This window comes from Quercus robur, chromosome 12 (genome assembly GCF_932294415.1).
Source record: "Quercus robur chromosome 12, dhQueRobu3.1, whole genome shotgun sequence".
Lineage (NCBI taxonomy): Eukaryota > Viridiplantae > Streptophyta > Magnoliopsida > Fagales > Fagaceae > Quercus > Quercus robur.
The window spans coordinates 7,961,647-8,227,611 of NC_065545.1; the positions used below are offsets into that span (position 1 = coordinate 7,961,647).

At 35.0% G+C, this 265,965-nt stretch overlaps 19 protein-coding genes across 32 annotated transcripts; 9 read left to right on the forward strand and 10 right to left on the reverse strand.

Annotated features, from left to right (window-relative positions):
- Window positions 1-6,233: 6,233 nt before the first annotated feature.
- On the reverse strand, window positions 6,234-108,808 carry LOC126710384 (uncharacterized). Of its 5 annotated transcripts, XM_050410811.1 has the most exons (8): window positions 14,241-14,464; window positions 13,279-13,327; window positions 11,355-12,792; window positions 9,274-9,329; window positions 8,913-9,146; window positions 8,532-8,823; window positions 7,351-7,547; window positions 6,234-6,669 (listed from the first exon to the last, which is right to left on the reverse strand). In XM_050410811.1, exons 3-8 carry the CDS (start codon window positions 12,573-12,575, stop codon window positions 6,516-6,518), a joined length of 2,154 nt encoding a protein of 717 aa, XP_050266768.1. In that variant the 5' UTR covers window positions 12,576-12,792; window positions 13,279-13,327; window positions 14,241-14,464; the 3' UTR covers window positions 6,234-6,515. The 5 variants fall into 5 exon arrangements, with proteins under 5 accessions (XP_050266768.1, XP_050266770.1, XP_050266766.1 ...); XM_050410813.1 differs by lacking the exons at window positions 13,279-13,327; window positions 14,241-14,464 and adding an exon at window positions 108,799-108,808; XM_050410809.1 differs by lacking the exon at window positions 13,279-13,327.
- LOC126710386 (pentatricopeptide repeat-containing protein At4g18520, chloroplastic) lies at window positions 17,555-19,959 on the reverse strand. Its single transcript, XM_050410814.1, has one exon. The coding sequence runs from the start codon at window positions 19,823-19,825 to the stop codon at window positions 17,942-17,944; it is 1,884 nt and encodes a 627-aa protein (XP_050266771.1). The 5' UTR covers window positions 19,826-19,959; the 3' UTR covers window positions 17,555-17,941.
- LOC126710388 (uncharacterized protein At4g37920) lies at window positions 38,511-41,887 on the forward strand. Its single transcript, XM_050410816.1, has 6 exons — window positions 38,511-38,771; window positions 38,889-39,271; window positions 39,450-39,618; window positions 40,196-40,440; window positions 41,024-41,211; window positions 41,344-41,887. The coding sequence occupies exons 1-6, from the start codon at window positions 38,636-38,638 to the stop codon at window positions 41,501-41,503; spliced, it is 1,281 nt and encodes a 426-aa protein (XP_050266773.1). The 5' UTR covers window positions 38,511-38,635; the 3' UTR covers window positions 41,504-41,887.
- On the forward strand, window positions 46,475-58,014 carry LOC126710387 (uncharacterized). Of its 4 annotated transcripts, none has more exons than XR_007649650.1 (14): window positions 46,475-46,762; window positions 46,987-47,072; window positions 47,251-47,338; window positions 48,390-48,489; window positions 48,585-48,658; window positions 48,817-48,888; window positions 50,998-51,075; window positions 52,483-52,607; window positions 52,857-52,929; window positions 53,561-53,622; window positions 53,703-54,083; window positions 54,289-54,387; window positions 54,622-54,745; window positions 55,103-55,205. XR_007649650.1 is itself a non-coding variant. In XM_050410815.1 (14 exons), exons 2-13 carry the CDS (start codon window positions 46,987-46,989, stop codon window positions 56,740-56,742), a joined length of 1,440 nt encoding a protein of 479 aa, XP_050266772.1. In that variant the 5' UTR covers window positions 46,479-46,762; the 3' UTR covers window positions 56,743-56,746; window positions 57,712-58,014. The 4 variants fall into 4 exon arrangements, 1 of the variants encoding a protein (XP_050266772.1); XR_007649651.1 differs by having other exon boundaries at window positions 54,625-54,745; XM_050410815.1 differs by lacking the exons at window positions 54,289-54,387; window positions 54,622-54,745 and adding exons at window positions 56,545-56,746; window positions 57,712-58,014 and having other exon boundaries at window positions 46,479-46,762.
- Window positions 58,923-61,953, reverse strand: LOC126710392 (uncharacterized). 3 transcript variants are annotated; one of them, XM_050410822.1, is made up of 3 exons: window positions 61,776-61,953; window positions 61,015-61,159; window positions 58,923-59,622 (listed from the first exon to the last, which is right to left on the reverse strand). In XM_050410822.1, the coding sequence occupies exons 2-3, from the start codon at window positions 61,141-61,143 to the stop codon at window positions 59,143-59,145; spliced, it is 609 nt and encodes a 202-aa protein (XP_050266779.1). In that variant the 5' UTR covers window positions 61,144-61,159; window positions 61,776-61,953; the 3' UTR covers window positions 58,923-59,142. The 3 variants fall into 3 exon arrangements, with proteins under 3 accessions (XP_050266779.1, XP_050266776.1, XP_050266777.1); XM_050410819.1 differs by having other exon boundaries at window positions 61,015-61,163; window positions 61,776-61,952; XM_050410820.1 differs by lacking the exon at window positions 61,776-61,953 and adding an exon at window positions 61,511-61,704 and having other exon boundaries at window positions 61,015-61,163.
- Window positions 65,697-70,615, reverse strand: LOC126710391 (bZIP transcription factor TRAB1-like). Its single transcript, XM_050410818.1, has 2 exons — window positions 69,302-70,615; window positions 65,697-65,880 (listed from the first exon to the last, which is right to left on the reverse strand). The coding sequence occupies exon 1, from the start codon at window positions 70,244-70,246 to the stop codon at window positions 69,416-69,418; it is 831 nt and encodes a 276-aa protein (XP_050266775.1). The 5' UTR covers window positions 70,247-70,615; the 3' UTR covers window positions 65,697-65,880; window positions 69,302-69,415.
- LOC126710389 (transcription factor TGA7) lies at window positions 100,732-107,683 on the forward strand. The gene is made up of 10 exons (XM_050410817.1): window positions 100,732-100,895; window positions 101,260-101,330; window positions 103,464-103,646; window positions 103,739-103,810; window positions 104,218-104,277; window positions 104,362-104,439; window positions 104,553-104,613; window positions 105,718-105,989; window positions 106,680-106,907; window positions 107,267-107,683. Exons 3-10 carry the CDS (start codon window positions 103,533-103,535, stop codon window positions 107,417-107,419), a joined length of 1,038 nt encoding a protein of 345 aa, XP_050266774.1. The 5' UTR covers window positions 100,732-100,895; window positions 101,260-101,330; window positions 103,464-103,532; the 3' UTR covers window positions 107,420-107,683.
- A 6,456-nt stretch (window positions 108,809-115,264) lies between the features above and the next one.
- LOC126707932 (uncharacterized) lies at window positions 115,265-119,360 on the forward strand. Its single transcript, XM_050407675.1, has 5 exons — window positions 115,265-115,720; window positions 116,392-116,466; window positions 116,694-116,833; window positions 118,207-118,344; window positions 118,946-119,360. Exons 1-5 carry the CDS (start codon window positions 115,468-115,470, stop codon window positions 119,153-119,155), a joined length of 816 nt encoding a protein of 271 aa, XP_050263632.1. The 5' UTR covers window positions 115,265-115,467; the 3' UTR covers window positions 119,156-119,360.
- Window positions 119,361-121,002: 1,642 nt separating this feature from the next.
- Window positions 121,003-126,378, reverse strand: LOC126707931 (phosphopantothenate--cysteine ligase 2-like). Of its 2 annotated transcripts, none has more exons than XM_050407674.1 (10): window positions 126,013-126,378; window positions 124,929-125,086; window positions 124,684-124,807; window positions 124,549-124,593; window positions 124,357-124,442; window positions 123,928-123,980; window positions 123,716-123,775; window positions 123,114-123,215; window positions 121,980-122,099; window positions 121,003-121,550 (listed from the first exon to the last, which is right to left on the reverse strand). In XM_050407674.1, exons 2-10 carry the CDS (start codon window positions 125,074-125,076, stop codon window positions 121,311-121,313), a joined length of 978 nt encoding a protein of 325 aa, XP_050263631.1. In that variant the 5' UTR covers window positions 125,077-125,086; window positions 126,013-126,378; the 3' UTR covers window positions 121,003-121,310. The 2 variants fall into 2 exon arrangements, with proteins under 2 accessions (XP_050263631.1, XP_050263630.1); XM_050407673.1 differs by lacking the exon at window positions 126,013-126,378 and adding an exon at window positions 125,611-125,748.
- Window positions 126,379-134,560: 8,182 nt separating this feature from the next.
- On the forward strand, window positions 134,561-138,206 carry LOC126710228 (RHOMBOID-like protein 8). The gene is made up of 6 exons (XM_050410607.1): window positions 134,561-135,082; window positions 136,001-136,164; window positions 136,280-136,443; window positions 136,539-136,810; window positions 136,919-137,045; window positions 137,804-138,206. The coding sequence occupies exons 1-6, from the start codon at window positions 134,700-134,702 to the stop codon at window positions 137,924-137,926; spliced, it is 1,233 nt and encodes a 410-aa protein (XP_050266564.1). The 5' UTR covers window positions 134,561-134,699; the 3' UTR covers window positions 137,927-138,206.
- A 15,930-nt stretch (window positions 138,207-154,136) lies between these two features.
- Window positions 154,137-156,081, forward strand: LOC126710068 (uncharacterized). Its single transcript, XM_050410450.1, has 2 exons — window positions 154,137-155,004; window positions 155,095-156,081. Exons 1-2 carry the CDS (start codon window positions 154,648-154,650, stop codon window positions 155,704-155,706), a joined length of 969 nt encoding a protein of 322 aa, XP_050266407.1. The 5' UTR covers window positions 154,137-154,647; the 3' UTR covers window positions 155,707-156,081.
- Window positions 156,082-157,450: 1,369 nt separating this feature from the next.
- On the reverse strand, window positions 157,451-164,068 carry LOC126710067 (serine hydroxymethyltransferase 7). The gene is given in 5 exon segments (XM_050410449.1): window positions 157,451-158,023; window positions 158,548-158,649; window positions 159,949-160,003; window positions 160,005-160,355; window positions 162,676-164,068. Coding segments are annotated over 5 exon segments (1,728 nt in total). The 5' UTR covers window positions 163,672-164,068; the 3' UTR covers window positions 157,451-157,799.
- A 9,309-nt stretch (window positions 164,069-173,377) lies between these two features.
- Window positions 173,378-176,422, forward strand: LOC126708093 (uncharacterized). The gene is made up of 3 exons (XM_050407913.1): window positions 173,378-174,366; window positions 174,457-174,644; window positions 176,076-176,422. Exons 1-3 carry the CDS (start codon window positions 173,378-173,380, stop codon window positions 176,420-176,422), a joined length of 1,524 nt encoding a protein of 507 aa, XP_050263870.1.
- A 30,107-nt stretch (window positions 176,423-206,529) lies between these two features.
- Window positions 206,530-209,849, forward strand: LOC126709699 (uncharacterized). 2 transcript variants are annotated; one of them, XM_050410026.1, is made up of 3 exons: window positions 206,530-206,794; window positions 206,954-207,110; window positions 209,445-209,849. In XM_050410026.1, exons 1-2 carry the CDS (start codon window positions 206,671-206,673, stop codon window positions 207,106-207,108), a joined length of 279 nt encoding a protein of 92 aa, XP_050265983.1. In that variant the 5' UTR covers window positions 206,530-206,670; the 3' UTR covers window positions 207,109-207,110; window positions 209,445-209,849. The 2 variants fall into 2 exon arrangements, with proteins under 2 accessions (XP_050265983.1, XP_050265984.1); XM_050410027.1 differs by lacking the exon at window positions 209,445-209,849 and adding an exon at window positions 208,351-208,741.
- A 794-nt stretch (window positions 209,850-210,643) lies between these two features.
- On the forward strand, window positions 210,644-212,923 carry LOC126708094 (pentatricopeptide repeat-containing protein At5g55740, chloroplastic-like). The gene has a single exon (XM_050407915.1). The coding sequence runs from the start codon at window positions 210,644-210,646 to the stop codon at window positions 212,921-212,923; it is 2,280 nt and encodes a 759-aa protein (XP_050263872.1).
- Window positions 212,924-213,569: 646 nt separating this feature from the next.
- Window positions 213,570-217,717, reverse strand: LOC126708814 (uncharacterized). Its single transcript, XM_050408774.1, has 3 exons — window positions 217,297-217,717; window positions 215,367-215,879; window positions 213,570-214,072 (listed from the first exon to the last, which is right to left on the reverse strand). The coding sequence occupies exons 1-3, from the start codon at window positions 217,534-217,536 to the stop codon at window positions 213,863-213,865; spliced, it is 963 nt and encodes a 320-aa protein (XP_050264731.1). The 5' UTR covers window positions 217,537-217,717; the 3' UTR covers window positions 213,570-213,862.
- A 6,088-nt stretch (window positions 217,718-223,805) lies between these two features.
- LOC126709166 (auxin response factor 17) lies at window positions 223,806-229,479 on the reverse strand. The gene is made up of 3 exons (XM_050409280.1): window positions 228,079-229,479; window positions 224,994-225,753; window positions 223,806-224,006 (listed from the first exon to the last, which is right to left on the reverse strand). Exons 1-2 carry the CDS (start codon window positions 229,162-229,164, stop codon window positions 225,037-225,039), a joined length of 1,803 nt encoding a protein of 600 aa, XP_050265237.1. The 5' UTR covers window positions 229,165-229,479; the 3' UTR covers window positions 223,806-224,006; window positions 224,994-225,036.
- Window positions 229,480-238,156: 8,677 nt separating this feature from the next.
- LOC126710474 (probable eukaryotic translation initiation factor 5-1) lies at window positions 238,157-241,837 on the reverse strand. 2 transcript variants are annotated; one of them, XM_050410946.1, is made up of 2 exons: window positions 241,675-241,837; window positions 238,157-240,155 (listed from the first exon to the last, which is right to left on the reverse strand). In XM_050410946.1, the coding sequence occupies exon 2, from the start codon at window positions 239,804-239,806 to the stop codon at window positions 238,475-238,477; it is 1,332 nt and encodes a 443-aa protein (XP_050266903.1). In that variant the 5' UTR covers window positions 239,807-240,155; window positions 241,675-241,837; the 3' UTR covers window positions 238,157-238,474. The 2 variants fall into 2 exon arrangements, with proteins under 2 accessions (XP_050266903.1, XP_050266904.1); XM_050410947.1 differs by having other exon boundaries at window positions 238,157-240,123; window positions 241,675-241,800.
- Window positions 241,838-254,191: 12,354 nt separating this feature from the next.
- On the reverse strand, window positions 254,192-258,283 carry LOC126709157 (uncharacterized). Of its 2 annotated transcripts, none has more exons than XM_050409269.1 (3): window positions 258,118-258,283; window positions 256,048-256,154; window positions 254,192-254,608 (listed from the first exon to the last, which is right to left on the reverse strand). In XM_050409269.1, exons 2-3 carry the CDS (start codon window positions 256,118-256,120, stop codon window positions 254,391-254,393), a joined length of 291 nt encoding a protein of 96 aa, XP_050265226.1. In that variant the 5' UTR covers window positions 256,121-256,154; window positions 258,118-258,283; the 3' UTR covers window positions 254,192-254,390. The 2 variants fall into 2 exon arrangements, with proteins under 2 accessions (XP_050265226.1, XP_050265227.1); XM_050409270.1 differs by having other exon boundaries at window positions 256,048-256,157; window positions 258,118-258,277.
- Between the last annotated feature and the right edge of the window lie 7,682 nt (window positions 258,284-265,965).

The window sequence follows — 265,965 nt, forward strand, 5'->3', positions numbered from 1 at the left end:
TCGATAAGAGAAAGCCAGGAGAAACTACTCTTATCCAAACCTCGGATGTTAGATCCACTGTTCAGGTACCTAAAACCCTGCAATGGTCTGAAATAACATTCCCAGCACAATGGACTTTAGAAAATGAAAATTATCCTTTACAGGTTCAGAACCCTGTTAGGAGTCCAGATCTAGATATCATCCAGCAACTAGCCGATGGAACGGTTAGACTAAGCTTTGATCAGTCTAGATTTAGATCACCCTTAGACTATGAGGAACCTAGATCTCCCATAGATCTACATCACAGGTCTAGATCCATAGATCTACGCCAACCCTTTAGGCAGCCAACTATCCTTCTTAGAGATAGACCTGCATCCCAATATAGTAGTTCATCTAGAACACGAGCTCCTACCTCTAGAAGAGACTTAGGTCCACAGTTTCAAGGTGTCAAAGACCACTCCCAGGTTAGTACCCCTTGTTACACAGCCAAACAAGACTCAGTTGTTGATCATGAGGAAGATGACAACAGCCAAGATAGTCTTAAGCCCCCTTCACCATCAGGATCTGATTTTAAGAATCCTATTCAGCCAGAAACTGAATACGACCATCAGCTCCTAGTGTTGACAAAGGAATTCATCCCTGATATGGATTACCTCGAAAAGGAATTTAATTCTGAACAGAACAGAGTTAAAAGAGAAGTTCTTCTTGCATAGAGAGGGCTTTGATAGTGTTGTTCCTGCAACAGTTATCTTGACAAGGTATGACTTCATCTGAACTACTAGAAGTGCTGGGCGAGATTCTAGGAGAGGATGAATCTTGGTAGATCTGGCAAATTTCTCGGTCAATAGAACTATTGGAGGACTCATGTTCTGGATGGTCAAGTTCTAACCCATCTGAAATATTATCAGATACTAAGGAATGGGTAGGGGATTTACCCGGACATTCTTTCTTGAAGTGTCCTTTCTTTCCACACCGAAAGCATTTTCCTTTTGCTTTAGGTTTGAGATTGGTAATGGTATTGGAGTTTCCTTTCTTATAGAAGCCTCTGCTTTCTAATTTTAGTCTTCTATATTCTCTGGAAACTATCCTTTCCCTGTGGAAATCTTTAAAGGCAGGGTTTCCTCTAAATTTGGATTTCCATTTCTTGGGAGGAAGTGGAGGTGTATCACCTAGCTGGTCTTCTAGTGGTTCTTTCTCTTTTTCACTTTCTGAGGAGGGTTCATTAGAACTGCTAGAAGATATGTGGGCTTCTAAGACATTTACTTCTGGTGAAGGAGAGATCGGTTTCTCTACTCCCTAGGTTGAATGTTTAACCTTTGTTGGAAGTTTGGTTTTGACATGGTTCTTTTTATGCCAATTGAAATGTTTCTCAAAGTATTCAAAGAAAGGATAATCTGCTTTTACCGTTCTCATGAATAACTTCCATTTCTCCAAAACTTCAATTTTCTGTTCCTTGGTATGGTTGGCTCGATAGGCTTCTCTTTTAACTCTGTTCTGTTCAGAATTAAATTCCTTTTCGAGGTAATCCATATCAGGGATGAATTCCTTTGTCAACACTAGGAGCTGATGGTCGTATTCAGTTTCTGGCTGAATAGGATTCTTAAAATCAGATCCTGATGGTGAAGGGGGCTTAAGACTATCTTGGCTGTTGTCATCTTCCTCATGATCAACAACTGAGTCTTGTTTGGCTGTGTAACAAGGGGTACTAACCTGGGAGTGGTCTTTGACACCTTGAAACTGTGGACCTAAGTCTCTTCTAGAGGTAGGAGCTCGTGTTCTAGATGAACTACTATATTGGGATGCAGGTCTATCTCTAAGAAGGATAGTTGGCTGCCTAAAGGGTTGGCGTAGATCTATGGATCTAGACCTGTGATGTAGATCTATGGGAGATCTAGGTTCCTCATAGTCTAAGGGTGATCTAAATCTAGACTGATCAAAGCTTAGTCTAACCGTTCCATCGGCTAGTTGCTGGATGATATCTAGATCTGGACTCCTAACAGGGTTCTGAACCTGTAAAGGATAATTTTCATTTTCTAAAGTCCATTGTGCTGGGAATGTTATTTCAGACCATTGCAGGGTTTTAGGTACCTGAACAGTGGATCTAACATCCGAGGTTTGGATAAGAGTAGTTTCTCCTGGCTTTCTCTTATCGAATGCCTGAATGGACATGTTGGTTCGCATGCACTTATAATACACCCTGTATATAAGAGCAAGCTGCTTGGTTCCATGTAACACAAGGTTTCCATGGGTCTTGATGTTGAGAGTGAGGACCTTCAGGATGTGAGGGTCGTCAAGTGCAACTGTGAGGTTTGGGTAACAGTCGAAGTGAACTGGACCATTACTCAGACTGGATTCTATGGTTCCTAGGAGACTGTCTCTGAATCTGATAAGACGGGTGTCTCGTAGTGCCATAAGGATCGAGTTATTCAAACCTTCTCTGATCAATGGTTTTACTCCAACTTGGATAAGTCCTATATGGAGGAATTTATGATCTTTTTCCCTGTGAGCTTTCACGGCTGCAGGGGACAACAAATAACAGGTTTCATATTCCTTGTTAATGCTGTAAACTTGTTCTATAGTCCTAACATGGTAGTCTGTTCTGAAAGATTTTCTTAACGACCAAGATGAAGACTTATAGACCTGGGTTGTGGGAACTTTGGGTATGTTCCAATCTCCTAACTTCTGATCTAGATCTGAAAGCTGGTATGACTCCGAGTTGATTGTTCCATCTTCTTGTGGAATATCAGGAGGATTTGTACTGCTAGATCTAATGGAAGTGGAAGAGTCACTCCTTCTAAACATCCTATTCATCATTCTGGATTATAAGCCTAAGAAATCAATTACAACCTAGACTACCTTTATCTTCCAATTTCTGGATCTAACCTTAGATCTGAAACAGGGAATGTATGTCTACCTTCCTATGATATGCTACCACTTATGGCTGTTTCCGGATGCCTTCTGTGTCTTTTGTTGCTACTTACCACCGCTGTACCTAGCTATTGGTGTATTTGAACTCTATCGCTCACGCCCTAACGCCTAACGCCCTCCTGGCTCACGGCTCCACGGGTAACACTTACTGTTTGACGCGAGTTCACACCAACCTTCGGGATTAGATTTACCGAGCAGCAAAACCGACACAGAACTGGACTTCTACCTAGACTTATCGGGTAACATGTCTTCATAGAACCTGGTTTAATACACATCTGTAGCAAATTGTTGGGAAAGAAACAAAGGCAGGAAGAAGAAGATAACTGGGAAGCAAAGGATTAGCTTAAACAAATAGTCACAAGATAATGAACAGTTTGAATGAACGGGAGGCTCAGCTTACCACCAAAAGAAAGAACAGATACTACAAACTGATATGAAGTAGTAAATGAAAAATGCAACATATGGGAGTGGAAGTGCTATCAGAAAATAGATGTAAAACAAAATAATGTGAATTAGAGATAACATACTTCAAAGTAATGAATAACCACAAAATAATGGATAACTATGGCGGTATCACCGGCCAACTTGATTGAAAATCAAAATAAATACAATGTAACTTACTTCTTTATGTTGCATATACTATATACTATATACTGTGCCAATCAAGTTATATAATTATGTTCAATCCAAATGATCAAAATTAATATTTTTGCAGTTTTATGTTTTTCTCTTTTTATATATATACACTATATTTATTGTGGAGGCAAAGACCCCAAATCATGTAATGGGACTTGGGCCCCACCCGGGACGATTAGCAATGTCCGAGAAGAGGAAATTGTTGCTAAAGGGATTTCCAACTAAGCTCTTGTAGGCAAAGGGCATTTGGAGGATTGTCCAAGGAGGAATGCCTCCTCAGACGTGATGAGTATGGTTCGAGCATGCACTCTGGCTACTAGAAGGACTTCCCCAATAGGCATTAGCAGTGGGGACGTGCCCCACAAACCCGCAGGAAAGAAGGAAACGCAACATATCCAAGGAGAGACTCCTGCTACCGCATTAAATGTATTGCAACTACTTTTCAGGCCGCATTAATGTGGAGAGGACCTGTGAACAGTGCTGTCTTGGCCACCATAACTCACAGAAGACTAAAAGGGGGAGTCCGATGGGACAAGTACTCAAGTAAGGATCCAGATGATCAACAAGTGTAAGACCACGATGGCTTCAAGAGGACTATATAAGATAGGGAGTCCCCATGAGGAAGGAGACGAAGAAAAAAGAAGAGAGAATATTGTAGCAGTACAAACGACCATGATCTTCAAACAGTGACCGACATATATTCATCTTATCTCCTCGGATTAAGGATCTATGGATGTTAATGTGTTTTACTTGTGTTCAACTGTTGTATAGCCCAATACTAACCGCTATCTAATTTGCTAAGACCTAGTTCTGCAGCCCACTCTCTACAAATTTATTGTTTCTGAGCTTCTGGGACCAAGACCACATACCTTTTGAGCTTAGGCCCTAAATTGTGACCCTACATTTATAATCTGAATTTTTTTTTGAATTAATAAAACTTTTCTATAATTTAGATTATTAAAGTTAACATCATGTATGGAGATTTGAATCCTGACTCTTGTCTCCTACACCCCACAAGTACTTATACTTAAAAAGAATCCTGACTCTTACCTCCTACACCTTACAAGCACTTATACTTGTAAAGTGATCATCGCATTAAGGGTATATAATAGTAAAAAGTTTGAAATTTTAAATAAACTATAATCAAACGAACTTTTACTTATAATATTATAATTTGTTTGTTATCTTGCTTGAAATCACAATGAACTGAAAAAATAAATAAATAAACTAACTTCTAAGTAGTAAATACTTAATTGATTGATATTTTATAATTTCTTACAAAATTATATTAATATTAAGAAAACTTCACCATGTTGCTACATTGAAATATAATAAAATGAAGAAAAATAATAATAACATAATAATATACATACACACACATACACACATTTATCCATACAGTTACGTTTTTCATTTAGATCTATAATAAATCCATACATAATTCTATTTATATTTTTTTCCTCTCTTTTTTTGCCGAATTTCAAAAAACCTTTATAAAACCTCAACCTAGATATATTTTTAGTTCCTTTTCGTGTGCTGAATTATAACAACTTTTCTAAAACCTTAAACTAAATGACATATATGTATGTATGTATTTCGTACACTATATATTTTATCCCATAAAATATTAAGTACTATACATATATAGGGCAAAACTTAGGTACAGTACCTTAGATTCCCTACTTATAATTTTGACATCTATCCAATTTAACAAACCAAGTAAACAGCGTTAAAACTAAAATATCTTCTTCTTCTTTTTTTCTTCCTTCTTCCTTCTTTCTTTTTCATGTACCTGCAAATGTCTTCTCTTCCAAGTCCAAAACCTTTCTTTTCCAAACCACCCATGACCCTTCTCTTCCAAACCCAAAACCCATATTTCCTTCTTCCTTCTTTAGCCTGTACCTGCAAACAGCTTCTCTTCCAAACCCGAAACCTTTCTCTTCCAAACCACCCATGACCCTTCTCTTCCAAACCCAAAAGCCAAAAAAGAAAAAAAGAAAAAAAAGTCTCATATCTCTCTCTCGGTGTGTGTATGTATGTGTATTTGTTTCCTTTCTTTTCTGATCTATGATTCTCTCTCTCTCTCTCTCAGTGTGTGTGGGTGTATGCATGTATGTGTATCTATTTCCTTTCTTCTTTTCTAATCTATGATTCTTTCTTTTCTGATTTATGATTCTTTCTGCTTTTCTGATCTATGATTTTGTGGAATCCGAACAGATCAAATCCGATTGGATTTGATCGTAGCTTCAAGTTCAGGTGCCGTTTTTTGGTTTGAAACCCAGTAGATCTGGCTTTTATTTTTTGATTTTTCCTGTTTGGTTACTAAGAAAATGAGGAAGAAGGGTCCCTTTTTTTGGTTTAAAACCTAGTAGAAAATGAGGCAACTGGAGATTTGAAGCCGTGGTTTCTCACAATACAGGAAAAAAAAGGAAGGAAAAAGAAAAAATTTTAAGCCATGGGTTAACGCCGTTGTTTGGAATGTCAAATTTGACAGATGTCAAAATTTTAAATAGGGAACCTAAGGTACTGTACCTAAGTTTTGCCCATATATATAACATGCACTCTAGAAGGAACTAATGGAGAGGAATGATGATCACCATATCACAATTCACAAAAATCGTATCGATGATTTAAAGGAACTCATCCATAGCTCTTTCAGTCTATAGCAAAATTGCAAAACAAATCCCATGGAAGGAAAGCTAGATGTTTTTGCATTTCATGGTAAAAAGTGAAATATAAATAAATTTGTCACAGATGGGGGGAAAAGGCATGGAACTTTCCTTGCGCTTTGACCCTGGCTCATCAGTAAGTGCCATCATATTGTTCCAAACATAAAGACATGCCTTTGATGGGAGATAAAGATTAATGGAACAATAGTAACATATTGTCCAACACTTCCCTGGGGCTAATTTTTATAAGACTATGGAAAATTATCTTAAGCTGTATATGGTATAAGAAAATATAAACGAACTCTAGCGGTTTAAGCCCCAGTCGTAAGGCTGATATATCACCTTCAACTGAGAGTTGGCAAGCAGATCCAGTAACCCTTCAGAGTCAGCCGGCTCCAAGTAGTTTGATGCGTGCTTCAGTACCTCTACTTCATTCTTGCCAAAATCTACACTAAACCTGAGCATCAATTCAGGTAATAATATTAGATACCAAAAGTAGCAATGTAATAAATCAAGTTATCACCTCTCTCAGGATGATATATAATGTCAGTCGTACATTTGCACCATTTTATATATGTCATTCAATGTGATTACAATGCTACACTAAGACATGGTGTGTGCAAGTGTGTATGCATATGCCGATGATACTTAATTTCAAACCTTGGTTTCCCCCCAAAAAATAGTACGCATTCAGATATCAATATTCATATTTGTCATATAGAATGATAGAATATGGCTTCACATAACTGATGTGAAATGTGCACCCATGTATGTTCTTCCACAACAAATCGATCCACGAAGATCTTCAGGAATGTCAAAACATAAGGATTTATGCCTCAAATTCTCATTTTGGAGTTTTAACTTCAAGATTCAATCAGCTTTCGTATTTCACTAAGCAACAAGAGTTTTTGCAACTCTGAAAGTTTAAAATCAAACTCTTGGTCCAGTGTGCCAAGCATGTCTATTTACAAGTTCCTTTTACCTCATGCATGTGTGTGTGAAAGAGAGAGAGAGAGAGGGAGATTCCAAGTTTGCCCTTAAATAACACAGTAAAGTGCTCTGTGAACCAACCCTCACCTCCCCTCACCCCCAAAAAGAAAAGAATTACATCCTGCATCTGTTGTTAGTGTAAACTTACCATTTAAGGATTTTACTAGCCGATGCAACCTTGACATTCAAATCAATAACAATTCCTCCATTTCTTAAAAAATCACGGGCTGCCTCCATCAACTCTTTGTCAATGTTCCCAGGAGAATAGCATCGTAAAGCAGGACCAGATCGGGTACCACAAACCAGCGCAAAGTGTATAAGTGGTTCTGGGTAAGGAAGAGCCACCTGGTACAAGAGAAAAAAAACAGGCATGAGGAAAATTGAACTGCCTATCAAGACACTCTTTAACTCTTTGTGCACAAAGTCCCCAAAACTTCTTTCCATGTCCACCTCTATAAACCTATCAAAAACCACCAGGAAATTTCCAAAATAATCAAATATAAATTGGAAACAAGATACTGTGTCTTGTTCCCTTCATATTCTGCCTATATAATACGTATGACACAACATCCCCCCCCCCCCCCAGGGCCCCTTTCTCTCCTTCCCCTAAACCCAAATTAAAAGAGAAAAGCAAACAGAACAGAGAAAGAGAATGACCATTTATTAAGCATCTACTACTCCAAATCTCATGTTATTAAAGGCTAAACACACTAGCACAAAATTTTGCTAGGTGCAAAGCAAAGTGCAGCTTATTTTCATAGATATGGAGAATGGTCATATTTGCATGAGAAAGAGTAATTACATCAGATTAAAAAAAAAAATGAGAAATCAAAGTTGAGAGAGAGAGAGAGATGTCTAACGCATGCCCCCTTGATCTTTCCAGCTCCAAAGGGATCTCCTTTGGATGTAGCTATATCAAGAAGATTGCCTTTTTGTTTCTCATTACCAATAGATTTCATGAAATATTACAACAATACAGTAACGGTAATATTTAAAAACAATGATTTTATTTAACAATGAATGATCTCAAATTAAAAAAAAAAAAAATAATGCGATAGTTCAATGGGGGAGGGGGCCCTGGTTCAATGGTCATTTGTTTGCTAGAATAAAAAAGAAAGTGCCTATAACAATACCTCAAATCCACTCCCCCCCCCCCCCCCCCCCCACACACCCCCCCCTAAAAAAAAGGAAAGAAACAAAGCAAAAACAAAAAAGAAGCTGGCTTACATACATAACTCATTAAAACAATTACAACAATGGTCATGTGGCAGTTGAACAAAAGGCAGAGCAACTTTGATATTTGAGAAAATTATACTTTGGCTTTCTTACCTTGGAACGTTTATCTTTTGCACCAAATGGCTTCATGAGATTGTATGGTGGCCGTTGGTTGGCCCTTAAAATGCCATTTTGAATGGCTGAAAGTGAATAGGTGGACCCACCAACAACATACTTAAAGTCTCCAAACAACTTCCTTCGTTCTAGTGGCCCAGCTGGATGACCCAACACCAGTATCGCATGGATGGCCATCATATTATAGAGATTTATAAAGAAAGCAAGCTTCTCTTCCCTTGGCATATCCTGGACTTCCACTCTTTGGAGCTCCTCAACTATTCTCAAATACCTAGAGAATTATACAGAAGACTTATCAATAAAAACTCAGATATGCCGACTACAATGAGTTTTTCTCAAAAGTTAAAGGCGTCAACAAACCTTGCATATTCTTCACTGCCATGAATACTTCTGTAATCCACGTGCTTTCCATCTTCTGATGTGTAGGCTTCAAGAATTGCATGGGACAAAAATCTCAGCCTTGAAGCAATTTCTATAATAGGCTTTGGCTTCACATCAATTATACCCCTTGGGATGTTGTGGCATTGAGATGACACAATAGGATCATTGTCCAAGAAGCGATACAAGTGGTTACCATCCTCAAACAGATTCTCTCTAGAGCAAAGTAAACATTGAGAACAAACAGAAAAGAATGGTCAATTATGGATTTTAAAAATAATAACAATAATTAAAAGAGTGACCCAGAGTCAGATAAAGATCAATGGAACTTCAAGAGACTCACTCAATAACATGTTCAAAAAAGAGTTTGCTTGCAAGTTTTCGTCCAAATTCAATAGCCTGTCCAGAAACACAAGAACAAGAGATAAAAGGTAAAATGTTAACAATGATATAAACAAGCTAGAACATGGATGAACTGAGAAAGCGCCTCTAGTTTCATTTTTAATTATAAGTTATTGGTCAGCTAATATATTCAAGAAGGCCCTTCAATGGGTGATAGATTAAATGGGTTAAAGAAAACCCTCCACAACCTTTTATCCAGGAAAAAAAAGAGAGGGATGAGGAGAAGATGTAATAGTAAATAAATATATTTTCTAGTCCTGTGAAACAATGCAGACATAAAGGCTCAGGATCCGCAATATACATAGTCCACATTAAATGCCATATGGATTTCTCATTTACCTAATGTATGGTAAATTTGGTTGATTAAAGGGTACTTTAGATTTTTATAAGTCCAGAAAGAGAGAACATTCTACAATGATGAAAGAGCACAACCAGAACTATTTTAGAATTTATTGTTTTAGATTTTCTTTATTTCATAGGAGATTGAATTATTTTAGACTTTTATTTTTAGTTCAAATAGGGATTAAAATTCATGTCTTTTAGATAGGGATTAGTTCTTGGATGAGTTTCAATTTTTTATAAGATTGTCTTTTGTTCCTGGAAGCTCTATAAAAAGGCTCCTGGTGGTTTTATTGTAGAGGAGAGATGTTTGATGAATAAAATTTCAGATTAGAGATTTTCCAAACTGTTGGGTGCTAATTCCCAACAGCTTAGGTCCTAATTCCTAAGTTTCTTTGGTGTTGATTCCAGGCAACCCCAAAGTGCTGATTCTTAGGGTTATCTTTAAATTTTTTTTTTTTTTTCTTTTATTTCCCTGTTGAAATTGTCCTGCATCATACAACTGCATGATAAGGCTGGAAATAGGCTACTATATAAGACCACTAAGAAATACAGTCACAATGCTACAAAAAAAAATACTATATTATTTTGCTGTATCCAAACTAATACCAATCCAACCATTTAATAAAATGTGACAAATTAACCAATCAACAAAACTAGTTCCAAATAATATCTTATTGTTGCATCGAAACATATAAATGTCGATTAATCTGACTAACATTGAACTTGGTAAAATGAAAGATCCACCAACTTTAACTAGTAAGCTTTGACCATAATTTGAGTTCTTGAGACGCTGAAACATTACATTAGCTAAAAAGATCAATAATTCTTTGGTGCAACTCCAGAATTATTTAAGATTAGCACAATGAAAGAATAGCACAATTGAAATATGAAGTAAGATAATTTCCCTAAAGAATGCCAAAGAGCCAAGTAACCAACATAGAAACATCTGGGGGCTGCTTATGCTTTGTTTATGTTATAATAACAGATACCAAAATAGTCACAGTATCCATACAGACATATCTGGGTAAAAATCCAACATGAAGAGCATCTGATGGCAATTGTTATCTGATGTGTAGTAAAATTTTGAAAATGGTAGCAGTGCAATAAAGTAAACACAGCTACAAGGTAGATCATCAATATGCACATCATTCATAAGTTCAATGGAAGTAACATCTAGCCGTTACCCACCCAAAACCAAGAGCATAACTTTTTGTGCTCAAATTCGTGACCATGGCCTTAAAAATGCATAAATTACAACAACTAACAACTTCCTGGTATATCAGAGTTCAACTTGAAATTAAGGTTTAATAATTATTTTATTTTTGAGTCATCAAAAGTTTACAAAGTTTCATAAGTAAAACATCAATGCTATGTGACTTTGTGTTTGCATGCATGCTTGTTCTTTTATACTCAATCTCAACAATATGAAGGGATCAGTCTTTGAGACTCAAAAAAATGCAAAGTGAGATCCATTCTTTTATATTAATAAAATAAATAAATTAGTGATCATTTTTTTTTTACAACAAATGCAGTAGAATGAGATTGACAGGGAAGTTAAAGTCTTACAATGGTCTAGGTATGCTTTATGAGTTAAAGACTCAGACTACTAAACTCAGACTGTGAGCCAATACCAGAAAGTAGACTGACTTTCTCCAAAACTCAAAATAAAATTTAACTAACCTCTTCCCTTTCCAAATACTGATCTTCTGATAAGAAATCGACAGCTTCTGAACCTAGGAAACAGTTGGTGATCCTTCGCATTTTATAAAACCGGTCCTTAACAACAATAGATTCTTTCATTTTTCGGACAATTAAAGCTAGTTCATCAATAGCCCCACTACTGGAGAGGTCATCTTCACCAGAAAGAGGCGGTAAAGGAGCTTCAAATGATGGTTCTTCATTGATCAGATAATCAATCTTTTCATTGAGCATTCCAGACTCATTTAAGGCTTTTAGCTCATTCAATCCACCAATAAGGATTTCATTGAAGAACACCTTTGGAACAGCAGAAGACCCAGAAATTTTTTCTAGCTCTAGCTTTCTACTGGGGTAGATATCAATGTTAATTTCAATATAACTAAGCTTTTTCCAGTACAGAAATAACCTAGCCTCTTTGCAATCTTGGCACCCTAACCTTGTGTAAAGTAAAATTCTTCCTTTCATGGCTATAGGTTGTGCAGATTCTTCAACAACTTCTTCCCTCAACTCAGCTTTGTTGTCTGCATCAGCATCACGTGACATCGTTATATAGCTTAATGGATTCCATGCAGATTTCTCAGTTGTTTTCTGAGAGACTTCTTTGGCATCACTGTTCTCGGTGGAATCTGGTGCATCCCTATTTTCATCCTCAAAAACATCCTGTCCATTTTCATCTTTTTTTCCAGAAAGGCGACGCAGAACGCTGGACACTGCAACTACACCCTTCTCCTTAACAAAATTTTTAAGTGCCACTGCTTTCTCAACTACACCCTGAGTCTCTGGATCAAGATCCAATGAACGGGTAGATGCGCTTCGGCTAGCTTCCATCCCAGGAACCTCTGTTCCATCAAAGACAGGCTCCTGTTCATTCTCCTCACCAAGAACCTCCTCCGTTGTTTGGTCCATAGCCTCTCGAGATTTAGACTCCAAAACCCTATTCTCATCCATCTTGTCAACTAAATTCCTACTCTCATTTATCTTGTCACTAGAGTCATTGTCCAATTTTTGTTCAGTTTTAGACTGCAAATCCCTGCTCCCATCCTTCTTTTCAACCAAATCATTCAGTCCAACATTATCATCTACCTTTTCTTCTTGAGCTTCAGACTGCAAATCCCTACTCACATCCATCCTATCACCCAATCCATCATGCCCATTATCATTTTTTAATTTAGGAGTATCCTCACTGATGTTTAAAGATTCCATCTCCTTTGATAGTTCCCCTTGATCTTCTTTTTGAACAACAAGTTCTCCCTCCAACTTTACAATGGTTAGAGAATTCGTCTATTCTTCCCAGTTGAGTGTTCCTTTTCCGTCAGGCCAGCAAGAAATAAAGTTTGGGATCCAACTCATCAAAATGTGCACTAAAATTTTTATTAATCTTGCACATGTAGATTGTGAGAATTCAAGGAGTTGATGCAGGCTGCACAGCAAGTTCAAAAAAGAGCTTTAAAATATCATTATTTAGCACTCATATCTGAATATTTAAAATAACAAATTACACCACTAAAAGATATAATTGCAAACTCTTAATGCATAAATTGATATTTGCATCCAACCTCATGCGATGTAGCATAATAATGAAAAGAAGGCCTCTAAATATCACACCAGACACTTGAAATGCAGTAACAGGGACGGGGGAGGAGAAGGACCAAAGACTAATCCGTTTTGGGTTCTAGATTGCCATAAGTTTTTTATTAATTAGTGCCTGCCCTCATGCAATAGTACCAATGCAAATACTTATCTAAGTCACATGATATAGGCTTATAGCAGCATCTAAAATGAAAAGATGGACGTAAAACTAAGAGACCCTGAATTTCTAAAACAGCTTGACAGCCATTAATAAAGGAGCCATCAGCCATCAAAATTCAAGCAAATTCAAGAACAAATCCTAGGATTCTTGAGATACCCGACAATTGTTTATGTTTTTATAACAGCAACATCAGTAGCGGGCACTCCTAGTCCAAACACAAAGAGGAGATGTTAAATATTATCAAATTACACAAGCACTTATCAAAAAGAAAATATCAAATTACACAAGCTAAAACCAGAAACTAGCAACACACCGTGCCAAAATTCGAATGATATACAGTCAAAATACAACATTTAAAAGCATATGTTCATCCATGATTGAAGTAAGAAACATTTGTACTCGTACCACACCTAGACTCATAATGCATTCATGATACTGTGATTTCTGCAAAAGACCCTCAAACAAGAACACTCTTCAAAAAATTAAACCCAAACATTTTGTTGCACACAGGGCCCACTTAAACAATTGTCAACAAATGACCAAATCAATACCTGATATAAACCTAGTCAATATAGTGGATATAAACCTAAGAATACTTCAATCCTATATTCAAATTTGAACAATGAGAATTTTTTTAGATTCAAACTTTGAACTAATGGGTCAAAAAATCAACTACCCCAAAAGTAAAAAAGCAAAACACAGACCAGGACAAATGCGTACAGCAACAAATATATATATAAACTAAAGCCACACGAATTCAAAGATTAGGTGGATATTTATGTTTTATAAAATAAAATTTAGGGAAAAAAAAAAAAAAAAACACTGTTTTCTTTAAATTTAAATCATCCATTTACAGCTCAAGAAACCCAGAAAACAAAACCTCCCGCCATCTTTAACGAATCAATCAATGATCTCATTATCATTTCCATCTTTCTCAGCAACCAAACAGAGGGCAAATATGAACCACTAATGCCCATTATCCACAAACACAAACAAAATCCAAAAAAAGGAAACAAATTTTCGATTTTCAGGAACTGGGGTGCAGCAATAATATCAAATGAAATAGAAAAAACAAAAACCCATTACAGAGTTTGTGGAAATGAGAATAGAAACCTTACAGATCTGAGAGTAGCTAATCGGTCGTAATGGAAAATGGAGGAGCAGTAAGAAATGGTGAAGAAGATCTAAGGAGTTACAAAAGAAATCTGGGTATGAATAAATATGTCGAAAGTTACCATTTTTGGGTTGACGTTGAGATTGAAATGAAACGTTGAAAGTGGGAGATTTTCAGAGGGAAGAGTAGTCAGAAGCGGGAAATCCGTGGGCATGAAAGAAAAATGAGAAAAAAACATGTGAGTATTTATGTTTATAACAAATTAAATATTATTACTTTAAAAAATAATAGATTGAGGATTCAAAATCTAACAAAATAAGAATTATAAGTTTGGAGTTTGATTTTTTTTTTTTTTTTTAAATCAAGGTTTAAATAGTTACTTATGAGTTATGAGTTTTAATTGCTACTTTGAAACTACATTTTTTTATTTTATTGTTTAAATGAATTATCCTTCTTTTTTTCTTGTTCCTTTTTTTTTTTTATTGGGTAAGTGGAAAAATAGAAAAGTGAAAAAAAATGTCATGGAGAATATTTTTCTCCAATCCAGTACATTATAGTTTATGAGATTATTCACATATATTATTTAAATAAATTTTAATGTGTCATGTTACTAATTATATTTGAATTATCTCTTTATTTACCACATAATGAGTTGGAACTTCGGATAAAATTTTCTTCCAAATCTATTTGTAGGTAAAGTTTTTCCTACTAGTTGTAACTTAATTTAGCATCCTAGCAGGTCATGCTTGTAAATGTGTGTGTGTGTTTTTTTTTTTTTTTTGATAACATGCTTGTAAATGTTTTTTTAAATGTTTTTCTTTGAGAGACTTTATTTTTTTGAGAAGTTGTTTTAAGCTGAGTTTGGATGGTGTTTTAGGCCTGGCATCCAGCGTTTGTGTTTCATTTCTGTGGGTTTCATGCACTATTTATGGGACCCACAAGTACGGATTTTAACAAATTTTTTTTTAAAACTAGGACTCACGACACTATTCACACATTTAAAAATTATTTTACTACAGTATTTTCAGTTTTCAATAATAAATGATATCCAAATAGACCCTTAGAGACTGGATGCTCCTCTACCATGTGTCTCTCTCACTTTATATAGGAGCATATTTGAATTCTAATATAATATTTTTACGGTTAATTTATCAAAAAGAAGAAAAATAGATAAAGGAGCTAGTCAAATCACTTATAACCCAGTGGGGTTGGCCAAGCGGTTCGGCGCTTGGTCTCAGAGTGCTTGTACTTGGCTCGACTAGGTGTGCTCCCTAGTTCGAGTCCTGCTACCTGCACTTTGAAAAGAATCCCTGGGCCAGTGCTTTACCCCTTCGTGGGCCGACCCGGCACGAACAGTGATTAGTCTCTGGTTGAAAGCTTTAAGGATACATTGTGGGAAACCAAAAAAAAAAAAAGTCAAATCACTTATGTGAAATTCTCTCTCTCTCATTTATTATTATTATTATTTTATAATTGAATAGTTAGAGAATAAAATATTTAAACTTTAAATGCATCCATTAAATATTGCAAAAGATACCAATTAATTAAATTACTCTTGATTATTTTTTCTTTTCATTTTGGAAGCTTAAAAATGATGGACCAGCACAAGGAAATAATCATCCCTCTCTTTTTACTTCCTTCCATTTCCTACTCTACATAATAAATACATTCTCCATGTTCACTCCACCATCCTCCCCCCACTTGGAAAATTGTGTTTTGTTTAAGGGTGAGGTTATACCTTCACTGGATAAAGATTATAGACAATGATTTTATTTTATTTTATTTTTTCTGTTTTCTTTTCTTTTTTGGGGCGAAAGCAATTAATTACTAAGGTATTAGGGAAAAAGTAAAAGACTTTACTATAATCCTTCTCAATAAATTATAGGGATATTAAAAATGTGTAATATAGACTACAAAATTTTGCAATCACTCTTTATTTTTTTTTTTAAGAATAAACACACGTAAGGGCGAGGGAATAAAATTTACGTTCTAACACAAAAGCCACTCAAATTGTATTGTTAATTATCTTAACTTGCAATGGCTCCCTCAAAAACAAAAATTTATTATTATTATAATAAAAAATAATGTTAACTTGCAATGTCTACCGGTCTATCCTAATGTCAATTGATAATAATAATTTAGTGGATAACTATCCACCCTAAACTATGAGAGTATTTAAATATTTGTATTGTGCTACATAAATTATTAATTTATAATTTGGGGGTCCTAGGCCATGGCAATTTCAATATGTGACGTTTGCTCCATGATGATTGTTTTTTATCATTAGCTTAAAATGCCAAATAATTTTTAATATAGGTAAGATTTGAACTCAAATCTTTTACTCAATGACAAGAGAATTTTAAAAAATTAATAATGTATACCCTTATGAAAGCACTTACAATATGCACCGTTATTTTGGACTTTAATTTGGATGGTAGATTGTAAATTATCTTTGAAATAGAGTGTTGATTGAAAATTTGCAAGATTGCTATTAAATTGTTTTCAAAAAATGCGTAGTCTTCCTCACATGCTTCGCATGGCTTCTCAAAATGAGTGATATCTTAGAAAGAAGGGGAGCGAATTTTTTATTTTTTATATGGTTTGAGTATCATAATATTTCATTAGAAATTCTAGCATGCCATAACTTTTTTTTAATGTTTTTTTAAAGTAACAAGTTGCAAGAAATGAATCTATAGTCGATAATAGATACATATGAAAATAATTGTTATTGTCTATCACTCAGAATTCAAAATTTAGCACTTCAATAAGTTGTGAAATAATTGTAAAATACTATTGGATTCACTATCGGTATGGAGGCAAACTTTTTTTTTTTTTTTTTGGCGAGGGGGGGGGGGGGTTGCTGGGGGGGAAGAGAATAAAACAGCAAAGTATGGGAGCAAAGTTATGTCGCCAAAGATAAAGGGGATCAAGAATCAGGTTGTAGAATTGGATTCAAGTGTAATGGTTTAGCATAAGGACAGTTCTGGCAACAACAGTACACTATGCAGTGTTGTTGATGATTGCAAGGCTTTAACACGGTTGAAAACGAGCATTGTTTCAGGAAAGCTAAGGTTTGGGCCAATTTCACTCTACTTTACTCTACTCCCCCTTCCTCTCCTTCAATCCAAATGAACCATAATTGTTGCGTAGATTATATGGCAAAGCACGATAAAGAAATCTTGTAACCTTTTGTAATGCTCCTATGGTTATGTTAAATCTATTTAATTTAATGCATACACCGTTGGTAGTGTTTATTTTCGTACATGTTCATCAGTGTCTAAACTCAAAACCAAGAATTTTCAGCGAAGGCATGTAAAGTTTGGAAGACCTTCCTAGATACTGCACCCCTTTAAAATTTACCCATCAAGGTAAGTGTACATTTACAAGACTAGTATACAGAACATGTCTACAACACATTGTTCCACAGGCGCCACAGGGGAGGTCACCTGGATTAATGAAGATAATTGGAACAGAAATACCGAACCATTTTTCTTTTTTCCTCTCCTACTTCATACCTATAACAGACATGGGCAGAGTTCAAACTGGAAGTCGGGCAAAAACACTCCTTTCCAAGACATTTTGCCTTACAATGATCCAATGTTTATGTTTCCCCTCTCATTGGCTAATGTCTGCTCTATGTTACTGGATATATACATGAAATGAACAGTACACAGTTCAAACTTCGAAATCTCTGTAGGCAAAAGATTAACTAGACAACAAGCTATACTTAGAAGAAGGCTCCATATAAAACTCAACGCCTCCACATGCAGTGAGAACTGTAGAAGAGATGTAATCATCCACCTCAATACCTTCTGCTTTCATCCGATACATGAGCTTCAAAGCCTCTTGGCAGAGCCCATTCTTTGCATAACCCACAATCATAGCCTTCCACGAAACCAAATTCCTTTCTGGCATGCTGTCAAAAACTTGGAACGCCTCTGATACATACCCACATTTCGAATACATATATATTAATGCACTACCCACAAATACATTAGACATGGCAGGGGTCTTGTTTGCATAGGAATGAATCAACTTCCCCTGAAGGATAGAATCCATATTGGCACACGCTTTCAAAGCTGACGAAAAAGTAAACGAGTTAGGATCTACACCTTCCTCCATCATTTCTTTCAAGAACTCAAGAGCTTCAGACTCCTGCCCAAGACGTGCACAACCGGAAATAATTGCAGTCCATGATACAACATCTCTAAGAGGCATCTGCTGGAGGACCTTGAAGGCATGAAGGTACTCTCCACATTTACAGTAGAACCATATTAGAGTGCTTCCCATGTATATACTGGGCTCCATAGAATTCTTGATTATTTGTGCATGAAGCTCCCTACCCAATAGTGAAGCCTCAATTAAGCCACAAGCCCTGAGGATGCTTACAATTGTCAAGTTGTTAGCATGTATACGTCGTCTCTTCATTACTTGAAACAGTCTAATGGCCTCCTCACCAAGCCCTTTCCGAGCATATCCAGCTATAAGTGATGTCCACGTAACCGTGTTTCTCTTCCTCATTCGATTAAAGACTTTTCTAGAATCTGTCATCTCCCCACATTTTGCATACATATCTACAAGGGAGGTCCCTACAAAAATATCATTCTTATATACTTTCTTCACTATGGCACCGTGTAACTGTCTCCCAAATTTTAATACCTTCTCCTCTCCACAAGCCTTCAGAACACCACATACAGTAAACTCATTAGGCAAAAACCCTTTACTTAACATTCGTGAGAACAGTGAAAATGCCTCCTGTCCACACCCTTGTTGTGAACAGGCAGTGACCATCGTTGTCCAACAAACCACATCCCACTCTGGCATCCGATCAAATACACAAAATGCACTTCGTAACTCCCCACATTGCGCATAGAAGTAAACAACAGCGCTATCTACAATCAAGTTCCTCCAACCACCTTTCACAATACAAGCATGAATCTGACTCCCAAGTTCAAAATCCGATCTCCTACGACACAAATTCAAAACACACACAAACATGTTACCATTCGCTGGAACCCTATTTTTAATAGAGTCCTGAAATAACCTTAAAGCCTCATCATCCAAACCAAATTCCAAGTACCCATCAATAATAGCAGTCCAAGTAACCACATTCTTCTTCGGCATTTTATCGAACACTTTACGAGCCTCAGCTAATTTCCCAAAACCCAAGTAAGTACTAATCAAATTATTTCCAACATACGTAGCCGAATCCCGCAAGCATTTCAAAACAATCGCGTGAATTCTTCTGACCTCTTTCAAACTACGACTGGACCGAAGCCAGACCGCGAGCAAGTCAGGATTTGGCCACTGATTATTATCGGAAAATCCGACATCTGGGTTTTGTTGGGAGCTGGAGATATCAATTGGGTCCTCGCTACAAAAGCAGCAATGGAAATTTGAGGTGGTCCTGTAATAATGGTCATGATTATCATTGTTGTTGTTGCTATTAATATTCCTTGACTTTGAGTTCTTGGTTTGTGTTGAGGATTTGGGTTTGGGTTTGGGTTTAGAATTGGATTGCTGAGTAGAGAGAAGTGGAGGTGGTTGTGAAAGGAAGAATCGTGGTAAGAGCAAAGTTGCTGAGAGCATTTGTCTAATTTTGGTTTCGATTTGCCGCGAAGAAATGAAATATAAAATTCAGTTTGACTTCGGCAGCTGGGCACAGTAGTAAATGTATAGTACCAAATAGCCGTTGTTGTTGGTCTTAATGGCTCGAGAAGCGATCACGAGAGAGCTAGCCATTTCCGGGAAATATTTTATTTATTTTAGGGCAAAATCTTGGACACCGTACCCTTTAAAATCTTTCTGTATTTTTTTAATTTGATATGAATTTTATTTTATGTTTTTAATACGTTTGTTAAATTTTGTATAAATTGAATATTATTTACTATTCGATTAATTAACTTATTTTTATGCATAATTTTATATTATAAAAACTTGAAATATAATTATTTGATTGATGACATAACTATTGATTTTTTATATTCTTGACATTTTACAAGCTCGATATAATAAAATCATATAATCCGATTGTTAGATTTTTCAAAATTCATAACTTATAAAAAGATATAAGAAGTGTTTAGAGATAAAATTTTCCCCTAAACTTTAAGTATATAGAGTTATTTTAGTTCCTAATGTTTAAAATGGTTGTTTTTAGTCCAAAAAACTTAAATGATCAATTTGAATCCTTAAACATCTTAAGTGGTCAATTTTAGTCCTTAACAACTAAGAACAGTTGCTATTAGTCTATATGGAGTTATGATGCGTCAGTTCTTAGTTTAACCATATCATCTAAAGAGCTAGAATTGATCATGGACTAAAGTTACTAAACATTAGGAACCAACATCATATGTATTATATTTAAGCCCTTTTTTTATTTAGAGAATTTTTCAGGTTTAATGTACCACATTATTTAAAATTTAAATGATATGGTACTTAGTACATCTTTAAATTTGTAATATTTAATATTTTGAATATTAAAATGGAACCATTTCAAATAAAGAGAATCCTAATATCCAAGGTAGATAAATCTACTCTCTTTTTTTCTCAAGTTTTTGCTAGTAAGTGTCCCAAAGGCACAAGTTAAGATGCATTCAATACTTCGTCAAATAAAATCAAACTATGCACACTTATCAACAAGAGCACAATGAATCTATGCCTCAAACTTAATGAATTATTAGGGTACATTATAGCTCATAATTAAATATTTATTATTATATTATAGAAAATATTTATTATTCTATAACACATACCTATAAAAAATGGTGGTTACATATAAGAGTAATAATGCGGGTATTATAGGCAAGGAGAAACGTGCCAACGAAAAATTAAAGGCCAATTATTATTGGAAAATAGTGGAGCTCATACCCATTAAGCTTAAGTTTTTTGGTTAAGTGGTGTCTCTATGATTTATCTTAACTAATCACAGACACACGCGATGTGTGAGAATATATAACTATTTTTTAACGTGATATAATGTATGATTTATTCTATAAAACGTACTGGAGACATTACTTCTAAAATTATTTTTCATCTCTCCATCTCTACAAATATATCATTTTATTATTTTGAGTTAAAAAAAAAAAAAAAAAAACTTAGGTGCATTTGATTGATATTATTCCATTACTTTAAAAAAAAATAAAAGATAGAAAGTATTCATTTTTCAAGTGATCTATATTATTCAAACTTTTGTATAGTGTGTTATATATATATATATATTTTTTTTTTTATTTTACAATTAAAATTTTTAAGTTCCAAAATTAATTATTTGAATTTTTCTTTCTCTTAAGAAAATTATCATGATAACCAAACCTCATCACAAATTTATAATTGATATTACTCAAATAATTTATAGAGACAATCAAATACATAATCATCTCACTTCTAAAATATCTAAAAATTAACTCAAACCAAAACTATAAGAGGGATAGAGCGTACATGTGATAAATAACTCAAAAAACACACCACCAAAGTGTATCATCCAAAAGTAGAAACACAAAAAAAGAAAAAAAAAATCATCAATCCAAAATAGAGTTACAAGAAAGAATATTTAATGTGAGAGAGAGAGAGAGAGAGAGAGGGGGGGAGGGCAATCACCTTTTTTGGAAGAGAATGTGAGACAAATGGCAAAATTATATAAAATGTATAGTTGTAAACACCAAATTATCCAAGTAATACTATATAATAGAATAACATTAAATCATTCTTTAATTTCATAGGATAACATGTAACAAACAAAAAATAAATAAAATTAAAAAGATAAAAAAATTAAAATATAACCAAATCATATCTACCTGAAGTAGAGTTAAACATAAAAATTCATCAATCTAAAGAATTAAACATCCACCAAAAGAAAGAATATATATATATATATATATATATATATATAGAGAGAGAGAGAGAGAGAGAGAGAGAGAGAGAGAGTATTCACCTTTTTGTGTGAGCAAAATATGGATTGAATGGAATAAAAAATAACAATTTTTTATAGTAAAAAAATTGGGAAGAAGAAGAGTCAAAATAAAAGGAAGATGAAGGGGTGGAGAAATTGCAAGGTTAAGGTATAGAGTAGTGGGGAGATAAAAAGGTAAAAGCAAGTAAATGTTAAAGAAGGTGTAATTGTAAAATGGCAAATTATAAGGAGAAAAATAATTGAAAAAGAGAGAAAAAATATTAAAAATAAGTTGATGATGTGGCTCAACAGGAGCGCAACAACATTAAACTTTACACTTCAGCTTTTAGATATGAATAATACTAGAGATACAAATTATTTATAACAAATTTTACAAACTACTGATGTAGTAAGTAATTATTAGTAAATGAAAAAAATGATATTAATGGTGGGTCTAGATAAAAACCAATAAGAGGTTGGTTGTATCAACATTTTGTAAAAACACTGTAAAATAGTTTGTGACTGTAGCATTATTCTTTAGATATATATATAGATATATAAATTACTCAAGGAGTCTCCCTAATTGACTATTTGAAACAATTAACTCTATGCATATTTTTGTTTATAATAAATCAAACATTTGATTAGGACACAATAAGAAAGAATGACATGATACGAACTTACGAAGCAGAAGCATTGCATGCGTGAAAGTGAAAGATATCAATATGGAGAATGACTTTGGGCTATTACTGGTCAAAAATGGAAGCAGCACCATGGCAAAACAACTAGAAAGGAGTGGTGCTGCAAGTGTGGGTATTTCTCATAGAACGTTACATAACAGGGCATTGATGGAAAAATGGCTAGCAAAATGCATAAACGAGTTCAGGGAAAATATTGGTTACATAAAAGAGTAATAATGTGGGTATTATAGGCAAGTAGAAACATGCCAATGAAAAATTAAAGGCCAGCTATTATGAGAAAATAGTTGAGCTCATATCCATTGGACTTAAGTCTTTTGGTTATGTGATGTCTCTATATGTTATATAATTACTCAAGGAGTCTCTCTAAGGTGTTTATCTCCCCTAGCAAGTGGTATCAAAGCCAATGATTTGAGGGCAAGTGTTTGTTAATGGGTCCTACTAGGTAGAACAAGGAAGACCCCATGTTCTTTCACCTATGGTTAAGTACGGGTTTTACTAGTGGTGAGTCAAGGTGATTGTGTGTTGGTGAATCTCATAGTTGTGCAAAGAAGACTCTCATTTCCACCTCAAGCATAGTTGAGCAAAGGGCATACTATTAGTGCTGATGATGCAGGACATTTGGGTTGTCAAGAAAAATGTTTTTGTTCAAGGAGGAAACTAACTGAAGTGCTACAAGTGACTTAGTAGGAGGCTTCCACGTGAAGGGGGAGATTTGTTAGAATATTCTCATGTGAGTAGTGTTAGTGTGGTTCATTATATAGTGAAGTCCCACATTAAATACTAATGAAAAGAAATAATAGTTAATATAACATACTTGAGCTCATACCCATTGGGTTTAAACCTTTTGGGTTAAGTAATGTTCTTATTTGTTAGATTAACACTTAAGGAGTCTCCCCAAAGTGTTTCTCTCCCCACAATAAACATAGCACAATTAAAAATACTACCCAAAAATGACATTCAATGATATTGATAGGTTTGGTGAGGTGGGTGCCTAATACCTGTTCACTTGATTACTTAGCCCTTGAAACTTAGTTTTAGGATGTGAATTAGGTTTTTCATGCAATTTTTTTTATTAGTGATTGGAATGTAACTAGGAAATAAAGTATTGTACTTTTCTTATTATAGATAGTAGTCAGGATCAAAGCCCTGTAATTATTCAACCAATTCATATTGTTTTCATTTATTAATGTTATGATTAGTGGCTTGAATAGTGCACGTGAGAGTGCACAGTCCTTGTCTTGGAAGGATTTGTAAACCAAGTCCTAGTTATATTAGGACTTGTATAACCGGCTTTACGATATGCTCTCCAATAATATACCCTAGCCGACTTATACTTTGTATATAATATGTTTGTCATGCGGCAATTGATTGATAAGTGATCAAAGGCAGCCGCATATTATTTAGAGTTCTAAGCCGTGCTTTGTTTTGAGAGAGAAATTTAGGTTTTCTCTAGTCACGTGCTTCTGGTGATTGAGAGCTCTTTTGGGTGTATTTGGGGTTTGGGTTTTGTGAGAGTGTTTTGGTACCATCTTTGTAATCTCTTTCTTTTGTTAGTGAAACTTTCTCCTTGACGCCGCCCGTGGATGTAGGCCAAAAGCCGAACCACGTAAATTTTTGTGTTCCCGTGTGATTGTTTCTTTTGTCGTTCTATTTCTATTTTGCATAAACCCACTGTTATTTGGATACACACACAACAAATAGATATTCATGCTTCTGCTATTCTCAAAAATTGGTATTAAAGCTTCCGCTTTTATAACAATTAATAATGAGAAAGTTATGCCACTAAGCTACTAGGCTCTTGTGAACTTCCTTCTTAAAAATAAGGCTTCTGAGAACTAGCCTCAACTAATGTTTTAATGTAGAAGAAATAAATGTATAAAGATATGTTTATTTATATATTAAGATGACTAATGTTAATCTTGTTATGTTGTGATCATTATTGTTATACAAATATAATTGCAATTGATTATTTACAAAATTAGTTTGATGGTTAAGAAACTCAAAATCAATTATAATATATATATAAATATAAATGCTTTATGCAGTTTTATTATGAAAATGATGAAAACTATGTAAATTTGTCCGTGTCTACAATACTTGGTGCCGCCATTGAACAAGAATGAGTGATGAATTTAGGAGGAAAAAAATGGCATTCTCTATCAAACATTTTTTTGTTATTGGGATTTTCTTCGATTTTAATACATCGAAATCCAATTCTAGCACGTAGTAACAATGGGGTAGCCTAGCCCTCCCCTCTTGTAGGCTACTTGAGATGGACAATGAAGAATAGGGAGGCAGTGAATATGTGGATGAATTTTTGGCTGTCTAATGGGAGGTAGAGGGAGCTTATAGAAGGACCCCTTACCCGTGGGGAAGATGAGTTATTTGTCAAGCAATGCTTTGATGAAAACAATGTTTGGAACCTAGCTAGTATCTCCTTTGAGATTCCAGAATGTATACTAAACTCTAGGGTTATTTCTCCCTCAAATCAGTTTACCTCCTTGCTAGGGGATTAAATCCTTTGAACCTGGGCAATATGTCATTCAAGTGGGTTTGGAAAACTGAAACTCCCCCTAAGGTTCAGTTTCTCTTATGGCTTTGTCTCCATGATAGCTTACCCACGATTGAAGTGCTAAGTTCAAGGGGTTTAATTCTTGATCCTATGTGCAAGATGTGCAATAGAGATTATGAAACTATTGAACACCTTCTTAAAGGCTGTGAAGTTACCCACAATTTCTGGTAGCAACTACAAACACCTTACTACACTAGAAATTCCTTTACACTCCCTCTCAAAGAATGGATTGAAGCCAATTGTAAAGATGAATTGAATGCCACTGTCAAAGGCATGCTGTGGAAGATCCTATTTCCTATGGCATTGTGGCAATTGTGGTTGCACAGAAACAACTTTGTGTTTAGGACAGGAACGGTGGACCACCAATTATGGAAAGAATGTTTGTAGTACAACACAGAATTCTACTCCATTGGACTTGAAGCAAAGATCAAGCAATCTAAAACAAGTGTTCCATTGGGATGGAAGAAACCACCAAGGGGTTGGATGAAGCTCAACTCAGATGGCTCGGTGTTGAGGAACCTAGGAGGGGCAGGTGGGGGTGGCTTAATACGGGATCATGATGGGAGTTAGGTAATAGGCTATGCCAAAGGGCTCGAGCACACAAACATTATCATGGTTGAATTGTGGGCCCTAAGGAATGGATTGGTCTTAGCCAAGGAGATGGGATTGAACAATTTAGTTATTGAACTTGATCCATTAAGTGTTGTAATCCTTATGAATAATGGCTCTGAAAATTTGTTGATCGAACCACTCTTAACTAATTGCAGGAACCTCTTAGAGGAGATCCCAAATAAGCACATGATCCACACTTACCGTGAAGCCAATCAATGTGTTGACGCATTGGCTAAGGAGGCGCAGTCCTTAGCTAATTTTGTTGTATTTTGTAACCCACCGCCTGTGGTGGAGCCTATTCTAGCTTGGGATAAAACTAATATATGTTGTAATAGACTTGTGAATTCTTAGTTTAATGTCATCTCATGGTTTACCAAAAAAAAAAAAAAACAATGGGGTAGCCATGTATGTCTACCTTCACTTATCCAGCTTGCATTTTAGAAGAATCTCCAGTTAATATTCGGATAATTCTCATAGGTTTGATGACTAAACGGATGAATGCAAATGTGAGTGTTTTTGTATTTTTTTTCATCAATATCAATTCTAATGTATTAGTACTATTGCAATGACAGTTAAAATCAATTGCAATTATATTATCACTTTTGCAATCTATTCCTTTATAAGACTTTTCCTGGTCAATAGGTTAGACATAAAGCGCAAAATTTTAATATCGTTTTCCTTGCTTGTAATAAGTATTACTCTTTGAAATTCAACAATTTGGTGGCTCTGATATGCAGAAATATTATAGCTACATTATCACCAATTCTATACAATACATACAAATTACTATTCACGACATTGTTAAATGCATTACGGTATTATGTTGATCTACTCATTTGAGCCTTAACATAGAGACGGTGTCGTGGATATTCAGTGTGGAAATCCATCCACAATTTTTAATGTATGATTGATAAATGTATAAACTAATTATTTTATAGTACCCCTACTATTTAAAAAAATTTAATGATATTGAGAAATAGGGAAAAAAAAATTAACATTGTATAATGTTTGAATGTATAATTGATAAATGTATAAACATATGTTTATTAATTTGTAAAGAACTAGGATAACCAGCCTCAAGCAGTATTTTAATTTGTGATACTTAAATGCATAAACATATCTTTGTTCATATATTAAGAGAACAAATTTAAATCTTGTCATGTTGAACTGAAATTTTCTGTTTTTTCTTCTTTTGTTGTCACGTTACTTCACGCGGTGTCAAAAGCGAGATTGAAAAGTTTAATTGGTTGCTTTTTTTCCATTTGATATGGAATCCAGCGCTCTGTTACAGCTATATCATTTATAGAGTTGTACAGCTATCTTATAAGGGTTGTATTAACGGACACCGTTAAGCACACCTTTTTCTGAAAAAAAAAATTATGTCTTCTTTCTCAATTTATGTTACTTTTTAAGTTTATACATACTATTTTAGGATATTTTTTACTTTTTCTGACAAATATTTTTTGTTTTTTCTGCCCTTAACCAGCACCAAGCGGTGCTAGTTAACATTCTCCATCTTATAATATCTCAGTTTAAACTCTGTTTACAATTCAAATTAAAGGCTGAAATATCTATCTACAGCTGCTATACAAATCTGATTTGAATTTGAATTTTATGCAGCTACGCAACACCATTATGCAGGAACATCACAGCTACACTACTGTAGCTTTACACACATCTTTACCAAACGAAGCCAAGTATAGTATACAATTAGTTAAAAGCGAGCTATAATATAAACTAAATAAATGAAATAACCAAAGAGACGCCACAGAAAGTTAACTTGGGACTTGGGAGTAAAAAAGTTACTCTGTTCTGTGAAAAAATCAGAACTGTTTCCCTTTTTTTTTTTTCTTTTTTTTCTTTTTTTGTCACGTTACTCATGCGGTGTCAAAAGCAAGATTGACAGCTTGAATTGGTTGCTTTTTTTCCATTTGATATGGAATCCAGCTCTGCTCATGGAGTTGCTTTTGGGTGCATATTTACTCTTTTGTGAAAATCCATTTTGTAGCTACTACCAAGTTTAGTGTAAACGACGAATAAGATTAGGTTAGTATTCACGTTTCTCAAAGAATTGAATACATGTGGTTAGCATGAACTAAAAAGCTTTAGCCCAGTCTTTAGTGAGATTACTTATTTTGGCTGTGATTAGCAAAGACATTTGAGAAGGTCAGCCTCTTGGAATTCTTCTAAGTTGCAAAGAAATACTAGCAATTGATGTCCTGAATGCAGGTTGGAAAACAAAGGTGCCCATTTTACACACATCTTTTATTTGAATTTCAATATGTAACTAGGTGTGTATAATAGTAATTATATAGCACGTATAATAACTTTAGTTTGTGAATTAATAATATTATGAAAGTCTTTTTGGACAAATGTTGAGTAAGGAGGACTATTCAATTTTATTTCTCTCATTGATTATTGAAACCAACGTTGCGGCACCAATACTGACCTTCTATTACCCAAACCAACGATACCCTAAGACTTAGAGTAAACACGTATTTCCACTTATGTGGTGCATTACTTTGGGTCCATTGATGAAGAACTTACTTTAGTTGAAAAGTTGAATTACAACTAGAGAGTTGCATATGAGACAATCATAGGAGTTATTGATTATAAGGAAATCATAATATTCTTTGTCGATGCGCTGAGGGGAACTGGAAAAGTATTTTTGTTTCATACAATATTGGCAACCTTAAGAAAAGCAGGTTATATTGCAATTGCTACAGCTACATCTGGCATTGCAACAACATTAATTCCTGCGTGGATGAATATCACATTCCATTTTTAAGATAATTTATCTTCCTAATCATGTTTTTAGTCATGACCAATTATATGTGGCTTTGTCAAAGGGAGTCTCCCAATCTACCACAAAAATATTGGTGCAAAAAGGAAGAATGCCTCAAGAGGAAGGTATTCACACAAGAAATATTGTATATAAAGATGTTTTGTTCCCTTCATCATAGGTACTAATTAACAATTTGTAAGAACTATCTTAGATATTGATTTATTTTAATACTTTAGAAATTTTAATGGTTATGGTGTCTTCCTTTTAATATTTCATTTTTTGATATTATTTATGTGTGAAATTAATTAGTAACAAGAAGGATGTACAACTCAAACGTGAGGATTGAGTCCACTATGCTGAATAAGGATGATCAATCAATATCGAACATGAAGACCATTGATAACAAGATATATTTCTTTTTAATGTTATCTTTAACCAACATCCCTATCTATTGTTTTTATCAAAATTAATATAAAAAGGTCATGCCGCGTATGGGCTAGGTTCAAAAATTGCTAATTTATTCACCTAGTTGGGGATTTACTGTTCAGCTTACAAAAAAGAGCTTTGGAAATTAGGGAAACGAGTTTTAGAGTCACAAAAGTTGGAAATGTGTGTTATGTTATTTTTTTTAAAGGATAATAACTAATTGATAATCTTAATATACAAACAATTTTTTTTTTCTTCATTTTCAAGTTCTAAGAACAAAGACAAACAACAAACTGATGTCAAGGACAATGAGGTTTCCATGGGGAGCATTATAGGGTAGATGGCGTAGATTAAGATTTCTAACTTAGCTTAAAAAAAAAAAGAAAAAAAGAAAAAAAGAAAAATGATTATATGATATTTTATGTGTTTTCCTCAAACAATGGAGAGCAAACTTTGGAATGCCTTTAGAAATACATGCATAAACATATGTTTATTGATATGTTAAGAAAACCAATATTAATCTTGTTATGTTGTGATCGTTATTGATTTAAAAATATAATTGTACTTGATTATTTTCAAAACTATTTTTTGATGGTTAAGAAACTCAAAATCAGTTTTAATTATTTTAGTTTACTTGCAATCAACTCCTTGGTAAACCTTTTCCTTGTCAACAGGTTAGGCAAAAGACACCTAATTATAATATCAATTTCGTATTGGTAAATGTGTCTTGCTTTTCGGAAACCAACAATCTTGTATTAATTGGTATACATAAATAAGCATAATACTTTTGTTCATTATGTTACATATGTTCGCTAAAATGTTCTAAACACAGGGTAAGTTGGATGCATTAATGTAGATTATTAAAGTTTTATGAGTGATTTGTTTGACACTCTTGTGTCAAGAAAGTGAGATTCTATTTTTAAAAAAATAATAAATTAGGAACGAACATAATATAATAAAAAACTGTAGGTGAACAATTTGGTGACCCAATCCTTGTCGCTCAAGTCTTGGTCCAAAAGGTCTCACACAATGAATTTTTGTAGAGTATGGGCTAAAGAACTTGTTTTCAGTTAGTTTCAACAGTTTGATGCATGAGTTAAGGGAATACACAAACAAGAACGAAAATGCCACTGTAGAAAAGTCTCCAGGAATGATAAGGCTAAAAACTTGATCAATAGATCAATGCAGTCAGTCTTCTCTCCTCCTTTTTCTTTTTCACCGTCCCCTCTCTTGGGGGACTTTTACATATTATATAGGCCCTTTCATATCATCTGGGCTTTACACTTGTTGATCATCCAAACCCCCACTTGAGCACATGTCCCATCAGACACCCCTCTAAATTCTGTGAGTTGCGGTAGCCAAGGTAGCACTGTTCAGGGATCTTTTCCTCATTAATGCGGCCAGGAGAGTAATTGTAATGCATTTAATGTGGTAGTGGCAGCCTTTGCTGAGATATTTCGGGTTTCCTTCCTTTTTACATATTGGGAAGATGAACTATAGTGGTTAGGATGTACATTTGCTCCGGAATTTGCAGTATCTGAGGAGAAATTACTCCTCAGACATGTTCTCTTTGCCCCAGTGGGCCTGAATAAGGATTGCTTGGGCCACGCCAACTCCTCGAACGGCCTGCGTCCTCAAACGGGCCTAGGGCCCAGCCAGCCTGTTATTTTGGGCCGGTCCCCACAAAAACATTATGCAAAAATCTCACAAATGAATAATAAAATTTTCACAAATAGTTATAAAATAAAAAAGATAAAAAACTCACAAATGAACAATAAATTCATTAAAAAATGCATCTAAACAAATTAGAAGGATAAATTTTTAGTAAAAAAATATAATTTAAAAATTTTAATATATATAGGCCCCAATTTAAATGTTGTCTGACCCTGAGAAATAAAGAAATATAATTGCCATGAAGTTGAACATTTATGAAAAACCTACGCTGGCTATTTTCTGCCAATATCAATGTTAATAAAAATAATAAACAAATAAGAAACATTAAACACAAATTTCAGATTTAATAACCAGACAATGTGAAACTTCCACACGGGCTTAGTATTGTACATTCACCCAAATATGGTCAAGCTCTTTTAATCTTATTAAAAAAAAAATTTCATAGTCTAACCACAAGACAAACATTTTATCAAACATGTAAAAGACTCACAGGTGATTTGCGAAATCAATTAAACCAAACAAAAATTTAGAAAAAATTATAATACTAAAGAGTCATAAATTTGTTAAATATTAAACTAAATTCCAAAATCAACCCCAAATTGAACACCCAAATTAGTGTGTGTGGAAACAGGTGACATAGATCATGGGGAAATTAAGTTAGACAGTTACCTCAAGCTCTCCCATTAAAAGAAGGGCATGTGAGTGGCATTAGGGGGATAGTAGTTGCTGTAATGGATACAATTCAAGTCATCACTAAAGAAAAATGTGGGGAGTAGAACGTGGATACCTCGAGCAATAACAAGAGGTTACCAAATCCTCACAAATATGGGACACATGGCATGGTAAACACACCAAAGAAAGACGTGGCATAATAATCGTCAATACTTCAAGTACAAACAGAAGTCTTAATCAACATAAGAGGACCACCACGAACCAAAGAACTTAATTAGATTCTTAAGAAGCAGTCTATAGCTTGGTACCAAGTAGTTCTTTAGCCATGTACAAAGATCTTCATTGTCTTATGCTTATAAATTTATGTCTCCTTGTATATGTACTTGTGGTTTCAATCATATATTTTAGTTTGATGTAATTTGTTATTGTTAATCTTGGTTCAATATGATTTATTGTTCAACTCGAAGTAATTTAGTGTTAGTACAATCCAATAGGCTTGAATCAAATTAACTTTGCTTAATTCAATTTCAATCAAGATGAATTGTTAAAGCATGCTTTAAATCAAGGTAGCTTATGTCACAATATTCTATTTCAAACACTCATTAAAAGTAGGCATTTAGTTTAACTTAATCATCTTAGGAGTTAGGTCACTTAGGATTTCACTCTCTCTCTCTTTTTTTTTTTTTTTTTTTTAGTTGTTAACTTGTGGATATTTCAAAAGTCCTATTAAGTTAGGCGTTTTCAATCCCCATACCCTAATCCACAAAGTCATATAATCATTTCAAGCTAACACCAGAAGCATAATAGTAACGTGTAAGCAACAAAATTTAATTTTTGGTTCAATCATTATCAAAAGCTCTGAAAAAATTGTTCCCTCGTTTGGGAAAAAAAAAAGCATTGTAAAACTGTTGTTTGAACACAATAATGTTAATACCACACACTTTCACACTCTTTGTCATAGTTGTGCTATGTGGAAGACTGTGATTAATTGTCTATTATTATCACATGAACCCATCATCCATTTAGCCTTTCTATAGTCATCTATGAATGATTCTATAGCCATAAAATTTTCCCAACTTATGCATTTTTTTCATCATCTTCTACAAATTCCATTTCTATTATCGTTCATAGATGACTATAGTACATAAAAAAACACACACACACACACAAACCTAGTTGCTAAAATTTATGGTCATGGATACTGAGATGAGGAGGAGAGGATTTACGGTGATTTGTGGTGAAACACTTCAGGCAAGGAGAGCAAAAGGAGGAGGAGACACCATCTCCACTGATCGCCGTCGAAGATGGTGGATTTGGGGTGGGTGGGCAAAGGACCCATCCAAGAAAGCATAATAGCAGATTGCCCAACCCTATTCAGAACTCAGAAGACCAACAAACATTTTTTTTTAAGAGTTTTTATATTCCTAAATTTTTTAATGACCCGCCATTCATGTCTAAATTTTGAAAAAAATTGAATCTGATTAATTTAATGGGGTTAACAAATGTTATGAAGGGACCGATTTATTGGGTTGACTTGGCAGGAATGATGATGTATTCTCATTTTAATGACATGACTTACTCTTATTGCCTTGGACTACAAGGAATGATGATGCATCACTTTTGCATTCCATTCCTTTATAAGGCTTTTCCTGGTCAATAGGTTAGACATTAAGGGCAAAATTCTAATATCGTTTTCCTTGCTAGTAATAAGTATTACTCTTTGAAATTCAACAATTTGGTGGCTCTGATATGCAAAAATATTATGGTCACATTACCATCAGTTTTATACAATACCTACACATTACTAGTCACGACCTTATTAAATTCATTACGGTTTTATGTTGATCTACTTGTTTGAGTCCTAGCATAGAGATGGTGTCATGGATATTTAATGTGGAAATCCATCCACAGTTTTTAATGTATGATTGATAAATGTATAAATTAATTGTTTTATGGTACCCCTGCTATTAAAAAAAAATTAATAATACTGAGAAACAAGAAAAAAAAAAAATAGCCTCAAGTAATATTTGAATGTATGATTGATAAATGTTTAAACATATGTTTATTAATTTGATAAGAACTAGGATAACTAGCCTCAAGTAATATTTTAACTTGTAAGATTTAAATGCATAAAGATATGTTTGTTCATATATTAAGAGAACAAATATTAATCTTGTTATGTTGTGAAATCCATTTTATAGCTTCTACCAAGTTTAGTGCAAAAGATGAAAGCTTAGTTTGGTATTCACATTTCTTAGAGAGTTGAATATGTGTGATTAGCACAAACTACAAAACTATAGCCTAGTCCTTAGTGAGATTACTTATTTTGGTTGTGATTAGCCAATTTTTGGGGAGTCGGTTGATGAAAAAGATTTACAGTTTAAAGGAAAAACACATTGATTCTTTCCATTTTTTTTATGATGTCTAGGGCACTGATATACGGTTGGATAAGTGATAAATTTGGTTGTCATTTAATGTTAAGGACTTTTATTTTTGGTCTTACGCTACAGAAAGAGAAATTTACACAAAAACTTTCTTGTAAGTTGGATACCTTATAATAGATTTGTTTTATTTTTATTTTTTAAGTAACAGAAAATTGGCGAATTATTTTGTGCTTCACTACAATACTACTATTTTGCAAAATGGTTAATTACATAAAATTCTATTAGAATCCCCCAAATGGTTCGCACATCAAGTAAAGTTCTTTTTTTAAAAAGAAAAAACAAATCATGTGATTCTTACTCAACAATTGAAATAAACAGTTTATGCTTATTTTAATTTGAAAATGAGGTGGGGGAGGGAGGATCATAGGTTCAAACTCCACGGGAAGCATTATAGGGTAGATGGGGTATATTAGGATTTCTAACTTAGTTAAAAAAAAATGAAAATGATTACATGATATTGTATGTGTTTTCCTTAATGGAGAGCCAATTTTGGAATGCCTTTAGAAATACATGCGAAAACATATGTTTATTGATATGTTTTACCATTATTAATCTTGTTATGTTGTGATTATTATTGATTTAAAAATATTATTGCACTTGATTATTTTAAAAACTATTGTTTGATGGTTAAGAAATTCAAAATCAATTCTAATATATTAGTGCTCTTGCATTGACACTTAAAAATCAATTATAATCATATTAGTGTACTTGCAATCAACTTCTTGGTAAGCCTTTTCCTAGTCAATAGGTCAGGCAGAAGACTCCTAATCCTAATATCGATTTCGTATTGGTAAATGTGTCTTGCTCTTTGGAATCTAGCAATCTTGTATTAATTGGCATACAAAAATAAACGTAATGCTTTTGTTTATTGAGAGGTGTTACGTCCACAATATTTTTACAACAAATCATAGGTGGTTGGTTGTTATTGGTTCAAATTTAAACCTAACACTAAGATTACTTTTTTGCTCAATAATAACAACCAGTAATAACCTGAGACTTAGGATTTGTTGTAAAAACGTTGTGGATATATCATTTCTCTTTGTTCATTATGTTACATATGTTCGCTAAAGTGTTCTAAACATGTGGTAAGTTCGAAGCATTAATGTAGGTTATTAGAGTTCTATTAGTGGTTCGTTTGACACTCTTGTATCAAGAAAGTGAGATTCTATTTTTTTAAATAATAAATTAGCAACAAACATAATATAATAAAAAAATTAGGCAAAAATCTCACAAATGAATAATAAAATTTTCACAAATAGTAATAAAAAAATGGATAAACAGCTCACAAATGAACAATAAATTCATAAAAAAAAAATGCATTTAACAAATTAGAAGGATAAATTTTAAGTTGTTTAATTAAAGTTTAATATATATATAGGCCCCATTTTATATGTCATCCAACCCGGAGAAATAAAAAGCCCATGCTGGCTATTTTCTACCAACATCAATATCAATAAAAGTAATAAAAAAAAAAACATTAAACACAAATTTCATATTTAAATACCAGACAATGTGAGACTTGGTTATAATAAGCCACATGGGGCTTAGTATTGTATAACCACTTAAATATGGTCAAACTCTTTTGATCTTATTACAAAAAAATAAAAATAAAAATAAATTCATAGTCAAACCACAAGAAAAATATTTCATCAAACATGTAAAAGACTCACAGGTGGTTTGCAAAATTAATTAAACCAAATAGAAATTTAGAGAAAATTATAATACTTAAAAGTCATAAATTTGTTGAATATTAAACTAAATTCCAAAACAACCCCAAATTGAACACTAAACTTAGTGAGTGTGGAAATAAGGTGACATAGATCATGGGAAATTTAAGTTAGATAGTTACCTCAAGCTATCTCATTAAAATAAGGGCATGTGAGTGGCTCAAGGGGGATAACAATTGCTATAATGGTTACAATTCAAGTCATCACTAAAGAAAAACGGGGGAGTAGAACGTGGATACCTTGAGCAATAACAAGAGGTTAACAAATCCTCACAAACATGGGACACGTGGCATAGTAAACACACCAAAGAAAGACGTGGCATAATAACCGTCAATATTTCAAGTACAAACATAGGTCTTAATCAACATAAAAGACCATCACAAATCTGACAAACAAACCAGAGAACTTATTAAGACCACAAACATAGGACTTTCAGAGATCACTAGTTGGATTCTTAAGAAGTAGTCTATAACTTGGGATTAAGTAGTTCTTTAGGCGTGTACAAGATCTTCACTATCTTATGCTTATAAATTTATATCTCCTTGTACATGCACTTGAGGTTTTGTATCATATATTTTAGTTTTATGCAATCTGTTATTGTTAATCTTGGGTCGATATGATTTATTGTTCAACTCGAAGTAATTTAGTGTTAGTACAATCCAATAGGTGTGAATCAAATAACTTTGCTTAATTCTTTTTTAATCAAGATGGATTGTTACAGTAGACCTTAAATCGAGGTAGCTTATGTCACAATATTCTATTTCAAGATATAACATGTTGACTCAATAAACTTTAGGTAGGCATTTAGTTTAACTTAATTGCTTATGTCACAATATTCTATTTCAAGATATAACTTGTTGACTCAATAAACTTTAAGTAGGCATTTGGTTTAACTTAATCATCTTAGGACACTGGCGGCTCTACTTGTATGTGAGGGTGGTCCTAGGACCCCTCTCACTTGTCAAAAAAAAAAAAAAATTATACATGCAAATTTTTTTTTTATATAAATAAAAAATTAAAATTAATATGTTATGTGACCACCCTGACTTGAAAAAAATGTATATATATATTTAAAAAAATATTATATACTAAATTAACCTCTTTTGACCTCCTAATAAAAATATTAAACACCTTTACTTGAGAATCATAAGAATTTGAGTTCAATAAATGTAAGAGTAATGTCATTCACAACATTTTCACAATAAATCTTATATGGTAAGTTGTTACTAATTCTAATTTGGATTCAATATTGACATGTTGTACCCACCAATAATAGGCTAACAACTTGTTGCATAAGATTTGTTATGAAATTGTTGTGGTCACTTTATTATTCTCATATCAGCATTTTCAATTTGTACTTTATCTTTTATTAGTCTTTTTTTTTTCTTATTCTCTTTGTTAGTACAAAAAAAATTGTAATATTTCATGTATTTGCGTGTTTTTTTTTTTTGTTACGTTGATATATTCAAATTGTCTTTTTATTAAATTTTGTATAATTTAAGCTTAGTGACCACCCTAAAAAATATTCCTAGTCGCCACTGTCTTAGGAGTTAGGTTACTTAGAATTTTTCATTCTCTTCAACGGTTAACTTGTGGATATTTCAAAAATCCTATTAAGTTAGGCATTTCTAATCCCCATACCCCAATACACGAAGTCATATAATCATTTCGAGCTAACACCAGAAGCATAATAATAACATGTAAGCACATAATTTATTTTTTACTTCAATCATTATCAAAAGCGCTTACACTATTCCCTTGTTTGCAAAAATAATCTGCATTATAAAACCATCTTTAGAACACAATAACATCAGTATCACATAGTTTATCACAATTGTTCTATGTGGTAGATTGTAATTAGCTGTCTGTTACCATCACACGGGATCATGATTTTTTTCCGTAGGACAGTTGTGGTAAAATTTATGTGAAAGTTTATGGAACTAAAATTGCCTAGCAACATCACCACCCCACCCTTTGTGACTAACACTGTGTTTGGTTTGGGTGAATTTAAAGAGGATGGAAAACCCGAGAGAAAATTTTCTCTCCCGGGCCTACAAAATTCATCCTCTCAAATCGGGAGGAAAATGCTGGAGAGAAAAGTGCTCTCACAGCACTTTTACAAAAATACCCCGTTTTGGAATCAAGAAAAAAAAAAAAAAAAAAAAAAAAACAGAGAGAGCGTTGGAGAAAATGCTAGAGAGAATAAGAGCTGGAGCTACGCCTAGAACTTTCTTGAATGAGGAAGACAAAGAAAATAAAAGAAGGGGGATAGAGATAAGGACAAAGTGTGTGGGAAAAAAAAAAGTATGGATGAAATGATGGCTGAGAAATGAGAAATAATATAATAAATAAAAAATCCTAATTGAGAAATGTTACTGTAATATTTTTACAATAAATTTTAAGTAACAGATTGTTATTAGTTAATATTGGTGAGTAAAAAAATAATTTCAGTGATGGGTTTAAATTAGAACTAATAATAACTTTCTACATAAATTTTGTTGTAAAAGTATTGCAAAAAATATTGTGAACTTAACACTTCTCATTAAAAAATATAATTATTGGTAAATTTTATATTATTTAATGAGTATAAATAAATCTGTTACTTACCTATTATGTAACAAGGATATAATAGTTAATTTATATAAACTACATTTTCTATTCTCCCACTTTTCTTTTCAACTAAATAAAAGAGTTTTTCACCCTCCCACTTTTCCATCTCTCCAACTAAATACATACAAGAGAAAACTAAATATTTTCTATCCTCTCATTTTCTCACTCCTCCATCCGAACAGATCCTTAACTATTCCTACAATTGAACCGTCTAGTTGATTATTTGAAACCCTAAACCCCACCCAAAAACCCCAGATAATTTTCACAGCAAAATTTTGAATAATATCAATGGAATTCTGTTCTGCGACTCTCCAAGCCCAACCCTCTTGCTCTTTCCCAGTACGAACTTCTATCATCACCTCCAAAACCCCATCTCTCTCTTCCACCGTCACATATTCTCCAATTTCTTCTTCCAGATTCAACAGTAAGAAACTCTACCTCAGAACTTTCTTACCAATTTTTTTTTTTTTTTTCGACGAAACCAGAGGGTAGAGTGTTTGTGTAATTAACGTTGCAATTTGCTTTTTTATGCTTTGCCCAGGTTGTCGTTTTTCGATTAATCCGCTAAGGCGGCGTCATCGGTGGCTAAGTCCCACTCTTGCTGCTGCTGTTAGTGAAGAAGAGTTATCAGTTTCTGATTCGTCGTCGATTAACGACGAGTCTAGAAGAAATGGTGAGGAGGAGGATGGTGGTGTTGAGGGCTTGGATGACAACAAAATGGTCCGAGTATGCGATAAGCTTATCGATGTTTTCTTGGTTGACAAGCCCACCCCAACTGACTGGAGAAGGTTGTTAGCTTTCAGTAAGGAATGGGACAATATTCGGCCTCATTTCTATAAACGGTGTCAGGATCGAGCTGATAGCGAGGATGCTGATCCTGGTATGAAGCACAAGCTACTCAGGCTTGCAAGGAAGCTCAAAGAGGTATATCATTGATTTTAATTAACATATATTGTGTGTTAGTAAATATAATATATGTGGTCGACTATGATTAGTCTGTTGAGAATTCATAGCTGGCCGCGTTGTTGATGATACTATGATTAGTGGGTTTGAGTTTTATGTGTTATGTGGGAATTTTATTGGAAACTTTTTTTTTGTATAGGTTGATGAGGATGTGCAAAGGCACAATGAACTTCTTGAAGTGATTAGAGGTTCACCATCGGAGATTAGTGAAGTTGTTGCTAGGCGTCGTAAAGATTTCACAAAAGAATTTTTTGTGCATCTTCACACAGTAGCTGAATCCTATTATGACAACCCAACCGAGCAAAATGGTGAGGATAAATGAATTCTATTTGTATGACATACCAGTTGATGTCTCTTTTTTCTGTTTATGTAATTGCTATATCCTCTATGTAACAAAATGGAACATTGTTTGGTTTACAGATGAAGAAATGTAGGGATAACTAGTAGAATTTCTTTGTCCTCTTCTTTGGTTCTGATCAGATGTTATTTATGGCAGTCTTATCTGGAACACCCATTTGGCTTAATATGCATAATAGATTATATTACCCAATGCATATTTCAATGCTTAGTAAGTTCGGGACTGTTACTTGTATGATGATTAGCCCATGCAATTGCCTTATGTAGCCACCTACTCAACCATGTCATAATGTCCTATACTCTGATTAATGAAACTGTCACATCCCTTATTTTTTCTTATACTATTGCTAATTCAAGTCGCATAATGTACATATTTATTTTCTCTGTAATTTAGCATAAATAAACTTGAGTTATGTGACTGGACTGTGGGCTAGTCTAGCAGGCCAGACCCAGAACTTTCGATCTTAGATATATGTTTACCACATTGTGGACGGCACTGATGGTGTTTATTTATTTCTGTATGACTAGCTCTTGCAAAGCTTGGTAACACCTGCTTGGCTGCTGTACAAGCCTGTGACTCTGCAACTGAAAGCATTGAAGCACTACATGCTGCAGAGTTGAAATTCCAAGATATTATCAACTCTCCTACTATAGATGCTGCTTGCAGGAAGATAGACAATTTGGCTGAGAAAAATGAACTTGATTCAACATTGGTGATGATGATCACAAAAGCTTGGTCTGCCGCCAAGGAGTCAAACATGACTAAAGATGAGGTGAAGTGATGCTGGTTTCAGAAAATGGTTATCGCTGTTTATGTTCTTGCTCTAATCTGGTACATATAGTGATGCCTTTATGATGCTTGGAACATAAAAAGATCCCAATCTTGTCAAACTGTTTAATTATAGCTTTTTTCAGCCTTCTATTAGAATATGGCAAAATTGAAAAAAGCTGATAGACCAAAGGGATTTTTATCTTTGTTCTTGCGTTCAAGACAAGTGACAGAGGACAAGATATCACATTGTATAGGGAAGAGATTATTGTTCTCTGCTTATGGGAGAAAGTGAGAAGAAAAGATCAATTTTGTTCTTGTCCTTGTCCAAATGTCTGTTGAAATCCAGCACACACATATATTTCACAAAAGAAGAAAAGAAAGATGGTATCAAATTAAGCAAATATAGCCTTTGGAAAGAATAATTTTATACAAATACCAAAAAGACTTTTTAACTCTACATTTTAATTTCCTGAAAAAAAGCTCTACATTTTACTTGCTACTTGAAACAACAGACAAGCTTTTGTTTGTGTGGTGTCAAAATGCTGCTTAGTATGAATGAATTATTATTTTTTCCTTCATTGCAGGTAAAAGATATACTGTATCATTTGTATGTGACTGCCAGAGGTAATCTTCAGAGACTTATGCCTAAAGAGATTCGGATAGTTAAGTATCTTCTCTCTATTGAGGACCCTGATGAGCGGCTGTGTGCCCTAAATGATGCCTTTACCCCAGGAGAAGAACTTGAAGGAAAGGATGTGGACTGCTTGTACACGTATGCATTTGAAACTTAATTGCTTTAATTAGTTTTCGTTCGAACTTTAGAGATTGTTCAGCTAGATTATAGTTCACTGACTTTCCATGGTTGCCTCATGCCCCTTTTTGCTCTTTTTAAACTTTTTCTCAGAACACCAGAGAAGCTGCACGACTGGATAAAGACTGTGGTGGATGCTTATCATTTAAGCAGGGAAGGAACTCTCATCAGGGAAGCTAGGGACCTAATGAATCCAAGGATAATTGAAAAAATGGAGGTCATTATGAAGATAGTTAAAGATAAATTCATGTGACTAAGAGCCTGAATTATTCTTCTCAGAAGCTTTTTCCTTATGTTCCATACTCTAACTAATTTGAAGCATGAAATCCAAACCTCAATTTCGGGTTACTTTTAGCTTTGCTAGCATATCCTAGACATTATACGTTGGGGCTTAACAGTTAGAGATCAATAGCATGTGAATCTGAAAGTGTGATGTTTATTGCATAGAAATTTAGGAAAAATCACAGAGTGGCTACTATGAAGCTTCAGATACCGGACAGGAATTCATGATCATTTGTTAGGTTGATTGTGCTGTAGTTTTCCTTTGTGTAATTCTGTGTTCTAATGTATAGTGGGACACTCCAGTGTAGACCAAATTTTGTAAATTATTTTTGTTACGGGTTGTGATGTTCATTGATGACGAGTCTTTTACTTAGAAACCTCTCTCTAAATGGAGGAAGTTTCCTATTTTGTAAATTTGCAGCTACTTAGAAATCTCTCTCCAAATGGAGGAAGTTTAACTTAGAAAACTTACAACTATCATTGTACATTGTTAACTCCTAGAATTTGACCAATGGAATATAGCCACAGTTCTGGAGAACCGATATTTCACTTTCAAGCTTTGTATGTAAGTCGCTTTCCCAGAATTTGAATACATATATTGAAGTGATAATTGTGATTAATGAAACATTATTTTTATATGGAGTTATTACTAACACAGTTTTTATTATATACCATTCACAATATACCACCTCAATATTTGTACAAAATTTTCGTATTTCCAGATTTATTGGAAAGATATACCTACATCCTCGTTCACATGGGCACGATAATCTTATCTTTACATGTTCTATAACTTTTGTTATTGAAATAAATCTAGATCTAACTTCACTGGTTTGCACAAAAGCATCTGCTGTGTAATCATGCCATTATTTTTATATTGAAATAATTTATACTAAAACAACTCATTTATTTTGATTTCTTTCTATGATAAGTAAATTTAAAGTGACCCATCAAATATGATCCAAGTTCATTTCAAAGGAGTCCTCTGAGGGTATTTTCAGGATGATTGTGCGGATTGGCTATTGCACGGTGCAATCCGCCCAAACAAAACTTTAACTTTTTCAAAAGCTTTAACTTTTATAAACTCTTTTAACTTTTTCAACTTTTTTTAATCCAATAGCTCATATCAAAAGCAAACTTTTTAAAATTCCCTTGTCCTTATATGCTTAAATTGGTCAAATCGTTCATACTTGAGAACAATAATTTTTTATCTGATGTCGGCTTTTAGATGATTTCTATTTAGCATCAAGATATTGGTATTTTTTTTTTTTTTTTTTTTTTTGGTGTAGATAGGATTCAATATATATTATTTATTCGATGGCAAAAATCTTTATCATTTCAATAAATCGAATCATAAACAATATTTTGTAATCAAGACAAAGTGAAACTATATAGACTTTTTAGTTGGTTATTGAAATGAAAACCGATCCTTGTTATCTTTATTATTCCTGTTCTTTTTCTTCTATTTATTATTTAATTTGACATAACTTATTTTTTAAGATTCTTATATCAAATTAATGGAGGATATGGTTATGAGTTATATTTTGCTTGTTGTTGTTGGGTGCATGAGAAGTATTTAAAAAATAAAGAAAAAAAAATCGACAATGATATTGAAACGTATCCAAAGTAACTTTGTTTGAAACCGTCCTTAATATATTAATGTTAAATCTAAATACTAAAATTAATAGTCTAAATAAACAGTAGAATCCTTCTTTAAAAATAAAATAAACAGTAGAATGAATACTAATTATAAGAGAATAGTCTAATAGTTCGGAAAGCTACATGAGATCATGTGTTAAAGCAGGCTTAACAGGAGTCTCCTAAAAAACTCTTCCCTATAATTATCTGTGTGTATGGGATAGAGACTACACGTACAAGATCTCAAGCTCAAAGAGCTCTCGATACTTTCATCATTTAAAAATAAATAAATTTAATTAGTAATCTATATTTTACAATTTACCTCCTTCAAGTATCTAAAATAATAGGGTAAATTACGTACTTGGTCCATATCCTATACACCATATTTCAATTTGATCCTTAACCTTTCAATTGTGTCAATTTGGCTCCTAACCTTTCAATATTGTATCAATTTAGTTTTTACTGTTATCTTTTGGATGAAAATTAATGATATGTCTATTGGCCAAAATAAAAAAATTAGCTTTTGTTAATGTGACAATAAACTAAAATTTTATTTTGGTCAATTGCCATGTCAACAATTTTCATCTAATATATAATGACATGGACTAAATTGACATGATACTAAAACGTTAAGGACCAAATTGATACAATTGCAAAGTTAGGGACCAAATTAAAATATGGTGTAAAATATAGGGACCAAATATGCCCAAAATAATATTAACTCTTAACATTTTGCAAAAATTACTCTCTTTCTTACATACAATAAACACATTAGATATAATGAAATTCTTATTTTGTCCTTGAGTTACCTTATTTATGTGAACTAAAATACTTTGATTAAAGGAAATCTATATATCTATATATATAATAATAGATAAAACTAAGAGAAACTCAAATTATAATTTCAAATTATAGTTCCAATTTTATGCCATGTGTCCTAAATTATTTATTCTTAAAGAGTTTTATTTCATAATTTTATAATCAAATATGGGATCACATCATAAATATTCATCAAAATGAGTTATTAAGTACAAAAACCAAAGAATTTATAATAAATGAATCGTAAAAAAAAAAAAAAAAAAGTGCTTCACAATAATAAATAAATAAATAAGTATGGACAATTTATATTTTATACCTAATAATATCTGTGGTTGCACGATTTTCCTGGCCCAACTTCTGTTGATCAGGCCTTGGCCCAAAGCACAACCCACAATAAATACTTGTAGAGAATGGGTTAAAGAGCTTGGCCTCAGTGAAACTAACAAATCTGATGCATGTAGTGTACTGTTTGCAGAGAGAAATAAGAACGTAAAGAAGGGTTCTTCAAGTCTGATTTTATTTCTTTTGTTCCTCTTACAATTCTGCCGTCCCTTCTTTGAGGGACTTCATTACATTATATATTTCTCTCATTTTCATCCCAGCCTTACACCTGTTAGTCATCCAAGCATCCACTCGAGCACCTGTCCCATCAGACGCCCTCATCAGACCTTTTGTGAGTTGCAGAGGCCAAGGCGGTACTGTTCAGGGGTCTTTTCCTCATTAATGCGGCCAAGAGGGTGGTTGGGGCGCAATTAATGTGGTGGTAGCCTTCCGTGAGATATTTTGAATTTAATTCGTTTTTTATGTTGGGGAAGGTGAGCTGAAATGGCTGAGCAGAGTTTCTCGTCTGGGCTTCGTGATGTCCGAGGAGGAGTTACTCCTCGGACAGGTTTCCTTGACGCTATCGGTGTTGAACAGCGCTCCATATGAGGCTTTTCGTTGGACAGGACGCTCCTCGGACGGGCCTGAGCTTGGAATAGCCCATCATTTTTGGGCCGGGCCCCACAATATCCTTACAAATTTTTTAAAGAGTTAACAAAATATAAAAATAACTATCAATAGTATTTAAATTATATAAATATATATATATATATATATATATTTTTTTTTTTTTTGAGAAGCCAACCTAAAAGTTCAGGAAGGAACTTTATTAGACAAACAAAATTTAAGGAACATCAGAAGCAACTAGAGGGGCAATGCCTCTAGATATGTCTTCTAACTAGACCTTAAAATCTTCCCCCTCTTTTGCTTTATTTGCCAAAGCATTAGCAACCTTATTACAAGAACGATTAACAAAACAAAAATCACATCAATTCAATTGAGAAGACGAATGGTAAATATTATCAATGATATGACTGAAAGAAGAATGTTCAATCGTTCCAGGCTTGATAGCATTGATAAACCCAACAGCATCACCTTCGAAAACCACCTCGTGAAGACTCAATTCCAAAGCAAAAATAACTGCCCTGCGGCATGCAAGGATTTTGACCTCAGCTACTATTTGTGGGAGGGAAATATGCATTGACAGAGCACCAATGACAGCACCTCACCAGTCTCGTATCACCACACCAAGACTTGCAAAATTTGTGCTCTGGAAAACTGCACCATCAAAGTTAGCTTTATACTAATTTGGCTCAGGAGGGCACCATTGAACTAAAGTCAGCAGCTGGGTGGAAATTGGATTCGAATCCTAGGCATTGAGGAAGTCCTGTAAGAGACCACCAGGTTTTTGTACAATCTGATTCAGGGGAATGGATTGGAGGCCCAATCGGATGCAATTACGCCTGTTCCGTAGAAGCCAAGAGATGATTATAAAAACTTCTGCTCTAAGATCATCAGATACCTGTAAAAAATGAGCAAACATATTAGAAAAATCCCCTGGGGGGATTGCAACTGAGCTACGGGCCCAACTTAGTTGGCTCCACACATTCTCCAGTGCCTCGCATCCCCACACAGCATGGAGAATATCTTTGGGTTGGGCATTACAGATCGTGCATCTGTCAGTATCAACTATAAGGCAACGAAACAAGTTGACCATGGTGGGTAAAGCCTCATTGCAAGCACGCCACGCAAAATGCTTCATCTTGGAAGGGATCTATAGCATCCATAAGCCTCTCCAAAATGACTTCTAGGGGTTAGGATTTGAGCTATAAGTGTTGTTGGCTGAAGCATCACAAGCCCACAACTTATATATAGGAATTATATCATGCATCTTATTGTATATTTTTAAGTGTATTCATGTATATGCATAGGGTTACAAGCTAGTATTTCTTAATTTGTTATTGGCTTATTAATTAATGAAAAAAAAAAAGACTCAATTTTAGCGTTATCCAATTTAAAAAAAAAGTTTAATGGGATAGTTAAATGGCAAACAAAATAAAGAATATTGTAATTTTCTCTAATTATTGTAATTCTAATTTAGCACGACTTTCAAAAATTTGGCTTCAAATAAAAACAAAACTTTCAAATAATGCTTTCCACCAAAGCTAGCTGCCATACAAAATGTCAGCAGTTAGCTTCGTTCCCATAAAAACAAAACAAAACAGAACAAAAGTTAGCTTCGTTCCGCGGGACCCTTATTAAGCCTATGCCCAATATATATGAACATTCCTCAACATCTTAAATTCCTCAAAATCCTTCCGTCTTGAAAATTTCAAAATTTATTGCGCGCACATATTAATCAAAAAAAAAAAAAAACCCTAAGCCTAGATTTTCAAGTTTTCCGACGAGATTGATTTTCCGGCGACTCTCCGATCGTTGTTGTCGATTTCCGGTGAGCGTTTTTCTTCTTTCTCGAATTAGATTCGAATATCATATGCTGGTGTGCTTTAATTTGCTCGATTCTGGATGAAAATTTCAGATGTGTATATATAGAATTTATACCTGGTTTTTGGTTTTGCTGAGATGGCGATGGATAACTGAATTTTAAAAAGAAATTAATTATTTTCTCAGCTACCAAACACTGTGCATTAAGAATTTTTGTTTTGTTGGTACCAGATGACGACCAGAAAAACCAGTAGCTGCTGCGCTATTTGTGAGAATTCAAATCAAGCTTCTATTTGCGCCGTTTGTGTCAATTTCAGGTCTGATCTCTAAAATTACGAATTATTATTGTGGAATTTTATGTTTTATTTAAATATTTGTAATCTGATCTTTATGTAGGAAACTTTATATGGTTTTTTCTTTATTTCAGATATGTAATATGAGATTTGTGTACGAATATAATATGAGAAAATTTGTATGTTGGGCTATTCTTTGTAGGTTAAATGAGTACCACAATTTGTTAAAGTTGCAGAAGAGTCGCCGGGATTATTTGTATGCAAGATTGAGTGAAGTGGTTGTGGCAAAGGTTTGATTTTTATGTCTTGTGAATGCTCTTTCCGTTCCCTTGTTTTGTTTTATTTTTGCTTGAATGTCAATTGTTTATATTTTACACCTCACCCTTAAGCAAATAAGCTAACAAAACATAAGCCTCTCCAAATGCATACTTTAAAAGGATTTGGTGATTGGGGAGCATGGAAAATTTTTATTTATGCGAGAGCTGTACCGCCCGAGAAATGCATATGGGTGACAGTGACACTATCAAGGCAACAAACCTAGGACCTTAAAAACTATAACAATCTCTATGGACCATCTTTATTACAGAAGTATCCATCCTGAGATTACAAGAATTAATTTTTGGTGTGGTAATGGCTGAAGACTGTAATTCTGCAACCGTGTATGAAAAGACATCTAATCTTGGATTGGATTCATATTTAAAACAAATTCAGTTATAGATCCTTATGACATATGTTGTCTCCACAAGATGCTGCATTATGGGTCCTGGAGAATAAACCTGAAAAGGCCAAAATTCTAAGTTACACACAACAGCAGTGAAACCTATTTCTACATGCTTGTGTTGTAAAAGCTTCAAAATAATGAAGCTGAGGAGCTATGAATGGAAAGATGGTTAACAGTGCTATGTAAAGTTGCATCATTCGGACAGGGTAATTGGTTATACAAGGTGGAATAATGGAATAACCATAATTGTGACCAGAGTAATGCTAATAAAAAAAAAAAAATTGCTTGTTCAAATCATAGAATAGCGTATCTCAAATACATATTGGGAAAGCGAATAGATTGGTTTCTATGTTGTTGAATTATTTCCAATTATTGTAAAAATTTGATGGATGATCCAATTTCACTTATAATGTACATATGTGGCTGCCGTTTCTATTGTTCTGTTCTGTCACCCATTATTTTCTTGATTCATTCTCTGTTATGTTTCTTCTGTATTTGCATAATTTGACCATCTACTGTTTGTATTATATACCATTGTCAGTATTATGTAAAAGTGATCAAACTTGGCGTTTGAATCATCTCAGGCCATTTCTTAATTTATTGTATGTAATATTTACTAGGGAAAGGCAGACGATCAAACAAATTGGAGAGTGCTTCACAATGACAAGCGCTCAAAGTTGAAGGAGAAGCTCCGTAGTAATAAACGACAACTTGAGCAAGGTTGGTTGCCCCTTAATGATTTTCAAATGCAATTTAGGTTGAAAATTGTACGCATTTCTGTTTAGAAACCTCTTGGCTAATACTTACATTTACAGGGAAGGTTAGGATTGAGAGGATGTCTGATGATTTAAAAGATAAATATGGTGTGCTCGAATCAGCCCTTTCTATGGTATTACAGATTTTTTATTTATTTATTTATTTATAAATTAATTAATTTTTTTAGTTATCATGCTTTAAGTTTTGGTTTTAGTCACTTTTACTAGTTATATTGTGATTTTCTGAAAGTATAAATGAATATGTATCATGCATTGGTTTTAATCTCTGCAGTTGGAAAAGTATCGTGTGGAACAACTGGGAAAGTACTATCCTAACCTAATTTCCACTCAGACCTTAGGGCATGTGAGTGGTATTTTACTTATTCTATTATTCCTTTTGATTTTTGATACTTGTTTTGTGCCTAAATTCCGTATATTTGTCTCAACAGAGTGACAAATGAATATACTTATAATGGGCTGAGTTTAAGTTACACTACTCAAAATCTCTACATTAAGTTAATTTTTTTTCAATGCCATTTTTAGATCACATGTTCTTCCTTTAAAAAAAAAAAATTTCTGTTTAATTTCATATTCAAATGTTGTTTACTATTCAATGCATAAATTGCATTTATTATATTCTAAAATAGCAAATGCTCCTCTAACTTCAAATAAAAAAAGTACATTTAAAATGATAAAAAAAAATGATTTTGAACAATTTAGAGATGAGATGGTTTTTAATCTCTAATTACGAGGAAAACATATAATCTAATGGTGGACTTAAAGAAACACATAGCCAATCTTTGCTATGCCCTGCTAATGTAGCCAATATATTGGAGAAGCTTCAATAGGATTTCTTGTGGGAAGGATTGGGAGAGGAGTAGATTCATCTTGTAGAATGGAGCATTGTTAGTATGTCTTTACATTCAGGAAGGTTGTGGGTTTGGAATTTGGCCACATTTAATTAAGTGAACGTTTGGATCCCACGTCCAGCGTCCACGTTTTGCGTTTTTTTTTTTTTTTTTTTTTTTTTTTGACCAGCGCCTCTTGCTCTGTTCATGGGACATGAACAATGCATTAAGGCAAATGAACAGTGTTTTGTGTGCGTGAACACTAACCGGAAATTATTATTTTTTATTGTTTTTAGTTTTCAGCAAAATACGTAGTATCCAAACGCACCCTAAGTGTTATTGGGGAAGTGCTTTTGGCGTTTTAGTTAGGAGCATGATTCTTTATGAGGGAGCTGGGGGTTTTTGTTGTTTGAGGCTAGTGGTGGTAAAATATGTTGAGTTAGCGGGGGGTTGGACTTCACAGCCGCGATGATTCTCTTGGTTGTGGTCTTTGGAAGGCAATTGGAGCAAGATGGGATAATTTCTCTAGATTTGTGGGCTTTGGTTTAGGTGTTGGTAGAAAAATTAGATTTTGGGAGGATGTGTGGCTCTCCTACAGGAGATTAGCATCTTTATATCTTGTGTTGTTTCAGTTAGCTCTTAATAAAGAGGCAATAGTGTCAGATTGCTTGGAGTGTAGAAATGGAGTAATCCATTGAAATCCTACATTTGTGCAATCTGCTCATGATTGGGAGTTAGAAATGTTTGCTTGTTTCTTCCAATCTCTCCATTCAATCTGGTCCAAACAGAGTATACATTGTTTTGGAGTTTGAGGAAGAATGGATGTTTTTGTGGCAATCCCTTCTATGGCCGTTGGGAGGTACTAGCGGCTTGGAGTTTTGTTGGAAGGCTATATGGCAGGTAAAAATCCTTACTTAGTGAAAGAGGTATGATGTTGGTAAATCAGTGTGACAAGTGTACACATAGTGAGGAAACTGTTGATTACTTGCCACTTCATTTTCCAGTGGCAATGGAGTTGTGGAACTTTATAATTGTAGTTTTTGGAGTTAGCTAGGTGATGCCTAGGACGATTAAAGGAATGATGTGAGGATGGCGACAAAGACCTATTTCTTTCAGAAATAGAGTATTGAATGCAGTTCCTAGGTGTTTAATGTGTCATATTTGAAGGGAGAGGAATAGGAAGATCTTTGAAGATCAAGGAGTTTCTACCTTGGGGTAAAATCACATTTTGTAGGGACATTATTCAATTTTTTTTGGATCCAAGTAGACCTTCTTTGCTTTTTGATTTTATCGAGGATTTGGCTATGTAATTTTGTAAAGAATCTTAGGGTATATACCTTAGATTCTTCCCTTGTAAAGCTGTTTTATTTCAAATGAGACATTTTTCCTTATATAAAAATAAATAAAAATTGAAGAGAAAAGAAAAGATATTGGGTGGTGTAACATTAATAAAAATTTATAACACGTGTAACTTGAACTAATCATATTTATAAGTTGGTTTATTTTGTATTTATATATTACAATGCTTGAGGGTAAAAATATAGGTGTTGTGTATTTTTGTTCCTCTCTTCTATATGAATATATATTTTTCATCTAAACACTGATGTTGATTTGTTAAATGACAGATGGCAATCACTGCTGAACGTCTTCATAAGCAGTCCGTGGTCATAAAACAAATATGCAAATTGTTCCCCCTACGTCAGGTAAGCTCTTAAAAAATATCTTGATTTCTGCAAGTTAGTAAGTGTTGTAAATTTTGGTTTACTAATTTACTGAACATATTTTGTTGATAACTTATGATCAGCATGTTGTTTGCATATCTGTTTATTACTTATCCAAAAAAAAAAGTATGTTATTTGCATGACTTTTAATTGCATTTTAAATATATGTACAATGTGGGATGCCTTATTTTTTTTAAAAAGAGTCCTTTTTAGTTCAAATACTCAACTACAGTCTTTCTGGCAAGAACTATATATTTCAAAATCAATTAGCATTTGTAATATCTTAACAGAAATGTTTAGGCTGGTGACTCAAAAATTTATTTTGCAATTCCAAGCTTCCAATCTCATGAAAAAGAAAAAGAAAACATTTTTAAGCTTCTAATCTATTATGAATCAAATTGAGTATTGGAGCTTATATTGCGTATGGTTAAAGATGCATGATTATCATATAATCACAAATTAGCTAGAATGAAGGCTGCATGAAACTGATTGAACATGGTTTTCAAATAACATGTTTTTCAAATGAACAACTTCAAGGAGCCTTAGATTTCAACTACTTGTTGGCAGTAGTCATTATTATATAGTAGGAAACATGATATTGTTGAAATAAAGATAAAAACTAGTGTTAGGTCACAAGAGGCATACAGTCAAAAGGTGTACATTTTCAGAAGCCTTGGCTTGTGGGTCATGTGCCTTGTAAATATATCACTTCTAATTTTTAATCCTCAAGTCATTTTGTAACTGGCTTGCCCCTGAAGCCTGCAAAAAAAGAAAAGAAAAGAAAAAAGAAATAAAGATATTCTGAGTTTGCACTTATTGTTAATGTGTGTGTCCTTTGCACAGCCTTCAGCTTTCTTACTTGTTATTTAAAAACATCAGTTAGAAGTACTGATTTTTAAGCAATTTACATTGGAATTAGAAGGTTAATGTAGATACAAATGTAAAATCCTTGGGAAGTTGATTATAATTTTTTGATCCAATCGTTCCCGGCAATGGAAAATTAATTTTTCTCATTGTAATATGGGATTTTGATATTTTGCCACTATAGTACATTTCCAGTGTACTTGGGTTGGCTATTTATTTTAATAAAAGTTGTTATGTTACCTTTTAAAAAAATTAAAAATTTATGACCCAATTGAACAAATTAGGAGAAAAATATCCCACTGAAAACAAGAAAAGGATAAGAGAAAATAAAAGAAAGTAATACTTGTTTGTTTTCTTGGTCCATTTTTGGTCCAAAATGATATAATTTCCCAAAAGTAGCTTTTCAATGAAACATGAGATGATGTTTTGGTTTATAATTATTTTCATCAAATATGTGGTAAAATATGAGCTCCACATTGCCTTTGGTGTTTTCTCAACTCTAGGCATATTCTTTTTATGTTTTAGGTGATTGTAGATGGTGAAAGAAAAGATGGGTCTACAGTTCAATACGATCAAATTTGCAATGCACGCTTACCAAGAGGACTTGATCCTCACTCTGTTCCATCAGAAGAGCTTGCTGCATCTTTGGGGTAAATTTTTCTCTTGAGGCTATATTTGCATGCATATTTAGAAGCAGATTTTTGCAGTGGTATTGAATATCTTATGATCACCATATGATGCTGCTATTCTTTTATGTACTCATATTTTGGGGTTAATTTATATGTATCCTGCTAATACAGTTATTCGTATTGTTAAAGAAGTCTGTTCAGTTGGATTTTGCTTAGCTAAATTGTTATTGTCTTTTACACTAATTGGTAATTACCATGGTTGTTAAACAGATACATGGTGCAACTTCTAAATCTTGTTGCTCAGAACTTGGCATCTCCTGTGCTTCATAACTCTGGTTTTGCAGTAAGCACTGTTACCCTTCATATGATAGTTTTAAATTGTTTTACATGCAAACTGTGATTTTGGGTTCTTTTATTCCCTATGTTTTTTGTGGAGATGGAGCTTTACTTTTGAACATAGATGACATGGCTATCTTGAAGTTGAACTCAGTTGAAGTGTTTTGTAAAATATTTATGTGGTTTTCTAAATTTAGGATTAACATTCTTTCATTATTGTTTCTGTGAGGTTTGGTTGATTTATATAGCTTACATTTTAGGGATAGTTTGCAATTTGCTGAAAATATCGGGTTTAAAGCAATACATTTTTTTAGTTGAAATTGGAAACTCCTTATATATGCCTCTGTCAACTAGCTTCCATGCTCCCTATTCTAGCCTATAATTATTGTTAATGGAAATATTTTTAGATTCCTTATATATGTTTTTTCTTAGATCCAAGATAAAAACAATTCTGGCTTTGTACTCTTGAAGTTCCAGCATTTTCCTAACGGTCACCAATGTACCCTCTATAATGTGCTTTTTCTTTAGATGGGACATATGAAGCTTCAAAAAGCCAATGAATATGATTTTTCATGTTGTATATTTGGATTCTTTTACATATATTATTTGTTGCTATGTGTATTATAAATTTATTTCAGGGTTCTTGCTCTAGAATATGGCAACGAGCTTCTTATTGGGATGCACGTCCATCATCTCGAAGGTACTTGTCAGTCAAAATTATTGACTTGTCTTACTTGGGTTTATCAGCATGTTGAACTGAATATACTTTCTGATGTGCAGCAATGAATACCCCCTTTTTATACCACGCCAAAATTATTGCTCCACTAGTGGGGAAAATTCATGGTCTGATAGAAGCTCATGTAATTTTGGCGTTGCTTCAATGGAATCTGAGAGGAAGCCACGCCTGGAATCTTCTGGAAGTAGTAGCTTTAATTTTTCTTCTGCTTCTCTACATTCTGTTGAAACACACAAGGACTTGCAGAAAGGGATTTCACTTCTCAAGAAAAGTGTGGCATGCATAACTGCATACTATTTTAACTCGCTATGTTTGGATGTCCCTTCCGAGGCATCTACTTTTGAAGCATTTGCAAAGTTATTGGCCAAACTATCTTCGTCCAAGGAAGTTCGATCTGTTTTCTCTGTGAGAATGGCTTGTTCAAGGTATGTTGTCCCATGTTTCCCCATATTACATGATTTCTGTTTTGGGCATCATCATTTCTGTTTTATCATGTATAAATGAAGAAGAATTGTCTTGATATATTTTTGGACAATGCGTTCTCAAGGAGTATAACAAAATAAATAATTGTGAAATTTGTTAGTAATACATCCTAATTGTAGCATCTGACTAAGGCAGTACTTATTTCAGAGTTGGGCTTACAAATGAGCCCTCTGGCTTGCTACAATGAGTAGAGGATTATGCATTGGAATGGTTCAGGTGTTATATTATTTGTCTTTCCAACGAAAGGTCTCTCCTTTATGCAATTTATTAGTTAACCTATCTGTTATGTTAAGGCAAACTTTCAGAAAATGCTTTTATGATTATGAGTGAATTCACAATTATTTCAAACAAAATTCCTCGATGGAAAACATTAGGGTTCCCTGCAACCAAGAAATGAAAATGAGGGATTGATGGACAGAGATAGGTGTATGCCTAATGTACTTGTATTTTGAAAATGTTAATATTGGAAAATTTTTGAAGTAGGAGGGATCAAGTCCTAGAATCTGGATCATGAAGAAAGTGTAATAACATTTCCTTAGATCATGGAGCATTTGAGATGGTGGATCAATGCAGTCTGTTGTGTAGATCTTTGATACGATGTTTGGTGAGTTTGGTCTAGGTTTAAATGGAAATTTCCTTTATATATATATTTAGCAGAAATTATTTGAGTGCATGTTTCTTTTTGTCACTTCTATATGAATCAATATTTCTTTCAACAATTGAAATTTTCCAAAAGAACAGGCCTATAAAATCCTCTGTGCTGGGGTCAAAGAATGATTTTGTACAAAAATTTGTTACGAAGGTTGGTTATGCCAAAAACTTTAACAATTGCCTATTGGAGAACTGTATTTACTAACATGTCATCAATGACCCAAAGTCATTAGCAATATTGTACTTGTAATACCAAGTATAGATAAAACTTTTTTCTATATTGTGCATGACATTTGCTCTTAATCTTCAGGTCGAGTAAACAAGTTGAACAAATGAACAAATCTGTATGGAATGTGGATTCTGCCATGTCGTCAATCACTCTACTGGAAAGTGCACATGCATTGCCTACAATGGTATAAGTCAGGGAGTCAAACGTTGTTTTAGTAGAATTTTTGAATGATCAACTGAAGACTTTTTTGCTTCATTACATTTGGCATTTGTTTGTGCTTTCTTGGCTGTGGCTTACCAAAAGACCTACTTTTTTGTTGTTGAAACTATTCATAACCATCATATTATAATTTTATTTTATTTTAGAGGTGGGGCCTTGGCGCAATGACAAGTGCCTTCCACCGAAAACAACAAGTCAATAGTTTGGGAATTAGCCTCTCCAAAAAATTGGGGGTAAGGCTACCTACCATGACCTCTCCCAAACCCTACAAAGGTGGGAGCTTTTTACATTGGGTACAGCCTTTTTTTATTCCTTGTCCCTCCCCCCTCCCAAAACCAGGAAAAAAAAAAAAAAAAACCTCCCGCTCTGCCTGTCCACACATCCAAGTGGGGTTGGATCACTAGGGAATGGAAAACTCAGGAAGCTATGATTGTGAAATATCATTTCTCACCTGTTTCTTTTTTTCTTTTTCTTTTCCTTAATTATTATTATTATTATTATTATTTTGCTGTAATTTTCTCCGCTGTTGCTATGTGTGGAAAGATGGAGTTGTCAAGAGCATCGTAGCTCAACCGACACCTTCTAGTGTCTCTAACGGAGACATCCAGGGTTCAAAACCCCCCTCCCTCATTGTAATTATCGAATCATCAAAAAGAATATGAGGAAAGATTGAGTGAATAACAATTACATGATATGGTGCTTGAGACAGGGACCTTAAAACAAAATCTATTGTGAGTGGGTTGGATCATCTGGAATGGGAAACTGAGGTAGCAATGGCTGTGAAACATCATTTCTCACTCGTTTTTGTCTTTGTTTTTTTTTTTTTTTTTTTTGGGGGTGGGGTGGGGGTAAGTTTCTCCGCTGTTGCTATGTGCGGAAAGATGGAGTGAATAACAATTAAATGATTTGGTGCTCTAGACGGGAACCTTAAAACAAAATCAATTTTGGCTCTTCGACACACATGTTGGTTCCTTAAGCATATAGTGTACATATGGGACATAACATGGCTAGGAAGGGACATTTAGCATAGCTCTTATGTTACTTTGTCAAGAGGGATCTGGTGGGGAGAGAAATTGTATTTCCATTTATGCCTGTTTTTCTAAAGAAGCCAATGAGCTTTAGCTCAAATGGCACTCCACCCTGTAAGAGTTGGGATGAGGGCTAGGTCATGGGGTCAAAACCCACATGCATGTATAATTGCTGACAAATCATTAAAGAACTAAACATTATGGCTACTGTGGGATATTGTATTTTTCTGTAGGTATATTGTATTTGATGTTCATCTATTTTCTTTTGCCTTCCAGAAAAACATTTGTGAGAACCTTCGAAATTCTGCTCCCAGTTTTCTTTATGCCACTGAATTGTCTGATAATGGAAAGAATGAATGCATCATTGAAGGATGGGATATTGTGGAGCATCCCACTTTTCCTCCTCCCCCATCACAATCGGAGGATGTTGAGCATTGGACTCGAGCCATGTTCATTGATGCCACAAAGAAATGATCTTGTGAGTCTTATACTTTTTCCATTCAGTAGTTGTTCATCTTGACAGTTGTTTAGCACTTGTGATTTCACCTTTGTCTAAAATCTTTCTTAACATGAGTTAGGATCCACTCCATTTACCTTAAAACTGACGAAAGCTAATCCTATGTTAAGATTTAAATTAGACAAATCTAAGATGTAAATGTTGCCACGTTATTTAAAATCTCATACCAGCAAATACATTGTTTAAAGGGATGGTAACTGATTTTAAATAATGTGGTGCTTTGCGCACCTTAAAATTTTTCAAAATTAAATCTTTGATGTGAATTGGCAGCAGTCCATTTCAAAAGAAAATGGAAAAGGATCCTTATCTGTCGGATATCTACGCAAAAGTGAACCTTAATCGCTTTAAATGTATACTGAAGAACTTTGTTAGAATAAGTTTTTGAATCTATTTTGCTCTTAAGTTTTACATGCTGTGGTTGTTTTACACATGCATAGACATATCTTTCTATGTTTGAAGTTGGCCATCTATGTAAACATCAATACATCATGCCCATGTTTATGTCCAGAAATTGAGGTTTAATGCCAAAAAAAATACAAAAATCTGTTCCTAACTATTGCTTCTCTAAGATGTGATTCTTCTCAATTACTTATACGGATGGAACATGTTTTGGAGATTGGAAAGAGTGAATTTCCTCGTATGTTTATGTATAATCTGCATCAGGAAGTCAATGGTGTATGGTAACATGCAGTATAAGCTTAAAAAGATTTTGTTTCTTTTGGTTTGAATTGTTATGTCTGTAGTGTCTATGAATTTCTTTTTTCCAATCATGACTCCTGATAATTTAGATGCCTTATCAGAGTATAACATTTGAATGGAGATATGGCTGTGTACTTGATTCACATGTTTCAAATTTGTTATTAAGGTATCAAGGCCTTTTCTGTTCTTACTAATTGATTTCTTTTTGTTCCTGTTTTATTTGATAGGCTCATGGAAGAAGGCACTTAACAAGAGATAAAGATTGCATGGAGGATTAACATGTTTGGCCTTTACCTCTTACTTGTATATAGAGATGATATCAAAAGGTGTGCAATTGTGCATAACTGTATGTACATATCTGTAAAGATGGTAGTTTTAGGATTTTTTTTCCCCCAATCATAGCTTTTCTTTTTAGATACAAGCAATATTTAGATTCATCATTCGTCCAAGAAAGAAGATACACATCTGTTGCCAACAATACTTTGCATTGATTTTAAGGAGAAATATATAGCTTTAATTTTATATGTTCATCAAGTTCTCTTTAATTAGAGATATTCTGAAGATGAATCTATTTATATTATGTACTTCCTTCTATGAATTGATTCATTAATTTTTCATCCCTCAAAAGTGGAAAGAATAGGGTCCTAACGTATTGAGAGCTTCTCTTGGGAGAAAGGAATCCTCCCAATTTGACTGAGTGAGACAGATTTTATGCAAGGGAAGCCAAGTGTGCAGTGCAATGTTACATACAGGTTTAGGAGCTTCTCTTTCTTCAGCCCTCTAACTGATACAAAGTTACGGGATTTCTCAATGAAATAATGGTACATAAACTTGTGCCACAACCTTGAAGTTAGTTTTTAGGTTCAACCATAGCTACAAATGCTGAGAGTTGCTGCATCTGGCTTCTCTCACCATACAGTGAACTATTTCTAAATGAATAACGCACCTTGCATACCCGATTTAGGCCTAGACAAATTTGTCAACGGGGATATTGGAGAGCTTCATTTTCTGAAGGATTGGTGAGATTGACGGATTCAAATATCTAGAATCTGGATGAGTTTAGCTGTGTAGTTGTCTTATAATAGGCAGCCAAATATTATTTTCAGACTTCTGAAACCCTCACAGTAACTTCTCGTCCTCTTTGATATAGTTGTTCATATTGGATTTCAAATCAAGACAGCTGATTGAAAATTTTTCCTTTGCAGACACATTTAGAACATCTCTCAATAGCTTGTTACAATAAGCTTATGTTAAATGGGATTGTACTGGGTCTAGTGCTGTTTGTGAGAAAACATCTCCACAAGTTGTGAGAAAAGCTCTCAACAAAATTTGATATAAATCACAGGAGTAATTCACTAATTAAGAGTTTGGTAAAAAGAAAATTATTTGGTTGTGCCCTCAAAATTAAAACAACTTTTTTAATAGTTAGACGTCAATATTGTGGCATAAAATGGAAATATGATTAATCTAGTTGACATCAAACATGAGAATTAACTTAAAAAAAAGATATGAGATCAAACAAGGCCACAATATCCTCAATTCAAATTAGTCTTTTAAAAACTAACCTAATAACTACCCCCATTTCCCCATTGAAGATTCGCCCTTACTTTGGAGAGCTATGTGGCATAGTTGTGCAACTACATAAAACCTTGAACTTCTTACTTCTTCCTCTTCTTTGGGGGTGGAAGGGCCTCTTCTTCATCCTCTTCAGCATCCTCTGGCTCCTCTTCCTCCACAGTTTCTTCCTCATCCTCGCCCCCAGCTTCATCATCATCATTGTCTTCATCTTCTTCATTATCGTCATTGTTGTCGTCGTCATCATCATCGTCATCATCATCATCATTATGTTCATTGTCATTCCCCTCGTCCTCCCCTTCTGCATTCTCTTCCCCAGCTCCACCAGCCTGTCCTTCAGACCCCTTCTTAGAATTGCTCCCATTGTTGTTGGGACTTTTTCCATAACCCCCTCCCTCTTCAGAAGACAGCTCCTCTTCACCTTCTCCGAAGCCACCATCCCCATCATCATTGTCATTGCCTTCACCACCATCTTCCTCACCATCAACTACTTCCGGTTGACACTTACTGTCATAGTTGCCCTCACTTTTGGGTCTAGTACTAAGTAACACCCCAAAAGGATCCTGAAATGGTTATAATTAAAAAAGTAATGAAGTCAATGAATACTGGAAATGAACTTGCAGAGTTGTAGTAGGAACAAAGCTACAAAGCAATCAAACCCATGAACCAACACGGTTCTATTGATCACCATCTCCAACCCCTTTTTGGAGAGGCAATCTGTGGATCACCAAGTCCATAATAATTGAAGTAAAATGGCAATGAAAATTCACGAAGGCCAAGGTACGTTGGTGATTTTACATTGAAATTCAAGGGTGATAAACTTCGCTTAAATGGGTGTCGATTTATTAGATTGTTATAATGCTTTATGTTACTAGGTATGGCATGGATCCACATGGTCATCAGAATCCAGGAAATTATCATATGCATCTAGCGCAACCAATGCACAAAATACTGCCTTCAGTATGAGGGTCACTATGTGCTGTGAGAGTCACACAGTATGTATGGTCATTTTTCTTCCAAATGACCAACCTATGCCTATTTCCACATAATTTTATGAACATGTCGCTAGCGAAAGTGTAATTAAAATAGTGCCATACTATGGTGAAGTTTAGAAAGGTATATTTATTTACATTTTACAATGCCAGAGATGTCATTTTTCATCAAACCGGCACCTAATTTTCGATTAGAGGGTGGGCCTAAATGCTACGGGCAATTAAAAGCCCAAACAAGAATTGTATTTGTACCCTAAGGTACTGAGAGGCCTGACAGTCCATAACAAAATTTGTCATTTTTAAAAAAAAGATTTTTATGGAAAAGAAGACTTTATTAAAAAGAGAAACAAAATTGGAGCATATCAAAATCAATAACTTCACCGTCAAAAAAAAAAAAAAAAAAAAAAATCAATAACTTCTCTAAGACACTAACGAACAAAATTGCAACGAATATTCGAATATTTACCTACCTCAAATAAATAAATCTTACTAAATTAATTGCCAGTCACAGACGAGCCCAAAAAAGGAATAGATTTTTTGAGCTTTGACTTTAAAATTACTTTATTTTTGAATTTCGATATTCGTTAGAAAAGAGGACCACAGTAAGAAATAACCGGAACCCAGTGACTCTATAGTTTATACAACAAAAATCTAGGGTTTCCCTTTCAGTTCCGGACATATTTTCTATTTTGAAAGATCAGAAACTGCACCAAAGCCCTATCAAAAAAAAAAAGAACCTGTACCAAAGGGCCTACCTTAGCCAAAAAGCCCGTACCATAAAGGTGAATTTTTAGAATAATAATAAAAACAAACAACAAGAAACTCATCTTGGAAAATCAAATTTACCACAAAAAAGAAAGTAGATTTATCTTTCTTTCTATTTTATAAATTTATAAGAAATCACAGGTTTAACTTTGATTTACATGAAAAACAAAAACAAAAACAAAGGAGAAGTGAACTGACTTGAGAGATTAGATGAGTCGTAAGCAAAGCTGAGGTAAGCAGAGTAGCTACAGTTCCCAAAGCGCACGTTAGCAACGAACCCTCCTCGTTAACAACCTTAACGTCAACGAAACCCTTTTTACTCTCCATTTGTGTGTGCTGTGCACTGTCTGAACAACAACATAAAAACCGTCAGATCTGTTTTCAAGGTCAGGACCCACCGTCCGATCTCCGCATAAACTTACAATTATCCAAACAGAACAGAACCCAAAAAAAAGAAAAAAAAGACAACAAAAGTACAGAACTTTCTCACAGAAAATTGAGGAAACAGCACAAAGAAGGTGCAAAGATATTAATTTTAGTCAATACCCAGATCTGAGAATTGAACAAAATTAACAAATAAACAAACTTTTTTCATAAATGAGCAGAAAATAAAAAAATGAAGGAGAATAAGACAAAAGATTATATACAAGAAGAAGAAGAAGAAGAAGAAAGAAAGAGGTGTTGGGAAAGTTACCTGAAAAGGAAAAGGGCTATTATGGTTTAGATGTGGAAGGAAACTGAGAATTAAAAGTGGGGAATTGAAAGGTACAGAAAAACAAGCATGGAAATTTGAAGGTGTTGTTGTGTTGTCCTTGTTGTTGTTGCAAATTATATGAAAAAAAAAAAAAAAAACAACAACTAAAAAGAAAAAGAAAGAAAGTTCAAAAGGTTAAAACAAAAGGAATCGAATTCAAATTATGTGTGGTGGAGGTGGAGCAAAAGCTAACTAGCTAGCGTACCTGAGTTTTTGAGAGAGAAAGAGATAGTGCCCGTAAAGTTTTGGTCAGTGTTTGGATGTCCAATGCGCAGCTTGGGCAGTCACAGTACCATGCTAATTCGGCTGCCCAAGATATATTAGTAATACTACTATAGAAGAGAGAGAGAGAGAGAGAGAGAGAGGTGTTGGAATAGTCTTGGTCTGTGTGTGTATATAGTATGTATGTATGGTCTGTTAATGCACTCTACAGTCTACACATACAAATTAGGTGCAGTGTGTTCAGTGCATCCGTTGCATTGAACTAGGCTGCCGACACACGTGTGCACTAAGAACACAAGTCGTGTTTCAAAAAAAATACTCACAGACCAATTCAGTAATGACAATAAAAGTTGGATATGGTTTTTGATTAGTTACTTTTAGTTTTTTTTTTGGAATGGTTACTTTGAGTTAAGCATGCATGGAAATGACATTGGAATCGATTGCGGAGAATAGAGACTTTTACCAATTTAATAATTAATTAACTACTTCAATTTTTTAAGCATTATTTGACTATTCAAACCCAAACCAATAACTTGGTTATATCTTACTCCTGTTCTAGTTGATCACAGCTGTTTCTACTCTCAACAATATTTTTAATTTTAGTTGGGTGTTGTTAATAGATATGGTTAGAACATTTATTAATAGATTATTTGAGAAAAGTTTTAATACTATTTTATGATAAATATAAAAGTAGTGAAAAAAAATCATTTGTCTTTTTCTTTTCCCAAAAGAAGTTTTTAAAAATATTTTACGTCAAAGTTAACCAATTCGTTCTCCCAATGTTGTAAGTTAAGTAATGTTAAGGTTATTATAAATTTCACATAAAAGAATCAAATAGTAATTTATTATGTTATATAAGTGATATCAAGCATATTTTGTTACATCAATTTGTAAGTATTTTGTAGAAAAATATATTGTAATAGTGAACTAGTAATTTTAACATTTTTCTTAAAAGTTTAATTCGATTTTTTTACAAATAAAATAATATAAAAATTTATTTCCATTAAATAATTAAATTAAATTATTTGATTTATTCACTAATGCAAATCACATAATTAATTAATAACTTAGTTTTATCTAATCCGATCACCTATGGTCATCAAGTTGTCTTCAAACTTCTCCCTTAAGTTTGAGGATGGATGTTAAAGATTTCAAGTCAAATTCTACCAAGGCCAAAGTTAGTTGTCCATCGTACTTTGTGTGCAATCAAAGAAATACTAATTGTACCCATCAAAAAAAAGAAAAAGAAATATTAATTGTAGTGCACATTTTTTAATCTGATTAGTTTAAAGTTTGGCCCACTATAAATGCTCTACAATAGGTTTATTGTAATACAAAAAATTTCGCAGCAAAAATGTAGCCATCAAGAGTTTTCATCCGTAAACATAATCAATCAGGTTGAACCACATATTTCTCTCTCTTAATTCCACTTTGTCTCTTTAAATCCTTTTATTTTCTTCTTTCTATTTTCACGTGACAAAAGCTTTCATTGCTGAAAACATATTCACATGGGAAACCGTTTTCTAATTTTTTTGGGGCTATTGGGAGGCCTTAAATGGGAGAATAGAACTCAAATTCAGAACTTACATAAAAAAAATTAAGTAGGAAAACAGCTAATTTAACTATTTGAGTAAAAAAAAAAAATCATTTAAAAAAAGTCAACAATTGGTCAACTGTCATTAAAGGTTAATCTATTAAATAAAGTAAGCATAGAGATAGAAGTTACCACCCCTCTCCCCTTGTGTGTGTATTAAAATACTTAGTATTCTAAAAAAGAAAAAAAGAAAAAAAAAAAAAAAAGATAGAAGTTACCATTGGGAAATTTTTGTGTGGTGTGAAGTTACATTCTAGAAAACACTTTTTGTTTTTAAATTTCAAAATCCTTTTCTTTTTCTACAAAACATGTTTTCCGTTGAACACTAAAAACATTTCCTTTTGATTTGCATATTTTGCTGTATTAAACACCAGAAAATAATAAAAATAAATTACATATATATAAAAAGATTTCCATCTAACCAAGCGTAATTATGTGTGTATCAATGTTGAATGACAGAACTTCACTATGTTTGATAGTTTAATGATTTGGTTTTTATTGAATTTCTTGGCACTGAGACCATGTTTTAAAAAGAGTATTGGAAATTAAGAATGTTGACCCAAATGCTCCTTTGATTATTTCTCTCCACCAAAAAAAAAAAAAAAATGCTTTGATTATTTGGGTGGTTGTCACAGTGAACATATAAACTTTGATACCTTTACGGTTTCATGTTTAGTTGTTTTGAAATCATTTGAAATAGACAATTATGAAAACCATTTCAAGCTTTCAACATGCTATAATAGTGATTTAGGTGCATTTTCTATTAATTTTAGTGTCAACTGTCAATGTCAGGACCTTTTGCAATTGATGTTTTTCATTTATTTCTTTGGTTTGATTGTTTCTTCCCCAAGCAATAGCATTAATTAAGAAAAACAAGAAAGAAAGAAAAAAAAAGGTTAGGAATATATCCTGTGCTGCCTAGGCATATATACATAAAATATAAGTAGTGTCAAAATTCGACAGCATTTGTTCTAAAGGCACCATGACTAAATGTTATGATTCGTTCTTTGGCTCCACCACTAATGCGTCACATATAATGACATAATCTACACCTTTGCTTGTTGTGATCAACAATCATCTACAAGCTTCGTACATATTCTTCAGAAATATTTTACTCCTGGTTTTCTTGTAAAAAAGAGAGAGAGAGAGAGAGAGAGAGAGAGAGAGAGAGAGAGAGAGAGAGAGTTGTAAGTTTAAAAACAATCTGTACCACTTGACAGTAAAATTAATTCTGACAGAAAAGCATAACTTGACCCAGGTTATTCTCCAGCAGGATCAAATTTATAATACATTATTAAAGTTTAAAGAATATTATATATAAAAAAGAGTCAAAAGAACATCAATAGTGACATGATTAGAATTTTTTTAGAGTTATTAAGGTTAATAACACCGTGTACGTAGTTCTTAACCTCCAATACAATTTCATGATGTGCAAAACTTGAGATTAGTTTCATCATATTGTGCCAAAAAAAGAGAGTAAATGAATCTTTTATTTTTTTGGCTAACTAACTTTAAGATAAGAAGAGTAGATGAGGCCTTTAATAGGATAAGCCTCAAAGATTAATGGAGCATACATCTAACACCATGGTGCAATTTAATTGAAGCTGCAATCACAGCTGCACCAGTACTTCTCTTGGAGTTAAATGTAGTGAGTCCTTATTTAAGAGTAGGTTTGAATCAGCCAATCAACACTTGGGGTAGGTTTCAATTGTCCAGTGTTGCAGTCTAGATGTGGGGGTGAGGGAGGCTTCTATCCACCGCACAGGAGAACTTGATAAGACACCGTGTTGATATATGATTATTTTAAGACACATGTTGTATTTGTATCGCTTTCAACACATGTTGTATTTTTAGATGCGACTGACTTTAATTAATTTGTTAAAAATACATAGCAACTCTGCAAATTTTAGAATTAAGACTAGATATTATTCTTCAAATTCTTATTTTCTTGCTCTTCTTAATATGGTGATGCATGCTTACAGCTACTCAATATAGTGACACGTTGATGATTAATTAATTAGGGAATCTTAACCAGGCCAATTAATTACCTGATCTGAGCAATGGCTGTGGGAGTCAAGTCAGCTGACAGACATAATATATTAGAGTCTCTAGCTTATCTGCAGGACTGATTAAGTTTTGTAGAATAATAGATTTGAGTTTGAATGTTGAACTGATTAAATTTCCCAAGAATGCCAGAGGATCATTCTTGGTGCCCAAAAGTTTCAAAAATGTTTTTTTTTTTTTTTTTTTTTTTTCATTGGTAACATGAAAATTATTGATGTGTGGTTTTCTTCAAAACTCAAAAGCCTATACACCAACTAATAAGTTCCTCCTTATGAAACATCAAACCAGTCTCAACAATGCAAATGAAAATTTATAGGCTGGATAATGAATGAATAGAATGTGCATATAGAAAGAATTAAACCGAGCTAGTCCGTCGCAATTGGTATTTGGGCATGGGAGTTGAAATTGAAGATAAGAGTATATCCACTTCCTGCAACAAAAACATTAATAAGATAGAAGACCAACAATAATTAGCAAACTCTTTTTGTTGAAATCATGGTTCCTAACAAATTTCTAAGATAAATATTTCTATTAGAATGAGAAGTATTGACCTACTAATATAAGAACTCATGGCAAATGTTTCTTTTTGCCAACTTATTTTATTATTCAACTTATTTTTGCTACTATTCATGAGTCTCATTGCATTTTTTGATATTATTTATGGGTCTTATTGTACTATTTCAGCTAACTTTTACCTTTATTATTTACAGTACTTTCAGAAAAATTTTTTCAATTTCAACAAAATAAATGGATCTCAAACAGATACTAAATATGAGTTATTATGTACTTGCACAAGGAGCATCATCTATGGCCAAGAAAGAAAAGTTGTCAACCAAGAATAATGACCCTGACCAAATACAGAAAAAAGAAAAAGAAAAAGGTAATTAAAAGACATGACTCTTGGACATTAGTTTTAGTTCATTGCTTCAAATTCCAAGGAGATTTTAAGGAACAATATATTATGGACTAGAATTCACCATTGAATGGCATTCAAAGAGATGATTGAGCTGCAATGAAATTTTATTAGTGTCATAAAAAAAAAATTATAATTACTACAAATTTTACTATATAAATCTTATTAATAATGAGTGTAATCTGTAGAATTTAATTAACTAATAAATAAATATTTAAACGCTTTTTATTAAAATTTGCAGTATCCTCCATTAAAAAAAAAAAATAAAAAAAAAACTTTTGGGGCAGATGGGCAACCAAGTCCCGCATGCCTATCTCCTATACCCTCTCTACCAAAAAATACTTTTTCAATTGATTGTGTCGGCTAACGTGTCCTATAATGGAGACAAACTTGAATATGGTTTTTCCTATCTTGCCTTTGGTGACTGAGGTACCTACTCCGGTAAATAATGCAGACATAATCACATAATGCCAACAGCATTTAGTGGAGTCTCAAGGGTACCCTAGTCACTAGGGTACCCTCCCCTGGTGAACCCAGCTAATTTCACAGCAACATTGAAGAATACTACCCCTAGGACAGTCTTAGGACATAACCATAGCAGAGCCAAACTATTCCACTAGGATACTCACACTGCAAAAAACAATGGCTTCCCTACAGTTCAGAAACTGAGTACTGGTTTTAGAAAGATCCTCTCCACTGAAACCTAATAACTTCTTGCATTCATGTTGGTTGGATATTTTGGGCCCTGTCCTTGGCCTGCTCTTTACTACCCTAGGCTGGGTACTTCCATTTTTGGGCTATCTTTAGTCTCGTAGTAAGTGTTATAATTTATAGAAAACCACAAGAACAATACAGACTAATCTTTGCAAAAGAAAGTTACATCCTTTCATCTTTGAATGTTACCTGCCAATCAATTAGCAAAAGAATTGATGCTCTTCAGATTTTTTTTTTTTTTTTTTGTAAAATCTCAGCAAAGGGGGGCTACCCAACATTTTAAAGCAAAAGGGATCCAAACCCGTAGATTTATGTCAGAATGTGATTAAGCAAACTCTATCCTATCTTTAGTAGAAATCTCATGATGTAAGGTACAACATTTGTCCCTGCTTTCTAGAACATTAACACACATGCACATGTCCACACAAAAAGACTAGGGCACACATGTATGAATATACATATATATGTATCAAGTTGGGATGACAACAAGGTGGAGCAAGACCGGATCATGGGTGCTCCGCCCTCCCTAACATGGTTATTGCCCTGCCTTGCAAGACCGACTTTGTGTGAACGTGCTCTGCCCCACATCTATTATAATAATATAAAATTATTCTTAAATTTGAAATTAAATTAATCACACCAAATCAAATTATTTTTTATTAATGAACTATATAACATAAACCAAAGTTTTTAACAACTATAAAAAAAAGTCTAAACCCAAGAAGCTTGCCCTCAAACCTCTCGAACCTAATACTGAATGAACAATTTCATTGCTTTTTTTTTTTTTTTTTTTAACTTTCTCCCCCTGGTTTTATTTCCCCAAAAATTGTATTAAAGCTCAGGTTCACTATCTAAGCTTTTGAATTTGTTTATTAGAGTCAAGGTTCACTACCTAGGCATTTGGATTTGTTCTTCAAAACCCAGGTGCACTACCTAGACGTTTGAATTTGTTCTTCAAAGCCCAAGTTTGCTACATAGGCGTTTAAATTTGTTCTCTTTCAAGATTTTGTTGATTGGTTCGTGGATCTTAGTATTGGGAGAGAAGTATGCCACAGATAGACTTGGAGAAGATCAATAGACAAATTTTTGGCACCATCTTTAGGAGATTTGGCATCTATTAGCACAATTGGAGGTAGCTTGGGGTGATATGCACTTGTTTTTTTGTTGGACATGACACATTTGTTACTTGAGAGGAGATTTATTGAAAATCTGTATTTGGTGGCTTGTCATGCTAAGGTAGACAGGAATTTTTTTTTTTTTTTTGATAAATAAGGTAGAGAGGAATTTGATTAAATTGGTGCTTTGGAAATTTTGCCAAGGTGGAGAATTGTTGTAGAGTTTGGTTTAATTTGTGATTTTTGCCTTTTGGATGATGATCCTAATTTGATCTGGTTTGGAAAATTTTTTGGTGGAATTTGAGTCAAGGTGGAGATTTATTAGATATTGTTTCAAATTCCTATTTCGACTTGTGTAGATTTTGTTTTGTATGGAAGAAAAGTCTATTTCTTTTTAAATAAGTAATAAGACTCATTGTCTACGAAATGTATACATTGGCCACCAAGAAAACTATTCTATATCCATCAAATAATATGTATTCAAGTCTAATAAATAGGCAATAGCACAAAGGGTTTGGGGGCTTTAGCCCATAGGTCCTTTTATATGGAGAGAGGTTTGCATTAGTTTGAGAGAGCTTTAGTGTTTGAGTGTCTTTGAGTGCCTAAACACTTTGTAATCTCTCTTTATTATAATGAATTCATTCATTGCTATTCGTGAGCGTAGGCTATTGCTAAAACCACGTGAATCTTATGTTTTTTTGTAATTGTGTCTATTTTTTTTCAAGAATTCTTCGTTCCTATTATTTGTTTTTGAGATTTTTCTGAAGTTCATATAATATCTCACAATCAATCTTGGTATTTGAGCTTCTATTATAGCAGCGAATTAGTATTAAAGCTTCTGTTCTTACAGCATCAATTCATCATGTCTCAGGTGAACTATAGTTTTTAAAAATGTAAATACAACCTTGGAAACTCGTATTTGACAAATATCTACCGAGAAACAAAGTTTAAACAAGATAGAAGAGAATGCATGTGCCTATGAATTCAGTTAAACACTCTTGGTAAACATTGGTATAGTTGAAACTACTGCAATTCATGCAATGATTAATGTGTGCATTGCCAGTTTTAGTAGAAATATGAAAATGAATTTAATTGGAATGAATATTTACCTTCCGCTTTTTGATCAAGCTATTTGTTTCCCTTAGGTTAACCACAGCAGTCTCCAACTCAATGGTATAAGCCTTGGATCACCAAAACAAAAAGCATACTCATAACCATAGATTCTAATTGATGCTAAAATCAAGCAAATCATAAATCCTCTCCATTAAGACAATCAGAAAATGCATATAATCTCCAATATTAACCTGCTTCCTTGCCCTTGACCTAGCAGCCGACTCACGGTTCTTGATCATCCTCTTCTGTCTCCTCTCAATAGCCTTTTCCATCATCTCATTTGAACATCTTCGCTTCCTTTCAGCAGCTACCTGAGAATCTGAAGATGCTGATGATATTGCTGGCATTGGCATCGACAAAGCCAATTGGTTCTCAGAGTAACCAACATCCACAACTGGGTTCTCATACACTGATTCAGAAACATTAAAACTTGAATCCAGAACTGTCATCTGTTGCTGCTGCTGCTGATGATGATGATGTTGTTGCTGCACAGCTGCCATTTGAAATTGCAACCAGTCTGCTTGCTGAGACACCATAACCATTGGATCGATTGCCATTATTGGCTGAGGAATAATAACACCAGCACGAATTAGAAACTCCTCCAGAGTTGTTTCTCCAAGAGTTGATTTTTCCTTTTCCATCTCATTCACATGCTGTTTGTGAACAATTTCCTTCCATAACTCATCGACCGTCTTCTTCCTCAAAGTTCCATTCAAATTTAAATTCTTAAGAAACAAAAATGCGGACGATGAGGAAGAAGTGTTTTGCACTAGCTGGCCTTCTTCCACTGACATCACATTCCTTAGTAACTCATCCAAATTCATAGTATTCAAAGGTTTACATATGTTATTTCCCAGATGGCTCTGAACCTCATCAAAAGTGAGATTATACAGAGACCCCTGACCTCTATTTGGAGACACCACCATTGTTCTATCACCCATGTAGGAGATTCCAATGGAAACACTACTCCCAAGATCAAATTTTCACAATGCAAGTTATCAGGGTAGCTAAATTTAGAGCTAACCCAATACAGTGAAATTTTATTCAAAGTAGAAAACTTTGTTACAAAAGTAAATATCTAAGGTATTAAGAAAATAAACCTTATTGAATGATGGGTATCAAGGAAAAAGGTTGGAGGAAAAGAAGTCACATTGTAGAGAGTGAAACGCTGAGAGCAAATAGGTGAAGACTGAAGACTGAATTGTTAAGGAATTTTCTCAAAAGCTAGGAACCCACAAAAAACGATCTGGCAGGTGCTGAATGGTTGAAAACAATCCTATCTCTGAGAGAGAGAGAGAGAGAGAGAGAGAGTTGTACATCTCAACAGCCACTCCTGATTGTCATGCTATTTTGTTGGGATATAGAGCTGATTTTCATGACCAACAACCAAACAATATGAAACGGCCCTACTCATCTGTAAATGTGCATGTGTGTGTCTGTCATTGTAGCAGTTTCTCGCTTCCTCTTGATTTGGTTTTGGATTTCATGATCTTACAGTCACTTTCAGTTCCACATGATATGAGAGAGAAAAATAGGACAGAAGAACTGACCGTTGAGACAGTTCTTTCTGGTATTTCCTGGCGGGTGTGGATCCTAGGGTCGGAGCTATAGCATGGCTTGGGGGCCATGGCCCCCCCCCCCCCAATTTTAAAAAATTATTTTATATTATGTATAAATATTAAAACTTTAAATATTTAGTTATAAAAAATCAAAAATAGAACTTGGCCTCCAAATGTTTGAGTTGGTACAATAGTGCTCTTAAAAACCAATAGAGTTTGTCAATTGGTCAAGTAATCATAGAAATAAGATAATTTTTGTTTCCTCTAATTCATTTTTTGTATATGTTTAATATCAAACTAGACAACTTTTATATACTCATTTGAAAGTTGTTAATTTTATATATAATATATTTATAAATTATAACTTACTCTTGTATTAAAATATTAATATTTATATTTGTACATCTACGTTTACGTATATACACAATAGTTTATTTTGACTCAAAACTAATATATTAATACTAAAATTTGGCCTTTCAAACAAAAAATCTGAGCTCTGCCTTGGACTGGATCCAAATTCTTATAAAGTATTCATGGTCTAGTTCTGCTCAGGGCTGAGGTTGGGCTTGTTATTGGGCTGCAGGCCCCGCATAATAGCAAGCCGATGTCTTTTGGAGCCCACTACAGTCTAGATTGGGTTTGCAAGGCTGATACAACGCTCAAATTCGAGTGTTTGTTGGGTTATCTTAATCAAAATAATATTCGAGTAATTAATTATTATTATTCCATTACTTAGGAGTAAGCTCATCCCTCTGGCTCTCATTAAATTATTAGGCACACTAACTAAAAAATTAGGAAAATGCTAAAGTTATCACCAATTTTGCCATAAAAGTTCATAAACTGACATGATAATGAATGTGATTGGTGCTACATCACTAATAAAATAAATAAATAAATAAATTTATCAATTATTTTTTATATTTTTAGTTTTAAAAATTTGATAATTTGTAAAGTTTATGTAGTAAAATTTGTAGTATCCATAATATCACTATTAAATTTATGATAAGGCCCTCCATTTATGAGAAGGTTACTTCTAATCTATTGCAAAAGGAGGAAACAAGAGTGCTACACAAGTAATGCGGGGTGCTACTCAAGTAATAGCCTTGGGCCTCTTTGGGCCCACAACTATGCAATATATGTTCTAACATATTGTCTCAAACTCAACGGGGGTGGCTGAGAGAGCAACTAAAGTTTGGTGAGAAGAGCACAAAAATTGGCTGGAGGATGTGGCTTGGTAAAGGCATTAATGAATGGCTCGATGGAAGGAACATGAAAAAGATGGAGTGTTCCTTGCTCTGAAAAAACAATGGCTAAAAATATTTGGTCAGTGCTGGTTAGCAATAGTGGTCAACAATCAACATCAGTAAATAATGGTAAGCGACGGTGGCATCTAACTTATCATTGAGATGGAAGTAGGGCTTACGTGGCATTTTAGGACTAGGGCTAAAGTGGCTCGCTTTGGATTTAGCACGTGGCAAACAATTAGGGTTGACATGGTGGCTTGATGTGTTAGGTACACGAGACGACGAGATGTGTGTCCAATGCTTTGGGTGATGATGTTGGCGTATCTAGACTCTTTGTTGAAGATTCAACCAACTATTGCAAATCTTGAGAGATTTGGGTTGTGTTTGGGATTTGAGAAAAAGTTAGCTTATTTTATTTTTAACTTATTTTTGCTCTTAAAGCAAGTTCCATTGCACTATTAAGTGGGTTCTATTGCTCCAAAAGTTTTTTTTTTTTTTTTTTTCTACATACTTTCAGTAAAAAAGTTTTTAGTTTTAGTAAAATAAGTAGTTTCCAAATAGATATTAGTACATTACAAACATAGAGACTTTGAAGGTTGTAATCTTGGACAAACGATTGTGTAAAGTGTTGAAATGGTGGCTGATGTTGAGTGAACCGAATAATTGTTGATAGTATTGAGTCAAACAGTGGTCGTCAATGATTATTGAGCAATGGTTGATAACGGGCTTCTTGAACCTAAGTAAAAGGCCATAAAAAATAAATAATAATAATAAAGCCTATGATACCATGTTAAAAGAGGGAGTGAAGGAATGGAAATAATTATGTAATTTATTCAGCAAAAAAAAATAAAAAAATTCTGTAATTCTGCATGTTTTAATTGTACAAGCATAACCCTATATTTATAGGTGTGAGTGATCTACAAGAAACAAGAGTGCTAGGTAGTAGGTACACATGTAATGGGGAGTGCTGCACCAGTAATGGGTTCAGGCCTCTTTGGGCCTACATCTATTCAATGTATGTTCTAACAGTAATAATAACATGAAATTGGAAATGCAATCATCATTAGTTTGAAGATAAGGGATTGGCAAGATTAACTTTGCATTGATGAATCTCAGTTGTTCATATCATGTCATATAAAAGTAAGTTACACATTGGATGATAAGTTCATACATGCGAACTTTACAAAAGTAATAATTACTTTTAATTTTAAGATGGTAACTCAAACAAAGATACTTTCTGATTGACTCCTAATGAAACTTATTTTTTTATATTATATTTACAACATTTTTACAATAATTTCTCACGAACCGACTTGATTTGCACAAAGTTGAAAATAAAGGGATTAAGATTATGGAGAATATGCTATCTCTGTTTTTCTAAGGCTAATGCAATCACTACTCAAAATCTTTTTGATGGGCTCTCAACTACCAATTAAATAAATACAAACGCACGTATAAAGTAAAAAGTGGAAAGCGACGCACTCCAGAGGAAAAAAAAAAAAAAACACAAAAATACAAAAGCAGAAAGGGCAATTCGATTGGTTCGTGGCACACTGGCACTCCTCATCTATGGGAAATGTAGTGCGTTTTTGAGAGTGACATTTTCTTTTGGTGATACACTGATGAATAATGATACCCTTAGCTTCAACAAGACCCATCTCCTGCATTTTCATTGGTGACAGACAAGCACTGAGATTGGAATTTTCAGTTTTCGCAGAGAGAGAGAGAAACACCATCTTGGTTACTTAGCTCTAGTCTTCAAACCAATAGTTTCAGATATCACCATCAAATAGTACTTAGAATCCTTCTTTTTTTTCTTTCCCCACTACTTTTTCTTGTGTGTGTGTATGTATGGTTTTCTTGGAACATTGAGAATCCTTCTTTGCTAGTTGTATTAACTCCCTTACACATGGTTTGTTTTGACCCAACTTGGAATCAAAATGAGTTTGCCACTTTTCTAAGCACTTTTAGACTTGAGGGTTGAGACTACACCACAAATAGGAAAGTATCTCCAACGGCTCATGAATCTTGTTCTCTCGGACCACCATAATGAGCACATAATTGAGTAAATGGTACTCAACTATAATAGGGTTCTCTTAATGGGTATTTGTGTGCACTCATTAAGATTGAATTTTTTAATGCAATTGATTGACTTTTTAATTTTTATAAAGAGTTGAGTATTTCTTATTTTAAAGGGCATATTTTTACTATTAATGTTTGCTACTTCGTAAAATAGATAAGACTCATTTGAAGCTTCCTTAACAAATTCATGAGAGCACTTGTTAATAAAACCCAAATAAAAATTAGAATGAGAGAAACCAAACATGATCGGTTAATACTTTTTTGTAATGAATAAGAATATATTATAAAGGAACTAGAGAGAACCACAACTCATTTTTAACCTTTTGAACAAGAGCACACGAAAGAAGAGAGGAGATAAAGATAGGCTCATCACAATTACAAAGGCGGCCCAATATGCTAAGTTGTAAGGAAAAAAATTGACATTCCTAAAGACAAAAATGATGTCAGCCAAAGAGGGAATCTAAAGGCTCTATTAATCCCAAATAAAAACATGATCAGTCAATAGTCAATACTTTCTGTATGCATGTGCAATGTGCATTCATCATCTCAACCATCAATTATGAAATGCATCTTTAGATCCCTAGATTGTTGTCTGTCTCTGTCTGGCCACTTACCTAGTACAGTGTGTAAAAAACTAAACAGAGAAAACAAATATAGAACTCGCTTTTTGTTTTTGTTTTTGTTTTTTTTTTTTCTTTCTGTTAGTACTTAGTACTTAAGCGCCAAGGACTTATGGATTAAATGAACTGTGCTGTGACTGCTGTCTCTTCTTATAAGACATAACAGAGGTCAAGGTTATGAGTCACATAAAGAACATTGATTGTATGATTTACCAAAAATAGTGGCGTGCCCACAAAGTAAGAATTTCATAGATTGGAACCCTTATTCATGAAGGAAAGTACGTCAAGTATCCCACTGTTCTTTTGCCATTTGCCAAGCAAATGAGCAATGGCAAGCACAAAAGTTAAACCTTTAGTTTGGAAAGTGAATATCAAGATAACGAAGCAAAAGTAGGAATTTCATGTAATGTTGGCATATCAAGGGGCTACGTAATAAGTGTAGGAGAATCTCTATTCATTTTTATGGTGCAGAAGGAAAGAAAAGATCCTAAGGTTTTGACTAGTAACACATGGCAACCTGAATTGTAAATATTCCCTTTTTGCTGTACTTATATTCATAAAATTTTAAAGATGACTAATTGAAAAAGTTTTCTTAACAAGGGACTATAGTGTAATTTAGAATCAACTTGTCATACCTTTTTCTTTTTCTTTAGTAGACTTTGCGTTTACTTTATGTCAATTTTATTGGCAATACATAAAAACATACTTCTTTCAAACTGAAAATAAGAAAGAAAAGGAAAAGTGAACTGGTTTGTCCAAATTTTAATGCTTATTTCCAATTGCGTGTTAAAGGAGATTCATTTGTTCATTTTTTAAGTTATCTTATGTTTGATATTTGTTTAGGAAGCAAGGAAACACCACTTTTAGATATAAGTGGTGGAACTAAAGATGCCATTAGCTCAGAGCAAAAGGTGAAAGAACACTAATATTTTCCACCTACAAGCATTAAAGCAAAAGAACTCTCTTTGGTGGCATAATTTAGGATGATGGATGGGTGTCCTTACACCTAAACATAAACGGAAAATACTAAAGATACCTCAAATAATACAAATTGATCTGACAATGACTATGATTAATGGAAAGTAACGTGATGTTGTTCCTAGTTTGATAAGAAACATATTGTTGTTTACTCACTTCTAATTTACAACGCAAGAAATAGAATAATGAAAGCATTGCAATAAATTTGCAAAGTTCCTGTTGTGCCATGTCATCAACATCCTTTATTATTTTTTATTTTTTGAAAATTTCACTCTGTTCAATTTTTCATCTTCTTCAACTACATGTTGCTTTCTTAGTTCAACCTTTCATCTTCTTTAATTGTTGTCTTCTTAAATTTTATATTTTATTCCCTTAATTAATTCTTAAATTTTACCATTTTACTTTGTTAAACCTAGGAGTGGCAATTCGTGTTTGCGGGTCGTATTCTTGTCGTGTCAAGCCATGAATATTCAGCTATATGGGTTGACCCGAACCCGACTTGTTTAGTAAACGTGTCAAGAATCCTCAACTCTAGCACGACCTGTTTATTAAACAGGTCGATCCGATACGACACATTTAACTCATTTAATTAACAAGTCATGTAAAGGTCAATACAAATGACTTGTTTAATAAACTATTTGACTAATAGGTCTAAATAACTTGTTATCAATTCCCATATATCTAAAATTAAAATACAATTACAGCCATAAATATAGTAATAAACATATAATTACAACCATAAATTAAGCAATAATAAAAATAAAAATAATAACAAAAACTAATACCTTTATAAGCTAAACAGGTCAAACGGGTTCGCATGTTTAACATGAACACGACCTGTTTATTAAATGAGTTTGCCATGTCAACCCGAACCTGTTTAGTCTCAACCCATGACCTGTTTATAAACGGGTTAGTGGTGTCGGGTTCACGGGTCATGTCAGATTTGCCACCCCTAGTTAAACGTTTCATCTACATCAATCCTTCCTCTTCTATTTAATTTTCCATATAAATTTTTTATTATTTCATCTCCACCTCTTCCCCCTATTCTTTCCAAGTTTTGTTCACAACAAAATAAAGGTCATACTCTCTCTTTCTTTGATTTTTTTTTTCTTTTTTGGTAATTTTTTTTATTGTTTCTACCACTTTTTTTTTTCCACTTATGGTTCTTTTTGTTATTGTTGATATAATTATTGCATCACATTTGTTTCTTTTTTGGCAAATTTGTTTTGGCTTTTATGCATTTAGGTGTTTCAATTCCTAACTATATGTTCTTTCTTTTTATCTCATCGGTTTGATTTGAGTTGGGTTAATAATTAGTTGTTTTGAAGTTATAATTTGATTTTTTTTAGTGATATTTAGATGTTAAAGTATGAGACTTTGCTAAGTTTTATTTATTTTAAAATCTTTTTGGGTGGACAAATTTGTAGTTTTTGTGGAGAAAGTACCCTTAATAGCTGTACTGAAAGTTCTCTATAGTGGTACTTTTTTAGAAAAAAAACAATGGCTAGTCAAATGAAATTAATCGGATAAGTGATATATTTTAGCTTTTGCATATGCATTATTATGCATATAGAAGCTTAATTATGAGATTTTGCTAATGTTCATTTATTTGATAATCTTTTGGATGGAAGAATTTGTAGTTTTTGCAAAGTAATCAATCTCAATAGGTTATCAACAACAAATTATTTTCCTAATTGATCCAATTAATCATCACTGAACAACAATTGTTGATATGACATTTTGTGTTTTGTTTGCTAAGCATCTTAATATGGGTATGTTGCAATGTATTCAAGAAGAGAGATCATAATTGTACTTTTGTATTCTTCAAAAGAGATAGAACTATAATATTTGATGATAATGTAGGCTTGGGATTAAAGACAACATTAAAATAGAGGGCTACAAGTTGAAGATTTTTGAATAGTGGGAGGACTCTCCTTTTCTCTTTCCTTTTCAACTATCATGATTGGAAAAACTTAATGCCCACTGTATTCTATCACTAGCAAATGGGCTCATAGTAGGAATAGATGAAAATTTTAATAAAGAAAAGAAAGTAAATATATATATTATTTATTTATTTATATAGAGAACACAAAATTTCCCTAGTTGAAAAAGAAAGCAACATGACTTCATCTATTTTAGTTATAAAAAAATAAAAAATAAATAAAAAAATCTTGCCCTTTGGTTGGTTTTGTAAAGGTTTATATGAAAAAAGAGCATTTCTAAAATTAATAGTTTAATACATTTAATATGAAATTTTCTTATGAGAAAATGGTTTGTTATAGAGACTAATTCTAACATATATATGATCTTTAAAATATTTTTAAAAATAAATTATATATCATATATCATATATATCTCATTACATAATTGTAAGAACCAAGTACAAGAACTCTGGGCCTTAGATCCCTTGGGCTCACAATTTATTTGTAGTGGGTTTAAGGATTTCCTACAATGGGTCGTTCTCGGCAGAGAGACTCAAAGCAACACTCAGTTGAAAAGCTCTCTCCTTGACTATTTTCTCTCCATTTTTCTGAACCCCTTCTTCTCCCAACTTTCCTCTATTTATAGCCAATGTTAGTGGGGAGACCATGATTATGTTCATCGTTAGTGCTATTGAAGGTCCAGTATTATCTGGTTAAAGTGGCTGTTTTAGGTGAGAGGGCGGTGCAGCATTTATGATCTTGGAACTTGGCTCCATTTTTACCGATTGTGTTCGGCGACTCACGTTCCCGTGCATATCATGACCTTCCCGGGTATTGACTCAAGCGCTCTACCGGGAAATGTTAACCGGTCAACCCCGGGAGCTTAATAACCAAAACTTGTTTTTGGTCCTAAGGCAGTTTTAAGAAGGGCATAAGGTAACGGGAACTATCTGCCGGGCCTGCGCCCAAGGCTGGTATGGGCTTGGGCCCGGGGCCTAGATGGGTCTGGGCCCAAGGCCTGTATGGGCTTTGGGAGCTCGGTGCCGTACAATAGCCCCCCCTTGATTCATACTCGGTTGCCGAGGAGAATCAAGGAGCTGCCTGGGCTTCTTGACCTCGGGAATCTTTTAGTCTGGGACTTCTGGCTGTCATTTCTCATTAATAGCCATCTCAAAAGACGCGCCGTTCCGCGGCGCCAGGCGCAGACGTCATTATTGCCTGACGGTTCGTGAACCGAAGCGGTGCGCAAATCGGTTACGCCTGGCATTTGCTGGGTCGTTCGTTCGCTGTGCCCATTTATTGTTTGATCAGCGTTTCTTCTTCCCCCATTTCTTCTGGCTCTATAAATAGTTCTTCTCCAAACGTCACTCCACTTTTCCTTTGCCTCTGATTTTTAGCGCCTACTCTCTGCCGACCACATTTCTGTGTGCTTGCTTGCTCAGCGTTCTTTTCCTCCTTAGAACCCAACGTAAGTCTCTTTTTCCCTTCCTGTTCCTTCAGCTTTGTTTCTTTGATTTTATTCTTGTAGTCTTAGGCTTTGTAGATGGGTTATTCTTACCTTCTAGATACCCCGGCTGCTTTGGCCAACTTTAGGAGTAAGTTTAGTATCCCCCGTGACGTGGTCGTGGCCTACTGCCACGAGAGTGATATGGAACTCCACCGAGGGCATGGCACGGCCTTCTTTCCTTTGATGTCCATCTTAGAAGGTGGGGTTAGGTTCCCGGTAGATCCCCTCCTGATAAGCATACTTACCTACTATGGGCTGTGCCCCGACCAGCTTCCCCCCAATTTTTACCGGGTAGTTAGTTGTGTCGGCCAGTTGAACCATACCTTTAACTTACAACTAGATCACCATGATATTAACCAAATGTACAGCCTTTGTGGGAGCAAATCCACAAATTACTACTTAAAGACAAGGGATGCTCGGGTACGGCTGATATCGTGCCTACCTGATTCGAACAGGAACTCCGCCGGGGAGTTTGTCAGGGTACGCGGCAATTGGTTTGCCGGGGATATCCCTTGCCCCCTCACAAGGCGTGAAGTGGGTTCGTACCTTCCCCTTCTTATAGTTGTTTGAGTAAAAGAAAATCTTTTATTGTTAATAGCTAACGTGTTATTTGTTCTTCTGCAGACGGCAAAGTGTTTACTCAGGACCTCAGAGCCGTCCACGTCAACGACTTAAACTTCGTCCTTCGTTCCGAGATCTACGTGCACTGGGACGGGCAACTCCGGGCCTCACACCTGATCCTCGGCGTGGAACCGGTTTACTCCACTTGGCAATCATTCAAGCAGGCGTTGATAGTTGACAGCCCCCTGCTCTCGTACATAGACGTTCGGTACGTGAACTTCTTGCCGCCGAAGCTTACAACCGGGGAAGCGAGAGAATTTGGTAGGCGGTTCACTGCCGCGGACGAACGAGTTCCCCTTCGAGACGATTCCGCGGAGCAAGTGTCCCGGCGCCTTAGAGAGAGAGCCCACGAAGCTATACAACCAGGGGACCAAGCCCAAGAGCAGACCCATCACGAGGATCCACCCGCCGAGCATCAACAGCAAGTGACAGACGCAGCTAACCTGCTAGCTGAAGCGATCCAGCCCGGTGCAAGCATGGTGGCAAGGCGAATAATGACCCTAGACAGGTTCGTGCCTGGTGCCCGGCCGACCAACCAGCCCCCGCCTACCCAGGGTCGGGGTCCCGTTTCTCAACCTCCTCCAACCTCTCAGTCTGGACGTGCCCGGAAAAAACAGAAAGTGGCCGAGCCACATTCCACGGCCCCGGGGGACGCCGCTGTCCGGACTCCTCCCCGACCAACAGGGGGGATTGTCATCCGCGAGCCGCAGACCGAAGCCGGCATGGGGGGCGCATCCTCCTCCCAAGTGGCTCCGGCGTGGGAGCCAAAGTTCCTTCTGGATGGCAAACCATTGCCATCAACGGCCTCTGTTCGGATATGGGATAAGGGCGAGGGCGGCCGCATTGCCCAAACCTTGGCCGGAGCTCTCCAACTTCCCGAGGACGTGCATGCCTTTGAGGACGGGTCCGAGGAGTCCGTGGGGCGCCGGTTAGAGTGGCACGCCATTGCGGTAATTCTTTTGTCTATTTGCTCCATGTAAATTTCCTTTTGCCACTTTGCTAACCTTCACGCTTGCTAGGCCGCTTAACTAGCTCACATTGTGGCTGCCCGGGCACGGGAGCTTGACGAGGAAAATGAGCGCGAGAAGGCGGCGCGGGAGGCGGCAGTAAAAACGGCTAAGGAAAAGGCCAAGATTGCTGAGTCCGCCGAGAATAAGGCTGCTGCCGCGGAGAAGTTCCGAGCATCTGCCGAACAGAGGTGTACTGACCTCCTGGCTAGGCAAAATGAGACGGAACTTAAACTGGCCCAAGTCCTCAGTCTCAACACTTCACATGCCGAGGAGATAGCTGATCTCAGGGCGGGCTTGGCGGCCGTGGAGCAGAAGTGGTACGACGTGGGCTTCGCCGACGCCGAGAACTCTGCAGAGCCGGTGGTGGCTCGGGCTCGGCATATGGGTTTCGAGGCCGGGTGGTTTGCTGCTCTTCAAGCAATGGGAGTTCCTGAAGACTCGCCGCTGAGAGACCCCGGCCAGATTCCATTTCCGAGTCCTGTACCTGCCGTCCAGAACGTCCCGGCTGCTCCAGATGAGGAGGAGACGGCCAGTATGAGGGAGTTGGTTGAGCAAATAGACTCCCATGCTGAGCCCGAGGAACTGGAGGCTACGAGCACACCGACCGTGCAGGAACTTCTTGACGAGGCCCAGCCTTTCTCCCTGATCATCCAACAGGAAGTGCCACCACCGACTCAACCCCCTAGTTGATTTTACTTTAGCTTATTTTTATTTCGTTTTTATTTGCCTATGTCACCGGGATGTGGTGATTGAACCGTTGTTTCAATTTATTGGTTTTATTTGCCCATGTCACCGGGCTGTGGTGACTGAACAATTTGCTTTTACTTTTTTAATTGGAAGTCCGTTTTCTTTTCCTGTTTGAATTTTGTTGAATGAAATTATATCCGTTTGGGCCCTGTTTGAATCACACCAATGCTATGGCCGCTTAATAGAATGTACCCCCGAGAACCTGTTGTGCGGAGCTGTGAGTAGTTTTGAGAGCGCTATTTGGACTTAGTTTTTGTAAAAAGGGTCAGGTTTTTATCAGGTTTTGGTTTAACCGAGAATTGAGTTCCCGTCCTTCGATCATTTGTTTGCAAAGTTTCCGTTTGTCCGGATGTTTGATTTTAACCGAGAATCAATTTTTTTGCCCTCATAGATTTAATTGCAGGGTTCACACATGCTCGGTGATTTTGTCCGAGCCGAAAGTCAGGTTTCTGCCCTTAGGGTTTTTGTTTGTAAGGTTTTCACCTGCTCGGCGATATTGATCGAGCCGAGGGTCAGGTTTCTGTCCTTAGGCTTTATTCGTAAGGTTTTCACCTGCTCGGCGATATTGATCGAGCCGAGGGTCAGGTTTCTGTCCTTAGGATTTTGTTTGTAAGGTTTTGACCTGCTCGGCGATATTGATCTAGCCGAGGGTCAGGTTTCTGTCCTTAGGATTTTGTTTGTAAGGTTTTCACCTGCTCGGCGATATTGATCGAGCCGAGGGTCAGGTTTCTGTCCTTAGGATTTATTCGTAAGGTTTTCACCTGCTCGGCGATATTGATCGAGCCGAGGGTCAGGTTTCTGTCCTTAGGATTTTGTTTGTAAGGTTTTCACCTGCTCGACGATATTGATCTAGCCGAGGGTCAGGTTTCTGTCCTTAGGATTTTGTTTGTAAGGTTTTCACCTGCTCGGCGATATTGATCGAGCCGAGGGTCAGGTTTCTGTCCTTAGGATTTTGTTTGTAAGGTTTTCACCTGCTCGGCGATATTGATCGAGCCGAGGGTCAGGTTTCTGTCCTTAGGCTTTATTCGTAAGGTTTTCACCTGCTCGGCGATATTGATCGAGCCGAGGGTCAGGTTTCTGTCCTTAGGCTTTGCAAGGTTTGCACCTGCTCGGCGATTCTCTTGGTGTGCGGCTACAGGGTAACAAAAAAAAACAGCAAAGACAAAAAAGTTCATCATACTCTTAATCTTCATAGAATACAAGTTTCGGCTTACATCGATGGTTACGCGTAGAACTTCTTCAGGTTGTTGGCGTTCCATGGTCGGGGGAGCGGCCTCTCGTCCAGGTCCTCCAAGTAGTAAGCCCCTGCCCCTGCGACGGCTGTGACTCTGTATGGTCCCTCCCAACTCTGAGCAAGCTTCCCCGCAGCCACGTCCCGCATGTTCCCTACTACCCTTCTTAACACCAATTCCCCGGCACTGAATTCCCTGGTCCTTACGTTTCGGTTGTACCTTTGCGCTAGCTTCTGCTGATACTCGGCAAGACGTACGGTCGCAGCCTCCCTGCATTCTTCTAGCCAATCCAACTGCTCCATCATAAGGTCGGCGTTCTGTACAGGGTCAAACCCAACAACCCGCGCACTGCATAAGTTTACCTCGGTCGGTATCACCGCTTCTGCTCCGTATGCCAGAGAAAATGGGGTTTCCCCCGTGGATCTCCTGGGGGTCGTGCGGTAGGCCCACAAGACACTGGGTAGTTCTTCTGCCCACCTTCCTTTAGCTCCATCCAACCTTCTCTTGAGCCCGTTCAAAATAGTCTTGTTTACTGCTTCGGCTTGGCCGTTACTCTGGGGGTATGCCGGGGTTGAATACTTGTTCTTGATGCCGAGCTCGCCGCAAAAGGTCCGAAAAGCGTTGCTGTCGAATTGTAGCCCGTTGTCTGTCACTAGTGAATTCGGCACCCCAAACCTTGTAACTATGTTTTTCCACACAAACTTTTTCACGTCGGTATCCCGGATATTGGCCAAGGCTTCAGCTTCAGCCCACTTTGTGAAGTAATCCACGGCCACCAATACAAAACGGCGGTTCCCCGTTGCTCGGGGGAATGGACCGAGGATGTCAAGCCCCCATTGTGCAAATGGCCACGGGCTGCTGACAGGATTTAGATGTCCGGCAGGCTGATGGATCATCGGGGCGTGCCTTTGACATTGTTCGCAACTCCGAACGTACTCGGCGGCGTCCTTCTGCATCTGTGGCCACCAAAACCCCTGCGTCATTGCTCTGTGTGCTAGTGATCGCCCCCCGGCATGCCCGCCGCATACTCCTCCATGCAGCTCGGTTAGAAGCTCCTTAACTTTTTCAGGATGCAGGCACAAGAGGTAAGGGCTCGCGAAGGACCTCCTGTACAATTTTCGGTCCGAAGACAACCAGTACCTGGGAGCCATTCGTCGAATCTTATTGGCCTCGGCCTCATCCTCTGGAACTTTATCTTCAGAAAGAAAGTCTATGATCGGGTTCATCCAGCATGGTCCGGCCACCGCCACCTGCGCAACTTTTACTCCGGCCCGGTCGAGGGCAGTCTGTACAGAGATGCTTGGTTCCCTTACAAGTTCAATCGTGATAAGCCTCGGGGTGTCCTCGGTAGCCGATGAGGCTAACGTAGCAAGAGAGTCAGCATGCTTGTTCTGCGACCGGGACACCTGGGATATCTTTACCTTTTCAAACTGACCGATAATCTGCTTTGACGTACTCAGATAAGCTTTCATTCGAGGATCCCGAGCCTCGAAGTCCCCGGTGATCTGATAAACGACCAGCCGAGAGTCTGAGTAGATTTCTACGTCCCTGGCGCCCAGATGCAATACTGCCCTTAGTCCGGCCAACAGGGCCTCATATTCGGCTTCATTGTTCGAGGCTTTGAACCCCAATCTGAAGGAATGTTCTAGTCGCATACCATCAGGGGTAATTATGACAATACCAGCCCCGGCCCCCATAGCGTTTGATGCGCCGTCCACAAATAACCTCCACGGGCGAATCTCCGCACTACAGATTACCTGGCCTTCATTCTTAGGTGTGAATTCCGCGATGAAATCAGCGAGAATCTGCCCTTTCACCGAACTTCTAGGTCGGTATCTTATGTCAAACGATCCCAACCGAGTCCCCCATTTAGCAATCCGTCCTGTGAAGTCGGATCTCTTCAACAGTGATTGTAATGGATACTCGGTGAGGACGAACACTGTGTGTGCCTGGAAGTAGTGTGGTAACTTCCTCGTGGCGTGTACCAAGGCCAGAACCAACTTTTCTAGCGGCAGGTACCTTGTCTCGGTATCGACCAAGGTCTTGCTTACGTAATACACTGGTATTTGCACTCCCCGGTCCCTTAGTAATACAGCACTTACGGCATGATTGGTCACTGCTAGGTACATAAACAGATCCTCCTCGGGTTCCGGGGCCGTCAACCTCGGCGCCTTTGCCAAATACTCCTTTAGTTCTCGAAAAGCTTCATCGCAGCTCTCGTCCCACTGAAACCCCTTCCACTTCTTCAGAAGCTGATAGAATGGCCGGCAGCGATCGGCAAACTTGGAGATGAACCGATTCAAGGCGGCCAGCATTCCGGTGAGCACCTGCACCTCCTTAGGGTTGCTCGGTGGTTTTAGGCGATTGATTGCCTCTATTTGGTCGGGGTTAGCCTCTATTCCCCGAGTGGAGATCAGATAACCCAGGAACTTGCCAGCCCCCACTCCGAAAGTGCACTTTTCGGCATTGAGGCGCAGCCTGTGTCGCCGTAGTATCTCGAATACTCCCCGAAGGTCTTCAGTATGCAGCGACTCTTTTCTGCTCTTTACTACCATGTCGTCGATATAAACCTCAACCGTGCAACCAATTTTCTCCCGGAACATCCTTGTCATCATACGCTGGTAGGTAGCCCCGGCATTCTTCAGTCCAAACGGCATGACTTCGTAGTGGTAGTTTGCGTTCGGGGATATAAATGCTGTCTTCTCTTGGTCCTCGGGTGCTAAGGCAATCTGGTGGTAGCCTTGGAAGGCGTCTAGGAAACTCATTCTCGGGTGCCCGTACGTGGCATCCACCAACTGATCAATCTTGGGCATCGGGAACGGATCCTTGGGACACGCTCTGTTTAAATCGGTGAAGTCCACGCAAACTCTCCATTTACCGCTCTTCTTCTTTACTACGACAGTGTTTGCTAGCCATCTCGGGAAGAATATTTCTTTTATGGCCCCGGCTTCCTTCAGCCGCTGGACCTCCAGGTTTACTGTATCGACGTGCTCCTTTGACGCTCTTCTCGGCTTCTGCTTTTTCGGAGGAAATGATGGGTCCACGTTGAGTTTGTGAACAATGAACTCGGGGTCTACGCCGGGCACTTCATACGGGTTCCACGCGAAGACATCTATGTTCTGCAATAGGAACAGCAACATCTCTGCCCCCTCCCGGTCATTCATGCTTGTACCTATCTGGAAGTATTTGTCACTATCTGGGAGAATTCTTACCTTCAGTACCTCCTCGGCAACGTCCGCCCCCTTTTCCTGGGGTATCTGTAATTGCTATGCAGTCTCTTTCTCGGCGTGCTCAGCTTGGCCAAGCTGTTCCTTTTCCCACTGGACCGCGGCTATGAGGCATTGCTTCGCCACCTGCTGATTCCCCCTTACCTCTACAACTCCATACTCAGTAGGAAACTTTACTTTCACGTGAAGGGTGGACGGAACAGCCCCCATGGTGTGAATCCACGGCCTCCCCAGGATTGCGGTGTAAGGTGCGAACGATCGGACTACTATGAACGTAACTGCAACTTCCTTGCCCTCCATGTCCACTGGGAGTGAGATTTGCCCCTCGGGAATCACAATTCTCCCGTCAAACGAGACCAATGGCGTGTTATACTTCGCCAAATCCTGGGTTCTTAACCCGAGCCCTTCGAAGAGGTCCGGGTACATGACGTCAGCCCCACTACCCTGATCAATCATCACCCTCTTCACCAGGAATCCGCCTATCCGGGCCGTCACCACCAAAGCGTCGTCATGTGGTTGGATGGTTCCTTCGAAATCATCTTCTCCGAACGAGATGTCTAGTCGTCCAGCCCTCTTTTGCTTCTTGGATGATTCTCCCTCCGCGCAAGCCACTGTCATCACCATCCTAGCCGTCGCTGCCCCTCTCGGTGCGGCATGAATGACGTTGATTACTCCCCGGGGTGGTGGAAGGGGATTCCTTCTCTGTGGGGCGCTTTGCTCGGTCTCCCGGTCAGTGGAATCTGCTACAAACTCTTTCAGGTGCCCTGCCTTCACTAACTGCCCGAGATGATCTTTCAATACCCTACACTGCTCGGTGGTGTGCCCCTTGTCTCTGTGATAAGTGCAGTATAGGCTTTGGTTCCTTCGAGATGGGTCGCCCCCCATTTTGTTCGGCCATCTGAAGAATGGCTCGTTCCTTATCCGTTCCAGTATCTTGTGCACGGGCTCTTTAAACAACACATTAACCCCTTCGAACTGCACCTCTGGTTCCTGCATTCTGAAGTCCCTTTTCGGCTTTGGCGGCAAGATGCTTTGCCGAGATCTCCCCGAAAAAGGGGCTTTCCCCCTGCTTTGCAGCCGGTCATCCTCCAAGCGTTTGTACTCCTCTATGCGTCTCATCAGTTGCCTCATGTTCTCCGGGGGTCTTCTTGTCAACGACTCCCGTAGTTCAGAATCCTCGGGGAGCCCCATCCTGAAGGTGCTAGCCGCAATCTTCTCGTTTCCCCCACCAATCTCATTGTAGAGTTCCCAGTATCGGCTGGCATAACTCCGAAGGGTTTCCCCGACCCTCATTTTCATGGAAAGCAACGCGTCGACCGGTTGTTGCACTCGGCTGCATGTTACGAACCTGCTGCCGAACTCCTGAATCAGCTCAGCGAAGCTGTGTATAGAACCTTTCCGCAACCCATTGAACCACCTCAGTGCGGTAGAGCCGAGACTAGAGGGGAATACTTTACACATCAATGCGTCGTTGTGCGCATGCAACGACATCATGTGGATGTAATGACTGACATGCTCCACGGGGTCTGTCCTCCCCTCATAGGAATTGAATGGTGGGCGCGCGAATCTGCTCGGCATGGGTGCCCGCTCAATCTCATCCGAGAATGGAGACCGGGCCGCCATCCGCAAGGCCCTGCTCATGGCATCCATTGCGGCGTTGCGGTGCTGCTGCTCCTCTGGCGACTCTGACCCTCGGTTATCATACCCATGTGACCGGGAACGGTCCCGTCTACGACGAATATCCCGGGAGTGACGACGTGACTCTTGAGAATGGGATCGGTCTCGGTGTTGTTGCGTAACAGGTCGGCTGGAACCTTCCTCGCCACGGTTCCTTCTGGGTTGGGGGTTGTGGTCCCTTTCGTGGCGCCGACCCCTTGCCTCCAGCTCCAAGTCCATTACCAATCTGCGCAACCGCTCCAGCTCCCGGTCTCTATCATCAGGTTGCCGATGTGCTGAGACGTTTGAAATCGTCTGGTGCGTTTGGTCCGATCCTTCTCCCAATCCGGACCCTTCCTCTCCTCTTGAATGCTCCCTATCCTCCAGCCGCTTCTGCCTTCTCTCCCTCCACGTCGATCCCCGGGAAGATCCTGCGGAATTGCTCGGAACGTGCCCTCTTGAACGCTCCTCAGACATCTTCTTTGCTTGAGTCTCACTCGAACCACAGCTTCGTAGGATGGCCCCACGGTGGGCGCCAATTGTAAGAACCAAGTACAAGAACTCTGGGCCTTAGATCCCTTGGGCTCACAATTTATTTGTAGTGGGTTTAAGGATTTCCTACAATGGGTCGTTCTCGGCAGAGAGACTCAAAGCAACACTCAGTTGAAAAGCTCTCTCCTTGACTATTTTCTCTCCATTTTTCTGAACCCCTTCTTCTCCCAACTTTCCTCTATTTATAGCCAATGTTAGTGGGGAGACCATGATTATGTTCATCGTTAGTGCTATTGAAGGTCCAGTATTATCTGGTTAAAGTGGCTGTTTTAGGTGAGAGGGCGGTGCAGCATTTATGATCTTGGAACTTGGCTCCATTTTTACCGATTGTGTTCGGCGACTCACGTTCCCGTGCATATCATGACCTTCCCGGGTATTGACTCAAGCGCTCTACCGGGAAATGTTAACCGGTCAACCCCGGGAGCTTAATAACCAAAACTTGTTTTTGGCCCTAAGGCAGTTTTAAGAAGGGCATAAGGTAACGGGAACTATCTGCCGGGCCTGCGCCCAAGGCTGGTATGGGCTTGGGCCCGGGGCCTAGATGGGTCTGGGCCCAAGGCCTGTATGGGCTTTGGGAGCTCGGTGCCGTACAATAATAATATCACATTCTTACGCACACTGGTGGCTCTACTTGTATGTGAGGGTGGTCCTAAAGAATATTTATATAAATAATTATTTTAAATTTATATTGTAGGGATAAAGGCCCAAGATCATATATTGGGCCTTGGGTTTTGTCTGAGGACATTGGTAGGTCCGAGGAGGAACAAACATCTATTAGGAGTTTCCAGTTAAAATCTCATAAGTAGGAGATGAGTGGAGAGTGATCTGAGGAGAAACTCCTCCTCGGATATGATGAATGCAGCTCAAGTATGTATTCCGGCAATTAAAGTAACCCTCTAAGAAGCTTCTATGATAGGAACGTGCCTTACGAACATACTAGAAAGAAGGAAACCCAAAAATATCTAAGGAAAAGCTGCTATCACCGCATTAAATGCACTGCAGCTACTTTTCTGGCCGCATTTATGTGGAGAAGACCTCTGAACAGTGCTGCCTTGGCCACCACAACTCACAGAAAGCCAGAGAGGGTGTCTGATGAGACGGGTACCTGATGAGACGGGTACTTAAGTAGGGGCTCAGATGATCAACAAGTGTAAGACCAAAATGACCCAGAGGGAGCTATATAATGTGAGATACCCTCCATGAGAACGAATCGGAAAAATAGAGAGAGAGAGCACTGTAGCAATCTAAATTGTCTTTGAATCCATCTGTGATTAACTTATACAAGGGTGACCTCCTCGGACTAAAAGTCTATTGAGATCAGAATCTCTTACTTGTGTTTGATTGTCATTCAATTCAGTACTAGCCGTTGTTCAATTCATTAGGGCCTAGTTCTTTGACCCACTCTTTACAAATTTATTGTCTTAGGCTCATTGGGCCAATATCCCATACGTTTTCGGCTTGGACTGTAAATCGAGACTCTACATATATGTTTAGTGACCAACCCTGACTTGAAAAAAAAATTATATATATACTTTAAAAAAAATATTATATACTAAATTAATCTATTTTAATCATCCTAATAAAATTTTTTAACGCCTTTACTTGAGAATTATAAGAATTCGAGTTCAATAAATATAAGAGTAATGCTACATCTACAATATTTTCACAATAATTTTATAATGAATCTTATGTGGTAAGCTGTTACTAATTTTAATTCGGGTTCAATATTGACATGTTTTACCCACCAATAATAGGCTAACAACTTGTTGCATAAAATTTATTATGAAATTGTTGTGGTCACTTTATTATTCTCGTATCATATTTCCAATTTGCACTTTATCTTTTATTAGTCTTTTTTTTTTCTTATTCTCTATGTTAGTACAAAAAAAATTGTAATATTTCACGTATTTGCATGTTTTTTTTGGTGACGTTGATATATTCAAGTTGTCTCTTTATTAAATTTTGTATAATTTAAATTTCTTAGTGATCACTCTAAAAAAAATTTCTAGAGCCGTCACTGCTTACGCATCATACATGCTTGCTACTAGTTATTCTTAATAGTGAAAGAACAATTATATATAGCACGAACAAATTTAGCACAACGTGAATCAAATATAAATTTAAACTTAGCAAAAAAAAATTATTGAAAAAAAAATTGGTAAAATGCCAAAAACCTCTTACAGTTATAAGTTTATACCAATTCAAGGACAAGTAATTAGGAATTTTGGATGATTTCCCAACTGGTTGGGAATGAGCTTGTTTTTTAATTACACATTTGTTATAAAAGTTATAAATGTTAATTACACATTTGCATCACCAATTCATTTCTAAAAGTTATAAATGTATGCGTAACCTTGACATACATGTATGCGTAACCTTGACATACATTTATAACTTTTAGAAATGACGTGACTAGGCCATGCATAAAATCTTCTAACATTCTTCAGTACAGAGGTGATGCCTTCTTTAGGTGACAAAGGATCATTAATAAGTAACTCATATCCAAAAGATATTCAATTCTAACAAAATCTTTAATGGATAAGTTGGAGTTTACAATTCTATGTTTCATACAATTTTTTTAATAAAAAAATTATTGAAAATGGCAGATTATTGGTCAGCACTAAAATATTATTAGTATTGTCAATTACATGGCAATGACCCAATAAGATTACTAATCCATTTGGTTAGAATGATGGAAAAGTGAGAGGACATAAAATGGGGAGGAGATGGAACGGTAGAGTGATAAGATAAATTTTAGTTTTCCTTAATAGTGTTTGATCGGGGTTGGAAAAGTTGAAAAACGAAAAACTCTTTTATTTAATTGAAGAGAAAAGTAAGAGGAAGAAAAATATAATTTATATAAATTGATTCATATACTTTTATTAAAAAAAAGTACACCCAATAAAAAAGAAGCAAAAAAAAAAAAAAAAAAGCAATCATACTAAGTTTATTAAAACAAAAATCATGCCCAGTTAGAAAAAAAAAAAAAAAAAAAAAAAAAAAAAAAAAAAAAAAAAAAAACCAATCCTGCACCGTTAAAAAGAGAAAAGGCAAATTAACAAACAAAAAATAAAAAACAATCGTGCCCAGTTTTTTAAAAAACCAAAAAAAAGTACACGCAGTGCATTTGCGCCCACTAAGGGAAAAAGAAAAGAAAAGGGAAACAACCAAACCAAAAAAAAAAGTAGCACAATAGAACATCATGGAACATTTTTGCATCACTTTTTCTCCTATTTTTTTTTCCTAATTTAAAGAAATTACGTTTTGGTGAACTCAGAGAGAAAAACACTCATACCCTACCAATTTTCCTTCCTCAAATCACTAAAACCAAACACCAAAAAAAAATCATTTTCCCTCCCCACCTTCAATCCACCTAAAATCCCTCCAACTAAATGATTAATAAGGTAATGGCTGACATACATGCAATCTCGTTGTGTGTGCCTTTCTGTGGTCTAAACTATTTTAATTTACACTTTCCTTCCATCATGGACCACTCTTGAGCGAGATTTTGGAAAATAGTAAATTGACTTTTTTGCACCAACCAATTAGCCTAACTTTTAACTATATAAAAAGAAAAGAAAAGAAACAAAATTGTTGCACGATTGTGAGGTTGCATTGCTAAGAACAAAATCTTTGAGCCTAAACTTTATTGAGTCAAAAAAAAAAAAAAAAAAAAATTATGATTCTTAGTTTTTACATTGTAACCATTTTTTTTCAAAACTAAAGAAGTTCTAAACCATAGTTTTAAAAACCGGGTCGAGGACAAAATTGAGTTTGCCTCCGGTCCCTACCCAACTATTTGGTAGAAACTCTTCGATGAGTACTTTAAAGTGTTGGAATTCTAAGTTGATGCAGACGAATTTGGGAGGAAGTTCTATAGAAGGATTCTAAAGTTTTGGGGTCATTGTTGTGGAAGGCAAATGTTGATTATAAATTGAGATTACAAGTCGAGTCTAGTCTACAAAAGTTTTATACGGTTTTATGAGTATAAATTGAATATAATTGTTTCTTCTATTATGAAATTTTCTATGGTGTTGATTACCCTCAAAGTGGTTTTATTTTTAATTTTTTATAGAGTTATTTATGAGTGTTCCACTTAGCAACCAAAATCCTGATGTACTTATTCAGCAAAAAAAAAAAAAAAAAAATCCTAATGTTCTTTTTCTACTTTATTTATATTGCTTTGGATTGTGATGATTTTTACTGTAATTGTTTTGACTATTAAATTTATAACTTTGGGTATACGAAACAATTAATCCATAAATTAGTACGTTGGGGTCAATCTAAGGTTTGTTTTTGTTTTTTCAGATATGATCAAGAATTAGGTATTAATTCATCCATAGACTCACTCCAATAATCCAGTAGACCTTTTTACAAGATACCAATTAAAGTATAAATAGTTTATGCAAAAGCAATGTTAATAATTTCATTAGAAATTGTTTAATAATTATTTATTTATAATAAAGACATTTTAAAATATTAGAGAAAATTACCCTTTTTAATTATAAACATTGGGATCAGTTGCAATGTCCCTCCTAGAATGTAAAATAGAAAAATCAACCACCTGATTGGTTAATGATAAACAATGGTACGTCCTACATCACTACTATTAATCTCACCAAATTAATTTTTTACCAAAACACCTTTCTTTTTCTTTTTTTAAAGGATAGAATAGAATTTCAACTTATAACGTTCACTCCATAATAATTGTTCTTTATCAAAACACTTTTATATCTCATGCTTAAAGATTACGACGTAAATCCTTTGAATATTGCCAAGATATCTGAACTTTTACCTTAATTTCTTCAAGCCAAAATCCTCAAAAAATTCCCTAGATACCAAACCATATCCTTATGCCACCCTAATCCTTGTCCAAAATCAAGCCAACATGCCCATGTCTATGTTGTGGTCGACGGTGAAGTCAAGGCATTGATATTCTCCAAGCCAGCTTCATCCAACCTGTTTTTTTTTGGAGCCTCAGAACTTGGGATAAGTATAGTTGGTGTTTTCCTCTGCTGGTGTTTCCAAGCAAGGTGTAGGACATCTTATTTCTTGAGACCAATGCAACTCAACGTTTAGGAGAACATTCCTAGAATTATGTGATTAAATAATTAAAATTTTCATTTTTCATCAGTTTAAACTTTTGGAAAAATCGGTAATTTAATATGGTATTAGAACAGAAAGTTAACCTAAGCTTTTAAGAAATTAAACTTTTGGGAGAATCATTAATTTAACAAACACTTGAGCTGCATACTTAAGCAATTCCTCAATAAAAGGTGTTGTAATTAGGTTAAATTTGAATTATCATGAAAAGTCATGTTTTTAATTAGAATATATAACCAGAGCTCGAACACCTTTAGTGGAACAAGTACCAAGCATGCGTGAATGGGAAATGGCCAAGCATCATTTGGTAAATGGTTGCTGCTTAGCGGTATAATTCCTTTGTTATTATTTTTTAATCTTTGGCTTTTCCCCTCTTCTTATAATCTTATTACCTTGGATGCCAAGTTGACGCAACATTTTTTTGTCTGTCCTGGCTTTTCCCCTATACTATTAGGACAAAGGGGGGAATATGCTGCCAATACCATGTTATTCCCAAATTCCATGTTGTACGTGCTATAGTAAGATAAAATGCTGACCAAATCCCTATTTTGTATGGTATATATGCTTAAATAAGAAAAAATTGTATGTTTGTGACTCGCATGAATAAAAAAAAAAAAAAAAAACTACATAATTTTTGCCACAACTCTCTACGTGGCTAATTATGATTGGTGAATAAAAAGTAGTGGGTTCATGTAAAAGTAACTGGTAGCCACTCACAGCCTTCACGTCACAGTCTGTCATATAGGAGACTTATAACAACAGTTGTGAGCTTGTTTACGGTGGTAGAAGAACTTCACATGATTTTCAGATTACGATTTTCTTCTTGTTGCATATTCAAATCCAATGTGGATTCCTTTTCTGACTTCAAGTTTTGGACCAAGTTAGAATCTTTTTTAATCTCTTTTTTAGTGATAAGAGAGATCTGTGGACTTTTTCTTCATCTTCTTTTAAAAAGCATGGAGGACGTCCTTTTTTCCTGTCACTTTCCCCTCCAGATTAGGAATCGGATAGTTCTGAAGTTTGGTGCGATCAACTAGCAATTTTTTTATATGAAAAGGAGGTACCTAGAGGTGCTTTCCTAATGTTTATGTACTTATGTTGAGCAACCCAATTATCTAGAGGCCCATTCCCTTCTTTGGATAGCGAATCTCAAAAGAGTTCTAAGCACAATTGACAAAACAAAAACTTGTCTTTAAAAAATTTGTGTCAATAAGGGGGGCCTTTAGCCATTACTCATTCGGGCCAGAAAATTTGTGCTCTTTCTTTGTATATTGTGTTTGGCCAAAGATTCTTTGTGTTCGTTGGCCTAATATTATATGCTATCGCTCTCCTAATCTCCCCTAGGGTTCTAGTAATGCAATAAATTATATGAATATATGTATGTAAAAATTAACAAATTAGAATGAGAGAGAGAGGGAGAAGATAACGATAAGGACCCTCATGGCTTTGTCATAGCGAACTCTAAATATTATGATTGAAGGGTAAAAGTTGGTTTAGAGATTATCCACACTTTTTAATTGAAATTCAACCCCACGTAAATGTAATTGGGGTTCTTGAGTACTTTCGTAGAAGTTTTTAGCTTAAATTGGTTAGGTATAATCAAGGTCTTTTTTTTTTGGTTTGCGACAAGTGTCATCGCAAGGCTCTTAACTGGTTCTTTAAAGAGACTTCAGTAAAATGAAAAGGAAACAAAATAGTTTCAAAGTTTCTGTTACCTAAGCTAAGAGCATATTCCGAATCTCAAAACAAGTGGAACTTACAGAAAACATCATATATGATCACCCGTCTAGATTAACTTATTCCTTAACTCATTGATCCCAATACTAAATCATACACTAGTAAGGACCACATGCCTAGAATATCTAACTAACCCTTTTAACTTATTGATCCAAAAGTACTTACACATTTTATAGCTCTCTAAAACCTCTCTTTGCATACAAAAAAATTAACTAGAAAAATCAAAATTTCCAACTTGTTTGGGTTATTCAAAAGCTAGTTGGCTCTTGGACACAAGAAGACACAGTCTAGGAAGCAAATAGTTTGACTCGTGGGCAAATAACCAAAAAATATATATATTTTTTAATATAAAGAAATGATATCTCAATCTTCGGTAAGACTATTTCATTTCAAATGAAAATTCCAATTTAAGAAACTACTAAATTTAAAAACATTTTCCAATAATTTTTTGAATTGAATTCTATACAAGTTTTGGTGCCAATTGGAGCCAAATTATCCAACAAAATCGTTAGAACAACCTAGGGTATACAAGATCTTTAGTATTCACAAAAATCAAACGCTTCAAAATTTTAGGAACAATAGGGGTAAAATAAAAGTGGACCTCATGAAGATTTATGATTCATTCCATTGGGATTATATTTTGCGATGTCCATGTGTGCAAGTTCTCAAAAAAGTGATATTTTCTTTGCTTGTGTACTAGGATGTTTTTAAATAAGGCCATATTCTTGAGATGCTACAGTGCAAGTGAACATCCTTGTTAAGATAATGGCAAGGATCTCTTCTTGGACCTCAAAACTATTGTCCTTTGCCTGTAGGCTTCAATTGATTCAACCTGTGTTGTTTAGTGTTGAAGTGCATTGGACTAGTGTTTTTATCCTTTCCAAGAAGGTAATTAAGGGTGTGTTTATATAAACTGTTGGGAGACTATTTTTTGAATTTAAAATGAACGTTTGTAAAAAAGTGATGAGAAGTTGTGATTATAAAACAGAGTTTTGGGTTTTAAAACGCTCTTTTAAACTTCCAAAATACCAAACTAAACAAACCCTGAAGCTATTGAATAGAAAATTGAGCAATTTCCTATGGAAGAGATCAGAAAAAGTTGAAGAGTGGAATAAGGCGTTATTAAGGCTGCCATTATGAAGTTTATTTATAATTTATATTCATTCAAGCAGGGTCTCTATGGATATCTTGATTAAGTCACATCTACTAAAAAAAGACAAAAGTTTTTAGTCGGAAGATTTGAACATTAAACGTTTCTATTGAAAATATCAAAAAAATCAGTTGAGTTATAAGGGTTTTGACAACTCAAAAGACATTATAAATCATATATGGAGTTTTTTTTTTTTTTTTTAGAATATTAAGTATTTTAACACACACACACAAGGGAAGAGGGGAGAAGGTTTTAAAGAAACTAACAATAGTGTATATCCAAAATGGCCTAACTTTTGGATACACAGCACATACTTTAAACCTCTATAACTCACACTTATTTTCCAATGTGGGATTAACCCGCTGTTTTTTCTTTTGAGAATATTAAGTATTTTAACACACACACACAAGGGGAGAGGGGAGAAGGTAATTGAATAAAATTATTTAATGTTAATCAAATTGAGGTTAATTTGATATATTAAATACATAATTTAATGAATAATACTAACTAAAACTAAGAGTAATTTCATATAGAGAATTGAATATCATAGTTGAAACATAAATTTAACAAAAAGAAAAAAAAATTATTTTTTAAAAAGAAAAATAATTTATCTTGGATATATGACGATATATAGTTAATTACATTTATAATCTAATGTATAATCTATGATATTAATTGATGTGTGGCTTTGTAGTAGATTAGCTTACAAATATGAAAGTTTCAAACTATTAAGGAGATTAATCATCATTGATGATCTAACACATTTGTAAATTTTTTAAAGCCTTGTTAGAAAAAAAAAAAAAAAAAAGGAAAATGCTAAAGGTACTACAAAATGTTCACAATATAATATGACAATAACAGTAGTTGATGAGCTTTAATAATGTAATTGATGAATATTTAAAATACTTTTTGTGATTAGTAACATGTCAATTTATAAATTGTAGGGGCCAATTATCTAGAAGGTACTATTAAAACTGTATGAATTGGGTCTATGGCCCAATGGCCCAATCCAAGGATATTAACCAATCCGAGGATGGTCAAATAAGGTTATAATGGGAATGGTATAAAAAGAAGAAATAAAGATTGTATGTGATAGTCCAACATACGTCCAAGGAGAAAAGTCATTTCGGAAACAGAGATCTGAGGTCAGTAAGAATGTCTTATTATCTTGGACATTCTTTAAGGTTGCATCACAACTAAGAGTCGAACATTAGATAAGAGATGAGCAAAGGGAGGCAACAAATATCTTTAAAAGCTGCTACCTCCACATTAAATGCCTTCCAACTAACTATTTGGCCGCATTAATGTGGAGGTGATACCTGAACAGTGGTCAAGCAGCCTTACAGCTTCTAGTTGATGGTTCTGGGAGGTGTTGGATGGGACAAGAAGAAGTTCCTAGAATCTAACCCTACACGTATATGGTAGAGATGATACCAAGATTATAGTATATAGCATGGGAAGGTGGCCTAGAAAAAAGAGAAGATGGAAAAAACCAAGAAATCTTTGTAATAATACTTTGAACTCTTGTAACTTTGTTCATCAACAAGATATTATAACATAGCTCCTTAGGCCGTGCCGATGACATATTTTCTTATCTTATTTGTGTTTAATGCTCTTAAATCAGCAACTATTATTGTCTTTCTTTTGGAATAGAACTAGTTCTTTCACCCACGCTCTACAAATTCATTGTTTGGGTTTGTTGGGCTAAAATCCAATCCTATATTGGGTCCAATCCAAACTCAGTCCTTACATAAATTTATAATAAAATTTGTGATATTCCTAATATCAATAATAATTAAAAGTGTACAACTATTTGAAAAAATTCATATTTTTAAAAATTTTGGACCTTTTACAATGAGATTGGGGTCTTTTTATAAAAGGTAAATACTTTTTTTTTTTTTTTTTTTTTTTTTTTTTTTTTTGTAGTGGGGGCATTAGGCCTAGGCTTTGGGTCGGCCCTGTTGATCTTATCTTAGCCAACTAGCCAATAATTGCGTTAAAGTATACGGGATAAAGTCTAAAATATAATTCATAAAAATACGATAACTACAACTGTGATAATGATTCTCAAAAAAAAAAAAAAAAAACTGTGATAATAATCACAATATCACATTCATGGTTCTTTACTTTGCACGCATGCAATCTTACAAAATACAACGGCAAAATACCGGCACGAGAAAAAAGTAAAAGCTCACCTCTTGGTTTTTTTTATTCTATTTTTTTTGGATTTCTTGTTGTGAGAAGAATTTTATTTTTGTGAAGAATCTTCCACATCGTACACTCCATAATGGTTTTTTTAGTATTCTTTCAAAACCTTTTTTATAAAAAATAAATATTTTTTTAGATTAGAGTATATTGTATTAGCACACAATAAAATTGATATAAATAGTAAATGTGAATATGTCTCCTACAATGTACTAATTGTTAGGATCTTGAATTGGCATATATCCATAATCTATTGATAATGTAATTTAAAATCTGTTATGTACCCTTTGTCAATTGTAAGGATTGAAAATTGATTGAAGATGTGCTTTCTGTAAAAGTTCACTTAAGTGAACCTCAATTCTCCCTCGAACGAACCTTGATTCTCTCGCTCGAACAAATCTTGATTCTCTTGCTCAAGTGGAACTTGCTTGAGCAAGTTTCATATCTAGTTGAGTGAGACAATTAGTCTCAACATTCTAAAAAACACACATTCCTAAGCAAGATGTGTTTAGTACCCTACTTATAACAGGGTACGTTTAATTTCTTCACCATGTATATTGAGCATTTTAAGACAAAAATATCATAGATCAAAAAGGCGAAAACTAGTGCCGTTTCCAAAAGTATTCTTAGCTCCAATAGATCATTTGTAAGGTATTATAGGTGTAAACCCCAATCACACCACAAAAAGAGTATTCTAACTCCGAAAATGGTTTAAATACTTAAAAATTGACATCCAATTACTTACGAAGTTTTCATTTCCTTTGTTATGTAATTAAGGATAAGGTGAGGCGTAAATGAAGACCAGTCTAAAGCCTATATCCACTCTAAAGGAATACTCTAATGTAGATCTCAACAACCTTCTATCTGCCAAGCTTTTAAAATCCTACTTATAGTAAAAAGTGAATCAGAAAACATTTAAATTTTATTAATAGTTAAGCTAGTACCAACATTTTAATTGATTTAGTAAGCTATAACTAGATCAACCTAACATATGATTGTATGAATTAGTAAAATTATATAAAGGAAAATGTTAAAAAATGCCATAAGAACATTAGTTTATGAACTATTTTTATATATATTTTATGAGAAAATAATAAAGCATTTAATTTTATTGAGGGCTTTTTATATTTTTCCTAAAAGTGATATTAAAACTTTTCTAATATGATTTATTAACAATTATTTTAAAGATATCCATTAATATAACTCTTATATAAATTATAAAAATTATATTGCAGTATCATATACATGTCAAAGTGTATTATAAAAATTATATTGCAGTATCATATACATGTCAAAGTGTATGTGAAAGCGATATTACGTACCTACCTTCTTGGTATTTATTTATTAATTTTATCTTTCTTTTAAAAAAACCCTTTCCACATAATCGACAAAGCACGCGTTTGATGGACTTTTTGCCAGGTGCTGACTCAACTGTTACGTGTATATCATGTTCAAGAAAATCAGATACAACAACATAAATAAAAAATGTAAAATTAATCAATAGGGGGGAACGATAACCTCACTGACTTCGCAAGTAAGCCACAAACCAAGACTCTCTACGTGGCACATCGAACCCACCCGACCAATCACAATTACCCCCTATTAATGACGTCAGCCTATACGCCATGGGCTTGACAGCATTAGGACTATGCGCACTTTAAGGGGGAAGGGGGTGCGTAGGTTAAGCTACCAAATTGGTGCGCAATTTTAATTTTTTAAAGCATTTTTCTTAATTTGTTAACTAGTTCATTTATTTCTTCTCAAAAAAAAAAAAAAACTACTTTATTATATATATATATATATATATTTTTTTTTTCTTTTTTTAAAATTTAGTATAAACTTATCAAGTTCAAGTTACGTGAAAATAAAAATAATACCACATAGATTATCGGCTTTGATTGATAAAGTTATCGTTATGTGTACAACACATTTAATTAAGGATAATACCACATATACTACTGGTTTTGATCGATAAAGTTATCAATATCATTACTTGCACAACACGTTTGATGAAGCACCAATTCAACTCCTACCAAGTATCATGAGAAGTAATACGATCATTCTTAGCGACAAACCACACCACTACTTTTATTTATTTTGGTTTTGGTAGGGAGGCTTTCACTTTTAATTAGTAGTACTTCTTTAGTGGGAACACAGCCACGTTAACGTTTGACTGTAGCGTTCAAATAATGGACCAAATATTTTTACTAGTTTATTGATTAAATATTATAATGTTTTGTTCTTATTCATCTTTATTATTTTATTGGGTTCCGTTTCTTTAATCTTTAGTCGTTATGTTACTTTCGGATTCTTGTTTGCTTTCGTCGTGGAATAGACATTATTAATTCGCTGAAGCTGAGCTTAAGACAGGTTTAAATACCAAATTATAGGCCTCACTCAGCTTAATTTGGAACTTTGCAGTTAATCATCAAGTTTAGGTACTACTCAAACTTTTGCTCTCTCTCTCTCTCTCTCTGCGTTCCAATTTGTGAGTTTCCAACTGAACTGAGCCTTAGCTGGTTTGTTCTTTGTTAAGTTAGTTGAAAGTGCTTATGGTTTTGCAGCATTAAGCTGCTTCTGATTTGTAGTTTTGTACTGGTGGAGCAGTTTTGTAGTACTATCTTCAGTTTGGTTCAATGAAACTCCATATTCATGCCAAAAGAGAAAGAAGGAAATTACTATTGTGGGGTTGTTTTAATGTTGTTTACAAAGTTGGGACTTTGTTATATATACCCTTTTTGTGGGAATTTTTTGTTTGTACTTGTAGAATTCTGGCTAATTAAGTACTTTGTTTTTGGCTAGTTTTTAATGAATCATGTGATTTTGGCGCCATTTTGCTGCAAAGGATTCATTCATAGCCGCTTGTTGTGAAGGTAAACGCACTATGATTACTTGTTCTTGTCAATGTTACCTGAGAGTTTTTTTTTTTTTTTTGGGAAGTGGTATGGATTTTGAACACGTGACCACAGGTGCCATTTGAGCTAGAGCTCAGTCACAATGGCAGTAGATGTTGAAATCATCTATCTCAATACACGTGTGCGTGCGTGCACGGGGCACGTGCGCAGACTGGATTCCCTTTGCTCAATCTTATTGAAAAATTAGAAGCTGCAAATCTTTCTCATGTATTGTTGCCCTATGCTTATAACCTTACTTTTACCAGAATTGAGTTGATTTCATTTGAATACAAACCACCCGAATTATGATAGTTTAATCCACAGGTTAATAAGTACAATTAGTTTCACAAAGAAATTGGGGAACGAGTCCAATTTTCTAATTATTCTGCTTCCAGTTAAGTATGATATTTTAATCCACTGGTTAATAAGTTAATGGCTGAGCTTCTTTTATTGATGAAATGACTTTTCACCTATTCTGATTTATGAAAGATCAGAACATGTTATTACAATTACTGGCCATTCTGTAGGACAATTTTGTGTTAGATTGTTGAGACATGTGGTGGAGAATATAGTCAAACATTTATCAATCTTAAAAGTATAGCTAAATATCTTTAGTAGTTGAATTACTCAATTTGACTTTGATTTGTCAGAAACGTTGATTTATTAGTTCCCCATGTTCAAGATTCTTGTTAAGGAAAGACGTAGAGGCTTAAACTTTGATGGAATTTTCATAGGTTAGCTGTGGAGAAAAGAACCATTCATATAGTAGCTAGCCTTGATTGTGGCCAACAATTTACTGTTTTGACTTTTGATACATGATGTGGTTTCTAGAAACAGATACATAACACAACAGAGGATTTAGATCTCTAGTTGTGAGCCCAGCAAGCCTTTTGCATTCAGTCATTTTCGACAAATATGGAGGGCACCTAAGAGAGAAGGACTAACACATAGTGAATGCCACAAAGGGAGCACCACTGCTGCCTTTGGAACGTTATTAGTGGACTCATGCCTCTCTTCCTCTTACAGAATATGTATGATTGGGTTTAATCCACACAAGGGCTGTTTAACCTGATTTCTCTAAGAACTTTTTACCTATCTTAATGAGGAAATCACTGAAGTTGCTATATATTTGGGGTTTGTTGAATACAATTAATAGTCTTAAAATTCGGATTTACTTTGGTTGAGATCTAAAAATTGGTTGAGGTGAGAAAAATGCAACAAGCATGACAAAGATATGCTTTTATGTGCGCTTGGAATACGTTTTGGTTGTTTTTATGAGAGGATGATAATAGGGAGATTTCACCATCATCCTGATGGATGCAGAAATGCATGAAGAACAGCAAGTGTAATGTTAGTTTTTACTATATAGGGCTCATTGTGGGTGGATCATCTTCGTTACATTTTGCTGTTAAGTGTTATTTTCTCCAAATGATTGTAATAAGTTTAGGCTTTGGGCATTGATCCTCAATCCTTTAATTCACTTCCTGAGATTCAGAAACCTACAGTCTATAAGCAATCAAATAACTGTTTCAGCGGAAGCTTTATGCTGTCCATTTCTGCTTTCCATCTGTGTCATAAGTTTGCCCATCTCAACATCAAATTTTCAGGTTTAAGTCTTTTTGTTGCCTATCATTTTCTTGTGCAAACAACTAAACATGTAAGTTTAGGTAGAAATCTCATGGTGTTTCAGTAGGTAAAAATGAAAATGCCAGCTGACAACCGCTCAATTAGCTTTGTGTGTGAGAGCATATATCCACCATTGTAGGTATATGCCCCCACACTTTGTATGCTTTGTGTGTCAATTAGCTGATTTTGGCCAGAGATACTGCTTATCCTGAACGTGACCAAATTGTTAAAGAAACCATTATTTGTGATCTGGCTAATAGTGGTAGATGGTTTTCAAAAACTTTTGTACCACTCATTTCATTGATCAGAAACAATGTGCATGGAAAAGAGCTAACCATTTATGAAATTTGGAGTTTTGTTGCTCTGTTATTGTCCACTTTACAATTGATCATTCTATTAATCTCTTAACATTCCCAACATTTCTAATTTTAATTCAGGATGACAAGTTTAATTTGATTTCGTTCTTTAATTATTGTAATGCTGCAGGAGAGTTAATAAGCTTATTAGTCAATTTATAGAAGCTTTCCATCAACTTATATCGTCACCTCAAGAAGGATGGGCATATACGAGCCATTCCAACAGGTTAGCATGTGGGGAGATACCTTTAAAGGTGATAGTATCCCGAATGCTTCCACAATTTTACAGGTGGATGCTAGGCTGGAAAACAAGGTGAATATACATGAAATTGGATCTCTTTGTTTTTCAATATTAGAGTTATTTTATATATTGTACTCTAATGATTTTCTCAAATGATCTGCTAGACTGAATTTATATCTCATGATTCGATGGGACCTTCTGGAAATGAGCAAGAAGCAAACAAGCCTGGTGATAAGGTGAAAAAATTGCACCATATGGTCTATCTCTACCCCCATCCACAATTCTGTACTCTTAGGAAATATATCCATGTCATCTTCTTGTTATTTATTTTATATTTCATCATACAGAGTGCATCATATTATTATCAAGTTGGGAGAGCATATGATTGTGCATATATTACATGAAAGAAAATATGTGCTGTTTCAAGTGCTAAACACCGTTTGCTACTTTTATGGATTGTTCATCAAGGATTTTTTTTTTCCATACTTGATTTGAATTCAATTATGTGGTGTTTACTTTGACTAGGACCCATGTGGGCAACCCAATATCACCTGGTCATACTGAGCACATAAGCATCTGATCTAAGTAGGCCATCAGTTGCTAAATCAGTGTTGGTAATGTAAATGCACATATCTATGTACAGGTACAGAGACGTCTAGCACAAAATCGTGAAGCTGCTCGAAAAAGTCGCTTGCGGAAGAAGGTAAAAGATTTGCATTCCTGTAATAACTTCATTGTTGGAATTTATCAAGCTCATTAAGTTTCAGTTTTCATTTTATTTTCGTAGGCCTATGTCCAACAGTTGGAAACAAGCCGTTTGAAGCTGGCTCAACTGGAGCAGGAGCTTGAGAAAGCTAGGAAGCAGGTAAGTGGAAGCTCACCATATTCAGTATTCCCCTGATCATCAAATGTGTTTACTCATTGATCATGCATTCAAATTTTGTATCCATCTGATAACTACTGAATGCCTGATTGTAGGGTGTCTACATATGTCCACCAGATACCAGTCATGTAGGATTCTCTGGAAATGTAAACTCAGGTTTGTGATTCTAACTGCTGGTAATTGTTGTTCTATATCATGTATTTGCTCTACCTATGTGTTCTTCTACTCTTTACTCTTAGAGTTCAGTCAATGTTTTTATTTCTTATACAATTTCTAAAACCTAAATTGTGGACTATGTATCCTTCTGAGTATGAGATAGTAGACAATGTACAAGGGGAGTTCAGCTTGACAGATTCATGCACTGAATGTAGAAATCTCTTAGCAGTAAATGTATCTCTGAAATTTAATGAAGGTTCATATGATAAATGCGGAAAAGTGAGTCATCCTAGTTTTCTTAGCTGTTGTTTTGCCCAGTTACTAGAGAAGAACTGTATTCTGAAACAAAGAAAATGACTCTTGCAAGATTTTTCCCTGCCCCTAAAAGTTCTTTTTATGATCTGTTCCATCCTTTCAGGCCTAGATTTCTCTTCCTTGGATGAGACTCCAGGTTTTATTATTCCCATGCTTTAAGTTTTTTTTCCCCTAATACCTAATGCAACGGGGTTGCATCTTTTTGTCAGACTTCTGAGGTAGGAATGTTGTATTGACATATAAAAGAAACAGACTAACATGGTGTTGATTACCCTAGAGACGAGCCCATTTCTATCTTCTAATCACTGTGTCTTCAATAGTTTCATAAAGCAGCTTTTTTTTATGTTATGTACCTGTTATATAAGACTAGTTCCTCATAAACTCAGGATAATCTGAGGGGAGGTGTGGGGTTGTTGGAAGGTCTTAGCTTCTAATCTTACCAAGCTAGAGAGAGAGCAATGAAAATATCTTCTTTAGTGCTTTTTTGATTATTTCTGAGAGCTCTGTGTGTGTGTGTGTGGAGTAGGGAAGCATTGTCTCACTCTCTTGTATGGTTTGCCTCTCAAAGAATGATGCGCAGAACCAAACATCTTGATATAATTCTGAAGTACATATGATCAGCAATAATTATATTTGTATCTCTATATGTGTATGTATATAGCATACATACAAAAATAAGCATGACATTTGAAAATTTCCTTTTTTTGAAAACAATTGCCTGTCCTCTTTACTACTTTTGTCATTAAAGTTGTTTTGTTCTTGAAATAGTCCCAACTGTGGATCTTGCAGGCATAGCAGCATTTGAAATGGAATATGCACACTGGGTCGAAGAACAAAATAGACAGATTTGTGAGCTTAGAAATGCACTGCAAGCTCATATAACTGACGTAGAACTTAACATACTTGTTGAGAATGGCTACAGTCATTATTATAATCTTTTTCGCATGAAGGCAGATGCTGCAAAGGCTGATGTCTTTTATTTAATATCTGGAGTGTGGAGAACATCAGCAGAGCGTTTCTTCCATTGGATGGGTGGATTCCGCCCGTCAGAGCTTCTAAATGTAATAAGTAGTCTCTTCATTTACTTTTTAGTTTTTGGGATTGACTCTCTATTTACAACATCACTATCTGGGAGTTATCACTATGGAATGCCTTATCTTCAACCCTGCAGTAGGACTGCATATCTGAACAAACTATTTTTAATCAGGCATATTAATTTTTTTATTAAAAAAAATTAAAGTTAATCATGCAGCATTCTGCCACTGTTTTGGAAAAATGGTTGCAAACAGAAGTCCCCATAATTCTTCAACCTCAAGGAATTTACAAAATTTTACCTCTTTGAAGTTGTTGCATGATAATTAGCAGAGCAAGGTGGTACAGAAATGCATAGCATTTGGGACATTATGGATGTTGGCAGTGCCTTCAAATAATTTTTAGAACATCAATATAGCAGGAAATGTCACTTTGATAAGTTGCTCTATGAGTTGTGCAATATTTTTTATTTTTTTTAGTCGTTGTGAAATTAACTATTTGCTCTTCAAGAATATACATCTAGGTCAGTCAGAAAGTTAATATTATGCTAAATTGCTTATCTACTTCAAGCTGTTTCCTATTTAGACCAATGTTTTTGGTTCATTTAACAATAGTCTCATGCATTGAGTCTCAGATTAATTAGTTATATCATCATGATTTGATTGTGCTGTACTGCAACCTTATTCATAAAATATGAGGTGCTCTTTTTATTTTGGTAGGTCCTCTTGCCACAGCTTGAACCATTGACCGATACCCAAATTCAGAGTGTTCGTAACCTCAGACGGTCATCGCAGCAAGCAGAAGATGCTCTCTCACAGGGAATGGATAAACTGCAGCAGAGTCTGGCTCAGAACATAGGAGCTGAATCTGTAAATTCAAGTAATTATGGGTCTCAGATGATTGCTGCAATGGAGAAGTTGGAGGCCCTTGAGGGATTTGTAAACCAGGTAATTTATATTAGATGGTTGCTGTTGAAGTGCATATAGGGCAGTTAACTCACAAATGTCAAGTAAGATTCTATGAGTTCAAAGTTGGCTCCTTGAAGATGTAAGACACCAATGTGTCTTCAAATGAAGAGAGCAGCCAGACCTATGGGCTGTAAAAACAAAACCAGTTTATAGTTTATATAAACATTCACCTATTAATATTAAAATCTAGCCCAAGAATCTAACCATGGTGAAACAAATATCCATTATCTAGGACCAAAGTTTCTGTGTCTTAAAGAGTTTTTATAATTTTTACCATGTCTATATTATGCATTGCCCTTTCAAATTAATCACTGAACTGTCACCCTTGTACAAAGCAGGCGGATCACCTTAGGCAACAAACTCTGCAGCAAATGTATCGTATCCTAACAATCCGGCAATCAGCTCGAGGCTTGCTTGGCTTGGGGGAGTACTTCCATCGTCTCCGTGCTCTCAGTTCGCTTTGGTCTGCTCGTCCTCGTGAACCTGCATAGCCTAGAAAGCACCTTTAGAATCACTATATATATATACAGATTGTAGTACTAGTCACCGCCCTTGTTCAGGACGCAGCTGCGAAGGATATGAATCCTGTGCCTTCTGCTTCACAGCAGTTTTATCTAGTTTGATAAGGTGTAAATATAAATCTCAAGGTTGTGTATCAAGAAGAAACTTGGGAAATTTTTAAGTTTCCCTATAAATTACCGTGCATGTTGTAAGACTGTATTGTGTATATTGTGATAAAAGGTAAATTTGAAGTATTTATTGTCTAAACATGTTGCTTTATGTTAAATAATACTATTAGCAACGCGATGTGTTATATCATGTTGTATATGTTAGAGTGGATGCGAAAGGAGAAGCATAGAATAGGAACATTAAGAACACGAGAGTTACGTGGTTCAGCCTTTATGAAAGAATCCCTTAAAGGCTACATCTTTATTGTGTAAGAGTGTAGTACAAAACCTGTGTTACAATGAACCCTAACATGAGTATATATAATAAACTAAACCCTAGACTAATAGGCTTCTAGTACAAGTAGGAGACTTAGCTTGCATACAAAGTAGAATTAGGCTTGGGCCTATGGCATTGGGCTAATATGTCTAATATATTTCTAACACCCTCCCTCAAACTCAAGGCGGAAACTCGATGACGGCTTGAGGTTAGATAAGCATGAGAAAATTTCTTGGGAATGCCTTTAAAGAAACCACAATAAAGAATATGCCAATTAACCAATTTCAGAGCTTCAAATGAAGAAACGGAATCCAAAATTGGAATTTACGCGAAAAACTGAACAAGATAGGCCCTTTAAAAAATTTTGACTTTTGGTCAAACGTCAACGCAAAAAGTCAAAGTCAACGGATACTGGTCAGGGTCAATTCCGGGTTTTCGGGTCAGGTCACGAATCGGGCAGCAGAGCCACTGATGTCATCCTATGACTGTCGCTAACGTGGACTAGGGCTGATGTGGACGTGCTTGCGTGGCTGATGACGTGGAGTGATGACGTCATTATATGACGTCAGGATGACATCAATAGCAGTTTGTTTGCGCGTGCGGCGCGTGAGAGTCGGTAATTGGCGCGTGGGGAGAGTTTAGGAAAACATTCGGCGCGTGGAGGTGCATGTAACATCCGTTGAGCTCCAGATTTCTCATGTTTGCAGAACGGTGGGCTACAAGGCCATTAGGCGACGTGTGTAACTATAGGAGGATTTGAACATGTGAAATCCGCGGCGGCGTGTGGAGAAGTTGGTAGAAACTTCTTCAGTGTGTGGGGGTGCGTGTAGCGTTCAGTGGAGACCGGACTTCTAGGTTTTTCTCACGGGAGGCTGTGGGGCACGTCTGTGTGGTTGGTTTCATCAGGCGATGCTTGGATTTGCACAGATCTGAGATTGATGTCACGGGTTTGCTTGAGTTTGTGGATGACACAGCACTGAGCCACGGTGTCTACGAGATGTCGTGGGGTCTAAATCCAGCAGACAAGCATATGTGACTTCTGATGACTAAACCCTAGATTAATAGACTTCTAGTACAAGCAAGAGGCTTAGCTTGCACCCAAAGTAGAATTAGTGTATTAGACTTGGACCTATTACATTAGGCTAATATATCTAATATATTTCTCACACTTTATTTGGCTGAGCTTAATTTCATTTTCTTAAATAGAATGTACAAAAAAAAAAAAAAGAGTGTTTGTTAAAAAAAAAAGTTTTATATAAACTACTGGTTAAATTAAACGTATATTTTAAGCTTAAGATTGACCCCACTGATTGGCAAATGGAATGCAGAAAAGAAATAATTGCTAGAAATGCTTCAGAATTAGAAACAGAGAATATTTTTTTTTTGAGACAAAGGTAAGCGAAATATTATTAAGAAAACCCAAAACTAAAAAATACACCACAAGTTCAAGGCAAATCCGAATGGAAAACATCTTCCACATCTTCAAGCAGAGATTCTACCCATACATCAGTATCTGCAGATAAAACTGCTTTTTTAGCTAAACAATGAGCTAACCTATTCCCCTCACGCCGAACATGCTGAAACAAACAGCTCCTCAACGTTCCTCCAATTTGCTTAGGTTCATCAATAATGTGGCCAAACAAAGTACGACAGCGACCAAAGCCTTTCAAAGCAGCAATAACCCAACTACAATCACCTTCAATAATCACTTGAAACACACACAACTTTGCAGCAAACCTCACTGCCCTACGAGCTGCCAAAGCTTCAGCCATTTCAACAGATTGAACCGAGCCAATATTCTACCACAAAGCTCTAATAATCTGCCCATCATAGTCACAAACAACTACACCAACACCTGCTGACCCGGTTTTTGCAAAGAAAGTTGCATCGAAGTTCACTTTGTAATGATCCTGAGGGGGAGGAGACCAACGCACCAGGGACCGACGCACTGGCACACTCTGTACTTGAGGATTAACTTCCCAAAACTCATCAACTAAGCCTCGAGCTCGCTCACCCAGTTCATGCAACGGCCACACTGATTGGCACTTTCTCAACCTGTTACGGAACTACCACAGACACCACGCGACAGTAGCAAAAAGCGCAACACGATAACATGAACCATGATTAAACAAAACCTCCAACAGCTCCAAAAACGTCCTGCACTTTGCCTGAACCAAAAACAAAAAACCCGAATCTGTCATCCAAACCGAACGAACTTGATCACAAAGCCATAACGCATGCATCACCGATTCCGAATGATCACCACAACCATCACAAACATTACCAACAGGGATATGCCGAGCCACCAAGTTCTGTTTTGTGGGCAAAGAATCCTTTGCAGCACGCCACAAGAAATGTCTAATTTTATGAGGAACATGGACCTTCCAAATTTTCTTCCACACCGAACCATCACCAGAAGGAGCAGAAGAACTTGGCAGCGACTGGTTCTCAATATCAACAAGCATTCTATATGCACTCCTTACACTATAATCCCCATCAGCAGTCAAAGGCCAAATCAAAATATCCTCCTATCCATCCGCACAAACCTGGATTTTGCACACCATATCCGCTTCCCATGGTAAAAAACAGCTTGCCAGACGCCCCGGGTCCCAAGTCCGTGTACCAGGTAGGAACAGATCACACACCCTACTAACATCATTATTGGTGTTGGGTGAAATAATTTTACTATGGTTGAGATCAGGCAGCCACCTATGATGCCAAACATCTATCATTTGTCCACTACCTACCCTCCATATCGCACCTTTCTCAATGACACTACGTGCAGTCAAAATACTCTGCCATGCATAAGAACACTTAGGGTGAATTGGGGCATCAAAAATATTACCATTTGGAAAATACTTAGCACTAAAGACTTTAAAGAGAAGTGTATCTTGGTGATGAAAAAAACCCCAAACCTGTTTAGCCAATAACACCTGATTGAACTTCTGAAAGTCCCAAAACCCCATGCCACCAATTGATTTAGAAGAACATAAAGAGCTCCATTTAACCCAATGAATTTTTCTCGCATCCCCACTACCCCACCAAAATTTCCGTATCATGGCTTCAATATCTTTGCAAAGACCCACCGGAAGCTTGAAGACGCTCATGGAATAAACCGGGATAGATTGGACCACTGCCTTAATCATAACTTCCCTCCCTGCTTAAGACAACAACTTTTCCTTCCACCCCTGCATTCGGCCCCAAATCCTTTCTTTGATCTGAGTAAAACATGCATTCCTATCCCAACCTACAAAGGAGGGCAACCCCAAATATTTCTCATAATTTTTGATGACCGGAACACCAAGGGCCACTTTTAGAGCTTCCTAAGTAGCTTCATCTGTATTCCTGCTGAAAAAGAGAGTAGTCTTCTCCTTATTGATCATCTGACCAGAAACAGTCTCATAAATGGCAAGCAATTCTTGAATTTTATTACGCTCCTCAAGAGTAGATTTACAAAAAATTAAACAATCGTCTGCAAAAAACAGGTGTGTTAGTTTAGGCCCATTTCTACAAAGAGAGAAACCATTAATCACTCCTTCATTTGCAGCATTTCGTAAGAGAGCATTCAACCCTTCAGCACAAAAAAGGAACAAATAAGGGGAAAGAGGATCCCCTTGTCGTAAACCACGAGAGGGAACAATCACATCTTTGGTTCACCATTCACAAGAATAGAATATGACACCGTAGTAATACACTCCATAATCAAAGCCACCCATATATCCGAAAATCCCATCTTGAGGAGAATTTTTTCAAGAAAAACCCATTCCACCCTATCATAAGCCTTGCTCATATCTAATTTCATAGCCATAAAACCTTTCTTGCCTGAACAACTATTCTTCATATGATGCAAAGACTCAAAAGCAATTAAAATATTATCAGTAATCAAACGATCAGCAATAATAGCACTCTGGGTCTCAGAAATAATAGAATTAAGCAGAGGCTTGAGACGGTTTGCTATCGCCTTACTAATAATCTTATAAATCACATTACAAAGGCTTATAGGATGGAAATCAGAAACCCTTTCGGGGTTTTGGATTTTAGGGATCAGAGTAATAAAGGTATGGTTTATAGACCTAAGGATAGACCTTGAATTTAAACAAGATAAAACAGCCTGAGAAACATCCATACCAATATCAATCCAGTAAGTTTGAAAAAATAAAGGCGGCATACCATCCGGACCAGGGGCTTTAAGTGGAGCCATCCCCTTAATTGCTTCTCCCACCTCCTCACTTGTGAAAGGTCTATCAAGTTCTGCTCTCATATCATCAGTTACTACAGCATTCACCCCATCCAACACACGATCTAAATCCTGTGGAGTTGAGGAAGTAAAGAGATTAGTATAAAAATCATTAAGGAAAGCCGAAAATACCTCTTCATCCTCTTTCCAAACCCCATTCCCATCATGCAACCCCTTAATAAAATTCTTCCTCTTCCTTTGAGTAGCAGTCCCATGAAAAAACTTAGTATTCTGATCCCCATTCTTCAACCACTGAACCCTAGACCGTTGTTGCCACATTTTCTTCTCTTTGTCATGTGATACATTCAACTCCTGTTTCAATCGAATCACCTCCTCATGATCCCCAGATTTGGCCGAAACCTCTTCAGCATGCCACAATTTCTCCTTCACTTGCTTTATCTGATTTTTAACATTGCCAAAGTGATCCTAACTCCAAGATTTTAACCGTTTCTTACACCTTTTTAATTTTGTTGCAGTCACAAACATAGGTGTACCATTAGGGGCACAATCCCAAGCTCTTGTTATCACCTTTTTACATTCAGGATCTGAAATCCACATAGATTCAAACCGGAAAGGCTTCCTACGCCATTTTTGTTGCTCACCATTATCATCCAAATAAAGAAGAATCGGCCTATGGTCTGAGGTAAAGCAATTTAGGTGTCTCACCCTACCTGTGGGAAAACAAGTTAACCATTCATAATTTGCAACACCCCTATCCAACCTTTCCCAAATCCATTCTCCCCTTCGCCTCCCATGCCAAGTAAACTCCGGTCCCGAAAAGCCTAGGTCAACAAACCCACAATGGTCCAATACTTCTCTAAAGTTTTGCATCAAAGAATGAGCCCGTGGAGCCCCACCTCTCTTATCTCCCACCTCCAAAAGTTCATTAAAATCACCCAAACAGCACCAAGGAAGCTTCAGCTTTGAGCTAAGCATTCTTAGCATATCTAACCTTCACTTCTATGATTTGTATCAGGCTCCCCATAGAAACCAATCAATCTCCAAGCATTCTCTGAACCACCATGCACAATAGAATCAATATGGTAGTTCGAAAAACTATCCACCCACACATCCACCTCCTTCTTCCACAAAAGAGCTAAACCACCACCCTTATCGTTACTAGGAACAGTAAAACATCCATAAAAAAGAATCCTATCTCGAACCCATTTCATATGCTCCTTAGATGACCATGTTTCAAATAAAAACACAATCATGGGATCTTGTGCTTGCATAATGTCGACAAGCTCTTGAACTGCACGTCGGTTCCCAAGCCCCCTACAGTTCTAAGCTAAGGCTTTCATGGCTGTCGGCGGGGCTGAACCTCAGCCTCCACCGTTAAATTCTTAAACTCAACCACCTGTTTCTTCCTACCAACATTCACAAGTCTCAGTTCCTCACTTGAATCCTCTCTTGGTCGCTTTAAAGGTGTCGATCCCAACCCATCTGAAGGCAAACCACCCATTCTGCCTGATTTGGAATGACCATTTGTCCCCACCAGTTCAGTAGGCTCCTTCCTAATCCCGCCTTGACCAGCCCGGTTATCCCACTCATCCAATCCAGTCACCTTTGAGGTCTCAAAACACCCTAGTGCAACATCAATTTCATCCAATTTAGCTTGAAAATCCTGGCTTACAAACCCCTCTACCTGTGCAGAAAGCATGCCAACTGAAGTGGTTTTTTCAAGGTTCACAGCATCCTCTAATCTAGCATGTACTACCTTTGGTTGCTACTCATCAAGTTCGGACAGCTCACTATGGTTCTGCTCAGCAATTTGAGCTTCAGACCCTCCTTCCTCCCTCCTTGCCTGACTCGTTGCATCCCTGTTATCCTCCCTCACCTCCGCTTCATAACCAACAACCCTTACAACCGTTTTCTTTGCCAAATTTGGAGTAACCGCTCGCATCCACGACTCGAATTGCTGGTCACTCTCCCTCAGCGTACCCTTCCTATTCAACCAAATAGAGCATCCTTTATCATGGTGAGTAAGTCGACCACACCAATAACAAAGGTTAGGCAAGCATTCGTATTTGAAGCTCGCCCAATTTTCCTCACCATTGCGCAATCCTATTTTTCTGCCTCTGCTCAAAGGTTTTGTCAAATCAACCTTCACCCTAACCCGCATAAAATTGCCACCTTCATAGTCCTCATTGTCTGCCCTACTGTTCATAACTTCCCCTACCACTGAGACAATATCTTGGACCACTCGCATATTCAAACTCCCCACAGGAAGATCATGAACCTATATCCAAAAGTGTGCACTATCAAACTCCAGGCCCTTCATCTCCGTCTGGCTTTGTATTCTTTTCAGGGCGACCAAATATTTGTCAAAAGTCCATGGTTCACCCGCTACAACTCTATCTATATCAGACTCCTCCGAGAACAAGAATAAAACTCGATGATTGCCCATGTCGCGTACTTCGAATCCCTTCTTAGTGTGCCAAAGTAATTTAAACGTTCGTGCGACGGCTTCCATGTTCAACGCTCTCCCTGTAAAAAACCTTACTGCCAAAAGAAACTTCCCATCAAGTCCTCCATCGTCTACATGATATGTATTTCCTTCAGACTCAGTCAATGAAAAAGACTCCCACAAAATCGAGAGATTGTCCATGCCTTAATCACTAGAAAAAACCTCACGTTCTGCCCTTCAAGAAACCAGAAAATAAACTACAGCCTCACTACAGGGAGTAGGCACGTATTCTACAAACTTAAGGTTGGCGCAGCCAAAGCCTTAGGTCAAAGAAAGATATCTATCCGACGATCCATGTGAGCACCCATTTGCTTAAAATTCGAGTTCACTAAACTCAATGTTAGCAAAATTGAATTCAAAAGAAACTATATATATAACTAAATAACTTTGGAGGAAGACTTTTCAATAATATTTTTTTGCAAAAAACGGAATATTTGGGAAAAGAGGCCACGTTATTAGGAATAGCAAATTCTGATTCCAAAAAATAATAATAATAAAACATAGGAAATCTTATTCATTATTATGGGATGAGGAAATGAGCAAAAAGGTAATTTACCTAAATCTCAACTGTCATTGTACAGAAAGCCTAACCGTCCATAAATCCCAATTTCGGAAAATAAAAATAAAAATAAAGAAAGAAAAATATTCCAAAAGATTTGGACTATATAGGATAAATCATTTTGAAAATTAAAAAAAAAAATCAGATTCAGTGAGATTCTCAAATGTAGGTCCCATTATCAGAACCTCTTTCAACTTCCTTCACGTCTTCAACCTCAGCTCAGCTACGCAAATCACGCCATTTTTTTTATATTTTATTTTTAAATTGTTGAAATAAAATTGAAGCCTTAGGGTTTGGGGGTTCGAAACTGAGCGATTTGTGCGGAGAGAAGATGAGCAATCTGAGAACAATATGTAGGCCGTACACGGTGTTCTCCTCCATCATTTCTTGCAGACAGAGACAGCGAGCACGACCTAGGGTTTCCCTTCCAAACCCTAATTACGGGCCTCAATTCTCCTCTGCCTGGTTCGATTCCTTGGGCTTGAATTCCAATGGTGCTGAGCCCTGGTTTCGTGTCAACCAGAGGAGGACCCTGGTTCACGCTTGCAATTGGTCCGATCAGAAATCTCCCTACGAAACTCTCGGTATCTATTTCTCTTTTTCTTTTTACTGTTCCTCATAGCTTTCAAATCAGTTCTAGAAATCATACACACAATTACAATTACAAGCAATTTTTTTTTTTTTTTTTTTTTAATTTAGTGATTATGTGCTTTGTAAGCTTTTACAATAATATATGTGTGGATTTGAATAATTTGTGATAAATTACCGATTGTCTTGAAAGCTTGAAAAAAATGATTAATTTAATAATTTAATCTAACATCACCTTTACTTGTGGGACGAAACTGCTGTGGGGTCCAAAATAAATGAGAAAATTTTTTAAAGTGGGAGGTAAGGTGGAGCCAGGGCTTGAATCTACTCTGATACCGTGAAAAATTGTTGATGGTTCCAAAAGTTTAAACATTTCAGATAATCGGTAATTTATCATTTAATGTAACAATTTGTAACATCCTTATATATGTGAATAATTGGACAAAAGGATGAATTAGATTATTGAAGAAAAAAAAAAATTAAAGCTTTATACATTTAAAAGATATGGTTTTTATATATGTTTGTTTTTAACTTATACATAAGCATGTTATTCAAGTTTATGTGCTGTTAGGTAACTTGTAGACTTTTGGAAGGTTTGTTCTATTTGAATGTTGATGGGTGCTTAACAAATTGTGTCTCAAATTTGTTTCCTTTGGTTTTGATACAGAGTTAGAGAGAGATGCTGATGAGGAGCAAATAAAGTTGGCTTACAGACGCTTGGCCAAATTTTATCATCCAGATGGTTTGTCCTTTACTATGACTTTCACTTTTCGGGTTAAGTTTTCGTATGGATTGTTTCTATAGATTTTTTTTTTGGGCTGGAAGGGGGGTTGTTAATTTCATGGTGGATGTCAGCGCAAAATGTTCTTTGCAACTTGTTTCTTATTTTCTGTTCTGTACGGTGTATGCTTAGAAGTTGGCCCTTATTCTTGGACTTGGTATTGATCCAGTCATCTTTCTTGTTTCAAGTTTATGACGGTAGAGGGACTCTTGAGGAAGGAGAAACAACTGAAGCTAGATTTATTAAGATTCAAGCTGCTTATGAGTTGCTCGGAGATGATGAGAAGCGGAGGAAATATGATATGGATAACCGGGTCAACCCAATGAAAGTAAGTTATAATAATTTATACTTTAAACAAAATTATAATAATTTTTATATTTTAATCACTGTGTCACTTCATAGTTTGCTTTAGATGTCCACATGTTAATATTTTTTAGTATTATTATGGAGCATAGAAAAGATGTCTAATTTTTATCTTATATATGTTAATCATTGGACAGCTTGGCATTCAAGAATTTTAGTGTTATATTGAAATTATTGGTAATTATACTTGGTGATAATTTTTATTATGAATCATATGTTGTTACTTTCATTTATCCTTTGTGAAGTTCCCGATTGCATTATAAACTATTGTAGCACAATACTAGCTGCATTTGGAATCTAACAACTTTGCACATGCTCACAAGAATTGTATCATTGTTAGTAAAAAGCAGTACCGGAGAATTTCTTCACCACAACATAACCATGAGAATGAGCAAAGCCAATTATTTATGAATTTTAAAATTTTCTAGTTTCATGGTAAGCTACATGAAGCATGCATTTGTGAGATATTTTGCGAGCTTTGTGTTATGAGTCACCTATTATGGTATTGTTAAATAATTTCAAAACTAAAATTCTCATACCACTATTTAGTCTATTTATACAAGAAAATGTGAAAATAATCACTATAATTATCAGCTTAGTAGTTCTAAGTTAGCATGATTTGGCAGTTTTATGACATACAAAATACATAGATAATCATTAGCAAATTTTATTTGCTACTCCAGTGTGAAACTTTTGGGTGGGGAGATTATAGGACTGCTCAAACATATGAAAGGAAGAATATAACAATCATTAAGCAATACAAAGAACGCTCTAAATTCTCTCTTCATATTCTGCTTTTATGTGCAATACTTGCAAAGTATTTTAGCATAATCAATTAGTCCAATTTACTAAGCCTTTATTTTGATTTCCAACAATTCTGTTGAGTATAGTTACTTTTAAGTCTTTGCTTTGCATTCTGTGCTTTAAGTTTTATGAAAGGTATAAACATATTCAATATCATACCTGTAAATATACATAATTTGTTTTAGTGCTTCACATAGGTTGTCCTATAGGGTAAATATGTAAGGCTCTAAACTCTTGGTTGAGATATTGACCAAGATGCTTTGGAGTATATTTTCACCTAAAAGTTGATGCTAAAATAATCAATTTCAGTTTTATTTAAACTGTTCACGTTCAATTCTTCAACTTAGTGCACCATTCAGCTTCCAAAATACATAAACTTCCAGCCTCCAAATGCACTATCTCTTTTATATATGCATAAAATTGATGATTCAGTTCATTGGTTATTGATTAGATGATGCGTTTTTTGCAAATTTATAATTGAATCCTCATGTTAGCTGCTTTAGTAATGGTGTTTTATGTTCACTAATATATCAGGCATCTCAAGCATGGATGGAGTGGCTTATGAAAAAGAGAAAAGCTTTTGATCAGCGGGGTGATATGGCCATTGCAGCTTGGGCTGAGCAGCAGCAGCGTGAAATGAGTCTTCGTGCTCGCCGTCTTGCTCGTTCAAAGGTATTGATTTAAATTATATCTCCAACTAGTTGAAAAAATTGCTCTCAAGCTACCTATGTCTTGACTCAAACGACACTTCCCCCTCTGACAAGATTGGGGTGGAGGATGAGGTTGTGGTTTAAAAATAGGTTTGTGTGTAACTTACCAGTAAAAGAATGCTCTCAAGCTCCATCTTTCTCTTATAACAGCCTATTGACCTAGCTCTTTGTTCTCTTTTTTATATTTTTCAAATAAAATTATACTGATTCTGCACCATATAAATACCTTTTATTTAAAACAAGATAAGTTGAAAATTGATTCTCAAAACTGGATGGAAAGTAGAATTGAGACAATTATTCTGCAAATCATAATTGTTTTGTGCAGCATTAAAGATATAATTCTTCCCTTCTAATTATTTGATGGATACCGAAAGGCCCTGCCTCTTGCAGTTAGAAAAGTATAGCTATAGGCATCATACCACACCATATTTTCTGGTGATTCACATTTAAAATAATAGCTTCCGCAAAGTTTCTTCTTTGATCTCACTTTTCACTAATAGAATCCTTTAATTATTCTCCACATTTTTGCTGCAATTCTTTCTTAAAATCTATTGCAATTCCAGGTTGACCCTGAAGAAGAGAAAAGAATTCTGGCCAGAGAAAAAAAGGCATACCAGGAGTATTTCTCCAGCACCCTTAAACGGCATACACTTGTCCTAAAGAAAAGGGATTTGATGCGAAAGAAAGCAGAAGAAGAGAAGAAAAAGGTAATCAGTCAACTTTTAGCTGCAGAGGGTCTTGAACTTGAGACAGATGATGATGAGGCGCTGTAGACAATTTACTTCACTCACTGTCATCCCAAATCTTATTATAGAATACATTCTAGAGTATCTCTTGGTGATACATAAATTTATTGTATAAAAAGTGGAAAATGTATAGTATTCCTTCAAGAGTTTAGAGAAATGAATGGGAAATTACCATTTACAAATAAAAAAGTGCTTTCCGGGTGTGCCACACTCACGCCCGGTGTGATGTTTAGTCAGTTGTTCACCTGTTTGGAATGGAGCCTTTGTTTTTAGTTGGTACCTGGTACTTATTTTGCTGGAATGGTGAAAGGTGATCATGCTATAAGAAACTTATATAAGCGTGATAAAGTTGTATGCGGACCTGTAGCCTGATAGGCTCTTGACTTGGAAGTTGTACCTGTACCCTCACTAGGCATAGGTAGATTCACCAGGGATATTAGGTCCACATATCCATTGTTTCGTGGAACTACTCTATAGCCTTATGGGCTGAAACATTGCGATTTAATGCGCTTGAAACTAAGGAGCCATTAGTTCACGACCTAAACAGTTGCAATATCTTTAAATTTGAGGTTGAGTTAAACCGGTTAATTTGGGTGTTGGTGCGCAGTCAAATTACAATTTGAACAATGGCGAGTTGTATTATAGAATCAGCTTTATTTCTTGCTTTCCATATAATTCACATGTAAGAGCATCCATATTGGTAGAGTTATTTTTTAAACTATTTTGCACAAAAAAAAAGTTATTTTATCTATTTTACCTATTCATTTTACTAAACATCCAGCATCAGTGGATCTATTTTAGTTTTCAACACAATAAAATAATATAAACATCACAATAAAATAATAAGAATAAAAGAACAATAGCAGCTTGAACACATAAACAATATATAGCAGTGTGAACACTATATAAAAAAGGAAAAAAAAAATGAGTAAAAAAAGTGTGAACGCATGAACAATAGCAGTGTGAACACAGAAGAAGAGAAATAAGAATAAAAGAAAGAATAAAAATGAGTAAAATACAACCGTTACATAAGATAAAATCATTTAGAAATGTTGTAATAGGATCGCAGCTTTGTTAACTGACTCCAGGTGGTCAGGGCTTGACAACTAGGAAAGAGCTATCTAAATAAATAAAATGGCAACTATGCAGCTCATCTAGCAGGATCTAAAACTCAAGGCTGTCAAGCTGAATGAAGAGGCAACATTATTGCCAATAATTACTTTCTGCTGCTCCAAAATTTGAAATGCACCTAGCTGGGCTTAGGATCTCTGAAAGTGTGGCTTCAATATTTTCTGACTAATGTGATCAGCCCTAAAACTTGACGTCCAGTTTTTTTGGGATGTCATGGGTTGTCATATGCTAATGCAAACACAATTGTGTTGGTTCCATTTCACACTGAAAAATAAAAAAGATATAATACATAGATGACAATTTCACACCAAACAAACCATCCATGAATTCTTTGGATTCAATGATTCAGGAGACCCACCTCTAGCCTGTAGGGTTAGGTACAGAAAGGAGGTCAAGCAATGTTATTTGATAGATCACAGCATACAGCATACAGCATTGACTTTTCCAATTTCACATATATCGGCCTGATATCACATAGATATAAGTGCATGACATTATGGTTTTAGTGTAGCTGCTTATGATGTTCAATGAAACTGCAGTTATTCATAATAAAGTAATTAAATTGTACGTTGACCATCAACTTACAACCCTTGTTTTTGTGGGCTTGGGATTAACTGTTAACAAAACATATAACACAAAATACAGACGCATGCGAAGTCAAACTGCATCAATGGACAATGATATTTTATATTTCATAACTTCAAATTTCTTTGAGACATAATAGGAAAGAGGAAACACTATCATCAATAGAAGGAGCAACTTTATTCACTTTTTGCCACAGTATATAGGGATTACAATGTTGGAACAACTTTATTCACTTTTTGTCACAGTATAGAGAGATTACAATGTTTGCCATAATCTCCCCCCTTTGAAGTTATTCTGTAAGCACTGATTGAAATCAAAATTTGCTTTTTATATCTTTTTATTTTTTGCCCAAAGGCAGTCAGCCTACCAGATAATCCAAATGATTATCATAAGGACCTGCTACCATAAAGCAATTTTTGGTAAATGTCTACTATATCAACTTTTGATGATGTTTTAGGCTTAGATATCATATATCTGGCTTCTCAACATAAGCTGAATGTCTCTCCACAATAACTCTAATCAGGGGATTCTCCACAACATCACCAACTTGAGTCTTGTCACGGCGAACTGATATCTTTTCATTGCTTGTAACAACTACAACCTCGTCTTTGCGAGTTAAAAGCTCATTTGCCACAACCATATGCATCTTGTACTTTTTAAGAGCCATATCAGCCTTCTCCAAAAGTATTTTTATATCTGTCTCTAGCTGTTTAGTCAAGCAGAGGAAAACTTTCAGTACCATCTCATTATAAAATAATAAAAAGTCCAGGAACTTATAGCAAAATGCTTTCTATGCAAAGTTCAAGAGGAAGGGAGAGTAACAGGCCCTCCACTTTCTTCAAGACATAGGGGATTATGAAAGACCATACATCCTCTGCCTACCCTTTTCTATTTCTCAAATTCACATTACCAAAGAAGTATATGAAGCTAAAAAAATTGTGAATGCATCTCTGTTCAGTGGAAGTCCTAAACAAACCTATTTAAGTCCCCCACAGATGACCTTGCCTCACTGATTCTCTCTCTCATGACATCATTGCAGATGTTGCTATATATCGTTATAAAATAATTTATGGGTATGTCAAACCTTTTATATTCACCCAAGTAAAATTAACTAGTGGTGGCAAAAATATTCAACCTTGAAAGATATGCAGAAAGCCATTGGAGCCCAATCTTTCCTCAGGACCGAGAGCATCTTTGGCACTTGAACAAGTCGCATGTCCAGAGGACCAGATGCTGATTGTATTTTGTGTTCTGCCTGCAAACAAAGCCATATCTTTTATAAAGAAAAGTACAAGACTTTCCAATTTCATGAAAAGTATTTCTCAGCACTTGTTTGTGAGTCAATAGAAGAGTGGACTAAAGTTATGAGAGCAGTCACAAGTTTCTAGTAGAGGAATCCTATGCTAAGGAAATGGCGCAAAATCTAATATGCCAAGTTAAATAAATTTGAGCTAACTTCCTTGGCTACAGTTGGAACTTCAAAAGGCAAATCTGTGCTCTTCTTAGGTTTTTGTTGTTACTGATATAAAATATGATACTAATTTTAGATGAATTTGAATTATATAGTCAGCCTAAAATCCAACATGCAGCTAACCAGCGAAAGACTGAACTTACTCCAAGTCAGACCAATATCTGATAAATTTTGTTAAATACCATTTTTTTAATACATTTATAACAAAGAATTGATTTTCAGTCTGTTTATACATGATGATATTGGGAGAATTCTGTAAACAATCATGTGCTCTACAATGGTCAAAATAAAATGACAAAGAAGATCAAAATTATTTTACCCCTGCAATATATGATTGCCAATTAAGTGATGCGTGAGACAAGATGAATAAGAAATACAATAACTAACCTTTTTATTTTCTTTTTTTCCTTTTTTCCCCCTTTCAAAAACACCTCAAACATACAATTATAAATAATCATCTGTCAGATTTTCTTGAATATCAGAAAAAATGGCACCAAGCTTATTGTGGGTTTACAAATTAAGTAAAAATTCTTTCAGTGTTCACAAAATCCATTTTCCAGAGTACCAAATGCAGCAGTACAGAGGGAGTAAAAACTAAAAAGTGCAATCTTTAAAAGCTCTAAATATATTAAATCATTGCTAGGCTAATTCAAGGACCATAAAGGCCAGGCATAAGCTCACCTATAAAAAAGAATTAAAAACCTTCCAAGGGATAATTTTTTTTTTTTTCCTGAGTACCAAATGCATCCAAAAGGATGGAATAAAAGAAAGACAATATTCAACATATTAAACCATTACCATGCTCTTCCAAGGAACATAAAAGTCAGAAACTGCAGCTGCAAGATAAAACATTGCATGTGCCCCAAGACTCCCCAATGAAGTTGCAACCATCTGCAACATCTGCTCATAATCAAAGAGTAGGTAGTCAGCTATTATGTTCAAAGCCACCACACACTTTTGTAACATCAAATAAAGCAGCAACAAGTTTCTAGGTTGGAAAATTAGCCTGAAACAAGAAATAAAACAAATATTTTATAATACCTAGGCACTTTAACAAAATGGTTTTACCAAAGAGAAATAGTAAATTTATACAAGGGAAAGGGTAACCATATACATGCAACAATTTGCACCATAAGGGATTCAATATAATCATCAAATGCAATTCAGTGCCAAAAAATAATAATAAAAAATGGGAAAAAACTGTTGACTGTTCAAGGGGCATTGTACATGAAGTAAAGCCATCCAACAGAAAACAAATCATACAATCTTAAGAGTTAAGATTCCTAAATGTTATATATAAACTTTTTTTTTTTTTTCACCTAAGCAATATACTGTCTTCAAGAAAAATATGCAATTATATAATTAAAAGTAAACTACAAAGAAAAACAAATAATGATCACCTGAAGATACTCAAATATGGTTGTAAAGGGAAGTTTTAACAAGAAGCCTTCTGCTACTGCCTGCAATAACAAAAAGCCAAAGTGGCCCACTGTTATGCTGAGTTAATCTTCATCCATCGCATTATAAACAAAGAGAGCAAAGAGTCAAAATTCAAGGGGAAAAGGGGAAGAAAAACATGCAAAACATATATACACATATCAATAGTCCATACAGCATGATGCTCAGAAATAGCCTTCTTCACTGCTTCAGAATGTGACTCGCGCACTGAATTATGAAACAAAATTCAGTCATTTTAATAAGAACCATCAGTGCATTATATAATATTTGATCATAAGAATTTTAAATTAAAGTTCTAAAAAAATACAGGACAAAGTAACAGTAAAAAATTCCCCTCCCACAATTAAAAGACAAAAACCCCCCAAATCCCACTCCAGTTATGTCATTCTATGATTAGGTCCTACATATCAGTTCACAAAATCTGAGAAAAAAAAAAATAAATAAATTAACTTCTAAAGAGAAACATAAATAACAGATAACAAGATATAATGCGACTAAGGTGATTGTGGAGAAAAATTGACATCTTGGCATTTTTTATATTGAATAATTGGGTCATGGCTTTCAAGTAACAGAAGCTACAAACCTTGTATACTAGACTCATCAGTGTATTCAAAACATTCAAGTAAGGGATCCTCAGGAAGAGATCTACAGTATGGCTGGTAGGATCCCCTGCATAAATTCCATACATTACCCACCATATGACAAGAAGAATTCCCACTTGTAAACTTCTTGGAGTTAACGGATGGCATAAAACGCACTAAAGACTAGAATTCACCTCCTATATAAAAAGATAACTGCATATCCGGCCTTTATAAAATACCTGCAAGACAATCAGCATACCAATATAGTTAACATATCATGTCGCTTTGCAAATTAAAAAATTCGTTCAATAAGGAGTAAAGTGCCATACTCCGTGGATGTTGCCCCTCTATGGCCCGAGCTGAAGTTATCAATGTAGCGCACACAACGTTGCTCCAAAGGAACAGTTGTACCACCGGATGTCACACACGCAACTCTCCTAGCTTCTCCATTTCCTAAAAACATGTTTCAAATCAAAACGAACACACTATTTAATATATAATAAATGGAGACCAATTCAACTCAAGAAACTTAAAAAAAATGTATCCGTGTGATTAAACTAGAGGGTGAACTTGCCTAGTGATAACGAATTCCTCTCGATGAATTTCTTCAATTTTTCACCGATATCATCACTGTTTTTTAGAGGAGGAGCTGATTCAAAAAATGATTTGATTTCTGCATCCAGTGTTTCTTGTGGAACTCCCAGTCCATTTGTTATATCCATCACAAAAATCCTACAGTTATTTTCTTGTCAAAAACCCCAAACTTGAATTCACACACACAGAAATCATGTCATAGCCCACAAGTTCGGGACTTGATAGCTGATAGAGGATATTAAGTACAACAGCAACAACAACAAAAGAAAAAAAGAAAGAAGATAGTGAATGAAATATGAAACATCAGCGTGATATAAAAGCTACCTCATACTCTTAACTAAAAGAATAAGTATATGAATACTAAATTTAAACCCAACCCAAAAAAAAAAGGGTAAAGATCATTACTAGAATATGAAAGGAATTGAAAACAGATCCAATTAGGCAATAAATTTTTTGATTTTTAATAATACCCATTAAAATTTAGATAAATGTTAACCTCAGAGAAAGCATAACAAACAAATCCCACGCAGAAACTAGTTAAAAATGATGGGATTTGTAACCCTATCAATGAACATGAACCCGCTGAGGTACCAGAACCAATACAAAAACGAAGCAAAGAAAAAAGGAAGAATTTTGATTGAGTTTACAGTACAAACACTTACCTTAAAAATGTGAGAAATGAGTGAAAGGGTCAAAGTTTTCAATTGTGTGTGTGAGATAAGAAGACTCGAAAGCGTTTATATAGATATTCCGGGAGACTGTTTCGAGAGCTCAAATGTTTCTGCAGTGAGATTCATTAATCAAAGGACTAGTACTTTTTTTTTTTTTTTTTTTTGAGATTACACCTATTTTGCCCAAGAAACATCAACCAAAAACACATTATCCACGTGTGGTTTAAAAAATAACACTTTATTCACTGGGTCTAAAAAATGACACTTTACCCGACCTTAATCTGAATTTGAATAAATCAAAACAAATCTGAGATTCCAATTTTGTTACAAAAATTTTCATTTTTCTCTATAATTTAATGCAAAGAGAAATATCCGAAGTATAGAATTTCTTACCTGATAAATTAGAAGGCAAGGGACTCTGAGAGAGAGAGAGGAGAGTGAATATTAATTGGGTTGAAATTGAAGGAGGAGACTTGTAAAGTTGGATTTGTAATTTTATATAATGAAATTTCGTTGATACGATAACATAGGACTCTGTTAAGCGTACGGGGTTGTGTTGTGTGGATATGGTCCGATGTGGTAACTGAGAAGGAAGCGTTGGAGTGAAATATGGAACCTTGATTTTAGGTGGGAACTTATTTTACTTGTGGGTTAAGTTCTGATGAACGGCTTTAGTATTTTTCAACCCAGAAAATGAAAGGAATAAATAATAAAGAGAGAGGGTGAAGGTTGTAGGGCAGGTTTGTTTCTCTAAGATTATGTGTTTTGATTTAGTTTCTATTGTGTTTATAAGTTAAGATTTTATGTTTTGATTCAGTTTCTATTGTGTTTTTAAGTTAAATGTCGTTAGACTAACAGCAAGACCATACATGGGCAACGTGTTATTAACTGATCAAATTATAAGTGAATAAAGTGTCATTTTTTAAATCACAATGATTAAAGTATTTTTCGAACAAATCATACTCGAGCAAAGTGTAATTTTTCTTTTTTGTTGGTTTTTTGTTTTTTGAATGTATTGTGATTTGCAATTTCAACGTCCGTTTTTGATAATTGTACTCTTAAATTAAGATATCACTCAATTTTTGATATAAATGAAAATTGAATCTCAAATCTCTTATTCAAATATTAAAATTTTTACCTAATCTCTTAATTTGTAATTGTTATACTGTCTTTTCTTTTTCTTTTTTTCTAAAGTAATTTTAATTGTTGGTCAAATGTATAAAGAGTGAGACTTTAATAGCCGCCGCCAATGTTAACGATGACAATATAGCTTTATCACAAACTCAAAGACCACAATTAAGGTAAGGGTGAGGCACCATCCCAACTAACATGTCCCGCTCAATTCCTAAAAAGACTAAAGTTTGGTTTTGGGGTGAGTGATCCATTTTGGCGGTAGCAGATAGGGAATATTCATATGAATTAAATTTGATTTCAATCATGGAAACATCTTGATAGTTAAGAGACAAGTGGGGAATTTTATTTGATATATATATATATATATATAGTTATTGAGCATCCACATTGGTGGAGCTATTTTTTTTAGTTATTTAGTATTATAAAAAGTTACTTTATCTATTTTATCTATTCACTTTATAAAATATTCAGCATTAATGGATCTATTTTAGCTTTCAATACAATAAAATAATATAAATATCACAATAAAATCATATAAGAATAAAAGAATAATAGCAATGTGAACGCACAAACAATATATAGCAATGTAAACGTTATATAAAAAAAGAAAAAAAGAGAGTAAAAGAAGTGTGAACGCCATGAAGTTCCTCCACCAAATTGTAGTATGAAATCATCTCCAAAGATTTCGGTTAGTGCAGGCATATGTCAAACGAAGAGAAATAAGAATAAAAGAAAGAATAAAAAAGAGTAAAATAATCAAAAGTAGTGTGAACACACAAATAAATTTTTTTTTTTTTTTTTAACCTTGTAGCGCAAAAAATATAGTTTTGGCTCCATCATTGTAGGGCACATTTTGATATTTGATGGTGCTAAAAATAGCAATATAGTTATTTAGCACCACCAATGTAGATGCTCTTCTATATAAGTAATCGTAACTTGTAAGTCAGCTTGTGTTTCCCAATTCAATAGCTTAAACCTTCTTCTTCTTCTTTTCTACTAACCAAAAAAAAAAAAAAATTCTTTTTTGTAATTGAACATTTTTTACACCCAAAAAAAAAAAAACTTAAATCACATTTGGTCCTTAATTTTTAGAGTTTGCTTTCATTTGTTCCTAATAAAATCAATTGAGTCAAAATTTAATTGATAAATTTTTTTAAAATAATGTTTCAAGAAAAATGCTTATACAACCCCTGAACTTTCAATCACTGGCCAAAACATCCCCTAAATATATTGGTCAATTTTGTCCATAAACTATACACATCTCCCAAATCAATACCTCTGTTAATTTGGCAATAAAAAACTAACTGAATAAAAGCATGTGAGATGCACATGTTTTTTAAAAACTAACTAAACCACACACGATAGAAAGAAGAGAGAGGAGAGACCGGCAGAAAAGAGAGAGAAAGAGGCGGTAGAACTAGAGCCACTGTAGAGTGTCTTTCCGTTGTCTCGACAGCGCCTTGGTGGTTCTGCTGTGCCATTCACCAACCACCACCTGGTAATTTTTTTCCCCTTTCTTACATATTGCTATTTAAATCCACAAAGAACTTTTTTTCTTATCTCCATGTGCGAATTTCTATAATAGAAATTCTTGATTTAGTTTAATTTTTGGGCTGGGTTTATGTGAAATTCTTGGTTTTTTTTTTTTTTTTTTTATCTCCATGTGTCGTTCACCAATTGTTGCTTTTGAGTATACTATAGAGCTGTTTGATTAAATGCCTGAAAGAGATATGAGTAGCTCTAATGGTTTAAACTTACTAATGAAGCCTGAAACTGGCTGCACGCATCAGTGGCTGTGCAAAATATGCACCCAATGTCAATGTTGTAATTGTAAAATATGGGACTCAAATAAATTCTTTATAGTAATCTTTTGGCAACTTTTGTCTGCCATCCAGTATTGCTGCGAAGGGAATGACACTTGTTCGACTTTTGAAGCTGTTGCAGAATTATACTTAAATCCATAAAGCCCACCTAGTTTACAATTAATTAACCATAATGCTACCTCACTCTTTTTCAGCTGGTGCAGAATTTATAATTAAAATCCATTGCTTAATCTTCTGGGCAATATGGCAACTTTATTTGCAACTAATCACTAACTTCCCATAGTTGATAAAGCTACATCATCAACAATCATTCTCATAGTTTCTTATAATTAGGGTGTGTTTACTTGTCCAAAACAGGTCTGGACAAAAACATTGGCTTCAAATTTTCGTTTACTACAAAGACTTATCTTGATTAAAAAAGTCAAAAAGGTTGGAAAAAATTCAGGAATATGATATTCCTCTCAGTTTCATAATTCACTTGGCCCCACGTTTTGCAATCTCCAACAAGTGTGATAAGTGCAAAGATAGATGTTATCATATTGAACTGGAAGCTGTAGATTCGTATGGTTCTAATCCAATTTGATAGACTGCTAAGCCACCACATTCAAGAAGAGAGGAATTGTCCTTTTATTGAATTCAAGTATTTTTTTTTTCCACTATTCTCTGTATTGTGTGTGTGTGTTTTTTTTCTCTCTAACTCTTCTATTAATGTTCTTGTTAATTTTTTGTTATAGCCATGGATGAATGTCCATTGTCACTCCTTGGAATTTTAAACCAAACAAAAAATTAAACCAAACCAAGAATTAATACCAAGAATTTCACAGAGACCCAACCAAAAAATTAAACCAAACCAAGAATTTCTACTATATAAATTTGCACATGGAGATAATAATTAAAAAAAAATGTTCTTTGTGGATTTAAATAGCAATATGTAAGAAAAGGAGAAAAAACATACCACGTAGTTGCTAGTGAACGGCATGGCGGAACCACCAAGGTGCCACCAGTACAAGGGCGGCAAGACAACAGAAAGACGCTCTGCAATGGCTCTGGTTCTACCTCCTCTCTCTCTCTCTCTTTCTTCTTTGCCGGTCAGACCTCTGGTCTCTCCTTTCTCTTCTTTCTATCGTGTGTGGTTTAATTAGTTTTTAAGGAACACCTGCATCTCACATGCTTTTATTCTATTAGTTTTTTGACACCAAACTAACAAAGGTATTGGTTTGGCAGATATGTATTGTTTATGAAGTAAATTGGCCAGTGACTGAAAATTTAGGGGGTGCATGGGCATTTTTCCCTAATGTTTCAATGTTCTCTTTGTTGTTATATGCTCATAGAAAAATTAATTGTTTAACAAATTAATTATAGGGCACATTGTCTTCTAAAAAACGAAATTATGGGTCACACTGGGATATGAATCATACAATTCCAATATCTTAGATCATAATGATCGACAACCCTTTTGAATCAATTGAGAAATAGACACCACATTTCTTTTTCTTTTTTTGAGAAACAAACACACACACATAAGAAAGATGAAAAAAATGTTCAAATATAAAAGTATACCACAAACTCTACTCAAAAGTTATAGTAATTTTTAAGGGGAACAAACACCATCCATTTAAACCTTCTGCATAGAACTTTTTATTTTTTACAAATCCATCATTATCATATCAAGTCAAGTAATTAAACAACATGAAGAATCCAAAGCTCCTGTTTGGCCACCAAGAAACCCCCAAAAAAAAAAAAAAAAACATTGAATCAGTTATAGGTCAAATCAGTTAGTTAAATTTCTAATTCAAAATAGTGAAAAATGAATATATGAAAGAAGATGTTTGATTTTCACCTTTATAGAAATTTTATCTAAATCCAAACAAAAAATAAACCAGAGAACCGAATTAGGGGCCAAAAACTTTTATCACAATTCCACACCAAGTAACTAATTTAATTCCCCGCTCAATTAATTAAACAAAATCTAAGATTTCAAAATTATATTTTATTTTTTTTCTATCATTTTTCTCATTTTAGGGCAAGGAATGGTTGGAACATGAGAAAAATGAATACAAAAAATCTGAAATTGCGGCATACCGACATCATATTCATTTCATGAGATGACTTTGCCGCATCCTATTATACCCATATGACAAAGCAAGTTGTGATGATGGAGATATAACATATTCGTAGGAGCAAAGTAGTTATCAAAGTCAACACTATAATTCAATTACATTTAAAAACCCAAAAAGTGTTAATTTTTTTAGGCTGGAGTTAGACCCATCCAACTTCTATTTAGTTCATGATTTGGACAGCTTATCTTTGTTGATCAAAGACATTAAATAAGGTACATTTTTGGGTTTATTAGTTCTAACCAAGGAAGTCACAATCGATCACCATCCACTAACCACTTCTTAAAAAGAGACTTGGGAGTTGAATCCTATGACTTCCTTCCCTTTTTGTGGACCAAAAAACTCTTTTTTTTTTTTTTTTTTTGAAGAGTGGACCAAAAAACTTTTACCTTTGAGGATTTGATCTTATTATCACTGATTTTTGGATGGCCCATTTTAGGTCCAATGGACTATACAGCTGGATGCAACCTCTTATGATAACGACTGTTTATTGGCCCACTAGAGGCCTAATGGACTACATAATGAGGGTAGTCTCATCTACCTTCCCTCCTTAATATGATTAGCTACAACTATAGGTTATCCTCCCAAAAAAAAAAAAAAAAAAAAAAAAAAAAAAAAAAAAAAAAAACCTATAACAATAACTATAGGTTTTTTCTTCAAAGGAAGAGCTATAAGTTAACTCACCTAAGGAGTGAAAAATGAACTTTTCTCTCACTGGCTTTCAGTAGTCTTGGAAAGTAAAAAAAAACTAATTTGCATTTTATTATGTAAGATTCAAACCTTCTCGGTATGTTAATTGATCGTAGTAGGGGCTTTCTTTCATTCTTTATATTTCCTTTTTCTTTTCCCTTTCTTTTTTCCTTACCTTGTTTTTGTACCAATTATGGATGGGGCTATGGAGGAGCTTTGGAAAAAGTTTCATCATTCTAAAGAGGAAAAAGGAGTTCTGGTTGTTAATTCTCATGAAGTAGCTCTCTCTAAATAACAAGCTCAGTTTAGCCTTCTTTTTAAAATTACAAATCAACAAAGATTTTAATAAGTAGGCGTTCAAAACTACCATTCAACAACTTTGGCGAGGCTCATATGGTGTAACTATCAAAGAAGTGGGGAACAATCTATTTTTGGCTATCTTTGCTAATGAGGAGGACATGGTTGAAGTTCTAGACAGAAGTCCATGGTCTTTTGATAAAAAACTTTTTTGTTACAGCATTTCAATGGTGATCTCAGCCCAAGTAAGGTTATTTTCCAACGTTCTCCCTTTTGGATTAGGGTTTTCAATGTTCATATTAAAAGTATGAATAGAACTATTGGTATTCGTATTGCCAATGAGATTGGTACTCCTCCTTTGGTTGATGCTCCAAAGAGTAGTCTTGCTTGGGGCCCTTTCCTTTGTATTGGAGTAGACATTGATATCACAAAACCTTTGATGAGGGGAAAAATAGTTCATATTGAAAATATGGAAGAATGATGGGTCTCTTTTAAGTATGAGAGACTACCTACCTTCTGCTATCGTTGTTGTATTCTTGGTCATCAAGATCATGAATTTATAAATAAAAAAATTAAAAAAAAAAAGGTTGTCTTTCTGCGGATGAGGATGAGTTCCAATTTGGGCCATGGCTTCATGCTATAGCTCCAAAAGTTGGTTAGAAGAAAAGTAATTTCAAACAATCCAAATCAAATGACAAAGATGAAGAGGAAATCTAGGTCTTTGAGGGGGAAGATGGTATAGCTGAGCCCTCCTTAATCCAGCAACAACTGATTGGTAATCTGTTGACAGGAAAATCTACTGTGAAAACAATTGGACAATAGCTGGTTGACTCAATTAGAATCTCGGATGGGTGGGAAACTTCAAAATCTTTGGATCATAATCATATTTCTAATTTTGAACGGGGTAGTATCCTACCTAAATCCACAATATCCAGAAATCTTATCCCCTCATCAAATCTAAATTCCAAATCACCAGATAACCCACAACTAATCATTTCGTATACTTCCAAAGATCCTGTCCTAATTCCTTCGAATAAGTCTAATCCTATTTCTAGGGAGAGTATTTTAAACACAACTACAACAGCAACTGACAAGGAAGGGTGAGAAGGATAATGTTAAATATTAGCATTGAGATGAATATTAGCAACGTGATGTGTTATATCATGTTGTGTATGCTAGAGTGGATGCGGAAGGGGAAGCATATAATAGGAACATTAAGAACACGAGGGTTACGTGGTTCAGCCTTGACGGCTTACATCCACGGAGGAATCCCTTAAGGGCTACATCTTTATTGTGTATAAGAGTGTAGTACAATAACCTGTGTTACAATGAGTCATAACATGAGTATATATAGACGACTAAACCTTAGACTACTAGTACAAGCAGGACTGGGCTTGGGCCTATTACATTGGGCTAATATGTCTAATATATATCTCTAACAGATAAAAAAATGGTTATTGAAGGAAATTTGAAAACTATCCCAGCTATGGATAACAAAAATTTAAATGGGGGGTACTCAAACATTGATGTTGAGATGGAGATAATCAGATAACCACAAATTTTCCTGAGGATTTATCGGGCCACAACAAATCATCCCTTCGATCATGGAAACGTATACTACGTGATCCTAACAACCAATCATCCATTGATGTCTTGAATCATTCTTCTCATCTAGCCAAGCATCCATCCATAGTCTCCACTCCTTTGGATTCTCCTACTCACAAAAAAACAAGTTATTGGTAGGGATAGTATGAGTCTCTCGCAATCCTTCATTGGTACTTCTCCAACATGAAATTGTGTTTGTCTATTTCACTGTCAAAGAAGACTACATTAGTGGGTTTTGGATTTCTTCTACACAACAACATAGGTGAAGTCTTAGATGCATCATGTGTTCGGGCAGAGAAGAATTTGAATACTTTGATTAGAGATAGTTTGATTTCTTTTTTCTTTTCTCTTTTGTTAGCATACCTTTATGATGTAATCATGTTGCATTAGCTTTGACTAATGTTGCAAAAGAGAAAGAGGAGATCATTGTTTAGTTGGAAGAATGTCCCTCTTTTTTCTTCCCCATTGTAAAATTTGAATCTATCAAAATAAAGTCTACTATCGTTTCTACACACACAAAAAAAGAAAAAAAAAAAAAAAAAACTCACCTAAGAATACTCAATAAAAAAATTTCACCTAAGATTCATATTAATTGAGGAAAATAATAAGACATACATTAATTATTTAAAAAAATTTCTCATAAGAACTTGTATCTATTTCTAGCATGCCATACATCTTCAAGAAAGAATGAAGTTAATATGAAAAATACCTCGCCTAGTAAAGCTTGATACAATATTGTTGGTGGAGGCTTCATTAACATCTCGTCCATACTCGAACTAGCATCAGAGAGTTACAAGGTATGAATAATTGAACACTACTTTCATCCTCCATTTTGCACAGAAGGCAAAGCTAATCATCAACTCTACACACTACCAATAAACTTCTTTTTTCACGTGTGTTGGTGGGTTTCATCCTATACAGGAATACTGCTTTCATCCTCCATTTTGCACCAAAGGCAAAACCAATCATCAACTCTATGCAATCTAATGATATTCTTTCTCTTTATAAATATTATTAAAATTTGAAAGTTAAATACATTATAAGTAAGTAAAAGTCTTATAATTCAATTGATTAACACTTTATAGTATTTTTAACAAAAATATTAAGAGTTCAAATAACTTCTTTGGTCCCTCCAACCAAAAAAAAAACTCATCATAAGTGTGAGATTGTTTTACTTTTTTTTTTTTTTTTTTATTATTATTATTATTGCAATTGTATTACTATTTTATGAGAGTACAAAAATATCGTATGCTAAGCTTAAAAAAAAAAATTCCCGCCAAGCCCAACCGTTTCGAGAAACAGAAAGAACCAACCGCCCTCTCTTTTTCCCTCTAAATAAACACAGTTGTACCTTCCAACCCAAGAAACCATTTTTCCTGCAACTTGAAAGAGTGAAAAGACGCCCACTATTCCAATGGCGGAACAAGACACCAACTCCAACTGCAAGTTCCAGACCCATATCGAAATCAAGGCCCCTCCTCCTCCTCCTCCTCCTCCTCCTCCACCACCACCACCACCACCACCACCATTCACATCCGATCGTGCTGACACTACTACCTTTCAACTCCAAGACCGAATCAAGTTCAGCTTCTTCGGTTCCCGCTCTCAGCGCCGCCGCAGCGGCGACACATGGGTCATCTCCGTCTTCGTGATCCTCCACGTCGTTGCCTTCTTCGCCACTATGTTCGTCAATGACTGCTGGAACAATTCCCACCAAGACTGCGCCTTCAAGCTGCTTGGGAGGCTCTCTTTTCAGCCTCTCTCTGAGAATCCCTTGCTTGGTCCTTCTGCTTCCACGTGAGTTTTTTCAATTCTACTAACAAAATCTTCTTCTTTTATCGGTTTCTTTATCTGGGTTTCAGTTTCTTTGATGATTCCTTCTCTAATTGGTGAATTTCATTTTGGGGTTTGAGTTTCTTTGACCTGAAAAGTTTGCATTGGAACTGTCTTTTTGTTGTTGATTGCTGAAGAAATTAGTAATGGTTTTAGCAGCTTTTAATCTTTTATGCTGGGTTTCTAGTAAATTCTGAGAAATTTTATTTTTGGGTTTTTTTTTTTTTTTTTTGGAAAATTACATTTTAATGCCTATAGTTTAGGGTGTAACAACTTAAACCCTAAAATTAATAAAATTAAGCCTCACCCATTTAAGAGAAATTAATCCATAAAATTAAGTCTCTAAAATTATGTTCTCACCTGTCTTTCTTACATAGTAATATTGTTGACAAGGAAGTTTGAGAAATGTCTTCTTTTCTTTTTCTTTTTTTCTTTTTTTGTGTTTTGGATCTCTCTGTATGTTTAATGGACTTAAGCTTGCTTAATAAAAGTTAGGACCTTTGGAGTATGGATAGTGATGGTGATTTCAGCCCTAGAGAACTAAAAATGTGTGTGTGTGGTTCAGTGGTTCTTTAGTTCCAAAGCCAATTTAACATCCTCTAATTTTGGAGACTGAACCAAAGTTTTGTAGCGCAGCTTAATAGTACTTTGTGTTGTCTTTAGTTCATGTTTTAACATATAAATCTTCTGTTTGTTATACTCTTAGCCTTTTGTGTTTTGACTTGTCTTTTTCACTGAATAATTGCATTTACATGTTAGAAAATGATTCTAATATGTTGCTTTATATTTTTCACTGATCAGACAGATCTCAGCCCAATGCTATTAGTTGGCTCTGTCTGGTGCTTTCCAACAATCTCAAATTGATGCTTTTCAATATTGCAGGCTAGGTAAAATGGGAGCTCTTCAACATTCATTCTTAACAGAATATCACCAAACTTGGCGTCTTTTCACATTTCCATGTTTGCATGCTGGAGCTATCCACCTTGTCATCAACCTCTGCAGTGTTGTCCTTATAGGGGTTTTCTTAGAGAAAGAATTTGGACAGTGTAACTATTTTCTTCTCTTTAGTCTGATTCACTTAATCAAATAAGTATACAGCTAAATCTTGAAAAGTGTTGTAAAGAATTTTACCTTCTTGCTGTTTTTATTTCTGTTGGGCAGTAAGGATTGGGTTAGTATATATACTCTCGGCTTTTGTTGGTACCTTGGTGGCTGCACTTTTTGTCAGAAACATTCCAGCAGTTGGTGCATCCGGAGCTCTATATGGATTGCTTGGAGCTATGCTCTCTGTGCTTCTTCGGAACTGGAAGATTTACTCCAATAAGGTCCTTCACCTTCTTCTTTTCTCAACCCCCAGTTATCACTCTATACCATTAGTCTGATTAAGTGGTCTAATAATTGCTTTTTTCTTTGATTGCAGTTTTCAGCTGTAGCATCAATTTTCTTTGTCACCATGATCAATTTCGTCCTTGGTCTGCTACCTTATGTAGACAATTTTTCAAATATTGGAGGTTTTATATCAGGTTTCCTGCTTGGATTTGTGCTTTTGTTCAGCCCTCAGCTCAGGCTAGTGGCTCAAAACAAAGTAGACCTCTTTGAGTATGGTGTTAAAGATTCTATCAAGTTGAAGTTGAAGCAGAAGCTAGACAGGCCAGTCCTGAGGAGTATTTCTCTTCTTCTTTTTGGTCTTATGTAAGTTCTTTTTCTTCCTTTCTTTGCATGGCAAGCTTCCTTCTCTTACTAGTTGCTAGAAATTTTTGGCGGGTGATATGTTATAAGAGGAGCTTCTTCTTTATGCAGACTTGCTGGATGTATTGTAGTAGTTCTTCAAGGTGTTAACATCAGCCCATATTGCAAATGGTGTCAATATGTTGATTGTGTTCCTTTCAAATGGTGGAGCTGCACAGACAAAGCAACTTCTTGTGAGGTATAGATTTATTTACTATTAGCAATTCTTTCGATGAATTAATGACAATTAATTCACGCTCCAGTATGACATTGAACTTGTGAGTTGTGACTTCACCCTTCACCCCTTGTTTATGGAGGGAGGAAATGCCACTTTGTCCAAAGACTAATGGCTTTTTTTGGCAATTTGATTGTTTATAATGTCAAAACCTGAAAGTAGCAATCTAAATGGGAAAAAAAAATCAGGAGAGATAGGATAACAACTTTGGATTTGTTTGGTAGTACTGGTATGTATGTTTCTGACTGCACAAAGGAAGTGAAACCATTGCCTCATACTGAATGTAGATTATTTATTAAGATTACTGCCGTATACCGTAACTGATTTTTTCTCAGTATGGCTAGTTAAATTATTTTTAATGAAGATAGATGGCTTCTCCCAATACAATTCTGCATCAATTAAGTTTATATTCATCTGTATTTTTGTACTTTCCTGATGGCCTTTCTTGCTTGCTTTGATTTCAACTCTGTCTGCAGCTTACGTAGTTTGGTACCTTCTTAAGTTTTCTCCGTAAGGGGCAAAAAAATATTTGTTTTAAGAATGTCTACCTCAAAAGACTTCTTTGAACATAAAATTTATTCTTCCTTCTAAGTCTCTACAAATGGACTATAGCATGTTATGATATAATTGATACTTTGATAGACCAAAAAAAAAATATATATTGATACTTCGATAGACTCTGGTTTATATTCTATGCTAATGCTGGTAAATTTTAAATGCAGACCATGGTAAGCAATGAACAGTTGACATTAACCTGCCTGAGTGATGGAAACTTCAGGGTTTTCCCTTTCACTAACATTTCGCAAGCAAGGATGGAGGACTTGTGCAGTCTGATATGCTCATAAAAACTTATGAGGCCTGTTGATTTTGTTACAAAATGGTAGAACTATACAAAATTTAATGTGCATATCATGCTAATGCTAGTCGCAAGTTAAATGTACCATGGTGAGCAATGCAGATTTGATATTGACCTGTTTGTGCAGTCTGATGTACTCATGAATACTTGTGAGTTTTGACAATTTTGTTCTGACCAGGTAGAAGTGTACATGTTTTAATATCAATATTTTTTTGATTACTAGTTAGAATATTTGTAGCACTGTCAGTTGCTCGTGTTTCAATTATTGAAATAGTATAATTGAACAGTTAGCACATCCAATGAAATGACTTCAGTATTGAACATGAATTAAGCGAATGGGCTTAATTGATGAACCAAATTGAATATCCTCCTTCTCTTTGGTTGAAGGTTGCCAGTCAAGTTAAAGTACTGATTTTTCCCAACACTATAGAGCCCATAGCTTTTGGGGGACAAAGCTTTATGTGCGCAGACTGAAAACATGCCTCAATGCAGCATTGAATGATCTAATAGTCTGATCAAACCCTTGTGTTGGAAGCATTTTCTGATATAAATGCCTCACGTTTAGAGATTCTCTTTATACGGGATGCGCATTTCATCTAGTAATCACATGTTATTGATTTATCTCAAATCATCAATTTGGAGTTTTTTTTTTTTTTTTTTACTCTAACCTGTCACGCACTGCCTCTGCCATCCTTTCACCTTTGAGAATGATTATCAATAAAGTAGCCTACAGTGTGATATTCTTGACTTCTTCACAACTGCATGCACCCAAGGTAAAACTTTAAGATCATACAGGTCATATCAAGACCCAATATATGATCCTCAGCTCCTCAAATTTTTATGAATCTGGGATTATATTAAATGGCCATAGTCATTACTCATTATCATGGCATCCAGGGGTTAGATGTGCTGACCTTGTCAAGTCTGGGACCATATTGCATAGACAGTCATTGAAGCCTTTTGTCTTCCATCTCAAAATTTGGTATAAAGTTTACATCTAGAAATTTAAGTCAGGAACCTGTGGGAATTATCAATAAAAAAGTATAGTGTTTTTTTTTTTTTTTTCTTCCTCAGAATTTCTAAAAAAACTCGATCGGCTTTCTGTACTACTACTAGAGCTTGATCGTCTACCATGTGGTCCATGTCACTATTGATATTGAGGTGGGGATTATGAATAGTTATTGGTTTGTAGGCAACCTAATGTCTTGGAGTTCAAAATGTTGTGTTTTGGTTGTTTTTCTCTCCCCTTTTCACGGAAGTAACCAATCAGTCCTTGATATTTGTGGGGACGAAGTACTAAGCTGTGTTCAAATGTACTGATATTATACCGTCTTGTGATTTTCTATATCAATTGTGAAATCCCAAAATCTAGAAGACATAACTTCGATTCAACGAACCTGCCCTTTGAGTCTTGTAGGTAGGCCCATAATTCTAAATTATCATACAAATGTGATAAAACTTTTCACAACAGAAAAAAATAAGGAAATAAGTTAAAAAGGAAATCATTCTACGGGATTTTTGTTCAGTATGTCTGGGGGGACACATATCAAACTTTTTATTCAATGGCCTATGATAGAATTAATTTCCAATCAACTCACTATTGGTGAAATGCATGGCCAAAGCAAATGAATGGACCTAATTGAAGGAGCAATTGGACTCAGGATCTGATTAATGTTGAGAAATTAAATGTAGATGGAGACATGAAAGTTCAAAATAGATCCCAGAATCCATATGCCTTTAATATGGTCTCACTAAACTACATAGCAAGCCGCCAAAGAAGTTTACATATGAAGATATAGTCATAAAATACTAACACACTATCTTCTAAGTTTATTATATAGCTATTCAATGAAAAAAAAAAGCTCCATCACCCTAGTGGTGTTACTGTTGTTTATGCCCTTTATTCTGTTTTTATCATTAATCCTAGTGCTAATAATACCAAACTATTGGCAATTTCTTTCTTCTCTTTCAAGTACTAGACTAATTACATGGTACAAAATTGTAGCACATTTATCAAACAGGGCATCAAAAAGAGGAGCAAAATCGAATTCAAAGTCATGAGCTAAGCTAACATTTCTGTAGCAGCCTTGTTAAACTTGAAAGTTGAAACCAAAGTACCACTTACCAACCCATTAAAAGATTTAGCATGAGGATTTTGGTTCTCAAATGGGATTTTAGTCAAAGTCTCCCCCATCTCTTTTCCTTTCAAATTTTTTTTTTTTTATATATATAATTTATTTATAAATCAAATCCAACTTTTTTGCTATCCTTTCATTATTGTAGTACTCTCTCATTGTGGACCAACAACACCTTATCAAACTATATATATATATATTGTGGACTGTGGGTTCAAGTAGTGGCCACACGTGCAAATGTGTCACCATCTTGGGATTTAATGTTGGTTCTCATTTGTAAAGCCCACTTTTTTTAACCAAACATTTATCTGCAAAAGCTTCCATGGCCTAAATGGATAGCCGTATGAAATTATGAAATGAATGAGGTGGGCTTTAACTCACACCCCATAATGCTGGCCCACAATATAGTTTAGGCCCCATCACTCCATACTCACTGGCCCACTATACGGTTTAGGCCCCATTTCAGAACAGACACAAGCAAATATCCAAAATTGATTAAAGCCGAAATATGGTTCAGTAATTTCTTGCTTTATTTTTCATTATAAATAGCCATACTATACATGATGAATAAAGAAAATAAAAAATTTATTAATTTAATTGAAGATAAATAAAATTTATTGTAGATTGAATAGTTTTGATAGCTACGGTACAAAGAAAGGTGGAGAAAGACAGTTGTAGAGAGAAATCAGCATGCTTAAAGGGGGAAAGAATTAGGAGGAGAAAGTGACAGAGCTACTTCATTGGTATAATCAAAGAATGTGATTTCCAAAAAAAATGTGACAATTTCATATGAAGTACTATTTCTGGGTTGTTAAAATAATACTATAATACTATTTAAGGAAAATTATGCTAATCTTCGTTATGGTTTAAAAATAAATTTTAATTTAATTAAAAAAAAGAAGAAGAAGAAGACAATGGCCCCTTAAGTTTTGCAAAAATAACATCCTTCTCTTGAGTTTTGTGATAAACATAATTACATACTAATTACAATAAATCACAATTTTATCCTTTTTTTTAGACAATGCCCCTTAAATTAGTATATTTTGTAGATTAATATGCTTTTAGTTAAGCGATAATGTTCTTAATTTGTCCTTAATTTATTAAGAAAATCTATATTTTTCTCTTTAATTATTCAATTTACCCTATTTATACAAGAATTAGGAACACTTAATCGGATAATTCAATGGAAAAAAAGGGTTTCTTTATCCCAATTAGTAATTTTTTGCAAAACAAATTGAGAATTATTGACGTTTACTCACATTTCAAGACTTTGCTGTAATTTTCACTACTATTGAACTTTATAAAAATAAACTTCACCCTTTTTTTCATTGCTAAGAAAACAAAAATTCATCTACACACCCAATACATTGAATTGCAACACCTTTTCAAACTTTCCTCTTTTTTTTTTTTTTTTTTCTTTTTTGATTGGGTAGAAAAATGAAATAGAGTATAGTCTAATCATTAATTCCTATCACATCAGAGAGAGGCAGCTATGATAAATGGAGTGCTTATAGTACACTGTAAGGCTGTAAGCTTCACACTCCATAGACCCAATCCATAAGCCAGCAATTATTCTTTTCTTTTAAATTTTAGATCTCACATTCTCACTCTCTCTCTGTCCTATGGTGTTACAGATATGATTGAATGCGGCACTTGACCTATATATTGGCCGCCCTTACAGGACCAACCAGCCGCAGTGGTTTAAATGAGTAGTACTTAACTTTAACATGCATTATGTGGACCTATTGTCCTACCCCAAACCCCCAAAAAACAAAAAACAAAATTAAGAAGAAAAAATTATTGTGTTTGATAAATCTCTGTACCCCAGTCTTACTACTAGTCAGTAAGTAAGTGATCCATTAAGTTATTGCACTGTGGGTGATTACAATTACAATCTAGACATTACCATTTACTAAGCCTAGACAAGAACCCCAAAAAGCAAAAAATACCCAACAGAACAGGTCTGCAAGAGAACTGTGCCTTTTGTAGGTTTTTTTTTTTCTTTCTTCTTTTTGGGCTGCTTTTGTTTCTACTTTTTGGGCAGGGCTGCAGTTTCAGCTCAAACTCGGCAGAGAAATTAATTGGACCATGGTGCCTTTAAGCTGTTTAGAGCAAAGATCTCGGACCATTGTACCTAAGCTAAAGACATAAATAAAACTAGCCCACAAATCGTTAAACAAATGCATTATTTTGTGGCAGCTTTAGCAGTTAGCACACTTAAGTACCATCTCTGTTTGTGATCAAAACAGCTGGCTCGTGGGCCATGCCTAGGCTGAGTTTGAAGGAGATATGGAGTACCCAAAACATTTATGAGCACCTCTTTTAAAGAACAGATTGCAACCAAATAAATTATATGGTTTGCTAAAGCTTAATTCATGTTGGGAAAAATGACAGGATGATTTAAGTACAAGGAATGATAATAATAATTATTATTATAAGTGTTAAAAAACTTTGGCAAATTTTTGCTAGAAATCTAGTTTATAACCTCTACATAGGCAACTGCAATATATATGTGTGCGTAACTTTTCTAAGTAATGAATTGTGCACATCCATAGTATCACATAGAAACATAATATTTTACCAAAAAAAAAAAAAATAGAAACATAATAGATTCAAATCAAATGTTTTAAATATTTTAAGTTTAAATGCATGAATTTGCATATAAATATAATTGACACAAAAATAAATTATACCTAGAATGACACTTGACATGAAATTGGAGTGCATTGAAAATCTAAAGACACTGGATATCAAATTATAGTTCATTAGAGTGAAACTTGGCATAAAATTGGAGTGCAATCAGAATTTAAATTTTATTATTAATTGAGTTTTCACTTTAATATACTATTATGCAAGATGTTTGTATAAATACAATGTTTGGATTGACAAATAGCTTGGTACTCTAGGGCAATAAAAAAAGTAACCTAATAAGAAATATTTTTTTAATATAATTTTTTAGCTGGTCATTTTATTTTATTGGATCATTAGACTACATAAAAGGCACATGTTAAAGAATAATAAATATTTAGTTATGAGGTATAATGCATAATTTTCACACACAAAAAATACTTATCAATGATTTATTGGTTTGTGTGGGGAAACGAGAATCGAAAGCCATTAATAAAAAAAATAAGGGTATTTCCGAGGAGGGTCACTTCACAAAGAGAACTTATTTAACTAATAAGAAGTTCGAGATGTTGCCATTGGTGAAGATGCCGAGGGCTCCTACTTAACCTCAGAAGGCCGAGAATCAGGAATGAAAGGTTAGATTAGGTTAGAGTATAATTTTTATATTGTATAAAAAAAAAATCTTTTTATATTTGGATAAAAAATAATAATAATAATTTTTATACATTTTTCAAAAAAGAAAGTCAAATTATTTATATATATATATATATATATATATATATATAAAAGGGTAAAGTTTTTGTCTAGTGCATCTAACAAACACCAAATCCTATTAAAAAAACAAAAAACAAAAGAATACACCATTTGTACATGTAAGCCAAAAATTTCATTAACAAGTATATATATATATATATATTTTTTTTTTTTTTTTTTGAGAAACATATATTTTTTTTCTTTAAAAAATGTATTACAGTTTATAATTGAAATTTTTTATTAATTATTAATGTGTCCTCAACAATGCCTAATAATCACAAGTTATTTGTAGCCGTTGAAATAACTTTGAGTTGCGCCCCCCCCCCCCCCCACACACACACACACTCCTGGTCAAGATCAGCAAACATGTCACCTGTCGAATTTATATCTCCGCTAAGCATCTCCAGGTTTTCTCCACAAAACATCTTGCACCATTGAGAGAGCAACCTGTAGTAATGTGACACGTGGCTTGTTCCCACTAATGCACTTGGTGAGGTATGCCTTACATACTTTAGCTTACGATTGCAAAGTAATATTAGAGATATACCCATTTCTACGTCTATCCCACTTGCGTGTCGACTCTTAATTAAATTTCGGCATCTTTATATGTATATAAAGTGAACCTATGTAAAAGTATTAAAATCCAATTAAGAGTTGACACATAAACAAGATGCGGATTTGGGTGTTGAATTTCGACATCTTTCAGTACATAAAGTGAACTCATGTAAAAATACTAAAGTCCAATTAAAAGTTGACACATATAGATAGCTGCACTTACTCTTTCTAGAAAGACTTAAAAAATAAAAAGATCAAAATCATAATCATGAAAAGAGGCTCCTAGGGGGGTTCCGTATAGAAATACGCATCTAAATAAATAAAGGCTACAACTACAAGCACTAGCACTATGTGACTTTGTTATATTACTATAAATGTTTAGGTTTGGTTTCGTCTTGGTTTGCAAAAATATATAGTCTAAAACTTTTAGAAGGCTCCCTCTTTTAGGGGACGAGAAAGGGACTAAAAGGCAGCTATAGTGGGAAGGAATCCAGAAGTGGGAGTTGCCTAGTTGAACCAAAAAGCAAAACCCAACCTTGTGAGTTTGTGGCCTCTCACTGTCAATGTTTTTAGTCAAAGAGTGGTGTAATGGGGTTGGGTTTATTTATAGGGTATATAGAACCCTATGGGACTTCAAATTTATATGATCATTGCTCATTTCGTCTTTTTTATTATAAAGTATATGCTCTCTTTTTTTCTTCATCAAAAAAACAAAAATGGTTGACTCTCTGTATCTCTCTTTCTTTGTGTGGCTGGGGCACTTGTACTTGGCTGGGTTGACATACACAGTAATGAAACATTGAAACCTTACCAGAAAAGAGAGCCAAGTGTTCATTAATGGGTTGGGAGAAATTATTGTAGAACGATATTTGCTCAATTTATTTAATTTTCCCAGAAAAAAGAAAAGAAAAGAAAAGAAAAAGTAACTATCTCATTATAGCCCATAAATGTATTAGTATTCATTACTCTACACAAATATAAAAATAAAGGTATTAGATATATATAACTTTATATTACTACTTCAAATTAAATTTTATTGTTATTAAGCAATGTATTATATTAAAACATTTTTATTGTTTGGATTTATATATAATCTATTTCTTCTCTAAAAGCAATAATCTATTCGTTGCATAAAGAATTTGAGAAGGTGCCACTCCATTGTAGTTTATGCTTAATAAGTTTTACATGTGCATGCTTTTTTTTTTAGACACTAGCTTGTATTCCTCAGCATATGTGCATAGGCATTAATAACATAATTAGATACACCTTAGTGTTATACATTTTGTTTACAATTGATCCCAAGTTAGGTAAAAGGATTTCTCCAAAAAAAAAAAAAAAAAGTTAGGTAAAAGGATGAGGGTTGTGGTAGGTTGACGATCAGCATAAAATTTAGTCACTCTATCATAAATGGATTATTGAAGGGAGAGAAAAAAGATTCGTTTAAAGATAAAATGACCCAAGAAGACAAGTGGGATTTAGACGAAGATGTTGATAAAATGTGAAATGAAATGGCTACTTGTATTAAAAGAGTAGTTAAAGACGTCCTTAGAGAATCTTAAGGACGTGGGCAAACGAGTAAGGAAACTTGGTTGTGAAATATGGAAGTTCAAACATCAATTAAATTAGAGAGAGCTGTAGAAGTCTACCTAAATGTAGAGATAGTGCTACTTATAAAAATTATAAAGTGGCAGAGAGGGAGGCAAAAAAAGTTGTCCAAGAGGCTAAATGTAAGGCCTATGATAACTTATAATAAGTTGGGGACGAATGAGGGAGAAAAACATATTTATAAACTAGCTGAGACAAATAAAATGAAAACAAGAGAATTGAATGGTGTTTGGTGCATTAAAGATAAAGTTCTGGGAGTGTTAGTAAAAGAAGATCAAGGAGTGTTTGTAAAAGAAGAGCTAATTCAAGAGAGATGAAAAAGTTATTTTAATAAACTTTTTAACGGAAACAATATGAAATATTGGAGCAATTTAAGTAACCAAATGAAGGATAGAAACTATAGATTTGTTTGAAGAATTAGAACGATCGAGGTAAATAATGCATTAAGGAGGATGAAAATGGAAAAAGTTGTGGGACCAAATGAAATAAATTTATTTAATGTCTGCATTTTCCAAATAAGTGACAAAAAATTGAGTTATTATGAAATATATTAAAAGGAATTTTTTTATTATAAAATAGTAAATTTTTTTTATGAAGTTTATATTTGAATTGATCATAAGTTTTGGTAAGAAAGTTGGATTAAATTCAAATGAATGGGAATTAATTTTAAATGGGCAAGAACTAGTTTCAAAAGAGTTTAAAGTGGTTTTAAATTGAATGGCACTTGGCACAACAAGCAAAATATAATTAATTAGAATCAAAATGATCTTGACACAAAATTAGAGAAAAATTAAAATATAATTTAGATATTTTAAAGAGCTTCCACTTTATTATATTTTATAGAATATAGACTAACAAGATTCATGCATGCATTTTGTATGTGATTAACAAAAGAAAATAATGTACCAAACAATATAAATATAGAGAAAGGAACATGGAAATTAAAGGGTGATTGGTATGAATTTCTTTTTGGTACCAAGCCAAAACCAGTCCAAGAGAAACTCAGTTTGTCCTGTTTTGAGGTTGACTTGAACCAATTCCGAAACCATGCCCTTGGTCTTGACTGTATGTCTGTATGTATATACTATCTTCTTCTAAGATGGTTATTGCTGTTTTGTTTTTTAGGCTGAATTCTAAGATCAATGTCAACACTTTCTTCGTTCACATTCCACATGATTGAAACATTTATCAATATAGAAGTATCTTTTTAGTCTTTAATTTTATAATAGAAGTTTCTTTAGTCAATTATAAATAATAACGAATTTGATACCCAAATAATTCCACACGAATATTCACCAGAAATGGACTTTATACATTTTATTACGCGCGAAATCGGCTAAAATCAATTATAATAAGGATCCCATAAATTATAAATTAAATTAAACAAAAAAGAAGGATTCCATTAATCATATATGATCATCTTCAAGAAACTTTTATGTATAATAATCAAAGTCATAGCAATAGAGTGACCCTCCACAAACTTTATACCAGCAAACCGTATCATCATAAAATGAACATAATAATGATGAAGAAAATATTGAACAAAAAGATAAGAGAAAAAATATATATAAAAGTGGGATTTTTGAATATTAGTGTATATATACATAAACACACTAGTATATGTTTGGAATTTGTCCTGCTGATATTGTGCCCACAGAATAGAACTGAGGGCCCATTAGAATTTTACATGATCACAATCCACTCTCTAATGCATGGTTGGCTGCACGATATTTATTTTGTTTTCACTTTCAATATAATTAATATGTGTCACGAATCTAAGACTACTTGAAATTTTCATAGAAAAAGGTTATTTAGGTGTGGCCCATAAGAAAAAGAGAACTCTGCTTTAGAAGGTTGAGAATATGATTATCATCCAGTTGTTTAGTTTTATCCTTGCCACATGTCCCAAAATACATCGGTAAGTAACACTTTTACTCTACTTTTTTTTTTTTCTACTTCTCTCTTTCTCCAAAGAGGGGAGTGATTTATTAAGTGTCCATGTCAATGATAATTGATAAGTGGAGCACCTTCTTCTTAGACCATTTCAACCATTTGCATTTGCATTTTAATTTTTTTTTCCCCCTCTTTAGGTTCATGTGAATGATTTCAATAATTTTTTTTTTCCCAAATAAGAGGAATCAATTAGGGATGACAAAATACTCCATCTTTCTTGTCCCAAATGGATGAGATGGAAACGGATTTGACCTCCTCTATCTTGTCTCAAATGTTTATATATATTGTTAAATAATATAGTTATCGAAGAAAAAAAAAACTTATTTACATAATTAATATACTATATAACTTAGCATAGAAATAATTACAATAAAATGAGAGAGACTCATTGAACTCTAACACCCAATACACAAGATCATTCAAGTAATGATCTAATGAAAAAAAAAAAAAAAAAAAAAAAAAAAGGTCTTTAATTGAATATGAAAAACTTCCAACATGTATAAAAATGATTAAACTATATATAATTTAATAATTTTATACATATCATATTTTTAATTTATTTTTATTACGCATATTTTACTATCATCCTTAAACCCTCTCTCTTTCTCTCTCTCCACACTTACCATCACAGCTCCCCTTTCTCTGTCATCTCTCTCATTAACACTGGAACCAATTCATTAAAGATGACAAAATACATACACCGCCCTATTCCCGCCTACGCCCAATGCAAGTTTTTTAGTCCCCAAAAAGAGACAGAGGCATTACCATCCGAAGCACTCCATCTTCTTACCATCGCTAGAATCATTCCTACCAATTTAAGCCTTACAAATAAGTGATAGGTGCCATTAAGTTAGGAGGCCATTGCCCAATAACCTGTTGGCCTAAGTGTCTAATAATTATCTAGGTCGTAATGTTTTAAAGTTATGATCCAACTTTTCATCATAATTATAAGATTAAGAACATTAAATTCTATTAAAAGTGAGGAAACGGATCAAAAGTTTTGTAGTTCAACTAGTAATTTCTCATGTTTTTTCTGGAAACGTTAAGGGTTCAAATCCTCCTTCCTCAACCATTGAATTATAAAAAGAATAATAATAATAATAAAACAATGTTCAAAAAAATTCTTTACTATGGTTTTATCATGTTGATTGATTATTAAAATAAATAAAAATTCTTTATTTATTTTAATGTAATTAACTAAAAGAAAAGAAAACTTTTTTTTTTTTAAAGAATTTCAACCTATAGCGTCCACTCCTGATGATATGATAGCTCTTTATTATCAGACTAAGACATTAATCTGTTTTTGAATTTTAACGTCAAGTCTCTTATTCAATCATCAGAAATTTTACCAATTAAGCTAACTAAAACTCACAAGAGAAAGGAAAACTAGATGAAATAAAATAACCGTTCATTTGTTTATTTTGAATTTTATTGTTTGCATGTTTGTGCATCCATGAATATGAAAATTATTGTGTACTCCCTCCTCTCACATGAATGGTGAGTCCCACTAATTAAATTTATGGTGGGACCCACCATTCATGTGAGAGGGAGGACTATGTATTTATGGTACTTCAGGAGTACCCAATAATTTTACCATGCATACATATTTAGTAAATCAGTTCTACCATTCATGTGAGTTTGTCATCAATGACTTGTTGGTTACAGCAACAAGCTACCATCCAGTAAATCAGTTCTAGTTAACCTATTTTTTCTCTTCTTTCCAACATCATTGATATCTAATGCTTTTGAATGTCAAGTGATGTGGCACAATGTTATTCCGAATTCAACATTTTATAATCCTTTAAGTCTCAAATTGTAAAACATCCAATTTTTTAACGCATTTTTGTGAGTGAAGACCATCTAATTCATTGTCCTTTTAGTTAAAAAAGTACAGATTTCTAAAGTACCTCCAGTAATTCAAACGCTAGAGAAATAAAGATATTAAATTTTTAAATAAAATAAAAGGTAAAATATAAATTTTATTTATTGACTTTTGATTTTTGAAAGAGTATTATATTTTAGGACAGAAGGAGTATAATTTTTAATAAATGATAACGTACTTTTTTATAGATTTATTTTAGTAGCCCAAAACATTGTACTTGACATTTCATTAATTTTCACATGGATATAACATCTAACAAGTCGTTTTTGTCTGAGTTCAAGTTGTAGTTCAGTGTTGATGATATTTTTAGCCTAAAATATTATTTTGTCTCTAGAGTTTGCAAGAAATTTTTTTTTCCCTCTAAACTTTAAAAAGTTGATTTTCAATCTCTAAACTATTCAATTTGTTTACTATTTATCTTCAAATTTAAAAAAAAAAAAAATATATATATATATATATATATCTTTTTTCATCCCTAACCTTTTGAAAAAAAAAAAAAAATTCATCCCTATTTATGCCCCTAAATTATTGAAAAAAAAAAATCTCTTTAAAAAGTTTAGAGATGAAAAACAAATTTCATACAAACTTTAGGGACAAAAATAATACTTCAGCCTATTAAAAAAGCTATATTTATGTTCATCATAGATACCACACGAGTGTCTATTTTCATCTTGTCTCCTTTTAGGGACAAAAAATATTTCACTCAAAACAGGTTGGGTTAGGATAGGACATAGACATTCTACCATACCTAATGAGATAACGACAACACACTAATGAGAGTGAAAGAGATGAGAGAAAAGAGGACAAGATTGTGGTGGGAAAAATAAGAGTGAGAAACAAGTGTTTTGAGGGTAACAATCATAATAATAGTTGGTTGATGTCACATAGTTGTACTATTTCAATTGAACAAAAATTAGATTAATTTAATGAATTTGTATAATTTACTATCCCGAATAAAAGAAAAATAAAAATAAAGTAAAGTTGTGTTGATCATTTGGGGAAAAAAAAAATCTTTGATTCCAAATTCCAATCTCAACCCACTTATAATTTGAAATTTATACTTAAATTGAAGAGAAAGGTGTAGTCACATTCACCCCATTTCCATGCCCTAACATTGGTTTGAGATAGTGCCCCAATTTTCTTGCATTTAGAGGATTGTAAATCCTTGATGACTTATCTTTAAAAGAAGTATAGGCTTTTAGGGATCCCCTTATCTTCTTCGACTAACATCAATAGGTTAGGAAAGAATGAAAAGAAGTGTCAGTGGTCCCCTAGAAAATAGAAACCCCAAATTAATTTTGGTATTAATTTTGATATAAGCAACTTGTCAAGAAGACTAGGCATATTGATATTGAATTTGAACCCACCCCTCCCAAACCCAAACTGATTGGATATCTCAGTTCTTCCCCTTCTTTTCTTTTCCTTTCATTTCAATTTCAATATAAACCGACTCCTTTATATCATTTTCTTTTCTTCTTTTCTTTTTTTCTTTTTTTTCTTTTTTTTTTGAGGCTATGGACCATCCAGATGTGTACATCTAAGACCATTAAGAGAGAAAATGAAACATTCTCCTATAGACTTTTTATAGAGGTAAATATCATGATGGGACGAAAGTGATGTTGCCGGACAAATCTAGCCGTCCATCTGTTTTACTTTTATACCATCATTGGACCCACATTAACTTAGCCGGCATTTTGTGTAGCCATTGTTTATTCATTCTATAACCTTCTGGAATAGATGTTTTTTTACTCTATTCCATGAATTTAAACAAGTTTCAAACTAATGCTCTCCCTTTTTTAACTAATGTTAGAGATATGTCAAATTTTATGTGGGGCAAGGATTGGGTTCAGTGCTCATGTGCACCAGGCTCGTTAAAATGTGGACATGTAATAAAAAATTAATATTTTTTAGCATTTTTTAGGTCTTATGCATAAGAGCACTAGACCCAAACCCGTTCCTTTTAAGCATATTACCCCAATTATATTGATTGTCATGTCAATATAGTAGTTCTAGCATTTGTTTGTATGAGTTGGCCGGATCGATCTAGCAATATTCCTTTTCATAACATTTGTAATAACCAACAATAAGTCCATCCTTTTACCATATATAAGCAAACAAGCACTCAACCACCCATCAATACCAGGTCCTAAAATTCGCAGTCACCAAATTTAGCCGGCCAACTCTATATTCCTTAGCTTGGGAAATATTGGAAATACTTGATTATTTGAGAAGGTTTCAAACTTTGATGCCCAAGTGCTGAGTTGTACAGTTGTCTTTTGTCCATCAATTCAAAGTTTGATTCAACTGTAATGCAATGCTCACCAAGCATGGTGAAATGAAATGTGAGAGGCATTTAGAGGGTTGGTGTTTGATAGCTATATAATTTAATTGCATCTAGTATGTGACTCATTAGATACCATTGGGCAAAAAGAATAGTTTTTCAAAATGTTGAAATCACTAAAATTGGTCATCAATTATTTAGTAATGACATGTCATTGTTATGTATTATCTTATCCAATCATCTTAGGATATTTATCCTAGTTTGATTCCAAGCTATCACATGAAATAAATTTGATTTATTCCCGTATCCGAATCAAAAAACTTGGAATAAGATTGGGATATAGACTTGCTTAAAAATCCAAATCATTAACCAATAAAATTGAATCATAATTCAAGCCATTAACAATCCCAGACTTCCAGTCTAAGGAAGCTTTTTTTTTTTCATAGATAAATAGTGAGTTAAATTTAGTTTTCAACAAGATTTAATTCCACCTGACTTAATGGAAATTTAATGAGTAGAGAATATTTTGTAGCCCAGCATTTGAAAAGACTTCTTCAAAAGAATGCAGCTTTTGGCCAAGAGCACCACAAAAACCACATGAGTAGTTCATATAACCAAGAAAAATAAGCAAAGGGAGAGGGTTGCTACTTGCTACTTTGCTAGTCCTTCACTCCTTATTTGGAGATGGAGATGGAGATGGAGATGGCACTAGGACAATTACAAAGGGACCCAAGCAGTTAAGGAATGGACTAAAGTGTTAGAAGATCTAATAACATGAGAAAAGGAAATACAAAATTACAAAACTTTCACATCATGGAGGAATTACTTCTAAAAAAAGCAATGAATTTTCCTAATAAGATTAGGCACATAAAAACTTTTAATTAAAATTTCCACAATTGTTGATTTAATTTTTTGTGATTGGTGTCGTATTATAAAAGTCGTATCAATAATAAGTCCATGTGAAAGCAATGTTTCTCTAATCATAACTTATCAAAGTGTTGCAATGAGTCATGTAAAAGTGATGTTATTTCAATCACAACTTGTCACTTTAACAATTTAAGGAAAAAAAAAATCTTATAAAAACATTTTGATAGTAATCCAATAACTTACTATTATTATCACTTTAACAAATTGGAATTGTGTAAAAGTTATAAACAATTTAACATGTTCAACCTTACTCGGATTTTAAGCCTCCACATATACAATAAGAATAATACACAAAGGGCAGCCTTATAACTATAAGGTGGGTTGATTTCAAAAATCAAAGGGGTGCCCATAAGAATGGCCTTAAATAATGCCAATTAGCTTCGTTTTCACTTTCCAATGAAATCTTAAAAGACCAACATACTCTCAAGATGTCCCATTCTCCGAAAACCCACGAGCACCCGACTAAAGTTTAAAACAAAAAATTTTAGAAAATTGTTGCTTAAGCCATAACCCCAATTATAAATTAAGATTTGCTGGTCCCCACTCCCACCTCCCTAAGCTTGAAATAAAAAATTAAAATATATACTCGTATCAATAACTACATAAATTATTAAATTATAAGGAATTAATAAAGAGGGACAAAAAAAAAAAAAAAAAACTAATGTACTATAATTCATTCTAAGAGAATAAAGGAAGCAACCATCACTAGCTTTCAACTCTTTGCATTGCCGCCCATAGATAACTAAATACAATCAATCATTACACACCCATTTTGACAAAATAAACAAAAATTGGGACCCACTAGATCAGCCGTTGGAGGATCTTGATGAAATGCCAAAGGACAGCCAGGATGAAATTATATACTTAGGTTCAAGTATCATTCAATGTACATAGAGTTAATGAACAAACATGGTACCGCATTTACTCCTAGGAAGAGAAAAAAAAAGTGTGGTAAAAAATTTTATAAAAAAAAAAAAAAGGCATAATATATTTGGCCTAAAAAGACTGATTTTGGGGTTAGTACAGAAGGGTTACAAAAACAGAGATGTACAAGGAACCTCATCATTCCAATTCCTGCCCCTTTTGAAAAAATCAACAAAAACAAGAATTATCTAGGAAAAACAAAACCCACAAATTTCAATAGGATAGAGGGGAAGTAAAGGAGCCAAAGTCAGTTGCTCGAGGAAGAAAAAGAGGGAAGAAGAAGCCAAAGAGCACTCAAATCAAAAGGAGGGAGGACACGTATCTATATGGGAAGGCATTAGAAACTTAGGACTTAGGAAGTAGTAGCAGAAGCAAAATCCCAGTCAATCCAGTCAAACTTTTTACAACCCAATAAGAATAACCTCAATCTAACATCATACAACAATGCCAACTATATTTATTAATAACATACCACTTGCTCTCCTTCCCCACCTCTCTCTCTCTCTCTCAATATATATATATATATATATATATAGAGAGAGGTATAATTAATTAATATATTTCATAGTAATATAGGTACACTTTAAAGTTGAGGAGAAAAGTTAAGAAACGCAGGAAAGGGAGGAATTGGAATGGAAGGGAGTTCATGACAATTTCATGTCTCATAGTGTTGGCTAACTCTCTTGCTTTCTCTTTTCCTTTTAATAGATATATTCTTCTTTTTATTTTCCGGGTCTTTATTATTTTTCACTTTCTTTTTCTTTCTGCCCATTAAACAATGAAAATGGCATATTACCAATCATCCTTTCCCCTCTATAGGAAACACCCATCATTGCTCCCAACAATCCTTTTCAACCTTAGAAACCTGAGCTTCTAAGATATTCCCTCTCTTCCAATTCTTCCTTCTTCTTCTTCTTCTTCTCCTCCTTTCTCCTCCTTATTATGCTACCTCTCACAATTTATATATCTCCCTCTTTATAACCTTCTCTTCCTTTTTTTAAAACCATCCACTTTTTGTTTCTTTTCCCTCTTAGACCTTAGCTCCACCACACAACAAAAAAAAACACATGGATCCTTCTTCTACAAACTCTGTGAATGGCTTCTACTCATTTCTCACCCGTGGGATTGATGATCTTGAACGCTTTTACTTGTCCAATAACTTCATGTCAATTCAATTCCTTCAAAGGGTACTCTCACTGCTTCGATCCTTTCACTCCCAATTGACTCTCCTTGTCCAAAAGCTCCATTTGCCAGTGGGTGAGAAGTGGCTTGATGAGTACATGGATGAAAGTTCAAAGCTTTGGGAAGTTTGTCATGTGCTAAAGTCTGGGATATCAGGCATGGAAAACTATTACTCTGCTGGGTTCAATATAACTTCTTCACTTGACGCGCATCGCCATCTCACTCCACAGCTTTCTCGCCAGGTTCAACTTCATCACCAACCTTCAATTTTCATATAAAGATTCAATTTTTATTTGGCTTTGATTGGATTTTTTTTTTTTTTTTTGAAACAGGTGGTTAGAGCAATATCTGGGTGTCGAAGAGAAGCACTAGGATTGGAGGAAGAGAATAGAGGCTTAATGGAAACAAGAATCCAACCGCTTTCTTTGCGTTTTGATGAGAAGGTCTCCATAGAGTCAAAGCTAAATGGGTTCAATGGCTTCAGGGGTGTCCTTTATGCAATGAGGAATGTTAGCTCTTTGTTGCTGATGATATTGCTATATGGATTGGTGTACTGTTGGCCAGAGTCAAGTTTTTTAAGGGGTGGATATGAAGGTTGCTTGTTTTTTGGATCCGGGTTTATGATATCAACAGCAAGTTTACAACAAAGGGTGGCTGCAGAGATCAACCAGATGAATGGGAGGCCAGGGATTTTGCTGTATGAGTTTAGGAGATCAAAGTTGGCTATGGAGGAGCTGAGAGGAGAATTGGAGAGAACAGGGTCACAAGGAGGAGTGGTGGAGTGGGAAAGTGAGGTTGGGATTAGAGAAAGAGTGGACAACTTGAGAGGGTGTTTTGGGGTGTTGAGATCTGGTGCTGACAATATTGTTGGCCAGCTTGATGATTTCTTTGATGAAATTGTTGAAGGGAGGAAGAAGCTTTTGGACTTTTGCAGTCATAGGTAGAGAAAGAGACGAGAGTGAAAGAGAGATAGTGATAGAAATGGTCGGATGAAAAAAAAAAAAAAAAAAAAAAAAATTGAATATTACAAGTAGAGGAATCAGTTGTTGGGGTTGTTGTACCTTTAAGCCTTCTGTCCCTCTTTGTTTCTTATTATTGTTATTATTTTTTTTTTCTTTTTGTTCCTTTTTTTTTTTTTTTTTTTTTTTTTTTTCCTCTTGTGGGTTTACTTTTCTTTACTTCTTATGGTCGCTATAGTTGAAGCGTCGGAGGATAGCTTTTGTTTTCAGCAACCCCAAGAGGAAGGTTCTTGAATTGAATGTAAGTCTAGGTTTCAAAAAGACTTTAAATGAGAGTTCAAGATGAAAATTAAACAGAAAGTGTCTTTGTTTTGCTTTTATTTTTTTAACCACTTACACGAAACACCAACCCCAAGCTCCTATTAAAAAATTTTGGGTGGAGAAAAGATTTGGAAGCTTCTTAATATCCTCATAAGGGAAGACAAAATAATGATATTCCCATTAATTATTATATTTTAAATGGTTATTTTATGTTTTCTCTTTTCTTAGGAAGTGATTTTTTTTTTCTCCTCTTGCTCTGTTTTGTTCATAGAGAGTGGCTCTTTTTTTAGTTGTTATAGTAAATGATTAATCATTCAAGTTGTGAAAGAATGATAAAAAGAGTGGCTTAGGACTGTAGGGGCGACTGTGAGATTCCTTGGCTGCTTTAATTTCAAAAGCAGCAGCTTCTTTTGCTCTTAAGGAAGCTTTTGTCTGATTCGGTTCACTTTGAAAGCAATGGAGTCGATGAAAGCTCCTTGCCACAACATCCCTCTCTTCCTGACATGTCTCTTCCAAACTCTCTCTCACTCACTTTCTTTTCTCTATCTTGCTAACAAAAATTTTATTCTGCTGCCAATTTCATCCCCTTTTTTGGGTTGGAGGATATAAAATATTGAACAGAAAATTAAGGGGTCACTTTCTCACATCTAACCGTATCTCATGCTTTTTGTCCCTTGCCGGAAATCCATGCCTTGCCTCCCTCAATGGGTTCCATATGAGTATTCCAAAACACAAAAGAATAAAATATTGGCCCAAGTAAAAACATAAAGACAAAAAACAATGAGTAATACCATCTTTATTCTCAAAAAAGAAGAAGAGTAAAATTAATATAAAGAGCCAACATGCCGAATGCCAGAAATTCTGGTAGCAGAGCTCTGTTGCAACAAACCAAATGGGTAACGTGTTGTGCACGGCCATTACCCATAAAACCGCACATCATGTTTTACATCAACCACCAAAGCAAAGACCATGCTTTTGATTCATTAAAAAATAAAAATTGGCAAAGAAGAAGAAGAAAGAGTAAGTCATACCACTGCCCCGAGAAGAATTGGCGAGTTTTCAGCATTTCCTTCTGCTTAAGGCCCGAGATTGAATTAACCAAACTTAATAACCAAAAGATACAAGCTATAGCCGTAGTCATTAGCGGATGAATGGCAAAACCAAGATGTTTCTAAACCAGAACCATTATCAAATGCCAATGGCAAAACCAAGATGTTTTCAAACCAGAACCATTATCAAATGCCAATTAGCTGTGGGGTTCACACACTGTAAGAAGAAGGATGTGCTTATATCCAATACTCTTTTTCCAACAAAACATAATTGTACAGTTCGAATCGTAGACATAATTGGTTCAAAAAAAGATAGAAGTTTCAAATGCAACATTCGCATATTTTTCACATATAACTCATTTGAAAAAGCAACTTTCGATATCTATCCCAGTTCCTTAATTACAAATGTATTCAGATAAACAATTACAGACCAAAACTTTGAGACGCCTTCACAAATATATCAGGAAATAAAAAAGATGACCTTTTGGTAAAAATTTTACAAAATCACAAAAATAGATAGTCAGACAGGCACTTGGGTAAGTGATGCTTGTAAAATTTTTGGGCAACAAAATCTTAATGTTGAACTATTTTAGGGCGCGTAATTTACAGGAGAGGGCCTGGGAGAAAAATGGATGGGTGGTTACCATGTGGGCCACAGAAGCAACATCATGATATTAGAGATGTGAGCTGGCTGCCTCTTTCACATGTTCAAATATCAAATCCTGGCATTGCAAACTGGGAAGCAAATGTCTCGACCTGATTTCGGAGCTCAACAATATTTTTATTGTTCTGCAGACCCTTGAAAAAATCTTTCTGTAATTTTCCAGGTTCCCTCTGCACCATACTAGTAATCTGGGCTGCCCTAAAAAGAAACTCAGCAATCGTCTCAAAATCAGCCTCTAAACAACCTCTTGTTGTCATAGCAGGAGTACCTAAATAAGAACAAAGAAAAATTATGAGTTAAATGTAATAATCAGTCCACACTAGGATGGTGACATTCAGATATGTATTAATTACCACTGTTACTAATGAAATAATTTATGCAACAATATTTTGCAACAATATAACAGTAATGACCTTCAGATACATGTCCTTTTCACCACTTAAGAATTCAGAAAATTGAGAAATAAAGCACAAAATACAGAAAGCTTCGTAAAATTATTTCCTTGGGGCACCCAAGGGAAAGAAGCATGCTAATAAGAACATTCTTCCTTTGCAGCATTTTAAAAAGATCATTCTAAAATTTGGATACCAAGATACTGTTTGTTATCTACAGGGATTTTCCAGATAACCCTCCACGCTGTTCTTATAGGGGAAGGTGGTGGCATTTTAGTTGTTAACTCTTCAGCAAAAGAAGGGGATACGATCATTCAAGATAAATTAAAAGGTGTGACCAAAATGTACATGACACTTTTTCAAAGCCTACTTGTAAATGCAGTATGACAAAACTACTCACCAATTCTTACTCCTCCAGGAGAAATAGCACCATTGTCACCAAATATAGCACTTTTATTGAGAGTGATGTGACACATCTCACAGACCTTCTCATAGTTCTTGCCTACAAAACACAGAGCAGGTACAAAAGATCAGAACTTGAGGTGCGTATTTGCGCAGGTAGTTTTTACATTTGTAACCTAAAAGCTAAAAAGCTAATAATTAAATTTGTACCACAAAAGCGTAAAAGCAAAACAATATGTCCCTAAAAGAACTTGAAGGTAATTTGAGTGATATTCATATTCCAACAGTACAGTGGTTTCCCCTTTTTTGACATATCAAGTTAAAAGTAACCCTTTTCATGATTCTTTGATAACACAATAATTTCAAATATCTTGGTAACAATTCAAAAAACCCTACGATTTCCACACGAGTTATTAATCTTCAGATTCCAAGCTAGTATGTTTATGCATAGCTAAACACCAGAGCCTTTGCAAAATGAAGCTGGTTTACATATTTCTGGATAATAGGTTATGAGAATCTTCTGACTGTCAACAAAAAATAGGCATAAGATTGTCGAATTTCATAGCCAATTTCATATATAAAACCTGTCACTATACAAACCAATTACCACAGAACTTAAGAAGCTCCTATAAAACCACGGTACATTTTACTGTTGATGTACCATTACAATCAGATGAAATGCAATTAACTCTAATATATATGTTTTGGCCTTTGAGTTTATAATTTTCATCCCCTCCAATGGCTTAATGAACTAAAATGATATTTTTCAATGAAAAAGAGCAGCAAGATGCATTTCTTTAAAAACTCATAAATAGTTTCACATAAAAGGTATAAGTACTTCAAAAGTAGCTGCAATGGCTTAATGAACTAAAATGATACTTTTCAATGAAAAAGAGCAACAAGATGCATTTGTTTTAAAACTCATAAATAGTTTCACATGAAAAGGTACAAGTAATTCAAAAGTAACTGCAACGAATTCGATCTGAACTACAACACATATAACAGCCAATGCCTGTATGCCTTGTTAGACAATATTGCCAGTCCATTTTGGTAATCCATAAACAATGAAAAAAAGACAAACTTACAAAAAAAGAATTGAAAGTTGGGAATATAACTGGAAACCATAAACTTCACGATGATGGAACTGTGGTAGTGGTTACAACCATGCATGTGCCAAAACTTTGCTTTAAAACAGCTTAGCCCTTATGTTAGCCTGAGAATGTTCTAAGTTATGCTCACTAAATTCAGATGGGCGCCACAGAATGTAGTACCAGAATCAAAGCAAGTTAAAGTCATGAAGTAAGATGGAACAAAGCAAACTTTATCCTTCAAAATATTTTCTTCTTTTTTTTTTTCTTTTTTTTTTCTTTTGGTGAAAGAGCAGGAAAAATTAGAATACCTGTTAAGCCTAGGGCAGTTAGATCCCAAAGCAACAAATGATTATCGGTACCCCCCAGTCACCAGCTTGCATTTTCTTCTCGACAAAGCAGACGCTAATGCCTGAGCATTTTTCTTCACCTGTTGCATATAGGCTTTATACTCTGGAGTAGCTACTTGTTTTAAAGCTATGGCAAGAGCAGCAATGTGATTATTGTGAGGACCCCCTTGTAACGATGGAAATACTGCGAAGTTTATCCTTTCCTCAAAATCATAATGAGTACTACCATCTCCATGACTAAGGAGCAAGCCCTGTTTCCTTGATTTCGTACCCCTCCTGTAAAAGATTATACCTCCCCTAGGACCCCGGAGACTTTTGTGAGTCGTTGAGGTAACAATATCACAATATTTAAATGGGCTTGTGCATTCCTGTAATTGATGACAAACAAAAATGACCGTAAGAAACTTGGAATTCTTTTTTCTTTTCCTTTTTTTGATAGGTAAATAAATTTTAAAGCAAGAAACTTGGAATTCCTTATGATAATAATATGATTATAAGGAAATATATAAACAGCATGATAGATTTCCAAAGGAACTTATACATCTATTGGCAAGTTACACATGGGTCTTGAACCTAAAACCTTGCATTCTACCCTAGTTCTCATAGGAAGAAGTGCCATAACAGCATATTGGCTTCCAAAGAAAATAACGCCAACTTACCAAAGTTATTGACAAGATGTGCGTGTGTAAGAAGAGAGAGAGAGAGAGATATTGACATCAGAGAAGGTTCTGAGCTTCAACTATATTTTGTTTTGGGGTCCAATTTGATACAAAGAGAATTTAATGAATAATTCTTGATAATGAACACAACACAATAGTATATGAAAGTAAATGAGACACTAAAGAAAGATCCAGCCTCATCAATTTTTTTTTTTTTTTTGTTAGGTTGTTAAGTTACATGCGGGTCTTGGACCCACAACCTCACCCTCTGCCAAGCACTTTTAAGGAGGGAGGTGCCATTAGAACTAGAGCCCAGCCACATCAACTATACTCCAATACTTCTCCACAAATATCAATATCAATGACACCAGTCTGGCTTCCAAATTGACTACTATAAAATCCATTCTATCTCAAGTTCTTGCAGCAACAAGGTGGTAATAATAAACACTCAAGGAACTCATCTCATGCAGTTCCACTGGCAAAGTAAATTATTTTTGTGGGAGAATGAACTGCATTAAGAAATTTCTAGCTTGAGATGAAATTGGACAAGAACCCTCTCAACTTTGGCAACATAACCTATTTTATTTATACCATCTGAACTTTTGTGACAACTTATGGATTAAAGAAATCTCCTCTCAATCTCAAACCTTTCAAAATACCTCAAGATCTAAATCTCCTTTTTTTTTTTTTTATAAGTACGTAAATCTCAAAAATTAAAAATCAGTTTTTAACAATGAAAAAAAATAAAATAGAAAATAAAAAAACTGTCCTGTCTTTACTTATTATTATAATTATTTTTAAAAAGACCTGTATTCATACCATTCCTATGTCAATAGAGTAAGCATGCAAGAAAGTGCAGGGCGTCAAACAACAACAACAACCAAAAAAATAAAAGCAGATATAGAGTTGTTCTGTTCTGCACTTTAAGTGCAAAGTGGTGTAAATGATAATTGCTCTGTTTTCATATCAATTAAAATCATCTCTTATTCATTCCCCCCCCCCCCCCCCCCCTCCCTTCCCCCAAAAAAAAGCCATGAGGGTGCACACATACATGCATATAGGAAATATTTTTATTGAAATATAGGAATATTTTTGTATTTGTAAAACCAATATGCTAAATTTTTAAGCCTAGACACTTGCCAATACAGGCAGGTTTAGTAAAATATCATGCATATAATGCAACGGTTGTTCTAGTACAAGAAGTCATGGGGTCAAAACATGAAAACCCAATGGATCAATTGCTTGTAAACTAACCTACAATACTGTAAGCTGAGTTCAAATCGGGTCATAAATGAGCTTTAAGAGCTCTAATGCTCTTTTGGGGGGAAAAATTTTGGGGTTGTCTGGCAACCCACTAAAAAAGTGTTTCCAGAGGTCCTTAGAGCTGATAAAAGGAAAATAGCTTTAAGGCTAGAGCAGAGACACTTCCCAACCAGAAAAAGCAAAGTTCCCACTGATGGTAAACTTAGTGTAAGTGAGCTCTAAGATCACATCTTTGGAATATAATCTGGGCTGTAATAGCTAAGTGAACTCTTTACATAACATAAAGTGAGTCAACTAGCTGAAATTTGGAATTTTTCAGAGAAAGTTCTACAATTCACTGTTCATACTTTATAAATCCATAACTTTGAAGTACAATTTATTACTATAATTTGCCTCTATATCACAAAAGCTCTACAGTTACAGCTCTACTTCCTACCATATTGACAAACGGGCAAATCATCATTTAAATATAAGTTATATTAACAAACGGTCGTGAGGACTCTAAACTGCACAACTCCTATGACTACCACAACACAAGGTGGTGACAAATATGAATTATATGATCACAAACTACAAGAACCCCATCTCCTGTACAGAAAAAAGAGAACTAAAACCCCAGCTCATAATGACCACAACAATTGTATTCAAATAAATGAAAACACTTTCAAATGCAACAAAATAAAAAAATAAAAAAAAATAAAAAAAAATTAGGTAACCAAAAAGGTTCAATCAAATTCCAAATTTCTAAAAGTGAAGCATTTTAAACCTTGGCTGCCACTAGTCCGCTAATATGAGCCATGTCACACATCAACACAGCTCCGCATTTATCCGCAATCTGCCTACACCTCGCGTAATCCCACTCCCTCGGGTACGAACTCCCACCACAAATAAGTATCTTGGGGCGAAAATCAAGCGCTTTCTCCTCAAGCTTGTCGTAATCAATAAAACCCGTATGTGGGTTCACTTTATAAGGCAAATTCTCAAAGAATATAGAAGCAGCCGAGACTTTCTTCCCACTTGGAGTGTAATACCCATGACTCAAATGCCCGCCTGACGGAGAATCCAATCCCATAATCCGATCCTTTGGGAGCAAAAGACCCGTGTAAACCGCGAAATTCGCAGAGGTACACGAGTATGGCTGAACATTCACACCCCAATTCTCCGAATCAAGATCAAACGCCGCTAATGCGCGCTCGTGACAGAGCAATTCAATTTGATCAATATGTTGATTCCCAGTGTAGTACCTTGCACCAGGCATTCCCTCCGAGTACTTGTTTGTCAAGTGACTGCCCAAAGCTTCCATCACAGCCCTGCACACGTAATTCTCCGATGCGATCAATTCAATCCCTTTATACTGTCTCTGCTTTTCCTTCTCCATAATCGAGTTGATTTCCGGGTCCGCCACGCCGAGTGGCTGGTTCCCCCAACCCCAAACCACCCGCCTCGCCTCGAGCCCGGGCTCCACCGCGACTCGCTTCGTAGCGTTCTGACAGAGCAGCGAGTCTCTAGACCTCTTCAAACACATTGGGTGCCCCAAAATGCTGAATTTCTCATCCTCACTCTGGTCTTCACCTTCCCCATCCTCATTCTCAATCTCGATTACCTCCTCCTTTTGCTGTAGCAACTGTAGCGGAACAGACGGCACCGAATTCGACGAATCGCAAAAGCTCGAATCGATTTTCAGCGAAATCGAATCGTCAGAAACCGAAGTGTGCGAGCTGAAGCCGAGAGAAAGAGCAGGTTGAGCGTGTGGTAAATCCATAACAACAACAACTTTTACAAAAACGAATTCAATTTATTCAGGGATACGAGTAACAGCAACAGAAACAACGACAACACCGTCTGAAAAAGCTACAAGTACAGTAACGAAACGACGGAGATCGGTTCGAATTTGCTGAAACAGAGGACGCTTCCATGGAAGTTTCAAAGAGAAAAAAAACCCAAAACCTAACCCTAAAAAAGGAATGGAAATTGATATTTGCGTCTTATAGAGAGAGAAAGAGAAAGGTGAGAAAGGTGACCGGTACAACTGGGAAGTGTAGAATGAACCTGGCCGTGATAATGGGATGGGTGTTTGGAAATTTAGGAATAGGAGCAAGTTGGGGGGTGAAGGTGACCGGGGATAAGCGGTGAAGTGTGTAAACGTGGAGAGGAGGGAACATCTTTTTCTTTGGTGAGGGGAAAAGAAAAGGAAAGGAGGGGGATTCGATATAATAGGAAGGAAATCTACGTGGACGGAAAGATGTCTAGGTTCGAAGTGGAAAATTTTGAGGTAAGGAATAGTAGGTAGAGGAGTTCAATTGCTCTACTTGTTAGTTTTGTTGGTCTAATAAGTCTCTGATGAGTGGGGACCATATTCATACGTTGTTGTTTTTAATGTTTATTCTAAGTTCGTTTTGGTATCAACTTGACGAAAGTAAAAATTTTTATGATATAGTATCAAAAAGTATAATAAGAATTATAAATAGTAACAAAAATAAATTAAATATAATAAAAATAAGTTATATGATAAAAAAAATTGGTTTTTTTAAGCTAATGCCAAACATAACCTTTTTCTATTTATCTCATGGTTTCAACAACTATTCAAGAGCCCAAAAAAAACAAAACGCTATGAAAATTAATTATAATTTATTTACTAATATATAATTGAGATTAAATTCAATAAAAACAAAGTATAAATCCTTTAGTTTACACCAGTCAATAAGAACATGCCACATCAAACTTTTACTTAAACTCATTGTAAAATCAATACATCTTAATACATCTAATAACATCTCAATAAAATAAAAAAAACCATATTTCACATTTTTCCTAAAATCTCACTCCCTCCTCAGCTCTTGTGTCTCCAGCCACAATCCTTAGGCCAATTGTGGCCAACTATCTTGAGTCTTGCAAACCTAAGCCTCCAAAATGCCCTAGGAGTCCCTTCAATCTTTTCGAGGTAAATTTCTAGAAATACTATTTAGCACAGCACTCCTCTAGTTTTCCAATTTTACTTATTATACGTGTGTGTAATGCATTTTCTTTTAATCATATTTGAATGCATAATATCATTATGGTTTAAATTTGGCAGATCGAGCACTTGATAACCGAGTTGGAAAAATATTGGCCAAACTTAATAGGAGATAATATAAGTTTTTGGAAAAATCAATGGGACACCCATGTTACCTATTCAGAGGATAGTTTCGATGAGTTTGGATATTTCTCTCTGGCATTAAAATTCAAGAAAAATGTTGATATTTTCAGCTATCTAGATGACGCGGGAATCAAGCCATTGCCTAAGGTATTATACAGAAGTAGTAAGATCAGTGAAATAGGGTTTTTTTTTTTGGTCGAGATGTTATTAGGTGTATTAGGATGTGTTAATTTTATAATGAGTTTAAGTGAAAATCTTGTGTGGCATGTCCTTATTGGCTGTTTTGGTTTACACCCCGTCCTTATTGAATTTAATCTCTATATAATTACTAGTACAAAATATTTAAAGCAAGATTTGCCTAATTAGAGAGAGAGAGAGGGGGTAGTGTGAATAGTTTACCTATTTTCCGTTTGAGGATTTTTTTTCTTTTTCATTTTTAAGCAATACGTAGGCACAACAACTTTCGCAACATATTTCTTGTTTGTTGAATTGGTAGATTATAAATTTTTACACACGTTGAGTTGGTAGTTTATTATTGATTATTGTTATATAGCTCACTACTAGTACTAACAATATTTTATAATTTTCTTTTAACAACTTGCCACATCTCCTCTCTTTAAAAGCTACCAAGATTTTTTAGTGGAATTTATTGTATGCCTTTGTGTTAAAACTATTTTCCTTTCCCTTATGTGTGTATTTGTTTCTCAAAAAAAAGAATTTAGTAGTTGTTCCACATTGTTTAAGAAAGTGTGTTGTGTGTAATATAATTTGTCTCACCCTCCCTTCAAAGTTATCATGATTTTTTGGTAAAATTTGTGGTATGTGTTAGAACTCTTTTGTGCATAATTTGTTGTCAATGTTTGTGTAGTTTTTTTTTTTAAGCAGAAACGATAGTAGACTTTATTGATGTAAATCATTTTGTACAATGGGAAAGAGAAAATATGAGCATTCTTCTAACTAAACAATGACCTCCTCTTTATCTCTTTTGTAGCATGATTACATCGTAAATGAATACTAGAAAAAGAAATAAAACTAAAACTATCTTTAATAATAGAAATATCTTCTATAATCCAAGCCACCTCTAGTGAGCATATTCGGTCAAAATTCAGCAAGTCCACCAATTCTGCAAAATTACACTCCCCCTGCTCTTGAGAAAAACTAGTACTTTGACAGAAACGTAATGTTTGTGTAGTTGTAGACTTTTTTTTCTTTTGTTTTTGGTTGAAGACTTGAAGTTGCGTGTTAGTAGGGCTTTCTTGCGGGGCTTAAGAAAATACCGGGCAAAGGGAATTATATTATTTAATTAAGAGTGATAAATGGGCAAGATGCAATGCATCTAGATTTCAAAGGACTTTTCAAGTACTATTTTATTTTATTCAGGAAAAAAAAATTATATTTTATTTTGTTCTTGTAACTTGTAAGTTCTCATGGAAAATGAGTATAACGTAAAAAAAGCATATACCTATATAAAATATATACCTCAACATTAAATAACTTTCTCGAATCCTAATTCAAATGGTAAAAGAGGAGTGGTTATGATCGAAATCTCAACAAATATATATAAAAAAGAGAAGTGTGCTCAATACTCCAAAATGGCGGGTACATTTTTTAGGTGTGCGTCATGTCCAAGTTCCAAATGGAATGCTTTTTGTTTTGGTCTTAGTCAAGTCGCGACCTTAATAATTCTCTGCAAAGTGTCATTACGTAGCATGTACAGATGTTGAAAAATAAATATTCTTCTAGCCAGTCCAACTAGTTAGCAGTAGCACCTCATGCTGATCTCATAAAAATATTTAAAGTTCAAATATCTCCACCATCACTTGTTGAATTAATAATAACAGTAATGCATCTTTCGTGTTCAAATATGGACTTGAAATACATTTTGAGTCATTCAACCACCTTACAACACTTAAGAGCCATTTAATTCGTTGTGATGTTTTTTTATATGACGTATATTATGATGATGTGATATTAAAATTTTTTATTTATTTTATTTTTTCTAACATTATCATAATCTAAAATTACAAAATATATCACATCATCTTAATCTCATCGCTTTCTTAAACAATATAATGTATTATTGTATTGAGATTACATTAATATAATATTACAATAATATAATATTATAGTGTAATGTAACATCACAGCGAACCAAGCGCTCCCTTAGGCTCATGCTACTCATTCCTGACTTCTTTAAGCCAACCAATAAGTTTGAGATGCTAATGGAGTCAAACAAACTGAAGGAGATTTCATTTGGAAAGGCTTAGCTATTGTCTTTGGAAAAAAATTTGAGACCCAAGTGTACAGTGGTGGCTCCAGAAATATTGTTTAGGATGGTCATTAAAAATTTTAATAAAAATAAAACTTAAATATATTGATATGGGGCCAGAGAATTTGTGATCCCAGCCTACTTTCCATTAGGGCCCAAGGCCCGTGACGAGGAGAGGTGTTGCCGAGGACATGCACCGAAAGTCCAAATGGTTTAGAGATATAGCCTAGGACGATCCTGTCCTCGGCATCCCAAAATCTAGAAGAAAGGAACGGCACGCCATCAAAGGCAGCCCCCAGAGTGCCCCCAAAAGAAAGGGCGAGTACAGTGTAGAAGCGGTTCAAGGATAAGCTGTCATCTCCGCATTAAACGCGCCAACAAACGTCATGGCCACATTAATGGGGAAAGGACCTCTAAACAGTGTGGCGACAAAGACAAAGGAAATGCTGTCATTACTATAATTAAGTACTCTGCGCTTGACAGAGTCATGCTCTTCAGCTTTTACAACCACCCCCAACTACTTTGGGTATGGGCTGATAAGACCAGTATCAGCCCTCTAAAACTGAGCCTACACGTGGACGTTTGAGAGAGGAAAAAAGCCAATATAAAAGAAGGAGGAAGCATGCCAAAAAAAGGCAGATGGTCTCCAGGGCCATTGAACCCTAGCATAAAAAGAATAATAAGAACATTAAGCTCCTCGGACGAGGTCCAATGATCAGAGCCACTCAGGCCGTGCCAGAGAGAAAGTCTTCCTGGACAAACTCAGTTCACCTCTGTGCAATCATCATGAACACCATGACTAACTATTGTCCGATAACTAAGGCCTAACCTTTTAGCCCACTCTCTACAAATTTATTATTTAAGCCTTTAACGTTCGAACCCAATACACCAATTTGGGGTCGTTACAAATTGAGTCCTTACAATTGGCGCCGTCTGTGGGGAGGCTTGCGCGTTGGCGCAGGCGGTGGTTAGTCATGATGGGATCAAGCCCCTGTCAACCAGGGTCCCTCAAAAGAAATAGTTTTGGCGGTGGTGCAAGCTATGCGAAAGCCTCTCCATCATTTCCAGCAGCACGCGATTGCTGCCCTAACTCAGTTCCCACTCAGGGCTACACTTCAAAGTGCCAGTGGCACGAGCAGTTCTAGGGGCTTCTAACATAAAGTTTATGCCACACACATATGCCAAGGGGCTAATCCTCGCTGTACAAGAAAATATACTTCAAGAAAATATAAGTTTTTGACAGAACCAAGGTCTTGCATGGTCCTCGAACTCAAACCTATGGGAAAACCAACTACTTCAAGAAAATATAAGTTTTGGACAGAACCATGGTCTTGCATGGTCCTCGAACTCAAACCTATGGAGAAATCAACTACTTTAAGAAAATATAAGTTTTGGACAGAATTAAGGTCTTGCATGGTCCTCGGACTCAAACCTATGGGGAAACCAACTACTTTAAGAAAATATAAGTTTTGGACAGAACCAAGGTCTTACATGGTCCTCAGACTCAAACCTATGGGGAAACCAACTACTTTAAGAAAATATAAGTTTTGGACAGAACCAAGGTCTTGCATAATCCTCGGACTCAAACCTACGGGAAACTGACTACATCAAGAAAGGCTTAAGTCCTAGACAGAATGGAGATCCCGCACGGTCCTCAGACCTCCAGCTCTAAGGAAACTAGCACAACCAAGTGTTTAGACCCGGTGCAGTCATACCTCAGTCCTCGAACCGGATGCCCAAAACAAGTTAAGGCTATGAATATCATCTGAAACGCGGTAAAGCACCCTAGTGCCCGGCGACCCCCTTGGACAGTTCATTTTAGGTTACACGTCATCGGGTGATCACCCCATATGCAATACAGAACATTCAACTATTATCCCGGTTAGTCTCATAAGGTTAGCCTACTTGAAGTCAGCATTGTTGTGCCCGACAGTTTTGATAAAGTTCAAAGTGATAACTCTTTGCTAACAAGGGCATCGGCCCTAAGTATTGTTCGAAAGAAAAGGACACCAGCACATCCATTCACAAAATAATTATTGCAAAAAAGAAAGAACACGCAAAATGGGATAAAGTCATCTTTTATTAGACAAAGAAGTAGTACAACATACAGAAAGGGGGCTTAAACAAGCCTATACTAGAAGCTAACTATAGAAACAAAAAAAACAAAAAAACAAAAAAAAACAAAAAATGGAGGGGGATACACGGAAATGATGGATCCTTTAACCTTCAATTTTGCTCTAGCAGTGACTAAGCAAGTCTGGATGGCACCAGTGATGGAAGAGAAGAAGAAGCAGAGGCACCTAGATGGCACCATTGATGGAAGAGAAGAAGAAGCGGAGGCACCTAAGTGGCACCAGTGATGGAAGAGAGGAAAAAGCGGGGATGCCAAATCCCCGTACCAGCTCTAACAGCAATCGAGCAAGTATCATATTAACAATAATCGAGCAAGAACAGCTGGTACCGGCGATGGGAAACCTCAGTGTTGTCGTACCAAAAATCTGATACGACCTCCACCTGCTTCGGATTTTGGCTGAAGGAAGAAGAGGCTCCTTTCTTGCCTTATCGAGGAGAGGAAATGTCTTGAGTCTTTCCCTCCCTTGCCCTGACTGAGCCATCTTGGATCTCGAAGATACCCAAGGCTTCTGAAGAGGGTGTGGTCCTTTCACCCTCATCCTGGCCTTGACCATGTCACTCCCTAAGGCTCAGTCACACTGGTAGTGGGGACTTTGGGCACAATTGGAGGGTTAGGAATTTGAAAAGCTTAAAGGGTCTGCAACTAAAGGAAATGACCTCCCACCGTGCTTCTTATATGGGGGGTAAACTTGGTGGCATTTAATCTATACAAATCTCCAAGAAAAACTACAGACGAGATAAGTCCCGCTCAATTCACAAAGCAGTCTTCAGTCGTTGGATTTTAAAACTTTATGTATTTGAGACTATTTTTTTATGTCAATTGTAAGGACTCAATTTATAATGACCCCAAATTGGTGTATTGGGTTTGAACGTTAAAGGCCCAAATAATAAATTTGTAAAGAGTAGGCTAAAAGGCTAGGCCTTGGTCATTGGACAATAGTTAGTTATGGTGTTCATGATGATTGCATAGAGGTGAACTGAGTTTGTCCCAGAAGACTTTCTCTCTGGCACGACCTGAGTGGCTCCGGTCATTGGACCTCGTCCGAAGAGTTTAATGTTCTTATTATTCCTTATACCTTAAGTTACAATGGTCCAAGAGTCGATACATAATGCTCTTGTTTTCTTTTTCTTCTCCTTTTCTTTTTCTTCTCCTTTTTGGCGGATGAATTCTTACATTATATAGCCCCTCTCAGCTGATCCTGACCTTCCATCTATTGATCAGGCAGGTAACTACTCGAGTGCTTGTCCCATCAGCCGCCTTCCCCCACTTTCTGTTAGTTGCAATAACCGAAGCCTCACTGTTCAGGGGTCTTTTCCCATCAATGTGGCCAGGACATTTGTTGGCGCATTCAATGCGGAGGTGACATATTTTCCTCGAACCGCTCCTACACTGTACTCCCGTGCGAGTCCTATTGTACTCGTCTTTTCTTCTGGGAGCGCTTTGGGGGCTGCCTTTTATGGCATGTCGTTCTTCCCTTCTAGGTCTTGGGATGCCGAGGACAGGATCATTCTTGGCTGCATCTCTAGGCCATTTGGACTTTCGCTGCATGTCCTCGGCGCGGGCCTTGGGCCCTAATGTATAGTGGGTCGGGGTCACAAATTCTCTGACCCCACAATAGCCCCTCAAAATCCTGCTGTCCGGCTCCTTGGACGAAGATGAGGGTTTTGATGACATCAAGTCTCTGTCATGGCTTGTCAATCCTTATCATCTATCAGTACCAGAGCCTCTTCGTTTGCCCGAGACACGTTCCTGGCGCCTTGGCACGTGAAGCGCGTCTTCATTAAATGCGGGCGGCTCTGTGCTCCCCACGTTCAACGGTGCAATAGTAATCCAACGGTGGAGATTTCCCTACCTTTATGGGCAGGAAAATCCGCACAGTTACATTTGATGGGAGGTATAAATAATTTTTAGAACCGATTTGTCTCTTCACTTTCACACTTAAGTGTTCTAGCGCATATATCTTAGGTTTAGTCAAACTTCCATCCAAACTCAAGTCTCTCTTCAGCATAAAAAGTCCGTCCGAGAAACTTTTCCTCATTTCTGTAAGTTTTCTGCTCTCGCTAACTCGTGCTTTCTCTCTTCTGAGTTTATTTTCTCTTGTTCCTCTCCTTCTCCTGTCATCCCTTGAGTCTATTTAGCAGTTTCTAGAGATGGTTAAATTAAGAGAGTTGGTTGAGACCGAAGAGGCGATGGAAAAGTTCATCGCCAACTATAGGATACCTCCCAATGTGGGTTTGAGATACTACAATGAGGGGGAGTGGCATCTTAAGAGAAGAACGGGCGAGGTGATGATTCCCCTTCTCGCCTTTATAGAAGGGGGTGTGATAATCCCCATAGGGCCGGTAATGAGGAGTTACCTTAGGTATTTCCGATTAGCTCCCACCCAGTGCGCTGCTAATGTGTTTAGGATCCTGGGCATAGTTGTCAGTATCGTACGATACGCGATACGTATCGTATCGTTTGAAAAAAGTGCTGTATCGTTGATACGTGTCGTAGGTGCATATGAATCGAACGATACAGTTGTATGTATCGTACGTATCGTGCGTATCGTACGTATCGTGCGTATCGGACGATACATAAACAATTGGCTTAAATAGACTTTTTTAACTAAAATTTCAGCCCAAATTTAGCCCAAAACGTTTTTTCATTTTTTTAAAAGCAAGTTGGGCTATTTTGGTAGTTTGGCCCAATACAAAAGCCTTCTTAATTTTTTTTTTTATTTTTAGCCCTAAAAAAATTGAACCACAATTAAATCTATTTACCCACACATAGCCGCACCAGTCAGTAGTCACCCACACGTTTTTTTCCTTTGTATCTCAATTCTCAAGCTCTCAACTTTCCAAAAACCCCTTTGGCTTCCTCTCTATTTGATTTCATCTTTTTACCTTTTAGATCATCAAGTTCCAGGAGATCTCTCATCAAGGGACCACAAGCTCCAAAGGACCACAATCTTGCCTTTTCTTCTATTCCTTTTCCTAACCCAAAAGTTCCACACTCTCACATGCTACTAGAGCAAGACAACAACAACAACAAGTGCTGCCTCACGTTGGGTCCACTGTGTGTGTAAGGTTAGTTTTTCTTTTTTCTTAATAAAATTTTGTGATTAATTCTTTATACTGAAAAATTATTGTAATTATTTGTTGTTATTAACATATGATATTAGTTAATTTAGTTTAATATAATCGAGTGGCTTATAAAAAATTAGTTTAGTATAACTGAATATGTATCAATGTATGTATATGAGTGTTTATATATAAATATTATATATATATATATATATATTTATATTTATATTTATATATGTATTTTGTAATGTTAATATTAATATTGTGAATTTGTGATAGTGTAACTGTGACTGTGATACTTAATTTGTGTACATAAAAATTGTTGATTAACTATAAATTCATGTGTTCATATTTGCTTTTAGGTATATAAAAAAAAAAGGGTGATAGGAGGAAAAGAAATAAGGAGAAAGATCCCACTTGGGATCATTGTCTACGTATCAATGATGATAAGACAAGTAGGCTTAAGTTTAAATGTAATTATTGCTCAAATGAATACTGGGGTGGAGTCATAAGAATGAAAAACCATTTGGCACATACACATAAGGATGTTAAACCATGCTTGAAGGTGCCCGAAGATGTTAAAAATTATTTTGCCAAACTTTTGGAAAACATTAAAAAAAAAATGAGCAACTTGATGATGAGTTTGATGTTGAATGTCTTCAAGAAGATGAATTACAAAAGATTGGTGGTGATAATGCAAAAAAGGGAACCATGGATGCATACTTAAAAGGGAAATCAAATTCTAAACAAGTGACTTTACCTTCCTTGGTGAAAGATCGTACTGCAACTTGTTTGGCTATTTGTAGATTTTTTTATGCTCATGCTATACCTTTTCATTTAGTTAAGAGCCCTTTGTTTAAAAAAATGATGGATTCAGTTGCTAATTATGGCAAGGGATTGAAACTCCCTACTTATCATGAAACAAGGTTGACTTTCTTGAAAAAAGAGGTAGAAAATATGCACTTCACATTGGATAAGTATAAAAATGAGTGGAAAAAAACAGGTTGCACTTTAATGTCAGATGGATGGACGGATAATAGAGAGAGGTCTATCACAAACTTCCTTGTCAATAGTCCAAAGGGAACAGTTTTTCTTAAATCTATTGACACCTCCAATATTTCCAAGAATGCTGAAAATTTATTTCAATTGCTTGATTCTTTGGTGCAAGAAATTGGAGAGGAGAATGTGGTTCAAGTAGTGACAGATAGTGCTTCAGCTTATGTTTCAGCTGGTGAAAAATTAATGGAAAAAAGACGTAAGATCTTTTGGAATCCTTGTGCTGCCCACTGCATTGATTTGATGCTTCATGACATTGGTGATTTGCCTGTGCATGCAAATACTATAAAAAAAGCAAAGAAGATCACTGTTTTTATTTACCGTCATATTTGGGTGCTTGATTTGATGAGAAAATATACAAAAACGAGGGAATTGGCAAGACAAGGTGTCACAAGATTTTCCACTGCCTACTTAACTTTGAAGAGTATATATCAACAAAAGATTGGATTAAGGTCTATGTTTGCATCTGAGGAATGGGCTAAGAGTCCCTATGCAAAGAAAAGTGATGGCATTAATGTCCAATTAATTGTCTTGAGTGATCCAAAGTTTTGGCCTGCTATTAAATTTTGCTTGAAATGTGTGATCCCGTTAGTAAAAGTTTTAAGGCTTGTAGATGGTGATGCAAAACCAGCAATGGGCTACATATATGAAGCTATGGATAGAGCAAAAGAGCAAATCCGGAAAAATTTTAATGATGTGCAAAGGAGATATAGACCTATATTAAGAATTATTGAAACTAGATGGGAGCTTCAACTTCATAGGCCTTTACATGCAGCAGCTTATTTTCTCAATCCTAAGTAAGTTCATTATTTGAATTGTTATATATTTTAATATTTATCTTTATATTTTGTATGCCTATTTATTTATAAGATATAAAACTGTGATAGGTTTCATTATGATCCCAACTTTGTTGCAAATGAAGAAGTGAGAGTTGGACTTTATGAAGTGATTGAAAGGATGTGTCCTACAACTTTGGAGAGGTGTAGGATTGATCTACAATTGGAGAAATTTGATAAAGCTGAGGGTTTGTTTGGAAAAGAAATGGCTATACTTACAAGAACAAAGAAGCAGCCAGGTATGTGCTATTGTTATTATCATTATCATCTTAATGTAGCTTTTTATTTGTTGTTATCATAATTATATTGTAGCCCTTTACAATTTCTTTTGTTGGTAATATAGCATTGTGGTGGGAAAGTTATGGAGTACATTGCAAAGAGCTTTAAAACTTAGCTATACGTGTCTTAAGCCTAACTTGTAGTGCAACGGGATGTGAAAGAAATTGGAGTACTTTTGATCATGTACACACTAAAAAAAGAAATCGTCTTGAGCAATAAAGAGTGAATGCTTTGGTGTTTGTAAACTATAATATTAATTTGGAGTTGAGACAAATAAAGAGAGAAGAGAATGGTCACTCATATGATCCAATTTGTCTATCGGATATGGAATCTGATGATGAATGGATTACCGAAAAGGAAGAACCTTGCTTGCCAGAAGATACTTCATGGATGGACATTCATGAATGCTTTGAAGTTAATGAAGAAGGATGTAGTAGAAAAAGAAAGAGAGGTATAAATTTATATTAAATTGAAATTTTCTTTTCTATATTATGAATAAAATGCTAATTTTGACAATATATATTTTTTGTTATTATTTTTATAGGTCCAAGAAATTTGAATGCCAAAAAGAAAAGTAAAGAAAAAGTTATTGAAGTTGAAGAACCATAAGAGATGAAGATGCCAATGATGAAATGATTTTGCAAGATGATGAAGATGATAACTTCATTGACTTAGACTATGAAGATGATTTTGATTAGGCAGTGATGAATATGATTAGGAAAAAAAATATTTTGACTAATATAATATGTAGTGACTTTGAACTCTAATGAATTTGGATATGGATATTTTTATCTTTTGGATATGGATGTTAAAAATATATTTCCATTTGGTTTATTTGGTTAGCTTAGTCAAATACTTTAACATAAGTGATAATTAAAGTAGTCATTATTTGCATATGTTTCAATTTTATAATAAATATATGTATATGTATAATGTTTTATAAATTTTATATAGTGTTTGTGTATCTTACGATACACGATACGATACGATACACGATACATAAAAATGAAAAAACGATTCACGATACGATTCACGATTTGACAACTATGATCCTGGGTTGTGTGGATGCCTTAAACAAAAAAAAAAATGGGGCTAAGATTAACCCATCATGACGTAAACTGGTGCTACAACCTCCAACATTTAAGGGGTAAATCCTACTACATAAAGACGAGAGACGACAGGGTTCGGCTAATCCAGTGCCTTCCCGAGTCCAGCAAATGATTGAATAAGGACTTTTTTATTGTATCTGGGGAGTGGCACAATGGCCTTCCTTGCCCAATTATGGAGGGAGAACCAGGTGGGATGTAGAGAGTAGGAGGGGGCCAATCTTTTGCGCCGTCTTAATTTTGTTTGGTTCGGTTACTAACTATGAACATGCCTTCTTTTTGCAGATCCACACGCCTTTCACCGACACTTTCATCTGATCAACCGGAAGGATTTGGAGACCGTTCTCAAGGTAGCGGTTTTTGTAAACGAAGAGGATGGTCAAGTCAGAGCCGTTCACAAAATCGTAGGGTACGATCCCATCCAGAAGTCATTTGCTGCCCCGAAGCACGTGATCAGAGCTAACGATCCTCGACTTCAGAAAATCACTGTAGTCGAGCACGGGTTTTTGATATCTGAAGGATCTCCTGTCCCGGAGGGCATTCCATTGGCGGGCTCCTCTCCGTCCCACCAAGCAGCAGAGGACGAGGGTGATTTGGGTTTGTCCGAAGAGGGGTTCGGTGTATTTGACTAGGTTGATCCATCCGAGGATCCTTCTGGTGACCTGGGTGACCCTGACTTGTCCGAGGCAGAGCTGTTGTCAATGGGAACATCTTCTCGGGCGGAGATGGGTGTTTAGAGGAAGCCCTCAACCAGCTTGTTCGACCTGCTTGAGGGCCAGCCGGGGAAGGGTGTACAAGGAAGGTCGCAATCCAGTGTTTCACTCCCCCACCACAGCCCCAGCCTGTCTAAACTAGGTCTTCTCCTTCCCGATCGCAGTCACAATCTCCCCGACCAAACTTCCTGCCCCTCCCCAATCCACTCTGCCTCCTCGATCTGAGCCCACCGACCCAAAGAGGAAGAGGAGTTCCCACTCCTCTAGAGAGGAGGACGAAGCCCCACGAGCTCAAAAACAGTTAAAAATTAGGCATTAAGGCCAGGGGAAAGGGGTCGATGCCCAATCCGCGCCCAATGTTTGGTTTCCTGCCCCAATGCTCCACGGTGAGCCTCTAATGGAAGATGCATCCATGAGGAGCTTCCGAGATGGTGAAGGGGCTTATGTGGCCGACGCGTTGGAAAGGACCCTGCTGCTCCCCACTAATATGACCGAGTTGAAGAATATGAGGATGCAGGAGGTTTTCCTCAGCATGAAGAGGTACCTGGGCATGGTAAGGCTCCCAACACTTATGACTCCATCCACCTTTGCTCCTAGGTTTTCATTCATAATGTGTTTGTTTCAATTGGCAGGCCGAGGACCAGAGGAGGCGCCTGCTTGCTGCCGATGAGCAATTGGAGATAGCCAAGGAGCAGATCAGTGATTTAAAGAAGAAACTGACCGAGGCAGAGAGGGCTAAGGGCGTCGTGGAATGGGCCAAGGACGAAGCCGTGAGGGCCAAGACAGAGGCTGAGTTTGCCAAGACGGAGGCCGAGACCTCCAAGGACAAGGTCGAGGAGGAGGCTTACGATGTGGGGGTGGTCGATACCCAGGCCACCCTTAAAGCTCAAATCTCTTGTGTATGCAGGCTATACTGCTTCCAGGTTTGGAATGAAGCCCTCAAACGAGTTGGGGTGGAGGCTTCGTCTGACCTGTGGAAGGCGGAGAAGGTGTACTATCCTCCAGCCATTCGTGAGACCGCCTCCGCCAGTTCCGAGGCTGTGAGCGCTCCACAGGAGACTAAGGCTGCTCAACCAGAAGCTACTCAGCTCATTCTCACTCCTGAAGAGTCGACTAAGGGAGGAGAGTTTCATGAGGCGACAGAAACACCTGGAGGTCTGAATTCTGAGATGCCTCAAGAGGTTGCCAAGTCCATAGTTAGTGCTTAGATCTCTGATGTCGAGGAGCCAGCCCTCTTGGTTCAGCCCCTTTAGGCCATTTCCCTTGCTGATGTCTCCGAGGGCCTTGAGGCTAATCCTGCTCGGCCTCCCCAGGAAGGGGATGTCTCTCAAGGTCCCGAGGCTAATCCTGCTTAGCCTCCCCAAGAAGTGGCCAAAACAAAATCGAAGAAGAAGTAGGAGCCTTGGCCAACTTTTGTGTTTGTTTTTAGTTTAGCTGTTAATTAGTTTCCCTTTTGTTTTGAGGACCTTAGAATTTGCTTATAACTAAACTCTTTGACCATATGTATGAAATTCCTTCCTTCCTTTTTCCTTTAAATTATACGTTCGTTGCCCTTACCGATATTTACTATTGCTGCGAATCTCATGGTTTTTGAATTAGTTATCTTAACATGTATGAATGGTTGTGCATATGATATATTTGGAATTACATCCCAGAATTCTAACTTATCTGGGCCCAGGGGACGTTGCGTTTGCGTCTACACATACCTTTAGGGAGCTAAATGCATCATCCGAGGTGCCGAGCGTGTTCTTAGGCCATGTCTGGTACTTAGATTTTCTTGGAGTATCTAGTTTCCCCATAGGTTTGAGTCTGAGGACCAGGCAAGATCTTGGTTATGTCTAGCACTTTCTTTTTGAAGTAGCTGGTTTCCCTATAGGTTTGAGTCCAAGGACCATACAAGACCTTGGTTCTGTCCAAGACTTATATTTTCTTCAAGTAGTTGGTTTCCCCATAGGTTTGAGTCTGAGAACCATACAAGACCTTGGTTCTGTCCAAAACTTATATTTTCTTAGAGTGTCTAGTTTTCCCACAGGTTTGAGTCTGAAGACCATACAAGACCTTGGTTTTGTCCAAAACTTATATTTTCTTGAAGTAGTTGGTTTCCCCATAGGTTTGAGTCCGAGGACCATGCAAGACCTTGGTTCTGTCCAAAACTTATATTTTCTTAAAGTAGTTGGTTTCCCCATAGGTTTGAGTCCGAGGACCATGCAAGACCTTGATTCTGTCCAAAACTTATATTTTCTTAAAGTAGTTGGTTTCCCCATAGGTTTGAGTCCGAGGACCATGCAAGACCTTGGTTCTGTCCAAAACTTATATTTTCTTAAAGTAGTTGGTTTCCCCATAGGTTTGAGTCCGAGGACCATGCAAGACCTTGATTCTGTCCAAAACTTATATTTTCTTAAAGTAGTTGGTTTCCCCATAGGTTTAAGTCCGAGAACCATGTAAGACCTTGGTTCTGTCCAAAACTTATATTTTCTTGAAGTATATTTTCTTGTACTGCAAGGATTAGCCCCTCGGCATATGTGTGTGGCATAAACTTTATGTTAAAAGCCCCTAGAACTGCCCGTGCCACTGGCGCTTCGAAGTGTAGCCCTGAGTGGGAACTGAGTTAGGGCAGCAACCGCGTGCTGCTGGAAATGACGGAAAGGCTTTCGCATAGCTTGCACCACCGCCAAAACTATTTCTTTTGAGGGACCCTGGTTGACAAGGGCTTGATCCCACCATGACTAATCGTCGCCTACGCCAACGCACAAGCCTCCCCACAGACGACGCCAATTGTAAGGACTCAATTTGTAACGACCCCAAATTGGTGTATTGGGTTCGAACGTTAAAGGCCCAAACAATAAATTTGTAGAGAGTGGGCTAAAAGGCTAGGCCTTGGTCATCAGACAATAGTTAGTCATGGTGTTCATGATGATTGCACAGAGGTGAACTGAGTTTGTCCAAGAAGACTTTTTCTCTAGCACGGCCTGAGTGGCTCCGGTCATTGGACCTCGTCCGATGAGCTTAATGGTCTTATTATTCCTTTTACCTTAGGTTACAATGGTCCAAAAGTCGATACATAATGCTTTTGTTTTCTTTTTCTTCTCCTTTTTGGTGGATGAATTCTTACATTATATAGCCCCTCTCAGTTGATCCTGACCTTCCATCTGTTGATCAGGCAGGTGACTACTCGAGTGCTTGTCCCATCAGCCGCCTTGCCCCACTTTCTGTTAGTTGCAATAACCGAAACCTCACTGTTCAGGGGTCTTTTCCCATCAATGTGGCCATGACGTTTGTTGGCGCATTCAATGCGGAGGTGACATCTTTTCCTTGAACTGCTCCCACACTGTACCCCCGTGTGAGTCCTATTGTACTCGTCTTTTCTTCTAGGAGCGCTTTGGGGGCTGCCTTTAATGGCGTGTCGTTCTTCCCTTCTAGGTCTTGGGATGCCGAGGACAGGATCGTCCTCGGCTGCATCTCTACGCCATTTGGACTTTCGCTGCATGTCCTCGACAACGTCTCTCCTCGGCGCGGGCCTTAGGCCCTAATGTATAGTGGGCCGAGGTCACAAATTCTCTGGCCCTACAATATATATATATATATATATATATGAGATGAGTTCAAGTTATTGGTGTAACTTTATAAGAGTTACACCTTTTTTGGACCATTGATTTGTATTAGATCTAAGGGTGAAAGAACTATCATAGTCTTATCATTAATATTCTCTAGAAATTAGTAATTTAAATTTTAAGACATTAACTCTTCTTATTAAATGAAAAAAAAAATAGCATTAATTCTCCAAATGGATTCATTAGACCCCAAATCTCCCTATCTTATACAAGTCTCTCTCTCTCTCTCTCCGATCACAACTGGATTCATCAGACCCCAAATCAAAATTTTAATTGCTGGCTTCTCCCTATTCTTAAACTTGAACCCAGAGAAGAAGACGAATTGATAATTTTTTTTATTTTTTTATTTATATTTGCCAAATGCACAAGACCAACATGTTGTGATTTTTAATATAGAGCAAAAGTAATATTAAGTTGAATTTGGGAGTGTTCTAACTAAGGGCTAGCTTGAGGATTTTGATTGCTATGGAAAGAGTTTCAAATATTTGAGTGCTTCTAATAATGAAATAGATTTTGACCTTTTATATAAGGTAATTCAAACTTTTACAAAACCATACGCCTCTATGCAAATTGACCAAGAGAGAGAGCCCATATCATGGGGGATATAAAGCTTAACTCTACGAAGAGAGGAAGAAGATGATGATGTGGAAATTGGAAAATTAATGTTTTTTTTATTTTTTAATGACTTAAATTTCTAATTTTTAGAGAACATTAATGATAAAACTATGAGTATTTTTTCACCATCGGATCTAATTCAAATCAATGGTTCAAAAAAGTGTAACTCTTGTGAAGTTACACCAAGTGTAACTTGAACATATATATATATATATATATATAAGGTCGAGTTCAACTTTAAGGAATGTTACACCACTCAATATTTTTTTAATTATATGTGAATTTTGATAAATCTACCGTTGGATTATATTATCTTCGTATATTCTCCATGGTTACAAAATTTAAGATCAATAATCATATCATCAATCAATTGTTCAAATTTAAGTTTTTGTTGGTTAAGATAATGCATAAAATACAAGTTTATGGATTGAATAGTGAATTACATCTGATATAAAACATGTAATTCAACGGTTGGATTTTCAAACTATGAATTCAATAACAAGTTATTGGGTATTGTAAGTTATATAGTGAATTAATAATAAGATATAGAGTATCACCGCATACCCTTAGTACGATGGTCACTCCACAAATATAAGTGCTTGTGGGGTGTGGGGAGCAAGGGCCGGAGTTCAAGTCTCCAAGAGGGAGTTTCACACACATATACACTTAGATTAGACTAGAGTGAAAATTCTATCTTATATCAAAAAAAAGAAAAGAAAAAAAAAAGATATAGAGTTATACCAGGTTTAACTTGAACACAACCCCTCTCTCTCTCTCTCTCTCTCTCTCTCTCTCTCTCTCTCTATATATATATATATATATATATATTTATTCATTTATAACAAGGGTGTCTATAGGCCTATAGCTCGGCAAAAACTTCTTATTTTCCTAATGCGTGTACTGCCCTTATGTTACATAAACCAAATAATTACATGCATGAATCATTTAAGGGTGGTCCCATGTTGTTAGCTAAAAGTTCAAATTTCATAACCTCGTGAATCTCATAAAACTTTACAAACCATTAGGCCAATTCCTCAAAGTTACACACCGACTATTGAACCATCAATAACTCTAAGGACACACATAATTTTACAACATGTTGAAGTGATCGATTGTGAGTAATGGAAAAAAAAAATTTGGTGGGTCTATGTAAAAGTGATTGTCTACTACTTACAATTGACCATGTTAGCAAGTTATAAAATTAGGTATTTCCGTAAGATTATTGTGTTAGGATTAGTGCCCTAAAATCTCATGGTATGCCATGAATGACATTATGTATGACATTATATTCTATGTAATAAACTTGTTTTATTATTATCTAAAATAATGGTAGCATGAATGTTAATACATTATCATATAGTCCTTGAAATGCATAGTATGTGATTTTTGTGATTTAGTCACAAAAGATATAAATCACAAGTTCTTTGTAAACTCAAAATTTTAGTTCGTAGTCAATGATGAAATTGGGCATTTCATCTGCGAAGACTATAACATATTAATTAAGATGATTTGTCTTGATCATAGAAGTGGAGACTTCTAGTTGGTATGTTAATATATTTTAAGTGTATAAAATATATTGAGCTGGACTGCTGTGAGATTTATTATTCTATCAAAAATTGTCAAATGAATAATAAATCTCACGACTTCTCATTTACACAAACTCTCAATCCTACGGGAATAGTGAACTCGATCATGAAATATAGATTGCTTTAACATATTAGGAATGAGATCTAGACAAACGTTTAAAACCTCAATATATTGGACAATCACACGTAATGTTGAAGGAACACATATTCTCAAGATGGAATTCATAGTCTCTTTATAGAGATATAAAATATTCCCTTAAGATAAGTTTAATGAGATTAGTTATTTAGAGTATTAAGCCTAACCACTTTAGTAAAGAGTTACTAAAGTTTATATTTTATGAAATTAGATTTCATAAAATATATATGAATAACTTAAAGGATTAAACTGAATACTTAAGAATCAAGATGTAGTAATCTTCAAAATGACAGTTACACATTATGACTTTGTATTACTACGAATATTTTCATGAAGGGGTTAAATGTTTAATAAAGTCTTGAGATATAATTTATTAATAAGGCCTAGAGTGCAATTATATTTATATAGTAGTATTAAATATAGTTAATGGTAACTTTGGGCTTATCAAGAGTTGATAGATAAGTCCAAAGCCTATTAAAGCTAGAGTTTTATTTATCCATTTTTGGTCTCACTCCAAGCCACACACTAAAGCCTAATTGAACTGGCCCATAATGCTAACCCGATTAGATAATTAGTTATTTATTTAATAAGAGTTATTAAATAAAGAAACTACCAAGTGCAAAAATATATGTGTGATTAAAAGGAGAAAGAATTAGAGTTCTTCTTAAGGGAGACACTTGGTTATTCTCTTAAAAAAATTACATATAGAACTAATTGAGAGACCAAAAATCTGAAATTGGAGTAAAGATTGAAAGGCATCTCAAGTCCAATTTTCATTTGTTTTGAATTTCATTGCATCAAGGTATGGTTTCTTGTTCTTTGTTTCTAAAACTCAGATGTTACATGCTATCTCACATGAATGAAGTAGATCCGTTTATATTCAGCTACATGTTTTTGTATGAGATACAAAACTATGTTTTACATGTGTTTAACCAACATATTGTTGAACCATATATTGATTAATTGATACATTTATTTCAATTTAAAATGAATTGTCTTTGTTTTAACATATCAAATGTTTACCGTAAAAGTATAAAGTATAGTTTTCACTTAAGTGACTCCATCATTACTTGTGAAAGGTTGTTTTTATTTTTATTATTATGTGAAGCTATAATTGTGCTTTAAATAAATTAGAGTCTAATGTTATACGCTTTGTAATTTCTTTTATTTTAGTAATATTGTACTTTTATATTATAGACGTTGTTTCTTTCATTTGTTATTAGCTTTTAATCATGTTCAAATTAGTGGCAACTTAAGGAATATTTTTCAGGGTGGTTTTATCGACCAAAATTTAATAAAAAGATAACTTCATATATTGACTAGCACACACACACACATAAATACATAAAGTCTTACAATTTTCTTCTACAACTTTTCTAATTTTAAAATCTTTGTATGATAGTCTCATTATTAATGCTACAAGTTACATCTCTTTCAAAATTTTAGTTAGATAAAAAATTTATTGAGATTTTTCTTTTTGTTTGTAATGACTTAATATATTGTTAAGGGGGCCAAAATTTAGCTACAAATTTAGTTGTAGTCTAAGACTAAAACTTTCACTAAACAAAGTAACATAGTTACATATTTTGAAAATTTAATAATTGAATTCCATGTTCTTTTTGTTCTTAAAACACATGTCAAATTTCATGTTAATCGGATATTATTTACTATTTGATTCATAAACTGAAATTTTTATGTTATTTTAGATTACAAAAACTCAAAATTGAAAGATTTGATTGATGACATAGCTATTGATCTTTGATCTTTTTTAAATTTTGCGAATATGGAGGATATAAGAAAAAAATCCAATGGTAAATTTGTCACAATTCACATCCAAAAATATATATATATATATATATATATATTGAGTGGAGTTGTTGTCTTAGTCTACAATCAAGTTTATTACCAAATTTTGTCTAAAAATTAATTATGTTGAGCCTAAAAAATTTTAGAGTGGTCACAAATATTTTTTTAAGGATAATAAAATCATAAATTTTTTAAAATCTATATATAATAATTAATTTTTTTGCCATCTCAGGGTGGTCTTGTGACCACCCTGAACTCCATGTGGAGTCGCTAGTGGCAGGTACGGACCCACTAAGGGGCAGGGGGGAGCCATTGCCCCACCCCCCCCCCCTTAAAATTTTTGGATTGGTCCAAATAGTCCAAAATAAACTAATCACCTAACCCTTTCTTTAGGCCCATGGTCCCTCCATTGTCCAAATATAACATAACAAAAAATCCACAAATCACCAATATCATAATTCAATAATTCATAACAAAAAAAATCTCTTAGAAAAAAAAATTCCCTTACGCAAGTGACAATAATTTATATGACTTTTTAATTGATTTATAAATTATGGAAAAGTCAATTACAATATTTAAATTTTTTCCAAAAGATAAAATGCAAAATTCTTTTAGAAGCCAATATTGATGATGTAGCATTGCCAACTCTTAATATTAATATCCCAATTTTTTAAAATCCTCGAACAAAGTTTTGAAAACTTTATTAGTGTGATTTTCAGTTGCATCCAAAAGTATGGGTTTATCATATTGGTGAGTTGGTCAACATGATAAAATCAACATATTAATTCCAATTACCCAAAATCTGAAGATCCGAAGTCCTCTTCTTTTTTTATTCTTCTTCTTCGAAAAGATTAGAATATCATATTATAACTTTCAACTTTTTTGGTTCATATTATTTCCTTCTTGAGTTAAATATTTATGGTAATAAAGTGCAATTGTTTTGTCTATCATGATTTTTTTTTTTTAATAGACCATGTCACTTGAAATTTTTTTGGTTCATGCTTTGGCCCCTCTATGTTCAAATCCTGGTTTCGTCCCTGGCTGGTGGTACAAATGTCCCCCTTAAAAATATTATATATATATATAAATAATTGTCTATTTGAAAAATATGAATATATAAAAAAGAGAAGTGTGCTCAATACTCCAAAATGGCGGGTACTTTTTTTAGGTGTGTGTCATGACCAAGTTCCAAATGGAATGCTTTTTGTTTTGGTCTTGGTCAAGCCGCGACCTTAATAATTCTCTGCAAAGTGTCATTACGTAGCATGTACAAATGTTTAAAAATAAATACTTATTTAATTCATCTAGTTAGCACCTAACGCTTATCAAAATAAAAATATTTAAAATTCAAATTTCTCCACTGTCACTTGTCGAATTAATAATAACAATAATGCATCTTTCGCGTTCAAATATGGGCTTGAAGTACATTTTGAGTCATTCAACCACCCTACAACACTTAAGGGTCATTTGGTTCGTTGTGATGTGTCTTTGATATGACACATATTACGATAATGTGACATTAAAGTTTTTGGTTTATTTTACTTTTTCTAACATTATCATAATCTAAAATTACAAAATATATCACATCACCTTAATCTCATCGCTTTATTAAACAATGTAATGTATTATTGTATTGAGATTACATTAATATAATAATGTAATATTACGGTGTAATGTAACATCACAGCAAACCAAAAACTCCCTTAGGCTCATGCTACTCATTCCTGACTTCTTTAGGCCAACCAATAAGTTTGAGATGCTAATGGAATCAAACAAACCGAAGGAGATTTCATTTGGAAAGGCTTAGCTATTGTCTTTGGAAAAAAAATTGAGACCCAAGTGTTTAGTGGTGACTCTATAAATTTTGTTTAGGGTGGTCATTAAAAAATTTAATAAAAATAAAACTTAAGACATAAAAAAACAGTATCAAATACATAAAGTTTTAAAATTTTCTTCTACAAGTTTTTCATATTTTGAAATTATTATATGATAGCTTCATTATTAATATTATCAGTTACATCTTTTTTAATATACACAACCAAATAATCATTAAAATACTGATCTCCCTTTCAATTACCAACATTTTGTCTACATAAGTAACAATATTAAAAAAATGCATAATCCTTTTTTAAGAGCTGTTCCAACCAATATTCTGTATTCTTTAAACTAATCAGGCTTAAATCAATGCAATGCTCCACTCATTTCTTTTTTGACAATAACATGTTTGTAAATATGCTTCTTCTTTTTTCTCTCGATCATTAGGATGAAAAGATGAGACATTTTCTCATAGTTTAGGATCTAAAAGAAAATTATTCAAGTGAATACGAATTTGCTTAGAAGATAAATTTTGCAATAAAAGTGATTTCCTTGTAAGAATTTTGTCCATGGTGCCAACAAAAAAATAAAGGGTAAGTTACAAGTTCATTCAACATATTCAACTTACGCATTAAACTGTTACATTAATCATATTCAATAAAGTATTGAGATATTATTTTAGTGCATATGTGTATGTACAAGATGCATCACATAAATCCAATAAATTCAACTAAAAACTAAAGCAAGCACTAACTAACTAGCTATTGGAAAATATGCATTTTGAAAATACAATTTAAAATATCACAATTAAACATTTGATTTGGGCTTCTAGGTTAATTTGTTTGTTTTGAAAATTTTTTAGAAATGCTATGTCCACAGTATTTTCACAACAAATTTTAGTTGGCAATTATTACTAGTTCTAATTTACATATCATTAAAATTGTTTTTTGTCCACCGATAACAACTTGCCACTTAGGATTTGTTATAAAAGTGTTGAGAACATGTTGTGAACATAGCATTTCTCGCAATTCTTTTTGGTTCAATCTTCAATGGACCAAAATTTTGGAGAAGTCAAATTTTATGTTTAATGGGAAAATTTTTATCTTGGATGTTCAAGTTTTTTTTAGGGTGGTCAAGTTTTTTTTTTTCTGGGTGGTCAACAACTCATATTAATTTAGCATTTCATTTTTTATTAAGGTATAAAATTTAATTTTTTTCCAAGTTGAGGGTGGTCTTGTGACCGCCCTCAATTATACATGATGATGCCCCTATAAGTGTAAAGCCACCCACTTAATGGAAAATACAATTTTTTGTACTTATTATATACAACATCTTTTTCACATGAGAGTATATTCCACAAGTATGATACTCACCTCCATATAAGAGAGATGTTACATGCAACAATTACACATAATACTACTTCATGAAGAAAAACTTTAATTCCAAGATTAACTAAACTAGTCAACGAAGCTTGTGATTGTGAAGCTTATTAAGAATTGAAGAGTGAGAAAGTGATAGAAAGTAAGGGAAAAGGTAAGAAAATGAGAGAAACGAAGAGAGAAAATCTTGAGAGTGTTCATTAATAGTAAAATCACAATAATACACATCTGAGCTTGATGCTTTGTATTTATATTACATAATAATCATAACTGCTTAACTAATCCTCCACATTATGCAGATCTAATGCCCATAAATTCTGGAATTTTTGTTCAGAAACTTCTACAAACTTATGCGCCTATTTTAACTAATCTTTGAACATCAAAACGCCTCGTATCACCATTAAGACTCCTTTTAATGAAAACGGTGCGTTTGACACTTAACCATTTAGTGAAACGGTGCGTTTAGCTCTGTTCTCCTCCTTCTTCAACCTATGTCGTGGTCTCTGTGGAGTCTAAGTAGTGCTATCTTCAACACTTCATGCCTTACAAAATAAACTTACACACACACACACACACACACACAGATGGGTTCAAGATACACTTAGTATAACTCCATAAAAGTTACACCTTTTTTAAACCATTGATTTTCATTAGATCTAATGGTTAAAAAAAATACTAGTATCATGTCATTAAGTCATTAGATTCTCTTCTAAAAATAAACAAAGTCATTAAATTCTTTCACCCTCTACCATTGTCTTTTCTCTCTCTCTCTCATCTGCCTAGACCCCATAAACTCCTCCAACGGACAAACATGACTCAGTCCCAAATAGAAGCTCCTCCCATAACCCAAATAAAAAAAAGGAAAAAAAATGACATGGAATTGGCTTTTTTAATCTATATATATATATATATATATATAAAACCGAAGCTTTTGAAGCTTCCACAATTTTCCACATCAGCACAATATTAAAATAATAATAATAATAATAATAAAACCTTTTTAAAACCGAAACCCAATTCTACCACTATTTTATTTTCCTTTTTTATTTTAGGTTTTATAAACCGGAACCCAATTCTACCACTATTTTCTTTTTCTTTTTTATTTTAGGTTTTATACCCTTTCTCTCTTTTGCCGTTCTCTCTAGCCTCTGCCTCTCTCAATTCTCAAAACCCCTAAACCATATCCCATGGGCATTCTCTCACTCCTTCAGTGGCAAAAAGTGCCAGCCTCCCACCACCGTCATATATCGCCAAAGCCGCTACCAGTGCAGGCATTTTAATTTTTGTTATCTTAGATTTAGGTATTTGGATTTGGTTTGATTTTCTTTAATTTAGGTATTTGGATAATTGGTTTTGATTAATGTTGAACCCGTGCAAAATCGAAGATATTTGCTTCTTCTTCAACTCTCTCTCAACCTCTCCATCTTTTCCCTAAAAAACACAACACGAACTGATCTCTGACCTTTAGCCTCTAGGTTATTGGTGTTATATACCATAATTTTATTGGTCTTTATTTGTTTAGGTTGATTGAAATAAATAAAATTTACTAGTAATATGTTATTATGCTATAAATTGTTGTTAATTTTAGTAAATTTTAGTTTTTGCAGTAGGGTTAAAGGTATGGTATTCGTTTAGTTTGGATTTTTAGCTTTTAGTTTAGCTTTTTTTCTTAGCCTTTCTGAGATTTTTTACCCCAGCTTCACTGATTTCTGTTTTGTATTCTAGAGTTGATTAAATTGTAGTTTTAGCTGCGTTTCTCTTTGTATCTGTAATTGATTGAGTTTGGATTTGGAACTCTATAACTGAGTTTAGTACTGTGTTTTGACGATAATCAATTTTATTTTATTTTGTGTGGAAACTGAGCTATGGGTTTGAATTTGTTTAGTGGTAGTCTATGGTTGGTCTGCATTTATGCTTGCTTTCAATCAATTTGATGTCAAAATTATGACTTAGGATTTGATCTGCTTTTGTTTACTTCAAATTAATTTACTTTGAAGTTGATTAAATTGTAGTTTTAGAACGGTCTCACCACCCTGTTACCTTGCGATTCAGAAAACCTGTTAAGCAATCTTCTTTTCTTCTTTCCTTTTTCCCTGATTTTTTTTTTTTTTTTTTGCCATTGATTTCAGGATCAGGTACTAAGTTTTTGCCCTTCTGATTGATTTGTCATAGTTCCAGAAATCCCCCTACAAAATTCTCTAAGCAGAAACCAATGGCTATCTAAGTGGGTATGTATTTCTTATTTGAATTGTGATTGTGGGAATTATTGTTGATTGAAGAGATTGGCAGTAAAGATTGGGTTTCTAGGGTCGTTTTTGAGAAAATTCAAATAAATTTTTTGGTGTGTTTTGTTTGATTTGTTTCATGTGTTTTGACGATAATCAATTTGATTTTTTTTTTTTTATTATGCTTGAAATAGCTGGTCTTCTTTCGCTCTCAATAGAATATATATATATATATATATATATACTTATAGATGACCCCAACAATCCAGCTTTATGGATTTCCCTTTACTTCTTCTGATGTTTCCAATTCAAGTCTAAAATTCATTGTTCCAGGGGTGGTTTGAAGGGCCATGAGAATTAGTATTTGGAGAATATCCTATTCCATGAAGCAGAGTGCTTCTAAGTGGACTCACTTTCTTAGCCATCTATGTGTCAATATCTGGTATTTTCTAAAGCACTTTGTGTTCTGCCACTTTCATTATAAATATGATTACGCTCATGGAATTCTTTGTCATAATAGTTGCTCCACTTCTTTTCAATCCTTAAAAAAAACACCATTATACATATACTTGGGAATTTTCTTTTGTGAATGCATTATTGATTTGAGTAGGTGGTTTTGGGTCAATTTACTATTTTTTGCAAAATGTTTTTGAGTATATGTTGATAAAATTTTCTGTATTGAGCTTTGTTTTCTTTTCTGTATCATAAATTGAAAGATGTATCTTGGAATTAAGTGGTGTGATACGTTATAACCAGTAGTAGAATGTGGGGCTTCGTTGTCTTGGGCTACCCCAAAGATGGAACTCTGTGAATTGCATTTACAATAGATGGTGAAGTTAGCTGTTTTGTAATTCTAGAGGGATTTATTCAGCTTTTTATGTGACAGTTGTTGGTTTCTGTAACTTCAACAGTTTACTGTTGGCTTATTATTTTAATATGTGCTGTTTTAGCTGTGTTTCTTTTGTATCTGTAATTGAGTTTGTGCACACGCTTAGATAAGTCTTAGGTTTGGAACTTTGTAATTGAGTTTAGTAGTGTGTTTTGATGATCATATTTTTTGAAGTGAGTTACATCTTCAATATTTTAAATAGATATTAAAATGGTGATAATCAATTTGAATTTTTTTGTGTGGAAACTGAGCTATGGGTTTGAATTTGTTTAGTGGAAACTGAGAGAGGTGGAGTTATCAACTTGCTTTCATTACACAACATTCCTGATAATCTTAGCAAAATTGGTGTGGAGTATGTTGAGGTTAGTTTTTCAGTGTTGTTTAGTTTTTCAGAATTGAATATTATATTGCTCAACAACATTATTTTTGTCTTCAAACACATGAACATATGGACATGCAAGGTATGATGCAGCTGACACATTGATTAGATAAGATACATTATTAGATAAGATACATTCAAATACATGCAAGGCTACATGACTATAACTGAAAGTAACTGCATAAAACAAAATGGAATTCTTAAATCAATTAGAGGATTTAGTTTAGGCTTTTGCTTTTAATATTTGGGTTCCTTTGCCTCTATAAATTACTGGTCACTATGGAAAAAATGAGTTAAAGTTAGCTAACAGCAGCAACTATGGTGATGCAGGTGATTGTTTTTTCATTGGATAGAATCATAAAAAATTTTATGCTAATCTATTTAATTCTTGAAGAAAATAACATATATAGGAAGAGTTCTCATTTTTTTTATTTTTTTTTTATGAGGGTAAGCTGCCTGCTCTCACAATCAAATTGTTTGATGATATGAAGGAGATTAAAAAAGAAAAATTTGCACTACACTGCACTGTTTCATTAAAATCTGCACTATACTACACTGTTTCAAACTTTCTGTACTGCACTATTTCTCTTCTATTAATGTTTCTTGACTGAAAATTGGATTCTTACTGTTTTGCAGGTAGGGATTTAGCATTTTGATATCTGGCTTATTTGGTAATACAACTACAAGACGAGGAAAGTCAGGTATTTACCAGTCTTTCCTTTATTCTGTACTATTTATTGCATATTTATTGGTAATATGTTTGTAGAAAGAATTTGAAATTGGAATATGATTGCATATTTAAGTTTCTTGGTTATCTCAAACTTGGTTTTATGTTTGGGTTAATTGTTTCATCTCAAGATTTCCATTGTTTTAATTACTTCTATGTACAATTTGTATTTTATCAAATAATCATGTTTTTATTTTTATTTTATTATTTTTTTTAATTCTGAAGTTAGTATGTGAATGCTATATTTTTCTTCAATTAAGAAGAAAAATACAACTAAATGACTATAATCTCAAGCAAGGATGGGAATTCTACTCCATCAAGAAACTTTTTGACTCTTTTGAAGAAATTGACAAAGCAATTTAGCTTGATAAAATGATAGAAGTACGTATTCTTTAATTTAGCAAAATTACAAATATGATATTTAAGATGTATATGTTGTAATACATTCCTCAACCTGTTCTATTGCTAGGCTTACATCAGTGAAACTTGATGTTCAAAGCAATGTGCAACTCACACCAACATCTGTACCCAAGGAAAACAAAAGGGCATATTTAGGGACTGCTACAAAGCAACAAAGGAAGAAGATGTAAAGAACATTTTAAAGTTGTCTTTCAATCTATAAGATTTTCTATGCACAATTTGGTTTTAATGGATTTGTGATTTTGGTACTAAAGACATAGTGGAACAAAGGAAATTTTTTTGCTTTTATGCATAATTTGGTTTTAAATTGAAACAAAGAGGAATTAAACTCCTTTATTTAGTTATTTGAGGATACAACTCTACTTCAACGTTTTTTAAATATTATGAATACAATGAATATTTAGTGGAAGTAATCAAATAAATTAAATTTAAAAAAAAAAAAAAAAAAAAAAGCCATAGCAAAAATACATGGTATTGGGACTTATGTGCAAATTAAAAACTGTTGGGAGCAGCTTCAGCTTAAAACTGTGATCTATGTGTCATCTTTTGGGACAGTAATGATATTTTATGTCCTTCTATTACGGATATAATTTTTATTTATTTTTAATTAAAAAAATTAGTAGCATTCCTGTGCGATGTTCTTTTGTAATACTTATTAAACCAAATGTAAAAGCATATTATGATTATTGTAATATATTACTTCATAATATCTGTATTTATCTCATTTTTAATATTACTTCATAATATTACATGTTTCATCTTATATCAAAGTCAATTTAGCTTTCAATAATTGAAATTAGAGAGATGTTTAAATCTGAATGTGTTAACATTTGATTTAAAACTATCCCTTGCATCGCATGGGTTTGCGACTAGTTTCTTAAATTTACTTTACTTTTCCTAGCCTTTTTCAATCTTGTAATCCGTCAGGTGGTTCACAAATAAACAATTGGCCTTCAAATTTTTGCCAAATGATTCTGAATAATCATTGTACATGTAGCCAGTTAGAACGTAATTTGCCTCTTCATCATGATGGTTATAATCATTGTGGACCATCTTGTATGTCTAAATTCCAGCCTTCATATTTCCAAACATACTGCCTTTAAGAAATTGACTGTTCCTTTACATGCTCTTTTGGGTCTTCAATTAACACCACTTTATATGAAAATTAGAGTAAATTTTAGAAACAAGGAATTAGGTACTGGTGTTCAGGTTTTTAGGCTGAAAAGGTTAAGGTGTTATCTAGTTCTCACAGGAACACCATTACAATGTATACATGGAACCTTGGAACACCTTTTTTTTTTTTTTTTTTGGGTTATGAGAGGAAGAGCTTTTATTTGGGACTGTGAGTTATGTGCGTCCATTGGTGGAGTTCATGGAGGTCTAGGCAGATGAGAGAGAGAGAGAGAGTTTAATGACTTATTGTTTATTTTTAGAAAGAGAATTTAATGATTTAATGACATGACACTAGTCTTTCTTTAACCATTAGATCTCATATATATATATATATATATATATGTAACAACCCAAGGAAAAGCGCTAGCCATATCTGCGCTATACCTCAAAAGGACTAGTCACAATTGAGGTTCTTTGTAGTTATTAATAAAACTTAGATCTACCCAGTAAATACTCGATGTGGGACTCATTACACACCTACACACATCACACAATCAATCAAATTGGGATATTACAATCTCCCCTACTTAAATCCCTAACGTCCTCGTTAGGGCCCATTTTGTGAGATAGTATCTCTGAGCCCACACGGGATTACCGGACCGGCTCTGATACCATATGTAACAACCCAAAAAAAAAACGACCTCAAAAGAACTAGTCACAATTGAGGTTTCTTGTAGTTGTTAATAAAACCCTAGATCTACCCAGTAAATACTCGATGTGGAACTCATCACACACCCACACATATCACATAATCAATCAAATTGGGACATCACAATATATATATATATATATATATGAGATAGGTTCAAGTTACACCTGGTATAACTCCATAAGAGTTACACATTTTTTAAACCATTGATTTGTATTAGATCTAAGGGTGAAAGAACTATCATAGTCTTATCATTAATATTCTCTAGAAATTAGTAATTTAAGGCATTAACTCTTCTTATTAAATGAAAAAAGAAGTAGCATTAATTCTCCAAATGGATTCGTTAGACCCTAAATCTCCCTATCTTATACAAGTCTCTCTCTCTCTCCTCGTTCACAACTGGATTTGTCAGACCCCAAATCAAAATTTCAATTGTTGGCTTCTCTCTATTCTTAAACTTGAACCTAGAGAAGAAGACAAATTGATAATTTTTTATTATTATTTTATTTATATTTGGCAAATTCAGAAGACCAACATGTCGTGATTTTTAAAATATAGAGCAAAAGTAATATTAAGTTGAATCTGGGAGTGTTCTAGCTTGAGGATTTTGATTGCTATGGAAAGAGTTTCAAATATTTGAGTGCTTCTAATAATGAAATAGATTTTGACCTTTTATATAAGGTAATTCAAACTTTTATAGAACCATACATCTCTATGCAGATTGACCAAGAGAGAGAGAGCCCATATCATGGGGGATATAAAGCTTAATACGGAGAGAGGAAGAAGATGATGACGTGGAAATTGGAGAATTAATGTTGTTTTCTTTTTTAATGACTTAAATTACTAATTTTTAGAGAACATTAATGATAAAATTATGAGTATTTTTTCACCATCGGATCTAATACAAATCAATGGTCCAAAAAAGTGTAACTCTTGTGAAGTTACACCAGGTGTAACTTAAACACACACACACACACACACACACACATATAGGGTTGGGTTCAACTTTAAGTAATGTTACACCACTCAATATTTTTTAATTAGATGTGAATTTTGATAAATCCACCGTTGGATTATATTCTTCGTATATTCTCCATGATTACAAAATTTAAAGATGATCAAAAATCAATAGTTATATCATCAATCAATTGTTTAAATTCAAGTTTTTGTTGTTTAAGATAATGCATAAAATACGGATTTATGGATCGAATAATAAATTACATCTTATATAAAATATGTAATTCAACTGTTAGATTTTCAAATTATGAATTCAATAACAAGTTATTGGGTGTTGTAAGTTATATAGTGAATTTAATAATAAGATATAGAGTTATATTAGGTTTAACTTGAACACAACCTCTCTCTCTCTCTCTCTCTCTCTCTCTCTCTCTCTCTCTCTCTCTCTCTCTCTCTCTCTCTCTCTCTCTCTCTCTCTCTCTCTCTCTCTCTATATATATATATATATATATATATTATAACAAGGGTGTCAATAGGCCTATAGCTCAGCAAAAAACTTCTTATTTCCTAATGCGTATACTGCCCCTATGTTACATAAACTAAATAATTACATGCATGAATCATTTAAAGGTGGTCCCAAGTTGTTAGCTAGAAATTTGAATTTCAAAACCTAGTGGATCTCATAAGACTTTATGAACCATTAGGCCAATTCCTCAAGGTTACACACCGACTATTGAACCATCAATAACTCCAAGGACACACATCATTTTACAACATGTTTAAGTGATCGATTGTGAGTAATGGAAAAAAAAATTGGTGGGTCTATGTAAAAGTGATTGTCTACTACTCACAATTGACCATGTTAACAAGTTATGAAATTGGGTGTTTTCGTAAGAATATTGTGTTAGGATTAGTGCCCAAAAATCCTATTGTATGCCATGAAAAACATTATATTCTATGTAATAAACTTGTTTTATTATTATCTAAAATAATGGTAGCATGAATGTTTGGACATTATCATATAGTTTTTGAGATGCATAGTATGTGATTTATGTGATTTAGTCACAGAAGATATAAATCATAAGTTCTTTGTAAACTCAAAATCTTAGTTTGTAGTCGGTGATAAAATTGGGCATTTCATTTGCGAAAATTATAACATATCAATTAAGATGATTTGTCTTGATCATGGAAATGGAGACTTCTAGTTAATATGTTAATGTTTTAAGTGTATAAAACATATTGAACTGGACCGCTATGAGATTTATTATTCTATCAATAACTGTCAAATGAATAATAAATTTCACAACTTCTCATTTATATAAACTCTCAAACCTGCGAGAATAGTGAACTCAATCATGAAATGTAGGTTGCGTTAATATATCAGGAGTGAGATCTAGACAAACGGTCAAAACCTCAATATATTGGACAACCACACGTAATGTTGAAGGAACACATATTCTTAAGATAGAATTCATAGTCTCTTTATAGAGATATAAAATATTCACTTGAGATAAGTTTAATGAGATTGGTTATTTAGAGTGTTAGGCCTAACCATTATGAAATTAGATTTCATAAAATATATATGAATAACTTGAAGGATTAAACCAAGTACTCAAGGATCAAGATGTAGTAATTTTCAAAGTGACAGTTACACATTATGACTTTATATTACTACAAATATTTTCATGAAGGGGTTAAATGTTTAATAAAGTCTTGAAATATAATTTATTAACAAGGCCTAGAGTATAATTATATTTATATAGTAGTATTAAATATAATTAATGGTAACTTTGAGCTTGTCAAGAGTTGACAAATAAGTTCAAAGCCTATTGGAACTAGAGCTTTATTTGTCCCTTTTTGGTCCCACTCCAAACCACACACTAAAGCTTAATTGGGTTGGCCCAAAATGCTAACCCAATTAAATAATCAATTATTTATTTAATAAGAGTTATTAAATAAAGAAACTACCAAGTGTAGGAATATATGTGTGATTAAAAGGAGAAAGAATCAGAGTTCTTCTTAAGAGAGACACTTGGTTATTCTCTTAAAAAGATTACATATAGAACTGATTGAGAAACCATACATCTTGGGCACATTGTGGAATTGGAGTGAAGATTGAAAGGCATCTCAAGTCCAATCTTCATTTGTTTTGAATTTCACTACATCAAGGTACGCTTTTTTGTTCTTTGTTTCTAAACCTTAGATGTTACATGCTATCTCACATGAATGAAGTAGATCCGTTTATATTTTACTGCATGTTTTTGTATGAGATACAAAACTGTATTTTACATGTGTTTAACCAACATATTGTTGAACCATATATTGATTAATTGATACATTTATTTAAATTTAAAATGATTTGTCTTTGTTTTAACATATCAAATGTTTACCTTAAAAGTATAAAGTATAGTTTACACTTAAGTGACTCCATCATTACTTGTGAAAGGTTGTTTTTATTTTTATTATTATGTGAAGCTATAATTGTGCTTTTAATAAATTAGGTTCTAATGTTATACGCTTTATAATTTCTTTTATTTTAGTAATATTGTAAGTTTATATTATAGAAGTTGTTTCTTTCGTTTGTTATTAGCCTTTAATTACGTACAAATTAGTGGTGGTTTCAGGAATATTTTTCAGGGTAGTCATCATCGACCAAAATTTAATAAATAGATAACTTCATATATTGACCAAAACACACGCACATAAATACATACAGTCTTACAATTTTCTAATTTTAAAATTTTTGTATGATAGTCTCATTATCAATGTTACAAGTTACATATCTTTCAAAATTTTAGTTAGATAAAAAATTTATTGAGATTTTTCTTTTTGTTTGTAATGACTTAATATATTGTTAAGGAGGCCAAAATTTAAAGACAAAGTTTGGCTACAAACTTAGTTGTAGCCTAAGACTAAAACTTTCACTAAACAAATTAACATAGTTACATATTTTGAAAATCTAATTATTGAATTGCATGTTCTTTTTGTTCTTAAAACACATGTCAAATTTCATGTTAATCGGATGTTATTTATTATTTGATTCATAAATTTAAATTTTTATGTAATTTTAGACTACAAAAACTCAAAATTTAAAAATTTGATTTGATGAAGCCAAAATCGTCAGTTGAGTCACTCGTCCAATCTAGAGATTTAGACGATCTTATAGGACTTGTAAGATAAAGAGAGATAGATCAAAGAGATCACCGAGTTGTGCCCGGTGGGGGAGCCTCCAATGCTTAAGTCAGTATCAACCCATATTTCTCGTATTTAGATAGTGTTTTGTTGTAGCTTTTGATGTACTTTAACAAGTGAGACAGATTGTCCCTTTTATAGGTGACTTAGGTAGTTGTTGGACATAAATGAGGATGATTATTACCCTAATTGTAACGTTCTTTGTCTTGATGAGAGGGTTTAAGACATTTGATGATCGTTATTGAATGTGTTGGGCGGTTACTTATCTATCTTTGATGGCCTACTAATGACGTAATGATCGTCCATTAAGATGGACGACCTTAATAATTTTTATGGACTCATCAATTGCCCTATATTCCCAAGTTTGATTCTGCTTTGTGCTAGTCAGGCTTTGGGAATATTCTTGACTTGTTTAGATTTAGACTTCTTTATCTTCAACTACTTTCTTCTTCAAGAATGGTAGTATTTTTGTGACAACTTCTTAGTATTTGCCTTTTGAAGGTCTTTTTGGATGTTCAAGGGATCATAGCTTGATCTTGAAAGTGAGCATTGGACGATCATTTTTTATCACTGCTGAAGAGTAAGGTAATTTCTTTGGATGACAATTTTTTATTATTGCTGAGGAGCGAGGTGATTTCTTTGGACGACCATTTTTTATCACTACTGAAAAGCGAGGTGATTTCTTTCATTCATTTCCTAATTGTCACATTTGATATTCTTGATTTGCGTGTGACTTGCGTTTGTGTGAGAATCCTTATCTGCTTACACTCGTTTAAGGGTATTTAGTCACTTAGCCACTTTTAGGTGACTTACATCCAGTTACGAAGCTTCGTCATTTAGACTTCATCAACGATTTACATCAGTCTAGCGGAATCTTGTCCTTTTTTTTTTTTTTTTTTGTGACTTACATCCATTTAAGGAATCTTGTCACTTAGGCTTCGTTAGTGATTTACATCCGTCTTGGTGAAATCTTATCACTTAGCCATTTTTTGGCGACTTACATCCATTTAAGGAATCTTGTCACTTAGGCTTCGTCAGTGATTTACATCCATCTTGGCAGAATCTTATCACTTAGCCATTTTTTGGTGACTTACATCCATTTAAGGAATCTTGTCACTTAGGTTTCGTCAGTGATTTACATCTGTCTTGGTGGAATCTTATCACTTAGCCATTTTTTGGTCACTTACATCCATTTAAGGAATCTTGTCACTTAGGCTTCGTCAGTGATTTACATCCGTCTTGGCGGAGTCTTATCACTTAGCCATTTTTTGGTCACTTACATCCATTTAAGGAATCTTGTCATTTAGGCTTTGTCAATGATTTACATCTGTCTTGGTGGAATCTTATCACTTAGCCATTTTTTGGTGACTTACATCCATTTAAGGAATCTTGTCACTTGTTGCTGGAAAGATTCCTTGACGCTATGTCGTTTTGGACCTTCTTGAGGCCATGTTGATATCTGCATTAAGTATCACATGCACTTGACAAGACTTGGTTAAACAAGAATTTTAGAACAATTCATATATAAATAATAAGTTACCAATAGCCTAGGTGGACTTTTTTCTTATTTCCTTGTAATCCTAAGTTTTACCTCTTTTGTAATCTATCTAGTAATGCATATATTTTTGCATAAAAATTTACTAGGTGTAAATTTTATAGACGAATATAAAAGAGACAAAGATAAATGTATGATGATATTATTTTGTCACATACTTCGATCATCTTCTTGACAGGCACTTCCCTTTTTAAGATGACGAGTTTTTCTCTTTTCAAGAGTTTTTTTTATTATTATTTTTTTTTAAGTTCAACATGATACTTCATGTTTAAGGACTAGATCTCTTTTGCTTCAATTTTTTTGAAGGCGTAAAAACTAGGCCACATTTTTGTCCCCGTTCAAATGTGAAAAGTACAATTCTCATTTGTTGAAGACTGGAGGAATGGTCTATCACGATTGGAATTTTTTTTTTTTTTTTGTTGGCCATGTTTTGATGTCTATGGTCATTGCCGTTTGTAATAGCAATTTCCTTTTCTTTCTTCTTTAATTGTACGCTTAAATCACTTCAATAGTGCTAGCTGCATGACAATGTACAAATGTGCAATTGCGTGCTATACAAGACGAAGTGCATTCTATACGAATCAAAGAGAAATATAAAAATTGAAGCTATTTGACTATATGCTTCTTGAAACTGGTCTTCGTTAGGTGCTTGCACTATATATGATTTTTAAAGCAATTTAAAAAGATTTTGGTGAGCAGAAATTTATTGAGACTTAAACTCATAAGCATATTGTGAACACAATCATCTAGCATTTTAAGTTAGGAAACTTAATAGAACTTCTCAGATTCATGATGATGAAACATATGCTACTAATAATATAGTCATATTGATTGTGATAATTGTAACAATTTTATAGCAATATTTTCAATATGTTCCACATACACATTTGTAATAATCATGCAAGCTTGATATTATTTAGTTTCAATAAAATAATCTCATGGATAATTAAAAAGAAAGAAAGAAATGAATTACCTTAATAGAAGACCTTAAATCTCGGTACTATTTTGTACATACCTCGATCTTTTCATTATTGTAGTCTTCTTGACGAACTCTTTGTCATTGAACTCTTACTTATAGAGCTCTTCCTTGTTGGATTTGTACAACTCCATAATTTACAAGAGTTAAACTCGACATTTGTGATGTAGGTGGAATTTTCACAACTTTTAGCTATATCTTTATTTTCTTCTTAAGGGTTTTTCTTCGTCAAATTATGATATCCCCTTAAAAAATTTGGAATATCTGTTTTTTGCATATCTAAAGCTAGTAATTTAGCAAACCTCTTATAGGTTTACATATTATACAAAATTTTGAATGAATTGATATAGCTTACGTCCAAACAATATCATTTCATGTAAGAGTATGAAAACTTAGTGAGGATTAATGCCACACTTAATGCCATGGGATCAAATCGAATTGTCTTATTTTATGTATGAAGCACATGCTCTATAGGCAATTCAACCATTTCCACTTTTTTCTTTGTTTTGATGATAGTAGAATAGCAAAAGAAATTGATGAACTTAAGATCATTTGATCGGTTAGAGATCAAAAGTCTAAAATAGGTCGCACTATCTAGAGTAGATATTACTAATCAAGCCTTTTAACTTTAGCAAGAAATTATCTAGCCTTTTGTGTCAATTGTGCATGTTTGTACTAATCTTGTAATTTAGCAATTTGCTTTTCCAACAATCGTTTTCATAACTATTATCCTATTCTCGTGCAACTAAATAACACTTGGCAAAGTGTTTAAACTTCTTAAAGAGTGTTAGAATTCGGTGGGTTTAATGATATTTGCCATTATGATAAACAGTCATCATATTTATCATGGTAAACAGTTATGATCTTATTTTAAATTTATAGCTAGGTTTTTATTTGGCAATAATGATATTTGTCATTGTGCCTAAAACTTGACTTCAAACGTTGTTGCAAATGAGCTAAAAGGAAAAGACAATATTAAATTTGACTTTAAGGCCCAAGAACTAGGCAGCATCGTTGCTATATTTTGTTCTAGCTGTTTGAAGATGTAAATATATCTAGAGGGTTTGCCCCCTGTTCAGACATGAAAGGTGCAATTCTTATCTAACAACGACCAGAGGAATTGCTTATCATGGTTTGAACTTGTATTTTCCTTTCTTTGGGCTTAATCTTATTTTTTACGGGAGTGCTTTGACCATGGTCATTTAATACCACTCACTTCAATAGAGCTAGTTACATTTCGTTGGGAATGACAATATACAAATAGGCAATTGCATATTGCACAATAATTGATGTCATTCAAAAAAGCGTACTCTATATAAATCACAGAGAAGTATTATATGATGTATAAAGAATGAAGCTATATTATATGCTTCTTTAAAGTGTCGAGACTACAATAGAGATCGTCGATTATTTTGGATACTCTTATTCTCGACAGGTTTCTCTTTCGTTTTTACAAATTTTTTTTCTTTGGTAGGCTCACATTTAGCAATCTTTATAAGGCTATTTTCCACGTAGTTGACCATTGTCATAAGATTACTATTAAACTTGGTAGTTCACCGGTGTTTTGGGTAATTCAACCAATTGGTTAAACCCCTCATGCACGTTCTGTTTGAATCTATATGAGGGTAGATATATATACTCCTTTTTGACCTTGCTCAATGGGTATTTAACTTTCAAAATAACACAACATTGCAAATATTAAAAGGTAAAAAGATATGAATTATTAAATAACGCAATCCATCACTTTCCGCTTTTTAGCACAACCAATAGTCATCTTAGGATTTGGCTTCTCTTTCTTGACATCCATATATTATTATGGTATTTAGAGTGATGATGCCAAAGATTATGCAATTCCTTAAATATAAACTATATATGTTACACTTGACAATTAAGTTTTAGAAAGTTAATAGGAGGAAGAGTAAGGTTTTAATTAACTCTCGGCCTTGGAGACTTTTTTAGAAATTGAATATCCCAGCCCTCCTTTGCAAGGATGTTAGAACATTCATGCTTGGCTTGGAACCACTTTTCGCACATGACAAGTGACTTGGATGTGTGTACTGGATTTTTGGTATCCTTTCAAGTTGATTCCTTTTCAACGAGCTCTTCTTTGTTAGGTTGATATTGGCTTCAAAGCTACTAGGGCTTGATTCGACATTTGTGATGTCAAAGGAATTTTCACAATCTTTGGTTGTATTCCCCTTTTCCATTTAAGACTTTTTGATCTCTTTCTTGGCTGTTTCTTTTTGATAAGTTCTCATTCTAAAACTTATGAACTTAAAGAATATAGGTACATTAAATAATCTAGTACTTTTACTGTGCAAAGTGTTAGACTTGGAGTAGCATTGTCAAAGTAGCATGTATATGCTCATGATCATTATGCATGAATTTGGTAATCATTTATGCGCTTATAGGATTTTTCCTAAAAACAATTCTGTTGAGAATTATTCCTTCCATAGTTCCATTACTTGCATCCACTAGTCTATAACATATGTGATATCGTTGTTCAAAAAGAAAATAACTTCTCACACATGTAAATAATTTAGCTGTGCACATGCATTTTTGCTAAAATTCAGAGAAATAATTTAGGCATGTCACATTCCAAATTTAAAGGGAGCAAGAATCTCTTGTTAAATGGATTTCAATCCTAATAAAATCTGGTTCCATGCTATTAAATGTCCATATCGAGATTTTGATATTTGGAAAAGCAATTAAATTTGACTTTACCATCTTTAATGCTCAAAATTATATTTTTGGTAAGGTAATAAATATTTTATGCAAATTTTAACAATGGGGATTTGAGGCAACTAAGGAAGGAAGGTTTATAAATGCCTATGAATTTACTATAATGGTAATTTCATCATAGCGTTTCATTTAGGTGGCCAGAGCTTATATAATCATATACAATCACCTTCTAAAATCTCACCCCATCAAAGGGACACTTAACAAAGTAACTTCTTTGTTTGTTTCCAACAGGTAGTTTTATCTAAGCTCTCGACGAGACTATCATGTTCTAGACTTTTAGTCTTTTAGACCCATTTATTTATTTAATTTTTGCAATAACAAAATAAATATCTCATGCTGAAATGAACGGACACTAGAGCATTTTTGCAGATATATGAAGGGTAAAAGTGGATAAACCATTCAATAAGATGAGAGGCAACTCATCTTACCTTAAGACCCAGGAGTTGGGCCATATCGTTAAGGTTTGTCATGGTCTTTTAAAGTTTGTGACTGTCTTATGCTCAGTCTGTGCCATATAGCGAACCACCTTTGGGTGATTTTGTGTGGAAATATTGAGGTGCTGGTCTTTGAAAACCAAATTGACAAATGGATCTTCTTTATTGGATCTTGAATTAAAGAAGGCTAAGCCTTTTGATTACCCTTTCACCGCAAATCCAATTACATGATTTGTTTCTTTGTGTCAGCACGTGGTGTAGACCCTCAAATGATCCTATGTCTCGTACCTTGAAGGTAATGGATTGGATCATAAGGCTCTTACACCATTGACTGACCCAGGTGGGTCTTGCAACCACAAGTCGCACTCAGCTTTGATTTCGATGTCAATGACATCTTGGTGATCTCTTAGACCTTGGATATGGGCCTTGCATCGTTGTCTATGAATTTGAACTGAATGACCCTTTGTCATAGGAAGAGCTTAATGGCTAATCGATTCCCACAGATGGCACCAAACTGATGAAGCCAAAATCGTCAATTGAGTCACTCGTCCAATCCGGAGTTTTAGACGATCTTGTAGGACCTACAAGATAAAGAGAGATAGATTGAAGAGACCACCGGGTTGTGCTCGGTGTGAGAGCCTTCGATGCTTAAGTTAGTATCAACCCATATTTCTCATATTTAGATAGTGTTTTGTTGTAGCTTTTGACGTACCTTAGCAAATGAGACAGATTGTCCCTTTTATTGGTGACTTAGGTAGCTATTGGACATAAATGAGAGTGATTATTACCCTAATTGTAATGTTCTTTGTCTTGATGAGAGGGTTTAAGGCATTTGATGATCGTTATTGAATGTGCTGAGCAGTTACTCATCTATCTTTGATGGCCTACTAATGACACAATGACCGTCCATTAAGATAGACAACCTTAATAATTTTTATGGACTCATCATGATTGATGACATAATTTTTGATTTTTGATATTTTTAAAATTTTGCAAATATAGAGGATATAAGAAGAAAATGTAATCCAATGGTGAATTTGTCACAATTTACATCAAAAAAAAAAAAAAAAAAAAATTTGAGTGGAGTTGTAGTCTTAGTCTACAATCAAGTTTATTGCCAAATTTTGTCCAAAAATTATCTATGTTGAGCCTAAAAATTTTTTGAGTGGTCATAAATATTTTTTAAGGATAATAAAATCATAATGTTTTTTAAATTTATATGTAATAATTAATTTTTTTGCCAGGTTAGGGTGGTCCTATGACCACCCTAAACTCCATGTGTAGTCGCCAGTGGTACAAATGTCTGTCTTAAAATATATATATATATATATATAAAAGTATCTATTTGAAAAATATGAATCAATATATAAAAATAAAAATAAAATAGAAAAAAGGTGAAAATGTTGATGGTTTGTAACCTTGTATTCATTTTAATAACTACAATTTTTAAAAAAAAAATTACAAATAGAAGAAAATACTCCAATTGATGAACTAAGTTAGTAAGTTATAAGTTAAAACTCTCTCTAAAAAAAAAGTTAGTAAGTTATATAAAAATATTACTCTCTTCTAAATGAATGCATTGTTTACAAAAGTTTAACAGTAGTATTTGTAAAAAAATGCACATGAAACAAAATTTTGAATTAAGTGCATAGTTATTTGAAACCAATATATATATATATATATATATATATATATAATAGGTAAAGTTGAGAGAAAATCCAATTAAATTTCAAATTGGAATTAAATTAGAATCTAATTTTACACCATGTGTCCCATCTAATCTAAGGTTTTAAATTTTTGTTCCAAGTGAGTTAATTCAATGTAAAAATTGGATTTCAATTAGAATTTAATTTTGTGCTATGTGTCTCATTTAATCTAAGTTTTTAAATTTTTGTGTCGAATGAGTTAATTTAGTGTAAAAAACGAGGAGTCCAATATAAGTAAACCATAAAAAATATAATTTTTGAATGATTTTATATTTATGAGCATTTTTTGTATAAAATAAAACAATTCAAGTTTATAAGTCATATATATATATATATATATTAATAGCCAAAGTTAAGAGAAAATCCAATTAAATTCTAAACTAGAGTCTAATTTTGCGCCACGTGTCTCATCTAATATTTAAATTTGTGTGTCAAGTGAATTATTAGGTGCAAAAATTAAAAAGTCTAAATTCAATTAGATTCTAAATTGAATTTTAATTGGAGTTCAATTTTGCACATGTGTTCCATCTAATTTTTTAATTTTCATGACAAGTAAATTATTGAATGCAAAAATAGAAGAGTTTAGATCTAATTAAATTCTAAATTATATATATATATATATATATATAATTGCGATTGTTTTTAAATATATCCGTGCATATGCACGAGGTTACATACTAGTATGCTATTAACATTTGAATACAAAACCTTCATTATGAATTTTACATCTCAAAAAGTGGAAAAAACAGATTTTCAATAAATTAAATATATATTTTAATTATTTGATATCATAAAAATTTGCATTAACCTCAAATTATATTAATATATTTGAGACGAACATTTCATCAAGCAAATTTATAAACAGCACACATGAATAAAATTCTCTATGAACTCTTAGGATAAAGCCACCATTGAATTTCTAAATTCTTAGCTATCCATTTAAATTTTTTTTTTTTTTTTTGAAGCCCTTATCCATTTTAAAATTAGGGGATAGAATTTAGGAAGCTTATTATAATTCCAAAAAATTATGTATAGTCCACAACTAATTAGACAGTCCTCAACTCTAGCCCATCTTGACCCATATGTATCTAACTTCAACTTCAAGCTTGCCAACAGTCCACAGCCCAAACTATCAGAACAAAGACACATTCACTTCAACAAAAAGTCATTCATCGGAAACTTGTTCAGCTTGGCCATGGAGTCCTCCTCATCTTCATCTTCTTCTTCAAAATATTATCTTTCTTCTTGGGAGTACCTTGCTTTACTCTTTATACGCCCAATCCTCGCAATCGCATTCGTGATTTCATTGATTTCTCTCGGTAACTATATCTCTCATTCTCTTTTCTTCACAATTATTTGGTTTTCCATCACCTCCGTTGTTTTTGAGCGAAATTAGGATCTGGGTCGGTGAAGATTTTCTCTATGATTGTTGTTTACACCTAAAGTTTCGATTTTTTTTTAATGGGGTTTGTGTATAGGTTGGTGGTTGGCGTGGAAGCTAGTTCTGGTTCACGTGCCTCTGGTGCAAGAGATATTCGGTTTGAGAAAAAAAACTGTCAAGCCAAAACCTCCTACACGGCGGCTATCTAAGATTTACAACAGCATGAATGCCCGAAATTCATCAGCTTCTTGATGGTAGTTTTATTTTGTCCTTTTTGTTTTGCTTTTTACATGTTTGATTTTTCTTCATGGTTCATAATCTCTTTCTAATTTCTATGTCAAGCTGTGTCATGGAGTGTTTATTTTGGCTTTATTGCCTTTTGATTGGACTTTGATTGCTAATTTGTTGCTTTCTGCATAAAGAAGATGGTGTTTGTGAACCTGCATCATTCCTATGATTCCTTATTATTTGAAATTGGGGGTTGTGGCTGGTGCTAAAGACCAAGTGATTTTGTATTGATAGTGTAGCTGCCTTGATTTATGCCAAGGATCGAATATATCTTTGAAAACTGAAAATATTGTCCTTAACATCACTGTATTCAATATAAGGGCGCATAAGAACAATTATATTCCAGGTATATTTGTTCTAGGTAAGTGAAAACGAATACTGTGAATAATGAAAGGCACGTGTTCAGAGAATGGTGATGTAGAGCTTAAGATATGATTGTAGTTTTTGTGATTGTTGCATATTTAGAATGAGATCGATTCTTTTTTCACATTCTGTATGCATAATAAGATGCATCTGGTGATGATATGCTTATGTTGCCTCTATTAGAGCTATTTGGTGCGGGGCTATAATGAACAAGTGATGTTTTCATACTTAATGAGTAGGATTGAATTGATCACTTACTGTATGTTTGGACTTCAGATGGAAGTAAAGGGCAAGGTAATCTAAATGCGGTTCCCCTTTCCTTTTCCTCCATCTCCTTCCATTCCTAACAACCCTTAGGTTCATTAATTATGAAAACAATCAAAGCTAGATTGGAGTTGTTTGAGTGCTCAATTTGAACACTAAAAGCTATTTTAGTAAGTCTGTATTGTGTTGTTGACATAATTTTAGGTTACTGCAAATAACTCTTGCGGTTTCTGTTTAATTTGCTTTTTTAATTATCAAAAAAACTCTCATGGTTTCACTTCACTTTGGATTTCAATTTTATATCAATTTAACATAAAGAACTAAAGGATGTAAAGAGCTAAAGAAAAGGAATTTGAAATAGCATCAAGCACAGGAACTTGATACAGTACCTGTTATAAATAAGGGTTCCCCCCCCCCCCCCCCCCCACAACAAAACAAATAAAAAAAAAGAGGAAGAAAGAATTCCTGCTTATTTAACCATTATCTCACACTATTGTGTTGGCTAGCTTTGAGAAATAAGCTTACTACTAGACAGAGACCTGTAGGTTACAAGGGCGATCTCCTCTGTGTTTTTTGCAGGAGTAGGATTGAGTCTTTGGAGCACTTATATTTTGATTTTTGAATGTCCCCTTTCCAATAGAATCTTGAAAGAGGTGTTAAGAAGAGGCTATTCAATAGAAACTTTGGTTCATGGAATGAGGAGAAGCAGGCTGTGAAAATGCTAAAAAGGAAAGATTTTTCAGAAGCTGATTGGGAAATTGGCCTGGGCTTGATTGAAATATAAGGACTCACAATGGCAGATTCAGATCTCAGAGGCTGAAATCATTCATGTTATTAGTCAAGATGTGAGGTTTAGGTTGGCTTAGTGGAAGAATGTGAGAAATACCATTAAGAATCAAGTTTTATGTAGCTTGTGGAGGTTTCCTTTTTTCTATTTTTGATAAGGAGTAGTTGCTCTTTTGTTTTGTTAGTTGGTCTGGTTGTCCAGTTGTTGTAATGGGGTTCCGTGTAGCTTGCTGCTTGTTGATTTCTTATGTTTATTGATTAAAATTTAGTATATTCATAAAAAAGAATTAAATAATTAAAAAGAAGAGGAAGAAGAAAAAATACCTGAGTCTTCTTGCAGTGTACTTGGCCCACTGATCATTTGTTCATCTCGTTGAGATGATTAGTTCTGCAGAATATATGACACAGGAGACAATTAAATTTAAAAGTAAAGGGAGAAATTAGAGAAAGGTGTCATATAGGATCCAGATCGCTAAACTTGTAATTCCTTATATTTTTTAATACCATTGCATCTTCTTATTTCTATAGCTTATAAATTTTGTTTCCTCTTTCTTTCCTGAAAGATAGAAAGCTTAGAGAGTGCTTGTTTATTCCTTGAAGTTTGGAGTCATTGAGTTTGCATTGCATTACAAGGCATGAATCTATTAAATAGTATTTTCATTTTTCAAATAATTGAAAAGAGAATCCAACAGATTGATGGTTTGGTATTGCTATACGATAGCTCTATTCTCTATGATGGCCCTTTCTGATTGATGAGTTTGTAAATAAAAGATTGGTGTGTACATAAAAGATTGGTGTGCTTATACATGCATTCTTACCACATGGTACTTGAAGTTCTGGTTTTGTGGATTATGTAATCTAACTGTGGCATAAATGGGGCATTGCAGAACAGAAAAGGCAGCTTTGAATGAAAGAGGGATCAAAATTCTGAGTCTTGGTATGTCCTGATGGGTTAGGATTGGAGCTTCAATAGTAGCGAGGGTGAAAAATAACAAAGTGATCATTTTCTGCATTGAAGATATTGACTTCAGAGCTTCTAGAGGCTTGGAATTGGGAGATTTATTATACTCCAGTTGTGTATAAATTTGTGGTCTCGTGAAAGCCATGATGTATAAATCAGTTTTATTACAAAATGTATTTAAAATTAGTGGGCTTTCCCAATTTCTGACCTTCCATGTCAAATTTAGAAACAAGTTAAGAAGAAATCGGTGCCTTCCAAAGGCCATTATTCAACTGAATGTTTTTTATGTCATAAACTTGTCAGTTTGGAACAATACAATTGATTTTAATTATTTTCCCTTTGGTAACATTTTATGTTTAGAAAACTGGTTCTAAATGGAAGATCACTGAGAACAATTACAGCAAACAGTCTTCATACTACTTACAAGTTAGAAAAACACCATTAAACAATCTGTAATATCGTTACTCGGTCCACCATGCAGTAGCACGAGCTACCTATTTGTTTTCCTCTCTTAACCCAGTCAAAAGTACAAATAGGCAAAGCTCAGAGGTTACAACTTTTAATATTCCCCCCCCCCCCCCCCCCCCCCCCCCCCACCACCCCCCAAAAAAAAAAAAAAAAGTTTTAAATAAATCTGATATTTGGGCACCTTTTTGGTTTTAACCCAAGCTTAGAGAAACTTGATAATAAAATAAAAATCGCTTTGTTTTAAACTAAATCATTTTTTCCTCCTAAATAAACATCTGGGTAAAGTTTTCTCTAAATCAATTCAGAAAAATTTTCGTTAACTTCTTTAACTCATTACATGAAGTTTTATAAAATTATCCATGTATATTATTTAAACTAATTACATTACAAGATTCGTTAAATAAGTTATATGATTAAAAGCATATTTGGATGATTTTTTTTTTTAATTTATTTTTTTTATGAAATACTAGGATGATTTTATCAATAGTTAACTGGGGTTATTGGAATTTTCCTCCTAACCACTAACCAGTTTAACCTTTCCCCCCGCAGTTTTAGCATTTTAGGCCGCGGGAACTCTCGCTCTCTCTCTCTCTCTCTCTCATCACAAGCACTGCCGGAACCATATAGACAGTCACTGAAACTTGAGTTTGTGTTAAAATGTCTTTCTTTACCATGTCAATTCTACAGAATAGTTTGCTTCCTTCTAAGTCCATCCCTGACATTTCATTCTCTCGTAGTCATAAGCTCAACATCTTCCACCACCACCACCACCACACACCCACTTCCAAACTTCAACCTCCAACGGCCACGACCGACTTAAACCAAAGATACCCACAAGCCCATCTTACTTCAATCGCCAACAGAACCACTAACCATGTTAATTCAAGCTCAGAAATCAATGACACTGACATTGCTCACTGTCTTTCTCTACTGAACACTGACTGCTTGTCTGATATAAGACAAGTCCATGCTCAAGCTTTGAAGCTGAACGCTTTTGAATCAAATAGTTTGATTGGAAACAAGCTGACCATTTTGTACTCAAAGAATAAGGAGTCTCTAAAAATTGCACTCAAGGTGTTTGATGATATTCCTGAAAGAACAGTATCTGCTTATGCGGCGTTGATAAGGGCGTTTTGTCGGTTGGAGCAATGGGAAGAACTTTTTTCAGTGTTTGGATCGATGATTGATGAGGGTATGCTCCCTAATAAATACTTGGTGCCCACAATTCTTAAAGCATGTTCTGCGATGGAAATGTTTAGGAGTGGTAAAATGATTCACGGTTATGTGATTAGGAAGGAATTGGAGTCGGATGTTTTTGTTGGAAATGCACTTATTGACTTGTATGCAAATTGTGCCGATTTGAGACTATCAAGAAATGTATTTGATTCGATGAAGGAACGAGATGTAGTTTCATGGACTGCCCTTATTTCGGCTTGCATGGATGAAGGCTATTTGGATGAGGCAATGGAGATTTTTCATTCCATGCAGTTAAATGGAGTGAATCCTGATTTGATTTCTTGGAATGCACTTGTATACGGCTTGGCAAGGAATGGAGAGATTGCTTTGGCCCTTTTAACTTTGGAAGAGATGCAAGAAAAAGGGCTCAAGCCGAGGGTTAATTCTTGGAATGGAATCATCTCTGGGTGCGTTCAAAATGGATATTTTAAAGATGCTTTGGATGCATTCAGTAATATATTATGTTTTCCTGAGGATCCAAATTCTGTTACAATTGCGAGTATCCTACCAGCCTGTGCAGGCTTAAAGGATCTGAATTTAGGCAGGGCTGTTCATGGATATGCTCTGAAATGTGAGCTTTGTGGAAATGTTCATGTGGAAGGATCGTTAATTGATATGTATGCCAAATGTGGTAGGATTGATTATGCAGAAAAAGTTTTTGTCAAGGTGGAGAACAGGAACACTGCTATGTGGAATGAGATGATTGCAGCTTATGTGAATGAGAGAAAAATGAAGGAGGCATTAGAGCTTCTTAGACTGATGAAAAAGGATAGCTTAAGACCTGATGTGATAACTTACAACACACTACTTGCTGGGAATGCAAGAAATGGTCAAATGAAAGAGACATATGATATGCTGTATGAGATGATCCGGATGGGCTTGAAGCCAGATATAGTATCTTTTAATGTTTTGATTTCTGGTTTTCAACAATCTGGACTTAGTTATGAAGCTCTGAAATTGTTCCAGATCATGCAATCCAATGGTTGCTTTCTTAATCAGGTGCTCGTGGCAACTAGTCCAAATGCTGTCACAACCACTGGTGCTCTTGCAGCTTGTGCTGATCTAAATTTATTGAAACAAGGGAAGGAAATCCATGGATATGCATTGAGGAATGGGTTCGAGTCTAATATCTATGTTTCGAGTGCCTTGATTGACATGTACATGAAATGTCATAATATGGATTTGGCAACTCAAGTATTCAGGAGATTAGAGAAGAGAAACACAATTTGTTTGAATATTTTGATTGCTGGCCACGTCAGTAATGCACAGCCAGAAGAGGCTCTTGAACTTTTCAATGAGATGCTGCTAGAAGGCCTCAAACCTAGCTCAATTACATTTTTTATTCTTCTCCCTGTCTGTGGTGATATGGGAGCTCTTAGAGTTGGGAGAGAACTACATGGCTACATCATAAAGAATCAGTTTGTTGATGATTCGAACAGTTCTCTTGCAAGTGCTTTAATTGGCATGTACGCCAAGTGCAGTAGCATTGTGGAGGCCAAATCAGTGTTTGACTCTGGAGTTGTAGAAGATGGTGCTCTATGGAACTCTATGATCTCTGCTTATTTGATTCATGGAATGGACAAGGATGCCATTGCCTTATTTAAACAAATGGAGTTAATGGGAATTGAACCTGACCATACCTTTTCTGCACTTCCTTCAGCTTGTGCTCATGATGGTCTAGCAGAAGAGGCACGGAAATAATTAGTTTTGATGGAGAATAGGTTTGGGATCACTGCTGATTTAAAACATTTCACATGCATTGCTGGTATTTTGGGTGGTGCTGGTTGAATTCATCATACAATTGCCATATGTACCTGATTGTTGTATCAGCGGACTACACTTAAAAGAGCTGAATTAGCCCCCTGATAACAGAGAATGGTTATGGTCGTATGCCCCTACAGACCGTCTCTTCAGGGATGCAGGAATCGGCTCCTACAGTGATGAGCTTTGTTAGGGGCCCTGCCTAACTTTATAAATGTAGATGCCCTAGATAATGTAAACTTAAAATAAATACTAGGCAGCGAAAGGGAGAGTGACAGACGTTTTTCCTTTGACCCAGTTTTGAGAATGAAAATGGTCCGAGCCATTCTCTTGCTTGCACACTGAGACGGTGGTCATGTTTTGGCACTAACTCTTCTACCGTTCACCATCCTATTGCCTAAACAAAAAGAATGGTTTTAACTCACATGTTTATCTTCTCTTTCTTCCCACCTTGCCCCAAAAGACTTCCTTTACCACTCCAAGTGGATGAGCACCTTAAAATGAAGAGAGAACATTCAAAGTCCATATGAAACTAAGTTTGAGAGAAGTATAGAATGTTTTAGCAAAGCTGGCAGCACAAACAAAATGGGAAAGGGTGAATTAAAATTTTCCTATAAAGAATAATAGGTCAACACATGAATGTTCTCGAAGATACAAATTGAGTCAGTGCCGCCTTCTGAAAACAAAAGTATGTGAAGTACCTGGATGTGGCAAATCAAAACAAACTTGTAAAGCCTGGATGCCAAGGACTACATTTGTGTTGGCATAAGATAAGTATAATATAACAATGTTCAAAAAGGCTTCACAAGCTGATGGAAAGATCAGGCTGGCTTATAAAAAAAGTGGCTATACTGGTACAATTTGATCTTGTCTAAAAAACTATCGTTCATCTATCCCTGCAGCTGTTGCAGGGTGCTCGGTGGATTTCTCGGTGGCCACAGGGGCTTTCTTTCTACCAGGCCCTGCAGAAACTTTAACCATAGCTGGTCTTAAAAGCCGATCCCCAAGCAAAAACCCACGACGGAATTCTTGAATCACAACCCCTTCCTTGAACTCTTGAGACTCCTCGCGTGCAATGGCTTCATGCAGCTATAACCAAAAATTAAAAAGGGAAGCCAATAGATAAAATTAGATAGCATGTATAGGTGATTTGTCAAGTTGCATATCACTTCAAATAGAAACGAGTGCTCCAAATTACAAGCATTAATTACTGCGTCAGTCATCCTTTGAAAACAGTCTTATTTTGGGTTCATGATTTGGAAAACTACCAGGTTAAGAGTAGTATAATCACCTTACAACAACGAAATTAAAGCAATAAGAAGCAAAATTGATTTTTCAATATATAAGAATGATATGATATAGAGGACAACCTACTTTTGTTCTTATTTTTCCCCCCTAAAGTAAAAAGGTGTCTGAGTCGATGCCAAACTCTATTTGACACTTACTGATTATTTTATTCATATTTGACAAAGGGAATGCACTGGGAATTACTTATCAAAAAAAAAGAAAAAAAAAATTGCACTGGGAATTCAATCAAGCCATGTGATCCGAAGAATGCTAAGTTTTGGCCCTACAGGGAGGGAGAAAAAGAGATCACAGCCTAATGGTAACTCACCCCATTCAAGTAAGCGGAGGTCCTAGCTTTGTAGGAGAGGGATTTGGTAGTGGGAAGGCTACCCCTCATTTTGTAAGCTGCTCTTGCAGTTTGATGAGAATAGCTACACTATGAATTCAATCAAACTACAGGACCCTAACAACCCAATCAAAATTGAATAAATAAATCCTTAAGGAATTGACCATGAGAAAATTCCATGTTGGATTCTCAGTGTGTACTCTATATCTAGCTTAGAATAAAGTTAAGAACCAGCTACTCCAGAGCATAATCTCTCTTAGCCAGGCCAGGGTACTTATGCCTGCTTAATGGAGTTGCATGATTCTATTCACAGTTGAACACTTTTGTAATCTTTTATTCTTTTATCCCTGTATCCTTTCTTGTCTTAATGAAATTTTATTATTATTCAGCCAAAAAAAAAAACTAACAACAAAAAAAATTAGCAAACAGACATGTTGAACCTTGTTTCTGTATCTTGTCACTCAAGCCCTCAACCTCATGGTTTGAAATTTTCATCCCTAATTCCCAACACATCTGGTGCAAGAACTTTCAACCCCTCTCATGACATTAACAATAAAATCCTACAAGTTTGGCACTCACTAAAAAAAAAAAAAAAGGCTCTCACATCGATTTCTGTAAGGAGTGAATGTCAAAATCTCTTATCCTTGACACTTAGGAAAGTTCACAAGAATGAACAAGCAAGCAAAAAGACAACATAAATACTTAACAGAGAACATGAAACTGATTTAAGTAGCAAAAGCTTTCACTTACTGAGGGATCAAATGGCTTTCCTACTGTGGCTACAACAGCCACACGTAAGTTTCTCATTATCTCCACAAATTGCTTATATATACCCTGATAACTTGCATCAATCTTTTGTTCCTTTTCTGTTTCTAGTTTAAGCTGCTGCTTGGCTCTCTCAAAATTGTCCACCATGGGCAAGAGACTCTCAATAACTTCTCCTTGGGCATCAGACCTTATGGTAAGTCTCTCCTTCTCCGATCTTTTCCTAAAATTGTCAAAATCTGCTTGTAGGCGGATATATTTCTCCTTCCCAGAAGTAATTTCTGTTGATAAAGTTAATACATTCTGGACCAATTCATTTTTCTCATTTTCTATTACGTGTATCCTAGCCTCAATATCAGATATAGTCTTTTCATCTCTAGCAAGAATGGCTTCCTTGTAAACTTTTATGAGGGTCGTTAAACTGGATAAATGTTGTTGATCTGCTCCACTTTCTGATGTTTGTACATCATTCTCACCTGCCTCCTCTAAATCATTTGTCTGGGTAAGGAAAAGACAAAATGTTTACAAATTATATCAGTAAAATAACTAAAACACGATAATGATTTGAATTCATGTATGCTGATTAATGAAAATAAGTGACTTCCAACAGATATTTGCACTCTTACTGTCCTATTTAGTGTCAAAAAGGAGAGAGATAAGGCATGGATGACAAATTTAAAAACACACAGATTTAAATAATAGAAAAAGTAAAATTCAAAATGTTGAATATTCAAAATTGAAAAATTAGGACTTTGTATTAACACAGAATCCAAGATATAAGCTCTTGGGTGATAGGTGGGTAATGTGAATGTATAAATCAAATATGCAATTGGGAATACAATTAAGGAGATGCTTGATATGATGACTGAAGCATACCAACAGCATGTACTCTGATTCCTGGCATTGTTAAATTTTGAAATTTTACATGTACCCTTCCCTTTCTCTAGCAAAGGAAATTTTGTTTGCTCTCTGTCATTAGTACATTTTTGCTATTAAAATAGCAAGATAATATATGTGTGCATGTAATTGCACCCTCAAACACATTTCCAATCAGAATGCTCACATTTCCTCAAACAATAGCTTGAGATCCCCCACCCCTCTCCCTCTCTCTCAAAAGCCCTTCTTTAGATTAGAATCATAAATAAAAAACCCTCAATGCCGAACTAGGTGAGAGAGTTCAAATAGACTTCGCACATTCAACTCTAGTAGGACCTATACACATCCATTGAATCATTACAAAAGATCACTTATACCCATTTGACCTTTTATATCTGAATCACAAAGACACTTCCAATGAAAGCTACTATTATTCAGACAATATTTTTCAATAAGGAACTATAAAGGGGTTTTTTTTTTTTTTTTTTTTTTTTTTCAGTAACACACACATCCAGGGAGTCTTTAAATCCATGACCTCACTTCCATCCCATAATTATAAGAGGAGAAAGTGCCATTTGTGCTAAAGCTCATTGGCAATAAGGAGTTACGCAGCATAATAAAACGCATCCAAAGAAAAGACAAGACAAGAGAAACAGTTCCTCAAACACAAGTCTAAAGACTTAACTCTCATTCAATTATCAATAAAACTATACTTTACAAAGGCATAACATAGCTATTTATACTAAGTGTGTGTAACTAAATCTGTAGCAACATAGTCTCCTAGCATTTGATTGGTTAAATGAGTAACTAAAACATGCTTTGTGCAGTCAAAACATGGATTAAATTCAAAAGCAAATTTATTAAAAGAAGTATATTAACTTTTGAGGGGGAAAATACACTTTTAAACCCTATAATTTAGGGGTGCAAAAATTAAAATCCTATAATTTGAAAAGTAACTAATAATTCTGAATCAGAAAAACAAACAATGTTAAGATTTATAATAACAAATATGTAGAAGTAAGAGTGAGAAGCGTAGTACGGTGGGGACTTCGGAATCTTGGGCAGCGAGATAAGATTTGAAGGAGCGGCTGCTGCTGCTGCTGCATTTGTTGGTGACTGGAGATGAGTTGGTGAGAGTAAAACCTAGAATCGGTCGATGAAAAAAGGCTAGGGTTTTGGATTTGGAGGAGTTTGGTGAAGACGAAGACGAAGAAACAGAAAGACGAGGAGGAGCAAAGAGAGAGTGACAGTGATAGTGATTAGAGAGAGAGAGTGCCATAATTACTATTGCCTTTGCTTTTTGATTATTTCTCAGAAAAATGAAATGAAATGAGCTTTGGGTTTGGGGTTGGGGTTGGGGTTGGTGAACTACAAACAATACACTCGTCGTGCTCGTTTGGTTTCCGGTGTTAAATGAATAAATAAATACAGCTCCACCGTCTTCTCTTTTTTTTTTTGATAAGCTTCCAGTGTCTTCTTTTATGTTCGTTTTCGAACGAAATTGGAAAATAGGTCTAATTTCCCAACTATCTAGTTAATAGGTCCGGTTTTGAAAGAAATTGGGTTAGTAACATCTCGAGTTTCTGACAGTCGATTTTGGGCCTTGTAAATCGACTCTCACAGAGTTGGTTTTGGTTGTCCGTGACATCTGATGTGGCGTTATTGCCAGGTGGCAGCCATCTGAAAATCGACCATCAGAGAGTCGATTTCCATGTTGGTGTCACGTGGCATTGACGTGGACTGACGTGGAGCACGACCTGGAAACCGAGTGTGTGAAGGTCGATTTCTAATAGGATATTTTTGAATTTAAGGCTCTCTCTTTCAGTCGCCCACCCACTCACTCTCCCTCATCAGTCAAACGCCTCTACAGACTCTCGCTCACCCTCACTCACCCTCTCCTTCTCTCACTCTCTCAGCGTCACCGTCGCCGACGCCGGCCCCAACCCAGTCACGCTCTCTTTCAGTCACCCACCCACTCACTCTCCCTCATCAGTCAAACGCCTCACTCACCCTCTCAGCAAACCGACACTCTCACTCACCCTCTCCTCCTCTCACTCTCTCAGCGTCACCGTCGCCGACGCCGGCCCCAACCCACTCACCCTCTCAGCCTCACCGACCCAGTCTCAGTCACTCTCTCGCTCACCTACGCGGTATCTGAAAGAAATAGAAGAAAAAAAGGTGAGTCCCTTTATGCATTTTGCAATGTAATCAGTTCGTTTTGTTTGTTTGTTTGTATTTTTATTTTATTTTTTTTGTATAAGAAGCATTCTTCTTCATTCCCAGATTGTTGCTTCAATTCGTTCCCATTTTTCAAGTATGCCATTTCTCACTTACTTTTTTAGATTCGAATTTTATGTTCTTAAGACAAATTTCGAAGACCCATTTTAGATAACATCAGTATTTTTTTATTTCTTTTTGTTTGAGTATATTATTGTGATGAAGGAGGACAAAAAAATGGCATGACATGTGGTGTAGCTTTGAAGGGGATGAATTTGGGTATTTGATTGCAGATAACACACATGCTTCAGATTCATCTGAGATATGTGTTAAATCTTGTCTCCTGTAAAATGTATCCAATGGTTATGTATATTTAGTAGATTTTCTGCAATGTCTTATGATAAGTTCACGGATACATTATATGCTGGTTTATATTTTGTATTTTGTGGTTTTGTTAGAGGTTTGTTCAAATAACCTATATAAAAGAAAAAGTTAGATGTAACATCAAATGCATACCTTGTTTCATTATGTATTATTATTGACAATATTTTTTAGGTTGTTTTTGTTTTTGTTTTCAATAATGTCTAGTATGTGCTAATTGCTTATCATTTTTGTGCAGTATGGCTGCTGCAAATGCTGGAGAGATTAACCATGCGCAGCCTGGCCCCATTGACACGTCAGTGTTGACGTTGCAGCCCAACCATCGATCAGAAGCCATTTGGAATGGGCAGGTAAAACACACCACTAAAGATTTCACTTTTTTTTGTGTGTGGTGAATTTTGTTTTTGAACCTGGACTTTAGTTTGTTTCTAAGTCTTTTCTTTCTATGAATATTACATGTTTATTTAGAAAAAACGAATGTTTAACATTGATGCCAATAAGAGATTTTATGACCTAAATATTTTTAAAGTGTAATTTTCTTAGTTAGCATCAAGTCATTAACTAGCTTTTAGAAATTAATAATAAATAAATAGAAAAAAGATACATAAAAATCATCTTCCAAACTACTTTTTATGCTAAAGCAGCATAGATTGAACTAATACATATTGGGAATTTTGCTAATTTAGTACTTTTGCAATTCAACTGGTAATGCCATGACAAAAATGTAATCATTTCCTCCATCATCAGCATCTTCATGGAATGTTCACAGTCAACAGCATCATAGTCTCATTTTCATCCTTTCTTCTGTGTCCTTGAAAATTCAACAAAAAGTTGGTGTGGATTGTTTTTTACACCTACCAATTATACATTTACAGAACTCTGTCAGAATCATCCTCCAAAAAGTAAAGATGATTCAAATTCTGAAGCTAAACATGCGGGTTCCAGTGACATATTTAGTAGTCGGGGGAAAGTTTGAATTAATGTCCATGATTATTGTAAGCTGACCAAGTTTTGTTTCACAACAAGAATCATAGGCTGGAAACATGATATATTGTTTTATTGATGGCTAGTGAATTGTAAGTAATAGTTTCTCAGTTTATTAATTTCTAGAAGGGAGTTACTACATGTAAGACCCGACGCTCTAGACCAATCAAACATGAGTTCAAATTAGCAATGATTCCAACTAGACCTTTAATTATTCTGAATCTTAAAAAATACGACTATCTTAGTCCTTCCACCATAGCCACATCAAACATAACGGGAAAAGTTACAAATATTTGATAAGTGCTCCCTGAACTAATTCCTCCAAGTGAACAAGAGAGCAACTACCCTTCTTGGTAACACCCATTAAATCCCAAATGCTCTAAATACTAGATCCATAAAGCATATGCAATATCACTAGGGATCAACAAATGATCTACCGTCTCCCCACTACATTGGCACATGTAAATATGTACATTTATTTATATTTATATAAATATGTACATTTATTTATATTTATATAAATATGTACATATATTTATATTTATATAAATATATAAATATAAATATATAAATATAAATCTATATATTTATATAACTATATATATATATATATATTTATATTTATATTTATATTTGCATTTAGTTGTATAAATATATAGTTGTATAAATATATAAATATATTTCTATAAATATATAAATATATAGTTGTATAAATATATAAATATATTTCTATAAATATATAAATATATAAATATAAATCTATATATTTATATAAATATATATATATATATATTTATATTTGCATTTAGTTGTATAAATATATAAATATATAGTTGTATAAATATATAAATATATTTCTATAAATATATAAATATAAATATAAATAAATATAAAAAAAAAATATATATATATATATATAAATATTTAAACATATAGTTGTATAAATATAAATATATATACATATTTAAACAACCAACTAATATACATAAGGAGCCCTGCTTGGGCTTCCAGGCCGGTTACTCAAAAAAAAAAAAACTAATATTATGAAACAAATATACATATTTAATACAAACAAATATCTTATCAAGAAACAAATATAAATATTTAATACAAACAAATATCTTATTACGAAACAAATATAAATATTTAATACAAACAAATATTTTATCAAGAAATGGCATGACAAATTCAATGCAAGCAACACTTTTTAAAGCAGCTATATACACTAAACAACCAACTAGATAGTGAGGAGGAGACCCTTACTTGACATGAGGATGAGCAAATATACTGCTGAGATTGTATGAGAGTAAGAGGAGCAATGTTTTGCTGCTGATGTATGAGAGTTTATGAGAGTTGTATGATATTTTGTGAGAGTTGTTGAGAGAGGTTTTGTGATAGAAGTTGCTGAAGGTGTGAGTTGTGTGAGGCAGTCAAAATATTTTCTGAGAGTTGTGTGAGAGGTTGTGTGAGAGTTTTTTATTACAGACCAATCACCCAAAAATAAAACACGGATATGACCAACGCCAAAACAGTGCTGGTCAGACTTTTCTTTATAAGCTTTGCACATTCAAAATGACATGACCCACTCAAAAACAAAGACTTGATGGCACGCCCAAAGGAGACCAAAAATACAACACAGTAGCTGGTCAGCTTTGCACAAAAACACAGACTTGATGGACTTGATGGCACGCAAGAGACCAAAAATAATACAACACAGTAGCTGGTCAGTTCAAAAACAGACTTCATGTCAGATATTCTCTGCACGCCCAAGACAAAACACTCTGCACGCCCAAGACAATAGACACGACCAAGACGTGTGAGTTGGTTTGACTGTGTGAAAATCGAGTCTCTGAGACTCGATTTCACTTTAAGTAAATCGAGTCTCATAGACTCGATTTCTACGTGTTCTCCACATAGAAATTGAGTCTCAGACACTCGATTTCTACGTGGAGTACACGTGGAAATCGAGTCTCAGACACTCGATTTTTGCGTGTACTCCACGTGGACTTTTCGCATAGAAAACCAGGTAAACCGAGCCTTAGAGGCTCGATTTAGAGGCCCTAAATCGACCCTCTAAGGCTCGAGTTGTTACAATTACAAATTGTTTGCAAACGGGGCCAACTAACTGAATAGTTAGTTTTTTAATGCTAGTTTCCTACAATCTCCTTCGTTTTCTCCCCCCTCCCCACCCCTTCCTTTTTACTTTATAATTTTGGGTGGGTGAAACCGAAAATGAAACCAATTAATTACTACTTTCTAATGATTTCTATACCTCCAAAGAATTCCATCAAAGGCATAAAATAAAATCGAAAGAATTTCATGGTGCCTCCATAATTTTGAATATAATAATATCTTATAGATTTGTACGAATAATCTTTATTGCCCATATCATTTTATTTATTATCAACAAACCTCTTATAATTATAATAATAATAATTATTATTATTATTTGTTTAGATCAAGTTCATCCTAGATTTACTTTTTATAATTATGTTGTCATTTATTTACACTTATTAGGGAGTGTTCAACCTCAAATAAAATATCGTGTTTGCAAACAAACAAACAAGTATGATATTTGATTTGTGGTTCCAGTTAAATCAATTGGTAAAGTCTTTGATGGTTAAATAAGAGATCTGAGATTTAATCTCCGTCTACACCAAAAACTGATTGGTGTCTTGGTCTGATAATAAAATAGCTATCTTATATTTATAATATCATATGTATATTTTTTTTATAATATATATGTATAGATTTGAGATTGGATTGTATATGCTTGTAAATAATTCTATCAAATATCAGATTATTATGTATAATTTATTAATCATTTATATTAGTCTATTTTTTTTACTAAAAATTATATAAAAGACCCTAAGTTTATATCATGTTTCATATTAGGTCTTAGGTTTTCAATTTTGTCAATTAAAGTTCCAAACTATGAACTCATTTCAATCTCAAGACCTTTATGCTTCTATGCTATTCATTATATTACTATTTTTTTATACAAGATAAAAATTTTACTCTAACCTAATTTATGTGTATATATGTGTGAAGCTCTCTCGTGGAAACTTGAACCTTGGCTCTTTCCCCCCACACCCCACAAGTACTTATACTTGTGAAGTGACCATTGCACTAAGAGTATGCGGTAGTAACTGAAACATAGCACTTGATTAAACTTACTTTGTGTTTCATTTATGACTTGTTCATCATTAATCAAGTTGCAACCAATCAACAAAGAGGTAGATAGAGAAAGCAATGTACGCTTAAGAGTGAGAGAGTGATTACCAACGTATCGAAATAAATTACTTTTATGAAATTAGACAAAGTTTTATTAATTGTTCCCCTTTTTCTCTAATCCATTCCTGCCAAAGATCGGGTTGAATTGGCTCTGGCTCTCTCGAAGTTTTAATAATTCCTAATACAATTTTCTACAAATCATGATTCCAAACAGTCCTCCCAACTACCCAAGCAGTACGTAATTGCCCTCTTCTCAATACTTTATCTATGAAAAAGTTAATTTAGATTGGTTTAAAGGAAAATATATCCAAAACCGTGGTGATTCAAACAACCATCCATGTGTATTTTAAATCATATGACCTATTAAATGAGTCATATGATTAGTTTATCCAATTTAATGAGTAGCGTGATGTTTTATGAATTGTCAAATAATTGGTGATTCCTCCAAACCATCGCATGGCGACTTACAAATCCAGCAAACCATGTCCTCCAGAATAACAATTTTGAAAACAGCTTCCATTCCAGAACAAGCAAATACTATATGGTAAACGGTAATGAGAAAGAAAACACATTCATATTAAGCGCAAGCAGATCTACTCTGGATGCATTGACATGACATATTTGCCTAATGAAATGATATTCACAGGACTGAAATGTGAATTACTCTAGAATGCTTTTTGTTAAGGAATAATAGGCTTTAATCCCTACCATTCACAACGAAATAAGACCAAATTACCACAAATACGGCAAACTACCGCAATTAGAAATATTGCATAACATCTGTCACACTGACATCTAACCCTTGAGTTAAACAACCAAAACCAAGTCTACCACAGTTTCAAGTTCCCAACATAGCAAAACTAAAATAAACCAACATAATGACCACTGGAAGAGTCAATTGGTAATCAGCTTCCTCCTGCCTGCCTTAAGTACCTGCAATAAAGAGGAAAGAAAAATATAGGTCACCAAAACCTTTGAGTAATGCTATGGATATTGCAAATTTTACTACATAGGCTTTACCAACTTATGTGCCAACTTTTAAACTCAACACACCAAAATTATATATATATATATATAAAAGGGGTAAAGAAGAGATTTATTTATTACTTGAAAGTGAATTTTCTAACCCAAACCTTCTTTTTTTGTTTTTGATGAACCCAAACATATTTATGAGTGTTCTAAAACCTATGAGCTCCAACGTTTAGTTTATCACTCTAATTTGGATCAAAGGATAAACTGACCTCAAAGCCAGTCATCAGTAAGGCTTCAGCAGCTGTACTTTATGATCCTCACACTAAAGTATCAGTCAAATTTATTACATACATGCTAGTTTCTAAAATGTTTTAAGGACAAGCCAAGACAATTTTAAGTTCTGGAAGGAGTAGCCAACTTTTTTGGACGTCAAACAGGTAGCTGGTAATGACTTTAATGCATGATATTTCCACTGCTTAGTAATTCATAATATCCATCTATATGCCATAAATTAAAATGAACCTGAGTTTCTATGCATTGAACAAGACACTCATTTTAACTTTTTAAGTATGTAACATTGGAAATGAATTTGTATTCAGACAGTTTCACTAAGGCAATTACAGTATTCTGTTGCACAAAATGCAGGCCCTAGATGGGCATAGTATGGAAAGCATATTCTGTAACACGTAATATCAGAAGTAAGTGATAGAATATTCAAATTATAAACACAAAGTAAAATATTTAAAATGGACAATTATTAGTAGCCCTATATTATATGATACTTAATTAGTAACAACCCACACGTACCTGCTGTCACAAAAGGACATATACAAAACTAGAGAAGATTGCTACTACAACTAATTGTACAAAATTTCTTTGGGTACTAGCACCAATTGATTTCAAATGTGAACCTACAGGTTAGTCAAGTCCAGTGTGTAAATAGCGTACCTGTACAGCTATTTATCTGCATGACATAGATGCAACCACTAGTTCACAAATTACATGCCCCAACAGCTGAGGCTCTCTGGCATTGAACATCAAGCCTGTCAAGCAGTTTTGTGTAATTCAAAGAATGATCTAGTGGGTTGTTTACGTCATCAGTTTCGTTGTACCCTTTACTGCCATCATCTTCTGCACAACCAATGTCATCGAACCCACTTTCAACAGGCTGATTCGTATGAATAATCTTACCAAACAACTGAAAGGACCCAGTACCAACTTTTGGTGAGCTGCAGTATTGGGTTCCAACGAATTCAGTTCCAAAGGAGGAGTGCATACTACTTTGGCTATCAGGTGATAAGTTTTCAGACTGTGAACTTCCAATATTCAGCTCAGTAGACACACTTTTCAACTTTGGCACCGAGTTGTTGCCAAAGGAATTATCAATGCACATATTGTTTTCACTTAGGAAGTTGGATAAACTGGATTTGCTGAATAGATTTTGCCTGGCTCCCTGCATGCTAGCAGGAAAATTGTTATAATTCAACAATGTTTGGCTCATGTGTCCCATTGTTGAATTAGTATATCCTGAGAAAGGAAAGAAAAGATCACCCTCTCCATCAGTTAGCTGACCAGAGCTCTGAGGGGTTCTGAATTTCTTTGTGGGGGGAAATGCAGTGTGGACAGGTGCTGTTGGTGAAAGAACCTCAACTTGCCAAGGACTCACTCTCTTGGCATTATGCAGAACTTCAGGTTCATCCCATGTGACCTATAATATAGAGAAAGGATTACAAAAACTGAATGAGTCAATACGTAAAGCAGGTAAGAAATTTTGTGATTTGTTGTAGTATTACAATATTATCTCAATAATTCTAAGAGGTATATCAAAAGTCATAATCTACTATGTCACCACAACCATACTAAATACACCTTTTATATATATATATATATATATAAGTAACTAAATATACACACATATACCCATATTATTAACTTAGAAAGACAATTATACTGCTGAAACCAAGTTTCACAGCATAAAGCAAAGAAGCAAGTTGCCAGTATCCTTATCAACATTTTTTTTTTAATGAATAAGCTAAATTCATTCATCAAAAAACAGAGCAGAAAAAAAGCTACGAAGAGAACAATCTGGAAACCAGAAACAAGCTAAAACAAACTACCCCCTATCAAAAACAGAAAAAGGAATTCTCCATAAGCTACAAAGACACTTATTCTGAATAGAGCACTAGAAAACTTTACTCACTATTAACTTGTATCTAACATCCTTCTTAAATATCTTTAAGAATTTCACATTCAGAACAAACTCTCTTTGTATGAATTCTAGCATTATGCTTCATTCATATACGGTTTAACACAGCAACCCATGCCACCCTCCCAATCAACTTTTGAAAACTTTTCCTTTAAGCTCTTTCACAGCTCAATGAATCTCCTCAAGCCAACTTCCAATTCTTCTGTTGAAAAGAAAACTTTTAAACAGCACACCATATCCAATTTAGAGAACGTGCACAAAAATAAAATATGTTCAATAGCTCAATTCTACTTCTACAAAAAAAATCACATAACAAATCTCCTTTATATCCCCAAACAGCAAGCCATTGCCTAGTGGAAAGCCTATTTTTCAGAGCTAGTCAACATAGAAAAGCATAATTGGAAATAGCTTTAGGAGACCAAACCAGCCTCCACCAAACAACATAGGATCTTTTCACACTACAACTAAACACCTTATTTGTAGGTGTCAACCATTCTGCCTTATCCTTCCCCACCAGCTGAATCTCATTAAGTCTTTCCCTGCACCATAACTAAGTCATCTAATCTGGCAGGATGCCAAAGCTCTTGACCATTCACTAAGCACCAAAGAAACTTTTGCAGAGACACTAGCAGCATCATAAACCATTCTAAAAACCAAACTTTGGCAGCAAAGGAATACCCCTATCAACATTAGTTCACTTTCATTGTATAGTTTATAAATCAGAAGCATAAATTCAGATAATCAGAGCATATAAATGTCAAGCATAAACACTACAAGTGTATGTTTAATCTACCAATATTTTTAGGTTTGTAAAAGTGCAACAAAGCTTGCAAACTTCCAAATCTCAAAAGGTAATCAGCAAGATATAATAATATCGCACACAAACAGCTTAAAAATATAGTTATACAGTGTTCACACAAGCACACACAGAAGCACAAATGTATATGTATGTATAAAGACTTAATACATCCCCAAATCTGGATCATAATTATAAGGACTGTTTGACCTTGTAATGCTCATCCAGGACCTATAAACTAATATTGACTGCAGCTAATGCAAAAATAACTCCAATCTGCTTCATTCTAGGAAAAGAAAACTGTATAGGATGTAAACAGTCTCATTCCCTTACAACGTCTATTCACATCAAACATAAATCATAAGGTAAACAGGAAATGTGCAATTAACAATAAATATTTTATTTATCCTCCGCCATTGCATTGGAAGATTCAAAAACAGCCCATCGTTGTCAAATATCCAAACACAAAAGCAATTTAATCCTCATCAATAAAAATATCCCCACCCCCCAAAAAAAAAGAAGAAAAAAAAACAGAACCTATGCTCATGTTGATATCGTCTCATGAGACATAACAGAAAAAGGGCAAATCTGTTCAATGAGTGTACTCAGACCACCTACTTCAATGCATCAATAGAAGCAAATGTAGAGCTTCATCAGCCAAAAAAGAGAAAGCAGTAGCTACATTACTAATATTTACCTCGATCTGTAAACAACAACTGCATATTTCCCCGTAGAACAAAATGGGTTCCCATTTTTATTTTTTTTTTCGATAGGCATGATAGATTTGAACCTATGGCCCACTCCATGATTATTGCTCATTTTTGTCGGACCAATAAACCAATTAGTTTTTGGTGTAGGCGGGCTTCATACATTTGCCCCTTATTAGACCACAAAGGACATTAAATCACACTATTCTAAACACAGCACCGCCTCTATCAATATTCAATAATTTTGGAATAAAAATCAGAAACAAGCCAATCACAAATAATTACAAAAAACAATGTAACAACAAATGAATGTATGTCTTATACCTGAAGCATGCGCCAAGGAGAGCCCTGCCATGGCCCACCATCCGGAACAACAGCAGCCGAAACCGTTCCCTGAAACCACGTCATCCTGGAAGAATCCTCAGTCTCCATTGCCATCTTCACTTTCATCCCAGAGGTCCAGAACACATTCAAGGCTTCTTCAACCACTTCTGCCTTCACCACAAAGTCCGACCACCCGGCCCTCGGATAATACACCACCTCGAATGGTAAGCCCTGCGCCGCTAACTCCGCGGCCTCCGCCACCGCCTCAGCCGATAACTTCCCCATCCCGCTCCTCGAGAATCCGTCTCTGGCACAGGCACTATCGTCCTCGGGCTTCAGCCGCGTAGTGCCGCCGCCTATCTGCGAGCTCCACCTGGCGGCGGCGCAGTCGTTGTTAAACCGCACGGCGCGCCGGACACCGACGAACATCTGGCCCCTCGTGTTCCTCATGAACACGACGGAATCGCCGGCGACGAGCTTCTTGTGGTTGACGAACTTGCTCCAGCCGGTGGTGAGCAAGTGGCGCCTCGGAGTTCCGCGATAGATGTGACGGAATTCCCAGACCACGCCGTGAACGTCGGTGACGGACAAGGTCTGCACCGGCGGCTCTGCCTGGTAGTTCAGCGGAGGAAAGATTGAGTCGGCGCAGAACCTCGGGACGGAGAATCCGCCGCCGTTGTTGGCATCGGACGGCGTGAGAATTTTCGCGAAGGACAGGATTTTATCCTCACCCGCAGCGGCGGCGACGTCGTTTCGGCTCCTAGAAGGCTCCGATGGACAGTCGACGAAGTTCTGTTGAGCGTGAATAGGTTGGAGGAGGAGCCTGGCGAAAACCTCGTCGGTAACTGGATCGGCGAGGAAATCAACGGCGGAGATTCGGCAAGAAATGAGAGGCCTGGAGAGAACGGTAGGGGAGAGAAAAGTCGGAGGAGGAGAGGATTGCTCCACGTGTCCTTGAGGGAAGTAGTAAACCCTAGAATAAACGATGGGGATTTGGACGGAGGTGCCGGCACAGGCTCGCCAGATTTTGGCGTCGAGGCGGCGGAGACTGCCCGGCGGCGAAGGTGGGTGAAGCTGAGGTGGCATCTCGCAAAATCTCAATCTTATTTTTTTCTTCTTCTAGGGATTTGGAAGAAAAATCTGAAGCAGCAAAAATAAAAATGGTTGTATTGGTTTTGGATTTGGGGTTGCGACGAATTTATACATAAAGAAAGTCTCCGAGTGCGAGTGCGAGTGTGAGAAGGAGAAAGAGAATGAGTGTGAATAGGATTGTGTGTGTGAGTGAGTGTGAGTGTGAGTGTGAGTGTGTCTGCCTCTCTCTAAAAGGTGTCTGAGCTGTGAGAGAGTGCCGTGAGTGAGTGAGTGAGTGTGTATGGGTCGGAGACGGGCACAGAAGCAAAAGCCGTGGGAGAGAGTAGTGGTAGTGGCAAATTAAAAGGATACCCTCTGATTGGTTAGAAAATTACAGTTTTAGCCACGACAACGTAACTATATCATAATCCCACTCTCATCTTCAGGCGCGTTTTTCTTTACGCGTTCTTAACAAATATGGTAAGCTTTGTACCAGTTCAGATGTAATTATTATAACTCTTTGCAATAATTATCTTTTTTTACTTTAAGTATATCGTTTATGTTATTTAATGCTTCCCAACTCTATTTTGGCGTACACTACGTATGTGATTAATAAATATCTGGGAAAATCATTTGGGATCAATTGTTAGGGTGTCACAAATCAGTTTGATCCATCTGAAATAATCTAGTTTACAAATTATGTTAATTATGTTTTTTTTCAACTAAATTTGAGGGTCAAAAAGTTTCTAATTTTTTGGACTTCAATAAAAAAAAAAAATGAAGATAAGTAGTGTAAATAACTTTGTGAGTATCAGTTAGCTCAACTGATTAGTGTCTGATGATGATAATGAAAGATGCAGATAAGTAGTAAATAAATTTGTGGGTTTTGGTTAATTCAACTACTTGGTGTCTGATAATAATGAGTGATGGAAGATAATTAACAAATAAATTTTGTAAATTCCAATTAGCTTAACTAATTGGTGTCTGATGATGATAGTGAGCAATCATCAGACACCAAATGTCATAAGTTAAAATTTTATTGTATTTATCGAAATAAATGTAGATTGTAAAATAATCAATGAAGCACTTATATAACAATCTAAAAAGGAAATATATATATATTTAATCGATGCATCTTTTTTATGAAAGTTTTAATAAATTTTTATGAAGAAAAAAAGAAAGTCAAAAAATAAAACTATTTTTTTCATTTTTGATAAAGTTGGTGGTATTAAATTTTTGTTTCAAGCTTTGCCACAACATGAGATAAAAGAATGTACTACGTAGCAGGATGGGAAAGTGTGTATATTTGTGAGGGAATATTTAGATACGTGAGAACAAAAAAGGGAGTAGTAAAAACCGTTTAGAGGGTACAAACAGAAACAGAACAACAGAGTGGTGGTATACAATACTATACGGCCCTATCTGCTGACGATGATATCGAGAGATCTCATAATAATGAGGAAAACATACGCATGTCTATTATTCAAATTACTTTGATGCCCCTGTCCCATTAATAGAATCATCCTTAGTGCCACTTGGCATTAGTGACAGTCACAGTAGTGTATGGAATAAATGAGACACAAAAAAATAAAAAAATATATATTTATATATATATATATCAATGAATGATAATGAAAGCTGTGACAGAGGGAGAGAAGTCAACGAATCTGGTGGTTGAGATTTGGTGTTAATAAGAGTGGTGGTGTTGTTGTTGTTGACTGTAAAATCGTTAGAGAGAAACTCGTTTATGGGGGAATGAAAATCGGTGATTTTGAAAACCGAATGCGATAGCACATTGGCACGGACCGGATTATTCTGCTGTGCTGTCGTTATTTGTTTTGTACAGACAGGACTCTTTTTTTTCTTTTTTCTTTTATCTTTTATCTTTTTTGGAAAAAATAATAAAAAATAAAAACTTGGTTTGGTTCCGACAAGTACGGAAGTACCCAGACGGTGTGGACCAATTTTTTTTTTTTATAGAAACTGTGGACCAAGATTTTGTGCAACCCTTCTAGAAGAAATCCCAAAAAAAAAAAAAAAAATTAGCAATTTGGTAAGGGATTTGGATTAACGAGTTTAGTACAGTTAGACACAATTTAATCCTTATTTATTTTTTATTCTAGCATAATCTAAGTGTATATATGTGTGAAACTTTTTTCTCAAAACTTGAATTCCAACTCTTATCTCCTACACCTTACAAATACATATACTTGTAAAGTTATCATTGTACAAAATGTGTATGGTGATATCTTTTGATTAGATTGAATTGTGTTTGTATTATATGTACATGCGTACGTCAAAAAGTTTTTTTTGTTTGGTGTACTAAACAAAAATATTATGAAGGAAATGGGTTTTATAATTAAGCCTATAAAAATACGGGTCCTGTTAATAGATGCCTTTAGAAAATTTGTTATTTAACAATTTTTAGAAAAGTGATAATATCGTTTTAATGAAAATGTTAGACAGGGTAAAAAATAATAATAATAATAAAAATTTCCTAAAAATAGTTTATAAATCAATGTCCTACGCAGCAGCGGTCATCAAATTTTTCCCTAAAAATATTTCAACTTGATGTGATTTCAATACTTTAATGACAGTATAAATGTGCCTTAAAAATGACAATATATTACTGTTTACTTTGTAAAGGTCTATGAGTCTATCATTATTATTATTTTTTTTTTGAGAAAAATGAGTCTATCATTATGTACAACAATAAGATGATCAAAATACATATTTTTAGTTTGTCTTTCACAATTTATGTTAAACGTTAATATTTTCATATTTTTATTATGATATTCAATTTACTTCTTTATATTAACTTTTTTGTATAATTTAAATAATTAGATCTTATTGTCACATATAATATGTACACGCATGTTAAATTTTAAATAAACAAAAATGAAATCATTTTAAATTAAATAATAATATGAGACAATTATACTTTCTTGTCTTTTTTATAAGTGAATAAGGAATATATAAAACATTATCTCCCACGTTTTATTTATAGAGATGGGTTCAAGTTACACATTTTATGAACCATTGATTATTATTAGATCTAAGGGTCAAAAAATACTCATAGTAATGTCATTATTACTCCCTAGAAATTAGTGATTTAGGCATTAACTCTTATTATTAAAGAAAAAAAAAAACACAGCATTAACTGATAGAGAAAGGCTACGGCTCACCGAACTTCGTTGTCCAATTGCTCTGGTCTTTCCCGCTGCCGATATTGCTGTCCTTGGCTGCAATTTGTGGTTTTTTAATCGCAACTGATATATGTAGTGTACACACAAAAACCATACCTACGAAAGCCTAATAAATGGAAATTGTAATTCTAATGTTTTGATCTATGTATAACCAATTGGAAAACACTAAAGTGACTGAACAGTAAACACGATTAATTAAAGGGATGAATGGATCAAATCTAAGTGAAAACAAACAACAAAAATTATATAAATATATAGAGAGATTTTGGTTACTTGTTAGTGTGATTGGTGATCTTTTACAAGAGATAGAGAGGGGTTCAATTTCAAGGCTTCATGAAGAATCTTTAACAACAACAACAGGTACATATATGGAAGTCAAGAGCAATTCTAAATGGAGGAGTACAATTTATCACTGATTCCATTCAACGGTCTAGATTATGCCTATTTATTTATTAGTTATTGTAGGAAACCATGAAACAGCAGTGGAAGCCAAGGATGGTGAGATCAACGGCAGGAACAACGAGCAATTGTGGGAGCAAAAGTCCGGTGAGCTCAACCTCTCTTTGTATCACCGTTGAATCCAAATTTTTCTCTCTCCATTGGTTTGGGCGTCTAGCTTTGGCGATCTAGTTTCACATGAGCTCCGTTAGTGAGTTTAAACGGCAAAGTAACAAATGTATTGATTTGGAAAAAGAAATATGGAAGAAGAAGATGATGATATGGAAGGAAAAAAAAGAGAGTTAATGCTGTGATTTTTTTTTCTTTAATAATAATAATAAGAGTTAATACCTAAATCACTAATTTATAGGGAGTAATAATAACATTACTATGAGTGTTTTTTTACCCTTAGATCTAATAGTAATCAATGGTTCATAAAAAGGTGTAACTCTTGTGAAGTTACACCAAATGTAACTTGAACCCATCTCTTATTTATATATTTTAGGAATGACAAATTACAACTTACCTACTTGTAATTTAACCAAAATTTAAATTGTCTACCTGTCGTATGAAATTTGACACTTTACTCACCTGAAATTTAATCAAAATTTAAGTTACCTACTTGTAGTCTGAAATCTTATGATGCAAGGGCTATGTTGGATTCATTTTGATCTTGTATTTTTATGTCTTTTGTGTTTTTGGAGGAGAGAGACATAAAAATTGAGCAAAATTACATATTTAGTCATGTTTTAAATAAAAGTGGATTGCAAAACTCTAATTAAACTAATCTCAGGTGAGTAAAGTGTCAAATTTCCAATTATAAATAAGTAACTTAAATTTCAATCAAATTACAAATAGATAAGTTGTAATTTGCGCATTTAGAAATTTGGTAATTAAGTTGTAAAAAAGAAGGGTGAAATATAGGTCTCTCTAGTATTGCTCTTTTAGGAATTTGGTACCTTCAATGCCGAATTACACGGTCACATGGCAAGCCAACCGACTACCATGTAATGTAAGAATGAAATTCCATACTTAGACCATCAAACTTGGCGGTGAATTTTTTTGTGCTTTTGTTTTGTTTTTGGGCACTCTTTGCAACGCAATTTGGTCTTTTTTCTTTATCATTTTTTAAGTTTTAACTTCCAGACGTGGTTTGTCACATTTTTGCAATGCAATGCGACGCTTTATTCGTCCATGGGTGATGCTAACTTTTTTAAATTGAAATTTTTTGCGAAAGTAACCATCATTTGCTTTGCATTAATGGGCATCAGACATTATTTTTGGAATGTAATATGTTTACAATATTTTTGCATTATATTTTTGCAATGCAATGCGATACTTTTTTATCACTCAATTGGTGATGCTGACTTTTTAAAATTGAAATTTACTGTGAAAGTAACAGTGATTTGCTTTGCATTAATGGTCATTAGACATTATTTTTGGAAAGTAATATGTTTATAATATTTTTACAATAAATTATAGGTCATAAGTTATTACTGGTTTTAAAATTTAATCTAAAGTTACCATTGAAATTATTTTCTTATCTACTAATAATAATCTGTCATTTGTAATTTGTTTTGAAAATATTGTCAACATGACGTAACATTTCACGATACTTTAACCATTGTTTAAACTTTTATTTAACTAATCTATCTCACTCTCTCAACTCCTTCATTTATTAAAAAGAAATGATATGTCCACAAAATTTTCACAATATTTTTACAACAAATCTCGAGTGGCAGGTTGTTATTGATTGTTATTGTTGGGATAAAAAAGTAATCTTAGTGTTAGATTTAAATTTGAACCAACAACAACTAACCACTTATGATTTCCTTAAAAAAAAAAAAAAAAAAAAAAAAAAACCACCTATGATTTATTGTAAAAATATTGTGGATGTAGCAACTCTCAAAATGTGTGTTGATATGTATACAGTAGGAGACACTTGTTAAGTGTTATTATTTTCTATGAACTTTATATTACTACTTAAAAATTTGTGTTAATGACTTGTTAAAAACTTTAGTTTTGTTTTTTTTTACTTGTATATTTGTACTAAAATTTGGGAAAAGAAGTATCATCCCAAATAACAAATGTGCATTTCTCTACAGATTTTTAAAGGGAAATCTATCTGTTGGAATTTTCCTGAAACAACTCAAATTTAGGTCCTTCTCAAAAAAAAAAAAAAAAAAAAAAAAAAAAAAAAAAAAAAAAAACTCAAATTTAGGTTATAATATTCTCACATAATCAATCGAGGACATTAGATAACATGTAACATTAATCTTTGAACAATGTAGCAAAATCATTGTGTAGTGAGATTATAAAAATAAATCACTGTGTAGAAATTATGAAACCACAAGAACATTCATTTCTTTTTGATAATCAGGAAATATTTTATTGCCAAAAAAAGATATACAACTAGGAAGTAGGAACTGACTGCAAGAGACACTGAGCCCAGTTATTGCAAGAACATCCATTTCGATACTTAATGCGGTGATAAAATCATCAATTGCTATCATTATTCATTACATTAGCTATAAATATCACTACTTGTAGATTTGTGTTAACAACTTACTAAAAACTTCTAATTTTTACTTGTAGGAATTGCTACTACTGCACCTACAACTACTACTATAATGAATTTCCTAAAAAACTTATTATACCATGAAAATCCGGCGATTTTTTAGTACAATTTTATTCTCCGATTTTTTAATGTTGAGTTATTTTTATTTTTATTTTTTAATCAAGTAACGATACTTTCATCCAATTTTGTTATTTCATTCATGAGTTTTTAAGCCTTTTGTTTTTAAACTTTATGTAAATGTAAATGGTAAAAAAAAAAAAAAAAAATCAATTCAAGTTTCCTATTTTAGTCATTATTTATATATTAAAAAAAATTAAGTTCTATATTTTAAAAAAAATATTTGAACGATAATATTCTATTAATTTCAATCTTTGGTATACTTGCATATTAAAGTTTAAATTGAATATCATCTCAATTTCCATAGTTTATCTTTGTTTTATATATATATATATATATATATAATTGTTGAATCAATAAAGTTTGAGAAAATTTTAATCTTGTCACGAAAAGTTTCAAATTTTGAATTTGTACTCCTAACATTATTTATCATTTGGATTAAAGTCCTTCCATTAATTGGTCATGATTAGGTGTTTGTTAAGTGCTAACTAAGCTTAAAAAAATATTGTTTTTTTTTTCTTTCAAAAGTACATTATTTTAATCATTAGTTCACAATTTACACCTTAAAAGTTGGTGGCAATTTGGAATTTTATCCTTAAAGTTTCAAATTTTGGATTTATTAATTTACACAATTTTGAGTTAAAATGACACTTAACAAACACCTTACCATGACTCATAAATGAAAGGGCTTAAATCCAAATGTCACATGTAACTTTAAGGGTAAGAATCCAAATTTGGAACTTTAAAAGATAAAATGAAAACTATTTCAAACTCGAAGCGTGTAAAGTACAAATTAGTCTTTCTGATAACCATGTTTTATGTTATTTGGGCCAAGCAAATTGGAACATATGAGATTGAGATCACCTATCAAAGACTGGGTAAAGGTCATAGCTAGGTTTCGCAACATGTTTTAGGTGGACCCATTTTTGACTCCTACCAAATTTAGCATGTACCTGACAAAGTCAAACCCAAGCTCACCGGACACATTTATCAATTGGGCTCCTTTTTGAAATGGATTCAGGGCCCTTCCATCTCCAAACTTTTTGTCCACATTTTAAAGACAAAGAAGGTGTGGGGGGTAGGTTTTGGACAAGGATTTTTTTTTTTTTTTTTTTTTCCTGAATAGGTTTTGGCAGGGGCGGCTTAATGCATTTGGGGGCCTAAGGCGAAAATTGATCATCTTATTTAAATGTAAAATTACTACTAATTAATATGAACTACATAGAATTTTTTTTTTTTTTTTTGAATTTTTAAGACAAAAAAAATTTGACAAAATTTTTCATACTTGTTGATGTGGTAGATTGATAGTGGTAAGTAAAACATTGGTGTTAGTGGTAGATTTAGATGAAAACTAGTAAAAGTTTGCTAATTAAACTCTTATTATTATTCTTTTTTGTTTAGAAGTGCAACATTTACAATATTTTTTACAACAAATCCTAGATTTTAAACTGCTTTTTGTTTTTATTTGAAAATATCACTATAATTATTTTTTTGCCATCAACAATAGGCTGTAATAACTTGCTACTTAGCATTAGTTGTAAAAGTGTTGTGAAAAATATTGTGGACAACGTTGCATTTTTCTCTATTTTTTTATTTGTTTTTCATCTAATAAAAAAATTATTTTATTTATTGATTATAAATAATCCTATTGGTTAAAATTTAGGGGCCTTTTTTTTACTTGGGGCCTTAGGCGGTTGCATTTTTTGCTCCACCATAGAGCCGGCCCTGGGTTTTGGACATGTCTTGTTACTACTTACTTGTAGGTTACCAATGGCACACATTCACATTCACATTGTTGTTGAATCTGTTTAAATAACTAATAATATCATTTATAATATCTTAGGTTTAAAACTCATATTTTACACAATCCAATAAGAAATTGCTACATCATCAATACATCCTATCACACCTAATAACATCTCAATAAACTCTTAATTTGATTGGATTTGTATATGAATATTAGAATTGATTGGGTGTGATTGTATTTATTTTTAGGAAAATTATTAAGTATTCCCGGAGTATCATAAATGCGTACTCTCCCCTTTTACATGAATGGTAAGTCCCACCATGAATTTAATTAGTAGAAACCACCATTCATGTGAGAAGAGGGAGTATGCATTTATGGTATTCCGAGAGTACACAATAATTTTCCTTTATTTTTAAATATGTGATAAGATAATGTTGCATGTTGGAATTAGAGGGGTAAAATATGAGTTTTACATCATATTCTTACTGAATTTAATCTCATTTTGACTCCAAATTTGTTAAGAATGGAGTGTAAAACCCATGTTTAATAGTCTCTCATTCTTTAATAGAATATATATATATATATATATATAATTTTAATTCTGCTAGTTTTTTTCTTTTCTTTTCTCTAAGCATTAATTCTACCATTTATACAAACTATGAGAGGAGGATAGAAACATCTAATTCCCTAGTAAAATATTCTACTAGTTTATACGAACTATAAGAAGTGTCGTTGGTCCACAATTTTTAAGGGCGAGTGCATCACTGTGTGTTAGGAGCATAACTTTCATTTACCCAAGATTAAAGTCAAAGATCACAACTTTCAGAGTTTGGCGATTGCCGCGAGAGAATGAACATAAAAATTAAAATCACCATCATTTGACGCAAAGCAAAATTCACACAAAAAGATATAAAACCAAACTTAACCGAGACAACAAACACTCTATTTAACACAATACAATACAAGCTTTCGCTGTCTTGACTCTTTTTAAGTAAAATACACGGCCCGCACACAAGAAACAAAACACCAAAGAGTAAAGACGACGACGACAAGAGCGTAACATTGAGCAGCTTAAAGGCCCATAAAAGCCATCCCAATGCTAGTAAGTGTACCATAATACTGCAACCAAACCAAATTGACAACTAAACATCAAACACAAAACGAAACCACTTGAAACATTTTATTTTTATAGACTAGTGGCAAACTAAGTGAAGTGAAGTGAAGTGAAGGCATTCAGAATCACTCCTCTTCTGATTCAGACTCAGCACTCTGGAGCCAATCGATGACGGGTCTGACATTCTTCCAAATTTGAGAGGCTTTATTGCCACCACTCAAGCCCTGCTGGTACCATTCCATTATAGACGACTCCTCCAACACATCATGGTCATAAAGCGCTTTCAGAACAAGTGCTACCTCCTTAGCAGCCTCAGGACTCGCCTTAGCACAGAAAGATTCTATAGCATGCAAAAGAAACCTCTGAGATCCCTCTTCTTGAGTGGCTGCTGCAAGGTAGTTCTTCTTCTTGGTCACCTCTTTAGCAAAACCCTTTCCAAGGCCCTCAAACAGAGCTTCAAATAGGGCATCCATGACTTCTTGGGGAGTCCCAGAGAGTGAACCCAAAAAGGGTTTCAGCTTACCTGCAGAGGAACCCTTCTTCAGGTATTCCCTAATCTCATCAACAAGGCTTCCATGGGCAGTGGCAAGACCATTTCCGTTCTTGTGTCCATTGATCTCGGTCTTCACTTCATGTACTGGAGACTTCTTTGCAGACTTTTGTTTCTCTTCATCGGTAGAAAGCATGACCATTTCAGCAGTAGCAGCGCTTAACTGCTCCTGAATGCGCTGCCGAGCTGCCTCTAATGAAGTGTCTGTCTGCCACTGGACATCATCGTCATCGTCATCTGCTTGGTCATTCTCACCAGCATGGCTGTTGGCTGGGGAGTGATCCTCATCAGAGCTATTGCTTTTCTTCTTTGTTGATGCTTTGGAAGCAACATCCTTTGAACCTTTCTTCTTCACTGCCTCCTTTTTAAGCTTCTTCTGCTCCTCATCAGCAGCCTCCCCTTCCTTAAGCCGCTCCTTTTCAGCCCTCCTCATTGCCTTCTTGTCTTTTGATCCCTTCTTCTGCTCAGGTGGGTTCTTGAGAATAAAAGAAGTCAGTTTGTCCCTCATATCAACATCTGAAATAGCTCCACATGCAGCACATTTCAGGGTTATCATCTGTGCTTTAGTGATCAATATCTCAGTTTCAGGGTTGTTACAGTAGTAGCACTGAACATATTTCTTAATGAAGTTCTCAAGAAGTGCAGCAAGCTTTGCAGTCTCGTGGGAACCATTAACAAGGGAAGTTCCAGTCTTCTCATCGAATTTGGATTGGGCTCCAAGCTCACACCCAAAGTACTTTGTTGTGTAAGAAGCAGGTCTAGCCAGGGCCTTTGCAATCTCAACCATATTGACCACATTAGTCTTGATGCCATTTCCGCGACCTTCAATCTTAGTTATCATTTTTGGCATTTTATACCTGTAGAAGGCATCATCGCGGTTTGCAGCACCAATGTTTTGCAATGCCATCTTGTTACTAACAGTGTCAAACTGCAGGATTAAGTTTATCAGAAGATGCACAAGTCAGCAGCAGCAGTATTTCTTGATTCTCCTTTACCAGTAAAATTCGCAATTGGAAAAGGACGCACAAACTGGCTACCCAAACAGTGTGTGTTATAGCCCTCTGATAAGCCAAGATGCATGCAGCCAACTTTATCAGCTGTATGTCTGTTCTTTTTTCTTGATTTTGGACAGTACTCCCCAAGCAAGCCAATTGATGACAAAAAGAGAGTAGCCCGTTCAGACATAAAAGAAGCTTCAAACTTTAAACTCTCTACTTTGGTGAGCTGCAGAAATAGCAGACAAAATTGCCAACTTCCTGAGAAAATAACAAAGTTATATTGGATTCTTGAACTGATACAGAGTACGATTACAAACATAAACAAAACTCATAGCAAGCCTAAAAGATATTTCATCCAGCCCAAAACACAATTTGAATTAATCACAAGTATCAACTTGAAATTTATTTATGTCACTGTGAACTAAAAAGTCCAAATGTATAATACAATTAAGTCTATATCTCTCATTCATGCACCATTTTATTAATTCAGTTTCTCATAAATTCAATGGAGCATCAGTTCAAAGAAAATAGCAATACAAACTCATATCTGAAAATAGTAAAGCTTCCAAAAATACCAGTGGGCATACAGGTTCAAGGCCCAAAACAGATTTATGAACATAACACGCATATAACCAATGACACTGTTTAGACCAATCGAACAGTAAAACATCAATGCATTCAAAAAACCTTCTAATAAACTAAGCATCAAAACCAACCAATATATTTCCAACTACTTCATGTCAAACCCTAATCATACAGAATAGAAACAATAATCAAAGAATCAAAACAGGTTATTCGAAAATATCATGTAGCAAGAAACATAATAGAAACAATAATCATAGAATCAAAACAGGTTATTTGAAAATATCATGTGGCAAGCAATGTGAATTCAGAACCCAGTAAGTTTTTAATTATTATTATTATTATTATTTTAAAAAGACAAGTTTACAACATAGAAGTGATAGGGGGCAATGTTAGAGACACAAACTAACTGGTTTTTTTTTTTCTTAATTCCATATATGGGGAGGTGGGTCTGCATTGGAATCACTAGAAGGTGCCGATTGAGCTACAAGGCACCAATCCACATCAGTAATTGCCAAAACAAAGTTGTGAAAATCTTTATGGGCACTAAATTTATTTAAATAAAAAGTATTTTAGCATTAATTCACTCAACCCAGCCCAAATATAATTAATAATTTTTTTTAAAGATGATACAATCATGGTTTACTAACTATTAACAAGCTTTAAAAAAACAGGGGATTAAGACTTTTAAGTAATGTTTAAATTCAAATTATTCAATAATTTGATGCAATATTATTTATATGTAATACCAAGCTCAACCATGAAATAAAACAACAATGTTTGGTACTCCAAATCCAACTATCATCAACAATGTTTAGTACTCCAAATCCAACTATCATGAAATAAAACAACATTGTTTAGTACTCCAAATCCAAATTTTTAGATCCAAGTCAAGCAGAAAACAATAATCAACGATCCAGATTCAGATCAAAACCCTAAATTCAAAAAATAAATAAATTTGCACAAAGATCTACGACAAACTCCAGTAATAAAAAAAAATAATAATAAAAAACGAAGAACATTAATTAAGAAAAACGTAACAGTTATGGTCAGCTACTAGCGATTACCAATCAAATACGATGCAAAAGAAAATCAAAGCTTACAAAAAACACAAAAGGCGCAGAGAACAATCTAGATGGAAAATTAAATTCAAACTAAAAATTAAAAAAAAAAAAAAGAAGAAGAAAATTGATACCTTAAACTTTGAAGAAGAAAGAAGAAAAAGAGAGAGAGAGAGAGAGAGAGAGTAATGGAGGTTCTTGGTTTTGGTATTGGTTTGTTGTTGGGTTGGGTATGGTGTTATGTGAGAACTAAGCGAGGAGCGTTGGTTTATATATATATAGGACTAATAAAACTAACAAACCCTACACGTTTCTACGGTTCTACCAAGCTTTTTCCTCAAATCAAATAGAGTGATATCCTACACGGCTACACGTCACGCCTTAGCCTATCTCTCTGCCTTTTTTCTTTTTTAATTAATTAATTAATTTTCTCTACCGCCTTGTTGTACTCAATTTCTACGGGACAACGAGTTCCAATTAGCTATGTAAGGATGCAATTTAAGTCCTAAGGTAAAATGATCTAGGTTTAAAAAGATCAATATAATAAATTTGTAAAGAGTAAGTTCAAAAGACAGGTTCTAATGAGTTCGGTGGCAATTATAGTGGATACAAATGACAATAAAATGAAGACAAAATGATTTTATCTAAAGAAAATCGTCTTCGGCACAATCCGAGGAAGTCAGTTATTGTATATAATTCTTCAATTTGATTACAAGTACTGTTCTTATTGTTACAGTATTTCTCTCTCAATTCTCCGATCTCTCTCCCTCAGGGTCTTCTTCATATTTTATACTACCTTCCTTTTTTCATCTCTACCCTTCACGTGTAGCTCAGATTGCTGGAGTTGATCCTTATTCCATCAGTACTTTCTTTAAGTCTTTGGAGGGTAGCTGTAAGGCTAAAAATTACTGTTCAAGTATCACTTCTTCATTAATGCGGCTAGAAAATTAGTTACATAGCATTCAATGTGGTGGTAGTAACTTTCTTTTAGATATTTCATAACTTTCCTTTGTCCTATACTTTCATGATACATATCCTTATTAATAGAATTTCTTGGAACATTGCTTCTGGGTGGCAAACCACACTTTCGTACCTCGGCTTTGCTCAACCGAGGAGACATTCATCTAGGGCTATCCACGGGTCGGTCCGAGTTGGGTTTGTACCCAACTCAGAACCAACCCACCGGAATTAGGTGGAGAAAAAAGGCACCCATCTGAATAATCGGATTGGGCGGTTCAAAACATCAATGGGTGGCGGGCGGGTCGGTCGGATTCGAGACGGCGAGAAAACGGTGGAAAAAACACATATCCGACGAAAATCTCATCGAATTCGATGAGATTTTTCCAAATCCGGTCAAAATCTCATCGGATCTAAGGGAAATAGTGCCGGAATCTGGGTTTTTTCGCCGAATTCTGGAAATTTTGGCCGAAATCTGGAAATCTTTCGGTTGGTTCGGGTTTTAAGGGAGGAAAACCAAAACCCGACCCGCCGAAATTGGTTTTTGGTGATGAAGACCCGTCGCCGACCCAATAGAGTAGTCGGGTCGGCCGGTTTCGGGTCGAATCCAGTCGGTTCTTCAGGTGGGTTGGATGAATTTGGACAGCCCTACATTCATCCTTAGATCGCCTTCTCGGACTCTTATAATCAGACCTCACCTTTTCACTTATTAACACGAACTCCCATGAGAATATTTACCCGTTCTCAGACTACTTAATGTTTTCGGATTAGACCCCCGCCCCAATATATACATAGATATATACCACTGGGCTTATCACCCCTACATGCTCAATTAATAAAGTTTCTGATAGTTGAATAAAAGATCTGAAATTCACTCTGTCTATACCAAAAAACCGATTAGTGTTTTGATCTGATAATTAAAAAAAAAAACTTTTATGAGGACATTATTTTACGGTTTTGTCCACGTTTATGATATATAATTTTTTTTTAAAGGCTTCAAAGATTTAATTATTTTATTTCTTGACCAAGAAAATGATAAGAAAGTCCTAGAAATGGAAAAGTATTGCATTGTCACAATCATTACACGTCGTTTTTTCAATTTTCCTAAATACAACGGATTGGGTTTATGGCACAAATAAAAAATTATATCAATTTTTTTTTTTCGTCCGACAACAAATAAAAAGTTTGTACGGTCCTCAATAGCCAGCAAATTGATAATTTTTTTAACCAATAGCAAGTTAGCAACATGCAAGTACTATTATAATAATTCACTATACTATTTTTTAGATAAGATTGTATATGCATCTTATACTATATGGTATATATACACACACACGTTTAATTGTCGTCCTCTTTGCCAATTCTTATTTTATTCATATTTTTTCTATTTCTTTTTTTTAGGAACGCTTGGGTATTTTTATTTTATACAAGATAGAAATTAATCAAATTATACTATAACCCAATTTAAGTATATATGTATGTGAAACTCTCTCTTGATAACTTAAACCTCGACCCTTGCCCTCTCCCATACCCCACAAGCACTTATACTTATGGGAGTGACTATCGCACCAACGCTTTAGTATTAATGTAACCATCATTATAAATGTCCTCCACATGCTCAAGTAAAATACTTCTTAATTCCTAATCACACCAATTTACATCTAAATATTTAGAAAACCACCGCGCACCTTTGATGCGGTGATCACTCCACAAGTATAAAATGCTTGTAGGATGTGGGGGGTAAGGGCTAGGGTTCAAGTCTCTAGAAAGGAGTTTCACACACATATACACTTAAATTAGGCTAAAATATAAATTCTATCTTGTTTAAAAAAAAAAATCAAACTTATTCATAATAAATTCTGAAATGATTGAATATATATATTGTGGGGTCCAATAATTTATGGGTCCGGCCCACACGCTTATGGGAAGCCCACCGGTCTTAAACTGAAGGAGGCCAGGGCCCCAAGCTCGAAACTAGGAAACATAAAAATAACCCGAAGACATAGCCGAGGACGGTTTCGTCCTCGGCAGGTCCAAAACCTCATGGATAGAAATAGAATACGAGTAAGTTGGAAAGATCAGAAAATATCATGGGGAAGTTGTCTTTAATACCCTTCCCTAACATGACACTGCCCCTAACAGGGCCGGGATTTTAGGCTTTATGGATCATCTCCAGCAATTTTTGGGATTAGACTGATGGGACAGATAGCTGTCCTAGAAAGATCGACCCTACACGTGGACGAAGGACAACAAACGTAGACTAGTATAAAAGAGAATGTTATGTGACCAAAGGAAGGGGCTCCCATCTAGCTTCTAGAGAAAGACTTGATGAAAGAGAATGCCTGGACAATATATGCCGGACACCACATAAAAACCCTCCGACGGGTAACCGGGGACAGCACCATCGTTCCTCGGACATGATCCGAGGAGCCAAATCCTCCTAGATACAAGATTGAAGGGCCTGAATATCCAGCCCAAAGCTCTTTCTCATATCGGTTCATCTATAGTCTGGCCCGAAATGTCACCCTGTGATCCAACGCTGGCATTTCAAGCCCACTCTCTACAAATATTATTGTGAGGGACTTTCCGTGTGCGAGCCCAACACTGATGTTGGGCCGTTAAAGATTTTGTGTCCTTACATATATATATATATTTTTTTTCATATTAGGGATGTGTGATGTGACCACCCTCTTATTGGTTTTCATCTCAATTCACAATTAATATTACTTTTTCATTTACCAATAATCGCTCACGACATCAACAATTTGTAAAACTTTTTGTAGAATAGTTTTTACCTCTAGTATTATTCTATTGTTAATCTATTTATTGTATTATATCGGTATTTAATTGGTAAATTACTAAATCCCCTTTTAAAATTATCTCTCTTCTAAAAGCAAAATCTTCAACTTTTGAAGGACATTGATTATGATTAAAGTAATTTAAAAGAACATCATGCTTCACAAATCTTTTAATTTTAATATATAATTAATTTTTAAAATTAATCTGTCGTGTTTTAGGTATAAGTGAATTATGAGGGGGCTATCACCCATTAATTAATACATATTTTAAGAGAAAAAGGTGAAGCATGATGTTCTTTTAAATTTTAAAATTAATTATATATTAAAATTAATTATATATTAAAATTAAAAGATTTGTGAAGCATGATGTTCTTTTAAATTACTTTAATCATAATCAATGTCCTTCAAAAGTTGAAGATTTTGCTTTTAGAAGAGAGATAATTTTAAAAGGGGATTTAGTAATTTACCAATTAAATACCGATATAATACAATAAATAGATTAACAATAGAATAATACTAGAGGTAAAAACTATTCTACAAAAAGTTTTACAAATTGTTGATGTCGTGAGCGATTATTGGTAAATGAAAAAGTAATATTAATTGTGAATTGAGATGAAAACCAATAAGAGGGTGGTCACATCACACATCCCTAATATGAAAAAAAATATTAAAATTAAAAGAAGGGTGTTGAGCATCGAAGCGGTTGGAAGAACCCTCAAGCCGCTGTGGAAAACACGAAACGGCTTTGAAATCCGAGATGTGGGAAATCACGTATTGCTCTTTGTGTTTGACAATGAGGAGGAGGCTGAAAGGGTTTTAGCTGCTGAACCGTGGACTTATGATAAACATCTAATTATTCTCTCTCGCTATGATGGGTCCTGCTCTGTCCAGAAAATTAGATTTCATACAGTTAAATTCTGGGTTCAACTTCACGGTCTGCCAGTGAACAAACTTAATGAGAGGACAGCCTATGGGATAGGGAGAAGTATTGGGGAAGTTTCAAGAGCCTCACAGTCCGATGAGATGATTGGTGGGAATTTCTTAAGAATCAGGGTAGGCATTAATGTTTCGAGACCCCTGAGCAGAGGACGTAAAGTTCTTATGGGTAATGGAAAAGAAATATGGGTGAAATTCAAGTATGAGAAGATGCCAAATTTTTGTTATTGGTGTGGGATGGTGTCCCACGATGCAAAGGAGTGTAAAGTATGGCTATCAAGCAAGGGATCGCTGTCTCTAGATCAACAGGAATACGGTCCATGGCTTCGAGCCGATCCTTTTTCAGTGGGGAGGAAATCTTTTATGTTTGTACCGGGCACAGGGGGTGATTTTGGTGGGGAAGATACTACTGTGAGGTCCGGACGTGAAACTGAAGAGAGGATACAAGGGGCGGCGCCGTCGCAAGAAGCTGGCACAAACAGGGTTGACATCGCATCTTCTGAAGGTAACCAAAATTCAGTTAGCCCGGGTATCACGGCTACTTTCACTCAAACCTTCCATGCAGGTAAAATCCTTGAATGCCCCGAATCTCTTCCTATTGTGGTGCCTTCAAATGCGCATACTGATATGGCTAATTTTGAAGCTCAAATTCAGGATATAGATATGGAAATAAATAAATTTGATAAGCATGGTACCTGTACAGCTAACCCGGGTTTTATGGAGGAGTTGTCTCCTAGTTTGTCTAATTTTTCTGTCCAGGAACATGCACGTGACAAGTCCTCTTCTTTATTCCATAATGATGCAAATGATTCCATTGATGAGCCACGTGACTCTGAGGGTAGCCAATTATGTTTGAGAACCTGGAAACGTTTGGCACGTTTCAAACAAAATTCTGAAGTATGCATGCATGCACCAACCTTAGGGAAACGGCCTATACTCCTGGAAGGGGACGATGACACTGAACAAGCTTGTAAGAAGATGCAGATGTCTAATGAAGAACACAATTTATTGGCGGAGACTGCTGAGCAGTCCCGCCAGGACCAATGAGTTTCCTAGCATGGAACTGTCGTGGGCTTGGGAACCCATGCACAGTTCGAGAGCTTGGTGAATTAATCCGGGCAAAAGATCCCTCTGTCGTGTTCCTAGCCGAGACATGGGCAGATGAAGCAAGGCTAAAAGAAATCAAAAGAAACTTAAATTTTGAAAACTTGCATTTTGTGGAAAGAATAAATAGAGGCGGCGGTTTGGCTCTGTTGTGGAAGGATTCTGTGGATTTACATGTTGAAATGTCATCAAAAAATTACATTGATGCAGTTGTGAATAAAGGGAAAGATGAAGCTTGGAGAATTACTGGTTTTTATGGTGAGCCAATGACACACAGAAGAATGGAGTCTTGGAACCTACTTCGAGAACTCAATGCTCGAATGCGACTTCCTTGGCTATGTTTTGGTGACTTCAATGAAATAACCCGGCAATCTGAGAAATTGGGGGGCAGTGTTAGAAGTCAAGCACAGATGCAAATGTTCAGGGATGCTATTGATGAATGTGGTTTTATGGATCTCGGATTTACTGGTTCTCAATTTACTTGGAAGAAGCACTTCAATGATGGTCATTCGGTATGGGAGCGGTTAGATAGGGGGATGGCTAATAGTGAGTGGTTGTTGAGATTTGCTGGGACCATTGTCCATCACTTACCATCTTTCTATTCGGATCATTGTCCAATCTGGATTGTGCCAAAAACATTGATCTCTTCGAGTACATCCAAACCTTTTCGGTTCGAAGAAATGTGGCTAACAGAGAAAGGATGCACGGATACTATTCAAGCAGTTTGGGCTGTGAGTGATTCTGCTGAACCGGGTACAAAAGTTATTAAAAAGATAGAGAGATGTGGGGTTGAACTGAAGAAATGGAGTTCGAAAAGCTTTGGCAGTGTGAGAAAAGAGTTGGAAAAAAAGAAAAAGGAAATAGTGCAGGCCGAGAGAGAAGCAATGAGAACTGGGCAGAATTTTCGGGTTAGAGAGCTTATGCTTGAACTCAACATACTCATGGATAAAGAGGCTCGGATGTGGCTGCAACGGTCTAAAGTACAATGGGCCAAATATGGGGATAAGAATTCAAGATATTTCCATGCAAGGGCCACACAAAGACTACGTAAAAACTCCATCTCCACCCTCAAAAAAGTTGATGGCACGTGGTGTAGTACTCAAGAAGAAGTAGCGGACACAGTAGTGGACTATTACCAAAACTTGTTCACGTCAGCAAGCCCCACAAATTTGGAGAATATTACCCAACATATACATCCCATTATAAATGAGGAGATGAATGCAAGTTTAGTGGCTGACTTTGAAGCTCTGGAAGTGCAGGAAGCAATTAAGCAAATGGCACCCTTAAAAGCTCCCGGACCGGATGGTATGCCCCCTATCTTTTATCAAAATTATTGGGACCTAGTGGGTGAGGAGGTAACATCATCTGTGCTTTATTTCCTTAATACTGCATCTTTGCCTGCTAACCTTAACCACACTTTTATTACTCTCATTCCTAAGGTTAAAAATCCGGAATTTGTATCTGAATTCCGGCCCATTAGCCTTTGCAATGTGTTGTATAAAATTTTTTCAAAGGTTCTGGCAAATAGGCTCAAAAAAATTCTACCAAAAATTATCACTGAAAATCAGAGTGCTTTCACTAAGAGCCGACTTATTTCTGATAACATTTTGGTGGCTTTTGAGTCTTTACACAGTATGCAGAGACACACAGGGAGAGACAATTACATGGCCATTAAGCTTGATATGAGTAAGGCTTACGATAGGGTGGAGTGGGTCTATTTAGAAGCGGTGATGAGGAGAATGGGATTTGATGAAAGATGGGTGAGACTGATGATGACCTGCATTACTACCATATCCTACTCCATCCTAATCAATGGTGAGCCTAAAGGTATGATAGTTCCTACCCGTGGTATCAGACAGGGTGACCCACTATCCCCCTTTTTATTCCTATTGTGCACGGAAGGATTGAATGGTTTGATCTCCCAAGCGGCTAATTGTGGAGATATCAAGGGTTATGCCTTATGCAGAAATAGCCCGAGATTAACTCATCTTCTATTTGCAGATGATAGTCTCCTTTTTTGCAGAGCCACTGAACAGGAATGTAGTAATATTTTGGAGGTTCTAGAGGTGTATGGGAATGGTTCTGGCCAACAAATTAACCGGAATAAGACTACAATCTTCTTCAGTAAGCTTACTTCTGAAGACACAAGAGAGCACATCAAGCAAGCATTGGGGGTGTCGGAGATTAAGCAGTATGAGAAATATCTAGGTCTACCGTCCTTTGTGGGGAGAAGGAAAAAAGCCAGCTTCAACTTTATTAAGGAGAAGGTATGGAGGAAATTACAGGGGTGGGAGGAAAAATTGCTTTCACAGGCCGGGAGAGAGATATTGATTAAAGCAGTAGTGCAAGCAATACCCACTTTCACCATGAGTTGCTTCAAACTACCCTTAGGCCTTTGCAATGAATTGGAAAGCCTAATCAGAAAATTTTGGTGGGGTCAACGAGGAGATAGACGCAAGATTCATTGGGTTAAATGGGAAACTCTTATTCAACCCAAGTCTGCAGGGGGTATGGGGTTTAAAGATTTGGCTCTTTTTAACGATGCATTATTAGCCAAACAAGCATGGAGACTTCTTCACAATAAGGATACACTTTTGCATAAAGTTTTCAAAAGTAAATTTTTTCCTAATTGTTCATTCATGGAAGCGCCTGATAATTTTAGTGGCTCTTATGCTTGGCGTAGTATCTTAAAGGGTAGGGAAGTATTATGGAGAGGGGCGCGTTGGAGAGTGGGTTCTGGAGAAACAATCAAGGTCTGGGATTATCCGTGGCTGCCTAGCTTAGAGCATCCACGAATATTATCTCCAGTCATAGAAGGCTTGCAAGATGCAACGGTGGATTGTCTCATTAGCCCCACATCTAGGAGTTGGGATAAGGATGCATTGTTTGGCTATTTTGCTCCTATGGAAGCTGATTTGATCCTTAAAATTCCACTCAGCCCAACCAGAGTCGAAGATAAACTTATTTGGCCTCATGTTCCCAACGGTGTCTACTCTGTGAAGTCTGGTTACAGGTTCCTCGTCAAAGACAAAGCTGGCCCATTGTTGCATCAGCCCTCACAAGATGTGGTCCCAAGTATTTGGAGTCGGATATGGAAGCTTGCAGTACCAAACAAAGTCAAAAATTTTCTGTGGAAGGCTTGCAAGGAAGCTCTGCCAGTCAAGAAAAATCTGGTCCGGAGAAGAGTCATTGAGGAAGACGTGTGCTGCCATTGTAACCGGGAAGCTGAGGACGGTTACCATGCCCTGTGGGACTGTTCTGAGCTTGCTGCAGTTTGGGAAACTAACATTATGTGGCTATTTTGCAGGTCCAAGAAGTTTTCAAATTTTTTTGAGCTTGCAAGGTTCGTGTTGGAGAATGAAAGAAAACCAGAACTGTTTGCGACGATCACGTGGACGATCTGGTTTCGCCGGAACCAATTGCGAACCAGTAATAAGCCTTTCCCGTTAGGCCAGATCATACCAGCAGCAGAGCAGATGCTTCAGGAGTTCAGCGAAGTGCAGCCAACTGCTTCAGTATCGGTTTCAGCTCCTCCCCAGTCTCGACCAAAGTGGAGACCTCCCCCTCCGTCGCTCCTGAAGATAAACTTCGATGGTGCAGTCTTCAAAGAAACAGAGGAGGCTGGGTTAGGAGTGGTGGTTCGGGATTCACATGGACTAGTGCTTGCATCATTAGCAGAGAAGACCAAGCTTCCATCATCCTCCGACGAAGTTGAAGCTCTTGCAGCCGTCCGCGCCATTACCTTTGCTATGGACCTCAATCTACCCTCTTTTATTGTCGAGGGAGACTCTGAGGTGGTTATTTCAGCCTTAAGGAGTAACGAGGAGTCTCTATCTTCTTTTGGTCACTTAATATCTTCAGTTAAGCATTTTTTAGGTTCTTGTAATTGTGTTTCTTTTTGTCACATTCGTAGATCAGGAAACTCAGTTGCTCATTGTTTAGCAAAACACGCAAAAACTATTGATGGTGTTTCTGTGTGGATGGAGGATGTTCCACCACAAGTTGCTGATGTTCTTTTAGCCGATTTGGCTGATTTTAGTTTATAAATGTTGAAGTTGGTTTCTCAAAAAAAAAAAGATCTAGAAATTATTGTGCTATTTTTAGTCCTCAATGCTGAAATATGATATTATTTATTACAAATAAAAAAAAATCAAATTTTGAATTTAAGTAAATAGGTATTTTCCATATCAGTAAAAGAGGATTGAGATATATATATATATATATATATTTTAAGGAAAAAAAGAGGATTGAGATTTGAGACCAAATACTTTAAACCATTGCCAATACTAAAGCAAAACTTTAGGATAACATGAAAATTGATTATTTCATTAAATATGTATATAAAAAGAAAAAAGAGATTACTAGGAAACTTAATACATAATCAATTATACATATTTTAGTACTATAAAAGACGTAGAACACTATTTTATTTTAAAAAAAATTGAGAATCCTATTTTATTAAATTAAAGCTAAATTGTGAAAGCAAATATTTGTTTTAGTCATAAAATTATTATTTTTATATAAATTTTGCAACGTTTGGAATAAAACAAATGGTGAATCATATTAAAAGAAAATTCTATAAAAAGTTATTTATTTGACGTAAAAAAATATTATATGTTAGCTAATCTCTGAGACAAATTTATAATTCGCCACTTTGTATAAGTAATATTTACTTTCTCAAAAAAAAGTAGTATTTAAATATTTTAATTAAAAAAAATACAGAAGATGATATATTTTCTCAAATATTATTGCAGCTTTAAAATATTTGTTTGCACGTTATTCTTTAATTGCGGCAGGATGAGATACGAAGAAAGTTTTTCAGATACTTTTCTTGGCCAAAATGGAGAAAGTATAAAGTTACCAAAGGTTTCCCCTAAATGGTAGTGTAGAATCTTATAAAAGCTTCGACACAAATGCTACATTACCCTTCCACCTAATAATGGTATATTTGGATTAAGGGGGGAAAATGGAGAGCAAAGTAAAGTTAGTCGAAAATTAACATTTTTTTGGCTAACTTTGCTCTACTCCCATCCACTCCCTTTCTCTCTCCTGTCGATCCAAACAGGTCATTAGTATTTTTGCCAAATTATATATGATAGTGAAACAATGGTAATAATTGGAATAGCGCAATGACATAAAAAGTCAATTTCACTCCCTAGAAACTTCGCCTTGTGAAAGTTGTCCCCCCCCCCCCCCCTTTTTTTTTTGCAACTACAATTTCATTAAAAATCTGAAGCAGCACATCAATTGCTCCTGCATAATTTCAAAACTGCAAGAGCTAGATTGCAACTATTATAAAAGAAACCAGTTTTAAGAGCAATGGTAAGTTTAGCAATAAAATAAACTACCTAATTTAGAGAATTTTTTTTTTAAAGAAAAATGCTAGAAATACAAACTTTTTTATAAAAGCTTTTACAAATTACTAATGTGAGAAAAAATTATTGATAAATAAAAAAAAGATATTCTTAGTAGGCCTAAATAAGAACCCGTAAGAAGTTTGTCACACCAATAATTTATAAACATATTGTAAAATAATTTATAGTTGTATCATTACTCTTTTTTAAATTGATATCAATTATGAAATGTTTACATAGTACAAATTATAATTTGTCATGTCAATAAATTGTAAAAAAAGATTTTGAAATTCGATGGGTCGCTTTAAAGTCATAATTGTGTCCCATTCTGATCGTTGAGGATTGAGGTGGCATCAAACGATGCGTGAGTAGTGACTAGTGAGGGTGTGCACATCGGAGAACTTTACCATGACGTACTAGCTTATCAAATGATTTGTCTAAATCAAAAGATATTCGGTGCCACGCTTCTTTTTGCTGAAGGGATATTTTATGTTACTTTTTTGTTTTGCAAAGTTTTGGCCTCATGGGAAAAGTATGATGATTGAGGAGGAGAGGAATCGTTCAGCAAAAAAATATACTATATACTTTTAGAGTATTATGTTGCTTTATTAACAATTAAAGGAAATGTTTTAATCCTATCAAAAAAAAGGAATTGTTTTAAAACAAAGAAACAATTAAAGGTGTTATCAAAAAAATAAATAAATAAATAAAGGGATAAGATTGAGACAGAGGCTTTAAAATTTGAAAATTTTCATTACTAACAATCCGAAGATTTCAATGCCTCCTTAATTTAAAATTATGTTCACAATCACCGTACACCCTTAATGCGATGATCGCTCCACAATTATAAATGCTTATGGGATATAGGGAGCAAGGGTTGGGGTTCAGGTCTTCAAAAAGGAGCTTCACACACATATACACTTAGATTAAACTAAAGTAGAATTTCTAACTTGTATAAAAAATTATGTCCACAGATTTTCTCAATTAAGAAGAAGAAGGAAGACTGAAAAATTATTCACATAAGCTTTGCAGGTCCTCAAGATCAAACCTTACAAATTCATTATCAACAAAGAAATGCTATACTTGATCTGAGAAAAAAAAAAAGAAAAAGGAAAAAGAAACTCAAGAAATGAGGATTATGATTTATGAGGTTTCTGGAATATTGCACGACTAAAATGTATTATTTTGAAGTAGTCCTTTTTCTAAGGACAAAATTATTTCTATTGCTTTAACTAAAAGAAAGAATCTTCTCAGGAATCACAAACCAATTAAAATTGAAAACATATTCTCTCCCCTAAATCGAATTCAAAAAGCAAACGCAGGATACGATCTTCCCCTTTTTATAGGGAAAGGAATCACCTTATTATATGGAAAAGGCATCACTACTCTATAAAAATTGGTAATTAAGATATACTTACAAATAAATGGAAGTACTTATTTTTTTTTATGATTAATTAATGGAAGTAATTGGTGAGGCATAACAATCACACCAAGCCGATCAATAGTGCTTTTTTAACGATCTCAGCACAAGCTTTTTATAAATGTAGGTCTGTCCAATGCATTTGACTTTCAAATCAGTCATCCATTTGAGTAAAGAAATACAAACTTGCAAGAGGCAATTTGTCAATTTTCAAACAAAATGAAACCTGGCCAAACGACAGGAGCTACTGCATCTTTTATTGCATTCAGAAAGTGGGATTCTCAACCAGAAGCTGTTTTCTTTTGCTGGAATATGACGGCAATGACTGGAACGGCCACACCGATGCTGAAGGCAGTGGCCACTGCAAGAGACATTGTTAGCTTCTGGTGTTTCATCCTGTCCAAGTTATACATGTGCTTAGCATGCATGTAATATGGTTCATCATGACCATGTCCTCCTCCCATTCTCTTCACTCCAGTTGAGTGGAACCCTCTCTTTGCTGGCAAATAAAATAAAATAAAAATAGCCATTGTTCTAGTTTAGTAAAATGGACAAGCATTCAGATTTTGACAAATCAGTGATCTGAAATTGGACAAACTTGACCCTCATAACAAACCGCAACAGAGTATAGGTTTAAATATAGCCTTGAATTTAAATACAATTGCATCATAACACATTTACATTTTCCTTTCTTTTTTTTTGAAACCTTGAATGCTATCTTTCGAAGGGGATATTAAAGCAAGATTTTATTTAAATTTGTAATTTAAGAATATTCAATGTTGAGTTCTCTTGTTTCGATTAAAAAGAGTTATAGTTCAAATGTTTTTTTTTAAAAACCTCAAATGCTATCTTTACATTGCCACCACCACTGTTGTTGCTAGTTGCTACTACTACCATGCCTGCAGAATGGCCACCACTATGACCATCATTGGTATAACTACTATACTACTCTAGTGTAACTTTACACTCATCCAAAAAATGGAAATTCAAATTGAGTAGATTGCAATTCTCATTAATATAAATTCCATCATTTTGAAAATTCTAAGAAATTTTCAAATTCCTCATCCAACAACAACCTAACTTCGAGGTTTCAAATCCTCAAATCCTTAATATATAACCTACATCAATCTTGGTTTAAAGATTTTAATGCAATGCACCCTAACTAAACATGAATTAAAACATATATTATTGGAGTTTTTTGCCAGTATTTTTAATTTGTAGGCACTCAATAAACTCATACATTTTTTTTATAAGAACTGGGAATGAAGAAGAAGAAGTGTGGAACCTCGAGAAATGGCGAGAATTCACTGAGATAATTGAATCTGCCAGTCCAGAGGTACCCTTGCGAAAATTTTAATTTATTGAGAATTCACTCAATAAACTCATACATTTATTATGCAAATCACAAATGGGGCACCAAATTGTATGGTTTTGTTGAAAGTTCTACTGTACACATACATCTTTTTAAACTCAAGTTTTATATAAACCAATGGATGAAGATGGAATCCAAACTTAAAACATTTGCATCAACAAGAAATTCATAAAAAAGAGTAAATAAAACATCATTCAAAGAGTTTTCACAATATGACCACCTCACCATGATGCGCAGGTTTACACACATCATATGTTCAAAGCATCATAGCATACAAGATTTAAAGGGAAGTCATGTCTGATTATGATTAAGTTATTAGCTTTATTAAGTATTGATAAAATCCTTGGACAAACAAGAATCAGCATAAATTCAAGTTTTTGTTTCATTTCCAAATATCATTTTTAGTATAATGTTGTGCAAATAATAAACTATAAAATTAGATACAAAAAAACAGAACAACATAAACTCATGTAAAGAATGGTCCATAAATAAGTAGCATAAATGGCCTGGGGAATAGGGGAATACCAGACAAGTTAACAACCAACAACAAATGGCATAAAACTAACCTGATGCTTGCAAAGCTGCTTCTGAAGACATCAACAACTTCGCACAGGACCTCATTCCATTGTTCCAAGACATGGTTGTAAAAAAATTATCTTGCTTCTTACTTTGCCTGCTGAGCCATTGATTCATTCATATAAAATGCAAATTAAGTATAAAATATACACATTAGCAATACTTCAAACAATCAAAAAGACTTGCACTTATCCCAAACTTTTCCATATCAATTATTGACATCATAATATTTTAAACTATTTAATGTGGGCTCCCCCAAAAAAAGGGGTAAAATTTGATCGATATTTGGATTGATATAGCTAATTAATTTCTCCATACATTTAGAAACTGAAATTTTATAGTGCATTTGGTAGGGTGGAAATTGGAAAATTGAAGATAGATTCATACTCTCTTGTTTGGTAGAGTTAAAAAGTGGAAGGAAGAAAGAGAGGGATATGGCTATTTCTATCTGAGCCCACCATTTTTTATTTCCCCAAAATGGGACAGAGGTGATTTGACAATCCTATCCCTCTAGTTCATTAAAGACAATTCAATGCAAGGGTATAATACTATAATATGAATCTGATACAAGATGATTTGTTGAACTACCTCGATAGAATAGGGAAAATATGAATCTGATACAAGGGTATAATATAATATGAAAAGGGAAAATACATCCTCCCTTAGCTTTAGGCTTAGTCCTTTTAAGTTGAACTAACTTTATAGAATAGAACCTATGGACGTTTTCAACTTAAACCCAAGTCATACAAGACTCTAACAACTTCGTAAGTTGCCAACGAAAACTAGAATTTTAGTACAATTTGTGGTCTCTAAGCATTCGGTGTATGCCTGATCTGCCAACGAAAACTAGAATTTTAGTACAATTTGTGGTCTCTACGCATTCGGTGTATGCCTGATCTTCCAACTATGAAGAGTCAAATAGAATCCATCCAACTACAGCCAGGTATCTTAGTGAATCCCTTCTCCCCCACAACCCTTCTCAATCTCTTAGCATCATCCCACCTCTTAACCGAAGCATATATGTTGGCAAGAAGAGAACAATAACCAGTTGTGTCAGGCTCCAGCTCAAAGCAATGCTGAGCAGCTATTTCAGTAAGCTCAACATTGTTATGTAACCTACAAGCCAAAAGCAAAGCTCCCCAAACCCCAGCATGAGGCTGCATGGGCATGGTCCATAATGATCAGCCTAAGGCACATGTCCATGGTCCTTCATGGAGTTATAGCATTGGTAGCCTTCTTCAATCAAACCAGCATGGTTATAGGCAGTTAATAGTCCAGTGCAGGTGACTAGGTTAGGGCAAATATGGGAATTTAGCATCTCTTCAAATAACTGATCGAATCAACTGCCTTACCATTTATCCCACATCCAAAGATCACACACATACACAGTATACCACTGCTTTCAACTTTGATAAGTTGTAAGAATTTAAAGAATTTTAGCAATTCTTATTCATAAGATGACCCACTACGCCTTTTTTTTTCAGTAAAACCAAAAATGATGTCCTTGAAAAGATTATCTCAGTAAGAGAATTACATCCAAACAGATATGATAGTGAAATTAATTATGTTAATCCCAGAAAAATTCAAAATGGGTAGCAAAATTTACAGCCGCGTGAAGCTTAGGTAGCCGTGAAACAAGGCAGTCTAATCCTCTGTTTGGTTGATGAGAAAAATTCTTAAATCTAACAACTGTTATGGTCCGTTTGGATTGAGGGAAAGGGAGGGGGAGTAGAGTAGATTTAGCACAAAATTAGCTTATTTTTAGCCAACCCTACTCTACTTCCCTCCACTCCACCTCCATCCAAACAGGCCATTAAGTTTAGTGGATTTCCTTTGACAAAACAAACCGAACATAAACAGATTGATATTGAAATTAACAAAAATATATCACAGAAATGAAAAAAAAAAAAAAAAAATGAGACATAGATCTAAAGATTAACTGGAAATGTAAATATTTAAGGTCCGATCAACTAAATCTAAAAGCCGATGAATTAAGAATTGAGTTATATGCTATACCAGTCAACAATTATATAAAAATAAGAAGAAGAAGAAAGTGTTACCTAGGTATGTAATGGAAGACAGTAGAGAACTTCGGAAGAAGAAGAGTTGAACTTCACAGACCAAAACGAGAGGACCAAGCTATTTTTAGGGCAGAATTCGCAACATTTTGCCTAACATGTGGAGGACTATTTTACCATTTTACCCCCATTCCTCACCAGATGCAATTTTTAAGGATAAATTTTAGTATTTTTTTTTTTTTTTTTGGGCTGAAAAAATTTTATGGCCTGTTTAGATGTTAAAAAATAGAGAGGGGGTAGAGTAGAGTGAAGGAGAGTAGTTTAATTACCTTGTTTGGGAGTTTTTTAAGGAAGAAGGGGGAGGGATTTGGAAGGGTTTGCAGGGGTTTCAACTACCTCCAACCCCTCATTTTTAATTCCCCCAAATTGAAGAGATTTGGAGGGAGAGTAGATCACATATATTATTAAAAATATAAATTACCTAATTTGCCCTTGATATATTAACAAAATTACAAAACGAATTTGTTTGTTTCCCTAGAAAATTTGAGGTTAATGAAGCAATTTCTCTTCACACTGTTTTTGTTTAAGCGTCACCATTTTAGATTTGAGCTTTGTGTAAAAGGTATTTGGATTTTGAGATTCAGGTTGGATTTGGCCGGAGAACATGGCGTCGTCGTCGTCGGCGGCGGCGTCGACTTCGGCGAGAGCTGGAGGAGGCTCCGATCAACCTTCGCAGCCGCAACAAGTTACCGTTCATGGTGATGACTTCATTGCCGGCTTTCACCACTCGCTGTCGAAGTCAAGTACAAATCTCACGCCACCGTGACCGAGTTCATCGCCGACCTAAACCACGGTCGTTGACCCGCCGGTCCAGTTGCCGATGAAGCACGACGGCGACTCCCCTTTGATTCCGGTGAACTATCCCGACGACGAAGAGGATCTTGCTTTGCTTGCTCTTCGTTCTCCAGGATTTCGCTTTTTTTTTTTTTCTTTTTTTGGTTGTGTGCGTTTTGGGGGATTTGGTTTGTGTTTTTGTGAATTTTTTTTTTTTTTTCCTCTACTTGTGCCTGCGTTTGGTTGCTCAGAAAATGTGGAAAAAAAATGGGAATTTGGATTTTGGTTAGAGTTTTAAAAAACCTACTAAATTTGGCGATGTTTAGTATTTTATTAAAACTGATATGAACGCTTTGTTTTCAAATATTCAGATAACAGTTCAATTTTGACTGATTTTTACTCTTTTTTTTTTAGTTTTTAGGTGTATAAATTGTTTTTTTTTTTTGAAACATTTTTTATTTATTTATTTTTCTAAAAAAAAAAAATCACTAACATATTTTAAGATTTGGACAAATGATAATCAAGTTCAAAACTTTACAAAACTAATAAATTAATCATAAATCAATGTTACAAGTTTATTTTCAAATAGGGGTAAATCTGTCTATTTTAATAATTTCCTCTCATTTCTTTTCTATTTTTTAAAACATCCAAACAAGGGGAAAGGCTAATTACTCCCTTTCCCCTTACTAATTTTAAAAACATCCAAACAAGATGGAGGGGAATCATTCCCCTCTACTCTCCTCCCCACTACTCTCCTTCCCTCTACTCCCCTCTACTCTCCTCCCTCTCTAAACTTCCAAACAGGCCATTAGTAGTTTTTTGGTAACTTACTTTATATGCAAAATATATTTGTTTTTTTTGTAAGATTTATGCTAGATGCCTAATGTGTGACAAAAAAAAGTTAAGATTTTATTTATTTTTTAAAAATTAAAACTAAATTTGTTATTAAGTAGTATTTTTTTTTTTTAGGAAAAACAAAGACTTTGATTAAAAGAGTATAGCCCCTAGCCAAACAAACTCTAAGCAATAAACTACTTTCGTCTCTATTTTCTTTTCTTTTTTCGAGAAATGACCATAAGTAGTACTTAAAAAAAAAATAAAATAAAAAAAAAAAAAAAAAAACTCTAAAAGCATTTTTTTTTTTTTTGGAAAGAAACTCTAAAAACATGTTTAGTAAACTATAATAGATATTGTAATATAATAGTTATTCTTCTAGCTTAGCTATTTTTTAGTTTGGTAATAATTATTCTTCAAAATAAGGAATAAATATTCTCTATAAAAATGTTGTAATAGTTATTCCTTAATAAGAGTAATAATTTCTAAAATTAATATATTTATAAATAAACAAACTTTCCATATACCCATAACAGCTATAAAAAAAATCATAACAAATAATTGATCTTTCTCTCAAATTAAAAAAAAAAAAAATTAAGGAAAATATTTTATGTTTCCTCGATTGAATTTATAAGGAAATAATAGTGTTATCTTTTTAAACAAATAATTAAATTTAAAACAACCAAATGTTTGTGTGGGGTCCAATAATTGACGGGCCAGGCCCATTTGCTGATGAAGGGTCCAAAGGCCTAAGCCGAAAAAGGTCATGGCCAGAGTTCAAGAATAGTATGGCCCAATTGGCCCGGAGAAGCAGCCGAGGACAGTGCAGTCCTCGGCTGACCCAAGAACAAGGGCAGAAAGGTAAAGGGACGTGCTTGAAGGGAAATCTAAAATATCTAAGAAAGGCTTCCTTTGCCACCTTCCCCATGCATATCTCTGCGCCTAACAGAGCCTTATCCATTAACTTTATCAACAACTCTCAACGACTTAGGTCTGGGACTGATGGGACAAGTATCAGTCTTGGAAAGGTCGACCCTACACGTGGACGAAGGAAATTGAACGCATGCTAGTATAAAAGAAAAAATATGTAACCTAAAGAAGTGGCTCCAATCCCACGGAAAAAAGGGGAGGGGTTCCAGAGGTGAATACACCTGAACCATATATGAGCTCCTTAACAAAACCACCGCCGGGTAAACACGACTTAGCCTTTCGATCCCACTCTCTACAAATGATATTGTATGGGCCCATTTATGTGCGAACCCAACTCTACTGCGGGTTGACGCAAAACGTGTCCTTACAATTGGCGCCGTTTGTGGGAAGGCTTGTGCGTTAGCTCGAGCGCTGGTGAAGTTGAGCTTCTGTCGAACAGGGGTCTATGAGGGTGCCTTTATGATCGGCGACACAGAGTTGCTATTCCAACACAAGTTCCCATTAGGGTCTACGTCTCACAGTGTCGATGGCATGAGCAAGTTTAGGGGCTTCAAGCATCAGACTAGCTTCCCCACCTTGTTCGAAGAGCTAAACCTTTGGAAGATAAATAAATAAGAAGAATACAAGTTTTGGACAGAACCAAGGTCTTGTATGGTCCTCGGACCCAACCTCTGGGGAAACCAATTACTTAAAAAGACGATACAAGTTTTGGACAGAACCAAGGCCTTGTATGGTCCTCGGACCCAAGCCTCTGGGGAAACCAACTACTTAAAAAGAATACAAGTTTTGGACAGAACCAAGGCCCTGAATGGTCCTCGAACCCAAGCCTCTGGGGAAACCAATTACTTAAAAAGACAATACAAGTTTTGGACAGAACCAAGGCCTTGTATGGTACTCGGACCCAAGCCTCTGGGGAAACCAACTACTTAAAAAGACGATACAAGTTTTGGACAGAACCAAGGCCTTGTATGGTCCTCGGACCCAAGCCTCTGGGGAAACCAACTACTTAAAAAGACGATACAAGTTTTGGACAAAACCAAGGCCTTGTATGGTCCTCAGACCCAAGCCTCTGGGGAAACCAACTACTTAAAAAGAATACAAGTTTTGGATAGAACCAAGGCCTTGTATGGTCCTCGGACCCAAGCCTCTGGGGAAACCAACTACTTAAAAAAAAGAATACAAGTTTTGGACAGAACCAAGGCCTTGTATGGTCCTCGGACCCAAGCCTCTGGGGAAACCAACTACTTAAAAAGACGATACAAGTTTTGGACAAAACCAAGACCTTGTATGGTCCTCGGACCCAAGCCTCTAGGGAAACCAACTACTTAAAAAGACGATACAAGTTTTGGACAGAACCAAGGCCTTGTATGGTCCTCGGACCCAAGCCTCTGGGAAAACCAACTACTTAAAAAGACGATACAAGTTTTGGACAGAACCAAGACCTTGTATGGTCCTCGGACCCAAGCCTCTGGGGAAACTAACTACTTAAAAAGACGATACAAGTTTTGGACAGAACCAAGACCTTGTATGGTCCTCGGACCCAAGCCTCTGGGGAAACCAACTACTTAAAAAGAATACAAGTTTTGGACAGAACCAAGGCCTTGTATGGTCCTCGGACCCAAGCCTCTGGGGAAACCAACTACTTAAAAAAATGATACAAGTTTTGGACAGAACCAAGGCCTTGTATGGTCCTCGGATCCAAGCCTCTGGGGAAACCAACTACTTAAAAAGAATACAAGTTTTGGACAGAACCAAGGCCTTGTATGGTCCTCGGACCCAAGCCTCTGGGGAAACCAACTACTTAAAAAGACGATACAAGTTTTGGACAGAACCAAGGCCTTGTATGGTCCTCGGACCCAAGCCTCTGGGGAAACCAACTACTTAAAAAGACGATACAAGTTTTGGACAGAACCAAGGCCTTGTATGGTCCTCGGACCCAAGCCTCTGGGGAAACCAACTACTTAAAAAGAATACAAGTTTTGGACAGAACCAAGGCCCTGAATGGTCCTCGAACCCAAGCCTCTGGGGAAACCAATTACTTAAAAAGACAATACAAGTTTTGGACAGAACCAAGGCCTTGTATGGTCCTCGGACCCAAGCCTCTGGGGAAACCAACTACTTAAAAAGACGATACAAGTTTTGGACAGAACCAAGGCCTTGTATGGTCATCGGACCCAAGCCTCTGGGGAAACCAACTACTTAAAAAGACGATACAAGTTTTGGACAAAACCAAGGCCTTGTATGGTCCTCAGACCCAAGCCTCTGGGGAAACCAACTACTTAAAAAGAATACAAGTTTTGGATAGAACCAAGGCCTTGTATGGTCCTCGGACCCAAGCCTCTGGGGAAACCAACTACTTAAAAAAAAGAATACAAGTTTTGGACAGAACCAAGGCCTTGTATGGTCCTCGGACCCAAGCCTCTGGGGAAACCAACTACTTAAAAAGACGATACAAGTTTTGGACAAAACCAAGACCTTGTATGGTCCTCGGACCCAAGCCTCTAGGGAAACCAACTACTTAAAAAGACGATACAAGTTTTGGACAGAACCAAGGCCTTGTATGGTCCTCGGACCCAAGCCTCTGGGGAAACCAACTACTTAAAAAGACGATACAAGTTTTGGACAGAACCAAGACCTTGTATGGTCCTCGGACCCAAGCCTCTGGGGAAACTAACTACTTAAAAAGACGATACAAGTTTTGGACAGAACCAAGACCTTGTATGGTCCTCGGACCCAAGCCTCTGGGGAAACCAACTACTTAAAAAGAATACAAGTTTTGGACAGAACCAAGGCCTTGTATGGTCCTCGGACCCAAGCCTCTGGGGAAACCAACTACTTAAAAAAACGATACAAGTTTTGGACAGAACCAAGGCCTTGTATGGTCCTCGGATCCAAGCCTCTGGGGAAACCAACTACTTAAAAAGAATACAAGTTTTGGACAGAACCAAGGCCTTGTATGGTCCTCGGACCCAAGCCTCTGGGGAAACCAACTACTTAAAAAGACGATACAAGTTTTGGACAGAACCAAGGCCTTGTATGGTCCTCGGACCCAAGCCTCTGGGGAAACCAACTACTTAAAAAGACGATACAAGTTTTGGACAGAACCAAGGCCTTGTATGGTCCTCGGACCCAAGCCTCTGGGGAAACCAACTACTTAAAAGGAAAAACTGTGTTACATGGATTCTCTAGTTTGCCCTCGGATCCTCAACACTAAAGGGACCAGTATGGAATGGAGCAATGTGTTTCCAAAAGCATAACCGAAGTCATGCAGTGCTCGGTCACTCCCTCGGATGAATTATTTAGAATTTGTCGTCCTCATACAATATTCTCGTGCTTACTATGGAACGTTCAACCGTTATCTCGGTTAGTTTTCTAAGTTTAACTTGCTATGAATTATTATTATTCTGCCCGATAGTGTCGATAGATTAGAATTAGTTGGATCATGTTTCAAGAGTTCTTGCTTTAAATACTGCCGAGGAGAAACACACACATGGAGCATACCAACTCACAAAGTAGTTTTATCAAATGAACAGTATTCAAAACAAGTAAAGAAATCGCCATTTTTTACTAAAGCAAAGAGATAGTACAGCGTACAATGAAAAGCTAGAATCAGTTTGTGTCAAAACTCACTACATGACCAAAAGAAAAGAAGATAGAAGAGAATAAATAAAAGTCGAGGAAGTGGATCAGAGGAGAGGTTGGCTACAGCTCCCAGACCTTGCTCTTCCTCAATGCTTTCACTTGCCCACAACTCAAACAGCAAAAGAGACCCAACTTGAGCCTGACACCGATGAAGGAAAGGTGCAGGGAGTTGGAAGCTGAGGGGCTTTCTCTAAATATTCGCCCGCCACAAGGCAGAGGCGGTGATGGCGGAGAATCTTTCTTCTGACACGCCAAAGTTCTGGCATGAACAGAACCTGCTTCGGATTTTGACTAAAAGAGGGAGAGACATCCTTTCCCCTCGATTGAAATGGAGCACTCTCTTGAACTTATGCTTCCTGTGCCCATACCTCACCATTTTTAGTCTCATAAGGGCACGGCGCTCCTGTGGCGGAGGGAATTCTTTCTTCCCAACTCTCGCCTCAAACATGTTATGCTAAGGGAGGACAGCACTGAGTATAGGAGCTGTGATTTGGGAGAAAACTAAAGAGTTGGTGCGAGGGTGAAGTAACTTTCTCTCCTATTTATTTATTTAAAGAAATAAGGTGGTGGCATTTAATGCACGCAGCGCCCCAAGGAACGCTACGGATAAGATGGCTTAGGCTCAATCTCCAATGCCACCTGTAACCATGGGATTAAAGGAGTTTCTGGAAGGTGCACCTCGAGCATTGGGACGCCAGAAAGCACCACGTAACCATAAACTACGTAAATACCCTTAAAATTATGGGCCAAGTAAATTCGCGGTCCAGGCCTGTTCTGCATGGGGGCCCAGGGGCAATGGCCCACACCGAGGAATAACTGTTGCCGAGAACAACTTGCTGCTCGGCACCTCGTGAAATGCCTGAGGAAAAGGAGAAACTGAACTCAAAGAATCTTGGACAGAACCTAGGCCTTGTGTGGTCCTCGGACCCAAGCCTATGGGGAAACCAAATACAAATACAAATACAAATACAAATACTTGTAGGGTGTGAGGGACAAGGGCTGGGGTTCAAGTCTCCAAGAGGGAGTTTCACACACATATACACTTAGATTATATTAGAGTAGAAATTCTATCTTGTATATAAAAAAAAAAACATTCATGCCAATTTTCATGTCAATTAGATGTTATTTACTATTCGATCCATAAAATCATCTTTTATGCATTATTTTAAAATACAAAAACTTGAATTTAAATAATTGATTGATGACGTAACTCTATTAATTTTTGATCACCTTGGAATTTTACAAGTATGGAGAATATACAAAAAAAAAAAAAAAATTGTAATCTAACGATGAATTTTTCAAAATTCGCAACAAATTAAAAAAATATTAAGTAGTGTAATATTACTTAAAATTATATCAGGTGTAACTCGAACTCAACTTAATATATATATATATATATATGGTTGAGAACGTCTTAAAATAAGTAATACAATAAAATGTTATAGAGGGATGTAACATCACAAATAATTATATCAAGTATAATTTTTTTTTTTATAGAATAAAGGGTAACTTCATCATAACCCTATCTATGAATACCTCCCTTTCTTAGTTATTATGTACCCCTTTAGTTAAAATATTGTTCTAGTCCAAAGTTTTTATGAATTTCACTTTCTGTCCATGCACTTTAAAATATTTGTTTTTTATTTCTAA

Bases quoted from the DNA above. Each gene is read 5' to 3' on its own strand.
- LOC126708094 (XM_050407915.1), top strand. From the start codon at position 210,644: ATGTCTTTCTTTACCATGTCAATTCTACAGAATAGTTTGCTTCCTTCT.
- LOC126709166 (XM_050409280.1), bottom strand. From the start codon at position 229,164: ATGCCACCTCAGCTTCACCCACCTTCGCCGCCGGGCAGTCTCCGCCGC. The intron at 225,754-228,078 runs GTATAAGACATA...TCTATATTATAG, and splicing joins CTCCTTGGCGCATGCTTCAG to GTCACATGGGATGAACCTGA.
- LOC126710388 (XM_050410816.1), top strand. From the start codon at position 38,636: ATGGAATTCTGTTCTGCGACTCTCCAAGCCCAACCCTCTTGCTCTTTC. The intron at 39,272-39,449 runs GTATATCATTGA...TTTTTTGTATAG, and splicing joins TTGCAAGGAAGCTCAAAGAG to GTTGATGAGGATGTGCAAAG. The intron at 39,619-40,195 runs GTGAGGATAAAT...CTGTATGACTAG, and splicing joins CAACCCAACCGAGCAAAATG to CTCTTGCAAAGCTTGGTAAC.
- LOC126708814 (XM_050408774.1), bottom strand. From the start codon at position 217,536: ATGGCACTCTCTCTCTCTAATCACTATCACTGTCACTCTCTCTTTGCT. The intron at 215,880-217,296 runs GTACTACGCTTC...TTCCTTACCCAG, and splicing joins AAGATTCCGAAGTCCCCACC to ACAAATGATTTAGAGGAGGC. The intron at 214,073-215,366 runs GTAAGTGAAAGC...TTTTGGTTATAG, and splicing joins GAAAGCCATTTGATCCCTCA to CTGCATGAAGCCATTGCACG.
- LOC126710386 (XM_050410814.1), bottom strand. From the start codon at position 19,825: ATGCTCTCAGCAACTTTGCTCTTACCACGATTCTTCCTTTCACAACCA.
- LOC126707931 (XM_050407674.1), bottom strand. From the start codon at position 125,076: ATGGATATAACAAATGGACTGGGAGTTCCACAAGAAACACTGGATGCA. The intron at 124,808-124,928 runs GCAAGTTCACCC...ACATGTTTTTAG, and splicing joins GAGGAATTCGTTATCACTAG to GAAATGGAGAAGCTAGGAGA. The intron at 124,594-124,683 runs GTATGGCACTTT...ATTGTCTTGCAG, and splicing joins AGAGGGGCAACATCCACGGA to GTATTTTATAAAGGCCGGAT.
- LOC126707932 (XM_050407675.1), top strand. From the start codon at position 115,468: ATGAGCAATCTGAGAACAATATGTAGGCCGTACACGGTGTTCTCCTCC. The intron at 116,467-116,693 runs GTTTGTCCTTTA...TCTTGTTTCAAG, and splicing joins CAAATTTTATCATCCAGATG to TTTATGACGGTAGAGGGACT. The intron at 116,834-118,206 runs GTAAGTTATAAT...CTAATATATCAG, and splicing joins ACCGGGTCAACCCAATGAAA to GCATCTCAAGCATGGATGGA.
- LOC126710391 (XM_050410818.1), bottom strand. From the start codon at position 70,246: ATGGGTGATAGAACAATGGTGGTGTCTCCAAATAGAGGTCAGGGGTCT.
- LOC126710387 (XM_050410815.1), top strand. From the start codon at position 46,987: ATGACGACCAGAAAAACCAGTAGCTGCTGCGCTATTTGTGAGAATTCA. The intron at 47,339-48,389 runs GTTTGATTTTTA...AATATTTACTAG, and splicing joins GTGAAGTGGTTGTGGCAAAG to GGAAAGGCAGACGATCAAAC. The intron at 51,076-52,482 runs GTAAGCTCTTAA...TTTATGTTTTAG, and splicing joins AATTGTTCCCCCTACGTCAG to GTGATTGTAGATGGTGAAAG.
- LOC126708093 (XM_050407913.1), top strand. From the start codon at position 173,378: ATGATGGATTCAGTTGCTAATTATGGCAAGGGATTGAAACTCCCTACT. The intron at 174,367-174,456 runs GTAAGTTCATTA...AAACTGTGATAG, and splicing joins GCTTATTTTCTCAATCCTAA to GTTTCATTATGATCCCAACT. The intron at 174,645-176,075 runs GTATGTGCTATT...TTCTTTTTGCAG, and splicing joins AAGAACAAAGAAGCAGCCAG to ATCCACACGCCTTTCACCGA.
- LOC126710392 (XM_050410822.1), bottom strand. From the start codon at position 61,143: ATGGAGAGTAAAAAGGGTTTCGTTGACGTTAAGGTTGTTAACGAGGAG. The intron at 59,623-61,014 runs GTCAGTTCACTT...TAACCATTTCAG, and splicing joins CGACTCATCTAATCTCTCAA to GATCCTTTTGGGGTGTTACT.
- LOC126710384 (XM_050410813.1), bottom strand. From the start codon at position 12,575: ATGGAATCTTTAAACATCAGTGAGGATACTCCTAAATTAAAAAATGAT. The intron at 9,147-9,273 runs GTGAGTCTCTTG...ACTTTGCTCTAG, and splicing joins TTTTTTGAACATGTTATTGA to AGAGAATCTGTTTGAGGATG. The intron at 6,670-7,350 runs GTAAGTTTACAC...ATTGATGCTCAG, and splicing joins GCTAGTAAAATCCTTAAATG to GTTTAGTGTAGATTTTGGCA.
- LOC126710228 (XM_050410607.1), top strand. From the start codon at position 134,700: ATGGCGGAACAAGACACCAACTCCAACTGCAAGTTCCAGACCCATATC. The intron at 136,444-136,538 runs GTCCTTCACCTT...CTTTGATTGCAG, and splicing joins GGAAGATTTACTCCAATAAG to TTTTCAGCTGTAGCATCAAT. The intron at 136,811-136,918 runs GTAAGTTCTTTT...TTCTTTATGCAG, and splicing joins CTTCTTCTTTTTGGTCTTAT to ACTTGCTGGATGTATTGTAG.
- LOC126709699 (XM_050410026.1), top strand. From the start codon at position 206,671: ATGGAGTCCTCCTCATCTTCATCTTCTTCTTCAAAATATTATCTTTCT. The intron at 206,795-206,953 runs GTAACTATATCT...GTTTGTGTATAG, and splicing joins GATTTCATTGATTTCTCTCG to GTTGGTGGTTGGCGTGGAAG.
- LOC126710389 (XM_050410817.1), top strand. From the start codon at position 103,533: ATGGGCATATACGAGCCATTCCAACAGGTTAGCATGTGGGGAGATACC. The intron at 103,811-104,217 runs GTGAAAAAATTG...ATCTATGTACAG, and splicing joins CAAACAAGCCTGGTGATAAG to GTACAGAGACGTCTAGCACA. The intron at 104,614-105,717 runs GTTTGTGATTCT...TGGATCTTGCAG, and splicing joins CTCTGGAAATGTAAACTCAG to GCATAGCAGCATTTGAAATG.
- LOC126709157 (XM_050409269.1), bottom strand. From the start codon at position 256,120: ATGTCTTGGAACAATGGAATGAGGTCCTGTGCGAAGTTGTTGATGTCT. The intron at 254,609-256,047 runs GTTAGTTTTATG...TTTATTTGCCAG, and splicing joins AGCAGCTTTGCAAGCATCAG to CAAAGAGAGGGTTCCACTCA.
- LOC126710474 (XM_050410946.1), bottom strand. From the start codon at position 239,806: ATGGCATTGCAAAACATTGGTGCTGCAAACCGCGATGATGCCTTCTAC.
- LOC126710068 (XM_050410450.1), top strand. From the start codon at position 154,648: ATGGATCCTTCTTCTACAAACTCTGTGAATGGCTTCTACTCATTTCTC. The intron at 155,005-155,094 runs GTTCAACTTCAT...TTTTTGAAACAG, and splicing joins CTCCACAGCTTTCTCGCCAG to GTGGTTAGAGCAATATCTGG.